Here is a 288,358-nt window from a genome sequence, read left to right as displayed (position 1 = left end):
TGTAGTTGTCCACATATGTATCACTTTTTTTTTTTTTTTTTTTAAGCTGGAAAATAAAATCATGGAGGAAAGGTTTGAGATCTGGCCTGGACAAGAAATGTGATTAACAAGTTGAGGAACAGATGCTAATTTTGTGTAAACATTGATCCATTGAGGAATTTTATTTAATTGAGTGGTTGGATTGGTTAAAACTTAGTGCTTTTTAAATGTTTAATAGCCAAAAAAAAAAAAAAAAAAAAAAGTTTAGTAGCCAGATCTTTTTCCCTTTCTCTATATGCCTGTGTTGATTCAATGGTAGGGACCCAATAAAGGATAGACCATATGGCAAGACAAGGAGGTAGTTCACAGAAGAGGAAGGAGCCATTGCTATGGGGCTATTTCCATTTCCACCTGCCTTTCCTAAGGTGAAGAGCCAACCCAACAAAGGAATTTCTCTAAGCACCTAACAACATTGGTGGGATACTGTCTGGGGGGATATTGCCTTTTCTTGGATTAGCTCATTTACCACATATAGTTCAGCCAAGGGAAGATGATGAACGATTATTGAAATTGGCACCAGGCTATCCATAAGTTGGGGCAACACAAAGAACCCAGAACGTATGTACCTGTGGCTTCCAGATAGAATATTCTTCAACATCAAAAAAGAGGAAAAAATCAGAGGTTAATTCTCACTTTGAGGGGTATTTTAGCAATAGTTTGAGATGTACTGAAAATGTCCCCAAAGATAACCAGGATCAATAATCATTAAACAACACGTATGTATCTTGGTCCATATTTTAAACCATATGCTATTTTGAATGGTAACATAATATAGTCTCATATAGACATATTTATTATGTGACACCTCAAGATCACTCAGGCATGAACCTCAGTATCCTTCTTTCCCTAACCCATCTAACTTCACTCAAGCCCACACCCCACTGATTTTTATCAAATATGTCTTCTCTTCCCCCTCTGTCTGCCCGCTGCCTGGGTTCAGTACTTCATCATGCCATGTCCACGACTAAAGCAACAGCCTCTCACCTGCATTCCTCCTTCAGGGCTAGCCATGATGTGGGTTTTACCTTACAAGTGAGCTGGGTTTGCTACCCAGCTGTGCCTTTACTTCCCCAAAATAATAAATCCACGCACCAGGCTCTGCAATCTCCCTAAAGGAAAGGACATGTTTTTAAAACATGATTGATCTATCAATCACTCAGTGTATGCTAGTATTAGCACTGCTATCCATCAAAGTATCTTACCCCCTACTTAAAATCTTTCATTTCAAAGGCTCTGAGACCATTGCTCTTAGGACAACATGAATAAAAAGGATACGTCTTTTTACATTGGCTATAAAGGCTTTTAATCACATTAGCCCGCCACATCCTCTTGCATTCACTCACTACAATTCATGCTCTGTTCACCTAAAACTAACTTTAGGCACCCAATTTAGCATATTGTTCCATGATTCCATTTATAAGTCTTCCCCCCACCTCTACATTTGAACCTTGAATCTGCATCCATGAATGCCTTCACTGGAGGGGCACAATTCATGTTCAATTCATCTTAGAGCCTGTATTGTCTGGTATGGATATTGGTGCCCAGGAAACGTGCAGTTAATAGTTGCTGAGTTATTTTAATTGGACACCAGAAGTGACAAATGCATTCCTCTGTTGATGTTCGCAATGCCTCTGAAGTGCCAGAGTAGAGACAGTGGATGGAGAGGAGGTAGAATGAAGTTTGAAGATTCATGCACTGACATTTATATTAAAAATCTGTCAGGGAGAAGGAATGAGCAGCATATTAGTTGCATTTATTCCACTGTGACTTGAAGTGATATCCTTGTCAAGGAAAAGCATGTGGAGAATTACTTAGAACAAAATCATAAAAAAAAAAAAAGATTCAACTATTAGCAAGAAGTTAATTTTGCTTTCAAATACTTGGTTAACTTTTGAGTTCATTTAGATATGTTCATACGTATCTCTCTTTTAGAGGAAAACTCTAGAAGAAGTATGAAAGGTGTGGAAGTCATCAGGAGCTGGGGGATAGAATACAATGGCCCTTGTGTGACAGGCTTGTGTACACACACATGTGTACACACACAGAGAGTACACAAAACTTCACTGTAAGGTTATTTTGCTTTTCTAGATCTTATAAACCTTAGCGTCTGCATTATCTACTTTATACACATATGATTAAAAATCGTGTTCCACTTGTGCTTAAAATCCTCCCGTTGTTCCCCACTGAGTCCTAAGCATGGGTCAATGCATCATTCCCCAGCCAAGTCATTCCCATCCCTCCAGTGACACATGCACCACCCTTTATTCTATCATGGGAGATTCCTTGCAATCCCCAAATGGGCTATGATCTTTCCTACCTTCTGGCATTATGTGTCTATTCCTTCTGTCACTTCCTTTTTCAGTATCTCTGCCTGTCTAAAATGCTTTCTCTGTCTCTCAAAATGTCACTTCAATATCACTCCTCCTGTAAAATCTCATCGTAGTAAACATCTCTTATATTTGTTTGCCTGGTACTATTTTTCCTTTTTATTTTTGGTAAAGCTACTCCCCATGCTTAGTTGGGGACTGCTCCTACATCCCCATGGTCATAGCCTAAGCCAGAAAATCAGAGCCCTCGGTCCCCTGACCACTTCGCTGAGCTCACTGGTCTCAGGAAGAGACTAGGAAGAGTTATAACGGACCCTTATCACAGAAGAATCGGAGAACAGTGTGCAAAATGGAAACTAAAGCATAAAAAACAAGGTGACTCTCAAGGTGACTTGAGAAGCAGGCTTTTTGTTTCAAAGAACAAGACAAATGTACTGCTTCTGGAACCAGAGCTGGAAGTCAAAGAAAAGCCCCCAAGGCTGGTTTTGAAAGGCAGCTATTAAGTGAAAGATCTACAGGTCCTTCCTCTGTCTTATACCCTACATAAAAATCAACTACAAATGGATTAAAGACTTAAATGTAAGACCTGAAACAGTAAAACTCCTAGAAGAAAACATAGGCAGTATGCTCCTTGACATCGGTCTTGGCAATGATTTTTTTGGATTTGACACCTAAAAGCAAAGGCAATGAAAGTAAAAGTAAATAAGCAGACTACATCAAATTAAAAGGCTTCTGCACAGCACAGAAAACCCATCAACAAAATGAAAAGGTAGCATACAGAATGGGAGAAAATATTTGCTAATTATATATACAATAAGGGGTTAATAACCAAAATATATGAAAAACTTATAAAACTTGATGGAAAGAAGGAAGGAAGGAAGGAAGGAAGGAAGGAAGGAAGGAAGGAAGGAAGGAAGGAAGGAAGGAAAGGAGGGGAGGGTGGGCAGAGGAACTGAATAGATATTTTTCCAAAGAAGACATACGAATAGCCAACAGGTACATGAAAAGGTGCTGAGCACCACTAATCATCAGGGGAATACAAATTAAAATTGTAATGAGGTATCAGATTGAGAATGGCTATCATCAAAAAGAAAGGAGGTAGTGTTGCTAAGGATGCAGACAGAGGGAAGCCTCATGCACTGCTGGGGGAAATGCAAACTGGTGCAACCACTATGGAAAAGAGTATGGAGGTTCTTTAAAAAATTAAAAATAGAATTACCTCATTATTCAGCCATCCCACTCCCTATGTGTATCCAAAGGATATGAAAACAGGATATCGAAGGGATAGCTGCACTTCCATGCACAGCAACTGAATTATGGAAACAACCTAAGTTTCTGTCATGGGATGAATGGATAAAAAAAAAAAAAAAAGAAGGTGCAGTAGGAACATCTAGCTACCTCAGTAGGTAGAGCTTTGTGACTCTTGATCTTGGGATCATGAACTTGAGTCCCACTTTGAGTGTTGATTTAACTCTAAAAAATGTGGCATATATGAACAATAGGATATTATTCAGTCATGAGAAAAAAGAATATCCTGCCATTTTTGACAACAGAGATGGACCTTGAAGGCATTATGGTAAGTGAAACAAGTCAGAGAAAGATACTGTATGGAAGCACTTATAAAAAAAACAAAAAACAAACAAACAAACAAAAACACTTACATGTAGAATCTAAAAAAGCCAAACTCATAGAAACAGAGACTAGGATGATGGTTGCCAGGGGCGGGGGTGGGGGGGGGAGGTCAAAGCAAAGGGGAGATGTTAATCAAGAGTAGAAACTTCTGGGGCACCCGGGTGGCTTAGTCAGTTAAGCATCTGCTTTTACCTCAGGCTTGATCCTGGAGTGCGGGGATGGAGCCCGGCATCAGCTCAGTGGGGAGTGTACTTTTCCAACTCCGACCCTCACAGTTTCATGCTTTCACTCTCTTACTCTTTCTCTCTCTCATATAAATAAAATCTTTAAAAAAAAAAAAAAGGGTACAAACTTCTATAATAAGTTTTGTCTTCTATAAGACAAAAATGTTCTGGGAATCTAATGTACAACATAGTGACTGTAGTTAATAATATTGCATTATAACTTGAAAGTTTCTAATAAAGTAGATTTTACATGTTCTTACCACAAAAATAAATGGTAATTATATGATAGGATGCAGGTGTTAGCTAATGCTTCGGTATTAACAATTTTGTAATATTTAAGTATAGCAATTCAACATGCTGTACACTGTAAACTTACACAATGTTATATGTCAATTATATCTCAATAAAGCTGGAAAAAAAGTTAAAAATAAGGTACATTATTTCCCACCAAAAAAGAAAGAAATAAAAGCGAGAAGAAGAGAAGAAAAGAAAGACAAGAAAGGAAAAGAAAAGAAAGAAAAGAAAAGAAAAGAAAAAAAGAAAAGAAAAGAAAGAAAAGAAAAGAAAAGAAAAGAAAAGAAAAGAAAAGAAAAGAAAAGAAAAGAAAAGAAAAGGATCTGGAGGTCTTTGTGCTAAATGACCTCACACTGGGGATCATCAGTTAAAAGTACAGTTGACCTCTGAATGACAAAGGTATGAACTGTACAGGTCCACTTACATGTGGATTTTTTCAATAAATATAGTACAACACTGTAAATGTATTTTTCTTATAAGATGAATATTTTATTTTCTCTAGTTTACTTTATTACAAGAATGCAGTGTATTATACATATAATATACCAAATATATTTGGTATATTTGGCAATGGATCACACGATCAAGCGTTCATATTATAGGTAAGGCTTAGTTAGAGTCAACTATAGGCTATCAGTAATTAGCAATTAAGTTTTGGCAGGAGTTACACACAGATTCTCCACTACATAGGGGATCAGCACCCCCAACCCCCACACCATAATCAAGCAGGTCTTCTTTTTTTTTTTTTTAAGATTTATTTATTTATGATAGACAGAGAGAGAGAGAGACACAGGAGGAGGGAGAAGTAGGCTCCATGCTGGGAGCCTGACGTGGGACTGGATCCCGGGACTCCAGGATCGCGCCCTGGGCCAAAGGCAGGCGCTAAAGCACTGAGCTACCCAGGGATCCCCTCAAGCAGGTCTTCTTACAGCATGGCATAGACAACCTAGTGGGAAAGAGGCTTTAGAGAACACAGGCTCTAGAACTTTCCAGCTTCATTACTCTGAGTAAGATGCCTACATTTTCTGAGCCTGTGTTTGTTCATTATTGAATGGGAATTATAATGTGACAAAAGTAGAGCTTTCGTAAGGATTATAAATGATATACACAAGCACGTAGTGCAGTGTCTGAAGCAAAGTGGTGTCTCCACAGACATAAGTTTCAAGACTATAATCTTTAAGGAAGACTTTCTGAAAATGCACTGCCTGGATGCCTTTGGAAAATGCCAATTTCTGAGCTCCACAACCAACCTACTGAGCCCACTGAACTATTTTGGGATCCCCAAATCTGCATTTTAACACCTCTCCCAGGTTGTTCTTAGATAAGAATCATAAACCTGAAAATGCCTAAAATACCATGAGGAACCAAAGAAATTAAGACAAAGGTGAAAGGTAAGGGCCAGGGCACACTGGAGGGACAGGGGGCTTCCAATTACTGCTGACAGCAAGAGCAGAAATAATACTTGGCAACAATAACAACACGGTATTTGCCAGATTGTTCTAAATACTTCACAGGTAACAATCTTTAACCCTCACAATAGCCCCAGGAAATATGTCCTATCATTATTCCCACCTTTCTAAGGGAAGACACTAAAGTTCAAGGAGATCAAGTAACAGAGCTAAGACCACATAGTGGTTTAATGCTGAAGCTAAAAATCAAGCCCAGGTGATTTCCATAGGACAAGTTCGAAGCCACTGTGCCCCAACAGGAAGAGGTGCCTCAGCATTGCCACAAATGCTACAGTTAGCCCCCCAAATATGGCATTCTAAACACAATCATGGAAACCCACCCCCCCCCGCCCCAGTTGGCTGTCTCCCCAGTATAAACATGACTGCAAACCCATGTCTGCTCTAACATGGCAGCACTCTCCAAGCCAGGTGAATCTGCTGACTGCAAGCCCCATAGGAGCAGGGCCACGCCTCTGTTTTCACCCAGCTATCCCTAGGAGTCCATGGAAGAGCATGCCATAAATAGGAAGGCACCTAATAAATATGAGTTGCATAATGGATACCCCAGGGTGGGTTTGGAATCCAACTTCTGTAGGTTCTTCAAACTACAGGAATAAATGTTTGCAACTCCACTGATCACTCATGGAAAGTCTTTCAAGTTCCTTATATAAGTGCCATCTGACCTATAAACACAGCTTCCCCTGCCTTCGGAAGACCTTCAGAGGCTCCCCTTTAAAATATAATTGTTTCCTTAAAGCCAGAGTCAGGTTCAATTGGTATTTATTGCATGACTACTGTGTGCCCAGAGCTACCCAGGCAGTGTGACTTTATGGAGGGCATCGCATAGTAGCGCTTAATGAATATTTGATAAGCCCTCCGATGTTCAAGTTAGGAATCCACTGAAGAGGAGATGAAACTGAGTCTCAGATGATTTAAGACTTTACAAGACTCAGACCCAGGGCTTCAGGATGTAAGGTCAAGGTCCTCTCCACCAGGTAAAATAGAGATGGTTTAGTAAACAAAGAGTTTAACACAAAAGTACCACAAGCTTTGGGCAGATCTTCTAACTGCAATGGTTTACATTTTCTTTCAATTCTATGCAACATGAAAAATTAAGTATAAGCTTATAATGCCTTATATTTTTATAGTACTTACTACCTCATGACTGGATTCGTTTGAATTAATTCTCAAAGGGCATTTTTTGAGAAAGGTGTCAAGTTATTTATGCAAATGCTCTCTCCATATATCCTATTCAACCTGACATTTGCCGAAGTTTCAAATATGGGGAAAACACATCTAAAATTTGACAGCGAAAACACCACAACAACATTTAATACAATGGTTTATCATGACATTAATTCATGGACAATTTATCAAATGCTGATAATGGATCACAGAGGTGACTATAAGGATTGGGGAATGATGAATCCTACCTTCTCAAGTGGAGGCTGGACCTAGTGACTCATCTGTAATGAAGAGAATACAGTGGAAGTGAAGGGATATCACTTCTAAGACAAGGGTACAAAAGAATGAAACTATCTTGCTGGCACCCCCTTGCCCTTGTGCTTGTCACTCTGATGAAGCCAGCTGCTATGTTGTGAAAAACTCTAATAGACAAGCCCACACGACAAGGAGCCCATGGAGGCCTCTGGTCAACAGCCAAAGAGGAACTGAGGACCTCAATCCAACCACTCATGAAGAGCTACATCCTGCCCATGAACACGTGAGCCAGGAAGCATGTCCTTCTGGACCAGTGCTTAGATGCCTTTGATCTTGTAGGAGCCCCTGAGGCAGAAGATTCCTCTGACCCACACCTAGGTTTCTGACGCATGGAAACAGTGACATAACACACATGTGATGTGTGTTGTTGCAACCATGATTCATTACCGGGTAATTTGTTATATAACAAGGGATAACTAATACAGCATGTCTTTTTTGCCCTAGGGCCACCTCTGACATTAGCTGTGGTTGCAGTGAAGAGTTCCATGTGGACTGAAACCTACCTCCCGTTGGTAGAATCTTACCTGGAGCATGTACAGACTTCCACCTTCTGCCTCAGAGCCTGTTTCAATGCCAAAAGGATCCCTTGGCTAAAAGGGCAAAGAATATTGGCTCTGGTGTCACTCACTCAGAGCAGGACCCAAGCAGGTGGGTAACTGCCCAAACTTCCACTCTTCACGTGGAGTTTTAGAAGGCCTTCTGCATCCTTCCTAGGAGGTTGCCACTGTGCCAGCAGAAATGAACTGCCATTGCCAATAGTAGTAACCCTGATAAAGAGTCCTGTGGTCCTTTTTCCCTTCCCTGGCTTGCTTCTCATACTCCTTTACTTATGAGTCCCATGATCACCTCTCAAATAAACCACCCTCATTCGAGTCTTGTCTTAGGCTCTACTTTTGGAAAAACCATACTAAGACCATGCCAATTGAACTGTCCACCGTGGGAGGACTCCAATAAGCAAAACGGCTTATGGAAGGCAAAGGGCATGGGAGAGGGGAAGCATGGGGCATGTTTAGTAGATGCAAAAGGTATCTTGCAAAAGGTTGCAGAGTTTCCCAGCTTGTCTGAAAGATGGGGGTCACATTTCAATGCAGGTTCCAAGTCCCTTTTCTTGGAGAATCCAATTCCTGGGAAGAGGCCTAAGGGCCACGTTTTTAACTCGTAAGTGTCCCAGTTGATATTAGCAGGCAAGTTTGGGTAATAGTGGATTTGCAAAGTATGGGCCTGTCAGGGGCAAGAGAGGAAAGAATAGAGCAAATTTGGTCAAAACCATGAAGGTGAAGAACCTCAAATTCTTCCTTAAAATACTGGAATGCATTCTGAAAGCAAATGGGGAGCCATTGAGGGTTTCTGAGCAGAGAACTATGATGATTGAGGCACTATGAAAAGGAGCAGCAAGACAAAAACAGATTTCCTATGGCAAGAGTTTGGTGAGCTGTCACATTGGGAACATGAAAGCCAATATAGAGGTGATTGCAAGCATTCAGGTGATGTGGAACAGAAATTCAAGTGAGATAATTGACAAAAAAAATGAATAGCATTTCATAAAATAAGCTTGAAATTTGAATTAAATAGGCTTGCTTCACAGCATTTCCCTTTCTGTACTGCCTGCAGACTACGTTTGTAGGGCCTCTGTGCATTTCTTTATCATTCTTGGCATGCAGTATTAATCTCTTTCTGGTAATTAATTACCATTACATTACTCTCAAAGTTATAGAATTTTCTCAGGGGAAAACTCTACTGCGCACTTAAAAAATGGATGGTTATTTATGTAGCTGGACCACTTGGAAACATTTACATTTTTCCTTTATGATGATTAAAGCCTAATGCAAATAGAGTTTTTAACATAGGTTCCAAACATAATTTTTTTACGTGTATAATTGGAAGTTTGACACTTACCTGAGTGTTAGTTTGGAAGTGAAGCAGATTTTCTAATTAAATCAAAGAAGAAATTCATTACTGCTCTGAAACAAAATGTTAAAACAGAAAGAAAGAATAAAATACCAACACAGTCTTTTTGTTTGGGCTGCATTTTGCTTACATATTTGTTTGTTTTGGGGGGAAAAGGATTAAGCAGTAACTATCACAATAGATTGTCCATATTCTTAGGACAGAAACTTATTATTGTTACCATTTTATTTTTTTAAGATTTATTTTTATTTATTTGAGAGAGAGAACCTGGAGAGAAGGGAGAGTCTTCCAAGTAGACTCCCCACTGAACTTGGAGGGTGACCCAGGGCTCGATTTCAACACCCTGAGATCAAAACCTGAGCTGAAACCAAAAGTCGAACGCTTAACCAACTAAGCCACCCAGGGGCTCCTATTTTTACCATTTTAATAACAAATTCATCCTTGCTCTCTATACCTCCACTTCTCCCCTTCTTTCCCCTTCTCTCACTTTAGAACACTTGGAAGTATAGGGCACAAAAGTATCAATTAACCTCAAATGAGATGCAGCATTTCTCTTTGTTACACACATCCTGAGTAACAATGTAAGAATGAGGATTGTAGAGTATGGCCCTATTAGTTTTCATTCCAGCCATGATGTTTGCATGCCATGTGCCCATGGATACCAAAGTTAGTTTCAACCTCATGGGACATCTATAAAGATGAAATTCAACAACACGGATAAGAGTCTTGGAAGAAAACCCAATGTCTGACAAGAGCTCGTCTAAGGAGCACTCCATCTGTATCATACCTCACACACCATGCCACAGAGGAGTCTTGCCACCATCTCTGCTGCAGGTAGTAGGGGAGGAGGTGCCGGGGCACACAGGCTCCTCCCTGGTCTCTTACAGCTGCCGTGTTCATAGACTCCTCTCCACCAGCCTCATGAATAACACTAACTCCCCACTGTCAAACATTCACAATTTATCAGGAGAAATGAGTGTGTCTATGTACTGTAGAATGGGGACGTTTAGGCCATGCATGAATCCATACACTTTTATTAGCAATGAAATAGCTTATGCTTCTGTTTTTCACTTGATTCAGGAGTTATTCCTTCCCCATTTATCGGCTGTAATGAATACTGAAATTAAGCACCATCTTCAAAATATAGAAAATAAAAAAATAATAAAATAAAATAAAAAACACCATCTTCTTGGTCCCTTCAAAGCCATCTAATTGGGAGTAGGGGAAATAACATACCACTATTCTTGCAGTCTAACTAGTTTATCTTTAGAATAGAGCTAAATCAGGAGGACCTGCATCCTCTTCTAGTGCCTTAGGTCACACAACCGTCTATATGCACAATCCCACAAACACTTAGGTTATCACTAAGAAACCGACTGGTCAATCCATGAATGTACTAATATTAAGCATTTAGTGAGAATGGAGAGAGAAAGCCAACTGGAAACAAAAGATATTTGAAAAGGAAGAGAAAAGCCAGAGAAGAAACAAACAGCAGAGGAGAGAGAGAGAGAGAGAGAGAGAGCGAGCAAGGTGGAAAACAGAGAGAGAAATAAGAGGATAGTATTCACTAAGATAAAGATCAGCAGAACAATTAGCTTTGGATATATCAGGTTTAATTAATAGGGAGAGAAAGCATTAAGCTAGTGAATTCAGGCAAATATATATTTAGGAAAACAGCCAAAGAAACGAGTATGACTTTGTGATGTTTATATTCGTGCAACCACAGAAGGTGGATGAGCCATGAACACAGTTGGAATTCCATCAAAGGAAGTGGGGAACCTGAGTCTATAGCCACCCACCTACAACAGTCCTGGTGGCCTTGGCAACCAGATCTCCTCTTCATGCAAATAACATGGAAACGAGAAAAGGCATATTAAAAAAAATAAAATAAAATAAAAACACCAAAACCCTTATTCACAGGAAGAGCAACATGTGGTGCAACGAGAGCCACGTGGGGAATGGTCCAAAGAGGATTTTGGGAGCTGTGTCTGCAGTAAGCAGAGAATGAAATCTTGAGGGTGTCAGAAATGCAAATAATTGGATTAAACCCCTCAAACTTTAGCATTTTTGTGTTTAGACATGTCGACTTCCTTTTAGTCCATGTACATAAAACAAGTATTTGCAAATCAGTGGCCATTGCTTTAGATGCAAAGTTCCAGTTCTGGGGAATACCTGGCCTCATTTTCCTAGGGTCAAAAATTTGCGTGAACAGCTGGAAATTTTGCCAAAGTCCTGCACCAAATATTCTCCCTGGCCCTTTCTCCAACTAGGAACCACACGAGAGAGACAGGATCTAGATCTGTCTTCTCCTCTCCAAACCTGCCTCTTTGTCAGGTACTGTGTGGTTGCTGTTTGCCCAGGACGTGAGGCAACAGTGAGTGTGGTCTTGAAGACAGGCCAGCCTTGAAGGGTAAGTAAGATCAAGAGAAAGAGTGCCTACTGGCCAGCCTTGTGTATTTGGAAAGGCAGCTTTGAAAGTGAAGAGACCAGAATGAAAATGCACCAATGCTTTTAGCCACGATGATCATTACCAGACTATGAACTCGGTAGCAAGGGGAAAGGGACTTGCCACTGTCACATAAAAAAACAAGACAGTCATGCCTGTGTTGCTGTTGTTTGCTGATTTGAAGGCTTACGATTTGTCCAGCACTGTGCTAAATTCTTATATGCATAATCTTATTTAGTTCTCCCTACAAATTTCTAAGATAGATACTGTTATTGTTATCCCAATTTTACAGGTGAGAAAAATTTGAGCTCAGGAAATCTTAAAAACCTGGCCAAAGTCGTAACAGCAGCACTGGATACAAATCACAGCAGTCTCAGTCCAAAGCTCATTCTCTTACTTCTCTGCTATACTCCCTCCCAAATGAATCCTGCTAAATAAACTTATTAACGTCTACAGTGAGAATCTAAGCTACCTGCATCAGATTCATCTACGATAAGTAATGCCAAAAGATTTAGGGGTAAATACTACAACACTCACATTTCATAAAAGTAATTACATGGAGACACATGCAATGGTAAGACTGTTGTTTTTTTTTTATCATTTTATTTTATTTAAATTCAATTTCACAATATAGAGTATAATACCCAGTACTCATCTCATCATATTCCCTCCTTAATGCCCATCCCAAATACCCCATACCCCTACTTACCTCCCCTTTTGCAACCCTTTGTTTCTCAGTTAGGAGTTTCTCATGGCTTGTCTTTCTCTCTAATTTTTCCTCACTTGATTCCCTCCCACCCTTCCCTTATGGTCCCTTGCACTATTTCTTAGAAGTCTGTTGTTTCTGAAAGCAAGCAAAGAAGAAAATAGGAAGCAGAGACACAGGATCATTTATTTGGGGAACTTCTCAATCTCCATGAGCATGTAAAAGAATCCCACATTTGTTCTGATGGCTTTCCTAAAGCTATGTCTTTTTGGAGACTTTCCAGAAGCATATATCTATCTTTCATTCTACAAGGGAAGAACAACAGTTGGGCCTCAGTATAGAGATGAAAAAGAAAGCCTACTGATGGGACATAACATGGAAGTGCAGCGTCCACAAGGGAAGAGCAAGAGGGGGCTTACTTTAAATTACATTTTCTTTGAATATAGAGTCCACCACCAAGATAAACCAGATTCTACTTCCAAAGAATAAATTGAATCTAAAGAAATCAAAGCTGTGGGTCTTTTTTTTCCCTTTTTGAAGTCATACATATATTAAGTTCTAGACAGCTTTATGAGAGATATGCCAAGTGCAAAGTAAACGCTTGGTCATGATAACACAAAGGTGTGGTTTTCTCTTAGAATCATGCAAACTACAGGGATTGGTTATTTTATTAGCTAAAAATATATAGAAAGCATAGTACTGGTGCAGGTTTTACTGTCATCAGGAAATTAAGAAAAAGGAATACCATAGTATTTCAGAGCCGTGTCATAGTATGCCTCCAGTTCTAAGTGGCAATGTGAGTTTATTATCCACTTACCTACACACCTAACTCAAATTCCCACCCAAATGATCAAAACTGCGTAAAAATAATCTATTTAATAACAGAAACCATAGGAGAATCAGCCAAGTATTTGCAATTCTAAGAAGTCTATCACCATAAATTAAAGTTAGCATGTGATTGCAGAAATAAACAACCAAGTAACTTCACTTATGAAAGAAAAGTTCCCCAAATGAAAGAAACTATGAAAAAAACCCCAGAGCATATAAAGGCACAATTGGAAAAAGCCAAGTGGTGGGAAACAGGGAAAACTACGCCATGTTGTTAGAGGGCAAGGGAGGAAATAGGAAGAAATGTTAATCTTCTTAATGCAAAAGTCAAAGAAACAGTGTTCATTTATTCTTCCAGGTTCTGTTTTGGTGGTATGATCAGTAAAGGAAACAGAAAATATTTGAACAGAGAAACACATAAACATACACACACAAACCAGGGGTGCCTGGGTGGCTCAAATGGTTAAGTGTCTGACTTGTGATTTCAGCTCAGGTCATGCATGATCTTATGCATCAGGGGATGGAGGCCAGTGTGGGGCTCTGTGCTCAGCAGGAAGTCTGCTTCTCCCTTCCTCTCCCTCTGCTCCTCCCCTCTCCCCCACCCACCTGCAGACATGCATGTGCGTGCACTCTCTCAAATAAATAAATCTTTAAAAAAAGCCATACACATATGCCAAGAACACAAACAAAAATGCTAAAGTAAACCCAAATATCTTGTGAATAATCAATATGAAAATAAACAGCCTTATTAAAAAGACAAAAGATCTTACATTATAATAAAAATATTAACTAAATGCTAATCCCAGGAAACATAAAATAAATGGTAGAGTAGAAAAAGAAAAGAACAATAAATCATTTATGTAGCATTTAATGCTTGGCAATCACTGTTCTAATCACTGTATAGTTTTTATCTTATTCCATATTAATAACCACACAAGGTATGTACTATTTTATTATTGTTTACAAGTGAGAAAATAGAATCACAAGGTCACTAAATAACTTTCTCAAAGCCTACAGTCTACTTGGTGGATACATGAGTCTTCTTCCTTAAGGGCAAAAAAAAAAAAAAAAAAAAAAAAAGGCAAAACATAGCTGGCGGATAAAAGCAAAAGAAAGAAAGATGTGCAATATTAACATAAACACTACCATTTGTCCATTTGTTTGGCGCTGAAATATTTAAACAAGAAATTGTACACACATCCCTATAAAACAAAACAAAGAAAAAGAAACAAACACAGAAAACATACGGAAGACAAACAGGTTTAACAAACTTCAAGTGACTTAAGATACTTATTAAAATACACAGAATACAAAGTAATTCAACTCAATTATCAACAGTATCTACAGAATTTTAAATAGGTAAAAGGTCATATATGTAAATGCCATCAGTTTTTATATAAGGAATAGCCCCAATCTTTACAGAGAGAGTAGAAACCAACCATGTATGATTTGTACATAAATAAATGAAAGAATACATGAATGAATGAACACCTCTTTCAGTTTCGGACAGTCCTAAGTTGACTAAAAAAATCATTTCATAAATGTAATATATATACATATATATTTTAAAAATTTTATTTATTTATTCATGAGAGACACAGAGAGAAAGAGGCAGAGACACAGGCAGAGACAGAAGCAGGCTCCATGCAGGAAGGCTGATGTGGGACTCGATCCTAGGATCCCTGGATCATTACCTGAGCCCAAAGGCAGATGCTCAACCAGGCGCCCCTATATTTTGTTATTTAAGAAAACACATATATAATTAAATCCAAAAGGCAGAAATTTCCTGGCTATTATGTAACAAATAATTTTGACCAGAAATAAATAAATCACTTGGTTTAAGGATGTGTAATATTATATCCTATGAGGTAGGTGAAAAAGCAGATGCATATGTCTGCATATAAATGTAGTAAGAGAAAGATGTAGGAATTGAATGTTAAGAACACATCGGTGAATTTTTATTTTCACCAATGTTTCTGTGTGCATTCATTTTTATGGATATGCATTAAACTGTTGGAAAACAATGTGTTAAATACATCAATTTCTTGTAATTCCTGGAGTGTATATGTTTCCCTAACATTCTATATACTATTTCTCTGTAAAGTCTTCAAAGTATTCTCATAAGTAAAAGACAGTTTTGTCCTATAAATAATCTTTCTCTCCCCCTACCAAAAAAGCCTCACTGTGCATGTTAATTTTTCAAGGAATGTAAAAATAGTGAAATTAATTTTATAAGTAAAATGTGAGCTTTTTAACCAGGAGTTATTGAAATAAATTGAATAGCCATGCCTTTATGATTGCTTTTAAGAGATTCTTTTTTTAAAGTATTATAGATATATTCATTTTTCTATCTTAACACATTCCTTTAAGAAAAAAAATATACAGTATCTCTTTTTCCTAATTTAAAAGTTAATTACTGTGCTGTAATTGTGAAGTTTGCTTTTTTTAAAAAAAAAAAAAAGAAGGAATTTATCTCTTATCATCTTTAAATTTAAAATAACTTGATGGCAGTAGAAGTAATCATTACATTCTTCTAGTGTCAGAGTCCCAGATGGCATGATAAAAAAAAGGAATAATCAATAACAATTTAGCACTCATTATGTTTATAGAAAATTATAATGGTTAGATTCAACTTGTGCACATATTTTCCAAAAATGCATTTATGCATAAAATTATATTTTAATTTTAATTACATGTTACATTCTTTTAAAACGTAATTATCAAGGTATATTCTCCAGTTCCATAAATTACCCCATGAATAAAACAACAATTCAAAGTACCATTAAAAAGGTACAAATGAGGGTATATATGATCCAAGGAAAGAAGACCTCTTAAAGGCTTCAGGGAGACGGTTGCAATTTTTATGCATGATTATTGGTGCCCAGAGTTTCCAAGAATAAAGACATGAATGAGGACAAAGTTGTGGCATATAGATTCCTAGGGCGGGGGAGGGAATATATTGTGTTCATGTCAGTTAGTACTGTTACCAGAATCATGTGTTTTGAAAAGAAAATAGGAAATAGAAGAAAAATTTAAATGAAGAATATGGCTAAGAAAACATTTTCAACAACTATGAATCAGTGACTCAAATATTTTTACCCAATTCGATAAGTGATGGGGATTCATGATGGCTGTTTTAATAGAAAAGGAGCAATGTATATATAGAACTTCACTTGAGGAATACTTATTTGAATATGTATTATTAAAAGATCGAGGAAAGGAAGCTTAAATTCAAGGCAGTCAATTGAATTATGACTCTATTCAGGTGGTTCTTAAACTTCATGCATTAGAATCACCTGGAACATCGTCAAACTACAGATTGCTGGCACTCAACCCTAGAGTCAGATTCAGTAGGTCTTGCATTTCTAGAAATTCCTAGGTAGTCCTGATGGTGCTGGTCTAGGGACCACACCTAGTGAGCCCCTGGTCTACTAGTTTAGTGAAAGCTTACAGAACACCTGAACTAGTGTGGTTCATTAGGATCATACTGAACTAGAAATGACAGAAAATTTAACAGTGTGCAGATTAGAATGTGTTTATTTTTCTCCCTTACAGATTCTGTAGGAATATCTCCATGGCTCATGCATGCAGTTGGTCAAGAATGTCACTAAAAATAGTCAAACTCCTTCTGCATGTCAAAGCTGTATGGTATATGGCTTTTATCCTCATGGTTTCAAGATGGCTGCTCTACCTCCAGTCATTATATCCCTGTTCTAGGCACTAACAAAGCAAAGAATAAAGTACTCTCTCCAAAAGAGGCTTTTTATTTTTATTCAGAAGGACTATCTTCCACAGGGATCTGGGGAAGCACATATCTCAAAAAAGTGTGCTCCAGGACTTTCTCTCTCCAAATCTAAAGATGTCTGGATAGAAAACAAAGTAAATTATCGGCTGTCGCATTTGTCCTTTTGCATAAAATCAGGATTCTGCTAATAACAAGTAGTCATGAGTATTATTAGTAGGTGACTAGCAATGTCTGCCACACAGAAGGTAGAAGGTGATTGTGAATATGAGAGGCTAGAGCAAGAATGTGTAGATCTTAAATACTGATTTTCTCAATCTCTCACATCCTTCCAACCTCAAATCACATATAACTCCTGCATGAAGTCTTAGGGGACCTACAGCTTTCAGATTAAAGTCTCCTATGATTTAGTCCTATGGCAACTAGAATAAGCACTAGGAAATTGATTGAAACACAGAACATTCAAGCAGAAAGGGTCCCACCCACAGACAAGAGGTATAGCAGCACCTTTTGGCCTTAGTAGAACTGCTTTCCTCAGGGAAAGTCATTATCTGCCCAGAAAAGGGTCCCCATTTGAGTGTTGGAGCCCAGGAGAGAGGTTAGGTATATAGGCACAGCTTCCAGTTAAGGAGGGAAAAACACAAAATGAAGGAATTTCTGTCCTATTTGTCTTCAGGAGAAATATTGTATCTACTAAAAAGAACAGGCTACTATTAAAAAGGAGCAATGAGAAAAATTTTTAAAGGAGGGCTTCAAGGGTGCCTGCATGGTTTAGTCAATAAAGCATCTGACTCTTGATTTCAGCTCAGGTCATAACCTCAAGGTCATGAGACAAGAGGCCTGCGTTGGGCTCCACACTCAGCACAGAGCCTGCTTACAATTCTCTCTCACCTGCTCCCTATGTCCCTCCATCCCCCAATCTTTCTCTCTTAAATAAATGCATAAATACATAAATATAAATAAATAAAGGAGAGTTTGGAAGTTTAGAATATGACACAGAAATAAACAATTCTATGGAGAGACTAAGAAAAAGGGCAGAGTCATAGTAACATGTCAGACGAAGCTGAGCACGTTTCCTCCATGAGAAAACTATGGGAGAAAATAAGACAGAAATTAAAAAGATATGAATCAAAAGATCCAAGAGGCCCAGAATTCGGCTAACAGGAGTTGGAAAGAGAACAGAAATAATGAGAGAGGGAAAATAATCAAAGAATAATAGAATACAATCTCCCTTGCTGAAGAAAAGTATCTATCCTCAGACTAGATAGAAAGAAATAGGATAAATTCAGAATGCTAATAATAATGAAGAAGATTCAAAAATACTAACAGAAAATGGAAAACAAAGAAACAAACCACAAAAAAAGACATTCTTCCTACCAAGGAACAAATAAGACTGAGTATCAGAATTCACTCAGAAACTCAGATCCTGGGAGACAACAAAGTTCAATGCCCCAAAGTTATAACAGGAAAAGACGTTGAACTCAGAATTCCATAATCTTCAAATCAATAATAGAAATGTATAATCAATTAAATTTCCAATCAGGAATGAAGCCAAAGGAAAGATGATACTAGACATGTAAGAATCTTTAAAAACTTACTATCAATGCACTCTATATATATCTTCCAGTTTTATTGAAATATAATTGCCTTATAATGTTGAATTAGACGAAGATGTACAACATTTTTTTAAAGACTTTTTTTAATTTTTTTTTTTTAATGATAGTCGCACACAGAGAGAGAGAGAGAGGCAGAGATACAGGAGGAGGGAGAAGCAGGCTCCATGCCGGGAGCCTGATGTGGGACTCGATCCTGGGACTCCAGGATCACGCCCTGGGCCAAAGGCAGGCGCTAAACCGCTGAGCCACCCAGGGATTTGATATATGCATATATCACAAAATGGTTATCATAATAAGTTAACATCAGCTCTCTCACATAGTTATGTTGTTTTTTTTTTCTTGCTGAGTACTTCCCTCTCTTAGCAACTTTCAAATATGCCATATGGTATTGTTAACTATGGTCAGCATGCTGTACATTACATCTCATAACTTATTTACCTGATAACTAGAACTTTTTATCTTTTGAATGCCATCCTACATTTAAAAAAAGAAAGAAAGAAAAGAAAATACTCAAGGAGATAACCCCAAAAATTTAAAGGAATACCACCCAAAAAAGAATATCATAGAATATCCTAACATGCATTTATTATTTCCATATTAAAAAAAAAACAAACAAACAAACTCTAAATGCAGGAGTGGACAGAGGGGTTAAAAGAACCAAGGGAATAAACAGTCATGCAAACAAGAGAAGGAGATGATTTCAGCAAGTGATGAGGAAAAGCTAATAATAAAAATTAGTGCAGACATTTTTAGCAATTGTGTTTAGAAAAGTTAACGGGATGTGACCAATATGCCATCATAAATCATTGAAAGACGGAAGATCTCATTGGGGTGAAAGGGAGAAGGAGAAACAAAACTAGATTTAAGATGCTGAGCATGATAGGGGTGAGCAAAGAGGTTAGAAGTGAAGCCAATGAACTCTATAGAATTTTTTAACGTTTTTTTTTTGGAGGGGACAGATATAGGGAAAAATGATGGTTCAGTGAAAACAAGCCCATGCTTGACTGAGAAAAAGATTTGTTACAGAGAGAGACACTGAAGACACAGGGTATAGCATGATCAGGGGAAAAATTTAATCTAGCCATAGACTCAGAAATGTGGATTCAAATCATGACTCCACCACTTATTAGCCAGGTGACCTTAGGGGAGGTACAATTGAACTTTGGTTTACTGAATCAGTACTGAATCAGATTCAGTACTCAATCTGCCAATAGCACTAATAATATGCCAAGAGTAAAAGAAATAATGTATGTAAGAAGTCTGACACCCAACAGACGCTCAGTAAAAGTTCATGATTACAGCTACTATTATTCAGCAGATGAAGCCCTGAGGTGGAAACATCCTTGAGGAGACGTGACCAAGAGGACACGAAAGGAATTCGGCTTTAAATAGAACAAATTTATTTCTCTTTCAAACCTAATGCAGAGAAAAATGGAGAAGAGTAAATGTGTAAGTGCAGTGGAGAGTGGGTTGGCAGCCATTTCAAGACAGAGATGAAATTAATTGAGAGAGGGGATGTTTTAGGTAAATGCAGACTGAGGGTCACAGGGGCCAAGGGTGAAGCAGCTCATTGTGCTATGGGCAAGTCTGCAGATATCTCCTCCCTACCCCTTTCTCATGAACTATTTCCAGCTTTTTGAGACAAGAGCACTATTTAATTCATTTTTGCATATCTGCATCTTGTAGAGCCTGATAAATACTTGTCTAGTAAATATTTGGTAAAGAAAAGAAGGGAAAAAGAGCAAGGTTGTTCTATTTTAGGGATCAATTCCATCCCATGCACCTCGGACTGGCATAATTGAAACTGGCAACACATTTCCACAGATTGGATCTATTCCATCACCTCTAGACGTTTGTGTACCAGCCCAGTCTCCACTGGGAGCAAGTACACTGTTCAAATGCCAAACCACAATTTGTATATCACAATGAGGTCGGGATGCAGAAAGGGCTGGAAACGGAGGGAAATCACCACATAAGCATGTGGGTAGCCAACTCAGAAGTGGGAGAGGCAGCCTGAGAGTGCATTGCTATTGCTGGGAGGGGGGATTTTCAGTTTCAGAATCACAGGGGAGCAGTTTGCATTGGATTATGCAGTTGAATGAGCAGTCATCTGAGTGAGTGGGCTGGATGGCATGAAGTCCATTGGAGAGAAGGAGGCTAAAGAACAGTGTGGCGGGCAGATGTCAAGGAATGCTCGCCCGCGCTGGTGCCAAACCTCTGCAGTTCAAATCCATCTGAATCACCCATGTGAGGTCGAGAGGACACAGCATGCTTTCTCTTAGCACTCCCTTGTTGAAAACCCCACAAAGGCTTCCCATGGGACCTTAAACTCTAAAATGAATATGGCTGCACAGCTCCCCAGTCTCCTGCAATCCCCATGCCCACCTATTTACAGCCACTCCAGTTACAGAACGGCCCTCCTCTACGGCCCAGGAGTTCGTAGTTCGGTCCTGCTCCCCAGAGCCCATGCATGTGATGCATCTCTGCTTATAACACCCACACTCTTCCTCTGCTGACAACCTCCATTCACTCTTGTATCTCAGCCTTACACACTCCTCTTTCCAAAGGGATCTTCCCTATGGCCCTGGGGCACCCTCTGGCAGCACACTTCTCTCCACCAGGACTTTTGTACACTATAATCAGAGTTATTTGCTCACATGTTTAGAGTTTCTCATCTCCCCTGAATTTTAGTCCTCTGTGGGCAGAACCAGGTCTGTCTTTGTACCTGTATCACAGGGCAGCAGTGTCTAACACACATATTCTCTGTGGGAGCACTCTCACCTCCAAGAGAGAGAAGTCCATTCTTTGGGGAGGAAAAATGAAAAGAAAAGTCTTACTTCTTTCATGCATAAAGCACCGATCTACATATAGCTCAAAAACAGACCATATATTTTGTGGTATTAAAATTTCATGGGGCAGGAAGGCAATTAAAAATGTCCAAGAGTTTAGGTAGATGGTAATGAAAACAAAACAGAAATCTGAGGGGTCCTGCTGTAGCACAATGCGTGGACATAGTTGGCCCTTCAAATATATAAATATTGAGTGAAAAGAGCCAAGATAGAAAAAAATCATCAGTTTTGGTGTGGGCCCTGATGAAGCATTCTCAGTTGGCCATCTTCCCCAGACTCAGAGCAGAAGGAAGGACCGCAAGGCAAGACAGGATCCATGGAGGAGCTTGGTGTTGCCTTTCTTATCTTAAATCCACAGAATTTTAGATGTTGCTTTTTAAAAAACAAACACTATAAACAGAGCAAAGGGAAAGAGAATTCCCAAAATATATGTCAATTGCTCCATAGCTCAGGTTTGCAAATGAAGCCAATGCCCATGATTATATGTAAGAGAACTTTTGGGTTTGGATCTGACCTTGACCTTGCTGGATGCCCATGATGCTCTACTTTGCTTTCACAAAATTTCCACACTTAATATTATCATGTATTTGTCCCAGTAGACAGAAGCCTTGCAGCGAGCAGGGGCCCCGGCTAATTATACAAGATAAAGCATATTCAGACAGAGTCTAGCATGCATTAAACACTCAGTAATTATTAACATTATTATTTTTCTAATAGTAGTGGTAGCAACGTTGTTGGTGTCGCTATCATTAATTCCGTCACGCTATATTGGCACACCAAGCCCAGCATTTAAGTAAGCACTTTGTTAATATCTGACAAATAAATGAAATAAAATTCCAGCCAGGGACTCCCTTTCCTCCCCATTTTGACCCTTTCACTTTTTTGAAACCCTTATCAGACACAACCAAAACACGAAAGCACTTAAACATTTTTTTTAAAACCATGGAACACATCTGGGATGGAGTTTTAGCTGGTTTTCACTTGATCTCACATTATACCGGATATGTTTATGACTCTTGAAATTAATGCAAAACTTGTTATTATCATCTCATTTTTACCCAATGAGCACAGTTCTCACTAAATCACAGCCTTCCCATTTAGACACAGCAGCTGATAAAGTCCATACCTGACCTGGCATAATCGTTGCCACTTACTCACGATGAGGCTGTCATCATACAGGCCACCAAATATTAATGAGAAGGGACTCAGGCTTGTGGCTGCCTCAGAGAGCACTCAGGATGGAAAATCAATCTTGAAGCCAGCGTCAGAAGGAAGACGGTCCTCAGCAGCGTGCCGTGCTGACTACATGCTGAAAACTCAGTACCTTTTACTTAACAGAGATGACAAATGAGCCTCGGATGAAATATGTCTGTCAGGTTTTAGCAGCTCGACAGTGAGCACCCAACTCTGAAATATGATAATTATCAATCAATGTTAAATGCAATCTGGAATCCCAGAAACAGACTGTCATTTGCAGATTATAGTCGACGTAAGAAATTCATGGGTGTCAGTTGTCTGTGCGTGTATGCGACATATATGTGTCCTTTCCTTAGAAGATGCGTGGGAGTGCTTCAGATGGAAAGATCAGACATTTGGACAGAAGAATTCTGTGCCCCCTGCCCTGCTGCCTCATAAAAATCACGACTCCTTCAAATGGTGTCTGTTTGCATGTATTACAGAGGGAAAATAAAAAAAATAAAAAAACAAAAAACAAAAAACGAGCCATTCTTTGAGCATTCACTGTATGTCAAATGCTCCATCAACCTAATTCACCACATTTCATCCTTCCAACAGTCCTATGAGGTAGGGCTTTCTCTTTCCATTTAGTAGATGGGCAAACAACCAAGGTGTGAGAGGACTAAAGACTCTGGCCACAGATGGCAGACTTGGGCCTGTCTCAAAGCTTATGGCTTCACTCAGTGCATTATATGGAATCATTGGGTATTTTCTAGAACAAAAAGCCATTTTCCATGGTAATAACCAAACACAAAGTAAAGCACACGGTGAATTACCTGGCTATATATCTGTATCTCTATATCTCTATCTACCTACCTACCTATCTCCCCTTTATATTTAGTAATATAATTTAAAACAAATTTGTTTCATCTTTATAACTTTATCTTTAATATACTGTCACATGGCCATCAAATGGTTCCGAAGTTGACAAATGATACATTCAGGCCAAGAATACAGCTTAAAATAAGATTGTTTCCTGGAAACACTGGGACCCAGATGGGACTCTATGTAGAAACACACAAGGAGTTGATGCAAAGATGCTAAAATTCTGTATCTAATATAACCATTCTTGGAGATGACCAGGTGAAGTATGAGTCCTTTCTGGTTAATGGTTGAACCCCCACTGGCATTGCTACATTTATAACCAGTAAAAACCTGTAGTATCATTGTTCCCACTCCTTTTGGTCCATTCTGGGATAATCTAATGGGCTTAAAAAAAGACAAATATCTGAACTCTATGCCTAGGAACTCATATTTGATTGGTCTGAGGTAGGATCCAAGCGTTCATATGTTTTTGAAGCTCCCCCAAGTGATTCTCACCTGCATCCTTAGTTAACATTTACAGATACTAAATGAAATAGTAAGAAAAAGGATGAAATTTAAATAATTGGCAAAACAGGAGAAAATATCCTTTCTGCTCTCTCTCTCTCTCTCTTTCTCTCTCTCTCTCTCTCTCTCTCTCTCGGGATTAGCAGAATATTCTTGATATATTAACCTTGTGCTTCTCGCTAGTATTTCTCTTTTCTCCTTGTGCTTAATCTCTGTGCACTACTGTACTTCTCTGCCAATTCAGAGAAAGTATGTAATGGCAGAAAGCAAGAATAAAAGGAGGCTCCATTGGATTCTCGATTTTTTAAGAAACTGGGGAGCAAAACTTGTCCATCTCTCCCTAGTAGAAAAAACTCCCAATACAGGCAGAGGGGTAAATATTGGAGGTTGAATAATTTAAGTGTACACACCTGTAGTATAGACATTTGAGAATAAACATAGTCAAGAGAAAAGAGCCATGGACAACATTCTTGGAGACTAAAGATTGGTCAGCTCCCAAAACAATGTGAAGCGTGCAAGGACAGAGGTGTCCTGGGCCTTATTTCTTAGGTTAGGTCCCAGGGAGGCAGGATGACTCCAGAGGAAGAAAACAAGAGCATATATCTCTAGAAAGGTGATTTAAGCAAATTCCTATAAGTATTCTATACAAACAGTATGGAGTAGAACAACGGAGAGGTTCTATCACCTAAAAGGTACTGAGACAGCAGAGGATTCCTGGCTCTGGAAGGAATTAGGGCATCTCCATGGTAACCTGTGTAGAAGGCTGATCACCTGAAGAGGGGGCAGGACTCAGCATAGACTGAGAACAGGATGTCTGTCCCTCCTCCCAAGGCCTTTGCTTTTTTTCTAAGTAGGCCCCACATCCAGCATGAAGCCCAAAGCAGGGCTTGAACCCATGACCCTGAGATTGAGACCTGAGCTGAGATCAAGAGTTGGACGCTTTACCAACTAAACCATCCAGGCCCCCCTGCCTTGCCATATAAGAATTAAATTTTTAGGGGAAAAAAAGGATTTAGCTCTGCGTCTCTGGACTGATACTGATACCCACTATACCTCAACTCCAATAAGCTCGCTGTACTGCACTTAGATCCTCTGAGTCATTCACCACACCTAGCCAGCTTCAGTGCGCTTCTGCCTACAAATACTACTCTTGTGTTTCCCTTCAGAAAACTCCCCTTGCCTTCTGAAGCCACTGTGCCCCAGACACATTTTGTCTTTCCAAGGGCAGCCTTGAGCCAACAGATGCATGAGTATAAAAGCCCAGCATCCTTGCCCGAGGCTAGCATGACTCCCAGATGTGACTCCAGAGTCCCAAGCAGGGTTAGGCTGTCTGCCCTTTGTGGGATTTAATTTCTCCTCCTTTGCTGTTCTGCTTCCCTCACTTTTTAGCTATTTCTCCTGGAAGCACATCCTCCACATAATAAATTTCTCATGGATCCTCATCTCAGGATCTGCTTCTGAGGAACCAGACAGGAGAGGAAGCCATAGCACTGCCCTATGCAAACTCTTTTTCTTCAGGATGCCTATTTCCTCATGTCACATTTCCCTTCTGCATGACAACCTCCGTCATACAAGGCCTTTATTAACCTGATTGGGGTCCACCACTCTGCTTTCTTTCCTCTTCAATCCCTGCCTCACCCTTTAGAATCTAGTGACACTAAACTATAGTCACTGAAGACACAGAAGATTTATGTGTCCACATTTCTCCTGCGCCAATTACTCTGCACAAAGAGCCTCTCCCTCCCCGGTCCTCCTGGAGAACTCCTATTTCAATGGTAACACACAACCTTAAAAAACCTGTCATGAGTTTTGTAAATCATCACTCTCAACCAAAAAAAGAAATCCCTCATTTTTACAAAGGTTTAATCACTCCATCTCTATGCTTTATTTCCACCTTGTTCATAGATCTACCTGATATCTAGCACATTTGGTTTTAATTTGTTTACTTGCCTTTGCTATTGGACAGGAAATTCTTTGTTGACAAAAACTGTACTCACCCCCCACTGTCCTCACTACATAGCAAATAGCCAATAACAGTGGGAATGTTGTATTATTTCTCTCTTCAAAAATGTTTTCCATCACCTCCCAACATGATTAAATCCTAACAATTATCCCTAAGTCCACCTCCTGATATGAATATTGTTTCCTAAAACTTTCAAATATATGCAAATTTTTCTCTTCTGCATAAGTTTAAAATTCTGGAGTTCTTGTAATCTATAACACTCATTCTGCCATTTCTCCTGAGCTTTTCCACTCTGCCGCTTAACACTTTTGTAAATTCTAGGTTTATCCCCTCTCTGATGAGGTCAAGGACTATACCATATTAATCTCTGTTCCCTCTAAAATGCACTTGCTAAGTATGTGTCAGATGAGTAAATGAATAAGACAAATAAACAAATGTAACTCTTGCTTTCCTGATATTTCAAAAAATTTCACATGTAGACTTATGGCTTAAATTTTCCTTTGTCCCCAGTAGGGAACAGTGGCTTGTAGATGCTCAATAAATAGTTGCTGAATTGAAATATTAAGTGTTTTAACAGTCAATTTCCACATGAGTTAATTCCACACTACCTTATTTTACAGGAAGTGGAATGTAAGTTATGGGGAATCTGTCCAGAATTTCAAAAAGCTCCAGTGAAAAACTGAAGATTAGAGATCACGGCTTTTGATTCATGACCAAGAATTTAATCCAAAAAGTCACTAGGTCTCTTTAAATTATATATAGTCAGCTCCTCATTATACCTTACAATATTAACCTAATGAATTATTTATGAACCTTGATTTACTCTCCATCACCAATTCCCAGCTGGTTATCATATTGCCAACATCAAGGCCACTACCAAAGAGCCTCCATACAGAAAAAGTAGGAGAGTGTCTAAGCTCATGTCCTCAAAAACTACAATTTATTTAACACCTACTGTATGCTAGGCATTGTGTTGGGTGGTTTATTACATAAGCTTGTTTCATCCTCAGCAAGTCCTTGGGAAGATTCTAGTATTATAATTAAGGTGTAGGTTCTTAGATAACTAGACTTCATAGTAATAGAAGAACAATGCTAACCTTGTCCACTTAATCCTTAGTCCTGGAACACCGTATTATAGATAGTAAGTGCCCAGTAAATATGCAGTGGATGAATGAACTTGCCTGAGGCTATGAAGTTAGTAACACAGGAGCTAGGATGTAAACTGAGGTTCCTCTCCTCCTCCCATTATGTCATGCTGCATCTTCTGTAGTTTTGCACCTTGGGGCATAGTGGTCAGCACTTTTAATGGGAGTTTACTAGAAACGAAGTCTCATCCTTCCACCCTCAGAACTACTGAATTAGAGTCTGCATTTCACAAAAATCCCAGGTGATCTCTGTATGCACAGTAGCTTGAGAAGCACTGCTAGAGGACATGTTTCATGGGATACGTCCAAAATCTGTAAGAACTCTCATGATTTACTGACATCTCACTCTTTTCCAACAGAAGTAGAAATCAAGAATCATTTGCTAACAAGAAAACATTTAAATGACAAAAATAGCCAGCTATGGTAATCTCCCCTGTGCCAGACTCTGTATGACGGACCAGAGGTACAAATATCAAGAAGGACAGTTCCTCTCTCTCTTTTTTAAAGACTTTATTTATTTATTTATGAGAGACACACAGAGAGAGGCAGAGAGAGAGTAGAGGGAGAAGCAGGCTCCATGCAGGAAGTCCAATGTGGGACTCAATCCCGGGACTCCAGGACCACGCCCTGAGCCAAAGGCAGACACTCAACCGTGAGCCACCCAGCCGTCCCCGAATTCCTCTCTTTAAGGAGCCCAGAGGTCAGTGCAGTTCTTAACCTGGGGTCTATGCATTTGCTTCCCCCACCACTGGCAGCCTGCCCTTTCCATCCCATACATTTTGCATTGTACATGTATGAGGGAACAGATGCACATTTTTCATGTGTAAAGCTCCAAAACATTCATCAGACTCACAAGGCTAACTAAAATTCATTTAATATCAAAAATTAAAATAAAAAATGGACCACTAATGCTAGCATAGAGGAAAATAATTTTAAAAATTTCACTGGAGGGGTGCCAGTTAATGGAGCGTCTGACTCTTGGTTTTGGCTCAGGTCATGCTCCACATCAGACTCTGCGCTCAGCAGAGAATCTGCTTGAGATTCTCTCTCCCTCTCCCTCTGCCCTTCCTGCTTGTGCTCTTTCTCTCTCTCAAATAAATAAATCTTCAAAAAATTTCACTGGAGCTTAATTATACATATAATATCATAGCTACATATACATACCCACATACATATGCTTAATATGTACATATATGTGTGTGCATATATGTGTATATATAATATACATTTGTATATATAATATATGCATATATATGAACATTTAACTGTGTTATATTTCTACTTAGCCATTAGTCCTTACAAATAACACAGCAGCAATAGCTAATACTTTTTGAGACTCTATCATATGCCAAGCCTGATTTTAACCACTGCGTTGTCATTAATGACAATTAAGAATTACATGAGAATTAGGAATTATTCCCATTTTACGAATTAGCTGAGGCTGTGGAAGTAAGAACATTGCCCGAGGTCACACAGCTGGAAAAGTCAAAGTTCCAGGACTCAAGCATGGACAGTCTGGCTCCATAGTCTAGGCTCTGACACCACCCAGCCTCCTACTAAATGGAAGTGTACTGAATATCTTCAGCAGAGTTAATGGTGATGTTGCTAATCACACTAGAGAAGGAAGAAGCAGAACAACTGAGAAGTGGTGCCAACCCACTTGTAAGCCTAGCTTAGGTTCTACAAATCTGTCACTTCATTGTGTCAGACACATGTGCATAAATCAAAATAGACCATATACTTGTGTGTATGCATAAGACAACTCCAATTATATAGACATACATGTATGTACAAACATGCATGTATGTAGATGCACACATGCATACACACATTAGTGGTCTTAACTCAGGAATGGAAATCATTTCAATTTCTACTTCTGTTTCTTTTGCTTAACTTTTCTGCATATTCCATGGTAACCAGATCATTTGTTCTACACTGGTTCTCAACCATACGCTTCTAAATTACTGGAGGGGCTTGTTAATAATTCAAATACCTGAAACCGTCCCTAACCTACTGAAAAAACTATCTTCAGGGTTGGGCCCATGCAACTATAATTTTTAACAAGCTTTGGGAATACGTACTTTTTAAATGAGCTCTTTAGGTATTTGTAATTCTCCGCTAAGTTTGGGAACAAATGCTCTTTATTGACCCTCAAAAGTGCCTTAAAGTTACCTGACAATCTTATTAAGATGCAGCTTCTGGTTCAGTAAACCTGAGCTCAGGCCTGAGAGCCTACAATTCCAGCCAGCTGCTGCTGCTGATCTTGGCAGCACTTTTGAGTACAAGGCTATGCATCAATTGGTTTAATATTTATTTTCAGTATACATTTTGGGCCTAATTGTAGTAAAACTAGAAACAATGCACTTCACCGGTTTGAGGACCAAAACCGCTTTGTAGGATAGGAGCATCCTGGACCGCTAAGGAGAACATACAGAGTTTTTTGCTTTGATGGGTGTTTCAAATGAACCAGATAAAACCAGGTTATTCATTGCAGGCAGGCAGGACTGCTCCCTGTCTGTAATACCAAAGTTCCCTCTGTGCTTGCCAGCATGGTTACTTGCTAGAACACAAAATGATAATCTAAATGTTAACAAGTTGTCATTAAAGAGTGATGACCACTTTCAAAGAACAAGTAATCCCTGACATCCTATAAAGAGGTGATGGAAGACATGATATTTTATTCATCCCAAGGCTTCATTAACAAATCTTCAAGGAGCTGGGACTCTAGTGCCTTATCTGAAGAGCTTTGCCACTGACTGGTGTAGTCATTAGTTAAACCTAAAAATTGCGAAGACGTATTGGCAAGGGGTGAATTTCATGTGAAGTAGAGAAGCACCTCTGGAATGGAAGCATGCAAGGTCTTTTGTCAACTGTATGCAGCAAGGGCTGAAATCGCATGGGTGGAGGCATGCTGATATAAGACTTTGCCCGCTCACTGTGCAGGGGTTAGAGAAGCAGGGTGGAGGAAAGCAATCTAGTTCCCCACCTGTGCGGCCCCCATTTCCAGGGATGACATAGCAGCAATAATAAGAGATTAATTACAACATAATACCAGAAGTAACAGCAATCATCATCATCTTTATCACCACCACCATCATGCCATGGAAGTTAGAAGTGATAAAACCCCAACTCAAACTGGCTTAAGGAAAAAAAAGAGTAATTTATCTACTTACGTAATTTCAAAATGCATATGTGGATTAAAGCGCCTTAAATCACTAACACTGTATCTTGCTTTCTCCCTCCTTCTGTTGTTCTATTTCTTTGTCCTACTTTTCAGTGTTGGTATCTCTCATAGGCAGACCCTCTCCACGTAGAGGCTTATAGGAACATCGGGTCTCATTGGGACATCCTGGATTATATGTCCATCCCTGAACCAATCAGTTTGGCTGGTGGATGGAAAGTGCCCATGGGCCTGGGTCACATGATCAACTCACGACTCAGGCAGGAGTCAGGGTGGCAGTTTTAAATCTACTAAATGCCAAAAAGCAAAAGAAAGAACTGTTATCAGAAGAGAAAACCCGATCTAGAGTGGACTACCATTCCATTTGATCCTCACGACACTGGAAAAGAGATGTAGATGACACTATAGATACACAAAGAGGGACATGCTCTGTTCTTAGAATGTAAAAGATGAAGCTTAGAGAATGTGTTAGCAGGATTCCTTTGGTTTTAAGAGATGGAATCTTCATTCAAAACCAGAGGGGGAGAAAAAAGCCCAAAATCATAGGAGAGAAATACATGTTGGTTCACACAATTGAAAACCTGAAAGTTCTGTCTCCTATCACAGCTGAATCCAAAGGCTGTGTCTTCCCCCCATTCATCCCAGTATGGCAGGAAATGTCGGCACTCGCCTACACAGGCATTAAAGTTAACGCCTGTAACTCCATGACAGTCTTGTCTTTGTGGTGAGACTAGATAAAAGATTAGTGGTTTCTTAAAAACTTTAGTAATTTTTCCTAGAAATAACTAGGATTTGTGTAGTTTATAATGTATGAACCATCTTTACACCAGCCGCTGTGGGATGGGTTATACTTACCAGCCTGAGTCACATCATTTTGTTGCCAAAAAACCATAGGGATGTGACTGTCAGTTCCACTGGGAAAGCAAGGGGGCAGTTACAGAAAAAACACAGCCCAAAGAAGTGTTTCTAAAGTGCTGATTGGGGAACCTGGGTGGCTCAGTTGGGGAAGCATCTGCCTTCAGCTCAGGTCATGATCTCAGCACGCTGGGATTGACCCCACATTGGGCTCTCTGCTCAGTGAGGACTCTGCTTCTCCCTCTCCCGCTACTCCTCCCCACCCTGCTCTCTCACCCACTCACTCTCTTTCTCTCTTTGTCTAAAATACAACCACAATCACAACAACAAAAATAAGGGACATCTGGGTGGCTCCGCAGTGAGCGTCTGCCTTTGGCTCAGGGCATGATCCCAGTCCAGGGATGGAGTCCCACATCAGGCTCCCTGTGAGGAGCCTGTTTCTCTCTCTGCCTATGTCTCTGCCTCTCTGTGTCTCTCTCATGAATAAATGAATAAAATCTTAAAAAAAAAAAATGAAACTACTAAAACGTATGAAAACAATGGTCTACAAGACACTGGACTTCAGCCACAGAGGATGCTGGTTCTCAGTAAATATGGGAAGCCAATGAAGTAATCCCTATGATTTCCCCAGTTTACAAAATTGAGTTTTCCAGCCTTGGAAAAGGGAGAGGTAGCTTGGTGGAGGCGTGTGGACTCCTTGAATTGAGGAAACAGAGACAAGAGAAAGACACAATGGAGGTCAGAGTTCACAACACAGAACCTTGAAAAAGAGAGAGAATCGCAGAGACCTGCAGAGGGGCCCAGTGAGAACCAAGGCAGGCATGCTTGTGAGGAAACCCTCCAAGGCTGAGGCAAGAACCACTTAGAAGAATTAGAGGGAACAGTGAAGAGTACTTACACAGGGTCAGACACTGTTGGCCACTCCCATGAGCCAGGCTGAAAAACCCTTCTCATCATGGGGTCTTTTGTTGGAGGGTACCCAGAGGGTCTTGATTCAGGAGTTGTGAATAATTAGCCCTAGGCAAAAAGCTAATACTTAGTTAGGTCCCACCTTACAAATCTTAAAAATAAGACTTGAAAGGATCAAACTATTTCTAAGTAATCTAACTTGACCCGAAAGCAGAGCTCAAGAATCTACACAGAAATACAAAAATATGTAGTACCCAATAAGATAAAGCCCATTTGACAAAACTTTCTTTCTTTCTTGGTGGTACATAAAATCTGGTGGCATATTTTAATAAGTGGCATTTTAGAGCTGATGAAATATGGTTTTATTATAAGCTGGTCTTCCCGTTTTATAAATCATGCTGCCCCACTGAGTCTTTGACAACACCCAAAAAAAACCCATGACGTTTCAGTCTACGATTCTCCCGCTGTGACATCCAGCCACTGCATCTTGACAAGACAAAATGTTCCAACTCGTTCTTTTATTAGCCACTTTGTAACCCCAGCTCAGAGGCCTAGATATAACATATCTTAAAAGCAAAAGGAAAATTTTATCGAGAGAAATAAATTAATTGGAAAACTTAACATAGAAAAAAAACAATTTAGAGGAAAAGAGAGTCATAGAGATACCAATCATCTTACCATCGCCCCAGTTCTGCTGACTCAGCACGTGGTCTAGAACTCTATTGAAAAACAGCAAATTCCAAAGTATGTTCTATAGACAGCTTCTCAAGTGGCCTTTAAAGAAGACTGGTGATAATTAGTAAACCTATTGCATTTTTTTTTAAGATTTTATTTATTTATTCATGAGAGACACCGAGAGAGAGGGGCAGAGACACAGGCAGAGGGAGAAGCAGGCTACGCAGGGAACCCAATGTGGGACTCGATCCCAGGACCACGCCCTGAGCCAAAGGCAGACGCTCAACCACTGAGCACCCAGGCAATCCACCTATCGCATTTCATATAAAAGGATGAGTGAAAACCCTTCCAATTTGGACATTTTTTTCTTTCTAATTTGGATATTTCTACAGTGTGAAAAATCATTTTTTTGAGATTTTTTTTCATGTTTTTATATTTTTTTATATTTATTCTTTTTAACATTTTACATTTTTATTTATGCAAGAGAAGGTGTGAGCAGAGAGAGGAACAGAGGGAGAGGGACAAGCAGACTCCATGCTGAGCAGGGATGTGGGAGCTTGCTCTCCTGACCCTGAGATCATGACCTGAGTCAAAATCAAGAGTTGGATGCTTCACTGACTGAGCCACCCAGGTACCCCTGCTGCTGTTTTTAAATGTAGACTCTTCTTCTACCCTTCCCTTCAACCTTTCCTTAAGAGAATCACCATCTCAGCACCTGGCCAAAGGGCCATAAATCCAGGAGTGTTAAATTTAAAATAGTTCGTTAAAACCCCAACATTTTCTTGGTGGCCATATACCAAGCTTCAAGTACTCTCTTTTAGACAAGTGTTGGCAAAATATTCTACCCAGAATTAGATTTATGAATAGTGCAGGATAAAGTGACTAACTGGCAAAATAATGAAGATGGGCAGGGAGTGATGGGGGGTGGGCTGGTGTCGCTTTGCTTACAGAGTTAAGGTTCTAGAAATAATAGAGGATAGGATATGTTCCTCAGACATAAATAGTTATAATGAGTGTGGTAACACATAAAGGATAACCTACTTAAACACATGTTGCCTGTTGAAGAAAATGAACAGACCGGAACTCATGGGACAAAATAAAATCATCGCTTTTGAGGCAGCAAATCTTTTGCTTCCCAGAGACCCCTTATAACAGATGTCACTTAATTAGCATTCCACTGGTTCCACTCCATCACAGGGGAACTTGACCTCTCTCACCTCCAAATTATGGAGTGGACCAGCAGAAAAAATGTTTCCTGCTCCCAGAAAATGGCTTGCAAAAGGAGAAGAGTCTAGTTGTCCATATAACATAATTCTTCCCAGGCTTTACTGGCATTTATTTGTTTTTAAAGATTGCATTTATTTGTGTGAGAGAGAGCACAACTAGGGTGAGGAGCAGAGGGAGAAGCAGACTCCCTGCTGAGCAGGGAGCCTAACACGACGCTGGATCCCAAGACCTCAGGATCATGACCTGAGCCGAAGGCAGATGCTTAACGACTGAGCCACCCAGGCGCCCCTTCACTGGCATTTAGAAGTTAGAAAGTGGCCTGAATTCTGAGGGCTAGTTCATGACACAACAAGAATTGGAAATTAATCAACCAATTAATCAATTAATCAATCTGGCCCCATAATCACAATTCTATATGCTACTTGGATAGAAATAAGATACTAATATCAGTACCTAAAATATAATTGTATGAGGACCTATAGGAATGTCCACTCTCTCCTTTATCAAGTGTTTACAAGTGTTTTGGTGAGACCCGAGGGGTATTTCACATTGGTTCAGGCCTGTCCTCCAAGGATCTTCTAGATAAGGCTCCTTGTTGATGTCCTTGAGGTAGTCAGAATTCTAAAACATTTCCTGAGATTTCTCACCACCCTGGTATACACACCTTGCATAATCCCTTGGCTAAATATGGTAGATGGATTTTACTGTCTGGTGAGGTTACATTATATACGTGATATATGGCACAGACGACTTTAAGATATGGAGATGACTCCCCATGGGCCTGACCTAATCAGGTGAGTCCTATAAAAGCAGGGAGGTGACAGGGAGATGCTCAGAAATGAGGATAGGAAATGAGGACCACCACCAGGAGTGGAGACTGACCCCCCAGACTAAAAAAAATTGGGACCTCAAGATCCTGAATGATACTGAAAGTGGACTCTCCCCTCAATAATCTGGCCTCCAGATCAAACCAGCCTGGCCAACACCTTGATTTCAGCCTTACGAGATCCTAAGCCAAGAACCCAAACAAGCCCACGTGGACCTTTCACTACAGAATTATGAGATCATGGGGTGCCTGGGGAGTTGTTGGTGAACGGTCTGCCTTCAGCTCAGGTTATGATCCCAGGGTCCTGGGATCGAGCCCCACATTGCACTCCCTACTCACTGGGTTGCCTGCTTCTCCCTCTCCCTCTGCAACTCCCCCTGCTTGTTCTTTCTCTGTCGTGAATAATTAAAAAAAAAAAAAAAAAAAAAAAAAAGGACTGTGAGATCATAAATGGGTGTTGTATTGAGCTGCTAAATTTGTGGCAATTTATTATGCCCCACAGAAAGGGAATACAGTCCCTGAGCCACAGTGAGTTAAGGGAGGGGCCCAGCATGGTCAGCTTCAGAAGGCATCCTCCTTGAGAACATCTCTGTGCTCAAGCCGTCCTGCTGCATGCAGAGCAGAGCCTTCCAGGAGGAACCAGGCCAGCTTCCTGCAGTGCTCCCCAGGGGCCAGTCTCTGGGCATCTCACAGAACTGGGGAGAAATTTCTCATAAATCTCTGAATCCTTCTGCCCCCAGGACCTGAGCAGTACTGCCTGTGCCTGAAAGCAGCCAGCCTCCTGGGGAAAACAGCCCTGGCCCCCTTAACTTTCAACTCTGTCTTTCCACAAACCTCAGTCCTGAGCCTGATGGAGAACCTGAGAGAACACTACCTCCTACTTCTTTTCTCTCTCCTCTCTCACCCTAACCACAGCATCAGGATGTCAGAGCCAGACACCAGCTCCCTGATTTCTGTGCAACAATGTGAGCAAAAGAATGTTAGGGACAGCAAGTCTGTGTCCTCCCAAATTCATATATGGAAGCCCTACCCCCACCCCCTCCCCGCAGTGTGATAGTATTTGGAGGTGGGTCTTTGGTGGGAAGTGATTAGGTTCAGATGAGGTCATGAGGGTGGGGGCCCATGATGGGGGGTAGCACCCTCCTAAGAAGAGAGAGGCTTCTCTCCCTTGTGTGCACATAGCAAGAAGGTGCCCACCATCCACAGAACAGGAAATGGATTCTTAACCAATACTGAGTGTGCTAGGACCTTGATGGTGGACTTCCCAGCCCCCAGAACCATGAGAAGTAAATTGTTTAAGGCCCACCCCCCTCATCTGTGGTATAATTTGCTATAGCAGCCTGAACTGAGTAAGACTGAGAAGCTCTTGGGGGTCCTCCCCCTGGGGCTACTGCAAGGCTCCCTGAAGGCCTCAACAGTTTGCAGGTCACTGTTACTCTCTGGGAGACCCTGCCTGAGAAGGAAGCCAGCCTGAGAAAGGAAGAGTGAGTAGGGAGCATGGTGGGGGGTGGGAGAGGGCGTGGCAACAAGACCTTGAACCTGGATTCCATCTTTTTATTTTTATTTTTTTTATAGATTTTATTTATTTATTCATGACAGAGAGAGAGAGAGAGAAGGAGGGAGAGGCAGAGACACAGGCAGAGGGAGAAGCAGGCTCCATGTAGGGAGCATGATGTGGGACTCGATCCTGGGTCCCCAGGATCACGCCCTGGGCTGAACCACTAGGCCACCGGGGCTGCCCTCCATCTTTTTAGACCAGAGCTAATGAATGCATTTTTTTTTTCCACTCAATCCTCTTTGAGTTGGGTTTTTAGCACTTACATGGAAAAAATTCTGTCAAAGCAGTATGGTTTGTTCCCAGAGAATTCCTCTGGCCTCCTCACCCAATCAGCCCCAGTTCTACCACAAGCACCCTCCCTCAACTACCCTTATCACATCTGACTCGCTGAAACGTCTGGTTCACGAATGCAGCATTATATTCGCACCCTGTTTAATGTTTGGTTTCAGGCTGATGGAGCTTTCTACATTTTTTTTATTCATTTTTTTTTTTTAATGCGGCATTGTCTTTCCTAAGTCATCTCTCCATTATTCTGGACAAATAATAACCAGATAAAAGTTTCCTAATGGCTTTAATTAAAGTTCATGAACTACTTCTTCTAGGGAAATTTAGCCAGCTCTCATGGTCAAATAGTTTATGATCTTTCCGGGCCAGAAGTGCAGGAGAAAGGAAGATGTAGAGATGCCGTAAACAAACAATCGCCCGGGGCCCTCGGTTTGGGAGATGAGACTGTCAGGGGAGAAATAGTACATATAAAAGTAAAAAACGACTTTGGTGTCCATGCAAGGGTGTTTGTGTGGCACTTATATTGGAGATTTGGAAAAGCTCTACAGAAGCTTTAAATGGGGGAGAAATGCCACACTGTCCAAGAAGTCATCTCTGTAGATGCGCTGCTTCTTTTAAATGAGTTCCTGCACCCTGGTGAGCCTGAGAAAGTTGCTATGAATATTTTTTTCCTAAGATTTGAGAGAGTATGCATGCACGCACACACATGCGCACACACAAACACACATGTGTAAGTGCATGCGGAGGGTGGAGAGGGGCAGAGCGAGAGGGAGAGAGAGAGAATCTCAAGCAGAGACAGGGGCACATCTCACGACCCTGAGATCATGACCTGAGCTGAAATCAAGAGGTGGACGCTTAACTGACTGAGCCACCAGGTGTCCCAAGTTGCTATGAATCTTAACTCATTATTTTATTCACTCTATTGGGGCAGAGTCAAACCTGTTGCACAAGTGTGTGCTGCCATTAGTAAACAAGATCAAGCGTAATCATGATAAGCTTTCACCACCACTTACTGGGCACTTGATTGGTGGTAGGCATTGGGCTACACACTTTACATTCAGGCCTCTGCAAGGTAGGGGCACCTGGGTGGCTCAGAGGTTGAGTGCCTTTGGCTCAAGTTGTGATCCCAGGGTCCTGGCATCGAGTCCTACATCAGGCTCCCTACAGAGAACCTGCCTCTCCCTCTCGCTGTGTGTTTCTCATGAATAAATAAACAAAATATTTTTTTAAATATGCAAAGTGGGGGATCCCTGGTGGCTCAGCGGTTTAGCGCCTGCCTTTGGCCCCAGGGTATGAGCCTGGGGTCCCGGGATCTAGTCCTGTGTCAGGCTCCCTGCATGGAGCCTGCCTCTCTCTCTATCATGAATAAATAAATTTTAAAAATCTTAAAAAAATATGCAAAGTGAATAATAGTATTTCCCCTTGGTGAGTTTCAGGCAGGTTAGAGTACTTACACTTACAGTATTCTATCAGGTAGCTAGTCTGTGTGCCTGGGTGGGGGTGGGGGAGGATTCCATCCACACATGAAATGTATAGTATACAACTGCTATTTTCCTAATTCACAGCATCACCTTCTACACAGACCTCTATGCACTCAACACAGGCACACACGTGTGTGCACACCCACTTCCCGCTCCAATAGCTCGTTTTGTTTATCCTCAACCCCAGCATTTTGTGTTCTAAGGAGGAGACCCCAGACACAGCCTGAAGCATTAAGTATTGATCCAGTTGAGCCAATCATGGCAATTTCATCCCCCTTCTTTAATTTGTTTAGAAAGTGGTCTATGACCCAATTCTGTCAAAGGAGATACAGTGAGAATACATGGCCAGAGCTTCCTGAAAATGTTTCTTATCTCTTTAAAAAGGAAGAGATGCAAGGAAGAGAAAGGCTCTTTTTTCTGCTTCTGAACAGTGATGTAAGCTCAGGACCCACCACAGCCATTGTGTGATCCTGAGGGCAGTGAGACGTTATGCCAAGGATGACAAAGCAGAAAGTAAAAAAATAAAAATAAAAAATCTGGGCTCCTAATAGCATCATTGAAACTCTGCAGTGGCCAACCTAGAAGCTATTTCAACTTGAGATTTAATATTTGAAAAATAAATCCCTTTATTTATTGAACATTGTGACTTGGATCTGGTGAGTCTTGAAGTCAGACATTTTTTAAGATACTCATAATATTTCACTGCACATTTGTGAGAATTCCAGTAAATGAGATACCCACTGACTGACATTCTATGCCTCTTCTCCTCACTTTGACTCCTCCTATCCTGTAAGCCATAATGGTCTGTTATTCACTAAAATATTTTTTTTCCTACAAAATAAAAGAAGGCAGCCACCCAACCTAACACATGATTATTTGACACCTGGTGGCTTCAATCATGATCCTAGGATCCTGAGATCAAGTTCCACATCAGGCTCCCTGCAGGGAACCTGTTTTTCCCTCTGCCTGTGTGTGTGTCTCTCTCTCTCATGAATAAATAAATAAAATCTCAAAAAAAAAAAAAAAAAAGCCTACAGCACGCCCATCTTGCTGGACTCCTTTATTCCCATGACAACCTTGATGAGCAAGCAACCACATTGGGGAACCCCCAGCAACAAGGAGCTTTAAGAGTCCTCCAGATGTGCAGGGTGACCTCCAGCAGACAACCAACAAGCTGAAGCCCTCAGTCCTACAGCCACAAGAAAGTGAATTCTGCTAACTGTGAGTTTGGAGGTGGGCTCTCCCACAGCCAACCTTCTGGATAAGTCCCAGCTGGCACCTTAAAGGTGGTCTTACAGAGGACCCAACTAAGTCATGCCAAGACTCCTGACCCACAGAAACCGTGGGAAAAGGAAGAGGTGTTGTTTTAAACCCCTATACTTGTAAGCATTTGTCATGCAGCAATGCAAGCTACCCTACATGTTGGCATTTGCATCATGCAAACAGTAGGCATTTCAGGCAGCTTCCTTGTCTCACCCTGGTTCCCTCCTTGACTTAACATATTTTGGCAGCTACAGAGTTTGGGAGGAGGATTTAACAGAACCGAGTCATATCTCGCCTATTTGGTTCAACTAACTAAACTAGCACTACTGCTCCCCCTCCCTTATGAGGTTTTAAGCACAGTGATTAAGAATATTTAGTGCTTTGTAGTTTTGACCTAATTCTATTTTATAAAAAGCAGAGTTTAAAAAAATAATACCAGTAATCCCTGGGTTCTGTCTGTATCCATTTTTACAAGCATCTAACAGCCCAAGAAAGTACCTCCTCTTTATTTCTTGCCGTCTCTGGCAGCTCCTGGTAAAAACCAGCGTTCGAGGAAAGAATTTAGCGGTGATCAGGATGCAAGCCACAACAGGCTGAATTTCCAGGTGCTTTTTTTTTTTTTTTAATATAAAAATTTCAGAAGATCTGCAGTCAGAGAAACTTGGGTTTAATTCGAGCTGCTCCATAATTCACAAGGTGTAGGACTTGAGAAAATTATGTTTCTCCTAGCCTCCTGTTCCTTATCTGAAAAACGCAGAGCCCAATAATAACTGGCACATCCAAAGGCCTTCAGGACATAGTACCAGTAGCGTTCTCGGCACAGCACTTGGCACAGAACCCGCAGCCAAGAGAGGACGATGACAGAAAACATTTAACAAATGCCACTTCCGTGTGAGATACTGAACCAAAGTTCTACTTCCCCTAGTCCGTTACACTCTTATTACAAACGTAGTTGTATCATGACCCATTTTACAGATGGCAACACTAATCCCTAGAGGGAGCAAGGGACTCAACCCAGCATTCTATAGATCATTAGTGAACCAAAAGGAAGCAGTTTAATTTCAGAGCCGACTCCACCAGGCTCCCCTCTCCTCCATACTCTCCACTGTTAACTGCTGATCTTTAGCCAAGATTTGATTTCCCTGAACTTTCTTTTTTTGAAGCCTATTTGCTAATATTACATGCCCCATATTAACAGGTAATGATACAAGGAAATGTCTCAAGTTGTCCTTTGAGATTGCTTTGCTAGAAGTCACGCTTACATCTCCTTAGCTTTTAAGGAAAAAAAATCCTTTTCTTTTTAAAGGGAGAGATTTGGGCTTCTTCTCAATTTTACTTCCTGTTCAGCTCATCAGATGAACCTTGCAAATGATGCACCTGCTCCGCCAAGGTGCACTGTGTCTGTTCTCCATAATCTGTTGGCGATCTTAATTGATGTAGCACTGAGTGTCTCCGGTTGGACACACAGTTCATTTCATCTGATGGACTCTTCAAAATATCCAAGTATCAATTAGTGGAGTCACTGGGCACTCCAGGAGGATTGTTGCCTTTCTTCACACAAACGCATAATGCCCTGAAGGAGACCCCCCTCTTTCTTCACCCAGTCCCACCCGCTCTAGTTCACCCACACAGAGTAGGAAGAAGAATCTTAGAGATTTCATCCCCATCCTCTATTTGCATTTGAATAAACAGATTACTCTTCAATGAACTTTGAGGAACAAACAAAAATGCAAAACCCTGAAGTCAGGAAGACTAAAATACAATGATTATGAATAGGAGTAGAGGGAGAGTCTGGTCCAGGTAAACATACATTAGTCATGAGTTTCATATAGGCCAGAAATATTTCCTTCTGCTCTCACCCATCAAGGTGGAAAACTGATTCACCTGCTCTGTCAAGGCATATTGTGTCTGTTCTCCATAATCCGTTGGCAATCTTAATTGATGTGGCACTGTCTCTGGTTGGACACATAATCATAGCCTTAGTTCTATTATGTATATTCTGCTGTTGGAGGATGAGGAAAACAATCTACAGGTGTTACATTGCAGAATTTCATTAAATTCTCTCTCCAACCTGCCCTCAAACCAATCCAGTGGCTTATTAATTTTGTAAACCTAGATGTAGTTCATTAAAGGTAGGACATTCAGGTATTAAATTCCACTGATCATACTGGATGGAATAATTTAAAAAGAAGCTGGATTACCTTTTCACAGAACTTATATTCAGAATTTGCAGTCAATGTTCGCATCTTGCCTCAGCATCTATTTTTTTTTTTTTTTTTTTTTTTTGGCCAGCCACCCATGGATTTTTAAGGCATCTTCCCCTTTCCATTCTCAACATAACCTCATCAATCCTAGAACTGAACCAGAGTCCTGAGCACACTCAGATTTGGGCATGTTATCTAAGCCCGATCAGCAAAAGTGAACAGTGAGGCTTTCCCTAGAAATATTAGGGAGAAAGGGCTCGCTTTTCTTCCCTGGATTTGACTTTGGTAGGATTTAGCCTGAGGTTGTCCTGGCAACCACGCTGCAAATAGAAAAGAAAGGTTGTCTGGGAATGGAATCAAGAAAAGATGCAGAGTTGAGCAATGAAGAAAGAAAAGAAAGTAACTTTTAACAGTGTGAGTCCCTGTTTCCAGCCCGACCTGAACTAGATCTTGCCCTATTCTGTTCAATTGTTTGAGCCAGTAAATTTAATTTTTCTGCCAGCACAAATGGGAATGGATATTTTGACACTTGCCACTAAAGGAGAGCAAAAAGATATAATTTCTGATAGTTGTTAAATGAATACAGATAATTTCCTTGTTCATTTTGATTAAAGCATACAAACAAAAAGAGGCCCCACTACACATCTGATAGGCATGGCTGGAAGCACTTTCTTTCCGAGTCTCCCAACTCTACGTTCTAACCATTTCTTCTATTGACTCCATGTGACCCATAGAGTGTGAGCTAAGAGCTCAGACTAGGCAGCCAGACCAGCTGATTCAATTCTTGTTTCATTAACCACCATGAAACCAGCAAGCCCCTTCTTACCCCCTCTGGGCTCCAGTATCCACATCTATAATAAAAGCATATTCCTCCTAAGGGTATTATAAGGCAAGAATGGGAAAATTTATGAGAACCATGGAACAGTATCTGGCACGCTCTTAATGTAAATGAATAAAATGTCAGTCTTAAAATCTCATTCACCTGAGAGTTGTCATATTTATAATAAATGTTCTATATCAATTGACATGAATATATAAACCATGGATACCAATTTTTTAAATTTTTAAATTTACTTCCTCGTCTAATACCAACTCTTCCCTACTAGCTACCCACAGCCATTTTGCTCCCCGTGGTCCACCATCCCAAATTTACATCTAAAAGAAGGTTATAGAAATTGTTCCTCTGCTTTTTCCCAAACAAATTAAACTTAGAAAGGCACTTATAAACTGGTTCACATGCCTGTGAAAATACTTGGTTATAATTAATGCATTGACCTTACTCTATCTGTATGTATAATCCACCTGTTTCAAAATGAAGAACATGCCCTAACAGAAGAATAGGTCACTAATATTAGAGCCTGAGGGATCTGAAATAGGCTCATGGAGCAGTTACTATGTGACAGAGGAAAGTTACCTGAATACAAGAAATACTTCGGCTTACATGGTCACCTTTTTTAGGGTCTACTTGGATCCACGATCCCCAAAGAGACATTTCTAGTTAAGGAACTTAATTAGCAGAGTCTTTCATTAATCCTCCTATATCACAACAATTCTAAGCATCTACTTGCGGGAGAGACGGTGGAGTTACAAAAACTGATGGTATATAATCCTCCTCGTGGAGTTCCCACTCTAGTGGAGAAGACAAAACCAAAATAATATAAAAGCAATGTGATAATATATCTCAGTAACTATGTTCCAATTCCCTCCTAGGAGCTATATTAAATGCTGGTGATACAAAGATGAATTCTCACATAAATCGTACCCTTGGAGAACTCAGAGCCACGTGCCTGTGACATATGTAAGACGGTAAAGCCAAATGTAATGCACTACTGTGGCACACAGGGGATGCAAGCAATTAATGATGTCTCTGGAGAGGAGGTTGGCTAGAAGGGTTGTCCAAATTCTGTGATAGTTTCTTAATAGGATGCTCTCTGGGGACAGGTGGTTTAGGAAGATTTTGAGTGTTCTCAGACTAAAAGGAAGCCTAACCATGACTGGGTCCCCAATGTTTAGCATGGTACTTCATAAATAAAACTCAGCTTAACATGGAGAGCGCCACTGTATTCTTCCTATCCCCAGGAGTGTAAATTTTATCTACTGAGAAGCCATCTTTATATAACTTGGCGAAAAGACCCACTCAGATGAGTAGATGTCAGCTCTCCTCCAAAGAAGGCAACCTCAATGAGCAGAAAGAAAAGACCACAGGACTTCCTCTAGGGGCTAAGTATTGCCAAGGGCAGAAAATTAGATGAAATCTAAGAACTCCGTATAGCACATGCTCCATAAACAAAATTAAAGATTTATCACAACACAAGGTTATGTGTTTGCAGAAAAGGGCTGGGCATCCTTATAAATCAATGAGGAAAGAAAGAACATTCCCAGAATATAAGCTCCAGGAGAACAGGACCCAGGTATGTCTAATGTGCTATGTGTCCTCCATGCTGAACCAAGTGACCAGCACAGACAAGGTGTGCAATAAACAGTCTCTATATAGATACTTGATTTTAAATCCAAATTACTGAAGATTTACACACTATAATTTCCAGAATGAAAGGGGAAAATGATCTTTCAAATGCCATGGTGGAAATATAATTTGATGTGAACTTTAGAGGTTTGAAGAGAGCAAATTGGCAGTCTGTATCAAAAGCTTTGAACATGTGCTTCATCATCATCATCATCATCATCATCATGTAAGCTCAATACCTTTTAGCTGACATGTCAGGCACTATGCCAAGTACTTAATATGTATGCGTTCATTTAATCCTCATCACAGCTTATGTGCTAGATATTCATAGTAACTCCAGGCTTACACGTATGGAAGCATTCTTGAAAAGAGACGTGTCAAGTTACAGAGCAAGCAAGTGGCTCAACCAAAATTCTAACACAGCCACTTCTGATGTGAGGCTCAAAGCATCTCAATGCTATGGTACATTGTCCCTAAATAGATAATATAATGCATTTTTTGATTGTGCTGTGTCATTTCTACTAATTATATGAGAATAATTAAGTCTGTGCTTCAAAATCCAGTCAAAGTATAAGTTTTGCTTAACGTTCTTGCTATGTCATTTTGTGTCTTACTAAAATTATATTACTTGAGGCTCTGGTTCACATTTCTTTGCAAAAATGTCATTTCCACTCAATAGTTTGGAGAATCTGGGGGGTAATAAGGCAGCTTAAAATTAAACATCAGTTACCATATCTGTTAAAATCTGTTGGAGCTCCACATTGCAGACCCCCTACTGGCTGTCTCTCTTCTTGGATTGCCATGCCATTATATTTCTAGAATAAGCTTCCTCTATACCAAGTCACTCTTCTCATTTGTTTTTATATTCACATCTACAGACCTCCACTTTTGGTAAATAGACCATTTAGTGAATTAGCTTTCAATGAACTAGTCCATACTTTCTACTCTACAGCCACCAGGGGAAAATATACTGAATTCGTTCATTATGCAGAACAATTGACCTCCTTCAACTCAATTGCTCCATTTTAGACTAGACTCTGGGATTGGTTAAATAATTTACAGTATAGTAATACAATAGAATACTATAGAACAAATAAGAATTATGTTGTACAAGGACAGTTAAAAATCTGGCAAGACATTTAAAAAATATTGAGTGAATACATACATTAAGGTTACAAAAAGAATAAAATATATTACACCACATCAAAGGAAAAATTGAAGTTGCATTTGTGTTTATAACGATATACATCACAATTTTTAATCATAGTTTTGTTTTATTTTTATTTTTTTTAATCATAGTTTTTTCTGCATTGTGGGATTATAGGCTTTTTAAAAAACCTACATAAACATATACAAAAATATGTACAATTGTATACATTGATGATACCTGGAAGAAAATTCCAAATACTTATCTGTATTATCTAATTACTCTAAAATAAATATTATAGGATGTGACTCCACAAGGGCAGGAATTTCTGCCTGTAACCCATTCTCTAGAGTGCTCCCAGAAACGTCATAGGTACTCAATATATAATTTTTGAAGGAATAAATATATATTCTTTTATTATATAATTTTAAAGGCTATTTTTTCAAATGATACTGAGAAAATTAATCATCTGTAAAGTAAAAGAACTGGGTACCTAAAATATACCGTGTACCAAAAATAAATTGCAAATAGATATAAGGCTCGAATATAACATGTAAGTCTCTTGTCTACCTCCAATCTATTCCTGATACAGTCTGAGCGATCTTTCTACAACACACTTTTGGGCATCTCACTCATCTGTTTAAAAACTTGGAAGGCTTTCCCACTACCTGGGTATTAAAGCTTAAAATGTAAAAAATACTCAGCACAGCCTTGAGGCCCTTCATGGTACAGTACCTGCCAACCACTCCCATTCATCTTGTTCTCTCTCTCTACCCCAATTGCAATGGGATTGTTCTCTTCTCAGAGAGCTCAAGACTCTTTGCTTTAGGGACTTCCCACATGCCATTTCCATCCTCCTGGAATGTCTCCCCACAGAATTCTCATAAATAACCAATCACTCCTCATCTTTCAAATGGGTCTTCCTGGATATTTGCATGGTTTCAAAGTATCACCCTATAACATACACATTTATTAAAAAGGGAAAAAAACTGTAACTTTATAGTACAGAAGCCGGCAAACATTTCCTCAATCAAGGGGGCAAATCTTCCTCAGGGTATAGATTAAAAAGAACACAACATTACTTCTATAGTATTCCTGCCAAGATGCATAACCTGAAGCTAATTATGAGGAAACACCATCAAACCTAAACAGGGATATTCTCTGTCCTGCCATCACTCTTCAAAAACAGCAAGGTCATGAAAAACAAATACTGAAGAACTCTTCAGATTAAAGGACACTAAAAGACTCAACAAATAAATGCAATGCAGAATTCTAGATTGAATCCCAGACCAAGAAAGGACATTGGTGGGCCAAACAGAAGAATCTAAGAAGATATGTTGATTAAAGCTAAAGTGTTATTGTTGTTAATTTCCTGGTTTTGTTATTTGTAATCTGGTTATATGAAAATATCGTTTCTTAGAAAATACACATTGAAATATTTATAAGCGAAATGGCATCATTTCTACAACTTACTGTCAATCATTTGAGAAAATAAATATATGTATACACACACACACACACACACACACACACAGTGTAGCTCTAGGTTATAAGGCAAAGTAGTAAAATGCTGACATTTGAGGAATCCAGGTGAAGGGGTTATGAAAATTCTTTATTCTATTTTTGCAGGATTTTTGATTAACACTTTTATTTTGAGATAATTATAGATTTGCATTTACTTGTAAGAAATAATGTGGAGACATGTCTCACACACTTTATCCAGTTTCATCTAGTGGTAATAGCTTGCAAAACCATAGCACAGGACTACAGCCAGGCTGTTGGCACTGATGCACCTGGCACCGATACAGAACTTCATCAGCACAATGCTGCTCATTGACCTTTCATAGCCACACCTCTTCCCAATCCCTGGCACTCTGACCCTCCACTGACCACTAATCTCTCCCCCATCTCTATAATGTGCTCCTTCTAAGAATTGTTTAAAAATGGACACATATGGTCAGTATGCTTTGGGGACTGGCTTTTCAGACATAGTAAAATTCCCTGGAGATTCATCTAGGTTGTGGTTGGTATTGATAGTTTGTTACTTTTATTGCTGAATTGTATTCCATGGTATGTATATATTAGTTTGCTTGAGGTTATTGAACATTTGGGTTGTCTTTTTTTTTTTTTTTCCAATTTGGTGCTGCTGTGAATAAAGCTGCTATAAACGTAAATATATAGGTTTTTAAATTGAATATAGGTCTTCATTTATTTGAGATAAATGCCCAGGAGGATAATTGCTGGGTCATAGCCTGGTCACATGTTTATTTATTTATTTAAGAAACTGCCACCTTGCTTTCCAGAGTGGTTGTTCCATTTTCTGTTTTTCTCAGCAATGTAGGAGTAATCCAGATTCTCCCCATCCTTACCAATATTTGGGATTACCATGATTGTTTTTCTAATTGTATCCATTCTAGTAGGCGCATAGTAGTATCTCACTGTGGTTCTAATTTGCATTTCCCTGAGAGCTAATGTGGAACATCTCTTCATATGCTTATTTTCTATCTACATATCTTCTTCTTTTCCCCTTTGTTGCTATTATAAACAATGCTGCTAAAAATATCTGTGTTAAAGTCTCTGCATGGGCATATTTTTAAAATTCTCTTGCATGCAAACCCAAGAGCAGAATTATGGGGTCATATGGTAATCCTATTTCTGAAATTTTGAGCAACTATCAAACTGCTCTCAAAAGTGAACAGTACAATTTTACATTCTAACCAGCACTGTATTAGGGTTTCAATTTCTACAAATCCTCACCAAATCTTTTCATTGCCTTTTGATTTTAGGTATTTCTAAAATGTGAGTGTAAAGCTTCTCACTGTGGTTTTAGTCTACATTTTCCTGATGACTAATGAGGTTGAGCACATTGTCACATACTGACTCTGGTCATTCAGACACTTTCTTTGGAGAAATACCTAGTCAAGTCATTTGTCCACTTTTTAAACGGGTTACCTATCTTCTTACTACTGAGCTGTAAGAGTTCTTTGCATATTTTGGATATGAGTCCCGTACTTACCTGATCTACAAATATTTTCTTCTAGGCTGTGATTTGTTTAACTTCACTTTCTTGGTTTCTATCTTTTGAAGGACATTTTAAATTTTTATGAAATTCACAGGTATTTTTAATTTATACATAAGAATATATAATTTATATATTGAAAAAATAATTATTTGGAAAAGATAAACTGAAATATTAACATGGATTCGTCATATACTTACTTGGCTTAGGATCACAGAGATGAAGTAAACACAACATACAGTTATAAGGGAAGCAGTCATAAATAGTATCCATATTCAAAGTATCCATTCTAAGCCTCACTACCAAATACGTCACATTACTATTTATATACACAAATCCCTAAGTCTGATGTAATATCATCCTACCATTCAACAGGAGGATTCACCCAGTATAAATGTCAGTCTTCTTCAGTGAATCATAAGGAATGTCATTAATGGTGACTACACAGGACACTATGAAGCCAGTATAGTGAGTACAGATATTTTAGTTATAATTGAAATGCCACTGAGACATTCTAATTAAAACCTGAACTTTTTCACATAACAAATCTTTTTACTATTCATTAGGCCATCTTTTGATAAAAGGTTTGTATGAAGTGAAAAAACAAAACAAAACATTTCTCTCATAAAAAAAAAACATATCATCTTGAAATGGAAAAACACCTATTACAAATGAAACCTGACCAATAAAAAAAATTATATTCCAAGACCAATTTATGAAAGTCTCCAGAGAAACAATATTCCTTAGGTTCCTTAAATGAGTAACAAACTGATGTTTCAAAAAATTCACTTATTTTCAAAGAATATATATTTAAGAATTTCAACACTAAAAATAATGGAAAGTGGATGTTCGAAAAATACATTTAGAAAATTAGCCTTTAAAATTGCTTTTCCTCAGAAGAATCATCTTGAATCATCAATGAAAAAACATTGCAGCCCATCTCTTCTCACTACTTGGGAAACAGAGAATGATGTTAGTTCCATGTAAGAGACATAAAGAGCCAATAGTTAGATGAGAAATGGACTACCTGCAGATGGTTTTATCTAGAAGAAGGATACTATGCCCTAAAAATGAAAACCAGACTAGAATTCCACTAGGAAACTGTTCAAATGATCCTATCAATAATTTATACACAATGATGTTGAATGAAATTTTTTATTTTAACAAAGAACATTGGGTGTTGCATGTTTAATAAGGAACGAGCATATCTGGATACGTTATAAAATGTTATCCTACATTGCTTTGCTTTTTTTCTCTTCAAATAGTTATTAATAAATTATTACACTCAGTTAAACTGAACATCAGTTTATAAAGTACCAATTATCAGAATAATTATTCTGGGATAATCCTTGGATATTTGCTGACCTGGAGATTCAATATTTGTTCAGTGAGGCAAAGTGGTATTGTCCTAGGGTATGTCTTTTAAACATCTACATTTTGAGATGTAGATGTTGTTCCCCCTGTCAAATATTATTTGCTATTTGATAAGCAAAACCCATATTAAGCATTAATCTTGACTGCCCCCTTTTCATGCTTATATTCAACAAATTTATATATACCTGGAAGTATGCATGTTGCCAATGCTTGTAGAAAACTTACTAACATTTAAGCACTATGTATATATTTATACAAAAATCCTGTATGAATGGAAATTAGGTACTTCATTTTAAGAGGAGGAATTTGAAGCATAAAGAGTATCAGAAGCTTTCTCAAGAGGTCATACTTAGTAAATGGAAAGTGGGCTTTTTGTCTTTAGAGCTCAACTCTTTAACAACCACACCATACTGTCTCCTTATTAAAAATTTAAGTGTTTTCCAAGCAAACACAAGTCTACAATCCTTTATCTGAAGCCCGAGGGGCGGAATTTGATTCTGTGTTGAGAACTTTTCAATTTTAGAAGGGTAATATACTTGTCTGGTAACCAATCATCTTACTGTTTCTGCAGTCGAATGTATGAATGAGGGTTACACCTGCCTCAACTCGGCTTAGGTTATGTTTTACCAACACATGAATTTTGCCTATGATTTTTCCAAAAACAAAAAGTCTGATGTTCAGAACCTTGTGTACTTGAGAATTACAAATAAGTAGTAAGTTGCCAACTTAGCATTGCATGGAGTTCATCCAAAGGCTCACGACACATTACGTTATCCATTCTGCCTAAGTTGACTCTTCTGCAAACCACAGCCTCCTTTAGAGACATTGCTACTGTATACACTCGGACTCTGAGCTTCCACAGCCCTGAGACAGCCCTATCCTATCTTAAATTTGAAGCACCTGAAGTAACATGAATTTGGGCGGTTGGGGGGGATCTCATTATCAAATAATTTTTTTAAGTAAAAACTTGAAAGCATTTTTTTTCTTTAAAAACTTTGCTTAGGAGTAAAGAAAACTGCTTACATTTTTATATATAAAAAAACTAATATCGGGCAGCCCTGGTGGCTCAGTAGTTTAGCGCCACCTTCAGCCCAGGGCCTGATCCTAGAGGCCTGGGATCGAGTCCCACGCCTGCTTCTCTCTCTGCCTATGTCTCTGCCTCTCTCTCTCTCTCTCTCTCTCTCTCTCTCTCTCTCGGTCTCTCATGAATAAATAAATAAAATATTAAAAAAAAAACTAATATCACCTAAGTCTACAAGTATACCCACAATAAAAAAAAATGACTGAAAGATATACTAAATTGTTAGCAGGCTGCTGTTAACAATGATTTCTCATTTTACCTTTCCATATATATATTTTTTTCAGTTTTCTATACACATTTTCACTCACTCAGTTAACATAACATCTGTGTTACCTGCTGTTCAGTGAGTGAATACTGGGTGCTCAGAAAAGAACAGAAAGTTTCTGATTTCCTAATGTTTACAGCCCACTAGAAAACCAAGAATGAATTTCATTAAGAAAACATATAGGAGGGCACTTGGGTGGCTCAGTGGTTGAGTGTCTGCCTTTGGCTCAGGTGATGATCCCAGAGTCCTGGGATCTAGATCCGCACTGGGCTCCCCACAGGGGGCCTGCTTCTTCCTCTGCCTATGTCTCTGCCTCTCTGTGTCTCTCACGAATAAATAAATAAAATCTTAAAAAAAAAAAAAAGAAAGAAAAGAAAGAAAGAAAGAAAGAAAGAAAGAAAGAAAGAAAGAAAGAAAGAAAGAAAGAAAACATATAGGGAAAAATTCAACCAGTACTTTAAAATAGATATACTAAAATCTCACTGAATTACTTAAATTATGAGAGAAATAAAGATAAATATGAATTAATTTAAATTTATATTTCTTTGAACTTAGTAAAATGCTTACAGGGGGATCCCTGGGTGGCTCAGCGGTTTAGCACCTCCCTTCGGCCCAGGGAGTGATCCTGGAGTCCCAGGATTGAATCCCACACTGGGCTCCCTGCATGGAGCCTGCTTTTCCCTCTGACTGTGTCTCAGCCTCTCTCTCTCTCTCTCTCTCTCTCTCTCTCTGTCTCTCATGAATAAATAAATAAAATCTTTTTTTAAAAATGCTTACAGTTTCATAACTTTCAACAATCTCTACTAATATTATCAAGGAAATGGAATAAAGAAAGTGAACATTGTAAGTGAAACGAAAAGTTACATTCCAGGAACATAAAAACTGTTGCATTGGAAAGTTGATTAAAATTTACTTTCAATTATTTATCTTAGTTCATTACTCATTTCCTTTACAAACCCCTTTTTAAAAATTGTGCAATGATACATTTTACCACACCAGGCCTGAAACATGGCAATTTTCAAAAGTATGATTTCCAAATTAATATGAAATGCAGTAGAAATCTTGCTATTTGCAAGGACACAGATGGAACTAGAGGGTATTATGCTAAGTGAAATATGTCAGTCAGAGAAAGATAAATACCATATGATTTTGCTCCTATGTGGAATTTAAGAAACAAAACAGATGAACATAAGGGAAGGGTAAGAAAAATAAGATGAAATCAGAGGGAGAAAACTATAAGAGTCTCTTAACTATAAGAGACTGAGAGTTGCTAGAGGGGGAAGGTGGGAGGGGATGGGGTAACTGGGTGATGGGCGTTAAGGAGGGCACTAAATGTAATGAGCACTGGGTGTTACATATAACTGATGAATCTCTAAATTCTATCTCTGAAACTAATAATACTCTGTATGTTAATTGAATTTAATTTAAATTTTAAAAATGTTTTAAAAATACATGGAATGCAGTATCATCTGCAAAATACCTAGTAAGTGATCAATACCCACTAAATAAACCAAAATATAGCTACGGTATACCATACACAGCTGACCCTTGAGCAACAAGGATGTTAGAGGCACTGACCCTCCACACAGTCAAAAATCTGCATTTAACTTTTGACTGCTCTAAAACTCAACTACCAATAGTCTGTTGACCAGAAGCCTTACTGATAACAGCAACAGTAGATCAACACATATTTTGTACACTACACATCTCATACACTGTATTCTTAAGGTAAGCTAGAGAAAAGAACTTTATTAAGACATCATAAGGAAGAGAAAATACATTTAGAGGACTGTACCGTATTTATTGGAAAAAAATCTGCACATAAGTGGACCCACACAGTTCAAACCATGTGGTTCAAGAATCAATGGTGGGGCCATAGCATATGTCCTATGTCCTATAGATGTATCAATAACATCTAGCTAAATACGACAGTGTAGCTAAAATGACATCTTGAAACAATTCAGTAACAGTCCCTTGGCCTATCCTAAACTGCAGTTTCTCTGTTTATGGTTTTATAATACCTGGTGGTAGAATTCAGTTAAAATTCCACTTTTGATCTTAAACAAAAACAAAGACTTAGAGTGATGGATCATTCTCCTTACTGAACTGACCATTTGTTTACTCATTTGTGGTCAACTACACAACAGAAACAATTGTTTCAAATGATAAATTAACCAGCAAACATGGATACTATTTCTTTCTTCCTGAGCAATTATTACATGCCAGGAACTATCCTAATATTATAGAGGACTATTCCATTTAACCTACAGTGTAACCCTATTAGAGAGCAGACACTATTATAAAGTCAAGGAAACTGACCTACAGAGAGCTTAAATAATTTGCCCAAATTATACAAATAATAAATTGTGGAGCTGGGATTAGATTTGAAACAAAATTATTCCAAGTAAATTACTTCCTTAATTCGTAAATCAGTTGAGAAGAGCTGAAAACAAAATTAAAATGAGTTTAGTATAACGATTTAAAGACTGTCCAGACATTTGTCACCACAATTCCCTCAGAGATCTGTTTTTCTTGCTTCCAAAAGTGATCAGGCCCTGAGACAAACTGAACATTATTAAATTCCAAAAAAAACAAGGTAGATATAATGGCAAATTATTAATTTGAGAAAAAAGTCCAACTGTCAAAGGAATGATGAATGTTTGGGTTGACAAGACAAGAATATATTTCTTTTGTTGTTATGTAAAAATCAAGCTTCATGTAAAATTAAGTCATAATCAGAAGACATTTGAAGAATATGCAGTAAAAAACTCTTACCATATAGACCGGAATTATTCAAAGTCCATTTGTTGAGTCCTTCAAAGGATTACATAGAAATTATAATACTGTTGATAAAATGCAACAAACAAGTAGCACTGGCTGCAGCAAAAATGCTTTTGTATCAGCTGAGATTCACATGTTAATTCCTTAAGCACTGACTGAACTCCAACAATATGCCAGAGACAGGGACCAGTGAATAGGACATACCAAATCTGATAAAGACCTAACCTGATGTCTGACAAAGACATAAGGAATTCCTTCCACACTACAGTCTGTTTTGCTTATTTAATAACCATTTATGTAAAAGACATTGCAACTAAATGTTTTGGCAAATATTAATTTGTTTATCACAACCATCCCATGAGGCAGTGTGAAAGAAAAAAATTATTCATGATACTTATTAAAAGGATAAGGCAGACTTTTTTTCAGGGTAACTAGTGTACTGTGGTTTATCAGCAGGGAAGAAGGATTAGGTTCAGTTTTGAATGCAACAAGGAGAAATGGGGATTTATAGAGTGGAGAGGGTTAGTAGCAAACAGAAGATTACAAGGGGGTTAAGGTCATTCTTGCTAAGTAACCTAACAGGTGAAGACAAGCCAGGGTGATGAGATACCAAGATATTCCCTGGGGGATGAGGAATTTGGTCAGATATCAATGGAGATCATGTACCATGGGTGGGAGATTCTGGCCAAACTGACTTATCAGGATTCTTGCCAAAGGTAGGGACATAAGCCCAAGGTCAGGCAGAGGGCTCAGAGGAGCTCTACTAAAGGTTGGTCAGGGACAGAATCTCTACTAGTAGGTATTACTTTAATCCGCATTTTATGAAAAAGGAAACCAAGGCAAAATGTGGTTAGGTAGACTGGTTAATAGCATACAGCCCGTAGATAATGGAGCCAGGAAATTACTATTAATGCTGCTTTACGAATAAAACTGTATATTTTGTCTTGACAACACACATGTGCACACACGTGCTCTACATCATCTTCATATGCATTAAGCTCTTTAAATCAGATTTCCTCTCCTAGGCAGTACTTGGGATGGGAATTGCCAACACTTCTCATGAACAATACTTTTACTCTGTTTTCTCTGCTTACTGACATTTTATGAACTAAAATAAATCAGGAACCTAATCTGAAATGAGTTGGCATTCGTTCTGCCCTGCCTAACAATATGTCGATTTTATATGTTAAGAAGGCACTATTGGCTGTGTACAAGCATCTTTTCACTTATCTTTTTCTAAACAGCAATATACTCAGATAAAAGGTTCACTTCCCCAAATCTCCTTTTAGGAGGGGTGGACCTGTGATGGAGTTCTCATCTATAAAATTTAAGTGGGAATCTATTGCATGGAAAACTCTTACATTCCTAAAATGGTGGTAGATCTGCCTGCACTTCCCTGTGGCCTCTTCTCTTCTTCTCTCCCTGCCTAGAATGCACGGATCATGGCCATGGCTTCCGTAGCCATGCTGAGGTTGTGGGTGGAGGCCCCACAGTTGAGAAAAGCAAAGCAGAACCACAAATGCAATTTGGATCCATGCCTGCATCATGGAGCTACCATCTCATCTTAGATTTCTTCTTTAGCTCACTTACTTTGTGAAAAAAATAAATGCTCATTTGATTAATCCACTGCAGTAGAATTTGTCTCATGCACCTGAAAACAAGCACAAATAATACACGCACTTTGAAAGGGAAATTATTGATGTGATTTTCTCATCCTTGGTGAACATCTCACTATAACTATTAAGTGCTTACAGTAAATATTACCACTGACAAAACTTTATTCAATAAAGTGAGGTACATAATTTTAAGCAACAACAAGCAAAAAAAGAGAGATATTACTCAGAAATTGCTTTCCCTATTGTTTCTAGCACTCTTCTTCTGGTTATTTCAACATATGACTGCTACAGAAATAAAAGTTGCATTTTGAATTCAGGCCCTCTGGTATTGACCAGTTACTTGGAATAATGGTAACCCTAGAAAAATTAAAATGGAGGGGTTAGAGATTCATATTCTGAAACATCGATGGGATACAATGCAAATCGTGCAGCCTCAATCTCAGATATAATCTGGCCTGAATTTAAAGAATTTAAACAGGTCCTTAAATTCAGTCTTTGTGAAAAGGACTGTGAGGTTTTCAAAAGAGAACACATTCAAGTATATTCTGACTTCATTCTGAAAGCCCACTCACTACTCTTCAAGCACCTTTGTTTGCCTCAAAACCCGCTGCTTCCAGAAATGCAATCTTCATCTGTAAGTGGTTTTGTAGCAATGATTAAGGAAAGAAGATCAGAAAATCCAATGGCCCAGATTATTTGAGGAGAGAGGTGGCATGAAAAATGGTCCCTGGCATATAATTTCACTTTTGAGAAACAGAAACCTACAGGGAGGAAAAAAAAAAAAAAATACAGACGCTAAGGTCTCTGAACTGCCTTAGAAAGAGAAAAACAGTTTAGATTGCTCTGCTGCCATAACAAGCACCGGAGTTTATTGTTTTGTTTGCAGACTGAGGTCTGCAGAAAATAAATATCCGTAGCTGAGGGAATCTAGAGATAATGAACATCCAGAAGTGCGACTACACCCCGAGGTATTTGGGCAATCGTCTTACTGACAGAAAAAAGGAGATAAAGTAGCAGAAAGAAACCTTAGCGGTGGTGAAACAAAGAGGGAGAGGTTACAAGAAAGAGCAGCGGATGGGTAAGGAAAAGAACTCCATTACCAATCGGCAGCCACATCTACACAAGGCTTATTAAAGAACAGAATTCACTTGAATTCTGCTGTATGGCCTTTAGCATCTGGAATGCTAAATCAACCAGAGAACCAGTTACAATCCCACAAAGCTGACCCCCATCCTGTTTCATTCTCTTCCATCAGCTCCATCTCCTTGCAGAGAGCACTGTAAGACCATCACACCCGCCCAGGAAGGTTCCATTCATACACATGGACAGAAAACGCTTCTAAGTCAATGGTACCGAACAGCTCGTGGTACCAGAAAACTCAAGTCAGTAAGTTCATTTCTCTTCTCTTTTATAAATTCTGTATCACTCTACGGAATGACTTTTTTAAAATGCTGTGTTGGGAGGTTTTGGTTGTTTTTAATTCACGTCTCAGGTCCCAGATTATTTCTAATACCTTGGCAACTAACATGGAAAATCTGGGTTATGTGGTGTTCTAGACAGCAAAATCTTAATATTCCTAAGGCGAGGCTGGGTCATTGCAAAATGGCCAAGTGTCTGATGAATTAAGCACCTACTTGAATTGCCTTTATTCACTCACATATGAATTTATTGATTCCACGACCATCTATCTTGTACCTCCTATACCCAAAGCAATCTTCCAGGTGCTGATCCATACAGGCAAGTGTCCTAAACATAGATTTTGCCCTCAGCACATATAAGATATGTTAGAAAGAGAAAATAAGCATATTTATAAGAAAATGTAAAAAGTAGGTGATAACTTCAATGATATAAAATAATCTGGGAAACCAGTATGGGAACATTTTCATCTATGAAATAAAGAAAAACTTTATGGACACAGTGTGTGAACTTGACCTTTATGACTGTTCAGAATTTAGTTATGATGACATAGGAGCAAGAGAAAGGAAACAGTCAGCTAAGGCATTATAATGGAAAAATGTATTGTTCATGGAGAAAGGTAAGAATATGTCTGGAGAGCAGCATTCATCAAAATCAGGAAGTGAAATCATGTCCTAGGATTCTCTTTCTTATTATTCAGTTATATCTGTACTGCCGATATGAAGTTTGCATGTCAACTCACTTTCACTGACTTAGTATTTTTTTGTTAAAATGATTTATTTATTTTCTTAACAATACATTGTACTTAAAAACATTACTGGGACTCCTGGGTGGCTCAGTGGTTGGGCGTCTGCCTTTGGGTCAGGTCATCATCCTAGAGTCCCGGGATCAAGTCCCACATCAGGCTCACTGCATGGAGCCTGCTTCTCCCCCTGCCTATGTCTCTGCCTCTCTCTCTCTCTCTGTCTCTCTCATGAATAAATAAATCAAATCTTTTTTAAAAAATTACAAACATACAAAAAAATCAGTATCATTTGGCATAAATACAAAGTAAACATACATAAAATTTAACTGAAAATAATGCAAAATTTCTTTAGGCCTTGTTGGTTGCTAGAGGTCTGTTGTCAAGGTTAAGAATGCAGATTACTGAGAGTCAGGAAGGGATTAGTACCTACTAGAACCAAACCAAGAGTTTCTCCTGGACACAACGTAGGAAACGGAACCAGAAGAAAAGAAAACCAATGTCTCATCATTGAATGCAGCTTAGTGTTATGTCTGAGTTCCACAAAAACACAGCTCATATTTACCAAAGAGGTAAGTGGCGCATTTTGGGAAAATCAACCTACAGGAAAATCAACCTTGGTTTCAAATCACAACTCTCAATAAAATAACCAGCAATCCTATGTGTTAAGCTTTGTTGAAAAGGTGCCTACCTCTCTCTCTTTCCCCCCTTCTCTATGTCTCTGTCATAAATGTGTGTGTTATATAACATATATCATCACATAGAATTACATACAGCATTATAAATATACCAATTATATATAACCTATGTCCTATGTAAGCATATATAAACATTGATATATAGAGATAGATATATATAATTGACCCTTGAACAACACAGGTTGGAACTGTGCAGATCCACTTACATGTGAATTCTTTTTTCAAAAAATATAGTACGGTACTGTAATGTTTTTTATCTTCCTTATGATTTTTTCTAGCTTATTTTGTTGTAAGATTAGAGTATATAAAACATGTAACATACAAAGCATGTGTTAACTGTTTATGTTATCAGTAAGGCTTCCAGTCAAGTTTTGGGGAAGTCAAGTTATACATGGATTTTTGACTGTTGGGGGAGGTAAGGAAGGGAAAGGCACCTCTAACCTTTGTGTTGTTCAAGGATCAACTGTACATATGAGAAGAGAAACAGAGAGATAGAGATATCTAAATGTAAATTTACATCTGTATCATTTAATGTCAATATACACATATATACAGATATATCTATATAGAGACATAGGTAGATAAATATATAAAGAGAAAGACATATATAGAGAGACAGGTAGATATCCAAATGTACAGCTGTCTATCTAACTGCCACAGATAGAGAAAGAGAGAGAGACTGGTATATGCTATACCTGCAATATAGTATTACAATCCTAAAAATAAGCCAGGTCAAAGTTTGGGACCAAATCATAGAACTTCAGACCAGACATCACTAAAAGTACTATTTCAGAAAAAAGAAAAGCACATCAGAAAATGAGTATAGTATCATAAACAAGAAAAACCATAAAAATGGTCTTGGTTAGTGCTAAAAGGGAAATAAAATGGCAACAGAACTTACAAAATTCTAATTTAAGCGCTCATCAATATTCATGTCTATAGATATAATCACATATAAATTTATTTAAATTTCAGAAAATTTTGAAATAGGTTACATATATTAGTCATATCAAAAATCTTCAGTAATGCTTTAAATCTCCCAGGCAAAAAGAGAACAATTCAAATAACCGGCTGCCATCTATAGACCTCATCAAGCAATAATTTTGTCCTTTTGTGGGGGATGGTATTCCCCCAGAGATTTTACTGATCTCTTTTTTGTTTGGTAAAATGACTAACTGTTTGAGCATTCCAGCAAAAGAACATAAATGACTGTTGCTTACAGTCAAGACTCAAATATCCATATGCAAATAATTTCCAATGTGTTCGTTATCCCAGTCTGCCATTATCCTTCTGCCAAGAAGAGTTTTCTAGGCCAATTTTCCCCACTGCTGATTGGGATATACTTAGAAAATTCACAGTGGTTTCAGCATGAGCCTCAGCAAACCATAATTAGGTGAGTCTGCTGAAACAAAACACAGCCAAACTAAATAATGCATTCCAAGACCAAGTATCGACTACAGTAGATAATATAAGCCTCTGAGCTGCCATCCATTGGCATAGATAAATGAAAATTACATTTTATCTTCACTTTATACTTGAGTCTATATGAAAAAGGAGGAACAAAGTGCTTGATTCTCACATCTGCCCTTTTCACCCTAGGTATTCATTTAGAAAAGAGTGTTGAGAAAGTATTTGTATATCCAGAGGAAACGTCTCGGTCTGTGATGTTCATAAATCCAATTTGTCATTCTGTCTTTATTTATCATCTAATTAGAGAAATCATACCATTTCTGACTCCTATTTCTCCTCACCTCTTTCCCACAGAAAATAAGAGCAAAAGAAGATGCATCTCATTTGATGATATGAGTTTATAGTTCACAAATTAATCAGTAGTTGGCTTGTCCATCTAGTGATTCTAATGGAAGACAAACTGATGATGACCTTAACTAGAAGAACACATTGTAGGCGAATTAAAACAACTTTCATTTTCTGAGAATTAACTATGTGGTAGACACTTTGCTAAGCATTGATAAAATGAATTGTGTTATGTAACACTGTAAGGTAGGAACTGTCGGTATCCTCCTTTTACAAGTGGAGAAACATACTCAAAAATATTAAGTCCCTCATCCAAAGACATAGTGAGAAAGTAGCAGAGGCTTGGCATGAACCCAGGTATGCCTGACTTCAATGCCCAGCTTCTTCCACATTCTTTGCCATTTCCAGATCCATGGACACTACAGCACTAAACAATCACAAGCCGGAAATGCTCAGTAGGATCAGTTAAAGTTAAACTAAATCACTTACATCCTCAAATACGATTGAAGTTTGGAGTCCTTGCAAAGCAGAGAAACAGAAGATGGAAAAATCTCTAGTGGCCAGAGAACGATAAAGGCCAGAAGCCTGAAGGTCATGTCATCTACCCTGCAGATTTCTATGTTGGCTGTTTCAAAGTTGCTGCTTAATTTTGTTGTCTTTTCTAACCTATTTATTCAAAAAAGGTCATTTCAAGCTCAATGTCTTCTTGATGGTGACATCCTGATCTTTATCAGAATTTCCAACTGGATTTACTAAAGCCTGAGAAGGTCAATGGCACTGAGTCATGGGCTCTGACCACCCTGTAGTTGAGACTATTTGGCTCACTGCTCTTTGCTCTTTCACTAATCACTCCCACTATTTGTTTAACATTGTGGTTCTTCAGATAAAATTCTTCATGTTAGGCTTAAGGACTCAAAGATTCAATACTACTTCCCATCCAATGTCTGCTATAATCAAGTTTCAATTAAATAAAATGATTTGGGAAAGGAAGAAACTGTATTTTATGTAAGAGGAATCTCATGCGTTAAATTTATTGTTAAAAAAGTGCCAAAGCATGTGCCAGATGCTGTGTAAGGAAAAACCGCAAGTTTTCTGTTCACAGGGAGATGGCATGCTTGAGGGTATCTCCTGTATATACACCAATCCCCTTTACATCATCTTCTCATTAATGAAAACTGTCATTTGAGGAACCACTGCTCTGCCGGAGTCCACATGATTTGGGTTAATCTGGCCCAATCCTGGCTGCTGAAGAAGGGTAGTGTGTAAAAAAAGGATGAAACACATGACTCAGTCCTGGCCAATTGGCACCATCCATTCCACTAGCCATATTGATGAACTCCAAGATGGGCTATGACCCAAGTGGGGCAAATGAGACTTATTTCAGAACTTTTTTCTGGAAATTTGAAAGCATGGCTGCTAAATCCTGGAGCAGCTGGTAACCATCTTACCACTATAAGGAAAGAAAGTGCCTGAGAGAGAAGAATCCAACACACACAGAGTAAAGAGAAGTAGAAAAATTCCTATAATGCTATTTGATCCCATAGATCCAGCTTAAGTTGTGTCTATCTCAGGGCCTCATAAGTTATAAGATAATGAATTTTCCTTGTTTCTTTTTTTCTTCCTGGGCTAGATTAAGGAGGAATTCTATTCACTTATAAGCAGAAAAGTTCTGATTAATAACTCTAAAAATAATCTTAGCTTTTATCTTTTTTTTAAAGGCTATTTTTAAAATGAAGAGTTCTATTTTCCTGCCATAATAAATACAGGAAGGTATCATAAGCTTTCTTGCTAAGTTAGGGTCTTAGGCTGAACATCCAATTTCAATCTTATCAGGGGAAGAGACTGGCTATAGTAAGTTTTGGCTCTGAAGCCACCCTGGAAGTAAGGGATTATAAAAGAAGTAGCTGGTACTCATTTATTTTCCTTTTTCTTGAAAAATCAAAGGAAGCATTAAAAAATGTTTATTTGTAATATATATGTAATTGATAAATGACTTTTCTGATTGGTAGAGACAGAGGCAATTTTATTAGATCTTGAAAGCCTATCTTCTACTTTGGCAAGGTTGGCTTACATCTAACCTGATTTGTCATCTGAGAAGAATGCTTCTTTCCATGGCCTAACTTCCCAAAAGTTAGAGTGGCAAGTATCCTATCTATTTTGGTGAAAAAGAAATTGGAAGACGACGTAGCACCAGTCACCTGAGGTTGTCGAAAAGGATCTGCCATTGTTTTTCTCTAGTCAACCAAGCCAACCATTGAAAGCCAAATGATGAGAAAAATTTAAAAAGAAACCAGCTGTCTGGGGGTAATCATACAGATCTTTGGTGATACAAAGGTTATAAGAGTCATAGATTGTCTAAGCCTCAATGGCCTCTGGGACCATCTAGCTCAATGGCTTCATTCCACTTTGGCTCCCTACAGCCCATTTTTCCTTCATCAGCAGAGATACCTTAGGTGAAATAAATAGAACAATACAACAATTGAAAAATTGAAAAATCTCCAACATTTCCCCACTATGCTTGGGATAACATAAAAACCCTTAACTTGGTCTAGCAGATGATTCACATTCTAATTCATGCCCACCTATTCTCTTCATCTGCCTAGACTCCCCCTACTGCCTTACTGACTGTTTTTTCTCATTTTCTGAAATGAGTTCCTTCCAGACTCAGGCCTGTTTACTTTATTCTCCTTAATCTCTTTCACCTGGACAATTCCAATTCCTCCTACAATCTTGGCTTACAGTTAATTTATTTAGAATTGTTCTTTGGCATTACTAAAACAATTAAAACTGCTCATGTAAATGTTAATTGGACTTGCCACATATTCTTTACATTTCCCATAATCTTTCATTATTTAGTTAGTGTATACATCTTTCAATGTTTGTTTGCTCACTGGTCTTTAAGCTATAAGGCCAAAGAAAATGTTTGTTTTACAACAAACTAATGGTCCTGGCATATAGCAGGTATTTAACAAGTTTCTTCAAAGAATTAGTAAAATAAATTGGAACTTCTAGAGAAGTGAATTATCTTCCCCTTGGAACCAAAAATGTTTTAGATATTTCCATATTTTTGATCCATGGATTCCAATGACTCTCTAGCATTTGTTTTTAGTGGTAATGAGAGATTGGCATATTTGTGTAAGTCATATATATATTTACATATACTATAATTTCTTTTCAATTTTCTGCTAATTATATTAATACAAAATTATAAATTGTAATATGTTAGGAAAGAAAATATAACTGAAAGTATCAGAAGGTACAGTATATAGTAAGGTGGATGTTATCTCATATACAAATGTTTTATATAGGGACACCTGTGTGGCTCAGCAGTTGAGTGCCTGCCTTTGGCTCAAGGTGTAATCCTGGTCCTGGGATCAAGTCCCACATCGGGCTCCCTATGGGGAGCCTGCTTCTCCCTCTGCCTATGTCTCTGCCTCTGTGTGTGTGTGTCTCTCATGAATAAATACATAAAATATTTTCAAAAAATGTTTTATACAGAATAGACATGGGTCTATCCTTCATAGGTACACATGTATGCACATACATACATGCACATCTATACACACATCTGGATATAGTAAGTCACATTACAAAATGTATCTCATTATAAATTACAATCAAAGTGCTCAAAAATCACAAAACTAGCCTTCCAATGAATGATAAGCCCTTATTAGCTTCTAATTCTTCAAAAGCATTTTTTTTCTCTAGTCTATCACCACACTTATAAAAGTCACCATTGGTATCCTGGGGCACTTGGGTGGTTCAGTTGGTTAAGTGTCTTTGACTCAGGTCATGATCTCAGCATCCTGGGATCGAGTCCCCAAGTTGGGCTCCCTGCTCAGTGGGAAGTCTGTTTCTCACCCTCTCCCTCGGGCCTTGCTCCTGCTTACGCTCTCTCTCAAATAAATAAATTTTTTATAAAAATTTTAAAAAGTCACCATTGGTATCCTATCTTGTATTTTGTGTCTTCTGTTACTCAAAATGGTAGAATGAACTTGGGATTCATAACCAACTAATATTCATGCAGAAAAAGCATGCATCCCCATTGTCTGAAAGTACCTTTCAATATCATGAAACAGTAAGATCAATAATTCAAAGCACATGTTCCCAAATCCAACCAAAGGCTTAGAAGTTCTAAGTTTTCTAAAATAAAGTACACACACACACACACACACCTCACTGAATATTTATTTTCCCTCAGTCCTTCAGGGAGTGGCTGCCCCCAGAGAAACTAGTTTCACAGTTCAACTGAAAAAACATGGACTTGTAAGTCCAGGAAACAAGTACTTCTTAAGTGAGGTTTGGGCGACCCAACAAGGAATTATAAATGAAAGAAGAACAAAATCCTGTGCCTGAAAATCTGTTAGGAATCTGGTTCCTATTTCCAATTAGTCTTATGTCCGTGGTCTTCTTTAAGAGGCAGGCTCTAGAATCTGCTGGATCTTAGTTAATCAATTTTAACTGGACCTTTAGTAGAGGCCAATATATGATGGAAAGGAAAGAAAAGTAGCAGTGACTAAGAAGGCATTTTTTAAGACCAAAGTGCCTGAATTTAAATTCCAATTCTGACACTTCCCACAAGGGAGATCTTCAGCAAAGTACTAGAGCTCACCTGATCTCAGATCTCTCATCTGTAAAGGGGACAGGCCAGGGCCTTGCCATAAGGACAAAATAAGGGCATTCAGGTAAAATTATAAGCTTTGCAGCTGGCATGTAGAAAGATCCGGTGTGTATTTGCTACTGTTGTTACTTCTGTTATATTTATGGTCATCATTAATAAGCCTACTACAGTCTTCCCTAAAATATAGCTCCTCTAATTTGTCATTGTACCTGCATATTTCAATTTTATGTTTCTGTTCCAGTATATTGGAAGATGTAAGTTCCAATTCCATTCAATTCAACACCAGACAGATTTGTTGAGGATCTACTATGTGCAAGGCAATATGCTAGGTATTCGTGATATGGACATGAAGAAGATACAATGCCTGTTTTCTTAAAGATTCTCTTTAACACTGTATTCTTTAAAAACTTCTGCCATGATGGGTGATGGTACATTTTATGTCTACGGTTTCTTCTCTTTCAGAAAGACTGTCAGTAAAAACCACTGTAATATATTACCCATATAACAACAGTGCAATAATATTGATCAATTCAAAAAGTAAAGAGTTGCTTAGCTGCATTTTAAGCAAAGCTTTAATAACCACAAAAACGAAACATACTCTGTTATCAAAGCTTATCTTCTCAAAATCATTAAAGCCAAGTGAACAAAAACATTTTTAGGTGCTTTCATCAGACTGAAAAAAAAAAAAAAAACTTGATATTTGAATTAACTTTTACTAAGAAACAGGACATCTGAAGGTGATTTTGCCCATTATTTGATTTCACAGAAATAATTCAAAGTTCAATTCTACAGCTAGTTAAAAAATTTTTTTCAAGTACTTATTTAAAAATAAAACCTACACAGTTATTGGGCACCTGGGTAGCTCAGTGGTTGAGTGTCTGTCTTTGCCTCAGGTCAGGACTCTTAGGTCCTGGGATCAAGACCTGCATCGGGCTCCCTGCAGGAAGCCTGATTCACCCTATGCCTACGTCTCTGCCTTTCATTGTGTGTCTCTCATGAATAAATAAATAAATAAAATATTCAAAGAAAAAAACCTACAATTATTGTTCAGTGAGTCATTCGAACTGAGGGTTTCAATATCATTGGGTCAATCCACAGTGTTGAAAGCACAAAAGTAACAGAATGGTAGAAAGCATACATCACTTGCTTCTAGAAGGATCAGTAATCAGTCCATCTTAAATAATTTTTTTATCAAATTGGAGAAGTCAACCCCAGGGGAAAGCATGATATGGTCTGCTCTGATTCAGAACAGAAATGCTCACATTTCAGATACTTCACCTTGCTCCCCAGCCTGCATGTGGTATATAACTGGGCTGGGTGTTCTGGAGGGGGAGATTGGGAAGACCAACATGTTAGAAACCCCTGCCCTATCCCAGGCTCAACAGCTATTATTCCACCTTACAACGAAACTGCTTGACAGATCAAAAATGTTGGCCATGTCTTTGCATAAAAAATGTAACATCTTTAGCTTCCATTTTTACTTAAAGATGATCTACCATTTTTGCAATTACTATAGTTGGATTTTCTATATTTTTTAGGAAGGCTTAGCTCTCCTTGGGAGCAATCAATTAAGCTAGAAGTGGCCATGGTGCAAAGGGCTCAGACCAACCTGAAAAGCCACCAAGATACAAAAGCACACCACCTTCCACACCAGGATTTCCCCCACATAAGAAAGCGCCCCCCCGCCCCCACCCCACTCCACCCCACCCTTGCTGCAATAGAGGATCTCACTCTTATATTTAAAACTAAACCCGTTCCCTCTGGATCTCATCCTGTGTCATCTACTCAAACTTCTCCCAGATTTCCTCTACCACCATTGGAGCCAAAATGCCCTCTGCTCTACCCAATTACAATTTAATTTATTTAATTTGCATGTAGCTCTTCTCTGAACCATCCTGGCATAAAGGGCTGGTGGAGGGGCATCCCATAATGGAAACAAACAAGGAATGGGCTACACAGGCTCAGCTTAACTGGACCATTCCACTCGGCCAAACACACTCGTTTTTTTTTTTTTTTTAAGATTTTATTATTTATTCATGAGACATACAGAGAGGGGCAGAGACACAGGTAGAGGGAGAAGCACAGGAAGCCTGATGCAGGACCCCATCCCAGGACCCTGGGATCACGACCTGAGCCAAAGGCAGACGCTCAACCAACTGAGCCACCCAAGTGCCCCAAACCTTGTTATCACAAGACTGTAATGACTTTGCAGTCTCTCCTTTTCCACCTTGCTCATTTTTCTCTCAGCATGTACATTCTCCTTAAATTTCCTTTTATTTCAATCAATTAATGTGTATAAAAATCCCTAAGCATACAAAAATCTCGTAATTTATAAAATCTTGTACCAAATAAAAAAACTCTACAAGAACTATTTTAAAAGCACCCATGTATTCAATTACTTCTTATAAAACTCTCATGGGTAGTTACTACTACTACCTTTGTTGTATAAAATTGAATAAAGAGGCACAGAGAGGCTAAGTCACTCTCTCAAGTTCTCACTGCTGGTAAACTCTGGTGTTGGGCTGCAAATGCAGGCATTTTGAATGTAAAATTCACACCCTTAAGTACAATACTTACATTCCATATATTAAATTCCTTAATTCAAATACATAAGAAAATTCCAAATAGCATTATTCATCAAACAATAGGGAATCATGTGGAAGGTGAGTCTTGGTAGTACATCAGATGACTAAAAAGCAAATTCATGCAAAGTAACATCCAGACAGATGGATTAGAGGCTGCCATAATCTCCTGCACTAATAACTGCCCCCGCTTCCTCACTCCCCATGGGGAGAACCTTTTCCATCCTCTCAAAGGCTTATCCCCAACAAGCCCTGACAAGTAGGCAGTCTTGTCCGATCTCACTGCCCCACAATCACCAACAACCCCAGTTAGGCCCTTGAGGATCTCTACCCCAGAAATTTTCAAACTGTATTTAAAAGATTCACTTGGGCTCTGAACTTGAAAAGCTATGTACTGGTAGGTTGGGATGGCTTAGCTACAGAGACAGAGAACAAATTATATCTACACAGACAAGCAGAGATTCCATTTGAGTCATGAAAGATAAAAAGATTAACTTTAATTTTTAACTTTATAGTTTTTGGTTCCATTCTCTCAAATCTGTGTATATTTTCTCCCCCTGAGATCTTAATACACTCTGATCCTCCCAACATAGTTATACATACACAAACACGTGCAAATATTTTTTGTTTCTGGAACTTAATCAAGTTGCATGAGGTTTCTGTTGGAACCAAAAATTACAGAAAGCAAGAATCAAAGTTATTATAACAAAAATAGCAATGAGGCTAATCGCTCAGTGGAGGCTACTCATCATAAATAAAATGCTAACATATCTATACTGGCAATTCAGTCAACAAAGATAACATAAAAAAATCAAACACCCTACAATTTACTTTGGTATCTAAATTGGCCATACCTCTTAATGACCCTTCTTTCATAAAATAGACCAATTTTATGTCTGCTTGCATTGGTCCACTGAGACAGAAGTGTTTGGGTAGCCTCAGAGTCATAGATTAGGACTAAGAGGTGACACTGGGTCTAGCTGACCATGTAAGAGTCATAAAATTTATAGCATCAAGACCCAATAAGTCAGCAATCTGAAATGTGGGATCCACGTTGCCACAAAAGTCCTATGGCCCACTGCCCTGTGAGACCCTGTCTCTGGTCCCTATGATGTTATAGGGACATCACAGGAGAGACGTGGTTTCCCTAGCGAAAATGCAAAGTTGTCTTAGCAGCCTACACTGCTCTTTCAGTCATTAAATGGTTCATATTTTTTAAAGATTTTATTTATTTATTCATGAGAAACACAGAGAGAGAGAGGCAGAGACACAGACAGAGGAAGAAGCAGGCTCCATGCAGGGAGCCTGATGTGGGACTTGATCCCAGGAGTCTGGGCTCAGGATCACACCCTGAGCCAAAAGCAGAGGCTCAACCCCCAGCATCCCTAAATGGTCCAGATTCTTGACTGAATACTTACTTCCATATTAGATAATGTGCTCAAAAAATCTAAGGTAACCACAACTGCTGTGAAGGTAAGAACATAGTTCTCTGGCACCAGATGGATGAGAGACTGATCACGCTGCTCCTTTAGGGCTGTAGGACCTTGACTAAGTTGCTTACCTACTCTGAGCATGAGGCTCATGGAGGTAAATGAATAGAATGAATGAACAGAATAATTTTCCTTTCATAAGGTTGTTATAAAGATCATATGTGATAATGTTTTGAAAGTTCCTGGAGAAGCCCCCCAGCAGAGAGTACGCACTCATAAATGTGAGTCATCATCACCATCGGCCCTGTTAGGAACCCCCCCCAGCACATCCAATTCTTCATGGTAGCTGTTAGATTCAGGTAGTAAAGTGTGTCCCTCTCCTGCTGTGAATCCACTCATATCCACTTACCCACAGTGTTTACAATTAATTTAACACTTATAGTCATGCTTATTTGTGATCTAAACATTTAAGACCAAAGGCTCTCATTTCTGAGCTCCCTTTTCATACATATCTTATTTCTTACCCCCTCAAATCCTGGATTCCTAACAATGAACTCTCATACAATCCAAGAAATTCTAGAGGACTTGATGTGGAACTAAATGGGCTTTCTTGTGTCTCCTTTTGAGAATGCCTCTTGCCCTTAAAGTTACTGACGGGTCATTGTTATTTCTTAAGCAACTGATTAGGAAAACATGCTGGTTTTATGGGGTGTAATGTTTGAGACCTGAAAGCAGGAAACCTAAAACCACTCAGCTTTTTAAGAGACAATACTGACACTTGGTTCAAGTTGCCCTTGGGACCTACAAAACTGACCTTAGGGCAGTAACTCCCAGAGCAGAGAAAATACATAATTTTAGAGACTGTAGCCTCCAAATGCTGTTGACCATGTTCAAACTTTACAAGACAGCTTTCCTGCATTTCCCTGTATCATTCACTCATGTCTTGTGGTTAATACTTGTATAGTTTCCACTGTTACTCTGAAAACCAGGTGTGAGGTCATGTGGCAGGTACACAGTGACATTTTGCTGCTTTACACTCCAGCACATTCCCTAATTAAAGTGAAATGTGTGGTCCAGGAGAGGATATTTTCTAAATGAAACCAGTGATAATCATTTCAGAGATCTATTCTGAAGCTCATTTGCTTTATCTCTTTCCAATTAACTATTTGCTTTCTCTTCCCATACTGTTTCAAAACACAATTCCTTTCTTGGGTTTGGCACAGTGCAATATGCATTCTTAATGTGCAAACTCCTCTGCTTGGACACTATATAAATATGAATACCATCTCCATTCCTACCATTTAGTAATCATCTGCCTCCAACTGTTTAATCACAGGTGGCCTTCTGTGAGGTGGGAAACTCTAGAGGGGAACAGATGGACCAACAGGAGCAGGGTAGAGCTCCAGTGGAAGAATTCCATATCTGAAAAGCAAATGGCCCAATGATGTAACATGTCCCACCTCTCACCTCCATTTCTATGTGGCCATCAACAAAGTTCTCCTTCCATTTAGAGCAGTTTATGTTTATGCAGAAAATGAACAAATGCAGAGTTACATCCAGGAACCAGCATATGCTATGACCCTTACTAAGGTACATCTTTAAAAAATATTAGCTTTGATTTCTTGTTGGATTAAATAGAGGAAATCCAACTTGCCACTTAGTGGTTTCACTGAAGGTCAGAATTTAGGATTGGTGACAAGCTCTAGGAGGAAAAGGATCTGGAAGCTAGGACTAAAGCTTGCCTGGAATGTTTAAAGGAAAACAGAAACTTTATCTCAAACATAAAGAAAATGAAAAGTATGTACCAAAGATGTAGCTTTATTGCTATTGCTACAGAAACTATAGGCCAAGATTTTTAAAGTGGCTTTATCCATGGGCCTCGGATTATTTCATGGTCATTGTCAAGTGTCCGTGGCATAGCAAGCCTGCAATCTTTTCTTGCCTTTATTGTGGATGTCTAGAAAACAAAGTAAAGCACCTCAGTCAAATCTCCTTGAAAATACACTAAAGATGGATCAACCAGCAAATCCATGATTGACATTCACTAGTAGAAGCATCCTTATCGATAAAATGCTTTCAGTATAGTGTACCTGGTCTGTTTGGGGGTAGTCAGTGGTCTGACTCAATCTGGACTCAAAGGCTCTATGGGGCATGGTTCTCTGAAAAATGCCGAATGAGCTATTTAGCTATCCGAGTGTAAAATGGAGATGTTTGTACAAGTCATGTACCTGCATACACTTCTTACACACCTTGCATGTTAAATTTGGCTGAAGCATGTCCAAATATAGCAAGAAAGGACCTGGGGAGCCTCACTGACAGTCCTTGGCTTCTCCTTGCTTTGCTGACACTTGGTGATCACTTGTATCCTTGAAGTAATCAGGAAATCTTGACACTAAGACCTTAGATTCTGCACTCACTTTACAATTTAATCAAAGCCTCAATATGCAAAACAATAATGCAGTACTTAACGGTATAAATCTAGTTACTGCCCTTCAACTAGTTACATTATTTTACTTATAAACTCAGAGTGAAATGCAGATTCAAATTATTAAATTACAGTTTGAAGATATACTAAAATACCATTTATTAGAAAGTACGCATACACACTCTCTTATAAATACTTAGGAAATATCAAACTGTTACAAGTAGTGGCTATCGTAGATTAAAATTGAGTGGAGGAGATATGAGTCCTCTTCCTTTTTACGCTTTTCAAGTATAATCATGTATTATCAAAATAAAAATCTAGTATAGACACATTTAAAGTAAAAGAGTTAAGTATGTTATATGTAATGCAATGGCTTTGAAGAGCACAACACATTCACATTGGTGATTAGGAAAGGTAGCTCTAGGTGTGCCTGGGTGGCTCAGCTGGTTGAGTCTGACTCTTGATTTCAACTAGGGGTGTGATTTTTGGGGTTGTGAGAGCGAGCCCCTCATCAGGCTCCATGCTCAGATTCTCTCTTCCTCCTTCCTTCTGCCCCTCTCCCTGCTCTCTCTCTAAATAAATGAATTAATTAGTTTTTTTTAAAGTATAAAAAAAAAAAAAAGGAAGAAATAGTAGCTCTAATCTCCTATGATTCTCATCATCCAATTTATTTTTGGTTTTTGCATTGCATACCCTACAGTATCAAGTCATTCCTGGTTTATACAGATAAGCAAATCCAAATGCTAAGCATTTTCCAATTTCCTTTCAAACTTTAGTCTTCAGTTGACTCATTCAAAAGCATGAGAATAAGGTCGTAATATTTGTTTCAAAGTTGAAAATTAAGAATAATAAATGATTACTCAGAAATTGCTTTCCCTATTGTTTCCAGCACTCTTCCTTCTTCTGGTTGAATAATAAATGCTTGATGTAAAAATAAATATAAAAGTGAGACAAGGAAGTATAGTCCAACGATTCCATTCTTACATGTGTGCCCTGGAGCAGCTCTCACACATTTGCCTAAGGAGATGTGCGCAACCATACACACTGTACCAGTCTTTGCAAGAATGAAAACTGTAAACAACTTATATATACATCAATTGAAAGATAAATCCATTGGGATATATTCTTACAAGAGGATTACTGCACAGTGATTAAATAAATGAAATAGGGATAATTTATCAGCCTGAATAAATCTAAAAAAAAAAGTTCAGTGAAAAAAGGAAATGATCAGAGGATGTTGCAGAAAGATATATTTAGCAAAATATTATTTACCTTACTTAACAACAAAAATATGATACTACATTTTAAATATTGTCCTGTGGACCATACATTTATGTTAAAATATTAAAATCAGTGATGTAGATACACAGCAGCTTCAAAATAGCACTAACTAGAGGTGGGGAAAAGAGGCTGATAGGAGAGGAAATGGAATAGTGTAGAGATAATTGCATCTGTAGTGTTTTGTTTCTTTAAAAAATTAAACATTTAAAAAGTTAATATTTATTATATCTGGGTTATACATAGGTATTATACTATTTTACTATTATCTGTATTTTTATCTATTTGTGAGATATTTCACATCTCAAATGATATAAAAATGATTTTATGTAATATATACATATATAAAATACATGTATCTCTAATGATACGTATGTTTATATAAAACTATTACTATATTGCAAATGTTCATGTATTTGTACATACAAAACAGAGATACTTATGAAAGATACTTTACATATAAAAGATATATAGAATATATAATGTATTCAATAAATATATAATTCAAAACGGGAAAATTACAGTGCTCACTTCAGTAATGCATATACTATGATACAGAGAAGATTTAGCACACCCCCTGAGTAGGAATGACCTCAAACTCATGAAGCTTTTCAAATTTTTGAGTACACTCATCGTGACCAGCACTGAGTAATGTATAGCATTGTTGCATCAGTATATTATACACCTGAAACTAATATAACGCCGTATGTTAATTATATCGGAATTAAAAAAATTAAAAGAGAATGACAGAACACAGTACATACCATATGTTATTATCAAATGAGAAACAAACAGGAAACACCCCCGAAATGAGATGATGGCATTCTGCTAGATGCTATACACTTCCTGTTATCTCCTGCCCTTGCACCAGTAACTAATACTATATACAGTACCATATGGACAGGGCCAGGGCAGAGCTGCAAACTTTCCATATGAATGATGCATTGACAAAGAGTTCACGCGGGTGAAAGAGATGTCAGGTTAATTCTGAGCTCTGCACAGCAGCAGCTGCAGTAACAAATAAGACCTGACACTGACCTGGTGTCTCCCTGCACCAGCCTGTTCCAAGGGCCTTACCTACTTAAGTTCATTTGCGTCCTACACAGCTGGGTGACTCAGGTGTTATTACCGTGCCCATTTCCCAGATGAGGAGCTGAATCACAAAGAACACCAAGCCACCTGCCATACCACACAGGTCAAAAAAAAAAAAAAAAAAAAGCAGCCGGGCAGCATCTGAGCCAGGTGCTCTGGCCCCAAAGTCGAGATTCCTAACTAAAGAGTTCCCTTGGCAGCTTCACTCACTTTCACTGGTGTTTTCAAACCATTTTAGGCAAGTTTTAAAAATAAAATATGGGGGGTGGGGGGGCTGCCAGGCTGGCTCAGTCAGTAGAGCAAAGGGACTCTTAACCTCGCCTTATAAGTTCGAGCCCCACAATTGGTCGTAGAGGTTGCTTAAAAATAAAATCTTAAAAAATAAAAATCTAAAAAAATTTAAAAATATTAAAATCAAAATTAAATTTAAAAAAACAGCAAGTTTTCACAATACCCCCTTAGCAGCACTGACAAAAAAATATTACCACTCATGGCAGGAATCTTTGCTATTGGGCAGGTGTAAACCAGGAGACCTCCCTGAACCCCATTTTCAAGAATAGCAATCAGCACAGAGCACGTGCCTCCCGCACCCCCCATTCCCTCCTCCTCCCCCCCACTCCCTCCTTCCTCCACCCTATCCCTTCTTCTTATCCCCCCTCCCTCCATCCTCCTCCCCTCCCCCTCTACCCCATTCCCCCTTATCCCCCCTCCCTCCACCCCCCTCCCCATCTCTCCCCATCCCCCCTCCCTCCACCCCCCTCCCCATCCCTCCCCATCCCTCCTGATACCCCCCTCCCCCCTCCCCATCCCTCCTCCTGATACCCCCCTCCCCCCTCCCCATCCCTCCTCCTGATACCCCCTCCCCCCTCCCCATCCCTCCTGATTCCCCCCTCCCCCCTCCCCATCCCTCCTCCTGATACCCCCCTCCCCCCTCCCCATCCCTCCTCCTGATACCCCCCTCCCCCCTCCCCATCCCTCCTCCTGATACCCCCCTCCCCCCTCCCCATCCCTCCTCCTGATACCCCCTCCCCCCTCCCCATCCCTCCTCCTGATACCCCCTCCCCGCTCCCCATCCCCCTCCCTAGCTCCTTCCCTATCCCCCCTCCACCCCCTCCCCATTCCTCCTCCTGATACCCCCTCTCCCCCTCCCCATCTCCCCTCTCCTCCTACCCCCCTCCCCGCCCCGGGTCAAAGACATCAGGGCTTAGGAGTGTACCCGGGGTTGAACACGGGCTGGCCATGTTCCAGAAAGTCCAAGCCCCGGGCACTGCGCGGCTGCAAGCCCACGACCACCGCACCGAGGCCAGCGCAGCCCGCGAACCCGCAGGCCCTCCGGACGCCGGGCTCCCTCCGACCACCGCAGGCCGCGGTCCTCCAAGCGCAGGTCCCGCCTCCCAGAAGCAGCCCCGGAGGCGCACCAGGCCCCGGTGCGGTGACAGCTCCCCGCACCAACCAGGCCTCTTCACCGGCCCGGAAGCGGTGTGCTGGGCGGGGCTAAGAGGTCACGGCCCCTCCGTGCTGGCCCCGCCCCATCCGGGGAGTGCACGCTCGCGGCTTCCGGTCTTTGCAGCCATTTTCCCCGATCGCAAGCCTGGAGTGAGCTCCCCGGGGGTGTGGCCCCCTGTTCAGTGCTCGTGGCTGGGCCCCGTGGAAGCCTCTAGAAACTCTTTAATGCTGAGGGGGTCAGGGAGGAGCTGAGATCTGCTCTCTGGCCCAACACCGGCCTCGCGTGCACGTTCCCTGGCGGCGCAGGTGATGCGGCCTCCTCCTACCTTTCGCCTGGGGGGGTCCATGGCTGGTTTCTGACGTCACCACAATCCCGCGGGTGGAGCCAACATCCGGTTACACCAAGTGAAGCAGAGGCCCCTGGGGAGGAAGGGAAGCTGGGACTCTCCTAGCCGGTAAGCAGAGCGCCTGCACCCCGGGACCGCTGTGGCCCCCACCCCCTGAGAAGATGCTGCGGCGGCTCATGTTCTCATGACTCTCCCCTGCGACGCTCTCTCCCCTTTTCCCAAGCTCGTCCGTGCGCCTTCTTGCCAGGGGCCTCAGCTGCGATTCTAGCCCCACCTGTATTCTCTGCACGCCTCTGCCCTGCTAGATCTTCTGAGAGAAAATCTGATGGGACCAGTTACCAGCTCCCCCAGACGCAGAGCATCCTCCCCAGCAGGACCCCTCCAGCTCCCGGCCTCTCTAGGGACTGGGCCGCTTCCAGGTGTACGTGGCCTTAGGAAGTTCCTTAACCTCCAGGAGTTATCACAGCGTATGTTTTCAATGAAATGATACATGGGGGGCAGCCCGGGTGGCTCAGCGGTCTAGCCCCGGCCTTCAGCCCGGGGTGTGATCCTGGAGACCCGGGATGGAGTCCCACGTCAGCTCCCTGCATGGAGCCTGCTTCTGCCCCTGCCTGTGTCTCTGACTCTCTCTCTGTCTCTCATGATTAAGTAAAATCTTTAAAAAATAAATAAATAAAAGAAATGATACATGGGGAGGTATTCAGTAGCATGTTCAGGTAGTATAGGCTCTGTCCTATACCTGAACAGGTTGTCGAGGCTTGTCACAGCGTAGTATTAGTGAAGCCTCTTTCTCCCTCAATACTGGCATAATTTTGACCATGTGTCATTTTGGGCATCTTACCTATGCCCATGTTACATTTACTTTTGGATCAAACATCAACCTCCAATCCAGGTAGAGAGGGCTGGGTGTCATAGTCCCTCCGCTCAAAATCTGGCTATGACCTAGGAACCCTGCCAGGTGTTTTGTGGATAAGGACCATGCCGGCATAACAGATTCTCAACATGTCACAGACTCCTTTCTATGAACCCATGAGTAGTACAAACCACTGATACCAGGCCTCCAAGAACAAGCATTTTCTATAGAGAAGAACCAAACCTGCGTTTATCTGGTAGCATATATACGTTAGGACCTTTTATTTGGTTTTTAACACCCTTAAACATTTGTGTTAACACCAAAAATAAATTGTCTCGTTTCTCTGGGTTGAGCTGAAAAAGGAGAAACCATGCCTCGATTCTCTTGCTTTCCTGATGGATTAGCTCTGGCTCTTCCTAAGGCACAGCTAAGATCCAGATGACCTTTCTCCTAGCCCTAGGCTTCTCCAGGCCATGCACATAAGAAATCAAAAGCAGAGGAGAAGATGTAACTTGACAGTCTCTCTATGCAGAATGTCGAGAGGTACTCCGAGCGGCTCTTCAACCGTTAAAGGCTTCAGGATTCCAAATGGCCATGCAAGGCAGTCTTGTTCAGTACTTAGCTTGTCATGGTCCTTTGGGTCAAAGGAAGTTTCCAGAGAAAGATCAACAAAGTCAGTGCCTGCACGCCAAGATTCAAGAGACCAGAGCGAACATAACCATCTGTACTTTTTTATTGAACTGGGGAAAGTGGCAGAAGGAGAAACTGGCAGCTACATCTGTAGTCTAGAATTTATTAAGCTTGCGTACACATATATAGAGTCTTGAAGTTAATTTTTTTCTTGTGACTGACACATACTATAATGATATCCTACACTTACTAGAACACAATAGCAATGTTCACATATACCAGGAATGAATTTCACATACCAGACAAATTTCTAAGAGGGGGGAGATTAGACAACTCCTGGAAGCAGGTATTCAGCAGCTAAAAGAGCTGCTAAAATAATTGAAATAGGGTATTTTTATGTGTCTGGAAAGAAGTATTGAAAACACTATGCATTATTTATTTTTTAAATGGTGTATTTTTTTTATTGTGTCAGCTAAAAAAATTTTCTTCTTACTGCTGGTAAAACAACAAGCACTACAACAGAAATGATCCTTCACAGAATCAAAGATAGAGGGGAACAGAGAAATCTGATTATGGTGTCTAGCTTTCAAAATCGCACCTAAAGATTGTACTCCGTGCTACATTTGCATGATCTAAGTCCTAATGAAAGGAAAGCAAATAAGAATTAGAAAAACTTTCGACCGTTTTTTTTTACTTTGAGATGCAGTCCTCTGTGCTCATCCTATAGGCCTTGAAAAACTCAAGCTAATAATATCATTTAGAGGGAAATTGAAGAGGATGTCAAAAATCTTAATATGGAAGTCAAGATACTTAAGGAGGTGATGATTGCTGCAGAGGTGATGATCTTAAATTTGTGGAAAAAAAAAAAACACCCAAGATAGCAATGGCTTAACTACTTGCCTATTTATTTCTCTCTTTGTGTGTCCAAATTTCCTCTTGTAAAAGGGTACCAGTCAGATTGGATTAGGACCCACCTAATGATCTCATTTTAACTTAATCCCTGTTTTAAGTACAGTCACATTCTGATGTACTGGGGGTTAGGTCTACAACATCTAGATTTAAGTGGAGGGAGAGAGACAACAATTCAGCCCATAATGGGTAGGTATGAAATAAGCATCAAACACATCATTGGCCTCCTGTTAGTAGCGAAAGAATGGATTCTTGTTTGGAGTCCAGTTTGTCCCCGCTGGGTCTACCTGGATTGAGTAGAGGTCCCACACTGGCTTCAGCACACCTTGTTCTGCAGGCCACAGTAATGGGTTCAGACATGAATCCAATCAGAGTGGATCCCAGCAGTTCTGTAGGGATGAGTAGAGGCTTGCTGTTTCTGGGTAGACTTTAATCTATGAGGTTGTGCAGAAGCCAACTTGCCATCACTAAGTGAGTTCCTGGAATGGGGTAGTGGGCAGCATGGTACACCCCATGGACACTGGCCATAATTTCAGTCCTACTGAATGAAATACTGAGAGATCAAGTGAAAGTTCTACTGACATCATGTGAATGCTGAATCTGGCAACATGCCTGGAAGTAACATGATTCTCAAAGTGAATTTGAGTTGTTATTTTTCTCTTAAAGCTGAAAAAAGTTCTAACCAATCTAATAGGTACCATACATTATGGAGATGTTAAACTTTGAGTTGTTGCACTGACACCCTCTTTCTTAGAAACGAGGAAAAAAATAATGACACATTCAGGGATCCCTGGGTGGCGCAGCGGTTTAGCGCCTGCCTTTGGCCCAGGGCGCGATCCTGGAGACCCGGGATTGAATCCCACGTCGGGCTCCCGGTGCATGGAGCCTGCTTCTCCCTCTGCCTGTGTCTCTGCCTCTCTCTCTCTCTCTCTCTCTGTGACTATCATAAATAAAAATTTTAAAAAAGATAAAAAAAAAATTTGTATAATGACACATTCATGTCATGAAACAAGTTTAGGCATTAGGAATGTTGCTAAAGTGCATTGAAAAATCACCTTGAATTATTTGAAGCCATGTCAGATCAAAATTGCCATCTCTCTAGTAAATAACAAGGATCTCACTTACCAGACTTGAACACATCCATGTCTCAAGATGTGAGGCATTCTGAGGACCATTTTGCCCCCCCTCAAATGGTCATTGATTCTGCAATTCTTCCTTGAGTGTTTATAATAGACTACAGTTCTCTACAAAACATAGCATCATGTTATCCTCTTATCTGAGGTCAACATTTTGGGCAAAAGGCTTCAAACATATTGAAGCTACCATTCCAGCAACTACAAGATCAAGGATACCTGCCGGAAAAATGAATATGCAACATTGTACACACATATCTAGCCTGTTGCTTTGGAAATTTAATGAAGATAAATGTCATTGTTAGCAACTCAGTGTTGCACTCAGGTGGCAGGACAAGCCATTCTTGTATGAGCCAAGCCCTGAGTGTACATTATGGGAGGATGTTTATTTATGATGCACTGCAACCCAGCCAGAATGCTACCTTGGCATTGCTGGTCTCGAGGAGAAGGAAACCCCAAAGCAGTTGGTCTCTACAGACTTAAAAGTAAAACAGAATAAAATAAAAACGAAAGCCTGTAGTCTCTGCATAATATATGTGTGTGAGAGAGAAAACACACCCATTAAACTGCAGCCTTTCAGAGCATGATGTCACAAGTCAGATCCTATTAAAGGAAGCAGAAGATGAATGTTTGCTCCAGGCAGCTGGAAGGAGTCAAAAATAAAATACATTGTCAATCTTTCCACTGGGTGCCTAAATTGTAAAAGATGATTTTCAGCATCACACAGATGCCTTCCAATGAATAACTTCTTCCCAAGGAAGAAATTCCAAGCAGTCAGTAAATATAATATATGGATAGTCTGATTAGCAGAGGGGGACTTGTATGTGATACAGTTTATTGGCCCAAATCAAAACCTGACTGATTTTTGGGGAAGAAGAAGAAGATAGATCTGGGGAGGACTGAGAGAAGAGAAAGAATCCACACCAAGCAAAGTGGATGGTTAGAGCACTCAGAGTAACTCAGTTCACATAAACTCCCCAGTTGAACACATCATATTCCTTAAAAGTGGGGATGCACTTGCAATGGCTCCCTCCAACCAGACTATATATATGATTACCCCATCTCTCCACTTCATGCAGTCACCTCTGTGAACCCCAACGACTGGTTTCATTATCCGCAAATGATGTTAATGTCATTTGACTTGGGAGAGTTTTAAACATTAAAATTAAGAATGACATTGGGCCTGTCCTCCAGCACAATTCTGTAGGCACACAAGGAGATAAAACATACACCCTACACCACAAGTATGTTGCCAGGGAGAAAAGAAGGTCCTCCAGTAGCCAATATATATGGAGGAGGGAAACCCTCTTTGGAGTAGGACCAAGAACCAAAAATCAAAGCTACTGTCTAATTTCAAACTATCACTAAACATCTCTCGTATATTATATACACACATCCGCACGCATCTGGGCAGAGAGCCACAGCATACGTCTTTACTTCCACAAGTGCACCACAATGATATATGCCACCGAGAGGCTCAGGTGAATATGAAGTGAAGGGAACACAAAACAGTGGGGGCAAGAAAGAAGAGAAACAAGAGAGCAGATGTAAAAGAAGTATGTGGAGAACAGAAGGACTGAGAAAAGGATATGAATGGAAAATGGCAGCGTCATCAGTTTGCTTTATTAAGTGTTGTTTGGCATGCCTCCAGATCAGAGACTCACGCTCTACTGAGTTGAAATTAATGAATGACTGCCATATTGAATTGCAGAGGTATTGGATATTGGATAGAAAGTTAGTTTGAATTTAGAGTAGAAATTTAATGTTCCAATTTGTCATTCTAAGATAACAGAATTTCCCTCATCTCCTAGATATGTTGATTGACCCTAACATCTTTTGGGAAGAGGAATTCTGTATTTTCAGAATTCAGATTTTCATATGGCATTGATAACAACAACTTTCTAGATATCAGCCTTTAGATTTTAGAATGGCTGTTACAAGATAAGATTCTGAGGGATATTTTGCAATACTCCCAAAGTTTAAGCTAGCAAGTCTAGAAGTATCTTTTAAAAATAATAATACTAAAACATTAGCAAACCATAAGGATTTACTATCTAATATTTGATAAAAGAGTGACAGGTGGACCGATGTCCAAAAACAAAAGAGCAACGAGAACAGAATCAAACACCAGATTTTGGCAATCATCTACAAACTTAGGTGGGAAGGAACTCTACAAATCCCACTCATGTGGGAAGGAACTCTCCAAAAGTAAAGTACAAACTCTACTCACCTGGGAATGAGAGATATTCTTCAAATTCCATGTCAGATCTAGTTCCAAGTCATTATCTGTGTTAAGAGGGATTCTGAGGCTAAATGGAAAAAGAGCTGGCTTTCCTTTCCTCACACCACTTCTGATATCAAACGTATTTTTTTTCTTCCTCTGACCAATTCTTCAACACCAGCTGGGTGCCAATTCAATTCCAACATTATCTACCTGGAGTTAACACCAGATCTCAAGCTAAGGGCTTAGTCACAAAAGATTGCCTCTGTTTCAGATGTTAATTACAAGGTGGAGCCTCCCATGCTTCTGACCAGCTAGCTATAAATTGGAAGTCCCCAGCATCCCCTCCTCAGGTTGCTGTAATGGCTCAAAAACACCTAAAGGAAACAGTTATATTTACCAGCATATTATATAATACAGGAAATCATAAAGATTACAGATGAACAGACAAAAAGATATATAGGGCAAGGTCCAGAAGGGTACCCATCTCAAATTCTGTCCCTGTCGAATTGGGGTGCATCACCTTACCAGCAGCTGGATGTGTTTGCCAACCTGGAAACTCTCTGAACTCTGCACTTCAGGGATATTCATGGAGGCATAACCGATTATTAACTCAGTCTCTGGCCCCTTTTCCCATTCTGGAGGATGGAGGAGGAGAGAGGCTGAAAGTTCCAAGCTTCTAATCATGCTTGGTCTTTCTGATGAACAGCTCCATCTTAAAGCTATCCAGGAATCACCTAATTAAAACAAAAGACTTCTGTCACTCAAGACATTTATAAGGCTTTTAGAAACTCTGTGTCAGGAACTATGGTCAAAGACCAAATAACAAAAGAAGTTTCTAGCATACCTCTATCACTCAGATTTTTTTTTTTAAGATTTTATTTATTTATTCATGAGAGACACAGAGAGAGAGGCAGAGACACAGGCAGAGGGAGAAACAGGCTCCATGTAGGGAGCCCGACGTGGGACTCGATCCCGGGTCTCCAGGATCACACCCTGAGCCAAAGGCGGTGCTAAACCGCTGAGCCACCTGGGTTGCCCTATCACTCAGATTATAAGGATTTTAAGAACCTGTGTCAGAAACTGGGGGGGGGGGGGGGGGTGTGAAGGGTGGTGGAGACTAGACCAAGATATATGTGTGTGTGTGTATATATATGTATCCTTATTGCACAAAGGTTCAAGAAGAAAAACTATAGTTGTGAATACAGGGAAGTGACAGCTCCACCTCATCCTACTTAGGTATTTCTGTTAAAGCTAAAGAAATTGAAGCCCTCATCTTTAAAAATGTTAAATAATTTTCATAACACTTCAAAGTGAATGGCTAGAAACTCTCTTATGAGATCCTAAGTTTCATGATATTCTTACCACCATCAGTAGAGCATTTGCTGACAAGCTGTGTTACCTCCTACATTGATGGTCTGGTACATTTAATAGAGAGTTGGATCAAAAATGTAATCAACTGAACATTTACAACTGCAGATGGCCCATTATGAACAACCACGTTATGAAAATTTAACCCAGCCAAGCCATCCAAAATATGACCTCACTAGACAAAATGGCTACCAAGAATGTTTCCAAGTTATCATCTTGATAAGGGAATTCCCAAACTACAAATGAACTCAATTCTTCCTTTACTCTGTAGTTTCCTAAATTGCAGCACAAGGAACTGTAAAGAGAAAAGGAGATGTACGACACATCTTCAAGCAGAAATGTCAACCTGTTGGCTTCTTGTGGGTTGGTGATTAACCAAGATCTCCTCACCATGTTTTAAAAAATAACACACACACACATACCCACACACCAAAGAGAAAACAAAAGCAGTTGTGCTAAGAACTTGGTCATCTATACGTGTTAATAACGGGATTTGCTTTAACCTAATTGAACTTTTGCTTTTATGCCTATTTCATGTTGTCTTTGATTTTGACCTATCATTTTATAATCTGAGGTATTTTTCAATGTGATTCCATTGGAAGCCCTTGCTAAACTTGGGTCATTTAAAAATGAGAGAAGCATGGCTTTAGAATTCAAGTTGACATTCAGGTAAAAAGGCAATTTGGAATGCTGATCTGGCATTTAAGCATCTAATTTAGCACGTAGTATCATAAGATAATAGAAGTTATCTCATACCAACAACCCAATGTGGACTCATCAGTTAATATACACTGGCCATTGTTAATATAATCACATCCTACATAATTGTACTATCATGTAGCTGATTTCTTCCTTCTGTCCAGTAATATATGTTGAAAAATCTTTGCCAAATATTTCCTTCAATCTCAATATATCTTCTATCTATGCCACTCATCTGTTTTAATAATTTGATTTACCATTTTTTTTTTTAGTTTGACATTTATTTTTGTTAACTCACACTAGGGAGTAATCAATTCTTAGTATGCCTGCTTGTTTAATAATGCATTCCAATATATTCCGGTGATTGATCTCAAACATTCTGGTGTATGGTTCCCAGAAGTGGCAATTTACCACCTTTTAGAAAATTACTACACGTCTGTCTCCAAATTTGATCCTTCACTCAGCCAATACCATCTGTTATAGATGGATGGCAGAGTGATCCCTGAGCCACGTGTCCAAGTTTTTCAGTATGTTATTATAATTTAATAGTAGAGAATGTCATCTCACATTTAAAGTGACCAAGTGATCTCTTCTTTTGGGGTCAGGAAACTATGGCCCATGGGCCAACTCTAGCCCAACACATATTTTTATAGTGCACAACAACAAAACCTTTTTTTTAAAATATTTCTAAAATGTTGAAGAATTTAAGAATAGAATGACATTGCATGACATGTGAAAATTACATGAAATTCAAATTTCAGTTTCTCTAAATTAAGTTCTACTAGAACACAGCCACCTTACTGATTTACATATCATATAGGCAGCCTTTGTGCTGTGACAGCAGAGTTAAGTAGTTGCCAGAGACAAGGCTCCCAAAGCTAAAACTATTTAAAGGTTCTAGGCCTTTCCAAAAAAAACTTTGCCAATCCTTGACTTATTTTAATGTTGTAATATGTCTTTAATCTTCCCCTTAATGATGCCTGCTTGACACTTTTAGATTGAAAGTCAGATTTCTTGGTAAAGAAGATGAAGACAAAATGAATGAATGGCTGTGCCATCATTTCACTTCCCACTATGCCCGAAGCAGATGTGCCACTTCCAATTTTTCTTGCCTGACACATCACTATGAAGCATTTTCCCCTTTAGATAATATTTCTACAAGGTTTAATGCATCACAACCTTCGTCTTCCTAAACCTCTTCCTATAGAACTGTGACTACTTCCCTCCTCTGCTCATGTTCCTGAACACTTCAGAAATCTACCTGCCCACACACATTGGCTTCTTCAGTTCTTTCTTTCCCACATGACCAGGTAATTATATATTAAATCTAAATAACTGGTTATCTTCTTTCAGTGACAGTATGTTTTAGAATCTCTTTTCAAGTGATTTTATTTCTACTCTTTTTAAATCTGATTTTGTATAGGCAAATATGGGAATTGAACTTAGGTGACACCAGCCCTCCACTCTAATTCTTCAGACATCATAGACATTGCTAAAAGTCGAACGTGCTATTCACTTAGCCCCCAGCCCATTGTGATCTTAGACCTCTGATTGAGTAGGAGATTAAGAGACCAGTTAAAGTCTGGAAGCCCTGGGTTAATCTCACAGTCTGAGAAACAGAAATCCCTCTTTCAAAACCAGAATTTAGTCCTTTCCTTCTGTGTAGGGACTGATAGTATTTATTGAAAGTTGCAAAGTTTTTGAATTACACGTCTGGTTCACTAAAGTTCTATAGCCTCAAGATATTAAAAAAAAAAAAAAAAGTAAGGAAAATGCCTGCTCAGGATTTGCTAACGTGGAAATTTTAAAAACCAAAATGTATTTGTTAGGAATATAATCTTTATCTCTCAGTGTAAGAACATGAGAAAATGCATTCTGATAAGAGACTTCTTCCAGATTGCAAATATATTTTTTCACGGCAAGAAGAAAGAAGGCATTTGAGGGGAAATTGATCCAGATTCTCAAGTTATTCCTGAGAAAAAGAGTCACCTAGCTGCCCATCTGAGGAATGTATCATCTGTTTTGAACAACATTCTGGAAAAAATTAATAATAAGGCTTCCTTTTTCCTTTGTAAAAATGTATCTATTATAAGTAGATGTATGATACATTCACTAACAGGTATACAGAGCAAAAATCTCAACTATTAGTTGAACATATGAAAATTACTGGTATTTGACAATTTTTAATCATTACAACTATAATTTGATGCTCAAACCTAATGTTTTAGAAAGACCCAAGTATGAAATACACTCAAACCTAAAATCATTTTGAATGGAGCTTGAAGTGAAAAATCCCGGTGACAGCATATATAGATTTTTTTAACCAAAGAACAACTTTGGAAGCTCTACTTGCTACCAGTTTCTTCATTTATTAGTATTATACAGACTCCTATCAGTTCATTTTTTTCCATATAATAGTTTTTAAAAATTAGAAAGATTTAAGTTTAATTGGAGGCCCTGTTTAGACTCTTTGAAACATATCCTAAAAAAGTAATAACAGGGACACCTGGGTGGCTCAGTGGTTGAGTCTCTGCCTTTGGATCAAGTCATGATCCCATGGTTCTAGGATTAAGTCCCACATCAGGCTCCCCAGAGGGAGCCTGCTTCTCCCTCTGCCTATGTCTCTGCCTCTCTCTGTGTGTGTCTCATGAAAAAATAAATGAAATCTTTAAAAAAAAAAGTGATGACAGGCTTTCAGATAAGGATGTATTCTAATGACAATCACCAATCATCCAGCAAGATCTCCCACAGAAATAGCCCATGAAACAAAAGGCAGCTTCAGAATTGGAAATGATAGTTTGTCATCCAAATACCCAGAATCTCTAGAAATTTCTGTAAGAGAGTACATCGAGTTTCTGTAGTTTTAAGAAGCCTCACAAAGCTATTCTCCTTCCGTGAAAGAGTTATTGCTTGGGATATGCTAGGAGAAGACCCTGGAAAAACTCCACTAACAAACATGAAATCACACGATGTGCACGCTGAACTTCACAACTTATATATTTGCCTGATGGAAGATGGAGAGGAAAAGTGGTAGAGGGAGAAAGAGAGGTGGGAAGAGAGAAAGGGAAGGAAAGAAGTCAAGGGTTAAATGAATTATATCATCAAAAGGAACTGAAATCAAGGAGGGGAGTAAAATAATGTAAGATGGTTACATTAAACACTAAAAAAGATTACTGAGAGAAATCAAGTAAGAACTAGATAAATTGGTATATATACCACTATTATTTGTTGAATCACACAACAGTATAACAACAACCCCAATCATAATTCTATTGGTTTTTGCTTTTGTGGGTTTTTTGTGGGGGTTTTTTGTAGAAATTGAGCTGAGTCTAAAATTTATAGGAAATTCAAAAAATTTAGAATATCCAAAGAAGTCTTGAAAATTAACCAAGTTAGGGCAGCCGGGGTGGCTCAGGGGTTTAGCACTGCCGTCAGTCCAGGGCGTGATCCTGGAGACCTGGGATCCTGCTTCTCCCTCTGCCTGTGTCTCTGCCTCTGTGTGTGTGTGTGTGTGTGTGTGTGTGTGTGTATGTGTATTCCCATGAATAAATAAATAAAATCTTTAAAAAAAAAAAAAAAGAAAATTAACCAAGTTAGAGAGCTTCTATCACTTGACTTCAAGGCTTATTGTAAGGCTAGAGTGCCCAAGACAAACTTGATTATGATCCACTTGATCAACGAGCCATCTACCCATCCATTCATCATTTATTATAATGCATGCCCCAAATGGGGCATTGGATATACAAAGAATTATACATGATCTAATTGTCAAAGACTTCTCAGCTTAGTTGGTGCTTTAAACATGGGCAACAATTAAAATACAAATATATATACAAATGTAGATAAATTTAAATACATAGTATTGTTGGAGTATAGAGGAAGTAGTAGAGATGCCTTAAAGTGTGTCTAGGAACCTGAGTAGGCATGTAAGGTGTGGATAATGGAGAGCTATTATCTGGAGGCTCTGAGGGGGACAGTCCATCTCCAGGCTCATTCAGGTTGCATGTAAGGTGTGGATAATGGAGAGATGAAGGAGACAAGGCCGGTAGTAGGATGAGGCCAGGACACACAAGGCTGTATAGGTCTTCAAAGAAGCTTTATGCAACAAAGAACCAGTGTTTAGTTTTTTTGTTTGCTCATTTTGGTTTTGGTTTTATAAGCGGATGATGTATCACAGTTGATTTTGTACAAAGATAACTTGGTAAGATGAGTCAGCAGATTTGCATGGCATGATTAAAAGCAGGAAACCAGTTATGCCATTTAATATGTAAAAATGTCCCCCAGATATATTTTCTCACTTGAACACTGGCAAGACAACTGATAACCACTTAGAATATGGGAAAAATTTTATTTCCCTAAAGTGTATAAATGTACATTGCCATCAGTAAGTGGAATATTGGATGATTGATTACACATTATTCCGTCATTATGCAGCCATCAGAAGGCATTTCTGAAGCTTATTCCCATTTGGGAGCTCATAACAAGTTATTAGTGCATCAGCATGCCGTGGCAGCCATTTTTTTCCCAAGCCCCAGTGAAATCCATGTGAGGAACATGTGCTTACTCTACCATTGATACTTCGAGACCAATACCAGGAAGGAAATACAGTATGAATATAATTTCAGGTTAATTCAATTAACATTTTTCATTTGCCTTCTGGACCTGGACTCCTTTTTTTCCCATATGAAAACTTACATAAATAAGTAATGAAAACATCAAATGTGACTTGGACCTATCAGTCCCCCTTATAGACCTAGGGCAAGGAATTATATCTCAGGAGCCACCTCAGCCCTGGTGGACCATACCATCACAAGCTCTGATGTGGAAATAGAATGCATGCTATCTAATGCAGCAGTCTTCAATTATCTGCTCTAGTGGAAAGAGTAATCAGCTTTCATGTTATAGTGTAATTTGTATCTTTACATTCTGGCCCACCTAGACTGGGGAGCTCACGGTATGGTAAGAACATCCTCATGAAGTAAGAAGAGCATGAATTTTGAAGACAATATTAAGAGGTTTCCTTTACCTCTGTAAAGCATATCTGTTGTGTCCGCTAATCCTCATCTTTGATCCTTCCATCTGGAAGGCACATTGGCTTGAACTGCACCTTGATATGTAATCAATAGCTTTACTATACATCACTTATAATAGCTCGTTGTAAATGTTAGAAAATCCCACATGAAAATCCAAATTTTCAGCTGCTGTTGAAAAATTAAAAGATAGGGCAAGCTGGTTCCTACACTCCCAAAGACAGTAGTCAGCTGTAGCCCAGTGGTGGCTTCCTTCATTCTGATGTGCAGCCCTATTGGCCATCAGCTGACTGGTCTTCTAGGTGTTTCATTCCACAACTCCTCCATATGGGAAAGAGAACATGCAACAGTTCATTACATGGTTTCTGGGCTCATAGAGACCCCCATTTGCTTCCCAACCCTGCATTATACTGTGCTGTGTCCCCTTAGACTTGGCCAACCTATCTCTAAAGTGGCAGTGAATAGAAACACCTTCAAGGATGCTACAAAGAGTTAAGTGAGCTAAAACATAAAAATGTGCTCATTAGGGGCTGTATTGGTCAGCTGGGGCTGTCACAATAAAATATCACAGACTGGCGACTTAAAAAATAGAAATCCATTTTCTCACAGTTTGGGAAACTGAAAGTCCAAGGTCAAAGTGCCAACAGGGTCTGTTTCCGAGGAGGCCTCTCTCCTTGGCTGGCCCGTGCTGTGCCCTTACATGGTGTTTTCTCTGAGCGCATGCACTCCTGGTGTCTCTTTTTCTCCCCATCAGGACACCTGCCCTGTTAGATGAGGGCCCCACCTTATGACCTCATTAACATGGGAGCTCAGGGCTTCAACCTATGACTTTGGGGGGCGGTAAAAGGTGGGGGGAAGGAAACAATTTGTTCCATAACAGGCACTTTACACAGATCAGCTTAAAACAACATGGAAAACACTTCGCTACACATTTTACAGAAGAAGAAACAAAGACAAGGTAATGAGGTTGTTTGCCTAACGTCATACCACTAGCAAGTGGAGGAAATGGGGTGAAAACTAGATCATTTGGGTTCAAATTCTGCCCTTCTTCCTCTTTTCAGGACTATCCAATCAGCTCTCTTTGTGTCTTTCATTCCCCTCATCTCTGTTTTCTCTTTCTTCATTTGCAGGAATCTGCATAGACATGTCCCTGCTCTTTCTTAGAAACAAATTTCTTTTAAGTTTCCTTTAAAAGGGAAAAACAGGGTAAGAAAACTATCAGCTCGAGCTAACCAAGATAGACACTGGCGCTGTCCCTTCTGCACCACACTTTGTAGACATCATGGGCTTCATTAGAGATGTAAGCAACCAATACATTGTGGGATTGAAACATTCAGTTGGAAAGACAAGGAAAATGTGTAAATGTGATAGTTATTCAGGAGTCATAAGTGGAAGCAAGGGCATCACTAATGGCATATTCACTTCATCTATCCACCCTCACTAACCTCATATCAGTGTGGGATTTCTACTGTAACCAATTACCACAAAGTCAGGGCCTAACGCAACTCACATTATCATCCCACAGTTTTGTAAGTAAGAAGTCTGGGCAGCCTCAACTGGCTTCTCTGCTCAGGGTTCCAAGTTAAGCTTCAGCCAGATGGGGATATTATCTGGAGGCTCTGAGGGGGACAGTCCATCACCAGGCTCATTCAGGTTGCTGGCAGAGCTCAGTCCCCCGTGTTTGTATGACTGAGGTCCCTGTTTCCTTGCTGACTGTTGGGCTGGGATATTTCTCAGCTTCTAGAAGCTTCTGCACATATTCCTTGACTCATAGCCTCCTCCTTCTCCCAAGCCAGCAAGAGCGTATGCATTCCTCCTCTTGCTTCCAATCTCTCTGAATTGTTCCTGCTCTTAAGGGAAATCTAAACTTTGAAGACCCCTGTGATTACACTGGGCCCACTCTGATAATCCAGGATAACTTCCCTATGTTAAGATCAACCTATTGAGGTTTGCTCCGTATTTTAGCAAACTTAACTGTATCTGCAAAGTCCCTTTTACCAGGTAGCATAACATTCCCAGGCATGAAACTACAGACATCAGAAGGGCCAAAATTCTGTGCCTACTGCACTCACCCAACACACAAACATGCCTGAGTATAGATCTTCACCAGTCATGCTAATTTCCAGCTCATAGAATTGACAATAAAGTTTGAATGCATATAAAACTAGGGGGGAATGTATCACTTCTCTTCTAGAATTACTTTTTTTTTAATGCATAAGGAATCTTGGAAAAAAAATAAAAGATTTATAAAATTTTTTTAAAATGCATTAAGGAATCTGATTCCTACTATGAAGGGAGTGCAGAAGGATTGGGTTAGGGTGGGAAAGGTTAAATGGACATGTGTGCAATAATCACTCATTCTAAGAGGGAGGTAGATGGGTTCTGCAGAGGCTGAAATCATCCACCTGAATAAGGAAGAATCTTGTATATATACAGTTCTAGAAATCTCCATAAAGTTTGTGAACCCAAACCCTTCCATCCAGAGGTATCCACAAGAATAGGGTTGTGTTTTTTTTTTTTTTCAACTAATCCTAACTATCGCCCTGATATTATGATGAGCCGAATAATGCCCCCTATAGATGTCCATATCCCAATCCCCAGGACCTGTGAATTTGTGACCTTTGTGGCAAAGGGACTTTGTAGATGTGATTAAGTTAATGATTTTGAGATGGGGAGACTATCATGGATTATCCAGCTGGATCCAATGGAGGGGTCAGAGATAGTGATGTGCAGAAGAAGCAGAGGTCAGAGATAGAAAGATTTGAAGATTCTGGGCTGGTGGCTTTGGAGATGGAGGGTGTGGGCTTTGAGCCAAGGAAATCAGGTGGCCTCTAGAAACTGGAAAGGGCAAGGGAACAGATTCTCCCCTAGGGCATCCAGACGGAACACGACCCTGCTAATACATTGATTTTCCAACTTCTGACTTCCTGAACTTAAGATCATAAATCTGCGTTAAGACACCTCATTGGTGGTGATTCACTATAGCAGCAATAGGAAACTAATCCATCTGGCCATATGTTTGAGTCACGGAAGCCCGTTAGCCTCTCACTCTCCATGCTTTCCTGTTACAATGGGGAGATCTTCCTCCCTCTCAGGATAATGGTGAAAACAAAGTATTTCAAAGTAGACATCAGATAAAAGTCCATTCCCTTACTTGACAGATAACACTCAGTCGGAAAGAGGTCTCCTGCCTCACCAGGCTACATTTCCTTTTCTTTGCAACTGCATTTTTAAAATTTATTTATTTGACAGAGAGAGAGAGAGACCACAAGCAGGGGAGCAGCAGGCAGAGGGAGAGAGAGAGGCAGGCTCCCCACTGAGCAGGGAGCCTGACGCAGAGCTCGATACCAGGACCCTGAGGTCATGCCCGGAGCCGAAAGCAGACACTTAACCCACTGAGCCACCCAGGCGCCCCTGCAACTGTATTTTTAGGGAAGGTACAAGAATGAGAGAGGAGACAACAGACTCCAGAATTTTGTCTCATTTATTGAAACAGTCTTGATGGATTTTTATCCTTTTATTTTTTTATTCAACAACCCTAAACTGGTATCAGTGTGAATAAAGTGAAGGTAGGTTTGTGCAAATAAAATAGTGGGAAATTAACATTTTATTACATGTAAGAGCTCACTAATGCCACAGCAAAACTGCCACCTTAGCATTAAATATCTGTGCAAAGTACACGATGTAACTCGGCAGGTGGCCACCAGGCAGCTTACTTGGGAACACAGTCACCAAGTTTGGAAGCTGAAGCCAGAAAAAGAAACCATTTTGCCAGCAGTTATGCTGTGGTAGCATGCTGAAACATCTTCCTGGACCCTCTGGTCCTGAAAAGTCTTTGCTGAATCTTGAAGCTTCAATGAGATTTCATCACTTTTTGTCCCTGCCTCCAATTTATGGCCCCCTCGTAGCAGCAGCTTAAGTGACAAGCTCAGCTCTTGCTGCTCCACCTTCATATCCGGTGACAGATGACAAACAGGACCCCAAACTTTCTTACCATGAAGTTTATTCTCTCCTGATGTCTCCATTGTGCTTTAATGCACACCAAGCCGAAATTACAAATAGAAATGTAGCCCTGGTTCTGTGAAATGACATTTTATTCTTTGGCTCCTCTCTCTGATAACTGTTTTTGTTATCCTATTAGCCAGATGCAGACAGACTCTGAAGTCATCTACACAATGCTTATGTGCTTGTATCGTCTTTGTATGAAAACAGGTTTCGCTCCCTTTCTTTGTGCGAGGAAAAAAAGATTATATTAACAGTTTCAGACACCTCTGCGGCAAAAATGCAGAAAGGCCACAATTAAACCTCAGTCAAGGATAATAATCTGGAAGTTGCATATAAAAAGCCACCCATGCCATCATGGATAAGGAACTGTGGTTGCAAATAATCTTTAGAAAGTTGCTTTTTCTGTAACTTGGGCTAGACCGAAGCTGTGACTCAATCTTCCTCATCTGGTAGCATTTCTTTTTGCTTTGATTTTGGCTGTCTGGTTCACAGTTGTAGTGATAACAAAAGCCTTGCAATTTAAAAGCAATGAAATTCTCAGTTGATAGGGCCCGGGAAGCTATAACCAGCGAATTTGATTGTGTTACAAACAAGTTCACTCTCAAAAAAAGGCAGCAGATGCTGCAGCTGCCCACCAACCAACCCAATCCCCACTGAACTCCACATCTACAAAGATAATTAAACTGTAATTAAATGCTCTGTCCCCTTTTAAGCAACGGATCATGCAATTTAAGCACTCTTCCACTGGGATTGGACAGTCACGTGTCCTGGGGAAAAAAGACGACTTTGAATTGATTTTGCTTCACTGTGTGAACAAGTAAATGAAATAATCCATCTGAGAAGCGACGGGCAAGAAGTAACAGGCTTGCTCCACCCCAAACCTGGTCTCAATGAAATTTGCATGGCATAGGGTTACTCAAGATCATTTGCAAAAATAAAGGATAGAGCATGGTAGAGGAAATCACCCCAGCCAGGAAAGGTTTGAGGTGGTTGACCCTGGGAACCGAATCTCAGTTTCTCAAGAAACTGATGGTAAAGCAAAGAATATTTCAAAAGTAGAGACTTGGGGCTTTAATAACTTTTCCCTCTGCCAGTGGTTGTACATACACAGACATACACACCTTTTCCCCTTCGGTCCAACAAGGATGGGAAGATACCATGATTTGCCTGGAATCACACTGTCCAGTTATGGAAATCCAGCTTCCGATCCCTGACCTCTGCACTCTGGCTCACGCATTCATATCTCACTGTCCATACACCTGCTTCTTCCAGCTCCAAAATTTGAGTATTTATTGAAAGACTCTATGAATAGATTTGTATCATTAATTATGAAAGGATACAAAAACTAGGAGAGGTTATTGCAAGCATGCCTGTCAGGTTCTATTCTAAAGACTTGGTATGTACGCTCAGTTAATCCTCATAACAACCTTACAAAGCAGGTTCTGCCCCTGATATTTACCTCCTCAAAGGGCCTCCTCCAACTATGCTTTCTAAAATACTTCCATTCTACTTGTCCTTCCCTACTTATCACCAACTGGCACCATGTCACACGAGTACTTGTTATTTCTTTCTTCTTTCTCTCTCCTAGTGACATCTAAGTTCCTTAGTCATGGACTTATTTTATTCACTGAGTATTTGTTGAGTCTTCTAATGAATTATAATCTTTTGTTCAAAAATGTATGGTACCAAAGGTAATAGAGCTAAAGTGGATCTAGGATTCTAACTAGAGTTCATCTGAATCTTCAGTCAATGTTTTAAATTACAAACCAGTCTTTTCTTCTTAAACATGGCCTGCCATGGTCCCACATAGATAATACTCTCTACTAAATATGGTTGGAAAAGAATCGAGAAGCAAGATTTCAAAAGGCCAGGGATCCAGGTTCTATATTTAACTCATGATCTTCTTAATCCCAAATAGATAGATGATAGATAGATCTGTATATAAAGAAATATATATTTACTTCCCTAACTACATTAGTCCTGCCTCTCCTCAGATTCGATCCAGGGCATTTATTCCAGATATTAATAAGTAAGATGTTTCCACAAAACGATGACCAATAATGTTGGCCAAGAAAGTGTTCCCTAGTGTTTGTAATGATGCTGAAGAAACTGCTGCTGGTAACACTGGGCCCACGTCATACCCATTCAGTACATTCAGAGCCATTTATCAGGCACAAAGTTAAGAACTTACAGTTATTATCCCATTAAATAGTCACACGTACTAAATAAGATGAGTGTTAGAGTTATCCCCCCCCCTTTTAAAAGATTTTATTTATTTATTCATGAGAGACACAGAGAGAGAGAGAGATGCATAGACACAGGCAGAGGGAGAAGCAGGCTCCATGCATGGAGCCCGACGTGGGACTCGATCCCAAGTCTCCAGGATCACACTCCGGGCTGCAGGCGGCGCTAAACTGCTCGCCACTGGGGCTGCCAGTTATCTCCTTTTATAGAGGAAAAATTGAGATATAAAGAGGTTGAAGAACTCCCCCAAGGTCTCAGAGCCCATCAATTTGTACAGCTTAAACCATACCAAGTCTGTCACTTGATCTTTCAAGCACTAGTCTGTGTTATAATCTATTTACTTGTGGTTCTGAAGCAAACACATGATTCTGTATGAAATAAGTAGAAACCAACAATTAAAACTCTTAAAATATCTCCAAATGAGTGAAATAGGTAAATTAGAAAAATAGTAACTGAGGACATTGGGGAGCAGATAGTCTAACATACTGTGAGTAGAAAGCCCTTAGCCCTTGTACTGTGTAATTCAATCACATCTTGTAATACTGAATTATATTTATCATTTAATCTAGCAAGCCTGTGGTGGGCACACCACAGTGACCCACAGTGAGTCATGCCCTTATATAATCTCTCCTCTTTAGTGCAAGCAGATCATATGGCATGCTTCTAATCAATAGATTATAGAAAAAGCAATGGGATATCACACCCATGATTAGGTTTTCTTAATAGATCAGAGGGAGAGAGGTTTACCGTTCACCTTGAAGGAGGAAGCAGCCATGTGAAGTCTGTATGGATAAGGCCACGTGACAGGAGCTGTAGGTACCTCTAGGAGCTGAGAGGAGCCCTACACCAATAGCCAACAAGAAAATGGGACCTCAGTTCCATGGCTGTAAGAAAATGAATTCTGCCAACAGTCTGAGTGAGCTTGGAGGTGGATCCTCCCCCAATCGAGTCTCCAGATGAGAATATATCCCAGAAGATGCCTTCATTGTAGTCTTATGACAACCTCAGCAAAGGACCCACCTGAGCCATACCTGCCCCATAGCAACTGGGAGATAATAAATGTATATTGCCTAAAGTAGCTTTATGTGTGGTGCAATTCATTTTGGAGATTCTAACTTAAAGGAATGAAGTAGAAGCACATGACGATATATGTTCAAGGGTATCTGTGACAGCATTATTCATATGGGAAAAGTGGGAATAATCTGAACACATATCAGTAGTGGAATGGTTGAATAACTTGTGGTTTATTCATAGTATGGATTATTATATAGATTAAAAAACAGTAAGTTATCAATTTCTATTGACCTGGAGGAATGTCTGTGATGAATTAGTTTTAAGAGGGGATCTGGAATAACATTAATAATATAATAAAGAAAAAGTAAATATTCTTGTTTGTTTATATTTAGCATAGAGAAATATTTGAAAAGATAAACTCTATGCTATTAATATTGGTTATTGGGGATCCCTGGGTGGCTCAGCAGTTCAGCACCTGCCTTTGGCCCAGGGCGTGATCCTAGAGTCCCGGGATCGAGTCCTGCGTCAGACTCCCGGCATGGAGCCTGCTTCTCTCTCTGCCTGTGTCTCTGCCTCTCTCTCTCTCTCTCTCATGAATAAATAAATAAAATCTTTTTAAAAAATTGGTTATTTAGGCAAGATAGAGGGAAGCTAGTGGGAAGTTAGTGGGAGACAGAATATGAAGGTATATTTCATCTGTGTCATTCGTTTGTTATTACAATTGATATTAATTGAGCATCCATTATGAGCCTTGTTCTAGGCATGACGGTAACTTTCATCATCTTGTTATAGGAGAAGCCAGACAACTGAATTAGCAAATAAATGAGCAAGATCATATCAAGTAAGAATAGTTGCTATAGAGAAAATAAAATAAAATGTGAGCCAGACTGGGTGGTCTCACTCATCTTACTGAATTCCTAGTATTCTATATCAGAGCTCTTTCAAAGTGTCTTAGGATGCTAAGCTTCCAAAAGGGATGCCATCCAGTTTTGTGATTTTGAGTTTATTTGTTGTCAACCTTTAGAACACAACAATTTAGGGCTGCCAAACATTTTTTTTAATTAAAAAAAATTTTTTTTTCAAATTTTTAAATACATACCAGAATTGAAATCAAAATTTCAATCTAGTCAAAAATAACCTGTGCCTTTCCTGATGCATTACCGCATCTTTGATGCTGAATGGCAGTCATCTGAAGGGGTTTTATGTCACCATTTGTGTTAAACATGTTTTATTTGTATAGTTTTTAACAGTAGTGTTTTTTAGGACACCTAAGTGGCTTAGTCAGTTAAGCATCTGACCCCTGATCTCAGCTGAGGTCTTGACCTGAGTCATGAGTTCAAGCCCCGTGTTGGGCTCCATGCTGGGCATGGAGACTACTTAAAAAAATAAAATAAAAATACTTTTTAAAAAAAAGTAGTGTTTTTAAACTAAGAAGAAAAACCTACGGGAATGCAAAAAAAAAAAAAAAAAAAAAAATGCCAGCCTTGAGAATGTTCAACTAGAACTCTTCCTCATCCACAGAGCTTGCCAGAACTGCCTCACATCTGCCTTCCTTCCTCCCACACATCAGGTTTGGCGACTACTTGCATGCTGTTCCTGTTTGCCAGCTGTGTAGACGGTAGAGCTGTTCCTCTTTTACTTTCCACCCCTTTTCACACACTGGGGAGAACTCAGGCTGCTAGGAATGTTTCTTCACAAATACCTTTCCTTCTTCCCTAAAATTGTCTCTCCCTGATTCACCCGCAACATGTAGACATGTCATGGTTCATATCATATCATGGTTTTGATGTAGAGCTTCAGAGCCACAGAGAACTTCAGAAATCGTCACAGGCAAAGGTAGCATTCTACAGAGGAAAGAAACAAGAACTCAACAAGCAGAATAAAAAGGTTGACAGCATGGATTTTGGATGCTGACATTGAGTATTCACATCCAAGTTGATCTACTGCCTCCATGACCTTGGGTGAAGAATTTGGTACCATTTCATGTGTTGTGGATTCAATTCAAATCAGTAGATATTCATTAAACACTGTGCTGCCACATGAGGCGCACTGAGGAAAAGCAAATGGGCTCTTGTGTGTGGAACTTCATGGAATTAATTTACAATCTAGTGGACATAGTACTACTTACCTCCTAGTGTGGCAGTGAAAATTAAGTGAGGAATATTAGTAGAGCGCTTAGAGCAGTCGGTGGCATGTAATAATAATGATAATGCAATGGTTATAATCATACCATCATTATAATAATAATAAATGTTGTAATGATAATTATTGCTATTATTGCTGTCATTTTATCATTTAATAATAATAATGTATATAATCACCACATCATAGGGTCACTGTCAAGATCAAACAAATAATTTATGTAAAATGCTTAGTAAAAAGCATCCAGGAATCATTCAGTGCATTATATCTATTATGATTATTGCCCTGTCAAGTGGTTTTGCCAAAGGCAGAGTCCTGGCAGAGCTGAGTTGAGAATTTCTGCCACATGCTCAGGCCATTTTCCATACCTAACAGGCTGTCCTACAGTTAATTGATTTTCTGCCTGTCTCCTCCAGTCAGCCTTGAACCCTACATTTTCTCTGGCTCAGCTCATCGTGCCAGGCCCCAAGTGAGATCTCCACTCACTATGGCCTAACCGTGAAAACAAAACCGTGAAACATGATAATTTTAGAGACCTTCTGGTACCTTTGGGGACCTTTTATCATTATTCAGTTATTCAACATTCACCTGATATTTTGTGAACTCCTATTCAGCACAACCCCCTCCCAGATGAAGTGAACCCCCCAAGGTCTGTTCTTTATTCCTCTCCTTGTTTTCATTAGGACCCTTACCAAAATTTGCAATTATTTTAGTGTTTGTCTATGTGTTTTTGTCTGTCTCCCCAACGGGATATATAACTTCTAGAGGGACGGCTATCACTTATTCATCGGCATCTCCTCAGCACGTGGTGTGTGATAAGTGTGCTGCATGATCAATATTCATGAATTGGCAAACAGGCCAGATCACTGCCCTTGTTCAGATCAAATTCTGGCAGAGGACAAACTGCTGGTTTGTGCTACTACATGGAAGCACCTCAAAAGCCGTAGGGCAAGTGATGAGCCAGGCACAAACCACCAGCAGCTACTAGCTGATTCTGTCTATGCACAACGCCCAGAATAAGCAAATCCAGAGAGACAGGAAGTAGACTGACAGCCCCGTGGAGCCACGGGTGAGAATGGGGTTGCCCTGCAAATGGCACTAGGGATCTTTTGAGGGTGAAATAACTGTTTAAGAATGGAAGATAGTGATGGTGGCACACCTCTATACATGTGCGAAGAAGGGTAAATTTGCGATATATAAATTATACCTCAATAAAGCAGTGGGTTTTTTAAAAAAAGATTTTAAAATCTTTTAAAAAGATTTTATTTTATTTACTTATTCATGAGAGACACAGAGAGAGGCAGAGATATAGGCAGAGGGAGAAGCAGGCTGCCTGCGGGAAGCCCAATGCGGGACTCGATCCCAGGATACTCAACCCCTGAGCCACCCAGGTGCCCCTCAATAAAGTGGTTTTAAAGCCAAACATCCCAGTGGAGGAACAGACCTTAGACAAGTCATGACTCAGTTACCAATTTGATTCCAGCTGTGATAAGTTCTGGGAAGGGAGAGTCCAGGGTCCTGATCACATACCATGCCCTGCAGCCTGGGGTCAGGGGGGCAGGAAAAGCATCTCTGGGGAAGGAGGGTTTAAGTTGAGTTGGGATAGGGTAGCGAAGGGATTATTAAGGGAAGGGTAAGAGAACAGGTTGTGAGGGCCTCAGGCATGAGAATGAGCATAGCTGTGGTGGCTGTTTGAGGAAATGAGTGAGGAAGGGGGACATTCATATGGCTGCAGCAGAGACTTGACAGAGGATAGGAGGTCCAGGTGAGGCTGGAGAGGGCTTGGGGTGACAGCTTTTAAGGACTGACTCATGTAAGTTCCATTTTGGAACACTACTGATGGCTGCAGTGTGGACAATGGGATTAAATCCAGCAGCTGGGCAAGAGTCACTGTAAAGACTCATGAGGGAGCTGTCCTTAACTTTGAGATTGCCTTGGTTTCCTCCCCTAGTTAGCCAAAGGATGGGCTTTTGCATATAATCCCCATAGAGACTGACCAATGTCCTGTTCGTTGCTGGTTCAGATCACATTAGGAAGAAATCAGAAACATGTCCTGCTATGCAGGTCAGAGTTATAAAATATTTAAAAAAAAAAAGAAAAGAAAAAAAAGACATTTATTTTAGAGAAAGAGAGAGAGCGTGCGCAGGAGGCATCAGAGGAGAGGGAGAAAGAATCCCAAGCAGATTTGGGTGCTGAGCATGGAGCCCAACACAGGGCTCAGTCTCATGACCTTGAGATCAGAACCTGAACTGGATGCATAACCCATTTCACCACCCAGGCACCTCTAGAAAACATTTGAATCCAGACAAATTTGACTCACCTCCTAATTGAAAGACTTCAAAGAAAGGCTCCTAGAATTTCCCCCACAGCTCGGATACCTCTGCCCTCACCAGTCAACTTTCAGGAGGTGGTCCATTAAGAGCAGAACAATGGGAGAGAACCCAGGTTTGCAGTCAAGCCTTGGATCCCTGGCCAAAGACACTGGGCAAGATCCTTGATTTAGACAAAATATGCTCCCCAGACTCTCACTCAGATACCAAACCAGATGATTTTAGTTGTAGGAGAATCAAAACACCCATTTTCAATAAAAGCTATTTTTTGAAGAAATCTCCATTTAAAAAACATCACACACGCACACACACACACATACATCCTATCTGAAACATCCTGTGGTCTCATTGTGAATTATTTCTTTTATTCTCCCTCATTCTTCTAAAAATACACAGTACTTCATTAACACCAGAAGGCTCTCTCTTGAATCATTTTACATCGGTGGAGAAACAAGCATTCTGTGTAATGAGAACACCAGCTTTTCCCAGTGCATTCTTACAGAGCCATACAGTGATCAAGGACATCTTATAAATCATTTTCCCTCGCCTGTGTTTCATGTTCCTTATCCAGCCTTTTCCACCCTTTCTCAAGCATCCCCGCTTCCAGCGGCTGCTTAAGAAAAAGGAGGGTGTTGGTGATCCCTCTCTGCTCAGATGTCCCCAGGAAGGCTATGCCGTGTGTCAGAACCTCAAAGGGGTTTCCACGACGACTTCCTTATTTCAAAGGTAAATGAATTGTGCACAGGAGAGATTTAGCGGAAAAGGGGTGTATAGACATAGACTTCAATTATTTTCGAAGTATATGTGTAACGTACATAACTTTGGAAACACACCTATACACACACATGTACTTACATGCTACTTTACACACGTACATGTCATATTCCCTTTTAGAAAAACAAGGAAAATGGATGAGCTTCTTTAAATGATTATAGTCATAGTAGGTAACACCTCTGCTTAAAACCCTTAAAAGCATCATATTTCACTCGGAATGAAATTCAAAAGATAGAGCCCGCAGAGCTTTTTAGAACCTTTGTGATCCCCACCCTCGTGTCACCAACCTCCTTTTCTACCTTTTTCTTCATACATCATCAGAGCCGTACTGGACTCCTCGCCACTCTTCTGACATATTCCTTCTTCTACCTCAGGGCCTTTGCATGTGTTGTTCTCACTGCCTGAATTGTTCTTTCCCCAGAGAACTGCTTTGCTGCCTCCCCCAGCTCCCCACCAAATATCACTTCTATCACCCAGCTCTTCCTTCTCACTCCCCTTAATTTTCTCTCCTAGCCTTAGTGCCACCTGTCACATTGTATATGGGTCATGCATCGCTTATATCTACCCCACTTTAACGAATTCTCCATGACAGCTGGAATTTTGTCAAACTCATCTTAGAGCCCCTCATGCCTAGAGAACAGTGTTGGGAGGAGGCTCTGTGATGTTTGCTGGATAAACGAGGATGGTCTGATCCCATGGGACTAGACTACTGCCAATCACAAAACTTAGAGCTGGAAGGGATTGGAAAACAGCAACTCATCCATCTGGCCCGCCAAGGTGGCAAGACCACACCCACACACGACACCCAGCTGAACCCGTGCCCTGAAATCAAAGTCCTGAGGAACATCGCAGTCTGGAAAGGGCAGCTCAAAGAGCCAGCTGCCGCCAACAGGCCCTGTCACCACAGACCCTGGGGAAGGTTCTGGATGCCAGATCCTTACCAAGGAGGTCAGTGTGGTTCTCAGAGCTGTGGGTTAAGTCTATGGTACCCAGTAAGGAGGAGCAAGCAGGGCTGGGTGGCCGCATGCTCCTTGGCAATAGGAAATCTATGCCTGGTTTTCAGGCTTGCTGTCTCTCACTAGGCTCACTGATAAAGAACCTGTAGCCTAAAAATCAACTGCGCCAACTACCTGCAGACCAAGCGGAGTCTTACACACAAAGTCTGTTGCAAAGCGATACAGTCTGCTGGCCACAGTTGAAGCTCGCAGGGCACCATGTGGCCAGGAGGATGTCCTGGGCTGCTGGGCCCTTCCTCTGATGCCCAGCGGGGCCCCTCCAGGAGGACAGTCGCAGGCCAGCCACACGTGCCACCCCTGTGGGGCCGATGCTGAAAGCAGCTCTGGTCTGCATCTCCTGCTCTACCCCCCCCCCTTTTTTCTATCCCATCTCACCCCAGCCAGGGCACAATCCACCTCAAAGAGATGAGGTTCTTTTACGTGGAAAAGGACCAGTCTTGGCTCCATTTTTCATGGTGGGAAATCCAGGAGGTTTGCAGGCAATAAATGCACACGATCACCTTCTCATCAGTGAGCAGAGGAGAGGGGAGGAGAGATGGGGAGAGGACGGCCAGCAGGGGCCAACGGACAAGGAGGAGAAATACACCAAGAAAAAGGGGAAGAAATGGTTTATTCCCATTAGAGGAAGGGAGGCAGATTGTGAATGGACGGGTATGAGAAATAGAACTGGACAGCGGGCAGGAAGAAGGGCCCAGCACTGGGGTTGGGGGGGGCGGCGGGCAGCCTCAGTAGAATAAATAGATTAAATCTATTAACACAACTTGACCTCCAAGGAGAAGTTACTGACACTGGCTGAGCACTTCTTACACGCTGGTCAGAGCTGAGGATGAACTCCTTCCTAATGACGTGTCCTGGCTCAACACTGTCATTTGGGGATTGAGGAAATCTCCGGGGGTCCCCATCTATGGGGGCAGAGAAACAAATGAACAGTTCAAAGCCTGCCTACTGGGTGCTCACTCTCTCGCTCTCTCTCTCTCTCTCTCTCATCATCCACTTTGCCCTCCCAGCTCTGGTGTTTGCACCTTGCTGGCTGTCATGCAGACACAGCCATTCACTTCTGATTGGGTGCTTTTGTGCTGAGCTTCTCCAGGTGGACAGGCTGAAAAAAAATCTTTTAAAAAGGGTTGCACATCCTATGGCTTTAAACAGGTCTTTTGGCAGCAGCCCTCCTGTCAGAATCCACGGGTCTTAGAAAGTGGAATGGAAGCCACAGTTTGGTTTTTTTTCTGCCTCCATCCTCGAGACAGTTCTCCAACCATCTATGAACACACGCTTCTATTCTTTCACGTTGGCAGCTATGCTTCTAGAGAGGGTGCCTAGAATAATACAGATGCCCCCCCCCCCTTGTATACAGTTTGCATAGCAAATGCTACAGAATAAATATTATGGTCTTGGTGTGGCAAGGATCTAAGCAAAGTGCCCTAAGACAGATAAAAAAGGAAAAGTGTGTAAGCTATTTTTACTTTATGAGCTATAAACCCCGGCTTAGGCAGGAATCAGAGAACCCAGCAGACATCATTAAACAAAAAGTTGCTTGGGCTTTGTTCCCTTTTCCTTTTTTTCTGAATGAGAACACCGCCACCTGCTGGGAAATTTCTAAATTGCTACCAGCAATTTTGGAAACAAGCAGGAGACGGAATTTAAACCCAAACGCGACCTCACGGGTCAGTGGCTGACAGCAAGAAGGAACTGTAGATAATAGAAGGAGCACAGATTTCAAATTGCTTGCTGACCCTTTCCAGTCCCTTATATATATGACTTGTTCCCAGGAGACCAAACATCTTCCAAATCCTTCTTTGTTCTTCTACAACTCATCTTCCCTGCACATGGTTGCCCAGGTCTTGGGGCTCTTCTTGCTGCTATGACTCACATTTTCCCCATTATTTAATGCCTGGTGCATTACTCATCATCTCAAAGAATGCAGAGACCACCTCGATGGTCCACACTGGAGTTCGGTCTTCCCAAAGGAGCTCGTGCACCATAAGACATGCAACTTGATAAAATAATCTGCTCGGCTCATTACCCCTGGGAAGTTCCAACTTTCTCCTCAACTAAGGTATGAGCTGCTGGGTCTCTCTCTCTCTCTCTCTCTCTCTCTCTTTTAAAGACTTTCATTTATTAATTCATGAGGGACACAGAGAGAGAGGCTGAGACACAGGCAGAGGGAGAAGCAGGCTCCGGCAGGGAGCCCAATGCGGGACTTGATTCCAGGACCCCGGGATCATGACCTGAGCCAAAGGCAGATGCTCAATCACTGAGCCACCCAAGTGCCCCAGAGCTCCTGGGTCTCTTAAATGCCTATGCCAAGGTCTCTTACTGGGGGCTACAGAGACAATCCAGTCTGGAAATAAGCTGGGTTTGGACAAGCACATTATCAAAACAAACAAAAGCCATTGTTTCAACATTAAGAGATTTCCCATAAGAATTTGGAAATCTTAGTATCTGCCAGAGCTAAGTCCACACGGAATAGGCATGTTTCTTTTTCCCCTACAGTCTCCACCCTTCCCTATTGTCCCATTAATATCAGGTGTGAATTTGACTTGCCACTTATCATTATGTCGGCTCTGAGTTTTTTCTTATGTTTAAGAAATATTTTTATAACCATGTCTCTATTAAAAGTGGGGAGATAAATGATAAATGCCCAAGCAGAGCATATAACCAAAAAAACCCATGGTAGAAAGCATATTTCTCTGGGATCTTACCCAGGTGATACACAAACATACAATCCACTTCATCCGTTTCTGTTACTTGTCTGGCCTTTGTGAACCTTGAAGTTCTAATCTCCGGTTTGGGGTAAGCAGCTAGGTTTTTGCTCCATCCAAAATCCAAAATGCTCTCCCCACTGAGCCCACCCAATGCGTTTCTCTCCCTTTGCATGTAGAACAGTGACTGGGAAATTTTTTTCCCTTAAAGAGCTAGACAGGAAGCATTTTGGGTTTTGTGGGCCATATGGTTTCTTTCACCACTCGACTCTGCTGCTGTAGCACCAAAGCAGCCAGAGAGGGATGCCTGGGTGGCTCAGCGGTTGTGCACCTGCCTTTGGCCCAGGGTATGATCCTGGAGTCCTGGGATCGAGTCCCACATCGGGCTCCCTGCATGGAGCCTGCTTCTCCCGCTGCAGGGGTCTCTGCCTCTCTCTCTCTCTCTCTATCTCTATCTCTCTCTGTATGAATAAATAAATAAAATAAAAAGAAAACAGCCACAGATAATATGGAAACAAATGAGCATGGCTGTGTGCCAGTAAAACTTTATTAACATAAACAGACAACAGGCTGCCAATCACGGAAATAGGATCCCTATCCATCGTTGGATCTTCCTTTTGACATCATTTCCTCCAGCTTAGGTCAGGCCGCACCTGCCATATGTTCTCAGTGAAATAACTCTTGATTTCAAATCTATTCTTCCCTGCTAGGCTGGACGCCCCAAACTCCAAGGCCAGGGACTCCTGTATCTCCAGGGCCATCGGCAGTCACGTGATACGTGAGGGTGTAGCTGAAAGAATGACCTTGTGAAGGAAGCCAGGTGAGGGCTGTAACAAGGGCCAAAATGCTTTTGTTGCAATGAGATTGAAATCGGCTGCTTCTCTCTCTGGAAACACCTCCGAGCAGGAGCCCTTCACAACCGATATGGGGATACTCCTGGCTCAGGGACCCAGGCTCCCCCTAACTTGTAGTTCTGTCCCCTAAGACAAGACACCCAGGGGTGTTGTCCGGGCCCCCGTGTCAGCTCCCCACACCGTGCTTGCGTGGCAGAGCTGAAACGCCAGAGCACGGTTCTCTAAACGCAGGTGAATGTGGGTGAACGTGCAGAGGCGAGGTCATATCATGAGACTGCCACAACCCTTTTTATTTTATTGACTCCTCTGCCTATGGAGTAAATCCTCAATAAGAATTAGCTCTTGTTACAATTCAAAGCATTGCCCTACCTCAGACTTCTGCATTGCTGCTGCCTGGAATGTTCTTCAAGATTTCCTATGACTCCTTTCCCCCAACACAGGCAACCCCCCCACACCCCCTTCTCTATCAATTTGCTGTCATTTATTTTCACAGAACCTAGCACCACCCGATATGTCTGCTTATTTGCTTACCATCTGTCTCACATCCAAGAGTAGAAGCCCCAGGAGGACAGGAAGGGCCCGCTACCCAGTAGGCCTTCAGTAAATATTGGCCAACAAAGGAATTACTGTTGTTGTCATTATTTCACAGCAAGGAAGAAAGGAAAAGAGAATTCCTAATGCTGTACGATTCACAGAGAACTGAACACCCCGAGCCCAAGCTCACCCTGGCAGTCCTGGTTTGCTCTGAGTCCAGCAACAAAAGAAATATCCTTACTCAAGTCACACCCGCTGCCTACATGCTGTTGCCCACTGGTGCTGCATTAGAGCCTTGCTTCTTACGACTGTGTCCTCTGCTAATGTGTGTATGGCTGGAGAAAAGAGCAATGGGTTAATCATTACAGGATGCGCTAGAGCACCAGAGCTGGATGTTTAAAGAAGACAAAGGTATTTACTTATGTATATACTATCATCCCAAAAAGGACATTAGCGGAATGTTAATTTCATAAAAGTGAAAAGTGCACAGTTAGAAATTAATTTCTTTGACTTCGATATATCCCCTTTCTAATGCGTGCTACTTCCATGTCGTCTGTCTCAAACCAGGATGCTCAGCCTCGCCAAAATTTTCTATTTTCCAGATGTGGCATAGAATCAGTAGAACTTCTAGACCTCAGAGGATGATGTGAAGTGAGGCAGAAGGTATTTCAGAGATAATCAGCAGCTGCTTCTTAGAGCTTTGACAAAAGACCCCAGGACCTTCGCTCAACCCAAGCGGAGCACGAGCCCTGGTAGTAGTGGAGGGTGATTTACCTATGAATCCAGCTGGATGAGGGCCCAGAGAAAAGTTTAACTTAGCTGGAAAGAAATTTGGAAATATCATATCTAGCCTTCTTGAGTTTAGGGACCCAGATCCATGCCTCCCATCCAATCTAGTCAGAGAAGGAGGTTTCCATGTACCTAGCACCAGACTCATCCCTCTGCCAAGCCAACAGAAGGCAGAGTACCAAGAGCAGGGATAGCTTCACTTCTCCTGGGGAAAAATATATCTTTCTACTTGAGAGGCACAGATTGAAGGACAAATGTGCTTGAGCAACCCCTTCCCTGGAGGACCAGAGTCATCTCCTCCGTACCGGTCTCCACACTTCCATCCTTCTGCCCCAGAGTCTCCTCTCCACAGAACAAGGATCCCTTTAAAATGGGACCACTCTATTCCCCTTCTAAACTCCCCCCACCCCCCACCCCCCGTGGCTTTGCATCAAGCCTGGGGAAAAGTTACATCCTATGGTGACCTTCAAGGTCGATGGCAGCCACCCTGGCCTTCCTGCCACAGCGCCTTTGCTCTCAGTGTTCCTTCTGCCTGAAAAGCCCATGCCCTCAAAATTTCTCATGGCCATCTTCCTCACTTTATTTAGGTCTCAGGAAGATCTTTCTTGGCTGGTCTATTTAAAATAGCTTTTCTTGTGACACCTGGGTGGCTCAGTGGTTGAGCATCTGCCTTTGGCTCAGGTCGTGTTCCCGGAGTCCCGGCTTCTCCCTCTGCCTGTGTCTCTGTGTCTCTCATGAATAAATAAATAAAATATTTTAAAAAATAAAAAATAAAAAATTGCTTTTCTTTCCCATCTCTGCCATACTCTGTCTGCCCTGCTTTACTTCTCCTGTAGCAATAATCATACGTGACATGTTAATTATTTATTTGAATGTTGTTTGCCCTCTCTCTTAAAATACAGCCCTTGGAGAACAGGGGCTTTGTCTACTCCTGTTTCCCTAGGAATTGGCCTGACATAGAGAAGGCACCCAATAAAAACTACTCAGTGAGTGAATCCATACATCCAAACATTTACCTTCTAGTATTATGTTTTATCAATGGAATGTTCTAAGAGGTAGTGAGCTCACCATCACTGGAGACACCCAAATGGTAACTGAACTAATCTCAGCAGATTTTTGGAGTGGAGATTATGGTATTTGATATACCGAGAGGAGGTTTTATATCCTAAGACACATGGACATCTACATGAATAACTTCAGGGAGTCTGAAATCTTGTAGGTTATCTCAAAGTTTCATGTGCATGGCTGGATTTTTCCAAAGAGAGATTTCTAGACGTGTTTGCTGGCTATTCATCAGACATTGATGGAAATGCAGAAGATTCAGGAATGCACAAGGCAGACACAAGTCACTGCTCTTGTGAACGTTCAGATCTAATGAAGCCAACAGATGACAAAAGGTCCAAAAGAGTGCTTGGGGTCCCTAACTGAGGAGTTCAGGGGGCCAAGGCAAAGGCCCTAAAATCAGTCTTGGGAGTCAAGGAAATGACTTTTGCCTGAAAACACCAGAAATGATTGGCCTAGGTCAGGCGACGCTGGAACCAGTGACCTGGAAGACTCCTTCCCAAACATGGCGGAGAAGCAGGCCCAGAATGGCCCCATCAGGTGGATGATACTCATGCTCTTTAGAGCTGACTCTCCTTGCTCCGAAAGGCAGAAATCATCATTTTCCCATAAGCCAAAGTTTGACAATAGTCAAGACACCAAATAAGGCCTCTAAGAGCAATGCCCGCAGAAAGTCATCATTAGCACTTAGTGCCACCGAAGATCAATCTGTCCCTGTGAACGTTAATGAGGACAGGAGGATGTCACAGGGAGACCAGGGCTTGGGGAGCCTGGAGGAGTCACATTATTATGCACCATTCAGAGCTCCACAGGAACAAAGCCCAGACCATTCTTTGCCAGTCCACGTGAGCACAGGGGTTTGTCTGTAGAAAGCCTCCAGAGCCCCGGATGCAGAGAGCTTACCATTTGCTTAGTTGACTCTCCAGCCCATGGGAAAGGCTTTGTACGAAAAGATGCCCTTCCACCAGTGGAAGCAGAAAGGACCCACCGAGAAGAGTAGTTTCATGTGGGCCTGCCAGAGCCTGAGGCCAGGGGGAGCCTGCCCCGAACTATTCAGGCTCCAGAGCAGTCCATGGCAGTGCCCACCAGCCCCATGGGTGTGGAAAATTGAAACTCCACATCCCTCAAGTTTCTAGCCAATATGATGGATGTGAGTGTTACCTCCTCCATCGAGTTGTAGATAAGAAGAAATCAGAGGTCCTGTGGGCAGGTGAACTGTTGCCAGTTCTTTCTCCTCCTTCTCTTGAGCTTCTGCAGGAGCTCCTAAAGCACTGCCTCTCTGGGCTCCGTATAAAACAGGCTTAATTTATTAGGCGCATCTTATGCTGGAATGAGGACCAGCTACATAATTGGTGGTGCCAATTGGAACAAAACCAAACAGCAAAATCAAACCCTTGTTCAAGAATTTCCAGGAATTTCAGGATCATGACAGCAGAACCCTATAAACCAAGTACAGGGTCCTTAGTGCTAAGGGTGAGATCCTGAGTGATGGTCATACAACCATGAAGCCAGCCCTGGCTAGAAGAGCAGGTTCATAATATTAAGGCTAGTTTTTATGCAACTACCACGATTCCTACTACCATGATTTCCTGATTTCTTAATTTGGGATCAGACTCTATTTTGGTGCCTATTCTCTCAATCCATCTGAATAATACCAAAGGGAATGGATGGGACGTGAACTCTTAACCTCTCTGTTCTACAAACAAGGGAATCAGGTCTCAAGGGTTTGTGTGCAGTTGAGGGAGATGTCACAGGCTTGGGATCCAGGTCTTTATGTCTGTAACAGCAGCAGGGATCCTCATTTTAGGCTTAACTACATATGCAGACACATAAGATGACCAGCAAGCACACTTGACCCTCAGGCAGAGGTGGTCTGGGAAGGCGAGCCAGCCAGGTGTGCAGCATGAGCATTGCTCTTCAGTGGGAGGAGAGGTTCCATGGGAGGAATGTGCCCAGTGACAAGAGTCATCACCCAAAGGGGAATGCAGAATTGCGCTTCCCATCATACAATTATGGTTCACTTGTGGCTGCTCCCAGGCCCATGCACTCTTCTACTCGGTGGTCTTTTTATGCTGATCAGTGTTTTCTGGTAACACAGCTGGCATATCTTCTGTAACAGGTTCCCAAGAGAACAGAGGTGGAAAGTTAGTCCAAGGCCAAGTATGTCCCCCGCAGAAGAAAGGATTTGGTACCCTGTGCCCACAAATGCTCTTTACCACCACAAACAATTCCTTAATATGTAAGGAATTCTTCCTACTTCAAGGCCACAGGAGAGCCAATTCCAGGAAGGACGTTGCCTGGTATCCTCCACTCTATCCTAGCTCCTCCGAGTGGGTGCGCCATGATTAATCTCTTTAGCCAAAAAATTTGTTTTGCTTACTGGTAGTATTTGTTCCTAGCAAGGAGGAAGTCATAACAAAACAAACAAACAAACAAAAAATGGAAAACATGTAAATTTAACTATTTTTGAAAATGTCTAGGGTAAAATGCACCCTTGGCTCATTGGTACCACTTCTAGGATTCTAGCTAAAGATGAATGTTCATGGGTGCTCACTGCAACACCACTGATAGGAAACATTTTGAAAACAATTTAAAAGTTCAAGTGTAGGGGATCCCTGGGTGGCTCAGTGGTTTAGCACCTGCCTTTGGCCCAGGGAGCGATCCTGGAGTCCCGGGATGGAGTCCCGCGACAGGCTCCAGGCATGGAGCCTGCTTCTCCCTCCTCCTGTGTCTCTGCCCCCCCTGCCCATGCCTATCATAAATAAATAAATAAATCTTTAAAAAAAATAAAAGTTCAAGTGTAGACCAATAAAAAAATTCATGGGAAATACATATATTGAAATATGAAACTAATAAAAAGCATGTGTTTTAAGTTGCTCTTTTTTAAATATGCTATTTATTCATTTGAGAGAGCGAGCGCATATGCACCCAATGTGGGGAGGCACAGAAGGTGAGGGAGAGAGGGAGAAGCAGGCTCCCTACTAAGTGGGGAGCCTGATATAGGGCTTGATCCCAGGACCCCAGGATCATGACCTGAGCCAAAGGCAGATGCTTATCGGACTGAGCCACCAAGCCTTCCCTTAAATTTCCTTCATGCTCTAAAGACAATCATTTTGAATGAAAAAAAAGCCACTATTCATAAGTATAATTATAATTTCTGAAATAGGGATGGACTTTACATTTACGCACAGAAGTGACAAAGGAAACCCCAAAATGTTGAAAGTGGTCCGACGCAGTCAGTGAGAATACAGCTCGTTTTATCTTTCTTACGCTTCCCTATTTCTGCATTTTCCAGAATTTTCCCTCTTTGTGCATTTTCCACAATGTCCTTGCTGGAATGTTTAAAAAAGAAAACAAGAAGCTTATATAAACAACAGCACAGGCATAAGAGTTTAATAATTCCAGGGAAGCTGAGCGGTAGGGTTTCCAGCTAATAGGGAGTTAGGGGCTAGCAAATAATTACTCAGTCTGGCATTCTGGGGGGTTTTCACTGCCGGGTTCACAAACGTTGCCGTTGAAAGAGCTTCTGCATCCTCACAGATGGGAAGCTCCCTGAACTGGGGGCTGTCCTGAGTGGGCCCTGCATGCCTGCCCTACAAGATTTCTTCGCGAAAGAGCAATTAACCACCTCAAGAAAGCCAAACGCACTTTGCTTTAACCATCTCCTTTGATAAAATCAAATGAGAATACATCCCCTAGAAAAAAGCAAGAATCCATATTTTCTACATCTTATGATTTCCAGATTATGAAAGCCTTAGTCCCTGCAGGAATTGGACAATATCAATGGACATTCATAAGAAAAGTTTAAACTAAAAAAAAGAAAAAAAGAAAAGTTTAAACTCACACTAAGCCCCACAACCTAAATATTAATACGGAGCGTATAGGCTGTGTGGCGTGCTTCCCCCCCGGGTTGTGTGTGGACACACGTACTCGCTACATACATGCGTGCCTTCACTCTTCACATACACGTATATCTATGTAAATATATGCACGTATATAAATCCACAACTTTCCACACAAATGGTGTTAGATGTGTCCTGTTCAACCTTTTTCACTCAGGAACATGTCATCTAGTCAACAAATATTTGCTGAGCACCTGCTACATGCCAGATATTCTCGTGGGTGCTTAGGACAGCTCACTGAACCGAGCAAAGATCTTTGCCCTCATAGAACTTAACTTTCTAGGGAGGGGACATGGGAGCAACCACAAAGTCATGAAAAGGGGATTAAGGTTCATGATGTGTTAGAAAGGGATGCATGGAAAGGGAAAAAGACCCACTGACTGGGAGCCCTGGGGATCCACGGTCAGAGGCGGGCAACAGGCATTTTTAAAGAGAGCTGTCAGGCTAGGACTTGGAGAAGCATTCATTTGAGCAAAGATCTTGACAAAATCAAGGAAATGAGAGATGGGAGTCGCCAGTGGAAGGCAGTCAGGGCCAAGGTACTGAATGAGATGCAGCTGCCTCCAGGAAGGAGGGGGGGTTCAGGAAGGATGGGGAGGGGGGCGAAGGTAGGAGACAGGGTGACGCAGAGCGGGAGGGAAGGAAGAAAAGCCGAGGGGTGGGGGACCTCAGAGTGGCAGCCTGTGTGGACTTTGTCAAAGGCCACTGTTAAGGACCTTGGCCTCTCCACATGGCAGGAAACAATATTGTGATTGATCGGGGCTGGCCACCGTGGATATGGACGTGGAGACCATGGGTGTGTAGTTGTCATCACCAACAGTGAAGGTGGCAACCTTGGGCCATCGGCCGACGATCCCTGTCAACCCACTAATTTATGGACAGGAAAATCTGGTGAGTTATGCAACGTGGGCTTTATATTTCACATTTGTGATGGGTACAGTGGACGTTCCGAGACCTAATTCAAATGTACCAGTAAAAAGTAGATTTAGCTTTCTCATGCAGTGATGGGAAAGGTGCATGTGCATGCACGCACGCGCATGTGTGCACACACACACAGACAAGGGGAAAAAGGTGGCACAGGAGACAGGTGTTGGAGGAGATCAGTGGATCGGCACACGTGTTTTTACTAGTGAGTACAGACCCTCCAGCAGTCAGGGCCTAGAGGTCGACATCTTCCACAGCTGCCCCTGTTCCACGGGCTGGATCTAGTCGAAGACAAACATAGGCAAACATAACGCTCTCTGGGCCTTCCTCCCCTCTGTCTTTGGAGCGCTGTTCCCCACACATGGCGGGTCCCTGCACCCTGACCTGCTCTCCCATCCACACCCCACCCCCAACAACAAGCTCCCTTCTCTCCGGCCACACTTGGTCCTTGACACCCCTGCCTCTGGGCTCCTGCCCTTGCTGCACCCTTCTTAGAATGCTCTTCCTCTAGGCTCTGGGATGTTGACCCACTTCAGGTGGTTGCTCAAAGTCATCTTCTTATGGGAACTCTCCATGACCACCCTATTCAGATTTAGGACACACCGCCCAGAATCCCCATGCCAGCCCTGCTTGGCTTTCTCGGCGGCATCAGCAGCTGCCATCCCACAAACACTGCCTGTTCTTTACTTCCCTTGACTAGAATAGAAGCACCGTGAGGGCGGAGAATTTGGTCCTTTTTATCCACTGTGAGGTCTTCCATGTCTAAAGCACGTAAGAGGCCCTCAATAGACACTTGCTGAATGGGTGAGCGAGTGAAGGCTGTAAGGAGCCCTGTGCTGTACAGCTTTGCCTCTTCTGTGGCATCACAGCATCTGCTCTTTAGCAAAAAAAAAAATCAGATATCTACCCAATAGTCCCTTGAAATGAGGTAGAAGGGGCTTCTACACACGGCAATGAGATGGGCAGGCTTCCTGCATGCCACTCCAGAGAGGGGGGCATCGGGGGCATCGGGGACCAGACACTAGACTCTCTCGTGCCATGGCCAGACAGCTAAGTCTACCTAACTGTCTTCATTGCCTTTCTTTTCCATCAGTTTTACAATATTATCCTTCTCTTCCATGGCCTCACCTTCCTCTGAGGCTCCAAAAATCCTCTAGCGTGTCCCCCTGTCCTCCTTCCACAACACCTACCTGCCCAGGGCGGGCAATGCCTCTTAGGCTTCATCATTCTTTAGGTATCACCTCCTTCCAGGAAGCCCTCCAAGGCCATTCCAGTTAGGATTAGGTTCCCCTCTTCTGGGCTTCCAAAATACTCAGGACTCACCTACCACCAGAGCCTGCTCAACACGCTGAGCTTGTATCTCTGCCCTCTCAAGCTCTCCCTCCACAATATTGAGTGACTTGAGAAAAATCACTTCAATATGTGGTTCTTCATGTTCCCTGCAACCTCACATGATGCTTGGCACATACCAAGGGCATTAGTCCATTTAGGAAATGAGTGGATAAATGAATGAATGTATGTGTGTGTGTTACTCTGGGCTTTTTTGATGAAGACAATGCGATCATTCAATAAACTATTACTCCCTGCTCCGCTGGGTACGTCCAACTTTAAACAAAATGGTATGTTGAGAAAAGACAAAATGAAAGACACAACAAGGAAACATCTGGGGCACTCCAGCATCCCGAATGTCCCCAAATTATTCATTTACATAGTCAAATAATGGGTCGAAGATGTTTGGAACTGCAAACCATCAGATGTCTTCAAGCAAGTGCCTGGTGCGCTGCTAGGTACACCGCTGGCATCCTCGTGGGTGAAATAAGGAAAAGAACATCCAGCCTCCAGGATGGCCCCAAGAGGGTACACTGCAGGTCCCCACCTCCCCACACAGCTGGACAGTGGGGAGGAGGTTGGGCGATGGCTGAGTTAACTCACTCCACATCAGCAAGGCTTCAATGGAATTACCCATGCCACTGGCACACACCTCCCTCTCTGCCCCTCTTTGGGATTCCTGAGCCCCAGGGAATAGGGGGGCTGAAAACAGGCACATTTAGATAGCAGAGGGAAGGTGATCTTGAGTCTCTGTCTCCAGCAGAAAAGAAGCACTGCTATTTCTTATAGAGAATCTGAGTAAGTTGATACAAGGGAAATGTCTCCCTCTTCTCTCCAGGCAACTCTGCATTAGGAGGCTTTCTTATCACAGCAGGATCTATCATGCATTTGTCTCAAATTCACTTGCTGTGTTTTTCTGCATGCAATTGAAAAAAATAAATAAAACTAATCTTTTGCGTCAGATATTTGCATACAAATGATATCTGGCACTTTTATAACATCGTATTGAATCTTCAAGGCGCTCTGATGTGGCGCCGTATAATCTTATAATGGGAAAATACAGTTTTTTTTAATAACCAATTGCTTTTTTCACAGATGGATCTGTAAGGGAGTTATCATAAGGCGAGAGAGAGAGAGAGAGAGAGAGAGAGAGAGAGAGGGAGAAAGAAAAAGAAATCCTACAACAACAACAACAAAAATAAACCAGGTCTGCAATTCTGACAGCTTCTTCCAATGAAAGGTAGTTAAATGGGCCTTTGAATTACCGGATCCTACACCGCGGATTGTTTTGCTTAGAGAATGAGTTTTGCAAACACTTCTACAGAACCAACATGATTAGAGAAGCGATGCTGAGACAGCTCCGTGATGACTGTGGGAAGGGTCCCTGGGCCTTAACTAAATTCAAGGCGAGAGTATGGCTCTTATTGCAAAAGCTAGGTTGATCCCACCTTGGGAAGACGCCACTGTTGAGATGCGATGTGTCACCCGGCGGGAGACAAGGAAGCGTGCAGTGGGCTTGGAGCTCCCAGCCCCGTGCAAGTCACTAGGTAGCAGAAGGTTAGCTGAGGACAAGGCACAGGCTGACACCCCGCAAATGCCCCCCCTCCCCGGGGGGGGGGGGTGGATATGTGTGACATTCCTCAGGTACTCCTGCTGCCCCAAGCATTTTTATCAATAACTTTATCAATAAACTTCTAGGAGGAAATGTACAATTAAATGTCCTTATAACCTGCAGCCCATTGACAGACACTTGAATCGGGTGGAGTGTACTGTTCCTCCAGGAAGTTCCCAACTATCTTAAGGTCTTGCTAGAAGGAAACACAACCTTACCTTGACAATGGCAAGGCCTTGAAGAAAAACAACGTCAACTGGCTATGGCAAGGCCTCGGCTATCCTGAGTCTTCTTTAACATACAAAAATCCTTTTTTTTTTTTTTTAAACAAAAAATAAGACCATCTTATTCATGAGAGACACAGAAAGAGAGAGAGAGAGAGGCAGAGGGAGAAGCAGGCCCCATGCAAGGAGCCCGACACGGGACTCGATCCCGGGACTCCAGGATCACATCCTGGGTCAAAGGCAGGCACTAAACTGCTGAACCACCCCGGGATCCCCCCCAAAAAAATCCTTTTGAAACCTCCTTTTCTTACCTCCCCCAACACCCTGGTAAATAATCAGCCACCCCTCACAACCCCAGGGCAGCAACTCTTTCTGCCCCCAGGTCCTGTCCCTGGGCTTTAATAATGTGGAGGCTGAGAAAATTAAGGCCATTCCAACTCAAGTTTAGCATTAGCACAAGTACAGCCATCTTAGGCCCCTGTGAATAAGAGCTGAACTTTACAGGAAAAACTGCAGAATGTCCCTGACAGGGAATCCCATATCAGAAAGACAACAGAGCTCAAAACAGAGTTTTTACAGGAAAAAACTGCAGAATGCCCTCGGCAGAGAATCCCATATCAGATCTTAAGAAACTCCCCCACCCTTTCCCCCATATTGGAATGGAAAAAATTCCTCCACCCCTTCTGAAAATCCCCTAGACCAGCCCATAAAAACCCACCTGTAACCCACTTTGGGGTCCAAGCCCCTGCTCCGCTGTGTCGGGTATACTTGGACCCAAGCTCGAGCTTGTAAATAAACCCTCATGTGCTTGCATCAGTGTCAGCTCCTTGGTGATTTCTCAGATTTGCAATCTTTGGCACAACAAATAAAACCATCATTTTGCACCAAAGACATCTCAAGAATTCTTTCTTGGTCTTCGGCCCCGGACCTCACCCCACCAAACCTCACCTATATTCCAAAACGACATCAGAAGGTCGTCAAAAGCAACACTGAGTGCCAGACCCTGGGCTTCGTGCTCATCAACTCCCAGGAGTCTCCAAAGAGCGCCCCCTGCACACAGTGCCTGCTGCACGCGCGCCTTCAAGTCCCTGCGGAATAAACACATGAACCTGTCCATCCATTTTATGAAACCGAGGCCAGAAGAAACTTGCCTAAAGTCCTCCTGGGATTCAAACCCAGTTCTGCTGAACACAGATGTCTTTTCCCTTGCATCCTCTGTTGGGGAGAGGCGTGTCCTTGCAGCCACGGAAGGAAGGCTCAGGCACAGAAAATGAGCAAGACGCATAGACCGATGCATTCTTGAAATGAAGAGATACCCCCAGGTCACGTAATGACTTTCATGGGCCATAAATACTTCTGCCTTCATGGGCCCCTTCTTCCATAAAATGCTATTAAAAATTATATGATACAACTGAGTTTGTAAAAAAAAAAAAAAAAAAAAGACCAATATAATCCAAGTTGGATTTTTCTTCCGATTTTAAAAGAGAGCAAAAGATTGTTATGGGCCTTTAAAAGTATCATGGGTCCCAGGCACCCCAGGCCGTGCACCTACTGTGTCTAACAGAGAAGGGCACCCCGTAAAGGTGCCATCAACTAGAAAACCCACACACAAAACGGATATACTAAGTCCACATGCCTGCAAGCTGGTGATGCTCATAGCACTTGCCAAACACCCCAGAAATAAATACCTGACAGCTCAGTTACGGTTATGTTGGCTCCGGATCCTAGAGACCCATCCCAGGGGCTGCCCACACAGCAACTTTTCATATGAAATCATTCCAGCCAGGGGCAGTCCAGGGTTGGCACGGCTCCGAGCGTCGTGGGCATCTGCTCCTTGAGGAAGGCAAAGGCCATCACCTCCGGGCCTGCCCCCTGTATTCAGATCAAGAGGAGAGGCCAGGCCTCAAGGCCTAAAGGCTTCGCCCCGCAGAAGCCTTGTTTTCCGGGGGGAAGGAAGCCTTCTGCAGGCCACACTGGGGCTCTGTGATGTTCCAGAGAATCTGGGAAAGTAGGTACTTCCAAGTGCAGTCATTACCTCCCCCAAACAAAATCAGGTTCATAAGAGAAGAAGGGCCAGTGGGGGAGAAGACCGGAGCCCAGGCAGGCGCCCGGCAGGCGGGCAGCAGTGTCGGCTTCAGCAGCCCCGAGTCCTGTACACCGAACTCTCTAGTCCCCATGAGAGACCAAGTCTTCGAGAACGGTGCCCAGGCCCAGGAAGCTGGGGGGTAGCAGAAATCGGGGAGGGTTGTTCGGTTTCCAGCAGAATGAGAGAGTCCAGGCCACGCGGCCCTGGGTCAGCACCAGGGCAGCAGCAGAAGACGAGCTGCTGCCCTGCTGGGCGCTTGCTAACGCGGCCGCACCAATGTCCCCAGGCTGCCGTCAGTTGGTCAACGGCTCACTTGCTAGGACAGGACCGGGCACTGTCCCTCCGGGCCCGGGATGGGCCGCTGGGCCGCCGGCATCCACTGCTGCCCGGCTCAGTCTCACGGCCTCGCTAGGTTTTACCCTGAGTGCTATTCCCTCAACAAGAACGACACCCCTAGGTGCTCTCCAGACCCGGAGACTCAAAACTCTGCTCAGCGGGGCCTCCCCAGGGGGTGGCGGGCCGCTTGGAACCGTGGCCACTGAGCCCCAGTCACGGTCAGCGCCCGTGAGCTGAACCGGGAGCAGGACTGGACGAAGTACTGAGCTCTTCTGCTCCGTGGGGATCCGGGCAGCGGCTGTCTGGTTTGCTTTCCTCCAGGGGTCCTCGGGTGCGGGGTGGGGGGACTCCCCAGGGGACATGCGGCAACAGCTGGAGATCATTCGGGGTGGTGGAGAGGCGCTGCAGGCACCCAGCGGGTGGCGGCCAGGGAGGCTGCTAGACATCCAAGGGCGCACAGAACTGGCCCCCCTGCGCCCCATAATGAAGAAGGATCCAGGCCCAAATATCCCTACTGCTGAAGTTCAGAAATGCTACTTTATCTGAATGTGCAGAAAGTCTTGTGAAATAGGAGCTCAAGGGTCCTGGGAGGGGTCAAGGGACCCTCAAGTGGCAGAGCAGGGACTACAATCCAGGTGTGAAGCCAAAGGCCGTGCTCTCAACTAGCCCGACTTGGATGCCCTCCCGTCTTACCTGTGGGCTCACACATCTGCCCCCACCTGCTCGGTGCTCACATCCTGCAACAGGCCTTGGCGATTGCCTTGAGGTATTTGCCCATCAGCAGTGTGGTCATCTAGAAGCAGCCAGAAATGGGACTTTTTAATATTTTTACACCTATTCTTTTGCTCTTCCATCCTGTTGACTGTTGACCCACATGCCTGGTGGTTAATCTCCCACAGTTTGAATTTTCACTTTTCCCTCTGTCAGTTGGGAGGACTTGATCTGGGCTCCCTGAAGCTCACCGTCCGCATCTGTAAAAGGCAGGTAGGCCTCGGCCCAGGCTTGTGGGGAAGATTAAATGAGATAATGCGTGAGCTTTGCGCCTGGCACATGGTGAACACACAGTTAATAGCACAGTAAGTCCTCTTGTTCCAATCTCTAGTGTTCTGGCCGAAAAACTGGCGCTGATGAAAGGTGAAATGGAAGTTATTACCATGTAGCAGAAATCATTTTAAGACAATTTAGAGTAGGATTGGTTTTTTTTTTCTTTTTTTTAAAGAGACTTTTTATTTTTAAAAAATTTTTATTATTTTTTGAGAGAGAGCACGAGAGAGAATGCAAGAGGGGAGAGGGGTGGGCGGCGGAGGGAAAGAGGGAGAAAGAATCCCAAGCAGACTCCCTGATGAGTGTGGAGCCCAGTACAGGGCTTGATCTTACTACTCTAAGATCATGACCTGAGCCAGAATCAAGAGTCAGGATGCTTAGCCAATTGAGCCACCCATGCACTGCATGATTGTCTTTTTTCTTTCGTTTTAACCTTACTCATTCTGGCACACCGTGAGAAATGTAGCTTATGTTATGATACAAAACATACACACACACACCCCCCAAACAAAAAGTTTACATCATATACTTAAGCATTACCAAATAGGGTTCATTCCGATTTGTTTTTTTCCATTTCACTTTTAAAAAATGCTTGTTGTAGCACATTACATTTATTTTACCCACAGGTTAAGAATACCATACGCTGTATGATTCCATTTATATGAAAGTCTAAAACGACAAAACTATAGGGTGAGAAAGCAGTTAAACTATTTCCCAGGAGTTCAGTGGGGGTCTCAGAGAGCAAAGGGGCTAGAGGGACATTGGGGGTGATGGAATGTTCTAGATCTTAATTGTGGTGTGGCTACAGGACAGTGTATATTTGTCAAAATTCATCAAACTGTACAAATAAAAAGGGTGGATGTTATGTTAATTGGAGTGTTATAAATGCTGATTGTTTCAGAGTATTGTGATGGTTAGTTAACTAGCAGTGTTCAGTTCTACTCGATTTGGAATTCCCTCACGTTCATAGGACATATTACAGGAATACGCATATTAACTATCTAAGAAGCCAAGAACCACGCATCTTTGTTGGCCAGCCATAAAAATAGGTACCCATTACCTTCAAAACAGATACCAGGGCCTTATTAGCTCACTCAGTGATCACAACCATACTTTGAGTTAGAAGTTGTTTCAGTGATTTTAGAGAGGAGAAGACTGAGGCATGTACAGGTCACATTACCCATCCAGATTTTTGTAGCTAATAAGCAGTAGAAGGTGAGACTCAGCCCTAGGCTCATCTACAATAATACATATTTGGTCTTTGTCTAAACACTTGTGATCTCCAGGTGATAGAGTTTAGGTGGGGACCGGTTGCCAGAAAGACATGATTCGAAGAGTAGAACTTTCAGCCCAACAGAGAGACCAGAAATGGAGTTCAATCGCCAATGGCCAATAATCTAACCAATCATGCCTAGACGATCAGACCTACATAGAAATCCCTAAATGACAGCATTTGGAAAGGGATTTGTGAACACCTTGTGGTCCTGGGAGGGTGATGTGCTCCATGCCCTTCCTTCATACCTCGCCTTATGCATCTCTTCTATTTGGCTGCCCCTGAGTTGCATCCTTTATAATAAACTGGTAGTAGTAGTAGTAGGTAAAGTGCCTTCCTGAGTTCTGTGTGTGCTGATCTAGAAAATTACTGAACCTGAAGAGGTGTCCTGGGAATCCCAGATTCATAGCCAGTTGGTCAGAAGTGCAGGCAGCAACCTGACACAGGGGTAGTCTTGGGGGCCAAGCCTTCTACCTGTGGGGCCTGCATTAACTCTGGGGACACAGCTTCAGAACTGAATTATAAGACACCCAGCTGGTACCAGAACTGATGGCTGCTCTGGGGAAAAAAAAATCCACACATTTGGTATCAGAAGTGTTGAGAGTGAAAACAAAGCTGACGGATCCCAAGGCCCATGGTTTAACCTCCAGGGGCAGGACCTCCCATCCTGAGGAAAGTCTTTATTTTCTATTTCCCTCTAAACGCTCCCAGAGTCATTTGGCTTCAATGACTATTTGTCATTCTTAAATGTTGGATCCAATCTGCTGCTGCCACTTGAAGAAATAGATCTTACATGTTTTGACAGATGTTAGATGTTACATATCAAGGAACACTACAGCACCAAAAGCAATACAGTTTGGTTTTCTATAAGAAGGCTGATGAATAACAACAAACAAACAAAAAATTTTTTTTTCAGTGTTTCAGTGATTTTAAGAGACACTAAAGCAAAGACCAAGGTCCCAGCATTTGCAGTCTTTCCAGAAAACTGTGGTTTCATCACACCAGCTAGTCAATTAATAACGTCTGGACAAAGGTATTTACTGAACCATCACGCCTATGACAAAATTTCCCATGCTACCATTGCTAAAGAAGATGAATGTTTTAAAGTCTCAGAGTGGCTCAAGGTGGAAAAAAGGAACAAAAATATTAAATAATTAGGAAAACAAGATTAAAAGAAGAAAGGTCCCCTCATTGTACCATGAGAATCATGGAGACATTTCCCCGTGTATCTCACCCCTTGGTCTCTGTCCTCACCTGTAAGCTTATATTAGTAATAGCTAATAGTAATAATCATAGTTAATACCAATGCAAACCCAATTTAATTTGGGGGGTTTACATGGAAGGCCTACTGTAGATTTCAGCTCACAGGCTTTTCTTTTTCCTTCTATTCTTGGACCTATGAGGCATTAACTAGATTCTTTTTATATTGGTTTATATTCATTTCCAGTATTTAAACACTGGGAAATTTCACAAATCTAGAGTTCCAGCTTTTAATTAACCAAAGACACAAAAACAACACCCCTGATAACTTAGAAACCCCCAGTGATTTAGGAACTCTTGGTCTCACATTTCTGCATGGCAACACTTGGCTGTCCCACTGAACTGGGGCTCCTGGATTCCACTGCTACCCAAGCTCCACCCAAGCTCCCTTATTGTATTGCCTGTCTGGCCTCTACAGGCATGTGAATTTGGCCTTCAGTTTAAATAGGACCATTACTAAATTACTAATTATCTTAGTAAAAACAAAAAACAACAAAAAAACAAAAAACAAAAAGAAAAACAAAAAACCAAAACTAATGCCATCTCTTACTGCTGACTGACAGACTGTCCAATGAAATAGTGGCAAGTCCACTTGTTTTGTTTTGTTTTTTTTAAGATTTTATTTATTTATTCATGAGAGACACCAAGAGAGAAGCAGAGACACAGGCAGAGGGAGAAGCAGGCTCCATGCAGGGAGCCCAATGCAGGACTCGATCCTGGGCCCCCAGGATCACGTCCTGGGCCAAAGGCAGATGCTCAACCACTGAGCCACCCAGGTGTCCCATGTCCACTTGTTATTCTCATCAGTACACTCTGGATAGGCAGTCAACATTGTCCCATTGCGTAGCAAGGAACACAGAGGCCAAGCAAAGCAATGTAATCGTTCAGTGTAGTAGAAACCATGTTCTAGAATTCTGACCGGCTCAATTCAAGAACATTCCTACTTACCGGCTCTCAGAATTTAAGTAATTACTTTTGCCCTCTGCCTCTCAGCTTCCTCTTCCTAAAATAATACCACTCATATGTAGGTGAGGGTCAAACAAGATAATTTATTAAAAAATCTCTGGAAAACAGCTATTTCTCATTCAGTAGTATTCCCATTGTCTCTTTTCTACAATATGGATATTATGGTTGTCTCATAAATAAGGCCAGAAGCATCTTTCATTTTATTTTATTTTATTTATTTATTTTTAAAAGATTTTATTTATTTATTCATGAGAGACAGAGAGAGAGGCAGAGACACAGGCAGAGGGGGAAGCAGGCTCCATGCAGGGAGCCTGACGTGGGACTCGATCCCCGGTCTCCAGGACCAGGTCCTAGGCTGAAGGCAGCGCTAAACCGCTGAGCCACCCAGGTGTCCCATCTTTCATTTTAAACATAGTCTCTCATTTCATGCCATCTTGGAGGAGAGGTGCTTGATTTGGGAAGAACTCCAAAGCTGAAGTATTTTTACAATTTTTAAAGAATTTCCATACCTATGACTTCATGGGGTCTTCACCAAATGGACAGGAGAATTGGTGCTGTTATTTTGTAGATGGGGATATTGGGTCAAGAGTCTGCATTTCAGCTATCTCTGGAACTTTTTCAGTTTATAGTAGCCGGCAAGGCAGTTTTGAAAATAACTTTGATTATTACCCCTACTTCATTGAGAGGTTAAGCGCGTGGTGCAGAGTAACACAACCACATAGTAACTGAGAGGCTGCCAGATAGAGATTTTTTTCCTCCCACTCATCAGTTCTTAAAGTGGGGTCCTTACAACCCCAATCCTAAAAGATGCTCCATGGAGAAGAGCTCTCCTAAATTTCAGAAACTACTACAGTGTCTACAATGAGCTTTAACATAATAAAGACAGCGAAGAGGGTGATACTGGAGGACGTTTGTTTTAATCTACATATTTAATACCTGCAACACTCTAGCTGGAAACTTGCATTCTAAAATTTGCCAAGCTGAGATCTTCAAGAAGAACAAAACAAAAAAATACTCCTCGAATCCCTCACTCCAAAAGCAGCTTCTGTCTTTAGTCTACACCAGAAGCTTTGGTAATTAGCATAATGGGCGTTATGAGTGGTTTTTCTTGCTGAATAAAGGGGTATCCAAGAATCTATGGCATCACTAGAAAGGATCCCTTTGAGGATTAGGGAACAGGACTCTTGCAGAGCCAAGAACCTTCACCTGGCAAAACGGTGCCCTTGCAGGCTTAGGATTCCCCACGGGTCCTCTTTTTGATTCATTAGCCAGGAGTCTCTCCCTCCTCCCACTAGAACATTAGCTCAATCTTGCTGCTAGAATATGGTCCCACCTGCCTCAGTGAGCTCTTTACCACACCGTACAATCAGAATATCTGAATGCAGGGAGCTCATCACTCGGGCCGCATCACTGTTTCTGTACCTGATGGCTCTTACTGTTAGCAGGTGTTTGAAAATTTGGTGCAATTGCATCGTAAACTACTATGCAAGGGCCACGTGTGACAGCGCGGAGACCTGCCTTCACCTACCTTTAGTCATTGAAAGCCGCTGATTCGGTATCAACAACAACCAGCCAAACTGGTGTTGAGTCCAGTTGCAACAAAAATTCTGCATCTTACAGCCTAGACTATTACATTTACCCGGTGTCAGGTGCCAAGAAGTTCTCAAAGTAAAGAAACTAGTTTGACTCTACACTTCCCAAAAATTCACGTAAGGACCAAACGCCCCCCTCCTCCCCCCCAAAAAAAAACCCCCCAAGAACCTGAATTGGCAACTCACGGAATGCGCTTGGGGAAATCCTGGTCTAGAGCGCTCTGACCCCTTTGCTATTAACTGACATTCCCCCCAGGCAACGAAAGGCCCAGAATTAGATAGTGGGCTTTTATGACTTCAGAGCTGAGTCCTTCCTATTGTTCTCTGCTCTTTTCTTCCTTCTCCAAGTAAATCACAGGATCATCAGAAACCCTATTGAAGCTGCTCCAGGACTGCACTGTGATCTTTATCTTCAAAGCCATCCTGCCAGGCCTCTGGCTCATAATTTGCATGACAGCTAAAGGAAAGTAAATTTGGGGGCTGGCTTTCTTTGATAACCAAATGCTTCTCTTTCTTTCTTTGTTACGAAGGTACAACTTTAAAAGGAATTCAGTGATGAGGAAAATAATTCTATGGTATTTAGCGCAGTGCAGTCACTGTGACTGGCTCGGGCCATTTGCTCAAAATAGGACCGGTGCCCTGGTGTCTTCAATAGAGCTCAATTATCAAATGACTGGCCTGGAAGGTTTAAAAGGCGAGCAACAGTTCTGGGTGGGAGCCACGTGCGGAAGCAGGAGGGAGGCAGAGAGAGACACCCGAGGCATCATCCGCTGTCCCGCTCACCTTGGCCTTCCCTCCACACAGGACTGGCCTCGGAATTTGAGACCAAGCATAAAACAAAAGTGCAGAGCTCCTTGTTTGAAAAGCAGGAAAGAGGTGCCACTCGAGGAACTGGAACATCAAGTGTTTTCCTTTCTCCCTCCCCCTCCCTTAACTCGTCTCTGTGCTTCTCGCTTGCTGTTCAGGTCATCGTGAGAAAAATGAAAATTTTAAGCTACTCCCATGAGTTTTTTTTTTTTTAATTTTTTAAAGATATTTATTTATTTATTTATGATAGTCACAGAGAGAGAGAGAGGCAGAGACACAGGCAGAGGGAGAAGCAGGCTCCATGCCGGGAGCCTGACGTGGGATTCGATCCCGGGTCTCCAGGATCGTGCCCTTGGCCAAAGGCAGGCGCCAAACCGCTGCGCCATCCAGGGATCCCCCTACTCCCATGAGTTTTACGGGTCACCTTTACACTGTGCAGTGCCCATCTTAAATGTGACTATAAGAACATTTAACTCATGGGGCGCCTGGGTGGGGAGGTTGGTTGAGCGGCCAACTCTTGGTTTGGGCTCAGGTGGTGATCTCCGGGTCCCGGGATGGAGCCCCAGGATGGAGCCCCAGGATGGGCTCTGTGCCCAGGGTGAGTCTGCTTGAGATTCTCTCTCCCTCTGCCCCTCCATGCTTTCCCCTACACATGTACTCTCTCTCTCTCTCTCAAATAAATCTTTCTTAAAGGACATTTAATTCACATGCTGAATCACCAAAATTGCACTACTAGCATTTTGTGGCCCCAACGTGCATATATATTTTGTTCCTGCCAGTACGGGGGGGGAACACCGCACAAGATGAACACAACTATTTTTTATTTCACACCGTGATGCGTGCACATTCTAGCAACAACATTCTAGCTTAGGTTTAATGATGGACAAGAAAGGACTGAAGGCAAAAGGAACTCTGGGTTGCCCGATTTTGCCTTTCCCTTCTAACTCCTATAGGAAAGTGACTTAAGATATGACAGGCTGCTTTGGTTGTTTTCTTTGGTTGCTGTCTTCTTTCTGCATTTGAAGCAAGTTCTGGTTCAGAGGGAAAGTCTCCCTGGTTCAGAAGGAAAGGCCCCTGCTTATCTGGTGATGGATGTAACACACTCATCTTGAACTCGCTCTGGGTCCCAGTGACCTCCCACACACCTTGGGTCCTCTGAACTTTTATGCACCTTGAGTGCTACTTGCAAACAAGGCATCAAGGCACAGTGAGCGGAGGCTCACACTTCAGTTGCCTTCTCTGCTCATACACATGCTCCACTGTCCCACTGGACTTTACTCACAAACACAAGTTCAAAGATAAAAGCACAAGAATTTCAAGACGGCTACAGGAGAGCATTAACCAAGAACGGGACCCTTTGGAGAATGGATCCGTGTGTGACTGCCTGGGTCGCATCCATAAAACCGCCCTGCTGTGGGTTCTAAATACAGAGCCGGGGTCTTACACCCTAGGGCCTACATGTGGGGCTGTGGCAAGGCAGAGAACATAATGTGGGGCAGAGATTCTCATATTTTCTTGTCTACAGTGTTTTTAAGATCTCAGGAAATTTCCTCTTAACACCTTTAGGCCAAAAGAAACACATAGCAGCTCCATTTCTCAAGTTGCTAGGTCCAAACAACTTCAGTATTTATGTCCTAACAAATTAGTAGCCATTTGAAAAAATACACCTAAGTCAAAAGAAAAAATATTTATATTTTATTCTTAACTAACCACAAATCCTAGGTAAGGGGATGTGTGTGTCTGCCGGGCACTGAAGCTCCTCAAACCCTGGGAATAAGATGATTCCCACTGCCACCCTCACTTTCTTGCCCATGTGATTTTCACACAGTACTTCTGCTTTTTATCAGAGCAACGACTCAAAACCCAGCTTCACAAAAATGGTATCACGGGAGTTAATTTTTGTGTGACCTAATGTTGAAATTGAACAGCCTCCAGCCAGTAGTCATTCCCAAGGGTCTAATACATGTTGAGTACCATGGTCTCCTGCAAAAAACTCGATATATCCCGCAGCACCTCTGTGAGTTCCCTGTGGCACCCCAGGGTACCTTAGCACACAGTTTGGGAAACAAAAGTGCAGCAGTGATGAGTGTGGGCGCTGGAGTTAGACTGTCCTGGAGACAGTATACTGCGATTTCATGATGCATCCATGGTGGACTCATGTTCCACTTCTTTATTTACAAAACCAATATTTACTGAGCACCCACTAATTTCACTAGGTGTTTTGTTTGGTGCTGAAGGTACAAAGCTAAGGCAAGTAGACGTTAACACCTGCCCTCAGGGAGCTTGAGAAGCCTGGAAAAGGCAGACAATCCAATAACCACAGGAAAATGTCATTCTGGCTGGTGGTTTCTTAGTAAAAGGAGCAGGGTGGGAAGCCCTTGCACATGGGGCATCTTAGAGAAACAAAGAAGGTCAAACTCTGTCTCCTTATTAGTTGTTATGACAACAAAGAAACTATTGCCAAGGCACTGAAAATGCCACGTGGGAGCCCACGTCCAGGGCCATGGTCACAACACATCTCCCCTTTCTGTGTGCAGCCCACACATAGGATCACACTTGTACCTGTGTGCCCGAGATCCCATGTCTCCTGGCATCCCAGCTTCTCCTGCTGACTTCCTGGAGGGGCCTTGGGGAAGAACACCTTGCTGATTTTCTCTAAGGGCCAAATAGCACCTGGTGGGAACTCTCCATTTCTATTTCCTCAAGGTCTAAGGCGGGATTTTTCTCCCACCCACCCTGGAATTCCCCAGAGATGCTGATTTGAAAAGGTAGAACCATGGGCCCCACCCCAGATCTACTGAATGAGCATCTTTTGCCAGCATTTGACAACTACAAACTCAGAGTAGAATGTGGGTGGGGCCATCTTAATCCAGCACAGCTGTGGGCAAATGAGTAGCGCAAGGTCCAGCCTTGGCTGAATCGAATTATCACAGATTGAGTCAATGAGCTTCCTCTGACATCAGCCAACTGTTGACTTTCATCAGAAGATGGGCAGCCTTACCTCCAATATTTAACCGAAAGAACTTAAAACCTCAATATGAATGGAAAGTATGGAGTTGGCTGTGTTAATGGGAATCTGAGAATGGATATATTTTTTCTGGGACTGAGGGGAAGGTTTTGTTAACATGGTTGACCCTTGAACAACACAGGGGTAAGGGTCACTGACTTCTGCTCCATTGAAAATCTGAGGATAACTTGATTCCCTCAAAACTTAACTACCAACGGCCTACTATTGACTAGATGTCTTACCAATAATACAGTTGATAAATACATATTTTGCATGTTGCATGTATTACCCATTATATTCTGCTAATAAGGTATGCTGGAGAAAAGAAAATGTTAAGAAGAGTATGAGAAAATACATTTACAGTACTGTACTTATCGCAAAAAAATCCGCATATAGGTGAACCCACACATTTCAAACCTGTGTTGTTCAACAGTCCGCGATAGTTTGTATAGTATTCCCCATCTCCAAAGTCAAGATTGTCCCCAGATGGAATTATAAAATGTCACTTTATGTAAATTTATATTCTCTCAACCTTTGTTCTGTTTTCTGAGCTATAGGCTGAAATACTCTGAGCCCATGGGCCAGGCACTGTGAAGCCAGGTACACTGCTATGGCTTCATTCACACCATTCCCGGCAACTCCAACACACAGCCTGGCACACTCAGGGATGATCCTGAATAAGCACTTGGTAAATGAATGAATGAATTTCAGAAACCACAATAGTCTTACCCTGGAAGGCGTTTTAATAACTACTACATTATTGTGCCTTAAAATGAGTAAAAGATCTTTATAGCACTGGTCCTGCATGCAAAGGGGACACACAGAACATAGATTTTACTCCCCATTCCCCCCCCACACCTCCCACAAAAAAAATAATAATACTGCTTTTCTCAGTATATAATTGAAGCAGAAACAATTCTGCAGCTTAACCTCCAGAGCCAGTTCATTTCTAATGTTGGCACGAGTGCTTTAGAATATAGTTTGAATCATGTACAAATCCACCATGGCTTTGAAACGCTCCCCTTGGCTTACACTTAGGTGGTCACCACCTGGGTTAGAGATTAGAAAAATGAAAATAGAAATCATTTCAAATCCCTATTCCCTTTACTTAAGGCCCAAGATTAAAGTGTTTAAATTTCTCATGGTTTCTATCTCAAACCAGAAACTAATAAAAGGGAGTATTTGAGGTTCTTATGATTTAGGGTAGGGGTTGGCAACTATAGTGTGGGTGACTCCAGCCTGCCACAGGTGTTCGTAAATAAAGTTTTACTGGCACACGGCCACACCTATCTGCTTATGTCCTGTCAATGGTTGCTTTTGTGATGCAGCAGAAACAGAGACCATATACCTTAAATATTTATATTCTTGTCTTTTAAAGAAAAGTGTGCTGCCCCCTAAGGCAGCACCTGTTAGGGCCTTATACAGGAGGCTCAGAAATCGGATTGCCTGGGTTCAAATGTGAGTCTACCATTTAGTAGCTGTTCAAGGATGGGGGCAGCAGGTGGCTCAGTGGTTTAGCACCGCCTTCAGCCCAGGGCGTGATCCTGGAGACCCAGGATTGAGTCCCGCGTCAGGCTCCCTGCATGGAGCCTGCTTGTTCCTCTGCCTCTCTCTCCTTCTATGTCTCAAACAAATAAATAAGTAAAATCTTAAAAAAAAAAAAAAAAAAAAAGGATGGGCGGTGCTAATGCCCTGGTAGCCTCTGCAAGCAAACCAAAATGTAAGCCCCAGTCAGGGCATGGGAATCCAAGAAAATGAAATCCAAGCACAACGAATCATGAGCAGCCAACTAGGCTTTCTCAAATAAAACCACACTTAAATTAGAGTCAATCCAATAATTTCCTTGCTTTGCTTCCTCATCTTCTCTATAAAAACCCCTCCCTGGTTCCTGTCCCCGGAGCATCGCTAACCACCTTTGGTTTGGCACTGCCCACTTCAAACAATTTTTGCTCAAGTAAACTTGAAACTTTTAACATGCCTCCATTTACCTTTTAACGAAGCTAAGAGATCTTGGGCCTTATTATTTCAATGCTTTAGGTTTTTTAAAGCTCAGTTTCTCCATCTATAAATTAGAAACAAGAATTATACTTACCCCATGACCTGTTGTGGGGACTAAGTAAAATAATGTAGGGAAACCACTCAGAATAGAACTCTTTTTTTGGTCAATATGTTTCTTTTTTATAAAGTCCTAAAGGAGGTTCTGATGTAAGTTTACTACATTCAGCGACATTTCTTTGCACGTTCATTAACTTTAGACTTAATTCAGCAACTTTGACTTCATTATAACTATAATTATTTCTTGAATTCCATCCCATTTATCTTCTTTAGCTTAAGCCCCCTCAGCAGCCAAGGTCCTGGGACCCTGGGAGAACCTCTTATGAGACCGTTTTAGAAGAGAAAGAAAATAAAACAAGAGCCAGCTAGAGTCAGGACAATACATGGTGAAGAACTTGTCAAACGTGTGGCAAACCAAATTTTTAAAATATGAATTTGGATACACCTGGGAGAAGGAGGATGAGCTGACATAATGTGGCAAGTAGCTACACAGAACACAGAGAACACAAATGCATTCCAGCAGAGCCATTAGCACTGTGTCACTTATGTGTCCCTCATCTGCTAATTCTTAGCTGAATTTAGCCCTCCTTCCCCCCTGATTTTTCTCCACCCCTGAGACAGACACAGACTAACCAACAGTGTCCTTGGAAATCCCAACTAACTCAGATCCAACAGGGATTTTTGCTAGGCAGACCTGGATTTTGGGGTTTCATTGGTCAACCTCCATTTTGGAGGAGGGGGAATTTTGGGAAATTATGCACTTTTTGGGAAGAACACAAATGAAAATGAACCTTTTTATGGCCCTTGCTTGGTGCTGAGTAAAATTCACTTTTTTTTCCCCCTAGAAGATACAGGGTAGATTTTATTGGGGGAAATCATAATTTTAGAAGGGCCTAGCTCAGTGCCCAGCACTGAGAAGATCTACAATCAATATTAACTTGCCACCCCTTATAGAAATAATTCTGTCCTCAGAATAGGAGTTTATTCATCTATCCTTTCAATTATCACATATTTTTCAAGCATGAGCTATGCATAAGGCATGGGTCTAGAGCCTGGGAAATAAGATCGCCAGATTTAGCAAAGAAAAGTACCAACTGGGCAGCCCAGGTGGCTCAGCGGATTAGCACCGCCTTCAGCCCAGGGTGTGATCCTGGAGACCTGGGATCGAGTCCCATGTCGGGCTCCCTGCATGGAGCCTGCTTCTCCCTCTGCCTGTGTCTCTGCCTCTCTCTCTCTCTCTCTCTCTCTCTCTCTGTGTCTTTCATGAATAAATAAATAAAAACTTAAAAAAAAAATACCAACCTTCTCATCAAATTCCAATTCTGAGATACACAATGAACAATTTTCGGTGTTTTTATTATCTTATGCAATATTTGGGATATCTTTACACTAAAAAACTAGTCACTGTGTATCAAATTTAGTTGGATGTCCTGTATTGTATCAAGGAACCCTACTGACAATAGAGCAGGGACCGACACCCCCCACCATCCCTGCTTCCCACGCAGCCATAACCATTCTGGCCTCGGCACCTCCCAAGATTTCATTCCCATCTGGCAGTTCCTAGTGGGAAAGCCTGGGGAACACAGTGACCGTCTCTTCGGAAGCACATGGCCCCTGGGGACCCACTTAGCAGCTGTCACTCTGTATTATAATTGCAACTTTATTTCCCTGTCATACTCCTCGGCACTTAAGGTCCTTGGTGATGGGGACCACGCCTCTTTGTCCCTCCATCCCTGGATTCCACCTAGCACGGTGTCTGGGACTAGAAGATGCTCCCTACAGACCAGCTTAATGAACAGTGGGCAGATGTGTCAACGGTTGCCTTGACATCAAGTGCAATCCCAGACATGGCTCCTAGGGAAGATACTCACCTTCATAAATCCTGAAGCTGTAAGAGAAAACCAGATTGCCAGAGTCCAAAGAACATATGGGTGAAGAACGCTCTTTTATTTTTAAAATGATTTACGAAGGTAGTCCAAACAAAACCAAGGCTTTAAAAAAAGGGGAGGTCGGGGGTAGGTAGGAGGAAGATCGTGTGAGAGCAAAACTGTCAGCCTGAAAAGAATACTAAAGGGTCCTTTGAAGTCACTTCTAAACCTGATAGGTAAGAGTCGGTCAAAGCATTGATTTAACTAACTGGTAATGTAATAAAAGATGATTTCCGATAGTTAACCAGAACCATAATATCAACAACGGAGGGATACGGCATCAACAAATAACAAATAATGAAGAGCCATTTTATTGTCAGTACTGACTGTCATACAATTGAAACACTCAGAAGGAAAAAATCACAAGAATCCACAAAAGGAGAGATTCAGAGAAGTGCAAGGGACACGGTATCTACAATAGAAAATCATTCTGTGGCATTGACTCCTTTCTGTCCAGCTGTAAAAGAGGGAACAAAAAGTCGGTATCTATAGAGCATGTTTCAATCACGCTAAGATTTAAAAATAAAAAAAAGAAAGAAAAAAGAAAAGAAAGACAAATATTGCATTGCAGTTTCCCAAATGACCACACAATCAGGCAGGACTTTCAGCCTCTTTCCTTCGTGGCTTCTTTCCTCATTGTCATCCTGGTGGCTCCGCAGCGGCCAACACTTCACAAGTGTCACAGGAAGGTTCTAGGCAGCTCCTGTCAGTGTTCGGATCGGTAGGCAGGGAAAGTCTCTGTCCGATGAAGCTTCAGAGGGCTGGATACATCTTTTCCAAAAAAGAATTTAAAACCAGCGGTTATATTTCAAGAAAGCCCACGATGACATGAGCTAGTAACAACAAGTGTCTTGGTAACAGAAACAAGTAACAGGCAGCATTGGATACCCGCCCCCCCAAAACCAGGGCACTTGCAGAGATATGCAAATAAGGGTCAGGAGAGCCATCACGATTAACATATTATTTGCATGTGGTCTTTGCACCGAGCTGAGATAGGACCACTAGCAGCTACCCTCCTCCTAGATTTTTTAGCTTCATCAACCCCTGTGTTCAGGATATTTAGGGGAAATGAGAAGGAATCACAGGACTCTGAAAAAAACTTCTGTTGAGGACATTCTCTGGGAACCTACCCAGAAATACGGCATCATTACACTTCTACTTAGGAAGTTTTGTTGTAAGGACTCTCTAAGATCCACACGGGCTTTATTATTTCAGGTCTAGATTCCAAACCAAGGAAAGTGAAGAAGTCCGGAAGGCAACACGCTGCGGGGGCACGGTCAGCAGCCTCTGCGAGCCAGACAGGGGTTAGCAAAGCTTCTTTAGAAAGGGCCAGATACTAGAAATCTTGGATTTTGCAGACCACCTGGGCTCAGTGCACCTACTCCACTCTGCTGCCCGCAGCCGAAAGGCAACCGCAGTGACTACAGTACTCTTGGGCACGGATGCCTGAGCAGGCCCTGTTAACGGGGACAGCCAGCGGCTGGATGGGCCGCAGGTTCAGGCCATAGGTTCAGGCCGCAGGCTCAGGCTGCAGGTTCAGGCCGCAGCCACCCGCCCACACGGGCTCGATTTGACACAAACTAGAGACTTTTCTGCCACCTGCTGGCTAGAGGCTGCCTCTGCCAGGAAATTCACGCGGGCGCCTGTGCCAGCCGCTCTCCGGGGAGCACAGCAAACCCAGCATACTGAGGACAGCATTTTTTTCTTTTATTAAGATCTTATCTATTTAACAGAGAGAGAGAGAGAGAGAGAGAGAGAGAGAAAGCATGAGCAGGGGGCAGCAGGCAGAGGGAGAGGGAGAAGCCGACACCCCGCTGAGCAGGGAGCTGGATGCGGCTCCATCCCAAGACCCCAGGGTCCTGACCTGAGCTGGAGGCAGATGCTTCAGGGACTGGGCCACCCGGGCACCCAGAATACAGCATTCCTGGGGGCCAAACGTGTGGTCAACACCTAACACAGCAGCGCAGCTGTGGCTACGTGGAGCACACATGCCTTGCAGGACACATTCAGAACAATGATGTTTTTATTTATTTTTTATTTTTTATTTTTTTTATTATTTTTATTATTTTTATTTTTTTTTTCAATGATGTTTTTAAACAATGAGCCAAGCCAAAAAGGTTTATGGTGGCATTTTGGCCTAGTTAATACGCCATCACCTTGTCACAAACAGCCCTGAGCTCCACAGAGACCCGTCAAGAAGTCACGGATTTGCATATTTGCCAGCCTCAAATCTGAAGCGTTAAGGAAATGACAGACCTAGTGAGACAGTCGCTCGCACACAACAGTGGCGATTATTAGAGAAGCTTGAATATTCAGATGTCTCAAATTACAAGAAATTTAATTGTAATTAATTTTTAATTTAATTGTAAATTTCTTCCGACCTCCTAACCATTTTGAACAGAAATTACATCTTCTTTCCACTACACACGCCGTAACACAGAGCAACTGTGTTAATGAGTTTAAATAACACAAGGGGAGCCTGGCCGGCTCAGGCAGTAGAGCAACTGACTCTTGACCTCGGGGTCGTGAGTTCAAGCCCCACGTTGGGTATAGAGGTTACTTAATGAGTCTGAGCACCACAGATAAACATCCAGCACATCTTTATTACAGTTTGATAAAAGTTCCCACAGGAAGCCGACAGTGTACAGTGTTGATGAAAAACCCAAATCCCTGGTCAAGTACAAAGCCCCTCCTGAGCCTTCATCCGTTTAGCTCCTTGGATTGTAAAAGTTTGTGAGAAAAGTGACAGATAAAAATGAAAATAAAAATGAAAGCACCTGCAGCCTCTATCATCACGCTGGCTCACTGAGCCTTTCTGGCTTGGCGTGAGTGCTATTTTTAGCTTAAAGCCAGGAAATGGATAGAATCACCTGTCCCACATTTTGCAATTCACGCAAAGGTCATGTAGACCGTGTCTGGGTCCAGACCTGTTCTCTGGCCTGCACAGGTCATAAAGTATTTAGAATTGCCTGTCAATATTTAAATAACTTCACACTTTCATAGAGGTGCCGATTTGCCTGTTCTCTTACAAAACTGGACGGCACACGGTCCTATCTGCTGCCCCAGGGCCCCTGTGATTCGCCAGGGACCCCAGCACACACCCCCACACCGTGCCCTGTTTCACTGCTTGCACGTCCTCCCTGATCCCATAGACACGAGAGTCTGAGACCCTCATTTATTTGTTACATTTTCACTTACATTTCACTTCTGCTCAGATCTTAATCTCTTGTCTCTTAACTGATGTACAGACCATGTCTGTGACTACATTAGATTTAATACTGAAAACCCAATGTCAACGTCTCTGAAGCAGCCACTTGCCCTAGGAAACTACCACCCTTATAATAACGATGTAGGGCAGCCTGGGTGGCTCAGTGGTTTAGCGTCGCCTTCAGCCCAGGGCCTGGTTCTAGAGACCTGGGATCGAGTCCCACGTCGGGCTCCCTGCATGGAGCCTGCCTCCCTCTGCCTGTGTCTCTGCCTCTCTCTCTCTGTGTCTCTCATGAATAAATAATAAATAAAATAAAATAAAATAAAATAAAATAAAATAAAATAAAATAAAATAAATAAAATACAATGTAAATTGCATGAGCTAGAACCAGTCCCCTGGGGGAGCCATTTCCATTCGATGGTATGTGCCTTTGAAACAGCCACGGTGGTGGAGTTTCTGCTCACAGGTAAGAACATAGGATAAAAGAAAGAAAGGAGTCCCTCCTCCAGTCCCTCCACCCAGTAGCCATGTGGTCTTCAGCAAGTCTTTGACCTCCAAGGGTCTCAGGTTCTGCCTTCACTGAAATGGAGAACACAGTCCTGCTCTGGCCAATTCAAAGTGTTGCAGGAGAAGCAGAGACGGTGACATGAAGGATGCCCGGCAGAGACTACGACACAAACATCCGGTGCCAATCTTTGACTACCTAAAACTACGCAAAGTCGAATCTGATAAATGATGCCTATTTTCTTCTTGTTTTTAAACCAGCGACACTATCTTCCAAGGCAATTCCAACAGAAGGTTTCTGGAAATATTAAGCAATGGAGCACTTTGGAGTAAGGGTAAAGATTCCTAAGAAGATAACTCTGAGATGGAGGTGTGAGTGTTCAAGCTGGATGCACCTGCTGTCTCCGACTGCCCCTTATGTCCCCGCCACAGGGCCCCCGTTCTGATCTTTACCCCAGCCCATTTCTGTCTCCGGGCCTTTGCAGTCGCTGAGCTCTCTGTGGAGAATGCTTTTCCCTGGCTCTCAGTGTGGCTGCTTCTCCTCTGACTGCAGGTCTTAGGGTAAATGCTGCAGGCTCCTGTGAGCACCCCATCTAAAAAAAGTCCCTTTGTCATCAACCTCCCCAAACCAAGAACTTTGGCTTTGCTATATTTTCCATAACACACACTTTCTTTTCAATGTGACACGGGCCAAATTTAAAATTATATATATTTGTGTAATTATTGTCTGTGACTCTTCCTTAGACTTGGGGCTCTAGGAGGGCGGAAGCGTGCCTGTCTGGCAGCCTGTGTATCTCCATCACCTAGCACACTACTTGGCATAGAGTCGATGCTCAAGGAATCCTTACCAACTCAATGAATGAGTGAGTGCTTGAATGAAGAGAGAAAGGTCACTTTCTCGGTAGGTGACCTCAGACACACTACTAACCCTTCAAATTCTCAGTTTCTTAGTTGCAAATGAGAATAGTATACGTTCATGTAGCTGCTCTAAGGACTAAGTGAGACCAAGTATGGTAAGTACAAAGCCTGCAATGCAGCAGGTCTTCAAGAGAAGCTATCTTCATCAAAGACACTCGTCCAATATATATTGTCTGACTTGTGAGGAACAAACCTAGTGCTTCACCAATGTACATGAAAAAAAAAAAGACATTATGTACATGCAAAAAATAAATTTGCAGAGCTCTGGTTTAAGCAAGATTAACCAGGTTCTTTTTTAGGACATCTCAAAACCTTGAAGATAGTGGTTGGCATTCTCAATCTCCAAAAAGACATTTTAACCTAACATGTAGCATTTCCCCCAAACTTACCGGACACAGTACTATTTTGGGAAAGGGCCATATCTACCGGGGTTAGTGCTCCACGGAACACACTTGGGAACACATCACTCGGTCTTATTTTATGCGATGCGCTCCTGAAAGAATCCCGTAGTTACAGTGTTCAACTTGATAAATGCTTCTCTCTCTCTTTTTTAAAAAAAGATTTTATTTATTTGAGAGAGAGGGAGACCACTAGCAGGGGGAGGGGCAGAGGGAGAGAGAGAAGCGGACTCTCTACTGAGCAGGGAGCCTGATGTGGGGCTCGATCCCAGGACCCTGGGATCATGACCAGAGCCGAAGGCAGACGTTTCACCGACTGAACTGCCCAGGTGCCCCAGATAAATGCTTCTCTTTCATGATTTTCTTCCAGTATTCATGATAAACATCTTTCACCTGTTGATTTTGCATATGCTCAACCCTAGAAGGGAATTTCTATAGGAAAACTGGAAATGGGGCAGGAGAAGCAGTGATGATTAAATATGTCTTCATACACGGGGCCATGTCAAAGCCAGCACCTCTTCCCCACCGCAGTAATAATAATTCCAAACCTACCCAGCAGGTGGCTCTACAGGACTAAATTTGAAGGAGAAAATGATCTGTTCTCCAACCAGATGGACAAATGCCCCTGTAAATTTGCATGCCTTCCAAGATTAGCTTCCAGATCTGTCATCTGGAAAAGGCATCCTGCAGTACCCCCAGGTAAATGAGCTGGCCAGAGGAATCACAACTCACAAACACCATCACAACAAGAAGACCTCATCTGCCATGTGAGCCCAATACACGACACACACAGGGCAATGATGCCATTCATTTTTTTTTCCAGTTTCAGTTTTATTCAGGGTGTGGGAGGAAAGAAGAAGGTAGGTGGCATAGGAGGAACAACAGGTGGACTTATCCTATTTGTCATGTAAGCGACCACCTCTGATAAACAAGATAATTTTAGGGAAGCTGAGAACTTTTTTTTTTAAAGTAATAAATTACTGGTAAGTTGAGTCCCATTCTACACATAGACCACATATTGGCCCTGTAGCTCAATGAATATTGGTGCCTCAAAAGCGATCCACAAGATAAAACGAATGCAGACAAATCTACGCAGACCATGCAGGTGAAGAAATCTCTCAGTAAACACTGGTACAAATTAAATATGGAAATAAAGCACAGGTAGCAAAAGTATGTAGAAGCAAATCATCTGATGGAATAATTAGTACAAAAACATAAAGCAAAAAGTAATAATAACTCTGAAGCAATTATTATGCCATTTTCATGCATACGGATAGTCTAAGATACTAGGATATTCACCACGTGGTATCAGTGTGCCAAACAGGGAGACTGTAAGAACTCAAATGGAAATTTGTGTTCAGCGAAGATCATAATGTGACAAAGAAAAAACAATAGAAGTTTTAACTCTCATCTTCAAAACCTAGGACACAATCATCTTCAAAACCCTACAGATCATCAATACAAAGCTTGATAATCCATCAGCTCTGCAGAAAATCTGTGGTAGGACTTCTCATTACAATTGCCATTAATCTCACTAGAAACTAAGAAATCACTATCTTCAAATTACTGGTCTGGAACTACTGTGACTGTGATCACTTGAAAAAATCTATACCAAGGCTCTTGAACCTAATTTTACAATAATATCTCATTACTTTCGAGTGATGGATTATAGGGCTAATTAATAGTAAAAACAGTAAAGGGAATACACCAAAATTTAATTTTGATGAGTTGTTTGATTTGCGCCATGCTGGTTTTGATAGAAAGAAATAATGGGAACTTCTCAAAGAATGCAAATTTTTTTCTTTGTTGTGATGCTTTGTACTGCTCTGCTCTACCTCTAGAGGCAACATCATCACTATTATTATTTTAGAATTAGTGGATTACTAGTCTTTGACAATCATCCCAGACCCGTGAGCTGTGTATGGCTTTCCAACTGTAATATGGGCTTTTTGCATGCAGGTAAATTCACAAATTTTATTCTTTGTTCTTGAAAAAAATATTTATATGCTGGAAATAGAGCTATTTCCTTCATAGTATCCAGAGGTAGACATTGTCAGAATAGTCATATATACCCTAGGAAGATACAGTGTGTAACAGTATCCACAACATCCTCTTTATACCTAAAAAAGATTTTTTGGAGCCCAAAAATATTTTGTAAAGTATTATTACACCGTTAGGGTCCTGATAAGACCCTCAGGCCTCACCGTTTCTGATGAATGTCTACTCATTTTGGTTATGGATAGTTAAATTAGTTAAGGATAGGAAGGTGGGGTATGCTCTTCATATGACCTTTTCTATGTCCTGAGGATTCTCAATCTCTGGAATATTAAAAAAAAATCGAAAACTGCATCATATCCAAGTGTTCAGGACATCCCACCCTCAGTGCACCTTTGCAAACATGCTATTCTAGGGAAATCCCGCCATACATCACCTTTGCTGCAAACTGACTTCTCCAATTACTACTCTGTATCTCAGGAATTAAGGTCACTTATCAATTTCCTCCCTACGCCTACATCAACTTTGGTTCTCAACTTTGTTTTGCAAGCCAGGCACACAGCATCCAGATATACTTTTTTTGTAAAGGTCATCTTGGCAAGTGTAGAAAGTCAAGTTACAAAGCAATTCAATAGCTTTGTGTGAACTTCTGTTATGCATGCTTCTTCTAAGCTTTCAATAATTACTATTTATCTTATTTTATGTTAAAAAATATAGCCAGGTGCTAGAGTAGTATAAAGGCAGTAGTATAAAGGCAGGTTGTCAAGTGGTCTTTGTGACAACCTGATTTACCCCAACTCTCTCTCTCTCTCTCTGCTTATGTTCTGGCAAGTAAGCTTGTCATCAGTTATTTGTGAGTGTAGTCACTCACATAGGCACTCGGGATATATTTTCAGAGTATCCACAGTGTGCCATGCCCTCTGCTAATGAGCAGGACTTAGAGTCACAAAGACGAGAATGTAAGTACCCTCAGTGCCTCTTTTTTTTTTTTAGGATTTTATTTATTTAGGGGATCCTAAATGAGCCAACCGCTGGGTGGCTCAGTGGTTTAGCACCTGCCTTCGGCCCAGGGCATGATCCTAGAGACCTGGGATCGAGTCCTACGTTGGGCTCCTTGCATGGAGCCTGCTTCTGCCTCTGCTTCTGCCTCTGCCTATGTCTCTGCCTCTCTCTTTGTCTCTCATGAATAAATAAATAAAATCTTCACTGCTTCCTGGAAGAGGAGTCAACTGGCCATACAATTCAACACGGCATGAACACTGTGCTAAGGACTATAAAGAAGAGTGTCAGTGCCCTCGTCCTGGGAGCACACATGATCAAGATTCCACGCCAGTGATCAGGGAGCCGGGAGGGTTTCCTTGGAGTCAGGAGGTAAGATCTGGAGGTGACCAAGAGGCCTAGGATGGGGGCAAAGGCACAGAATTCCAGAAAAAAGAACAGGAAAAGCTCTTTGGGGGAGAGATAGCCAGCAGGGGGCGCTGAAACGATGGCTGATGGGCGAGGGGACAGAGGTTGCCACTTCAGCTGAGGCCACTGTTTTTTATGGCCCTTCATTTGTTCTTAGATTCATTTATTCAGCAAATTTCTGCATATGGACTAGATGCCGTCTAGCGTGTGCCCTTCAAAGTTCTGGTATCTTGCAGCTCATCATGGAAAGTTCTTCACCTGGGGTCCCCCGTGTAGGCCTATTTATTTTTTCTTTTTTTAAAAATATTTTTTTATTTATTTTTATTTATTTATGATAGTCACACAGAGAGAGAGAGAGAGAGGCAGAGACACAGGAGGAGGGAGAAGCAGGCTCCAAGCACCGGGAGCCCGACGTGGGATTCGATCCCGGGTCTCCAGGATCGCGCCCTGGGCCAAAGGCAGGTGCCAAACCGCTGCGCCACCCAGGGATCCCCTATTTATTTTTTCTAAGTGACATACGCACAGGCTATTCTTACAAACTATACAACAGGGACGCCTGGGTGGCTCAGCGGTTGAGCAGCTGCCTTTGGGCCAGGGCATGATTCCGGGATCCAGGATCGAGTCCCACATCCAGCTCCTTGCAGGGAGCCTGCTTCTCCCTCTGCCTATGTCTCTGCCTCTCTCTCTTTGTGTCTCTCAAGAGTAAATAAATAAAATCTTTTAAAAAAAACAAACAAACTATACAACATAAAAGCTGCATTTGAAAAGAGGAAAATACTTAAAATTTGTGTCTCATTGTTCCTGCTGTCCCCTCTGTGTGCTCTTCTGTATCCTGTCTCTGAGGCCACTGTTCTAGCAGACAGGCTTCTCAGGGTTTGCTTGGAGCCCGGGCAGGACCAGAACCCAGGACCCCGTCCCAGTGCATCTCTTTCCAACAGCACATGCTTCCTAAGCTTGAGTCGCCTGGAGGGCTTGAGAACACACAGGTGGCTGGGCCCCCGGCCCCTGAGCTCCTGATCCTGTAGGCCTCAGAAGGGGCCTGAAACTGCATTCTGGCAAGTTCCCAAATGCTGCCGCTGAGGGCACCAGACCGTTTCCCGAAGCGCAGAGCGCAGCCCTCTGGCCCCCACGCCGTGCAGGGGCCGGGCCCAGGGGGGTTTGCTCAGCCACCTCCTGGGCCTGAGCACCGGGGCTGCCTGGAGCGGAGGGCCCAGGCATCTGCATTTGGAGCAAGTCGCCCAGGATGGGGCGACGGAGGCCAGGGCTCCCGGGGCTGCTTACCTTGCAGGCGGCAGAGCTGCCCGGCGCTGCGCTGCCGCGTGATGTGCTGCCAGTAGGCGCTGCGGGGCAGGGGCACCATGGTGCTCAGGGAGGCGGCCCGCTCGCTCATCTTCATCTGCAGCTGCAGGGAGGGAGGAAAGCACGTGTCAGCGCCCCCGGGACTGGAGGGGTCAGTCCCCCGACAGGGGAGACCGGGACCGCAGGCTGGGAGCCGGGACCGCAGCGACCAGGTGGGACAGCCACTTGCTTCTGTCGCTGGGCGGCATCCGCTGGCCCCGCGCTGGCCACAGTGGCCACTCCCTCTGGCTCCCTCTGCGGAGCCTCCCTGGACCCAGCGCAGCCCACCTCTCACCACTGATCCCCGGGGGCCTTGCGGACCCCAGCCGGGCCAGTATCACACGACCCCCCGGGAACATGTCTTGGGACTTTTGCAGAAGAGAGAATCAATAGAGGCAAGCCAAGGGCCTCTTTTTTGTTTTGTTTTGTGTTGTGGCCTGGTTTGTTCACTGCTGTCTCCCCCAGGTCTAGCATATTTCCTGGCACATGGTAGGTGCTCAATAAATGCGTGTTGCACTGAATGAATGGGCCTCCTTGCGGGGTGGCTGAGGACAGGAGATGGACAGGAGCCTGTCTTGGAACAATGAGGAGAAAGCAAGCCAGTCAGTGAGCTGATTCAGAGGGAGACAGCCAAGCAAAGGGGGTGACCGTGGATCCCACCTAAACCTGGAAACTAGCCCTGGACTTCTCAATCAGGTGAGCCGATCACCTCTTTTCAGTTCAAGCTGATTTGAAGTGGGGACCTGTCACTAGCATCAGAACTAAATAAACCCTGTCTGCTCCTCCAAGCGGCCGATCCTTGTTCCTGATACTCAGGGAGGCAAGGGGAAGCCGGGGCTCTTGGCCCAGGTGCTGGGGAGTAGCCCGGGGCCTGCCTGACACACTGCGGGGACTGATCTTACGAGGGACGTTTCAGGGAGAAGGTGGCCTCACAGAGTGGGTAGGAGTTGAGTGGAAGGTACATGGGGACATGGGGACAATACAGCTGGGAGAGCGCGAGTGTGACATGAGCCCTCCCGCCACCCTCTCATCTCAGCCCGCTCTCAATGCAATCACGGTAGAGCTTTATTTCGCATTAACAGGAGAGGTGAGTATTTGCAATGTTTGAGTTCCTGGAGTTGTCTGAATATCAAATAACCCACCTCGGTGTTAGAAATTGTGCCCAGAAACGCACAGATCTGCACACGCATTGCAGCAGGACACAGGTTGCAAGCAGGAAAAACTGGTGGAAACTTGATTCTCTACCACTGAGGACCTGATTAATCACACTGTGACGCTATGACCTATTCGGCAACTGCAAACTAGAGGAAGGAGGATTTCCATCAACTAAAAAGGAAACATTTATATATTGTATTATTAAGGAAACAGTGAGTCCCAGACCATGGTGTCTAGTGGAATGTCATTTTAATTGCTCATATGAGAAGCAGTGACATTACACACCTGCCCACTTGGCTTGTATTAGAGTTCAGTGACTGCTTAGCACCTGCCTAGCACAAACTAGGTAGGAAAAAATGAAGGAATTATTATTATTATTATTATTATTATTATTATGAATTGCAAAGCCCATTTAAAGATTTTTTTTTTTTAAAGAAAACTCTTGATTCTACACACCTCACCAGTATGACAGATCCAGGCCTAATATCTGTCCATCCATCCAGTGAAACCAAATTAATATGAGGCTTCATATCCTGGAGACCAAAACCCATTCTAGTTGATGAGATTGAACTTGAAAAAAAGATTATAACCATTTATTCCAGAGATAATTTAATTTACCTGTGTTGCATTTACACACAATGGATTGAATTCTCGGTCCTCTCATAATAGGACAAGTACCAAAATGTGTCCCCAGGTAGAATTAGATAGCAGGAGGTTGTATGGGGACATTTTTTCCCCCTAAACGTGTCCTGTTAGATCAAAAGGCGAAGAGCCGAGAACAAAGCTTGTAGAAGAGTTCTGTGGCTGTTTCTATACTTCTGCCCAAGTGAGAGTCTCAAAGCTTAAGAGCAAAAAACAAAAACAAAGAAACAGAAACCTATTTGCCAGTGACTTCGGGTGACTTCCGGTGACATTCAACCGCACACAGAACACATAAATAAATAAATAAATAAATAAATAAATAAATAAATAAATAAATAAATGGAGGGAAAGAACTGGATTTCCAAGGTACTGATTATTGGATTTTCTTAATAAAAAGAGATCCTAGGTAATATAATAAAAAATTTAATATGAAGAAAACATTCGGGAAATAGCCATCGCTTCAAATTATTCACTACAGCGCTGTGAACATATTTCTGCAAGCCAGCATGATTTGACTGTATTTTTAGAAAGCTTATTTAGGAACAAGAATGCAACGGCACCAACATCATGTTTCATGGAGAAGAACACTGCACAGCCTGGCTCTCTCTACGTCTTCCTCAGCTCTTTGAGGTTTAAAAACCCTAGTTTATGAAAAAAAGGGGCATTTGAATGGTCTCTGGAGAAGAATAATGAAAAAAAATCTTATTTAGCAATGCGATTCTTTAAGGGCGAGAAGTCATTCGGTGAGATGTCTATCAGGAAAGTTTCCATCTTCATTCTTTATTGCTGCAAGGCACTCGAGCCTTGGTCTCAACACCCAGTGCAGGGGGCGGGAATGGATGCTCACTGACACCAGGGGTGGAAATAAAAAGTAATACTACACTTTCGGAGGATTTAAAATTAGGTCATCTTGAGTACATGGAGAGAAAGGTTGTATCCTTCCTCCTATTTCTTTTTTTAACCTTGCACACTTCTATATAGCTTGGTTTTTTTACATTTATAAAATCATAGTAATATCACATTAAGAAGTAAAAAGTTAAGATTACCCCAAACCATAAAAATTTAAAGTACAGCCATTTCTGCTATATGGACGTTTCTGAACCCCCCTCCCCCATCTGCAATACTGTTGGGAAAATCTGTTTCTGAGATGACCCCTCAAAACATATGCTGCTTTCTAACCGAAATCCTTGCTCCTCTGAGAGACAGCTTGGAGGCTGGCGGTTTTGCAAGGGTTAAAAAAAATAAAACAGGAAAACATTTGGTTAGAAATGCTGTCTTCAGAAGGCCGGGCTCTACAGATGGAGCACAGGCTCTTCCCAAGAGGTGTGTACTGCTGGGTGTGTAGCCACAGGAACGAGAGCTGGGCCAGAGCGGGACAAGGTGGGGATGCACCTCTCTGGGTAGTGCCTTCGATTCCTCTGCTCATTTCCTCTTAAACTGCAGCTGGAAGCGGCTCTGTCTGGGCAATAGTTTATTGAGGGCTTTTCCCTCTCTTGCTAAAGGTTATAATTCCACTCCTGCTATTTCAGGCTTCCCTTGCCTAGAAAAAAAGGCAAAGGTTGTTGTTTTTTTGGTTTTTTTGTTTTGTTTTGTTTTTTGCACCAATACACTTTGATATGAGAAAGAATCATTCTTAAATTTATCAAGTGCATTTGAACTCCATGTGAACACAGAAATGGTGTTGGAAGTAGAACTTTACACCATATCTGACAGTCTTATTCCCACCTGTCCACCAAAACAGGCATCCTTGAATTCTATATATATTTTAAAAAGGACAGGAAAATTATCCAAATCATACATTTTGCATCCTGCAACTATTAGGAAAATTTAGTACAATCCCGGAACACCAAACTATGGGACTATCCAGCCCAGTCTCCTGGGTTAACAAGCCCAAAAGCTAGCACCCAAGTTCCCACAGCAAGGTGGCAGCTGGCACCTGCTTCCCAGGACCTGAGCTCCATCTCTCAGAACATACAGATGGGCCCCTATTGGTTCTCCACATTGACTCAAGTTCAAGGTTAAATTCAGATCACCTCCTAACACTTTGGCTGCCACATGGGGAGCAGTCTTTACATGAGCTCATAAACATTCGAAGTTTGATTTTCCCAGAGATGATAAGCTTACAAAGTTTGGCCACCTGATCAAATAAATGGAGAGTGCATTTATTCAGCTTATCATCAAGTGCTTGTTGATTTGGAGGCACAGTCTACAACCTCAAAGAGCTTTTGTCTAAGGCAGTACAATCAGGGCAAAGCAGAGGAAATCTGGGTGCCCTGGGACCACAGGAAAGCAGCATCAGAATCTGAGCAGCAGGAGTGACAAGGGATGGAATAGTCAGAGAGGAATCCCAAGAGGAGCCGTCACCCACACAGTCTAACCCCCAGGTGTCTCTTTCTGGGTCACTGAGATGCCAGTAGTTCTGCACGCTTAGTACAACTCCCAGACTAGCTCCGGTCTGCAGGAGGGCCGAGGATGTCTGAGGTCAGACTAGGTGTCCTTAGTTGCTGCTTCTACATGTTAGACTCTTGCCCAGATGTGTGTGCACTAGCAGATGTGGGGATGCTACGCCCAGGGAGCCACGAACGCGATCTGTGCAACGCTTGGAGACAGCAAAGGAAATGTGGAGATCTAAGACTGGTTGGAGGATCAGTGACTAAAAATCAGAATTTTAGAACCAGAAGGGAATTTTGCTATTTGTTTTGTTCACTGACGTATTCTCAGCTCTCAGAACAGTGCCTGGTAAACAGTGGCTGCTCGGTACACTCTTGCCGAGTGAAAGAATGAATCCAATCAACGATGCAGGAGAGTTGGCTCAAACCAGCTTGCAAAAGCCAAGCGTTACATTTTTCGGGCATTTTGTGAGCTGGTTGTTAAATACGGCCAACGGTAAAAAAACTAAATTATACAAATTTACAGTTAAATAAATTGTATATATAACATACACACAATCGTATACCTGTTATTCAAGTAATAACCTATTACTCAAAACTCATCACCTCCTGGTTTGTCTTACTATCATCTCTGCTCTGAGATAATTTGCGTCTGTGACATCTACTTGGTAGAAACGCTGTATATCACTTCCCAACTCTGTGTACACAGGCATGCGCTTTTTTCAGAGAGCCATTTAAACATTTGCCAGTACATGAGTGAATCCAACCATAAATGTAAAAGAAGGGAGCCAACCGAACATGGAAGACAGACCGGCTGCATGTGGTCTGTGTGCACCCCATTTCCCCACTTCTCACCTGGTTGATGCCTACCTTCCTTTCAGGAGTCCGCTCAGGAACCCCTCAACATTTTCCTGCTATCTCTTCTCCCTTAACGACATCAAGTGCTCCTACCAGACATCTCTAGCCCCATTTCTTTTTTGAAATTAAAAAAAAAAAAAAGATTTTTATTTATTTATTTGAGAGAGAGAGGGGAAGAGACAGAGCATGTGCAAGCATGAGTGGGGGGAGGAGAGGGGCAGAGGGACAAGCAGACTCCCCGTTGAGCGGGGCTCAATCTCAGGATCCTGAGAGGATGACTGAGCCACCCAGGCACAACTCATGCTCCGTTCTTACTCCCATCATTTCACTATTTTTTTTTAAATTTTATTTATTTACGATAGTCACAGAGAGAGAGAGAGAGAGGCAGAGACACAGGCAGAGGGAGAAGCAGGCTCCATGCACCGGGAGCCCGATGTGGGATTCAATCCTGGGTCTCCAGGATCGTGCCCTGGGCCAAAGGCAGGCGCCAAACTGCTGCGCCACCCAGGGATCCCCACTATTTTTTTTATAGCTGCTAACCTCACCTCTACTGTAGACCAAGAACTCCTGGAAAGTGGTATGTATTTTATCTCCATATCCCCAACACCTCACTAGGGCCTCCAACGGCTTTACAAATACAGAAGAATGAATGAATGAATGAATGAATGAATGAACCCCACTTTTGCCCAGGTAGCAGGGAACAGTTTTCACAAATCAATCCTCATCAACTCAGCAAATGGGAAGCATGGTTAGCCCAAGTTTGAATTCCAGTGGAAGCTCTAAGTCCAGGGTAAACTACCACAGCTCTCACTGGCTGTGGGGGACGTGGTAGTAAGAGTGTGCTTCATCCTACTTTGCTATTCAAGTGATGATCAGCAGCAAGGCCTTAGGGAAAGATCTGCCTACGTGCAGACGCACAGTTGGCCAGGAGAGTCCAGCAGCAGGGACAACACATTTATTTATTCTATTAGCAATGTTAGCACAAGATCCCACCAGGGAAGAAAGACAGACTTTGTGAAAGTCAAACAAATGCCTTCTTGTGATTGAATGATTGAACTTCCTCCCTCAACAGCAGGAGTACATATAGGTTTCTTCCTAACTCCAGCCTAAGTGAGTTCAGATGCTGCCCAGTGGCCGGAAGTACTCAACCAATCAATGGATGTAACTGATAGGGTTTCGAAGGCACAGAACCATTATGTTGCTGGGAAGAGGGACTGACTATGGAAAAGGAAACCGTGCTCCAGTGTAGGCTGTGCTCCCCTGGAACCATGTGATATGGGACACATCCTCCTCTTGTCTTAGCCTGAAGGCATCCTTCAGAACTTTCCTTAAAAAAAAAAACTATTTATTTATTCATGAAGACACAGAGACAGAGGCAGAGACACAGGCAGAGGGAGAAGCAGGCTCCCTGCAGGGAGCCGGATGCGGGACTAAATCCCAGGACCCCAGGATCATGACCTGAGCTAAAGGCAGATGCTCAACCGCTGAGCCACCCAGGTGCCCTTTCACAGAACTTCCCTTTTAATGAGACAAAAAAACTAAACACATAAGAAATAATCAGATTGCAGTAAAAAAGAATGAGGCCCTGCTACCTGCTACCACATGGATGAACCTAAAATCATGATGCCACATGAATGAGGCCATTTGCAAAAGACCATATGTTGTATGAGCCCATTTATATGAAAAGTCCAGAACAGGCAAATCCAGAGAGAAAGAGAAGGTCAATTAGTGGGGTTGCCTATGGCTGGGCAGGGGATGGCTACAGGAGACGGGTTTCTTTTGGCAGTGATGGAAATATTCTGGAGTTGACATTGGTGACGAGAATGTATGTGATTGGTTATGTGAACGTACCGAAACCATGAAATTTTACAGTTTAAAGGGTGTAAGGCATGTGAATACATATGTGAATCATATCCCAGTAAACTGTCATCAGAAAAATAAAACCAGACAGTAGGATGTGCTATGCAGACTATTAAAAAATGCATGATATAATAAATTAGAGGGCGGTGACTTCCGGTCAGTCAGTCCCAGGGGAAGTGATGTTTAAACCTGAGTGACACCAGGCCCCAGCATGGTCCCCCATCATTATCACCGTCAACAACACCTACAGATCCTTTTAAATACCTCCCAGTGTTCACAGTGAGGGAAATGCCAACTGCCCAGCCCCTTCTCTCATAATGATGGGCAAATCCTATCAACCCTCTTGGGAGAGAAAAAATTCTAATGGGCTCTATAGCTTTGCAGTGAGCAAAACAAATAAACAACTGTCCTCCACGCCAGTAACCACAATTTTGGTTTCTGTGTTCTTCATTTGGTTCGGCTGACACTTGTTGCTTAGGCCCTTCTTTTACAAGTGTGAGACGCTGAGTACAGAGCAGTGGTGAGTCTTAGCCAAAATACTACACCATATTGTCCTTCTCCGGGGCCCAACTGTTTTACAGCAGAGTATTGTGTTTTGCAAAATGGAAAACAGCACGACAGCATGTAACTACCTGCCGCCGAGGGGGGATCATGAGTACCATATGCCGTGTCTGGGACATCAGGCTGGACCCATTTGGAAACAGGCACACATCATCACGATGGCAGGTCAGTACGTCAAACCCTCATTCCCTCCTCCCCCACCTCTTCTACTTGCACCAGGTTGCTCCTTAGAGGAACTAGAGCGGGGATTTGCCAAGAGCAACTCTGCATCTGCAAAGCAGATCATACACTTCCAGCTCCCCAGCCCGGGTTCTGGCTCTGACGTGACTGAACCAGGACAGGGTTTTGACAATGAGGTTCAGCTGTGAGTCAGAGCCGCCTCCCCACCAGAACGTCTGCTCAACCTGACAGACTCCCAGGGCTCCTGCAGTTCTGAGAGCATCCTCAGCTTAATGAAGTATATAGAAACCAGCTTATTTTCTACGGATATTTTAAGCACAGAATGTGGGCAGGGTTGAGTCAGAGGGACAATTCAAGAGAGAAATAGTAAAACTGTGTTCCCCCAAAAAAGGCGGCCTCTCAATAACTCCTTTATCCCACCCACCACTTAGCCTTGTTCCCACTACACCCCTGTTCATTGACGTTCTCCACTGGGCTTTTTGAGCGGTGCCTTCACGTTCTGCTTCCTTATTCTCCAATGAAAAGAATAGCTAAAAATATGCCTTACCTCTGCTTTCCAGACCTGGAGGTCAACAGTTCTCCAACTTTAGAGCAAGCAGAATAATCACGGGAAGGTTCATTCAAATGCAGATTCCCAGGCCCCACTAATCAGGAATTTGCATTTCTACCAAGTCTCCAGATGGTTCTGGTCCAGGGACCACACTTTGAAAACCACTGTCCTGGGCAGCCCAGGTGGCTCAGAGGTTTAGCATTGCCTTCAGGCCAGCGCCTGATCCTGGAGACCTGGGATCGAGTCCCACATTGGGGTCCCTACATGGAGCCTGCTTCTCCCTTTGCCTGTGTCTCTGCCTCTCTTTCTCTCTCTGTGTGTCTCTCATGAATAAAAAAATAATAAAATAAAATAAATAAAATAAAATAAAATAAAATAATAAAATAAAATAAAAAAAGAAACCACTGCCCTATGTCCTTTGGACCCATCATGCTGGGGAAAGAAAACCCAAAAAACATTTTCCATTGCGGTAATAGCCCAAACTTGGTAAAAAATTGGGTTAAAGTCTGGAGTCTGCATGACTCTAGGCTAGGTATTTAACCTCCTGTACTCCTTACTATATCATCAGTAAAAAAGAGAGAGAAAAATAGCTTCTACTTTGCAGTTAATTTTAAGAGCATCCATGGTTTATCGTGGGGTTCCATAAATTTAGCAATATTGTAATTAAGCCTGTATCAATCAAAACACTGTCTTCACAGCAAGAGTTTCTGAAAAGGGTCCTAATAGGAATATTCACATCTTTTTAAACCTAAATATTTGATACTGGACCATTCCTGGCTTAAGGACAGCAACTTTAAAAACTCTTCAGGGGACAACAACAAAAAAGCCACCCAATTAAACTGAAAACACAAATATGCTTAGAGAATATATTTAATACCTGGTCTCAGTACACAATGAATTCAATGAATAGGTAGGAACAAAGCTCTTAGAGTAGGAAATGGAATAACCGTAGGAGGAGGAGAAAATCCAAAAGCTTTAAAGTCACCCTAAAACCAAAATTTCCATCTCCTCCACCTGTGCAGCTCTACTTTTACATCTGGTAGCATTTTGCTTTAGCACCTGAAAGGGAGTGGGAGGGAGGTTCACATTTTTGTGATGTTTATGACCCATTTTTTAAAAATCTGTAATAAATTGTATTCTTTCTTTCCTAGTACTTATAAAGTTTTATTATGTTCAGGAAATACACAATAGAATATAAGGTAGATTTGAGATAGGCCCTCTACACATCACCTAGGAAAAACAAAAGCAAAGAAATAAAGAGAACTTTTAACATGTTAATAATTATCTTTCAGTCTTTTTTTAAATATGCATATATAATGTGTATTTAACACAAATTTTATGACCATGGATATACTGTTATGCCATCCTCTTTTTTTACATTTAATATATTGTGGACATACCTTACCGTTCCTACCCACTACTATCTTCTGCATGGCCATTTTAATGTCTATGTCACAGCCCATCCTTGGTCTGTGCCATACTTTTTTTGCTTGTTTCCCTAACCATTTATAATTTACCAGATGAGATCATGGAATTAAATTCTGATCCAATCCCCTTCCTAACATTTTTTTTTTTTTTTTGCTCAGCACAATTTTTATTCTGGGACCCACTATTTTAATAACAAGTTTATAAATAGATTTTAAAATTTAATTTGAATTTACATGTTAAATTGAATTTTAGAGTGACTCTAAAATTGCTTTTTTTTGAGTAACATCAGAAGAGTAGAGGAGTTGGTAATTTCATTTTTATTCTTAAGCAAAACTGTCTTACCTTCACATTACTGTGCATCTATACAACAGACTAACCTGCAATCATTAAAAAGAAAAAAGGTAGATCTCTGTGAAGTGATGTTGAAACAATCCTACAAATAAGGTGCCATGATCACTTAGCTATACGTGCTCACAGGGAGAGCTCATCCCTGGGGTGGGTTTAAGTATCATCTATCCGCACTGTGATGATTCTCAAATGCATAGCTGGAGCTCCGATCCGTCCCCAAAACCTCAGACTTGAGTATTTACCATCCCACGCCCACCCATATGCTTAGTAGACATCTCTCATTTAACATGCACATTCCTAAACTACCATTTCTCACTGTCCACTCCCTCCAATCTCTTCCCCTACTAGATACATGGTTCTTCCATTCTACCTGTTGCTCTGTTGCAAGCAGAGGAAACCCCGTGAAGCTACCTTGTTTACTCCCTGTCCTACAGGATTGCTTACCCATCAGCAAATCTTGTTTCCCCAATCTTCAAAATGTGTTGAGAATCCCTCACTTTTCACCATGTCCAGCCCACCATCTCGGTCCATGTCATGGCACTCACCTACATGCCAAGATGGCTGAAATGGCTCCCCATTGTGTCTTCCTGTTGGTACTCTTATCCCACCTACCTGAAGTCTTTTCCAAATAGCTGCCAGGCAGATGGTTTCGAAAGTGAAATCAGCATATCTCACCTTTCTCAAAACCCTCCAATGACCTCCCAACTCAGCCCAGAAAATGCCAAAGTCTTTATCACAGCTACAAGGTCATATAGTGCCTGACTTCTAGTTACTTCTAGACCACACTTCCTAGTCCCCCTCTCTCTACCTTATCCACTTCAAAATCATAGCCTTCTTGACGTTGAACATGCAAAACACAAAACACCTCAGGAACTTAAGGTTCCCTCTGGTTGAACAATTGGCCCTCAGAAATTTTCAAGGCTCACTCTTTACTTCCCTCAGCTCTCTGCCAGAGTATCACCCCATCAGCGCAATAAACCTCCATCATTGTCTCCTGCTTTACACTGTAATGTTCTTCAGGGCACTCACCAACTCTCGGTATAGATTTATATGTCTATAAATTTATAGATCAACAGTAGTTGATTGTCTGTCTCATCCTCCACAACAATGCGGCAAATTTCTTTGAAGACAAGGACTGTTTCTTGTTCTCTGATGTACTCCTGCTTCCTAGAACAGGGCCTGCCACAAGGTAGTTACTCAGATTTTTAGAATGAATGAATGTATTAACAAGTAGACATGTTTTCTATCTAATAAGGGAGACATATTCTAGAAGGATGCAAAAGAATCTGGCAAAGTGTTTGCTCCTGAGAAAGTAAATTTGGGGGTTTGGGGTGATAAAGCATGGGAAGGAGACTTATATTACACTGCAGGTCCTCATGCAGGATCTGCATTTTACATCGTGCACAAATCCAAATTCTTAATCCAAAAGTCTCCTTTTGATACTGAATGCATCTCAAAATAAATCAGAGCTTCCTCTCTCCACTGCACCCCATCCATTCACGAGTTTAAAGAACCCTGTAGCTATGAATAAGGCACTGAGGGCTATGTACAAAGACACCACTCCTCCAAGACCAGGCTTGCACAGAGCAAACATCTCTCTGCTTCCTACACTGTAGCCTGACAGGTCCTCCCCCTCCCCAGCCCTTACCCTTTTGGATCTTCTCCAGATGAGACTTATGAGAAAATGAATACCAGGAGAACTTAAAAGGAGACCAGAAAAAAAGTTCTCAAAGAAGCTAAAACATAATTTCAAATCTCTAGCCAGAGAGAAGTACTTCAAATAGCTCATGAATAGTAAATATGTTTTGAACTGAATCTTAAGATGTTAGGTTTATTCTTACAAAATCCAGACCAAATGTCTCCCTTAAAAGAGAACAGTGGCCTTAGACAATACTTGAAAAAAGAAAAATGACATAAAAATCACGCATGTGTTTGTGGAGCATGCAACCTCTTTACCAAGTCTGACAAATCTCGATTTCTGAAGTTTATCAAACACACTGTAAAGTTCTAGCAAATATATCTTGTATGGTTTGGTGCTAGGAGTCATTTATTGAGATAACTACATTTGCTGCATTCTGTGGGGTTCTTTCTGCTTGATGAAGCAGATTCATTTAATCAATACAAACTGCTTAAAATGCTAATTGCTACACTAAGTGGCAGTAACCAACCCCTCCTGAGCACAGATGCAAATGCTGTTGAAAAAGTTTTATAATCATTGCGGGGCAACCACGGGCTTGATGAAAAGATGTAATTCATTCTCACGGTATACAGAGGTGTGCAGAGAGGCTCTTGGGCCTGCCTCTCCTCCACCTGCTGGACAGGTGTACTCCCCTTTGTGTGGGAGGAGGAATGATTCCTTAAAAGGCACTAGTTTTCTTCAGTAAGAGAGCTTCACATGTTCTTGCTTTCCCAAACTCTGTAAACATAGACCACTGATACACATGTAAAGAGTGGTTAGTGTACAATAATTAGACACAGGCCCACATTGACACTCTGTTCCCAGCAGAGTGGTACGCTCACTGCTTGGTGTATGTCTTCCTGTGAATCTTTATAGATTCAAGGGATGTGGTCCCATGCTGTGCTGTTGCTAGCTCTTGTCCCATTTCTTCCAGGGACCAAGGAGCCAGATCCCCAGTCACTTTAGAGTAGTGGTTCTCAAAGTGTGGTCCCTGGACCAGCAACATCAGCATCACTTGAGAACTGACTAGACATTCATATTCCAAGGCCCAACCACAGGCCTGTGCAAGACAGGCAGTACAGCCCAGTGACCTGTGGCTCAATCAGCCTTCCCCGTGACTCTGACCTACTCTGATGATGGAGAAGCACTGTCCCAAGTCTCCCTTCCCCATCCTCTCGCCCTTTCCCCTGTGCGCAGCCCCCCTGACACCCACATACACTCGGGTCCTAGAAGTCCTCTGTTTCCTACCTTCACAAAGTCCCCAAATTTGATCCTCCCTGTCAGTCCCCATTGAATACATGCCCTTACTTTCCACTCCTCTCGTAACTCCTCACATACTAATTGTGAGCTACTGAGCCTCAGTTTCTCTATGTAACAGACCTAATAGTGCTCCCAAGGAAACACAAAGTACTCTGGTATCTTCAAGGGCAATACAGCAACACCCATTTGACTTAAATAATACTCACAACCTTTAATTCAGCAATCCTGCTCTTGGGTTTAGAAAATTCAAGTAGATTAAGTAACGTTCAGAAGCTCAGTTATAGTTAACATATATAGGAGCACGGACACATGGATGTATGGTACAGAACTGCTTTTTTAGGGCCCCCCAAAATCTGATATTCCTTTCGATAGGCTTAATAAGTTAATGTTCCACCAAGACCTTGAAATATCAAGCATTTCACTGAAATGAATGAAGAATAGCAAGGTTGGCAACCTCTCCTGTCAAGGGCCGGATAGCACGTAGCGTTGCAGGCCATACAGTCTGCAACATGCCAATAAATCAGCACTTTTGTTTTAGTGTGAAAACAGCCACAGCAACATATCAATGAATGGGCAAAACTGTGTGCCAATAAAACTTTACTTATAAAGACAGGGATAAGCCAGATTTTGCTCATGGGCCACAGCTGGCTAACCTTGAATCAGACCTGTGATATATGTCTTTAAAGTATTGTATTTCCATCAGGAATTTACTATTAAATGAGAAAACCAAGAGAGTAGTTTTAAAAATGTGTGATAGGATCACAATTTTATAATACAAACAATGACTTCCAAACACCCATCTGTGTACGTATCTATGTGTGTGTCTATCTCCGTGCATCTGTGGATACGGATTTCTGTACAGGATCACATGGGTACAGAGAAAAACATGGAAAGAGGAGTACAAACTTCTGAGCAAGGTTTAGGAGTTGCTAAGGAGGGGAAGGAGGGAATGGGATGGGATGCATACAAATAAATCACGGAGAGAGAAAATACTGTAGTACTAATCGTCATTGATATGATCATATTTTTGCAGTTAGTTAAATTTTACATACATGTATTTCTATAAAAATAGGATTCAAGAACCAACCCCTATCTCTTAGGATAGCTGTGAAAATTAAGTGAAATACAGCATTCAGACCCTCAGCACAAAGCCACATGAAGCCACTCATTCCAACTTTCATTATCCCTCTATTAGACTAAGCCCTTAACTCGGTTAGCTGCTCCCACTCCCAAACAGCCCTGCCTCTCCCCTACCCCTTTCAATGAATTCTGTACAGAACGTTCTTTAGTTCATTCATTCATTGCACCCATTTATATGCTTTGGGCATCTACCTGTAAGTCATGCACCATTGCCAGGGGCTGGAAACATAAAAATGAATAAAAATGAATGAAAAATGAATGTGGAGGAACATAGTTCCTCCACACCCCAGGATTTCATAGTAAATGGCCAGAGAGTGGAAGGCCAGCTTTGGTCATGTGGTCCACCGTCCACCTCTCCACTGGAGCTCCCTCCTCTACAAAAGGGAAGAGACTCTCATGTAAGCAGAGCTCTCCTTCACGCAGGTGGGGGAGGGGAGAAGATTCCTTGTACGTGTGTCACACGTCTGGTGCCTGACATGATTCCTGGCACTCAGGAGGTAAGCAGTAAGATGTGGATCAATGATTAAGTCACTATGAAACCTCTATAATCTCCCGCCCACTTTGCTGTTTTATTCTTTCTTACTACAAGTCAATGATAACAATAGTTCCAGTTGATTTGTATTGAGTAGGTGCCAGCAGGATGTCAAGAAACCTTTTGCCTTATCCCATCTGGTCAGGTAGGTCCTAATAAAACACCCCTTTCTAGAGCGAGGAGCAAATACTAATGGTGGTGAAGTCACTGGCTAAAGACATCGAGCCAGCATTTACAACCTGGCTCCCTTATCACTCCAGAGCTAAAGTTCGTATCACCATCCTGTGTGTTCTCCTTGGAAGCACTGAGGATGTTACAAAAGCCTTAAAGGATGGGCTCAAATCTTCTTCCTAATGATAAAAAGCACCTGAATTTTATTTCCAAAGCTTAGAGAAATGGCAACTGGCCCAAAGTCTAGGCTGCTTAGAGAGCGTTATGCCCCTGCCATCTTGAGCAACAGAATCTACCAGTGATTCGACCAGACTCTCAGACCCCCAATGTCCCAGGGGCCTTCTCTCAAGTGGAAACTAGCAATCTGCCAAACATGTGGTCTTCCTTGGCTTCCTAATGAAATCCATTCTCATGGCAGTCTGATCCTGATTCCAGCTCTGACAGATGTTTGGCATAAACCACCCAACGAGCTGTCTTTACTTCCTCTGACCCTTCTCCCTTGTTCTGACATTTGCAGGGAAAGTGATGGGTATTCCCATCATCAAAATGTTACCAAGATATCAGAGAATATTATTGAAGTGTCAAGGAAAGAGAACACGCAGAGGCTTACTTAATGAACGCTACAAAGAGTAGAGCCAGGCAGAGAAAAGAAAAAGTAGATACAAGAGCAAGACTGCTTTCCTGTTAAGGAAAAATGCAGCAGGGACACTACACTTGGTGAGCAGAACTCACGAAAACAATGCCTCCTTTGTCCCCCCCCAGCTTTGATAAAGCAGACTGTTACTGAACTCAACCATTTGGGGCCAAATTTCCAAATGAAGCATTTTGCTGAACACCAGATGCACTCAAATGGTTATTTTCATGGGGAATGAAAGTGATTTGCATCAATTTATTCAGAGCCATCTGAATTCTCAGCCACATGCATAAAACAAAATCACTGCTCCCTTTGATTCTGGTAACTTTTTACGCCTCCTTACAAAGGAAATCCTCTTCCCCACCCATATACATTGAAATTGATATCCTCAGGGACTGGTTTCCATAACCTCTTCAAGCAGACTTGCTGGAAACCTGGGCCTTCCTTGGCTTGGCATTAAGAGGGAACTCGATTTAGTATTTGGGCTTATTCTTCTTTTTCTCTATGCTCATCAAATGATCTCTTTGGCCCCCATCTTTGTTCACTCAACAAACATTTAGTAAGCCCTGTGCCATATCACAGACACAGGGAGCCTAGCCTCTGCCCTCCGGAGGCTTCCAGCTTCTCATAGAACGGCCAGTTAGCTTTTGAAGCTAATGCATGAGGCAAAAATCCCATATGGCCGGACTAAACTCTATGGCTCACCTCAACAGGAGCAGGTACTTTTATGACAAGATGCAGTGCACATGCTGGAACTCTGAGACCAGGGTTTGTGTTTTCTGTCTTATACTTACTCTGGGCACAAGTCTACTGAGCAGAGTGGTGGGCTGCTGGCCCAGGTGGGCCATGTAGATATGTTATACTTTGCTTTGTTGCACTCTAGAGTTTGCATAACCAGCTCTGTGCATATTTATGGTGTCCTGCAGAGTACCAGTCCCTGCTGGAGCCCTACACAAAAAGCAGGGGCCTTACTTCACAGTCTGATGCTCTCAGGCTTGCACACATGATTAATACCTTAAGTTAACAACAAACGATAACTTGGCCCCATGGCCCAAATTCCTGATATTGCCCGTTGACATCCCATTGCTTCAATGTGAGTTTCTCCTGGCTCATCCCATGCCAATCTGTGTAAGAAGGGAATCATTACGATAACTCACATTGGTTGAATCTTGCTATGTCCCTCCTAAGTGTCTTGCACATACTAGCCCTTGCAAATCACATCACACTGTGAGGCATAAATACTATTATTATCACCCACATATGACATATACAGTAAACAAGACAAAAGGAGGCCAAGCTACATAGCTCAAAAGTGACATTCAATCCCAGACACATTGACCCATCAATTTCTGGCCCAGCCTTCACACAAAACCTGCCTATCTTTAGAACGGCGTTCCCCACTGTTGACATCTGGGATCAGATTACTCTTTGTTGTGAGGGGCTGTCCCACGTATTACATGATGTTTAGCAGCATCCTTGACCTCCACGCACTAGATGCCAGAAGCATCCCTCCAAACCCCAACCCAGTGTTAATAGCCAAAATGATTCCAGACACTGCCAAATGTCTCCTGGGAGGCAAAACTGCTAGCCACTGAAAATCTCAGGTTTAGGGTGACTATACATTTTAGTTTTCCTGGCTGCATCCTGTTTACATCTGCTTTGCAGGTTTTACTCTTCATCAGGGCCAGCTTCGAGCAGATGACGTGTGCAGTCACACTGAGCCCCACGCTCGATTTGATGCTCTGCCGTCACCATCTTGAAAATCTTAATTTTTGAACAAGGGACCTTATGTATTCACTTTGAATCAGGTCTACAAATTACGTAGCCAATCCTGCTCTTAAGAAGGTCAGCCCTGACTCTCAAAAGTGTCCCAGCTTGGAAAAAACTCCTGTAGTAACCCTACTGATTATACATAACAGAGCCTTTAAAAGCTCACCATGTGATTTTTTGCCTTATTGACTGAAAAATATAAAAGTCTGGCTCACTCTTCTACAACAGGATGCACAGTTGGATTTAGTTACCAAGCAGCACATCCATGCTTACATGTTCAGCATTTTCCATCACAGATTCCCTGATGCATAGCCACCCTGACATTCTCCCCAGTAAGAGCCAGTCTTTGCTACCAGGCAAATGGCCATAATCTTCCCCAAAAAGAGGTATAAAGGAAATAGAGATCTTGGCAAAAATATAAAGGGCAAGAGGTATGTATTGTTCCCCTAAACCAGGGGCTGCAAACTCTAATGCCTACATGGGTCATGCAGGTCTTCCGGTTATTGAGATGACAAATAATTAGAACTATGTAACCCTGAAAGGCATTCATCCTCTCAAAATGGTAGCTGCCACTCAATTTTAACCCAGGCAGGCACTGTGTTACCAGATATTCTCATTTTTTCAAAAGATACATCCATGTATTTTAAGTGAAACTTCCCTATGTATACACTGGAAACTAACTTAATTTAAAAAATACCATTTGTGCCAATACTTTGTAGATCAAACAAAAAGTGGTCTGCATGCACCAGCTCACAATGCCTATGCTATCATCCTTGGCGATCTTAACTTTTTTTCCTTGCTTCGGCCATTTGGGGATCCTACCAAAGTTTCTCTTACTACCGGAAGCTGAACCAATAGGTAACTTTACCCTCTCCCTGGGTAGTCACATAGTGGAGGAGGAATTGTAGTTCATGCTTGGATGGGCTGACAAATATTTGGGTAGGAACCTATGAAGTAACTGATTTCCAGTTCTGCAAAAATAATTGAACCTCCCTAAAATGTTGAAACTTTCATAGTCGGTGACAAAGGTCCATCCTGGCACTATCTTTGAATCCATTCTCTGTACAACATTCTGGTTGTCAGATTCTGGTCATATCATACTCAATCCCTTAATATCATGAAAAAAGAGCCATACAAGGCAAAGCACATCTGCTGGGACAACTAAAAGCTGAAATTCCTATTAAGTGATCTCTTATAATGACTGATTTGGGTTAAAATAATAAACAGCCTCTGGTTTCACTGAAAGGCATTTGGCATGATTGCTTTGCCTTCAGTAAAGTTCTAGGAGAAAAAGCAAATCCATATGGCTTAGAGGAGAGGGGATGATTACTAATATAAGTACATTTGTGTCTAACACCTAAAACCAAGGTGCAGAGGAGGTACCAGTGAACTACAGCTCGCAGGCCAAGTCCTGGTGGCCTATGTTTGTCTGGCCCAGAGCTAAAAATGCTTTTTTACATTTTTAAGGTAAAAAAAGAGGAGGAGGAGGAAAAGGTGGAAGAGGAGGAGTAAGCAGCAGCACCATGTGTGGCCCACAAAACATAAAATATTTACCATCTGACCCTTTACAGAAAATGTTGCCCAACCCGTGGTGGAAATGGATACATTGCTTATTTCCTAACTTCTCAAAATTGATTTAAAATGGCCCTGAACTGATGCTTCTTGTCTCTCCATCCTCACCATCATCCCTAGCTCCATCCCCTCTGCCATGACTGACTTTTGGAAAACTATTACTCACTACTGCCCATCTGGTAAACTAGATGCATCCTGTGCTCTCATATGAATGTCTTTGGGACCTGTCATGAACTGCTGCTGTCTTACCACCATCAGGATTTCCATGGGCTGCATATTTACAGAGGCACCATCTTCAACATTAGTATCAGTGAGGGTGTTTACAAACAAAGCTACAACCCGTTAGCAACATTCAGTTTGTTGCCTTTTCCTGTAGAGACACCGTCGCCAGCTGACAATGTCCATGGCAGGGTCACAGGAACCTATAGCTACGAGGAGGAGGAATTGCATAAGGCAGGGCGGCACGTAATAACTAGGTAAAAGGACTACTAAAATGCACCACCGCATGTCACAAGTTATTAGATTCTTATAAGAGACTGAAAAGGATGTATTCCGAAAATAAGATTTTCTCCTTAATATACTGGAAAAAAAGTCATAGCAAATTTAAGGAAGAAACCTGAGTTTCATCTGTTTCCGTCCTATCTTTAGATTCCTGGCAGTACTATTGCTGGATAAAGAGATATGTGAATATAATTTTGATAAATAAGGACAAATTGTCCTCCAATGCGATCGTAGCAAACTACACTCCCAGGATTCTACTGTTGTGTGCACTGAGGGGAATAAATCATAACTCCTTATCTAAATTATAAACTCCTTTAAGGATTCAGAAGAGTTTGTTTTTAATGTTTATGTTCTCCATAAAGCTCACTATAATGCTTTCTTTGCAACCAGCAGGTAGGTGTTTGATAAAAGGTTTTTGAATCATAATTATTATGCCAAGATATAAAGAGGGTTTATTCGGGAAGGGAGGGAAGTGGACAGTTGCTTGAAGCAGTACACAGTAAACAAAGAAACAAATTAAATAATGAATAAATAAATTCATAAGTTAACCCAATTAACCAGAGCCCTCAGAGATGAGAAGAGATAAAACCTGATTTTTTTTTTTTTTTTTTTTGAGGGGGAAGGCTGGGGACAGAGGGACAAGTAGGTGGTGGAGAATAGTGTTTATATTAAAACAAAAAAACAAAAAACAAAAAACAAAAAACAAAACCCAGCAGGGAAGAGCTTATTTCAGTGTCTGAAGAGCAACGAAATTGATTCTAAGATTTCTTTGATTCTCCCTCTATTAAAAAAAAAATTGAATAGTTTATGGCTTTTTCAATTAGGTTGAACAAGAATTACTTGGTTTCCAGAACTGTGGAAGAATGCCACTTGAATTCTACAAATTCCTTCCACATTCTTTGCAAAACCAAGTTTGGAAGTAAATCTATCAATTAGGCAAAGAAGGAGGTGACGGAGAAAGGTTCAGATGAACTCTCACACCTGGGTGCAGTCCAGGGCTCTAGAGCACAGGGGAGAAGTCGTGCCCCGGGGCCTTGATGTCACCCCGGATGGAGCCTCACCTGCAGCCCCGGGGAGAGCCTCCTAAATCAGTCCTTCTCCACCTTGTCACTCCATTTGCCTTGAAGGAAAGTCTAAAAACGACAGGCCCAGGCGAGGAATGAGGAACATCCCACACACCGCCACTCCTTGGTCCAAAATTAGACTTTGTCACAGACACTGATCTCCAAGGTGGCAAAAATAGCAGAAGCTGCTAGAGGGAGTCCCAGGCTGTCCCGGCAGAGTCGCCCTGCAGCTTCTCCAGCAGGGCAGCTGGCAGCTGGCAAGCAAACAAGTTCTTGCTGCTTAGCCTCATTCAACAGTTGGTCCTTCCCTCAGTACGGGAGCCTCCCCCACCCAGCACTCCCTGAGAGTGCGGAATAACAACACATTGCATTCGAAAAGCAAGAACGTGAGAGAGGAATTTTGGCACCAAATAGCAATTTCTATTGAAAACTACCCAAAGAAACGGGATTTCTTGTAACAGTGATCTTTTTAGGCATAAGTCTAAGTTGATAGATATTTCTGAAAGGCACTTTGATATTCAAGGTAATCTGAAAACACTAAGACAGTTTTTACTGGGGACGTAGAGGGATGTAAGAGCTTTCAGACTCTCCAAAGAAGCAATATATGGTGGGGTGGCCACAAGCAGAGGGTTAGGAATCGGACAGAAGGATCTCGCACTCCTGGCTCCAGTAGTGACGAGCTCGATGGCTGCAGCCAGGTGACTGAACCACTCTGGGACTGAGTTTTCTCATCCCTCTGATAGAGACTGTGTTCCTTCCAGGTCAAGGGTCTTGAATAATAATTGAATTGTGAGCCCAACAGGGGCCAGGAGCCTCCTACTCACCACTGTATCCTGGAGCACAGAGCAGAGCATGTCAGGTCCTCAACGACCATTCTTGAATGAACAAATGGATAGGAATGAATGAATGAGTCCACCTTCTGGTTATGGCAGTGATGAGAGAACTAGCAAGTGCTTGGCATATCTTAGGAGGCTTGGTAAATGGTTCTGGCTGCTAGGATGGAAGCGACTCAAGGCAGATAGCAGATGGCCAGTAAATGCACGGTATTATCAGCAAAACACCCCAAAGTAGGAAATATTTTAAAAAGTAAAATCAAAGCACTAAATAAATATTATTCCAGAAGTGTGTGTGGGGTGGGGACAGACACCATGATGGTGGACTCCACGGTCTGCTCCTCCAGGGGTTCACACCCTGTGCGGGCGCCTTCCCTGACTCTGTGAAGGAAGTGTGACTTGCAACTTGCTTTTAATCAGCAGACAGGGTGATAGGAAGTCACTTGCATGGTATGATACACAGGATTGTGGCCTCCTGTTGGCTTCGAGTCAGTGCTTTGATGGGGAAGCCCATGCAGGAAGGAGCTGAGGGTGGGCTCCATGCTACAGGCAGCAACAACCTGAGGCCTGAAATCCTACTGTGACAAGAAACTAAACCCCACCAACAACCGTGTGACCTCGTGAGTGGATCCTTCCCCACTCTCACCTTGAGACCTGCCTGAAGCATCTCAGCCTTCGGAGAAACCGAAGTCATGCCAACACTCCTGACCCACAGCAACCATGAGATAGTAAATGTGTGTTGTGTTATGGTGCGTAGTCAGTGGTATTTCGTTATGTGGCAACATAAATACACGGAGTAATACAGGCCAGCCAGCACTGTCCACAGCATGGGTAGCCAACGCGCAGAGGAGGGCCACTTGCTGAGAGTACCCACAGAGGGGAGGTGGGGACCGTGGGGGAGTGACTACCCCCAGTCTGCCCAAAGAGGGTGGGTAGTACTGGGCATATCTGATTGTTGTTGACACGTGGGGACGTGAGATCAGTGCCGTCAGACCTTTCCACTTCTCAAGGTAACACAGAAGTCAGAGTTTTACATGAAACTTCTCAATTTTTAAACGTTGGCCACGAATTTGGTATTTTTATTTTTTTTATTATTTTATTATTTTATTTTATTTTATTTATTTTATTTATTTTTTTTTTTTTTGAATTTGGTATTTTTAGAAGAGCAGTAAGCCAATCTCATGTAAGACAAGGAAAACAGGTCTTGAGAGATAATGCAGAAAAGTGGGCGCTATCCCAGGACGCCTGCTCCAAACGTGAGCCCCATGACTATCTAAGCTGGTGGCCTTGGGCCTTCAACACGGCAGTGGCTGAAGGGTTAGAAAGTCCTTAAAATACTGCTTGTTAGAGAATAGAGATGCGATACATTTTATTACTATGGATATCATTATTGTACTAGTTTCCTGTGGCTGCTGTAACAAATTCCCATGACTCGGTGGCTTAAGACAACATAAATTTATCCCCTTACAGCTTTGGGGACCAGATGCCCAAAGTCAGTCACCAAGCTAAAGCCAAGGTGTTGGCCAGGCGGGGTCCTTTTGGAGGTTCCAGGGGAGAATGTTGCATTTAGGGGCACCCACATCCTTTGGGTCACATCTCACTTCCACTCTCAAAGCCATCAGCATACAAACTTCAAATCTCTCTCTGTGTCCCTCTGCTTCTGCCGTCACATCATTGCTGACCCTTACTCCTCCTGTCTCATAAGGCCCCCTGTGATAACACTGGCTCACCTGGATGATCCAGGATAATCTCCCCATTGCAAAAGCCTTCACTTGATCATATCTGCAAAGTCCCTTTTGCCAAGTAAGGTCCCATTCATGGGTTCCAAGGATTAGGACGGGACATCTTTGAAGCCATGATTCAGCCTATTGCTATTATTATTGTTGTTGTTGTTGTTGTTGTTGTTAGGGGGACCCACAAGCCTCCTCTTTACGGCTGCTGGGATTCAGGTCTCAAGTCTGATCCCAACCAAGGCACTAAGGCTACAACTTCAAACCGGTACAGGTCCCGCGTCTGTAGAGGTGGTCTTGGGAGTTTTACAACAAGGCAGCCAACAGAGGGCCAGGGCTTCCTAAAAATGAGGCTGAGCCCAAAAGTTAACATCTCACCATCCTTCTCCATTTATGACCTTGACTATCTGAGAGAAGCGCGCCAGTAGTGACATCCACACAATTCCTAGTTAAGAATATAGCCGGGTCTACATGGATCCATTCCAGTTACCAGAATGTGCAGAACTGTAACTCTGGGAGGGGGAGGCCAGCAGTGTTCTCTTCATTTGCTTCATTGTCATGTGGCATCTCTTTTCTCCCCAAATCAGGGACTGATTCACGTACATCAATTTTAAGCATTTCGTAATCCCCACTTAACTTCCTCGAGATTCATTCAGATCCCATTCTGAAGCTTACTCACCATCCATCTAAAACAGGATGTTTGTTGCTTTAAAAATCATATTCACTTTATGGAACTCGTAAAGCACCCAGCAAATTAAGAGCAAACAACATTATTTTCTAGTTAAATTTGCAAAGGGATGATCTAAACGAATTACTCATATTCCTGATTAATTTTTAGTGGAAGTAATGAGAAGGTTGTAAATGGAAAAACATGTGCATGCAGAACCTGCCTTTCAAGCACAAAACAATTTATGCTAATTGATGGCTTTACCAGTAAGGTATTCTTGGAAAAACCTCTTCAGATATTTAAAGGCATCTAATGGGACACTATACAATTTTAACGCAATGGCATGTTGCCCTGTAAAGTTCCAAGTGACTTGAATTCTACTTTACAGTCACCTGTGTGTCTATCTAACCATCCATCCACCCACCCACCCAACCATCCATCCATTTAGTTCTCTTTTGTGTAAAGATATTTAATTTTTAAAAGATTTTATTTATTTATTTAAAGATTTTATCTATTTGTTCATGAGAGACACAGAGAGAGGCAGAGACATGAGCAGATGGAGAAGCAGGCTCCCTGCAGAGAACCTGATGTGGGATTTGATCCCTGGACCCTGGAATCACGACCTGAGCCAAAGGCAGATGCTCAACCACGGAGCCACCCAGGCGCCCCCATCCATTTATTTCTCTATTGCAAAATCCAAAACTGGTAAGCATATGGGGAAATGAATACCAAGACTGCATTAGTGCAAGAAAACTATTTTGAAATTTGTGGGGAGAAACTCAAGAGAAGAATATTTCATGATGTGTGACAATTACATGAAATTTGAATCTCAACGTCCATTAATAAAGTTGCTTTGCAAAAGAGCCACACCCACTGTAACTGTTTTTACCTCTGCTTGCTTCTGCATGACAACGGCAGAGTTAAGTAGTTGCGATAGAGACCATCCTACTCCATAAAACCTAGAGCATTTACTGGCTGGCCCTTTAAAGAAAGTTTTGCTGATCTTTGCTCTAAAATCCCAGACTACTGCATGAACAAGTCATTTGGGAATAATCTGAGGCCGCTTGGGGACAGATCATATTACTGGTATGCATTTACTCCTCTTTAAATCCAACCACCCCACACGTTTAAATCATAAATTTTCAAACTACCCTAATCTTACTTACCATGCCAACCCAGTCCCTTTTGGTTTTGCAGATTTCCTTCCAGATGTTACAAGCTCTATGCATGTGTTCGCAGCCACAATGCATGATTTGCATTATTTAACTGTGGTGCGTTAAGATTTTGTGAATGTATTCTTCTTAAAGAAGCAATCCATGAATCATAACTCTCTGTATGGATAACAGTCCCTAGATCAATGCAACGAACAGAGTAGGTGTTCCTAGACAGCTGCATGCCCATGTGTATTTGTGTTCGTGCTGTCTTCATACATTAACGTCCATGAAGGTTGATCAACCAGGGATGGGAGATGCATGGCTCCGGCACGAGGGGGTCCCTGGACAGGTTTCCCTTGGCCCACAAACTACTTTGTTGTTGGTTTTAAGTAGAATTAATTCCCAACAATTACAAACTACTATATCCAGACTCAAACCTTGGCTTTTCTGGAAAAAAATATCTATGTCCCACATAGAGCCCAGTCTACTATCAATGGTCTTCTGGTTTTGGGCTTTTGACATTTCACTTCTTTCCCCTTGGCTCTCTTTTCTCTGGCCCCTGTTACCATCTGAAATTCTAATGTCTGGTACAGCTATAAATGCATTCCTAGAGGTAGATAATCTACATAGTTGTGTCTACAGATGTCCATATGCATCCAAATCGATCCTGACGAACATACCGACTCCAGTGGATTAATGATCATGTCCCTTCCCCAGATTTGTATGTTGAAATCGTCACCCCCAAGGTGATGGTGTTAGGAGGTGGGGCCTTTGGGAGAAGATTAGGCCGTAAGGACAGAACCGGCACAACTTGGATTAGTGCCCTCATAATAGAGACCCCAGAGGGATCCCTCGCCCTTTCCATCAGGGAGACACAGAAAAGAGTCATCTATGAACCTGGAACTCAGTGCCACCAGACACTGAGTAGGCCAGCAACTTCATCTTGGGTGATCAGTGAGAAATAAATAAAATTCTAGGGGAGCCTGGGTGGCTCAGTCGGTTGAGCGTCTGCCTTCGGCTCAGGTCATGCATGATTCCTGGGCTCCCTGCTCAGCAGGGAGTCTGCTTCTCCCTCTCCCTCTGCTGCGCCCCCTGCTTGTGCTCACTCATTCTCTGTGTCAAATGAATAAATAAAATATTAAAAAAAATAAAATCCTATCATTTATAAGCTACCCAGTCCTATGGTATTTGCTGTAGGAGCCCAAACTGATGAAGATACATACACACAAGTAATAACTGAGACACAAAGTAGATAAACAGGGACGTACAGTTACTGTGCTACCAGCTGGCTCTTGAGGTTTTGCAAACATGGCATTTAATCCAAGTGATACAACGTTGAGTACCGGAGTAAGCCATCTGCTCTAATAATGCTGCCTATATTTTTCAGCGTAAAGATTCTAAGATTGCATTCTACAAGGGTATATACACTGGGTCATAAGGAAGAAATTCCAAACGTACCATTGAATTTTTCACGCTCTGGAGCAAGCGCTCGTGCTGCTCAGCTATCGCCAAGGCAGCAGAGTGGACCTTCTGGTAGATGGCCTCTCCATCTCGTGTTTGAAAGATAAACAGCCCTTCCCCAGTTTCACACATCCTGTGAAAACAAAAACAAAAAGCTTCTGAAAATCCAGCCCCAAGAACTTCCGTGCACTGAGGGCCTAGGGTACTCCATGAAATCACACTCATTTATTTCACACAAGATCAGGATTCTTGTCCACATTTGCTAAACAAAGTGAGCTAGAATCAAAATTTCCAATGAACTTTTGTTAATATGGCCAGGAAACCATTCATTCTGGACTAACACGGTGCTGATTTTTTTTTTTGTCAAGAAGTAAAGGTTAATAAAAAGCTGTTTCTTGATTCTTAGTATAATTCCAGTATTTGGCCTTTCCCACTTTCAAGGAGGCGCCCGTGCAACTGGGTTCTCACTATTGTCCATGAATCAGATCCTTGGAAACTATGCCATCCGGCACAGAGGTGCGAGAAGGATTCTGTGACCCCCAGGTTCTGTGCTTTCCTCAGAGACAAAGGCTTTAAGGATTCTTTCATTTCCAAAATCAACCTGGATTCCTTTTTTTTTTTTTTTTCCTTTTCGCTTTCCCCACTAACTTTTACTTGGACTCTTTTTCAGCATCCCAAGTGGTCCCAAAGGCCCCAACACTCTTTCTTATGGCCTTATGCTGCTAACGGAAAACAGTAGATGGAAAGGCAGAGAAGGGAAAATACTGAGTTTAGGTTGGGCCTCTCCTGTGTTGTGAAGATAAGGATTCACACATAAGGACATGGTGGCCATACAAATACACTTAATAGTTGCGAACTTCCCCAGAATTACTTTGTCTAAATGATAAGCCTGTCACTCCAAACCATGGATTATGCAATTAGTCAAGAATCTAGAAGACAACTGGGAGCTCAGAAAGCATTAGGAAATTCACTCCTTCCTGCACATAAGTATGTACCAAGGCAGAGTGAAATAAGAGGCAAAGGTGGGCTCCGATTGCTGGGCTGGGGTCGCCCCTTGTCAGCTTGTGAGCCGATACGCGTAACTGAGCTTCTCCACGCCTGCATTTCCATTTGTAAAATAAATGGAGTGATAGTAACCATCACCTAAATGTCTTGGAAGTGTTAGATAGGAGACGTGAGTACACAAAGGAAATCTTAATGTTCTTTATTCCACGGGAAGGGAAACTCCATGTAGATGAGATTTGTTCCTGATTTATTCACAGTTCTTTGACTAGTGCCTACAACAGGGCTTGACCTGTATTTGGCACTCAATAAATAACTGTAGAAGGGACTGTGAAATAGCAGGTGGTGCTAGGGAGAGGTAACTAGGAACTTGACCCCGGCCTCCTTGAAGAAGTTTTATTTAAATTGAGGTTTCATGGAGCCACTGTGAGGAAGGCAGTGCTCTGGCAGAGAAGGCAGGAAGAAGAGTCCCGGAAGAACTGCACAGAGAATGCTTTGAGGTTGGACGGAGTCGAGTGACCCAACACCCCAGGGACAGGGTGGCAGGAGGGGCAGCCCTCCTGAGGACCCAGGGATGAGCATGAGTGCCCCGAGATGAGGGCTTCATTCTGCGGAGCCACCACAGGCAAGGATGCCCAACTTTGGAAATGGTTTCCGCTCTTTGCCAATGACATTTCACATCAATACACTGTATTGGAAAAATACTAATGGGATTGCAATTATGAAAACCAAAATAGGGGCATCTGGGTCGCTCAGTGGTTGAGCGTCTGCCTTCGGCTCAGGTCCTGATCCTGGGATCCTGGGATCGAGTTCCGCATCATGTTCCCCGCAGGAAGCCTGCTTCTCCCTCTGCCTGTGTCCCTGCCTCTCTCTCTGTGTCTCTCATGCATGAATAAATAAAATCTTTTTTTTTTAAAAGAAAGAAAACCAAAATAAATGATCTCCTGGTGCATTGTATTAATAAGGAAATTTAAGATTAGAATGCCAGACGGTTCCACATTTCCCCACTTTCAAGATGTATGTTGTACACATGCGTGCGTGTGTGTGTGTGTGTGTCCCCTCGTGTTTAGAATTGTTGGACACAGTTACAAGCAGGATGTACCTCATACTCAACATGTGTATTTGTGGTACTCTTAAATCAATGTTACATTTCACAGTTACCATTACATATTTGAAAGAATAGCGTACTTAGACAAACATAAGGCAAATCATAAGAGCTGCAGCAACGTATCTAAAGGCAAAGACATGGGCTTTTTCTTTGAGGAGTTTACAGTTTGCTTGGCTAAACAAGATCCATGTACGTGAACAGGTTCAAGACTCACATCATGCTACGATGAGCCACACTGGTCAGAAGAGCAGCAGATAAAGCAAAGTATAGTTGGGCAAAGGGGTGGGTGTCGATGTTACGTCGTAACAAAGAATATCAGGAAGCCAAAAACTGGGGAGACACCAATCGGAAGCACCTTGCAGAAGAGGCACAAAACTGGGAGCAAAACATTGCAGAATGTTGACATTCTTTTGTCTGTGAAAGTGAGGTGAACAGAGTACGACCCCTCTCCCACTCGTGGCTACAGCATGCCAGACACCATGGTAAGAAAATGCACAGAAAGACCACACGAAGTAAACAAGAGGCTTAACCGCATGGTATCTGGTGGCTCCATCTTTAAGAAAAATCTGGGGAAGGGTCTGTTAGGAGCTTATACAACAGGGCCTCTCTACAGGGGCGCACCTGACATGAGCGATATCGTATGGCCAGATCACCCTTGGCTGTGGGAACTGCCCTCTGTGTTGTAGGATGTTTAGCAGCATCTCTGGTGTCCACCCATTGGCTGCCAATAGAATCCCCTCATTGTGACAACTAAAAATGTCCCCAGACATTGGTAAATATCCCCAAGGTGGCCAAAAGGCCACAAAATTTTAGTGGCTGAGAACCACTAAAATAGACCAAAAACAAAGGGGTTGAGGGAGCACCTAACTTCTGCGTTAGCAGTAGAACAGCTGTACATGCAAGGCAGCTTGTGGGTTCAGGGGAGCTGTGGCTGCACCACCGATGGTTTCCAGGTTGAGGGAGAGCTCATTCCACACCTGTGGTCTGCAGGGGCTTGCCTGTTCCAATCACTGGTGCCACTGCCTGGTGATCTCAGCTTGAGACAAGGAGGCAGTTGGCTCTGCAGGAGCCGTGCGTGTGTGTGTGTGTGTGTGTGTGTGTGTGTGTGTGTGTGTGTGTTGGCTGGAGACCAGGCAATCTAAGCTGCCTGCTAATGTCATGACTCTCTCGTCCTTTCCTGAGACCAGTGGGGTGAGAAATAGAAATCAGTGCAGGACACTGCAGGATGCGTCACTGTTGCCACTCCGGCTGCTGGGCGCGGGGCTGCTCTGGGGAATGTCTGTCCTCCTTGGACAACTTGCGCTTGTTTGTCAAATCTTTGTACCGCCTATTTAATAATTTTCAAAATCAACTCAGGTTTCTTCTCCCTTAAACAAATGTATTGTCAACGAGCCACCAAATCAAAAATCATAAGGCGGTAGGCTCCGCCATAAATTGAAGGCAGATGCGAAAATAAATGCAATGAAAACAAAATTCGTCATTGAACTCTGTCTAGGTCCTCTGGTCAAAGACCCGAACGGCACATTTGCTCACTTGTTAGTAACACAGGTAAATTAGAAGGTGTTACAAGATGTGTTCTAGATGTACCAGCACCCCATCGAAATGTTTTTTCTATACTTTTAACCTAAAGGATCGAAAAGGTAATTGAGAAGAAAAAGACCATATCACTGTGAGAATCACATTCATTTACTGTTATGCCTCCGCCACTAAAATCATCCCACAGCTGAGGAAATGGGGGTGTGCTTCCCAGAGCCCTACCCTAGGTGATGTGGGAAAGAAGTGGGGAAGATAGAAGTCTCATGCAGATCCCTCATATGCTGGAATCACCGTCAAGTATCCTGACGTCTCGAAGTTTCCACGGCCTCATATCCCAAATGTGAGCAATAAGATCCCCCAAACCTCTTAGGGAGGTGGGAAATGGTGTTTTATCTTTAGCAAAGGATCTTGCAACAAGGTAAGCCCCGAACTGGGATTTGTGGTTGTTATTTTAACCCTTTAAAATGTCAAAGCCATTGAGGATGTGATCCTCAGGGAAAACTTCAGGAGGGAAAATCGCATTTTGGGGATGGAAGGAAACGTGGGTGACCACATCCTGTGACATCGGGGAAGTGGGCAAAAGATGCCTGGGGGTGGGAAGTGTGTGGCTGGGGATGAGAGTCTACGTGTGAGGCTCACCTGCTATGAAAACAGACGAATACAAACCTCCTCTTTGAGAATGGAAATACGAATTCGGGAATAGGATTGTCCCTTTAAGAAAAGAAGCAGCTTTCATTAAATAAAAACTACAATGCAGATGACTGGGGGTTTTATTTCTCCAGCTCCAGTGACGTAGACTGTGCTTGTTCCCGAGTGTTAGTAACAACCTCAATAAAGCTCATCGGCCGAGTGAGCGAGGTGAAGATAGATAGGGTCCCAATTCAGAGGTCGCGTTGCCACATGCTGTCCTTTCTCCTGTGGCTTTACCATCGGTGTCCCCAGGCTTCCTACCAGTTCCCTTAAGTGTGCACATTATCACATGTTATTGTTTTTCTTTTTTCTTTTTTTAATTTTTATGTATTTATGATAGTTACAGAGAGAGAGAGAGGCAGAGACACAGGCAGAGGGAGAAGCAGGCTCCATGCACCAGGAGCCCGACGTGGGATTCGATCCCGGGTCTCCAGGATCGCGCCCTGAGCCAAAGGCAGGTGCTAAACCGCTGCACCACCCAGGGATCCCCATTATCACATTTTACATTCAAATTCTCACGCCACGTATATGGACTTGAGAGTCCATGAAAACGAGACAAACCTATCCAAAGTCATACCCCATGGCTAGTGGTAGAGACAGTGGTAGTTCGTTAATTATATGTGTTCTTAATCACGTGACACGTGAAGTCAAAGAAACATCCCTTTTCCCCCCTTTGGCTTCCGCAATGCTATGCCCTGACCCAATCGAAGGGGGCATATGGCCCTCGCTCCTCCTGCTACATGTTTCCTCTACTGAAACATGCCCCAAACAAGTCTGATCGTCCCCACACCTGCCCCCTGGGGCATTTCCTCCACAGTTTTAGCGGCCCATAGAGGATCCTGACTCCTCTCTCCCTCTCTCCTGACCCACATCCAGCCAGTCAGTACATCCCTCTGGCGTTGTTAGCTTCGACGACATCAGTATCCCAACACGTAAGCCCATGTTCCTTGTTACCAACATCCTTGTGGCCACTCTTGTCCTCACTGTGAGCATATAAGACCCTCCTCCTAACTGGTTTTAGCCTAAGAGTCTAGTTAAAAAAATAATAAGTCAGACCATGTCACCTCTTTGCTTACCCCTTTCTATGTAGTAAAGACTTTAATCTTGTCCGAAAAACTCTTGTCTAGCCTTTGCGCTGGCAGTCACCTGGGAGGTAATCTGTGTTTGCCTGGGGTTCTTGGGTTGACAAACAGTAACGATGGGGTTTGGGGTGAGGCTTCGGGTCATGTGCTGCCGACTGACCTGGAGGCTGGGTTCAGCCGTGTGCATGATCAATGAATCAGCCGCACATGCATGTAATGGAACCCCGGTAAGAACTCTCAGCGGTGGCTGGGGGGCTTCCCTGGTCGGCAGTACTCTACGTGGACTGTCCGATGGTGATTGGAGGACGGTATGCTGTTCAGAGTCCACACGGAGAGGACACAGAAGCTCTATGCCTGGTACTTCTCTGGGCTCCACCCTCCCCGTGGCTGATGGGAGTTACTCTCTATCCTCTACTGTTATAGGCTTTAACCATGAGTTTCATAGATGTCAGTAAGCTCTGAATCATTCTAGCAAATTATTAAACCTTGGGTGGTTGTGGGGACCCCTCAATTTGCGATTGGTTTCAGATACATGGAAGGTTTTGGGGACCATTCTTTCAAACCTTGCAGTGACCTACCTCTCCCCACCACCCCCAGTACCTCCTTAGCTAAGACTGAAAACCACATGCTTTACAGTGCTCTTCAAGCCCCACACAGCCTGACCTGTTGCATCTCCACCTTTACATACATTGCTCCCTCCTCTTATTCTGCTCCAACCACGCCAGCCACTTGGCTATTCTTTGCACACTCCACAGAAACCCCCCTCAGCATCTTTTCCCAACCTCCTTCTTCTGGCTGGAACGTTCTCACTGCGGCCCCGATCCCTCCTAGATCTTTTCTCAGGCATCTCTGACTTGGCAAAGCCAGTCCCATTCACCCTGTTTAAAATGGCACCCCCTCCATTGGCACTTTCTATCGAGTGACTTTATTTTTTGCTGTGGACTTATACAATCTAACATCTTTTTTACTTTTTAAAATGTCTGTTATTGTCTATACCCCCTTTCCTCTACGGGGTGAATTTCATAATGGTGGAACACTCGTATATTTTATTCACTGCTACATCCACAGGGCTTGGAACCACACCAGGCTCTAAGGGTGCACCCAACCAACATTTGATGCAAGAAAGAAGTGACTCATTTTTACTAGACCCTTCTAGGATGTGAGGTTCCATCACACATAAAGTGGTCACATACACTGGTGGATCATCGCTGCAGGAAGATGGCCGCACCATACACATGGCCAACAGGTACATGAAAATAGGTCCAGCATCGCTGATCATCAGGGAAATCTAAACAGCACGATATCACCTCACACCTGTTAGAATGGCTAATATGAAAAAGTGTAGAGATAATGAGTATCAGAGAACACGTGGAGAAAAGGAAACACTTGTGCACTGTTGGCGGGAATATAAATCAGTAGAGTCCTGTGGAAAACTGTAAGATGGTGCTTCAAAAAACTAAAAATAGAACTGCCATATGATCTAGTTATTCTACTTCTGGGCATATATTCAAAGAAAATGAAATCACTGTGTCACAGAGATATGTGCATCCCATGTTCTCCGCAGCATTATTTACAAGAGCCAAGACAAGGAAACAGCCAAGTGTCTCCCAATGGGTGAAATGCATAAAGAAACTGTGGCATCTGTATATGTATATATACAATGTAATATTAACTATAAAAAAGAAGAAAATCCTGCTATTTGTAACAACATGGATGGACCTCCAGGGCATTATGTAAGTGCAATAAGTCAGAGAAAGACAAACACTGTATGCTCTCACTTGTGTGTGGAATATAAAAAAGCCAAACTCACAGAAGCAGACAGTAGCATGGTGGTTGCCAAGGGGGTGCGGTGGGGGGTAAGAGGAGCTGAGCACAGGGCATAAACTTCCAGTTACAGGGTACGTAAATTCTGGGGAGCTAATGTACAGCACTGTGACTACAGTGAGAAATACAGTATTGTACACTTGAAAGCTGTGAAGAGAGTAGATCTTAAATGTTCTCAGCCACACCCACAGAAGGCAATAATTACGTGAGGTGGTGAGGGTGCTGACTAGTAACTCTGTGGCGGTGATCACCTCGGAATGTACACATACACTCTAAATGTAAACAACGTTCTATGTCAATGCTACCTCAAGAAAGCTAGAAAAATAAATAAAATTCAAAATACACAGAAAAGTTTTCCTTAAAAAGGATGGCCACAAGACAGGATGTACGGATGAGATGTTCTTCCCAAAGGTCATGAGGAAGTCATCCTTTCCTTTAGGGATTTCATGGGCTACAATCACAACAAGGAGGTGGAAGGGACCCGGCCAAGAGTCTTACGTATGATGTGGCCTTGCCTTGTCGTGTTCACACCCCCACACCCAGCACAGACCTCCTGAAGATGATTACTAAAAAGCTTACTCCATGGACTCTCACTTCTATTTCCCACCCGCCTCTATTAATGGGGTATTTATAATACACGTGCATCACCTTTATAACTACAATTACTTTTGAGAGAGTACCAATGGGGAATAAACGGCCACATAAATGGCACAAATGTAGTTTGTATTTTTTTGCAAAAGAAAAGAATCACACTTCTCAGCAAGCCCGCATGTGGGATCCAGCACGTGTTTACGCCAATTTGCCTACTCAACATGGCAGGAAGAACGGAGTACAATTTGCTTTCGATCCTTTAATTAGAACGGGTGTGTGTTCCCTAAATATTTAGGAATGAGGAATTACAAAGCAGCTTAGAATCAAGAAGAGAAACAGAGACTATTCAACGATTTATATTAGAATTGTGGTCCTATGCACTCATCAATTGCAGGGGGAAACAATTTTCTTCTCCACCGATAAATTATTTCACCAATTACTTGTTTTCAGAGTGATGTAGACCAGATATGAGTAATTTCTTTTCCAAGGCTGCTAGGATGTCTTGAATCCAAAAAAAAAAAAAAAAAAAACTTTTCATGAATTTGTGCACTCCATTTAAGAAAAATAATTTGTACATGCAATGTCAATTTTCACATATACTTGGCATACCTAAAAGTTTCTTTTAAATGATGTCAAAAGCACAATAGAGGCTCTCTCTGGCTGGTAAAGAGAAGCACTCATGTGTGGTAATTATTCAGTACATCCTGCCAAATGTCACCTGAGCTTCTTTCACTCCTGCAGGTGCTAAACCCAGGGTATTAATTTGAATCAGTCAGGAGGTAAGACAGCGCCTGCCACTGGAGCATGCTAACTCAGCAGCCAGCTATAAAATTAACACTGGTACTTACTGGACACCTGCCACCTTTCTTTAAACAATAACATTTCAAGAATGGTTCCAAGGGAGATGTTGACACGGTCAGAACCTCATGTCGGTTGGATCTTCCCATAAAAAAAATCAGAGCCCCTTCCAGCCTGATGTATTTTATTGAAGTTTCAGGACTTCGAAGGGGGAAAGAAACAAACAAAATACCAGAAAAATTTCAAACAGAAGAGGCAATGTGTCTCTTGGCCCACCAAATAACCTAACTGTTGTCTCCAGGGGCAAGGGGTGGCAATTAATCGTGTAATTGCACTTCATTAGAAAGCTTCTATTCCAACTCTGGATTTATTCAAGGAAAAAAAGAGCACATATGATCTGATTTGCTTATGTTGCTAAGAGAGAGGGGGAGAAACAAGGCCTAGAAGACTCTAATGACCTATGATCACGATACTGCTGTCCAGGAGGGACGAAGCATCCTGGCTCCATGTGCCTGTTCTCCAAAGTAAAAAAACAAATAGGAGGTTCCAGTAACTGGGAAAATTCATACATTAGCACACATATGAATGGTTTTAGGGAACTCTGGTGATGTAAGAACGCCTTCTCTTCCCTAGCTGTACATGTTAATGAAGAGCTAGGCTCACCTAGTGGAATATGACATTTAGTTGCCCTAGATATCTACAGGGTCTGGAAGTAAGAAGACCTGAGTGTGGCTCCTAAATCCACCATTTATTAGTCTAATGCCTCTGGCCCAGTCATCCAGGTCTCTAAGTTTCGTTTTAAGATGAGAATGATAATATTCCCTACTTTATATGATCGGTGAATGGCTTAAATGAGACAGCGTGTGTAAAATGCTTAGCATAGTGACCTTCATGTAATAATGGCTCTATAAATACCAGTGATTATTTTCAATGTTGGTATGCCTGCCGGAACAGAGTTTTTCAACTGGATAATTGGACCAGAAACATATTTGTTGTGGGGTATTGTTCTGCACAGTGTATGTTTAGCAGCATCTCTGGCCCCTCTATCCACTAGACGCCAATGGCCCCTTTGTCCAATTGTGACAATCAAAAATGTCTCAAGACGTTGTCAAATGTCCCCTGGGACAACCACATCCCTGGTTGAGAACCACTGTTCTGCATCTCAGCACCATTATGGGTGATATTGCTAATTACAGTCCAACAGCTGCTTTGCCCTATTTGCTTTGAGCAATCATTAAGCGCTGTATTGGACACATTTTGTTAGATTTTCTTTTGTTTTAAACCTTACATCTACCTCTCTTCTGATGGCATCAGTACCCCCTTTCCTGCTTTGGGAGAACCATCCCATTGTATCTGTACCCTGTGTACTTCGTATCAAGTTCTCAGTATAGGACTTGACATCTAGTGAGTGTAATGCTCAACAAACGGTAGGAATTTCTCCCTCTTCTATTGGCTGATGGTGTGAGAAGATACCCAAGGTCTTGGAAGCCACTGCGTGGAGCCAGGGCAAAGCCATTCTAGAAGAAACAGGACTGAGAGATTTAGACTCTGAATCAAGTCAAAACTGACACCATCCCAACCTCCTGGACTTTTGGTTAGGTGAGCCAATGAATTTCTTTCTTGTTGTGTCAGTTGGCTTGATACACCTGTCTACTACATGCCAGGCATTATGCCACGTATTTGGGTATGCACCTTATCTAATCTCCATGGCAATCTCATGAGGTACATAGTATACTGTACCCATTCTACAGGTGGCCAGCGGAGCTCAGACAGTTAGTTAGGTCATTCACTTAAGGTCCACATCCAGTATGGGGTAGAGCTGCAATCTCATTTCATTTCCTCCAATTCTCATCCAGTTTATTACATGTGTCAGTCTTGGTGGGGCCACTGAGCAGAAATAACCCAGTCCCAACTCGAACAAAGGCTGAAGGTGAGCAGAACTCTGTCCAAAGTCTCTGGGGAGACTCCTTGCATTCTGGAGGACAAGACTGCAAAATCTTTGCAGATGCATGTTGGATACGTGAAAACTATTTGCCTAGAGAGACTCAACTCCTCTCCATTTATCGACACGAAACAAGGAGAAAATTATATTAGTTAATATGAAACTGGTTTGTTTTGAACACATCCAAAAATAGCCAAGGAAAAAATTATCTTCAGTAATAAACCAAGGCAGATATGAAACCTTCATGCTTGGGGGAACACAAATGATCTTATTATCTTGAACACCCTGATGGTGACTATAAGAATTCATCTTTATTTGAGTTTCAGGCAAAATATAAAATAGTAATGTTACCTTGTGTTTAACACTGTCTGTATCCTGCAAACTCAAGTCCTGCTCCAAAAGTAATCATAAAATATCAAAGACACTACTGAGGAGCAGCCCAGCACCCTTCCAGGTCATCTGCCTGCATCGTGGCTGTTATCCACAACAATTCTGCAAAGAGGTTATTACTTGGATAAACTTACGAGGAAGGTTAAACCCTTTGTTCAAGGTCAACACTAATAATGAACAGAAATGAGAAACTCTGACTTCTGAGCCAGTGCTTCGTCCACCACATCATGCTGTTTGAGAAATGAACAAGATCCCGAGGACACATTCCCAATACTTTCCCTTCTGATGACTCACTCTCAAGTTTGCCCCACAAAGCATGACCACTGAGGAAGAATAGGATTCAGAAGTATAAGTGTTCTAAGTCCCTGCAATATTTGACACACAACACTGTGTGGTATGGGTTGCAGGTATTCTAATCATCTAGTAGCTGGAGATCTTGGACAAAATACCCTAAAGATCAGACCATAAAGAGACCAAAGTCATAGAACAAAATGCTTTCATTTTCCAAGTCAGTCAGTACTTTAGGGTTTTTGGTCAAAGGCCATTGGTATATTTCTGAAGTGTATGTCTCCAATATATCCATAATTTTCATCCACCATTTCTTTTACCTGAGTTACTTCATTTATCTCCCCATATGTATGTACATCTGCCAACTCCATCCCATTGTCCACAAAATGTAAACAAGATTATGCCCCATGCCCTGCCAACACACACACACACACACACACACACACACACACACACACACACATGCACCTGCTTAAAAATCTCTATGGTTTCCTATCACACTTAGGAGAAATATCAGTCTTTAAAATAATCTTCTGGATCCTTAGCAGTCCACTAGATTAATAAGAATAAATTAAACTTTTGCAAGATATGAGTAACATTAAAACCTGAAAGATAACGTCAAAAAAGTTTAACATTAGTCATGAGATACTAAAAAAGTTTACTAAGGTTTTAGCTTTCAAAAATTCTGATAAAAGACATACTCTTCCTATTACTATTCCTATAAATCCAAGGAATAATTGAAAAATTTTAATGTTTGAATAAAAGCTATCCAAAATAGGCCCCAAACATCCTGATCAATGCAGAATTCCACTGTGCATTGATTTGATACACAAGTGGAAGATGAGATGAGGTATACAGTCGATAGAAAAGTCTATTTCTATCATGAAATATTTTTCATACATAGGTTTCACTGGTAACGATTAATACATAAATAATTCCTGAGAACCAAACAGGGTTTGGTTTCCCAAACAAAATCTGATCTTTCTACAGAGACTTTCCCCTAAGGATAATAAACAAGTAATTCTGACAAAAGAACACTGCTCTGAAGATTACAGTTTTATTTCCTAATGTGAGGACCTTTGCCGTCTCTGGAAGATTCACAGACTCATTTATAGCATTTCAATTTCCAGGTACTTATAACAGAATGGGAAAGAGCTGTTTGGGAAAGAAGAGCTTAAAAACCTTCTAGGAAAAAAAAAAACCTTCTAGGAAACCTTGTAGGAGAATCAAATTGATCATATTTCTGAAAAGCAAAGCTTAAATAATTGGGCTTTGCTTATAACAGAATGAGCAGATTAAGTTGAGCAGAGCATTATCGTCATATATTCACACAAATTAGGATCTTAGGTGTTTGGAACTTCTGTCTTTACTCTCCTTATATCAAGTATTGTATTGCTGTCGGGAAGAACCATCCAGTTTTACAAACGAACAAAAAATTTTTCAAAGTCACAAGCTGACTACTTTCAACTTTAATGTAAATGTCAGGCCATTTTACAGAGGGATTTGTATTTCTTAAAATTTAGTAATTTAAAATTCTAAAATATAAAATTAATCTGCGATGTTTAAAAAGACAAAAGAGCCCAAATTCTGAGGGGGAGAAAAGTGAATTCCTGATCAGATGAATCTCTTTGTAGCTAATGATCAACCCAGATATTATTAGCACCATCTTCTCTTTCCAAAATTGACTTCTGAAAGGAAAAAAGGAAAGCCCTAGAAATGCTTATTGGGTATTGATTGCAATAAGCCAGTTCTAGAATCAACCTCCTGGAGTTAGCACTATTCATCACACCATGGATGGAACTCAGTCAATGGAGCCTTCAGAAACGAATGGCCCCTCATCCTGATAATTTACCACAGTAAGCCAACAAAGAAACATAAGCAGAATAACAATATGGATATTTTCCAAAACCCAAGAAGTTGGCTTGTGTTCGGCATGACCCAGTAAATGGTACATTTTCAGCATTTTTACCTAATTCAACTGCAGTTTGTGGAATGGAATCAAACTGTGCAATGAAAATTCATATCACATTCATGAAACATCAGAATCCTCCACAGGAAATAAAGCCATATTGAATATATGACTACTTTATAATACACCTAGCACTGTAGGGTCATAGCTCTACAATAGTTGCAGAAGCGCGCTTCAGGGTGGATCTCATAAACAAACCTGGGGAAAGAAAAAAAAAAGTAGAGGAACAGTCATACAACTCACCTCCCTGCCTCAAAAGTGAACCAAGCAGCATCTCGCCCGTACCGCCGCAGGGCACTTAGCGGCCAAGAGATGAGTTTGACTCTGGGATTCTGGACGTCCCAAAGACAGATGTGCTCATATGTAATCTGCAAGGCACATTCGCCATGTACATCTAAGTTAGGGGATGGCATCAAATACACATTGAATCTCTCTGGGAGAAAAACAAAAGGTTAGTCTAAAATCCCGGGAATAAAACATCAAAGACATTGTAGGAATAAAGAGGCATTTCAAAATAATTCTAGCCCATATTCTAGGTTTAGGTTGAATATTCTGGAAGATAAACCTTTCTCATAAATTCACAGTCTCAGAAAATGATTTTTTAAATGAAGACCATGTCAAGTAACATAATAATGACACAGTCTGGCTGTCAACACACACTAAACACTATTTACATGAGCAAAGACCATTTTTAGAATTTTTAAATTTGCATAATAAAAAAATTTGTATGCCAATAAAAGACTAAAGCAGTGAAACCATTAAAAACAATTTTTTTCCTGCCAAGTACATATTAATTACACCCACATTTTTGTGTTCACAAAAGATGCAGGTGCAAAATAATTGTCACACGATTTAATGATATTAGAGTTTTATTGATCAACTCATAATTTTCATAACTAAATGAATAAAACTATATCCCAAATCATTTAAATAAAACTCCATACCAATTACCATGCACTTAACTGACCACCGGTTTGGGAAAAATCCAATGAATGTATTTGAACTAGTTTTAACAAGAACTCTCCTCAGCCAATTACAAATATCCATTTGCTTATTTGGATGACTGTTAAAATTTAACCGAGATTACTCTAAATAAACAACTTGGCTTATTACTGCAACCAAATGTTCATCCCCACAGATTCAGTCATGATATTTGTTACATTTCTTGAAAATTCATTAATTTAGGAAATTAGGAGTCAAAACCTCTAAGCGAAACATGAAGAAAAATATTACTAACAGCAAATACATTTTCACCTATCCACCATTATGGTAGATTGCCTACATCTGACAAATAGTGTGGCACCAATCATATTAGTGGTATTCTAAATTAATTGTTTTATAATAAGGAAGTCATTAGAATTCTTGTAGATTTTAGCTGAGTTTAGTAAGTAGGAGTGTCATGATTGGATGATTTCATGGATCTATTTTTTCCAATTTTCTAAAGTTATTTCAAACTCCCAATAACTCATTATTTGCTGCCTTCTAGCAACTATTATTTTAAAAGTATATTCTAACGGAGTAACAGTTCTCTCGGGGGAATTCTGGAACAAGTCAGATAGACAGTCATCATTAAGTGAGAAGTAACAGAGAAATCGATAATGACCAATTTATTCATGTAGAAATTCTTCTACAACTCTACTTCACTCAAGAATCACAACAGTAACAGTGGTAAGAGCAATTGGTTTTGTTGCAATTACTTGAAGTCATGCAAGTTAATATTGTAAAATGCCTTCAAAGACATAGTTGAGTTTTGTAATGATCCCTACTAGTTATGGACCAGGGATATTCTTATTCCTATTTGACAGAAGAGGAAATCGAGGCACAGATGGTACAGTAGAGGGAACGCCTAGGCACAGCCCATTCTTGGATTCCATTTGCAGCACCATCAGGATACAGCTTCACAAATATAAATTTGTGAAAAATAGGTGCTGGTCTGAGCACTCTAGATTTAAAGAAAAGCAAAACCTAACATATTTTCCTCCTTGTTTGGCTTCATATGCATCCATCCATGAGGCACTACAGGTGCATCTTCTCCGCCCGGAGCATGCTGATTTAGTGAACCATACGAGGGAGAACCCAGGGCTTGGGTGTTATGACCCTGGAAAATGGCTTGGCTTCTCCGCACCTCAGCTTCCCAGTCTACAAAGAGACTTTTCTAAATTAGCCAAGCACTTGTAAGTCTCAGTCAATAACACCTCCATGGAGATGGATTATGGCAGATATGGTGCATCCAAAATAGTCCCAGACTGTAAATGTGTCATGAAGACAGAGTTCCAAGTGAAAGCAAGGGCGTTTTTTACTAACTGGAGAGTGCACCCATGACGAGGGTCAGTACAACTCCACATGTGCCATGTTTGTAATCAAGCCAGGGGACCCATGGCCTTTTTGGTTGTGTTCCATCCTCACGGGTGAAGTCAATAGGTTACAACAGAACAGGACTCCGGGATCCAATCCGCCCTGTCACAAGGCTTCGTTATTTAGAAACAAAGAAATAATCCCTCACTCCCAGGCTCACACTGTAAACCAACACTGAGTTTTGCTGAAATGTTCATGGGGGTTTTGGTCATTATTACCTAAACTGATTTATGCCCAGGTTGAGTGTTGAGCTCAAGGAGTTGGCTCACGTGTTTCAGTTAAAAAAAAAAAAAATGGACAGAATTAGGTGGGTTTAAACCTGAGAATACATTCATGAAGTGTGGATTCTACTAAAAACATCGGAAAGCTTTTAGTGCAATACTTTCAGCGAAAAATGCAAGACAAAAAACAAACAAACCCCCCATATCCATTATGTGGTCAAATCAGGATATTATGAGGATAGGTCCAGGAATATAGTCTGGTATCAAACACTAGCTGTAGGAATTGGAGCAAGGGCTATAGCTTTTCTGAGCTTCAGTCTCCTCATCTGTAAAACGCAGGAAAGTGTCATGGGGCTGCCAGGCAAACGACTTAATTAATTGCATTTAATGTATTAAAGGACTTAATGCATCTGCCACAGAAACCAGCACATAGCAGGTTCCCCCAGGTTTCTAGATGATATTATTAATATAGAAACCTTCATATTTGTGCCTCGAAAACACATTAAGAAATACACTGAAATAGTAACACAGGATTTAGGTCAAATAAAGGTTCTTTTAACTTCTCTCTTTATACCATTTTTTTTTTTTTTTTGTAATTTCAAAAATTCCACATAGGGAAGACGTCTTATGGTGGGACATAAACAGTGTTAAAGAGAGCGAAGGAGAGAATTTTCTTTACATACCACTCTGTTCTCTCTCAACCCCAGTAGCCAGTAAGTCAGGCTCTCCGAGGCTGATGTCATTGATCCGCGTGCCCACACACTCCATCTGGAGCACTTTGCACCATTCATCCGCCTCAAGATCTGTGGAAACGTCCGAAAGATTAACGCACATGCCCAGCACCTGCTTTGAGCACAAAAAGCAAAAGCCCTCCCTACCTCCGACGAACCTGATTCACAAGCAAAGGTCTTGGAGGTATCATCATTGAAATAAATCCCGATGGCGTGTTTCTTGGTGCTCTTTGGCAACCGAGCTACGTTCTTCACATTGTTGAGCTCTGTAACCTGCAAAAGCAAACCATTGCCAGTCCGATCACACTCCCAGAGTGAGCGTGCCCAGTCACCACCCCCACACCAGTCACCACCCCCACTCCCACTCCGGTGGAAGGCACCCCGCAGGTGAACACCACTTGGCAAAAAAGGGTGTTTTTGAAAGCTGTGAATTCTTTCAGTGTTATCCTTAAGACACAGCAAGGGAGGGGAACGAATTACCTCCCTTTTTCAGTTTTTCTGAAACATAGTAAGTGGCACGAGCTGAAAACTTCATAGAGAGAGAAAACTCATTTTAGGGTTTTTCTCTCCCCAGAGTCTACCTAATGAATAATTCTCGGATCGGTATCCTTGTCCCAGTGGAGACTTTCAAATACTCCAACCCCTGGGGGGACTCACAGTGAAGGTATCCTCCACCCATCCATCCCAAGGAAGGAAGGGAATGGAGGCCCGGTTTCATAAGGGAAGGGAATGGAGGCCCAGTGAATCATCTCACTCTCTGATATTCAAGAATGGAGAGTCAGAAGTCCCCAAAACACCCCTCCACTTGGGGTTCAAGTCACATATTCCAAAACAGACAAGTGGGTTTTCCCATTCTGTCTTACTCTTGGTTTCTCAATGGTTTACAGGGCCTCCGTTTTAGAGCCTGCATGGCACCCTCCATGGCATCACTTTTTCTTATCGTTAGGGAAAGCCTTGCCCATTAGACCTCTTCTCTCTCCTTCCTCTCTCCCACAGTCTCTTGGTCCCTGTTATAAACACTCACAATGTTAACACATTTATAAACCACCCCCCTCCCGCTAAGGGTACTGGTTTATTGTGTTTCCAAAATGGCTGTCCCTCCCTCAGTTACATCCAGATCCCCTGCTGCATTCCAGGGTTGTGATCACTGGCTGCGCGATAGAAGGCATCCATGGCTTCAGGGTATTTACAAGATAAATAACACACATTAACAAGTTTAACCTCCCCTTCCTATCGCTCTTTGGGGTTTTTATAAAAGAATGTATCTCCCATCGGTCTTTGCCTTCAGAGCTCATCTTATTCTAGATTCAAGGAATGCCTGGCTCAGGAAGCCGGGGAGGAGAGAAGTCAATATCCTCCACCTATACCCTAACCTGATTATTTTATTCCCCTACTTCTTAACTTCCACTGGCTCTTTTTATAATATAAAGGCAAATTTCTTGGCATAAAATATCTTAACAGTTGCTACTGACCAAATGTTTGTGGCTCCCCAAATTTACATGTTGAAATCCTACCCCTCAAGGTGACAGTATTAAGAGGTGGGACCTTTGAGGGGCACCTGGTGGCTCAGTTGCTTAAGCATCTATGTTTGCCCCAGGTCAGAATCCCAGGGTCCTGGAATCCAGCCCCGCATCAAGCTCAGCCAGGAGTCTGCTTCTCTCTCTGCCTCTGCCTCCCCACTGGCTTGTGCTCTCTCTTGTGCACTCATTCTCTCTCTCTCTCTCAATAAATAAATAAATAAATAAATAAATAAATAAATAAATAAAATCAATCTTAAAAAAAAAAAAAAAGAGGTGGGACCTTTGGTGGGTGATAGGTCTTGAGGGTGAAGCCCTACTGAACAGGATTAGTGTCCTTATAAAAAAGACCCCAGAGAGTTCCTCATGCCTTCTGCCATGTGAGAAGATGCCTTATATGAACCAGAAAGCAAGGTCTCAGACACTGAATCTGCCAATGCCTTGACCATGGATTTCCCACGTAGATTCTAGAACTATGAGAATTCTATTTCTGTGGTTTATAAGCTACCCAGTGTATGGTATTTTTTTATGGCAGCCCAAATACCTAAGACATCAGTGTTCCCCCCAAAAGCTGGCTAAATAAAGCACTACCTACCTTAGCAGGAAGCTTTAGTAGCTCGACACCACCAACATTATTCTCCAGCTACTCCAAATCCCCCCGAGTTTACCAGATAGAACAGTTTATTTTTTGAAGATTTCATTTATGTATTTATTTTAGAGAGAGGAAGAGTACAAGCAGGGGAAGGGGCAAAAGGAGAGAAAGAATCTCAAGCAGACTCTGTGCTAAGTGCGGAACCTGACACAGGGCTCGATCTCACGACCCTGAGATGGTGACCTGAGCGGAAATCAAGAGTCAGATGCTTAACTGGCTGAGCCACTCAGGCACCCCACAACTGTTTATTTTTTATGTATGTATTTTTGTGCTAATACCCCAATACAAGCACTACTAGCCACAACTACTTATTAGTCTTTCTACTTCCATCGTAACCTCATTAATTCACTGTAAACGCAGCATCCAGACGATCTTTCCACACACAAGTCTGATACCAGCATTTCTGTGCATAAAACAGAACACTTCAGTGACTTCTCTTTGCACCTGGGATAAGCAGCCAAGCCCTTAGAGTGACCATCGAGGCCCTCTGTGGTCTTTCCTGTAGCTACCTTGCCAGCCTCCTCTCTGATACCTTCCCCATGTGTCTCAAGTTCCAGCCACAATGGCTTTTGTTCAAGCCTCAGAAGGCACCATGATTCTCCTGGCATGCTTTCCTTATTTTACTTGCACCCACCTACGGGTCTTAGTTTAAATCTCAGTTACTTGCAGAGCCCTACTCGACACCCCCATCCCTCCACCTAATCAGAGTCTCCAGGCTCTGTCTTCCAGTGACATCTTTGCCCTCACGGCCCTGTAATGGGTATTATGGCCTACAGTTTAGAGCCTGTCTTGCCTCGAGAATGGAAGTTCCCTAGGTTTTTGCTCACCACTGTGTCCCCTGAATCTAAAACAGAACCCGTCACCTTGGGGGAACCCACTGTATATATGTGGATTGATGAACAAAAGACCAAACACACCCACAAATTTACTTGCACGGTGCTTCTTCAAGGTGAATGTCTCTTTCTCCAGAAAAATTTTACTTTTCCTGCAAGGCCAACTTCCTCTGGGAAACTTGCCCTGACTTCAGTGTGAATTACTCATTATCACCTTCTCTCTGTTCCCAGGTATGCGGTATGAAGCTTTGTTCTATTATCTGTTATTGTAATTAATCCATCGATCTCTCCAGCACCCAGCTAGACGTGAGTCTCCTATCAATGACTTACTGATGGTCTGAATCAATGACAGACAATCATCTGAGAATCAACATTTATTGAGTCTGCACCGTATACCACACACTGTGCTTGGACTACTTTTACATAATATGTCAAACTTGATCTTCATAAACACGCTGCGAGATAGATATTATTGCCAGCTATTTTCCAGTTGAAGAAGCTGTGGATGAGAAAGGTCAAAGTCATGTGTGCAAGGTCACAGCTAAAAAATGGCAGCACCAAGTTCTGAATGAGGCAAACTGCCCCCAACGCCAGTGCTCTTCGCCCATCCAAAATACCAAGGACCGACTCTAAATACTTTCAGCACAGAGAATCTTTAGCCCAGAAAGTCATCTCCATCTCATATTCGAGGACTTCTTCTTTTTCACTGGTGTGTACACTGGGGGTAGGGAGGAGCTGGTGGGGGTGCTGAAGTAGGGCATGAGTGCCTCAGGCTTTATTCTGACCCTCTACTGAGCCATTATGTAAGAGTAGTCTACTCTAACCTAAGGCACAGCACCGACTTTGAAATATGTCATTTCACTGCACATCCATTAAAGGTATAGAGGAAGGAATGTCACCTGAAAGGGTCAGGAAATGTAGGGAGAATTGCATGAGTCAGAGCACAATTACCCGTTTTGGAAATTGGTTTAGATAATAAGCAACCCAGCACCCTCGGCCCGGGGGAGGTAAGTGTTCAGGGCAGGCAGGATTATGTTTTTATGTGTCAAAGGACAATCAGGTTCTAACACAACAGTTTCTGCCCCCCAGTTCAGAACTACATCTCAATGAGCATGTGCTTGCACACATACCCCCCCCCAACCAGCCACATTCACACCCTCTTTCTTTCAAAAGAACTGCAATCTATGCCAATCCATAATAGAGCCTTCCTCAAAATACGTGCTAAAGTGAAAATTATGAGAACATTTGCAAATATATTTATATCACTTAAAAACCTGTATAAGACATATTTATTTCCACCATCGCTCCATTTTGTAAATGAGAAAACCAAAAACAGAACATATTTTTTCATATTCCTTTTACAAAGACATCATTTGCCCCTGAAGAATCACTTTTGAAGCAAATGTAGATTTTGATAAGGTCTCAGGTTCTTGTGTAATATGGATGATATTTTAAACGGGGGCTAGTAAGTGTATCTCATCACCAACACTGACTGTATTGGAGCCTCAATATGACCTCAGAGAAGATGAGCATTCAGGACCATGCGCAGGCAATATCTGCAGGTCACCTTCTGTTTGAACTTCTTGTCTTTTTCTTATGTCTCAGATCAGAAGTTATTTTGTACCAAGTTCAAAACTTTTTAGGAAAACTCCATTCTGAGCCTCTGTAGTCAGAGATTTCATTTTTCTTTCACAGTGTAAGAGAAAAGACACACCCTAAGCTCTATACGAATTTTGCCATTTTTGTGTAGAGATTCACAAGTAAAATGCAAAAGCTTCTTCAAGGTGTAACAGCATCAAGGGAGGAGTGACTTAAACACAATTGTAGGAGAGTTACATTCCCTCTTCAGGAATCTTCCTTGAGGGGGTGCCTGGGTGGCTCAGTGGGTTAAGTGTCTGCCTTCAGCTCAGGTTATGATCCCAGGGTCCTGGGATCGAGCCCCACACATTGGGCTTCCTGCTCATCAGGGAGTTTGCTTCTCCCTCTGTGCTTTCTCTCTCTCTCTCAAATAAATAAATAAAATCTTTAAAAAAAAAAAGAATCTTCCTTGAATCTATTCATTCATCAATTTTTCAACTCATTGCTTATTCATATTTAAAAGGAGGAAACAAACAGAGAACCATTTTACCAGGGAGGGATAAGGAAGTGCTATGAAGACAAACAAAGCTGTGAAAAAGGATTTAGTGTGAGCTCAGGAGAATTCTGCTATTTTACATAAGGGGGCAAGGAGGTCCTTTCAGAGAAGGAAGCATTTGAGCAAAGGCTCATAAGATCTGAAAAGGTGAATCATGAATAACTGGGCCCAGCCATTCCAGGCACAGGTAACAGAAAATGCAGTCTCTGAGGTAGGAATTTACTTGTTTGGCAAGGACACAAGTTTGGTAATAGGTTTTAACATTTGACCTCCTGCCCTTGACATCTGCCCTCAAGGATAAGCCTCCTCTGCAGTCCCCTCTCTCCCCCAGGCATCACCCTGTCCACCTTCCTCATAAGGCTCTGCAGCTCATGCAATGCCAGTGGACCTAAGGAAGTCAATATCTCTAAGCTCTTTCATTTTTTCTTTTTTATTTCAATCTGGCCAAGACTTGTTTTCCGGAGCTCCTTGAACATCTTTATGATGGTCATCTCAAATTCTTTCTCAAGTAATTCATAGACTTCCATTTCTTTAGGGTCACTTTCTAAATATTTATTTTGTTACTTTGATTGAGCTGTTTCCTGTTCCTTCATGTCCCTTGTAAGTTTGTGTTGGGATCCACAGATTTGACAAAACATTCACCTCTCTCAGAATTTATGGACTGGTTTTGTACAAGGAAAGAACCAAACAGCCTTGAGCAGAAGAATACAATAACTGAATTGAAAATTCACTAGCAAGGTTTGGAACAGATTTGATCAAGCAGAAGAAAGAATCAGAAAACTTGAAGATCAGTTCTTTGAAATTCTCCAGGCAGAGGAAAACAATGCATGAACAAGAGAACTATGTGTTTGGGATCAGAATGTGATCTCAGTACTCAGTTACCTGAACTGACACCCTGTATATCTTAACAAAGCACGGGCTTAATTCATTATTGGGATTTATATATTACTTTGAGAGCCATGCTAATTATTAGATCATCATAAGCTAAATCCAAAAAGTATACTTTATTTCAACTGAAGCTAAACTACAATTTTAAATATAAAATATTAGGGACACCTAGGTGGTTCACTGGTTGAGCATCTACCTTTGGCTCAGGTCGTCATCCCAGGGTCCTGGGATCAAGTCCTGCATCAGGCTCCCCACAGGGAGCCTGCTTCTCCCTCTGCCTGTGTCTCTGCCTCTCTCTGTGTCTCTCATGAATAAATAAATAAAATCTTTAAAATAAATAAATAATAAAATGTTAAAACATCATATTCAAAACAGAAATAGTTTTATTAAATCACCATGGCAAACATAGTTTATTCCCATTTCTATAAGAAAAAAAATTTAAATATGCATGCTTGCCCACATATATATTCTTCTACATATTTGTAGTGAGGAAGACTAAGGGTCTGGGTAGTCTTCTGTGTTTGTCTCTTTGTATTGTTGGGTTTTTTACTATATGCATCCAAATTAGAAAGGAAGAAGTAAAATTATCTCTGTTTGCAGATGACATCATCTTAACATGTAGAAAATGCTAAAGATCTGTCTCTCACACAAATGCACAAACACCTGTTAGAACTAGTGAATTAATTCAGTAGAGCTGCAGGATACAAAAGGAATGAACAAAAATCACTTGTGTTTCTATATACTGACAGTGAACAATCTCAAAAGAAAATTAAGAAAAAAAACCCTGAGTACAAGAACACTAAAAAGAGTAAAATACTTAACAATAAATGAAACCAAGGAAGAAAAAAATTTATGCACTGGAAACTACAAAACAATGTTGAAGAAAGTTAAATAAGGTACAAATAAATGGGAAGACATCCCTCATTCATGCACTGAAAGACTTAATATTGTTAACAAGTCCACATTTGGGGCGCCTGGGTGGCTCAACTGGTTAATCATCCAACTCTTGATCTTGGCTCAGGTTATGATCTCAGCATTGTGAGATGGAGCCCAGGGTCAGGTTCTAAGCTCAGTGTGGAGTCTGCTAGAGATTCTCTCTCCCTCTGCCCTTCCCTACCTCCCTGCTCATGCACACTCTTTCTCTAAAATAAACAAACAAGCAAATAAATAAATCTTTAAAAAAATAAAATAAGATAAAATGTTTATACTACCTCAGTTATCTACAGAGTCAATGTAACCTCTTTCAAAATCCTGATGCACTATTTGCAGATAGAAAAAGGCCATCCTATAATTTGTATGGAATCCCAAAGGACCCTGAACATGTAGTCAAATGATCTTGAGAAGGAATGAAACTGAAGGCCTCACACTTACTAACTTCAAAATATATTACAAAGGTACAGTAATCAAAACTGGATAGTACTAGCACAAAGACAGACGTACAGACCCATGGAATAAAATAAAGGACTCAGAAATAAACTGTTGCCAAGAAAACACGATGGGGAAAGGAGAGTTTCTTCAACAAATGGTGTTGGGTACCTGGATATCCACTTGCGGAAGTATGCAGGTGGACCCTCATCTTGCACAAAAATCAACTTAAAATTGATTGAAGACTTAAATGCATGTCTTATAAGTATAAACTTCAAAAGAAAATACAGCAGAAAAAAAGTTGCATTAACATTGGCCTGGCAAAGATTTATTGGCTCTTCATGCACTGAATGGGACAAAACAAAAAAAGTCTGCGTAGTAAAGAAAACATTCAACAAAGTGAAAAGCAACCTAAAGAATGGGTTAAAATATTTGCAAACCATCTATCTGTCCAGGGCTTAATATCATATATATATATATATGGAACCCCTTAATATCATACATATATATATATAGAACCCCTACAATTCAACAGCTAACAAGCAACCCAATTAAGAAATGAACAAATGACTTGAATAGACATTTTTTCAAAGACCTAGAAATTGCGAACAGGTATAAGTTGCTAACCGTCACTAATCTTCAGGGAAATGCAAATCAAAACCATGAGATATTCGCCTCTCACATGTTAGGATGGCCATTATTTACAGAAAAAAAAAAAAAAAAAAACCTGAAGGGAAATTGGAATCTCTGTGGATTGTTGGTGGGAATGCTGATGCAGCCACTATGGAAGACATGATGGAGATTTCTTAAAAAATTAAAAATAGAATTCCCACGTGACCAAGCAATTCCCACTTCTGAGTATTGTACATCCAAATATACAAAAACAGGATCTCAAAGAGATATTCGCACTTTCACGTTCAAAGCAGCATTATTCACAACAGACAAGATCTGGAAACAACCTAAGATGTCCACGGACCAATAAACAGATAAAGAAATATGGTATATGCATACTATAGGATATTTATTCAGACTTAAAAAAGGAAGGAAATTCTATCATTTGTGACAAGAAGGATGAACCTGGAGGATATTATGCTATAATAAGCCGGTCATAGAGAGGCAAATACTGCATGATTCCACTTATGTAAGTTATCCACGGTAGTGAAAATCTGAAGCAGAAGCTGGAATGGTGGTTGCCAGGGGATGGGGGGAGGGCGCAACCAGAAGTAGCTATTCAATGGGCACAGAGTTTCAATCATAGGAGACAAAAAAGTTCTAGAGATCTGCTATACAGCAGTAGACATATAATTAACAATACTGTACTGTATACTTAAAAAGTTATCAAGAGGGTAGATTTCAAGCCATGTGTTTTTTTTTACCACATTAAAAAAAAAATATTTCCGTAGCAAAATGTAGCTAGAATTTAAGAACATTAGTTTCTTTCCACTGTATTTCTTTTTATTTTATTTTATTTTTATTTTTCCACTGTATTTCTTTTTAAACGTTAACTCTTGTTCATGGCAGGAGATACTGGTCTTCTACTGATGGTAGTAAGAGAATTTGCTCATACCATGAATTTACTTAAACAGAAAAGTGAGGTGATTTCAAGCAAAAGATTAAGTAAATATGACTAGAGGTGCTACTGTGATAAGAAACATTAATGAATAAATGACAAAGGACTGAAAATTGAGAAAAATACCATAAACCTACTACTACTACTGATCTATTATTAGTATTATGTTTATTCATGAGAGACCTAGAGAGAGAGGCAGAGACATGGGCAGAAGGAGAAGCAGGCTCCCCACAGGAGCCCAATGCAGGACTTGATCCCAGGACCCCGACCTGAGCCAAACAACTGAGCCACCCAGGCACTCTTACTACTAATATTATGAAACTGAGTTCATTTCATTTCATTTTCTTGAGTCAACAGTCCAGGTGAATCAATTGACCTAAAGGTCCTAGAGTCACCCAGAACAACTCTCACTGGCTTGACAGCTGCAGAACAATAGATTGCGATAGAAACTTGGTAAAGACCTGGTTCCCACTTGAGATCCCAAAGGTCACCCATCTGAATAACACCATTTGTTTTCCTTTTGCCTTTTTTGCCCATTTCATGACTGCATTTCCTGAGTGATATTTCTAGCCTCATGACCGAAATCTGAAATTTCTTTGAGAAATACGATGAAAGAACTATTCCAAAGAGAGGTCTAAGGTCAGGTCCTTCGATATACATTTTCATTACTAACAGAACAGTTTTGATAGTAGAAAAGAAAGCTGAATCTTGTGATTAAAAATGGTATATAAATAGACTAAATATTTTTACGTACCCTTTTATATACTCTCCAGCTAAAACAATGGCAGATCCCAAGTTAGATAATCGAAATAAATTCTGTTTACTTGGGGGGCTGCCTGTCTGATTACCTTTTCAAATTAATCTGTGACTTCTCAGTTTCAACCTTGCTTTTCATCTACTAGGATATGTTTAAGCTTACTGACTCCAGAGATTTTTCTCCTGAAATGAACCTAAGAAACATGTAGCTATCAAAAAAGACTGGGAATATCTGTATGGCTTCCAGAAAACTGTCAATATTAGGGCCTTGGAAATGCTTGATTTTCTCTAGAAATTATATGTTTACTCTCAAGAGCCCCACTTCGTGTCAGGCTTAATCTGATTTTGCACATCCTGGGGCCATTTCTTCCTGACGGAAATTATCATGGACTAATTAAAAATTCACAGAAGATAGAGGCTCCCTAAAAAATCTGCTTGTAAAAGATAATGAACACTAAATAGGAAGTTCTCTGATGCATAAAGTATGCTTCTAAGCATGGAGGTTGGAACAGATTAGGCAATGATGAGACTTGGCAGGATGATTCTGTCTCTAGGACTTGGAGGAACTGAAAATAAGGCCAACGGTAAAGTCTGCCCCTCCTACTAATCTTCATTTTCTAGCGTTTATCAAATTATTTGTTCACAATCATCCATTCTCTCCCAGTCCTTCTGATTCTTTACCAATGGGTTTGGACTTGGCCACACAACTGGCTTTGGCCAACAGAACATGACCTGACAGGCCACGTCCAAGAAGACGCTCGAGATGCGTGCATATTTACGTCAGTTCTGCCTTCCTTGAGCTTCAGCCTGTCACTATGAGAGGACTGTTCCCTACCCTCCTGGATCTCTAAATGTACAGACAGATGGATTTCAGCTGAGTGAAATTAATCCAGCTGTGCTCAGGACACCCACGGCCAACCCACGCCCCTCATGTAACAAGGGCAGGAGATAAAAGATGTGTCGCTATAGGCTGCTAAGATTTTGGAACTGTTGTCACAGCAGACGTTGGTTAAGACACCCTCTGTTCAGTGTTCTTCTGGCCAGGAATTCCCATGGAGATTTTCTCTCAAATCTCACCGTAGAGTAACATTGCTTTTTGTACAAAGGAGACCAGATTTCCTAGCCAAACACATCATAATCAACTAGGACACCGGTTATCAACTTAAGTAGTCAAATCAGTTGCTTTTTAAAATCTTTCAGAAGAAAAGAAAGTATTTGTTAATTTAAGAAAAGACACTCTGAACTAAACTCATCTTTCCTACTTGGACCTTAAAGTGTTGAAGAGTACTCAGCTTTTTAAAAAAAAACACTTGCTTTTGTGCGGGTACATACGGCACCCTGGTTTATAACTTGGGCTACTGCTCAGTGCAGTTCTGCTTGAGACGCTCAGAGCAGGAATTCATGTATTAGGACCTGCGGATCAGACACACACAGTCAAGGACAGAAATCCTGAGAAGATAGCCCAGTGCATCTTTATGTGCACACACTCCTGTGTAACCCACCGCACATACCGGGTCAGAAAAAAAAACATTTTAGTCACTACCACCACTCCCCAGGTCAGTGCTGCCCACAAGTAAGATCACTACTCTGATCTTCATCACGGTTGGCTAGTTCCTTTTTTTTTTTTTTTTTGGTAGTTCTTTTAAAAACTTTATATAGATGGAATAATATTACATATTTTTCGGTGTCCAGATTCTTTTACCCAACCTCATGTCTGTGAGATTTTTTCCATGTTGTCTTCTATATAAGAAGTTTTGGTTTCTATATGATATTCCATTGTATGAATGACCTTTTTGTTTTTAAACATTTGGTTGGCTTTCATTTTAGATGTAGCTCTTATAGAAATATGTGATTTTGGGATACCTGGGTGGCTCAGCAGTTAAGCGTCTGTCTTTGGCTCAGGATGTGATCCCAGGGTCCTGGGATCGAGTCCTACATTGGGCTCCCTATGAAGAGTCTGCTTCTCCCTCTGCCTGTGTCTCTGCCTCTCTCTCTCTGTATCTCTCTCATGAATAAATAAGTAAAATCTTCAAAAAAAAGAAATACGTGATTTTAAGAAACATATAGTTGGAATATTCCATTTTTATTTAATTTTATCCATTGTCTCTTGGTATAGGTGTTAAATCAATGTAAATTAATTCTTACAATTGACATTTTGGGAATTAGTTCAGTCCTCTTCTACTCTTTTATTTTTTAAAGATTTTCTGTTATTTATTTATTTATTTATTTATTTATTTATTTATTTATTTATTTATTTATTTATTTATTTATTTATAGCATGAGTAGGGGGCAGGGGCAGAGGGAAAAGGAGAGCATCTCAAGCTGATTCCGGACTGAGTGTGGAGCCCAATGAAATCAAGGCTTGATTTCACACCCGTGAGGTGAAATCACCTCACACCTGAGCCCAAATCAAGAGCGGGATGCTTAACTGACTGAGCCTCCCAGGAGCTCCAGCCCTTTTTTATTCTTTCTAATCCCCTTATGCTTTGTTTTTTTAAAACAAACGTTTTGTCTTTGCCCTTTGCTTTTTGCTCAGGGAATTTTGCGTTATCATTCTCTTTTCCAAAATAATACTGTGAAGATTTTCAAGACAGAGAAGCTGAAAGAATAAGACATTGGGCTCTGTCACCTGGAATCCACAATTATCAACATTTTGCCACCTGTATTTAGTTTGCTTCACCTCTCTTTACATTTAAATATGTGGGAGTGCAAGTGTGTGCGTGTGTACATGCACACTTGTGTACACATTTGGTTTGGTTTGAAGTATTTGAAAGTAAATTACAGACAGAAACACACATTAACCCTACAACTTTGCAAACCAATTTTAAAAATAGCAGGGTTCACTCACATCACATCAGTGCCATTTTTACAACTAAGAAAATGGGCAACAGTTCCTTGTATTATCTAATTTCCAGTCATCTTCAAAGTTCCTTAGAAGTCCCCAAAATGTCTTTTTAGAACTGTGCCCACATCCCTCCACCACCACCCAGTCTAGGACCCAACAAAGACTAAGGCATTGCATTTCTTCTTCTGAGTGTCTTTCCATTTGGAAGAGTCCTCACATTTTACAAATGATACTATCATTTTGAAAAGATGATGTCCGTTTTCTTGTAGAATATTCCATTTCTAGATCTGTTTATTTTTCCATGATGATCTTAATTTTTCTACCCCTTGTATGTCTTCTGAAATGGAAGCTACACTTAAAGGGTGAATGAGATTCAGAAACAAATACTCCGGAAGACATGCTGTGGGCTTTCCACTGCATCATATACATAATGTCAGAATGCCCCTCTTTTAGTGAGGTGCAGTTTGATCACTTGGGGGTAGCCACCATTTCTATCATAAAATAGCAATTTTTGGATTTGTATTTAAGCTGGGTGACACTTTGGCATCCTGTGAATATCCGGTTCCTTCAACTACTTCCAGGGAATTATCTTAGCATCCACTGAAGACTCTTACCTGCAACAAAATGCTATGCATTTATCGTGATGACCACATGATGTATAGAATTGCCGAATCATCATATATAAGCTACTATAACACTGTATGTTAATTATATCTCAATAAAAAATTTTAGAATGCTATTCTTTTTAATCTAATTAGTCTGTCAACCTAAGCCCCTATGTCTACGACTGCCAGAGTCAAGATAAATATTGACAGAGGATGATTTTAGTGTTCCCATCCCCATACTGCTTTTTATTAAAATAACCTGGAAGCACCACAAATACTAATAGAATTGCTATTACTAGTCACCTATTATTTCAAAATTGTGTAACTACTGCATTTGATCAGGTGAGCAAGTTCATTGATCCAGAATTTACTCTGTATGTTTAGCGGCTAGAAGTGCCTGCCACACACCCCTTATGGTATATGCACTTGGGTGCCCTGATCCTCACTCTTCCACCGAAATGTGCCAATAGGTGAGCTGCTGTACACAATCGGGTAGCTTACGTGGGAAGAGAACTATGCCATTTGTGACTTGACACCATCATCAGTCTCTTCCCAGGTCTTTCTGCGGGGACAACTAGCTAACTGTTAGCACCACTGCAAGTCCTCACTGTAGTTAGTTAGGATTGAGGAAACCCACGTAGAGGTGAATGTGGGGGTCCATGGAGGTCATGCTTCCCAAGCCTGGTGAGAAGGGACATGGGTGATTCTTTGCTTCTCAAGCCTCTATTGGCACTTGCGTGCCATCTTATCGGGACTTCAATCTGCCTGCAACGAGGCAACCTTCCTTCATCAGAGACTCAAGGCAGATGGTGAAGGCGGTCCACCTCGCCCTTCCTGGACCAGCACAGGAAATGACAGAAGGCTACCTTGTTGGTGGTGTGCTTTTTGGCTCCTGCATGTGATTATGTTGGATGGCGTGGCCTGAAAAATCAATCTGAACAACTTCGATTGACTTTTCTCAAGATATATTCCAACCATGTGTTGTCCTCCCACAGATTCCAAATTCCTCTAAGAGAAACAGATTTTTTTCCGTAGCTGGAAGAAATACAGTTGCGCACTGAATTATCCATGTAGGTCCTGCTCATCCAATGGACAGTTCTTTGGAGCTTTCAGACTGTTTCTCTACACCTTTCTACAAATATGGTCTATTGTAGTGCTAGAGGTCATTATACTGAATGGTCACAACTCTCCTGAAATAAAGGCAATGCCCAATTTATTGTTTTCCTGAGCCTAAAAGCCCAATTGAAGATCATTTCATTTATATGGACTTTTACTTTTCAAATCCCTTTAAGCAGGACCACATGGCACTTGCTCTTCTTTGCCTAGAAACACTCTTCCTGTAGATACCTCCATGGCTCATTTCCACCCCCATCTCCTGCTACTCACCTCATCTCAATAACACCATTTCTGATTCGTCTATCTGAAATTGCAAACTCTCATTCCATACTTCCTATCCCTTTTCTCTACTTTAATTTCTTCCTTAGCATTTATCAGTTGCACCAACATACTATAGATTTTACTTGTATACTTCCTTTATATCTGTCTCTTCCCCATTCAAGTAAGGGCAGAGCCACACAGGTGGAGTGGATGAGAATGGCCCGTGGAGCTGAGCTGCCAGCAGCTGGCTTGCCCCTACACTGCAGTCTTAACCACAGGAAGGATGGGAGCATGGCATGAGGGTGAAGGTAAAAGTCTGGGGAGGTCAGCAGACAACCAGGTGGTAAGTGACTCCACCTTCAGACCAGGAGGAAGAAGACAAGGAGGCACCTGAGAGCTTCCCGACCCCTATGCAATTCCTGGTTTTTAGTTTTCTGAAACTCAAAAACACAAAGTACTATGTAATGCCACCAAAGGAAAGAAATATTCAACACTCCCCTAAATTTCTGATAAATCTTTAAGTATGCCACCCAATTAGGAACTACCCCCCCCCAAAAAAAAGACTGCCAAATTAACTTGGCTCTTTAAAGCCATGCTCCAGATGTGTTATTCATCATAAATGATAGCGTTCATTGAAATAAATGCTTAACAGCCAGCAATTAACAAAGTGGGCACACTTTAAAAGTTTAATTTGCTACCTATATAGTTTTGCATTAACAACTTGGAAAACAATTACAAATTGCACAATTCAATTTTCCAAATGGGCTATTTTGTAACCAGATGAAGAAACTGTTGAAATTTCTTCTGGTGTTTCAAGGGAAGATTAATACAATCAGGTTTTTAAAAACGTACATATATTCCCTTGAGGAATTGGTATATTCCTGTCAGAATTATGCAATTAGCCAGCATTATGTGGGAATATTAAGCATGTTTCTGGTGTGCTGCAAAGTCAAAAGCCATTTAGGAAAACAAGGATTTGATTTCCAATTTTTCTCCTTCTTTTGCTGAAGGTAATTTACAGATGATGATTTATTTATGTTTACAGAGTAAAAACAAGACCACTACCTAAAAGGCAATTTTCTGCCTTGCTTTTGTAGGCTGTATCCTAATTATTTTTCCCCTTGTGGGACTGAATGAATTAAGTAAGCAATTCACTTTGTATATGCAAATGGCAAAGCTCTGTGGAAGCTTCAAATTGCTTCATTCTCAAAAAATAAATAAATAAATAAATAATTTAAGGCCATTATCTTACTGAAAATGAAGAGGCATAAGCCCCTTTAACGTCTATGGATTGTCTTTGAAAATAAAAACAACATGGAAACAATCCATTTCTGGGTCCCTAATGTTTTCTCAAGTATTAATAAAATAACTATTATTATTATTGTGGTTATGACATTATTATCTGTTGAAAATGTTCAAAGTAGTCTAAAAATACCTTCATAAACATTTCTGTTAAACATTTCCAAAAAAATTCTTATGACATGTTCCAAACCTTTTAACTTTTTTTAATATTGTCTTTCCTAAAAAAGCACCAGTAGTTTGAAGTTACAGTGCCAGGAAGCAGGGACAGGCACATAAGAAGCGACATGCTCAGTTCTGTTCAAAAGTCACCACCCCAGACATCTCTGCCCACTAGCTGCCCCTCAGGATCCTGAACGTGACAGTTTAAGCAAATGTTGTATAAAAGATTTCTTAAGAAAGAACCAGTCTAGACAGTTATATCCCAGTCCCCATATAGATGGTTTCATTCTTTCCAAAAATACCTACATGCCCTTGGTCACTTAAAATAAATTGGGCTAGTGCCTGTCTGAGTTTTAAATTTGGATTGTCTCCCCAAAGAAAGGATCTTTATTTGTCCACGTGAAATAACTGAAATAATCCAATTGTTGCGTCTTCCTTAAAAATAAAAAGCTACACACACCAAAAAAAGGTGCTTACACTGAAAAGTCAGAATGTGAAATTTATAGAGAGAATGGACTTTGGAGTGAAGGGCACTTTCCTACACTGTCAGTGGGTATGTAGCTTCATATAACCTATCTGGAGACAAGTTGGCAGTAACTATAAACATTTTAGAAGTGCAAGTTGTTATCTGAAAATACCACTTCTAAGACCTTTCTTCCAAAAAGATTAGCATGAGTGCATAAAGATAGATGTACACGTTTTCCATCATGATAGAATCTGTAATAGCAAAAAATCGGAGACCATTTCATCCACTAATTTGGGTATTTTTAAACAGATTTGGGTCTATCAATATTAAAGCATACTCTTGAGCTATTAAATTAATGAGGTGTAACCACTAATTACTGACTTGGAAGTAGAGTCAAAATGTGAGGGAAAGGAGACTAGTGTAATTAACGTAACCATTTAGTTTCTCTCATATACCAGAATATTCTGAATGGGAAACGAACTCCTACCAAAAGGTATGCAAGGGCTGGAGGCTCACTGAGAGTTAATGTCCTGGGGAAATCTGTATTTTCAGTCTCCTGAAACACAGTATGTATGGCATATAATGAATTATTCCATTTTTTGCTTTAGAAGTATCATCTGGGGATGTCTGGGTGGCTCAGAGGCTAAGCATTTGCCTTCTGCTCGGGGCATGATCCTGGGGTCCTGGGACTCTCTGCACTGGGCTCCCTGCAGGGAGACTGCTTCTCCCTCTGCCTATGTCACTGCCTCTCTCTCTCTTTCTCATGAATAAATAAATAAAATCTTAAAAAAAAAAATCACCTGTGTATGTGTGAGAATATGCTTCTGTCTGTATAGGTAGAGAGAAAAGAGTCTAAAAAGTACACATTCTAGTAGTATTTTTTTCTGAGGACTGAGGCTAGGGTTTAATAGGATTATTTTCTTTTATTTTACTCCATACACTTCAGAATTGTTTAAATTTGTTACTATGTGGGATCCCTGGGTGGCTCAGCGGTTTAGCACCTGCCTTCCGCCCAGGGCATGATCCTTTAGACCCGGATCAAGTCCCGCGTCCGGCTCCCTGCATGGGGCCTGCTTCTCCCTCTGCCTGTGTCTCTGCCTCTCTCTCTCTCTGTATCTCTCATGAATAAATAAATAAAATCTTAAAAAAAAATGTTACTATGTGATGTTTATAATTTTAAAAAAGAGAAAAATAAAAGGAAGAAATCTGCCAAAAAATTTTAGATGAAGGAAGTGGATCTTCATCCTTTGTTAACATATTTCCTTCACTAGCGACTCACTTGACCAACATTTGGTGATTTCTTCCTAAAACCTAAAAACCATTTGACTAAGTTTTCACCAACTTGAGAAAATCCATTTTTTTCTCTTGACATCATTTGCAGAGAGCTTTTTAAGCGATTGAATTCTAGTTGAGTGTTCCCACCTAGATCAAGTCCTAAAGATACATGCTTTTAAGGAATTCATATATGCATGAGGATAAAAAGTATTTACAATCAATGAACTTTGTAGCTAATTTTCGGTCTTCTTATTTTGGTATGTGTTTATGTTTCTTAACAATATAACTAAGTCAAACAAACAGATGGTGATAGAGTAAGCAGATTTAAATTTTCATAGACCCTCAAAAACTAGGGATTCTTTCCAAAATGTAAGGATAACTAATCATTTCAAATGATAAGTCAAATAACTGTGGGATAAGAAAAAAAGCCATTTAAACTATATTATTGTTTTATCAGGTCATAAGTCAAAAATGGTTTGCACATGTTAACTATTTAAAACAAAAGGGCTCTGAACCTAATGCAAGTTAAATGAAAGAATCAGGCATAAAATTAATGAAACATGTGCAGGGTATGAAGGCTGAACATTACAAAATACTGATGAAAGATATTTTAAAAGATTCAAACAAGTGGAGTGACATACCATGTTCATGAAGTGAGAGACTTGACATAAAAAAGATGTCAGTTCTCCCACAATTTGATGTGTAAGTTTAATATAATTCTTCTCAAAATCCTAACATGGGTTTTCTGTAGATATAGGCCAGCTCCACTTAAAATTTATGAAAAGACATGAGAATAGCTACAACAGTCTTGGAAGAGACTAAGTGGAAGCATCATTTTATCCAATATTAAAGATTATTACGTAGCTACAGTAATCAAGAGGGTATGATATTAGCAGAGAGATAAATACATGGCTCAACGGGAAAGAATAGAGAACCCAGGAATAGAGTCATGCTAATATGCCCAAATGATTTTTGACAAATGTGCAAAAGCAATTCAATGCAAAAAGAATAACTTTTTTTTTTTAAACAAATGGTTTTGGAGCAACTGGAAATCCATAGGTAAAAAGAACGAAACTCAACCTACCTCTGACACCTCATACAAAAACTAAACTCAAAAAGACTCATGGAGTTAAACATGTAACATAAGTTGATAAGATGTTTGGGGAAGAACAAATAAACAAACAAATGGAGAAAATGTTTAGCATCTAAAGCTAGGCAAAGGGTTTTTACATTTGATACCAAAAGCATATTCCATAAAAGTAAAAATTCAAATATTGGACATCATCCAAATTAAAACTTTTGCTCTGCAAAAATCCCTATTAAGAGGATGAAAAGAAAAAAAAAAAAAAGAGGATGAAAAGACAAGCTGTGGAATGGGAGAAATTATTTGCAACCACATATATGATGAAGGAATATATCTAGACTATATTAAAAAAATAAAAACAAATAAATAAAATAAAAAACTTCCAAAACTCAGTAGCTAAAAATTGGTGAAACACATGGAAAGATATTTCATAGAAAAAAAATATACAGATGGCAAGTTAACTGTACAAAAATATGTTCAACATCATTAGCCATTAGAGAACACAAATTAAAGCCAACATGCGATACTACTATCAGAATGACTAAAATAAAAAATTGTGACAACACCAAATGCTGATGAAGATGCAGAAAAACTGGATCACTCATATGTTGCTGGTGAGAATGTAACATGCTACAGCTACTCTGTAACAACGTTTGGCAGTTTCTTACAAACCTAAAGACGCAGCCCCATGTGATCTAGCAATTGCACCTCTTGGGAATTTATCCCAGAGAAATAAAAGCTTTATTTGTAATAAACAAAAACTAGAAACCCAGATGTTCTTCAGTGGGTGAATATAAACAACCTGTAGTGATCCATACTAAGGAATATTGCTTAGCAATAAAAAAGGGCTATTGATAAACACAAAACTTGGATCAATCTCAAAGAAATTATGGTAAGTGAAAAAAAGCCAAACTCAGAAGGTTATGTACTGCATGATTCTTGAAAAGAAACATCTATAAAAAACATATTAATGCCTGCTGGGGTCAGGACCTGGGAGATGTAATTACAAAAGGAAACACATGGGATCTTTTTGCTGATGGAATCATTCTGTATCTTAACTAAGGTGGTGGGTACAGACGCCCACAGGTGATAAAATTGCACAGAAATAAATACACGTGAGTACAAGTTTGACTATTTGACTATTTATTGACAAATTTGACTATTATTTGCCTATAACTAGGCAAATCTGAATGAAATCAGTGGATTGTACTAATGTCAGTATCCTGGCTGGGATTATTGTATTACAGATTTGCAAAATGTTCCCAATGGGGAAAACTGGATAAAAGATACACATTTTTTTCTCTGTAATTTCTTACCACTGCATATATATGTCTATAATTATCTCAAAATAAGATGAAACACTGAAGAATGTAAACAAATAGTTTTAAAATGTGTTCCTCGGAATATCTCTATGAGTCTCTGGCAATGTGAGGACAAGTAGGGAAAGGATAAACGTCCAGATCTCTCTTCTCCACTCCAACCTCCATTTCTGCTCCTGAATTTCCTCATCTGTAAAATGGGAATAATACTGTCTGTGTTGTGTAACTGCTGTGGAATTTAAGTAACATATCAGAAGTATTTTGTTCAGTGCCTTTTGGGACAAAGTAAGCCCTCCATAAATATCAACTATTACAATGATCAAAGGAAAATCTCTAGCTGAAATGGTATTGTCCAAAAGCACATGTATTTTTTTTAAAAATTATGTATAATTTATCCCAAAGGGCTTACAAAGTATAAAGTGCCATTTACATTATTTAAAAAAAAAAAAAACTCGAGAGGCCAGTCTCACTATCTTTTTTCCCAATTTGTAGTTTAGGAACTTAAGACACAATTTAAATGTGGTGAACAGACTTTTTGTCCCAAAACCCATGGGGGTACTACTCTCCCTTCCACCACAAATTCAACCAACATTTAATGAATGCTTATTATATTCCGTATGCTGATAAAGATGCTAAGGGCACAACCCAGAATCTCTGGCCTTCAAGGGCTTACTGTTAACCAATAGTAAACAAGTATAGAAATAAATGAATGACCTACTTTCAATAGTGATAAGTGTTACGAATTTAATAAGAAATGTGATTTAGACTTGCACAGAGGGTCCAAGCAAGGCCTTTTTGAGGCAAAAATATTTGAGTTAATTCTAAAGAGAAGAAACTATGGGGAAAGGCTTTGCAGACCAAAGTTACAGCAGATGCAAAGGTCCAGAGGCAGAACAAGTTACAGCAAGATGGTGGAGTGGCCTGGGATAGTCTGAGATGTGTGTTGGAACAGAATCACTCAAAGCCTTAATCTGTGGTAATGGCAATGAGTTTAGATACGATACTAAGGGTGATGGGAAGCCTCAAAAAAAGTTTCCTTTAGAGATTATAACCAGCTGGTTTTACAACTCAACAGATGATACATGACCCAATGCCCAGGACATATACCATGGTAAGTATTACAATTTGGATTGACACCACCTTCAACCTTGAATCGAGCACGGTTGTACTACCTGATAAACTTATTTCTTCTCTTTGATTTGGTTGTCTGTGTCCTTCCTCTACTCCTGTAGAGGAGGCATCCAGAATAAATCTGTCTTTACAGTTTCAATGGGTGTTTTTGACTAAAATAGTACTCCGTGACGAATGTGTGTAGCTCTGATGAAAATCTTACTGTAGCTGAGGTGCTGGCGATGTTTTTCATCACGATGCACACATATACACATGCATGCCTAATATAAATAACTGAAAGAAAATGAGATGCTAGGTTCATCACAAATCAAGTATTATGACAGTTGTGTTTGTGGTTTATACATGCTAAAATAGTCCACCTACTAAGTTTAGGGTCGCATGTGGACGCCTGCAAGATTCTCACTTTCTCCTTCTACTCTTGTTCAAGATGTAGCTCAGGGATTAAAAAGAAGGTTGGGTGGGAGAGCCTATGAGCCAGTGCAACCTAGAGAGAGGTTTGGTTTGGTCTATGCTGTTTTAAAAATATAGTTAAACATTAGAAATTCTCACCAAAAAAAAAAAGTGCATTTCTAGGTTCTCTTGAAAGAGTGGAATGCCCGCAACAGCGGGCTCCAATTTCTACAAGGCAGCAAGAATATGGAGCCGGATAATATGAGAGCAAAGAAAACCTGACGATTTGGAGCAGAGACAAGTAAAGGGTAAAGGCAACAGTACTTTTATCATATGACGCTATTTGTCAAGAAATAGTTCCTAACATGAATGAAGAAAGGTATAGACGCTTAAGTATGTTATTCAATGCTATACATATAATCAGTAGGACAGTTCTTTAAAATAATATAATCACCAACATTCATAAGGAAAAGGAAAGAGTTGGTGAGGGATTGTATAAATGAGCCACATCATTAGCTTCCTAAGATGGGTCAGAGGTTGGTAAAATAAGAGAGATATAAACATATCATTTAGAGTCACAGAAACAACTACCAAGAAAATGAAAGCACATTAAAGAAGGTGATGATTAGGTCTGGGGTGTACGGGTTTCCTAGGGCTGCCATAACAAAGCATCACAAATTGGGCGTCTTAAACAACAGAAAAGTCTTTTCTCTGCAGGTGTAAGCCCAAAATCACGAAGTCAGCAGGGTGGTTCCTACTGAAGGCTCTGAGGGAGAATCCATTGTAGGCTTCTCCCCTAGCTTCTGGCAGTGGCCCACAATCCCTGGCATCCCCTGGTTTGTGGCTGTGGCATTCCACAGCCCCTGTCTTTCCCGTGTGTCTGTGTCTTTTCTTACCAGAACACCAAACCCAGTGACCTCATCCTAGATTGATGATGTCTACAAAAACCCTACTTCCAATGAAGGCTGTATTCACAGGCACCAAATGTTAGGATGTAAACATACATAATTCAGCCCACAATTGGAGGGGAGAAGTAAAGCAAGCAAAAGTTAATTTTTATCATAAGCCCTTCAATATCATTTGATTTTTTTTAACCTAGTGTGTATTTTATATAGATTTTTAAAATTTAAATATCTGTACAGCTGTGACAGAGTTGTCTTTATTAATAGTAGGACAAAAGCAAGCAGTAAGTTCCAATGACCGAGAATTTGGCAAGATTCTCACACAGCTCTTTTTATTCTCCATATATCAAAAGGTGTCTTCACATTTCTACTTTGCGGTACTATTGTAACTAGGCCCACAAATCCTTTCCTGGGCACCCTAAGTGTCCCTGGGATCCAAAGCAGCCACTGTGCCAGACACCATGCTGGGGCCCAAGGACACACAAAGATAAATAAAGTACAGTTCCCACCTTCCAGAAAATCACAATCCAACAGAGAGGATCATAGTGGGATACTCTGTTGTAGCAGAGTTCCATACCTAGAGTTCATTAGACAATGAGGAAAATGTATTCTATTGTTGCCACCAGTTAGGGTAAACTCTATCAGTTCTCTGCTGCACAGGAGAGAGAATCCAAGATTAGGAGGTTCGAATATGATAGAAATTATTCCTCTCGCATGAGAGAAACAGAGATAGTCTAGGGCTGACCTGGTGTTCTGTGGCACTGTAAGACCCAAGGTCTTTTCCATATGGTGGGTCAAAGATGGCTAACACCTATATTCTAATCAGCAAGAAAGAGAAAGAGATTAAGGACATATTACTTTTTCTGCTTACACTCAGGCTAGGATTTATTCATGTGGCCATACTTCACTACACAGAGGTCTTTTCTTTGGGTAGCCTTGTGTTCGGCTAAAAATTAGCCATCCACCATCAAGGAAGAAAGTCTATGATTAAGGGGTCAGCGCCAATCAGACACAATCTGCCACCAGCATAGCATGAAAACAAATCACTAATTTCAATATGACTGGTGCATCCAAGTAGAAGGGGCCCAGAAGACAGGCTAACTTGGAGTAGGTCAGGAAGAGTCACGGGGAGGTAAAGGCATAGTAGACTTTGAGGGATCAATTAATGTCTGCCACATGGACCAGGGAAGGATGTCCATGCAAGAGCAAGAGTATGAGCAAACGCAATGATGGACTAGACAGGAGAGAGGATAAGGAAGAGGGTGAATCTAGGACAATTCCTTGGTTTCTGACTTGACAATAGAATGGATACCAGTGCCTTACACTGAGACACAGAACTCCAAAAAGGAACCAGGCTTGGGTAGGAAAGATAGTTAATTCAATTTTGAACATATTTCAGGAGCCTCTGGCACACCAATGCATACTTTTACCTCCTTGAGTACTTAAAACAGGAAAATGTGGTTTGAGTATCACAGTTAACCCCTTCACTCAGGTCATGATCCTGGGGTCCTGGGTTCGAGACCCACATTGGGCTCCCTGCAGGGAGCCTGTTTCTCCCTCTGCCTGTGTCTCTGCCTCACTCTGTGTCTCCCATTAATAAATAAATAAAATCTTAAAGAAAAGAAGCTACTACATACAGTAAGGTTTTGAAAAGATGTATTATAGACAGCCACATAACAAGAGGAAATATTTTAGAAGAGGGAGAAGCTGAGTAAAAAAGAATGAGTCATTAGTACAGAAAACATTAACACACAGAGACACACAAGTAATAAGCTGGTGGAAATTCCAGAGAAATAATTTTTAGGATGTTACCTTACTCTGAGGAACCTGGAATCCTACTTTTGCAGAAACCAAGAACAAAATCTGACAATGGGCTTGGGAGATGGAGAGTGTCCTACTGACTTAGGAAGGACAGAATGACAGAACAAGTAACTCTTTGGCAAAAATAATAATGGTGATTACTCTTTGCAGTGAGAGGGTCTCCCATGTTTCTGATACACTCACAAACACATAACCATTTGATACACAAGTCAATGATATGATTTTGGTGAAGTAAGAATGACCATCCTCAGATGCTCACTGTTGAAAAAAACAAGCCACGTGGACATTTCATAAACAAGGTGACACACATAAGCAGCATATCCAAAACTGTATTCCTTAGAATTAAATTTAATTGTTTCATGGAACATATGATTTAAAAAAAAAAAAAAAAAAGGCAGCTCAAGGCCCAATCGGTTTTGGAGATGCGGACTCAAAGTTACTCAGGTGTCCTAAACGTAGGCCTCCTCAGAGCCTCTGATAAACTATAGCAGATTATAAATCCCAGGAATGGGTGATATGTTACAGCTCCCAAATTTCTTCGACCACAGAACCCTGGTCCTCCTGGAACTCTCCTCTTCTAGAGTCTCTGACATACATTTTGGGAAACACTCTATTAATGAATCCATTGGAACTGTCCTTCTGGCCCAAAGTGAATTGAACCCTGCAGGCTCAGCTATGTGTGATGATGAAGAAGCCATGATGTGACTTGCCTTGGTGTTACATTCATTAAACAAGGAGACCATTGGACTGATGTGGCTGTAATGCCCTGAGAGCCTATGGAAGCAAACCAAATCCTGAGCCCGTACATGCCACAAGGTTATGAAGTCAACATGCTAAGGATGACCAATCACACCCAACTAGGTTTTAAACCATAGCCAGTCAATAACTGCCTTACTTTGCTTCCTCCATTTCTATAAAAGTTCCCTCCCCAAGCCTTTTGGTGGAGGACTCCTATCACTTGCAGTTTGGTGCTGCATGATTTGAATCAATGTTTGCTCAAATAAACTCTTAGAATGTTCAATATACCTCAGCTTATCTTTTAACAGAGGTCACCCTTACACAGAGGTTAAGCAACCTATCATACATGTATGTTGGCAAAGCCAGGATTAGGAAGCAGGTTTCCCAAATCTGGGTCTGGCTTACTTCCCACTCCACCATTCTCCTCAGTCTCAAAAACAGTAGATGGTCTTCCTTCTCACTTAGATTGCCTTCCAATTGTTATTCATCTTGAAAAAGTAAAATTATTCATAGAAACGCTCAACCCCTTCTGGTTGGGGTGAGCAACTTTGATTTCCTGAATGAAAACAGTGAACTTGCCTTTAACAAGAAGGTCGGGAACTATATTTAAAGTCACTGGAGTATTAATATTGTTGCAATTACAGTTAATCAATTTCACAGCCATCTCTGACAGCTGTGGTGCTTGAGGGGAACTTCTTGGAAGAGGTAAAGAAATGAAAAATGAATTGCTCTGTGTGTGCATTATTCATGTATTTATTTTCCAATTTTTTTCATGAGATCATCCTTAGCTACATTTTCGGTGAGGAAGGCACCATGCTTTAAAATTCTGTAGTCAATTTCCTGTTTTAAAACTTTTAATAAGAATCAGATATGCATAAGTGGCTTTTTTTTTCTTAATAATATCTCTAAGAATGAAACGAAAGAGGCGCTGTGCTCTCATAAATGCTACAGATCTCCTCCAGGAGGGATGTGGCTACATATGCCACACCATCTCTGTACTGATCAAATAGCACAATGGACAGTTCCTCATTTCTTTCAGAAATTGCTTAATTTATATTCGAATAAATTCTGCAATCTGGTCACGGTGTGCTACTTATAACCTCAGTATTTTATTATCAAGATTCATAAATTACACAGCATTTAGATAAAAAATGCATATCGCAGAGTTCTTCTGGCTTTTTATATGCCCCCAAGAGATTAATACTGAATGTATCAGATCTGAGAGAGTAGGGAGGATGAATGGCTACAGGAACGCATCAAGAGCTTGAAGGCTTAATGTAGATAATTCTTCCATTCTAATGCTTTGAACTTTGGTTAATGATTATTATAGATGAAAGAGAATGTGGCTTACCACAGTCCCCAAAGATTTACATACCAAATTCCAAAGCCAGCAGGTAGAAGTCTGAAATAGGACAAGTTTGTTCTTAATCTTCCTTTACTTGGCTCACATTTAGGGGGGACCATTACAATCCACTTTGGTTTTACACTGGATTCTATCCTCTGAAAACTTCCCAACCCTGGCTTTTTTCTGACCCATCACTATCCACCTCCTATCTTCCAAATCAAGATTCCTTTTCCTGGTTTCAGGGGTCTCAAGCACAGATTTCTTTTGCTAAGTTAAATAAAAGTATGACACAAAGCCATCTGTACCTACTCTATCTCATCTATTGATAATACTCATTGATTCTCAATAAATAGTTTTTTAAAAATGTCTACTATGTATTAGGCAATGATAACGAAGAGTAAACCATGCCGTCCCCTTACCATCAGACAAATAAACCCAAAACTTGCTCTTGTGGACCTTATTTTATGGTGGTTGTGGGGAAGACAGTAAGAAAGAACTAAATAAATATATACATGTAGTGATAACTGCTGGAGAGAAAAATAGAGATGGGCAAGGTGTGCCAAAGAGATCAAGGAACAGCCTGTCTTAGAGGAGGAACTTGAGCATTGATCTGAACAATGCAAGGAAATGAGGTACATGGAGATTTGTGGAAAGAGCATTCCAGAAAAGGAAAAAACACACACAATGCTCTCAGGAAAGCAAAGAGCGCTGGGTGCCTGCAGCACACTAATGTGGGATGGGGAAACTGAGCAGATGATGTTACGGGGGACAAGGGGTCGAATCATGTGACTGTGTAGGCCATTATAAAGACCTGGCTGGGCGTTTTGCACAGTGTACCATGATGTGATGTAAGGGTTTTGAATAGACTGTAGAGGGCCAGGCATTAGGCAGCTGAGTGGCTTGGACCACCATGGCAGCAACAGGGGTCGTAAGAATGTCTCGAGTCTATGCATGTTGAACACAGAGCCAACACCGCTTGCTGACAGCCTGGATTTGGGGAATTCCTATAAAGTATTCCTCACTTGTCTTATTTCTTCTCTTAGGTATGGGAAGTTCTATAAGCAAAACACTGCCCATTTCTTTATTTTTCTATATTAGCTATAGGGGATTGCGAGGAATCAGTTGTTTCTAGGCTCCATCTGGAACTCTACCAAAACAAGAAAGGACCAATCAATATTAGCAGTCACTCACAATGACTCGACAGGACAAGAATCTGATGGTGTCTTAGTCCATCTGAGCTGCTGTAACACACTGCCACAGATCAGGTGGCTTATAAACAACAGAAATTTGTTTCTCACATTTCTAGAGGCTGGGAAGCCCAAGGTAGAGGCACTGGCAGATTCAGTGTTTGGAGAGGTCTCACTTCTCGGTTCACAGATGGCTGTGTCTTCACACAGAGCTTCCTGGGGTCTCTTTCATAAGAGCACTAATTCCAATCATGAGGGCTTCACCCTCATGACCTAACCACCTCCCAAAGGCCCCATCTCCAAATGTCATCATTTGGAGGTTAGTTTTCATCACTTGGGGTTAGTTTTCGACACATGAGTTTTGGGGTGACACAAACGTGCCACCATATGAGGGCAGATGGTGAACTGTAAAGTTACAGACTGGCTGAGGTTCTTAAGAGAAGAGCTAATGCATAACCACAACTTCTGGCCTTTAGATGAAGAGGGGATGAAGCCTTTAGATAATCTTGTTTATAATGAGAAGGCAATGAAGAACAGTGAAGAAAATGGTCAATCATAGTAGGAAATGTGGTCACCAGGATTTGATGGCATCAATATCAATCAGTTAAAGAAGAGAAACAGGGAGAAAAGCTTCTCCCTTTGTCCTATAGGTAAACCAAACATCCCCTCGGGCATTTTGAAGCAAGCCATTCCTGCACCATCATTCACCATCTTATTACTAGGGAAGGTACTGGTACTTGAGGGAAAATTGAGATATAATACATGTCCAAAATGTCTGGATGCCGGTAGTTTCCAGTGTTACAGAAATACTGAGATTGGTGAAGATTATTTGCAAGGGTTCAAAGGTGTGCTATCACTGGCTTCATGGATCACTGCCCCTAAGTAATAGATTTGCAACTCAACAACTCTTGCCTGAGGTCACTCTTATCCAAATAGTGGAAATCATGCACATGGAAGATAAATGGTGGAGGAAATTCTAGGCTCAGAAAGAGATTTCCTTGGGTTCTCCCATATGGAGAAGGTAGGCTGGGAATGAGGCTGACCTCAGAATATGGAACTTTGTTATAAGATAGTGAGGAAATAGAACACATGGAAGATACTACTCTTGACTCCCTTCCCTAGTTATCTCCAAGTCTTGCTTTGTGCTTTTTCTTCCTTTATGTATGTGCAGATGTTCCTATAAAGCACGGCATATGTTTTATTTCTCTGAATTGCAAAGGAATACAGTCTGCCCTATTGCTTTTCATTATTGGATAAACCAAGGTGTCAACACCGGCCCTTAATAAGATGTTGTAAAGTCACCACCTGTGGAGAATTTGCATAAAAAGGAAAGATTATTCACTTTCTATCATGGAGCCAAATTTCTGTGCTAATGAATCTACTGGCTTCACATAAAATTTTAAAGGGCACGTAGCCCCACTCCTGATAAAATCCCACCAAATAAAGCTAAGAATCTCAAGATAGAAAACCAAAACAATTAAAATGTTCTATCATAAAAATAAACCTAATTCCTCCCTAGACAAGCATAGTATTTTCCCAATATGGAAATAACTAGCACCTGGGGGAAAAAGGAAGTTAACCATGCATTTTTACATATTTTCATGAAAAGAGAAAAGACATAGGCTGCCCATTAACAAGAGCCATGAAAAACATTGCCCTGTGGAGGGAAAGACATGTCTAATTTGTAAATCCAAGTATGCCTAGTATTTTCCTTCATTTTCTACTCCCCAAGGATGTATTTTAACACACAATTACTATTTTTAGTGAGGAAAGCTGACTACCACTATTCAAACTGCAAGTCTGAATTAAATTTAGTCATCACGCTTAAAAAAAATAAACTAATGAGTGGCACTTTCTCTTCCTTCACCATTCACCAGCTTTCCAGGTACTTCCCACCTTCTAACCCCACATTCCAAGCACCGAATGAGAATCTAAACCTGCATCAGGTGTTGGATAAGCTATATACCTGGAGACCTAACCATGACTCTCACGGGTCTTCAATGTTGGGAGTTGGGTTTACTATGCAAATTGAAAATTTAAAAAGAACATGGTAAATTCTACACGAGAGACTGGAAAAACAACAAAAACAAATAGTAGGAAGTCAGAAGAGTAATATTATACTAGTCAATTATTTTTAAACAACTAACGAACAGTAATTTAGAGATGTTTTGTCCTTGGAAAAAGTATTATTTGTACTTTTGTTAAATTATCTAGACAAGTTCTCAGATTCAATGAACTCAGATTACCTATTTGCGAACAGATTTCTAGAAAGCCACAACAATCAAGTTTTACCTTATGATAACACCTAAAATATGCAGCACGTTCGTCAGAAAATTTCTCCAGTCTTTTTGGACCTTTGCTTGAAGCTTTCTTGAATACTAGCCAGCATCGCTGATATATCTGGAAGGAAATACAAAGAGTTCAGCATCACTGACTCAGATATTACTGACATTTGCATTTAAATGTTTTCTTTTTGATGTTTTCACCTGTAAAGTATTCATACGCCATAAGCATGATGCTACTTCGGGAAAATAAAATTTTAAAACCCAAAATTGTTCCCACAACTGGCATATTATGTCATTCAATTACTAGACTCAAATGAAAATGAATATTTGAAGGCAAATTTCTTAACTTTTCAATAACAGTTATCAGTAGCAACATTTCAGAAAAATTTCCAAATATAAAAATCCCAAATCAGTACAAATAATGCAGGCATCTATGGCACATGTCCTCATTTCAAATGGAAATAAATATAGAAACTATGGGCCTGATATATGCTGAAGACTTCACTGACTGCCCAAGAAAGAGACAGCCCCTACGTGTCACCTGACATTCCTCATAATTGAGGGCCAAGGATTGGGCCAGACACTAGACCAGCTAATAGATGACCGATCAAGACCAATCAGATTCCCCCTCATAAAATCTAACCCAGAGACTCAAAGATTAGTTTCAGACTGAGCGCAGGCTGAGTTGAGAGGTCAACACCGGCAGGTTATAAACTAAGATTGGCGACCATGTTGAATCACATGTCTAATAATTAGGCAGTGGAACCTGGTACAGAGAACTAGATAATTTCTACTCCGTGCAGAAGAGACATTTTAGTTCTTTGTCATCTTTCTATTGCTCACTTCTCCTGGTTTTCATGGAAATCATCTCTGTCCCTAGGAATCCACCGCCGTCATCACCACTCTTAGTTGAGTAAGGCTGAGTGGAGTTCTGATCCGAGTAACCAAAGCTACCCTGATTGGAAGAACCAATACAAACTAGACACTAAAACATTAATCATGACAAAGAGAGGAAAGTGCAAAGAGCTAATGAGTAAATGGAAAACAATGTTCTCCAAAAGCAAAATGAGATGTTTTAACATAAAAATTAATAAGGATTTTTATTAATGATAATATTCACTGATAGCATAGTTCTGAGTGGCACTCATACTCTGTTGGTGACCTCTAATGGCTGTCTGACAACAAATATGAAGAACCTTCAAAGAATAAGAATCTATCCTAAAGACAAAGCCCAAATGCAGCCCAACATTGAAAGAGGAATTCTGAATTCAAGTGCAGACAGGTGGGTAACTATTCAATCACAATTACCTCCCTGATCCTTAAATCACCTTCTAAATACCATATTTATGTGGTTTTGTATAGTCAACCCATAAATAAATTTTATGCACTATAAAGTTTAAGAACCTCTGAGCTAGTAAGAAGAAACAAAAAAGTCCACATAAAACATGTGGCCATTCAAACCATACTCAATTTAAAATGCCTTCTACAACTTTATTAGTAACTGGCAAGTGGATGAGGAGAATTCAGATTTGCTACTACTTGTCTGAATAGATTCTGTTTTTCTCTTCTCACTCAGTAAACTAAACATTCATTAATCATTTTGTTTGAGGTGGTAAAAAAGAACATGAAATCCACTCCATGTTGAAGTTTTGCTCTGAATATAGAGGGTAAGATTTGTGCCCCATGTTGCTAAATGTATAAGATAATTCTAGGGTTATTATTTATAATGATGATAAATGGAAATTACTAAAGCCTCAACAATAAGGACAAAGTTAATGATAGTACTTCTATTACATAGAGTAAGTATGTTGTATGTAACATGATATATAATACAATATAGATGTATGCATCTTCAAGATTATGTAGGCAATCATTTTATTAAAAATGTAGTAATATGAATAGTATACAATATATATGTATTAAATTATGCTACACCAGTAATATATATGTTATCTATCTATAGGTATATTATTTGAAACAAATTTCAGAAGGAATTTCTAATGACATGAGAAAGTGGAGGTTTTTTTGCTTGTTTTTGTTTTGTTTCACAAAAATTAATACTGTAAATTAAATGAAAGAGAACTGCTATTTCTTAAATATCCAGAGGTATCAATAAAATACTACAATTAATATCAATTCTACTGGCTTTCATCTTGCATAATCATTAACTTATCAAGAAGTATAAAAGCATGGAGAGAGAAGCAGAAAAGCAATTCAACAGAGAAAGGATAGCCTTTCAAACAAATGGCACTAGAATAATTGCATATCTGTAGGAAAACAAACAAACAAACAAAAGCACAATAAACACCTTAACTGAAAAGGTTCATCTTAAACAAAATGGATTTAAATATAAAACAAAACTGTAAAACCTCAGGAAAAATAAAAGACCACATTGGGGATTATGGTGTGGACAAAGAATTCCTAGACTTCATACCAAAAGCACAACCCATAAAAGAAAAACTTGCCAAACTGTACCTCCTCAAAACTTAAAAATTTTGCTCTGTGAAAAACTCTAGTAAGAGGATAAAAAGACAAACTACAGACTGGGAAGAAATGTTTGCAAACCACAAATCTGACAAAGGATTAGTATCTGGATACATAAAGAACTCCTACATAAAGAACTCGACAGTAAAGAACCAAACAATCCAATTACAAAATGGAAGGAAAAAAATGAATACACATTTCACTGAAGAGGATGTACAGATGATGAAGAAGCACAGAAAAAATGGTCAACAATATTAGCCAACAGATAAATGTAATTTAAAATCACGAAATATCACTACACATCTATCATATTGGCTGAAATAAAAAATATAATACTACCACCAAATGCCTTTTTGAGAAGGATGCAGAGAAATTGGGTCTCATACTTTGCTGGTTGGACTGTAGAATGGTACAGGCATGCTGAAGCAGCTGTGCAGTTTCTTTAAAAACGCTGACCCCACAGTTGCTTTCTTAGGAAACTATCCCAGAGAAATGCAAACTCCCCCCACCCCATCTGAACATAAATCTTCACAGCAGCTTGATCAGTATCAGTGCAAAACTGGAAACAGCCATATATTCTTCAATGAGTTAAGTACATCCATATCATGGAATACTACTTGGCTATAAAAACTATTTAACTATCAAGACTGCAACAATTTGAATGAATCCTCAGATAATTATGCTGAGTAGAGTAGGGGGTGGGGGGAGCCAAACCTAAAAGGTTACATACTATATGACCCTATTTGTAGCATTCTTGAAATGACAAATTACACAAATGGAAAATAGAAAATAAATAGAAAATAGAACTGTGATTGTCAGGGGTTAGGGACTGCAAGTGGATATGTTGACAAAAGGGTAATATAAGGGACCCCTGAAGCAATGGAACTGTCCTGGATCTTGGCTGCATTAATGTCAATATCTTGGTTATGATGTTGTGTTATAGCTTTGAAGATGTTATCACCAGGGAAACTGGGTAAAGAGTACGGAATCCTTGTGTAATATTTCTTACAACTGAATGTAAATCTACAACTATCTCAAAATACTTAAAAATTTTAGCGGAAAAATGTATGGATATTTATGCAAACTCTTAAAACTACAGCCTAATCTAATAACAGTTATTTACATTCTTCACCAGTCCTTCTTCTATCGCTATCAGACCACAGTCTAATTAACCAGTGGCCTAAAGAACTTTAAGAAGCCAATTTGTAAGAGCCATTGATAACAGTTCAAACATAAAATCCTTTTCAGGATAGAGACCCCATCATGAAAATTAGCATTTCCAGTGCTATGGTTGACACATAGAAGTCTTACCAACATCTCACTCCTGTCTGAATAATGGATGAGACAACTGTGTCCCTTAGAATTTGACCACCACCAGAGGACTGTAAATACAGTGGGACTAACTGTCACTCTGTTCACATAAAGAGTACGCAAAATAGGCTGGCATTCGACTATTGGCAACCCCTTTCTTTTGTACATGCCCCTGAAAATGTTTTAAAAATTGAGCATGCTAAAGGTTTGCAAAAATAACCAGTGTAGCAAAACACTATTTTCACTTAGGAAGATCATTTACATTTCCTAATTACGCCTCAACTTTCAGACTCACTCTCGAATGATATCATTTCCAACTTCCTTTTATACTTGTTCATTTTCTTCACAATCCAACCAGTCTGTTCGTGGCTGATGTCTAAAGGTTGTTGAAAGCAAGCTAAAGACGCCTCAATTTCACCATGCTTAATAATTTCCACCTTTAATCCATCTGTAGTGAGTTTAGGGGTTTTTGTTTCTCACTTTTCTTTTTCTTCTCTTTTATTCAGTAATAAGGGCAAAAGTGCAATGTTACAAGTAACTGCAAAAATGCTATTATATAAATTCCTATGCAACTATTGGCTGGGGCATCACCATGGAATAGAGTACATCATGTCGGTTGACCAGGAGATAAGGAAAACCAAAATTTGGTTTATGAAAAGGCTCAGGATATTTGTAACATACAAACACGTGGTACAAAAATAATGCAAAAGTTGGGAGCAATCATGCAATCAAAGCCATTCCTTATTCTGTCCTACATCCCACATCAGTGATCCTCAGTGCTGGTCCAGCATCACTCAAGATAATTGTTAATTATGTAGATTCTTAGAGATTAGCCAAGGTCTACTGACTCAGAACCTCCTGGGGTGGGGCCAGACAAATTTGCTCTTTAACACGTTACCCAGGTATTTTATTTGTAACTTGCAAACCCGGGCCATAAATATTCATAAAGATGCAAATAACACAGTGCTTTCCACTTGGGACTGCCAACAAAGAGCTCTCCAACCAATGCTCCACGATGAGATGTGTGGTTTCCCACAAGTGGCACACAGAGGGCTTTGAAGTGGAGCAGTGTGAGACGCTGTCCTGAGTAGAAGAGAGACAATGAGGCAGAAATAAATCTGTTGAGCTCCAGTGAACTCTCAACTTCACCCCAGACATTCTCTGTCCCAAGAACCCTGGAAGAGCCACTTAGTACCTGAGGGTTAAAAACTCACTCTAAATAGCTCAGTACTGTTTAAAGGGAACGACACAGGACTCCCTGAACGTGGTAATATGTGACTGACTAGTTGGGAGTAACACAGACGTTGTCAAAAAGATGACAATTTGAGAACAATCCCACTTGAGGGTTTACAGTTTTTTTCCCTTTAAATTAATTCATTCAACCATCTCCTTCGTATTTTATATAACATATCTACTTACCATCTGTAGTACATTTTAGTTAACATTTTTCTTTCAATTGTTTTTTTTAAGATTTTATTTATTTATTCATGAGAGACACACACAGAGAGGCAGAGACATAGGTAGAGGGAGAAGCAGGCTCCCTGCAGGGAGCCTGAAGTGGGACTTGATCCCAGGACCCTGGGATCACGACCTGAGCCAAAGGCAGGCGCTCAACCACGGAGCCATCCAGGTGCCCTCAATTGATTTTTTTAACTAATTGTTTTTTAATTTAAAAGAGGAACCTTTTATCCCAAGGATAATAGCTAAGTGTACTTCTCACCAGACATAAAGACTAGATAATCTTAATGATATACTGTTAAGAGAATTTGATGACGGACTAAATTCCCTTCTGAAATATCTCACCTACTGCACGTCAAGGTTCTACAACCTCAGGACTAGTGACATTTAAGGCAAGGTAATTTTTCATAGTGTGAGGGGGTGGGGTATCCTGTATGTTCCAGGATGTTTAGTAGCATCTCTGGCCCTTGCCAACTGAATGCCAGTAGCACACTTCCCCCACTCGGTTGACAACCAAAATTATCTCCAGACATTGCCAAATGTCTCCTGGGGGACGTTTGTCAGAACCACTCCTAGAGATGACTGTACGCTGATCTAAGATTGCACATTTGAAAAATATGAGGCTTTGTGAATATCTTCAAAGTCCCGGATTTGGACAAGTTAATCCGCACGAGCCACTGCTGAAGCTAAAAAGATAAGCACAGCACACAGTTCTGACAGCCTGGGTGGATAGACACCAGATTTCGCAGTTACATGAAAATTTTCTCCAGTGTACATTTTCTCTTGCTAGTTATGGGTGGTGGCTTTATTACATCTAATTTTCAGCCTTAAGTTGTCACCAACCCATAGATGATTTGTACTGTTATTTTTCCATCGTCTTTCTTTACAATTGGATACCCTTAATAACGGCTTAGCTCTGGTTTCAAATCGCTGACGCTTTTACTAGCTTCTTCTCCTAACAAAGAACAGTCTGGTAAATTCACTGAGATTTCCAGTGCCAAAAAGTAGCTGAAACAAGTAAGAATTTGTTTTGGGTTCCTAATTTTATTGGCAGTCCATGACAACAGGCTGCACGACAGAGTCATAAATTCAACTTCTGGAGAATGCATGGGCCATTATAAAGATAACAGAAGGCAAAATTTGGCCACAGAATTTCTGTTAAATGGAAATAATATACTCTCTCCATGTATACTCCAGAAAAAGCAGAAAGCTCAGTAAGATGTGACCATTGAGGTCTCTATGGTCCATTGCCAGTGTCAACAAACTTTTTCCGTAAAGGGCCAGAGGGTAAATATTTTAGTCTTTGGTGATCACAGGTCGTTGCTGGAGCTACCGAACTCTGCAGTCATAGCACAAAAGTAGTCACAGAATATGTATAAGTGAGTGGTGTGGTTATCTTCCAATAAAACTTAATTTAAAAAAAATCAAGCAGCAGGCCAACTTCTGATCGATGCCAGTATTTCTCAACGGTTTAAGCTCATGTGACCTTTTGATGAACAAAGAAATAGGTTGACATGTCCCTCAAGAGAGAAAATGAGGAGGGAATATAGCTCAGGTGAGAATCTCTATATATTCCACAACTCTCCCACAAGCCCAGATTTTACATATATAAAATTATATTATATTAAAATTATATTAAAATGTTGACCTGGGGCACCTGGGTGGCTCAGTGGTTGAGCATCTGCCGGGTCATGATCCTGGGGTCCTGGAATCGAGTTCCACATCAGGCTCTCCCTGCAGGGAGCCTGCTTCTCCCTCTGTCTTTGTCTCTGCCTCTCTCTGTGTGTCTCTCATGAATAAATATATAAAATCTTTTTAAAAAAATGTTGACGTGTGGGATCCCTGGGTGGCGCAGCGGTTTAGCGCCTGCCTTTGGCCCAGGGCGCGATCCTGGAGACCCGGGATCGAATCCCACGTCGGGCTCCCGGTGCATGGAGCCTGCTTCTCCCTCTGCCTGTGTCTCTGCCTCTCTCTCTCTCTCTCGCTGTGTGCCTATCATAAATAAATAAAAAAATAAATAAAATTAAAAAAAAAAATGTTGACGTGATGCTTTTTCTACACCCTCCACCACACTTCTGTGTCCTGTCCACTGTCCAGCATTCTCTACCATGAATTCAGATGCTGTCCTAAAGAGAGACCTCGCATGCACGACACAGATAGCATCCCATCTCCAGCCTTAGGACGTAGTTAGCTTCTGATTATTACCTTTTTCTACGAAGTCAAGGTGCACTTGGGAAGAAAAGGGAGATTTTCCATATTACCGACACCCCCTTCTCTATAATCACGTCGGCTCTTCTCAAAGCATTCTCCCCAGCTGTCAAGATATACCCCCGAGCACACAATACTAAATTAGCCTCACTGCTCACATGCTAACCTACTCTCCAAAACAAATCAAAAGCTCTTCTCATCCAGGAGGCTAATATCAACACCTACCACCGGCTGAACCTTTCCTCTGTGCACTACAGAGTGCTGAGCCCTTTCTGTGCATTCTTTTCTTTCAATTAACCACCCTCCCTGCCACCACCACCCCCAGTCCTGTGAAGCACGTCCTGTCACTATGCCCATTTTATAAGGACATACAGCCTCAGCAAGGTTACTTGCTAAGATTACTCGAGGGCATGAAGGTAGCAGAAAAAAAGCCAGGATTTCACTTCGGTTTGCCCCACTCTGGAGAACAAGCTAACCATCACTCCAGGAGTTTCCCAGAAAAGTTGGACTCCTAGAGAGGCACAAACTTATGCCGAGGGTCGAGCCGTCTGTAAGAAGTTTATTTTCAAGCTTATCATAATCTAAAAAGAGACATTTCGTTGTAACCATATGCTCTTTCATCTGGACGAAGACTTTATAGCTTAGCTATTTCAGAGTGACATTTACATTTGTAATGTTAAATTCCCTGGCACCAAGTGTTCATCTCCAGTGATGGTTTTTAATGGAGTAGTTCTGCAGCCGGAGTCTTAACATCCTAGGCTAGGACTCGAAGGTATCCTAGCAGTTTGTCAGAAGTGTTTGCTTTTAAAAGAATTTCACAAAAAATTAAAATAAAATAAAATAAAATAAAATAAAATAATTTCACACTCTCTCTCCTTAAGAGACAAAGTATTCAGCACTTCTTGACCGAAGTCCAGAAACCCATACATGGAAAGTCTTTTCTTTTCTTTTCTTTTCTTTCCTTTCCTTTTCTTTTCTTTTCTTTTCTTTTCTTTTCTTTTCTTTTCTTTTCTTTTCTTTTCTTTTCTTTTTCTTTCTTTTCTTTTCTTTCTTTTCTTTTCTTTCTTTTCTTTTCTTTCTTTTCTTTTCTTTTCTTTCTTTTCTTTTCTTTTCTTTCTTTTCTTTTCTTTTTTTTGTGGAAGGTATTTCTAATTACAAGTATCTCACTTTTTCTTTGGCCTCTCTTGCCTTGCCAACCCTCAGGTTCTTGTTCTCAATTAGTTATGGCTGCAGTAGACCAACATCCTGACCAGTGGCTTCCTCCTAGCATGTGTAGTCGCCTACCTGGGGCTGACCTATCTACCTCTCCTGAAGCGCCCGGTCCTCCACTTTGGTGGTGGACACAAGGTATCCAGCTACCTCCTAGAGTCTCGGACTCCTTTAGTACTTTGAGATGGAGGAAATGCCACTATCTAGGGACAGCCCAGTGGCCACAGAGAATGGGGCCAAACGATGCAATCTGGAGGTGGAGAGGAAGAGTCTTTAACGAAGACAAAACAAGAGGTAGGAATGAGCCCAGCAGATAATTCCACCTCCATCCTGTCTACCAGGGTCTGCAAAATTCTCCTTCTGAGCTGTGAGAGCTTTTACTTGGATGATCTCGGAGACCAAGGTGGTTGTAACTTTCCAGGCCTACAAATAACTCTACCGTTATGGGATTTCAGCAGATGACACATGAAGAGTAGACAAGGAGTTATTTGGCATCTTTGAATCATAACTTGTAGGCTGCTACCAATACCACTAACTAAAATAATGAGCTGGTTCAGAATTATTTATTTTATGAAGGGAAGAAATTTTTAATGAGTAAACAACATGATCCCACACCTATCATTTACATATATATACCTTTACTTGTAAGGAAAGAAATGCTAATTTCGAGAAGATTGCACAGTGGGTAGCAAGGTACATTTTAAATTCAGTGCGAAGAAAAAGACCAGCAAGAACAGGATAATTAATCATAAAATAAAATTTGTACAAAGAGGATTAAAAATCCTTAAAAAGCATCCACAGGCAATAAATTAGCTATGTCAATCCTTCGCTAAACGGTGAGGGAAATTAGCACAACCTTTTTAAAAGCAGAATTATGCCTACCCTTTGACCTGGAAATATTACTTCGAAGAACTGCCCCCCCCAAGGGAATAATTAAGGAAATATGCAGACATATGGGAATAAGGTTCTTCCACATAAAAACTGAAAACACTCTAAACGTTCCAGGAGACTGGTTTAATTAATTATGGCATATCTGTAAACTGGAAATTGCTATCATTAAAAATGATACTGTAACATAATATTTACACCATAGAAATGCTATTAGTAAATTAAGTTTTAAAAAGTAGGCTATTCTTGCTTTTTAACAGGTTTCTACTCCAATATATATACCCCTTCAGTATATAGGGCCCTGTTGCTTATGCAAGAAGACTGTGGGCCATATTTGACCCTTCGCCACCAGCCCTCCCTCAGACACACACACTCACACATGAAACTATTGGGGAAAAAATCTGTGCTTTAATGGAAAACTGTGCATTCCATACCATAGCACACACACTTCTAGGATTATCTGTTTCAGATTCTGTGGGAGCCCTTCTACTCCTAAATTGCAGACAACTCCTAGAAATGCAACATAATTCTAGTCCATGGAGAGGCAAATTCTGTCCCTGTCCCATGCAGCAGAGGTCCAACCAACTTCCCTCCCCCACTGCCAGTGAGGCAAGTTTTGCCTCCTTTCCAACACTCATTTCACTTCGCCAGGTATATAAATGTGTGGGTTCTCTGGGCTACCCTACTCATAATATTCTGCTTTGTTCTCTCACTTAACTAATGAGTTAAAGCAGAATTTGCAACGTGTTCATTCTCCATCTGTGAAGAGTCATGATTTTACCTGCTTTGGAAAATCGTCTAACGCAATCCAGCAACCTCATGTCCCCGTGTACTTTCCTTCTAGCTAAGCCTGGAATGTTCTTAGTGCTTCTCTAGGGACTCCCACCCTAACCTAACTCACCGTCTCCGGAGTTTCAGAGATTCCCTGCTTCCATTCTGGCTGCATTCTGATTTCTTTTCCTACAGTGCATCTGGGGTGATCTTTAAAACCCTAATCTGACCACATCAATCTGCTGCTTAAAGCATTTCTGTGGCTGCCTGAATTGCCTCTGGGGTAAAAACCAAAGTCTTAAAACATTCCAGAACCTGCAAGAACTGGCCTCTCCCTACCATTTTAAACCTTATTTTGCAACTTTCTTCCTTTATACGTTTTTCACTTGTAAATACATGGATATGCATATTTTAGGAATGTTCAAACAAGTAATACATATGGTTAAAAGGTCTCATGGAGTCAATATCTGCCACAAACGGTTCTTGTCATCAAGGGAAACCCTTTGGTTGTCAGTACAAAGCTGACCAGGGTCGGGAGAGCCAATGCTCTGAGAGAAAGTTATGCACCTCCTTCCCTCTCTCTTCAGATCTACAGGGTGGGAGGAAGCTGAAGAGTGAGGAAGATGTAGAACAAAAGAATCACCTCAAGAAGCCATTAGCAGTTACAGTCATTTATTTGGCTTTTATTTTTAACTAGCCTTTTAGGGGAAAAAAAAACAAACTATCCTTTAAAAATATGCTGGAAAATCTTAGCTGCTGTATGGGCACAACTGGGAGCTGATATCAATCATTAATTCATCGGGCAGATATTTACTGGGCACCTATCCTGTGCCATGGCTGTAAACAAACCAGAAAGAAGTCTCTGCCTTCTCTGGGCTTACAGATCATCCATAAGACACTAAGATTTGTGCACCTGTGTACGTGTGTCTTACAGGACGTGGATAATTTATCATGTGGTCTTTAGTACCACAAAGGAAAATAAACCAAGTTAAAGTGGATAGAAACTGCTGGTGGTGAGTATCTTCAGTGGGGTAACCAGGGAAGTTCTCACAGAGAAACTGCCATCTGAGCAACCACCCAGAAGGGGATGGAATCCAAGAAGGAGTGAACAGAGTAGATACATGGGGGGAGGGAGAGGAGAGGCTCCAGACAAAAGGAACAACAAGTAGGTCTTGAGCAGAGACATGCCTGCATGCAGAAGGAAGCAGAAGGAGGCCAGGGGAAGTCCAGAGAATTCTGGGATGGTGGATGGAGGTGGTGAGTGCAGGTCACACTGCATAGGTCTCGTGGGTCTTCCTGTAAAGTCACTGGCTTTTTCGCTGCATGAGATGAAGAGTTTTGAATGGAAGTAATAAAACCCGATGTATGGTCAACAGACTGCCTGGGTCCAAAGGCAGAAGGAGGGAAAGCAGTCAGGAGCGGCTGCAGTGAGCCTTGAAGGCCAAGATCCAGGCTGGACCCAGGAAAGAAGTGAGGGGGGTGGGGGGGAGAAGTGGTCAGAATCTGCATCTGTTTAGAGCAGAACCAGCAAGATTCACTGATGGGACTGGATGGAGTGGGAGGAAGGAAAGAGCCGAGGATGATTCCCAGGATTTTTAGCCCATGCAAGTGGAAGTATGGAGTTCCCACACCTTGAGTGAGCCTGGGCGACCAGGGTTTGTAGAGTTGACGTGGAATTTGGTGACGGATACGGTGAGTCCGCCATGCCCGCTGAACAGCTAAGCTCCTATAAATATTAATTATCAAACATAACAAGTAGGCAGTTATGTATACATTGGATACGTGAGCCTGTATATACAAGATTTCATTCTATTTTAAAATGAATTAATAATACTCAGAATTGAATGGATTAGTGCATTTAAAGTGCTTCCATTGCTTAGGAAGCCTCCAGAGCAGTCAGTGGCTCCCTACCACCCTGCTAGGTGGTGGTGACCTGCGTACAAACAAGGACAACACACATTTTGGTTCCTCGTTCACTCATTAATTTTTCAAATATTTACTGAGCATCTACTATGTGCTGGGCCCTATTTCAACAGTGAAGAAATGGCAGTGCGTGGAGCAGAGTCCACAAAGCATACTTTCTAGTCCACAGAGACAGATGATGAAGTCTCCCAGCCCCTAGCACAATGCCTGGCACACAGCGATAATAATTACAGACTATGTTTGCGGAACAGTATCCTTTGGTTGTATGTATCCAACTAAATATTTGGCAGAGTTAAAAAAGAAATGATCTCATTGCGGCTTCCAAAGCGACTTCCAGAGCATTCTTTTAATGATCACCAAACCCACATCACCAAGACTAAATCCCACTTTCATAGCCTGGCCCTACGTCATCTGACCTCTGCCAACTTGCTGGACCTCATCTCCCACCACTTCCTGCTTCACTCATGACACACCGGCCTCCAGAATGTTATATGCCTTTCTAACAAAGGATGACTGAACTTGCCAGAACTTTCTTCCCCTGGCTGTTCAGATGGCCGCCTCCTTTCATCCTTCAGGTCTTCAGTGACATTTGTCTTGTCATTTGACTATTGTTGCACAAAACTCACCGCAGAGCTTAGGAGCTTAAAACAATAACCATGAATCACTCCTCACAAATATGATGGCTGATCTGATCTGGCTTCATTTGTTAATCATGGTAGGCTCATCCACACATGAGCAGTCAAGTCACAGATTTTCTTGAGTGTGCAAGGGGATGACTCAGCTCCGTCCCATGTGGTCTTGGATTCTCCAACAGGTTGGTTGGGGCTTATTCTCCTGGAGCAAGCAGTAGCCCAAGAGAGTAAGCGGAAAAAGGTAAATATTTTTTAATCTATCTCTTCATTCAGAGATAACAGTCATATGCAGTTGAAGCAAATACTACAGAGAAATCTTGTATATTTTTTATCAGTTTCCCCAAAAGGTAACAGCTTGAGAAACTTTGGTACAGTATCACAGCCAGGATGTTGGCATTTCCTTCAAGACAGGAATCCTCATGTTGCTCTTTTATGGCCATATCTACCTCCTTCCTACAAGACCCCCTCCTTAAACCCTAGCAACATCTAATCTGCTCTCCATTTCTATAACTGGCAAAATAAGAACATTATGTAAATTCAATCATTCAGCATGTAACCTTTTGAGTTTGTCTTCTTTCACTTTGCATATTCTCTGAAGACTCATCCACGTTGTAGTATCCCACAGTAGTGACCTACCACAGTTTGTTCAATCATTTACTCATTTGAGGAACAACTGGGTCATTTCAGGTTTCTGGCTCTTACCAAAAAAGCTGCCATAAACATTCACGTACAGACTTTTGAGTGAAGAGAAGTCGTCATTTCTCTGGGATAAACCATATCACCCTCTAGGTACTTTCACTTCTCTGGTTTATAATTATCTTTAAAAAAATTTGTCTACATTTCATTGAGAACTATACCAGAGCAAGGTTAGAATTTTTGCTTCAATCAAAAAATATAATTTAGAAAACTTAAGAGGGGAAGGAAAGCCCATTATGTTTACCCATATTTTTGCTTTCTGACTTCTTTTTTCCTTCCCAATGTTCCAACATTCATTCTTTTAACTGTTCCTTCTTTTTTTTTAAGATTTAATTTTTTTATTCATGAGAGACACAGGGAGAGAGGCGGAGACACAGGCAGAGGGAGAAGCAGGCTCCCTGCGGGGAGCCCGACGTGGGACTCAATCCCAGCACTCCGGGATCATGACCTAAGCCAAAGGCAGACGCTCAACCACTGAGCCACCCAGGTGCCCCTAACCCTTCCTTTCTGTTTTGAAATCCTCCTTTAATTATTTTAGAGTAGATCCGCTGGTGACAAATTCTCCTAGTCCTCTTTCATCTGTGAATGTCTTGTTGCCCCTTCATTCCTGAAGGATACTTCGTTGGTGTAAGAATCTGAGTTGATCATCGTTCTTTTCTTTGGCACTTGACAGGTGTACCTCCTTGTGCTACTTCCTGTCAGCCATTCTTTCTTTCAGCACTCTTTTAGTTCCACCTTCTTTCTGGGCTAGGATGACATGAACGTTAGATCTTTTGTTAGAGTCCCACACATCTCTGAAACTCTGTGAATTTTTTCTTCAGCCTATTTTCTCTCTGTTGTTGAGACTGAGGATTTCCTATTGTTCTACCTCTCCCCTATCCTCTTCATCCTGCTGTTGAGCCCATCCACTAAATATTTTAATTATTGTATTTTCTGTCCTAAAATTTCTACTGGGTTCTCCTTCCTCTCATTTCTTTTGGGGAAACTCTTTCTTTACCGAGACATTCTATTTTTTCATGTGTTTCAAGCATGTTGGTAATTACTCTTTGGAGAATTTTTATCATGGTTCCTTGCACACCTTTGCCACATAAATCTAGCATGTCTGTCATCTCAGTGTTGTCAACCATTGTTTGAGGTCTTGATCCTTGGTACACCAAGCACATTTTGGTATGGAAATGTCGATATTTGGGGTGTTATAGGTTTCCAGATCTTAATTAAACCTTCTATTTTAGCTGGCTTCCTCCAACCCCACTCCAACACAGGAAAGGGTGGGTGGCAGAGCGTGCTTCCCTATTACTGCTGCTAGAAATCCAGGTTTCCCACTCGGAATCATTGATACCTGAGGGGGTCCATCATTACACCTGAGTTGGGATGAGAATTCTGAGTCATCACGTGATCTTCATGCATACTGCACCGGAGGTGGCCTCATTACCTCTGGGTGATAGTGAGAGCCCCAACTCTCCCACAGGCCTCCTCTGACACCACCCCAGTAGGGAAAGAGATGGCACCTCACTGTAGAAGTCCAGGCTCCCCACACAGTCTCCACGGACACCATGATGGAGAAAACCAATTCCTGACCAGTGGGGAAGAAAGTCCTGGCTTCTGACTTGGTCTTCATAGCATCAATTCACAAAGCACCTTGTTACAGATGAAGGGGATCACAATACACCACCCTAAAATACAACACCTTGGAAAAGGATTATTTTGAGTTGAAGGCAGCCAAGAAACAGCAGACACAGGAAAGCTGTCTGTGCTGCCCCCCTTCTGCCTAAGAGCACTCCTTTAGGTGACACAAATTTCTTTTTCTTTTAGGTGTTTCTGCATCCTGTACCAGGAAGACCTGAGATGGCACTGAGGTGAGTCTGTATATTCAACCTTACTAACCCTAACATACTATACATTTCCTAGTCACCTTCCCACAATTTACCACCCCTGGCAAATCAAATCCCCTTTATCTTTAGTCTAGTCACTTCTCCACAATTTATCACCCTTGTTAAAATGGTATATAAAGAAGATTCCAAACCCAACCATTTCTTTGGATTTTTACTTCTTTTCTGTGAAGTCCCCATGCATGTAAAACTATTAATGATATTTGCATGTCTTTTCTCCTATCTCTGTCTTTTATCAGCTAAACTCCCAGTGCCCAGGTACAGCAGTTAAGAGAGTATAGGAGAAGTTTAAACTCTTCTACACATTTGCACAAGGGGCTAATCTAGGCTCCTTACTCTACCTTTGCTGGTACTGGCTGGGAAGTGGCGATAGTCTATTCTGTGGCATTTCACTAATGCAGAGTAGTTACTTTCTAAAAGGTTTCTGTATTGCTAGCCTGCCTCATTTTCTGGTCCTTTGGCCAGAAAAAAAAGTTTTTTTTATTGGTGCTTTTTTGTCTATATATATGGGCATTTCTGGCTTACTGGCTTCTTTAGCTCTCAGTCTGGCATATATAAGGCAAAAAGAAAGTCCAGGAAAGTCACCACTGGGTTGTTCCTCCATCCTAAGGTCCCTAGCTTGTCTACCTCCTTTCCACCTTCCAGGTTCTTAGGTCTCATTGACATGTAATGTTCAGGGGTCATAGGTATACTTAATAGAAGACTAGGAAAAGGTACCTGTCCCAGAGCAAAGATAAATCAATCTATCTATCTATCATCTATCTATCTATCTATCTATCTATCTATCTATCTAAATGCTTTTAATAAGCCTCTGCATCAAGTTTGCTAATATTTCATCTCACATGGTCAAAGAAGGCAGACAAGGACAATAAAGTTTCAAAGTAAAGGTCATGGAAGTAATCAAGACCACCAATGTACTCACAATTGACCACGATGTCACCTGCTCAGAACACCTTCCCACCTTCCAAATCTACAGTACTCCCCACCACTCCCACACACTAACTTCAAATCAATATCTGAAATTATCTCCCTCATCGAGTGGTCTGCATATTTATGTTTTGCCTTCCTCCCTGGAATGTAAAAAAAATATTTTATCTTAATTACCTTGAATCCTCAAGGCCTAGGAGAGCATGAGGTTTTCATTTATTTTGAATGACTGAGTGAATAAATAAATGAGCAAATAAATGAATGAGGAAAAGTCACTCAGAACTCAAGAGATTTCCAGAATTTCATAAGGAATCTGACATTTCCAGATCAGCCTTAACATCTTTATGCAAGAGACAAAAAAAAAAAAAAAAAGCCCAAGTCATTTAGCATGCAAACATTAAAATGATATTGAGAGGCAGTCTTTTCAAAGAAACAATTATGTAATCACATTTTTCCTTAAAAAGTGCATTCCACAAAATGTTACTTTCTATGCCATGGAGAAAGACTCCAGTGGCTATTTGTCATGTCAGTGTTTTCAAACATCAAGGGTTTTGTCCTAAAACCACAGAGCCTCAAAATGACTATATTTCTCGATAGACCAAAACAAATATATTCCTATAATTAGAAACAGGCTCTCACCAAACTGGAAAGAGACCTTGACACTATGGCAAAAATTTTTTTTAAAATTTAGGGTTTTTCATTAAAAAATGTCCATTCTGGAGCTAAGTTACTGTAATCATTTCAGAAGTTAGCATTTCAATGAGGCTTGCTCCTCCACATTTTTAGGGCAACACTGAGTAAAAGTTATTCTGTGAGAGAGCTCAGTACAGAAAATTAGAATGTCACTCTCCAAGAAAGGAAGAGTAATGAATTCCACAGTTGAGAAGGCACTCTTAAAAAAAAAATAACCACCAAAAAACCCCACAAGGAACAGACCATTGCCGGAAAAGGGCAGAGGGGTGAAGCATAACATTCGTGTTATAAAAAATTCTGAGCCAAGAATTCAAGAGAAGAAAACCCCAAGTGGCCACTGAGAAATCCCTCATAGATTTTCACGGGCGATTGACAACAAAGAAATATATTTGCAAAAATTCTTGATGGGAGGAGATGTGAAATTGACAGCAGTTGTAAGGTTGGTTGGTTGGTTTGGGCTTTTTTAAATTTTATTTTGGTTTTGTTTTGTTTAGGGATGAGTGCGGTATTAAACACTTTCTATGACCATCATCTTCCTCATCATCATCATCGTCAACCTTCTGAGCCCTGGCTAACATGGCAGACAACCATTATTCCTGTGTCACCTATGCTGTATGAGCTAGGATTTAGTCAGGTCCCCTTTCCATGGGTGAAACACTATGGTCCAGAGACTGAAGCGATGTGCCTATGGCCACACTAAGCTATTAGCCAATGTAATATGGAGCCAACACTTGAAATCAGGTCTGTCCACCTCCCAGACCATGATCTATACCCTAAGCTCAAATCCCCAACATTGGAACAAAAACAACACTTGAGAACCATCTAAGTTTTATAGCTGGTAGTCCTACCATACTGGTCATTTTCTTTCAGAATCCATTCTTTAGGGATTGAAGTTAATCTTGACACTTAACTAAGTCGTTATCAGAGCAGTAAAAAAATAAGACGAATATCAGAAGAGAAGTTATAATACAGGTGCTATCCACAGACGCTGCTGCTAGAAAACAGCATCAGGGGCAGAAGGAGACTTACTTTTTCTAAAATTATAAAATTCAATCAAAAATATAATTTTCATCTTTCAGTTTTGACATTTCTTTAGAAAAAATAACCGTTTATCTTGTGGAATAAATGTAATAAATGAACGATGACCAAAAGATATAAAATACAGGTTGTTGTATCACAAATTTAATATTCAGAGAGATACAATGGAAGCTCTAAAAATAGGAAGCCTAGCACAAATCGAGATTAATAGAAATGACATCAGTCCAACTTTGGGCAAAAAAGTCTACCTCTTTCCAGCTTAAGGGTTTCCATCTGATAAATGGTGACACTACTACTTACCGCACAGATTTGTGTTTGTTTTGTTTTGTTTTGTTTTTTTATTTATGATAGTCACACACAGAGAGAGAGAGAGAGAGAGAGGCAGAGACATAGGCAGAGGGAGAAGCAGGCTCCATGCACCGGGAGCCCGACGTGGGATTCGATTCCGGGTCTCCAGGATCGCGTCCTGGGCCAAAGGCAGGCGCCAAACCACTGCGCCACCCAGGGATCCCTACTGCACAGATTTGGGAGTAAGGCCGCCCATACTTGTGTTTAATAAACGTTATTATTATTTTGTTCTTTATATACTGATTTCCTAATTGTGTTTTATTATTTTATCATTACCATTCATCTTCATTTAATTATAATAGATGAAGAAAGGTATCCAAATCCCTGATTATTAAAATTCTGTGAAATAGATTTTTACTATATATATCACCTGGATTATAAAAAATATCTAGGGGCACCTGAGAGGCTCAGTTGGTTAAGCATCTGCCTTTGGCTCAGGTCATGATCTCAGGGTCCTGAGATGGGCTCCCTGCTCAGTCGGGAGTCTGCTTCTCCCTCTCCTGCTGCCTGCCCGCCCGCCCCCCCACCCCCCGCTCATTCTCTCTCTCACATAAATAAGTAAACATTTTTACATTTTTATATTTGTTTAGATCAGTGGTTTTCAACCGGGGACAAGTTTGCTCTCTGGGGGACACCTGACATTGTCTGGAGACATTATTTACTAGTCACACTTGGGGAGATGTTACTGGCACCTTGTGGGTAGAGGCCAGGGGTGTTGCCAAACATCTGCGAGAGCACAGGATAGGCCTCTACGACAAAGAATTATCTGGCCAAAATGCCAACAGTGTCCAAATTGAGAAAAAGATGACGTTAGATGAAGGAAAGTATTCTCAAAAATAAAGCCTCGACCCTAGATTTAAGAGTATGAATTGATCAAAGTCAGGTCTGTTAGATAAGGCAACATACAGATCCAAAGTATCTTAAATAGAGTAAAACCAAGTATTTGTCACGTTGGAAACCAAGCGTCAAGATGACCAAACATTCCTGTTAATATGACACAATGCTTTAGGGTCACGTAGACATAGATCCCAACAAGCTGAGACATGTCTGTGGTCCCAGGACAAGATATTCAAAACTTCAAAGAATTTTCCAAACTAGGTGGCAGCAATTAGTTCTGGACCAGGAAGTCTGGACAAAAAGCCTGAGGAAATGCCACCCAGACTGCAGTTCTCCAAGCCTGCTGGCATCTTGCCCAAGCATGAGCCTGGCTAGAAAAGTCCCTGCAACCAAGATACGGAAAACAAGAGAAAAAGTAGCATGGTAAGGATTAATCAAAGAAAAGAAATACAACACCAGCTGTGAACAGCAAACATCCCTGCATAGAAATCCTTGGGGTGCAGGTGATGTTGAAGTTCTGTGCCAAGTGAGGCACCTACCCACCTACAGCCTTCCCCACCCTCAGGTTCCTCTCCTGGCCCCTTTCTTTCTTGTACCTGAAGAACAATCTTCCCATTTCACACTCTATCATTCCTTTGTCATGTGACTTCCTCTAGGAAACCTTCACTAATGCCTTCTCCCTGGCACCCCCAGGCCAGTATCCATACAGACCATACAAAGAGGCACAGACAACAGAAGTCAGGAGCACTGCCTCAAAAACCAACCTGCCTTAGCTCCAATGTTGATTCCAAGATGTACACACTGTGTGGCTTGGGCAAGTTATTAACCTCTCTGAACTTCATGGGATAACTATAACAGCACCCACCTCATTGGGCTTTCAAGAGGATCCAATGAGTTACAACATTTAAAGCACCTTGAAACAATGCCTGGAACACAATAAACCTTTGATAAGTGATAGACACTCTTACTACAGTGCAAGCTCCATTAGTAGAAGGTATTTGTTTATACTCTTGATTGTTTTATCCTCAGCTCTAGCACAATGCTTGCCACATTGAAGGGACTCAATAATTGCTAATAAATTGTCAGAGTCCTTTCTGATATATGCCCAGAGCACTCTAACTTTCCATCATCATAAACGAATGATACCGAAAGGTAATTTTTAATTCTGTCTCCTAGACTATAAGTTCTGGGAAGGGCAGTGCCTGCTTTATGCATCGCTCTAATTCCTGGATCATAGTGAGCCCACAACAAAATCACTCGCAAATGGAATGAAGAAATAAATGAATGCTTAAAAAATAAATAAGATTTGACAATCTTATTTACAGCTAGTAGCTTTCATACAAATTCCTTCTTTTTGCTTCCTTGGAAACTTGTCTCTACACAATTTTTCTAGAAATGTCTTTGCCTTTAGAGAATAGAAGAAAATGAGAGCTTTTCCACTAAAAAGTAATTGAAACCAACTTTCCCAAGACTGTCTCCAACAGTGATATGTGGAGGCAAGGCCTCAACTTTCATCTTCCTTCTACTCTAGACCAAAAAGAAGCCATGTAGGAAGCTGTTGAATATTCCAAGACCCTGGAAAGGCATTCCCACTCTGGTTCACTGTGAAATGAAGCAGAGTTGGCAATTTCTTTCTCTTATAATATGTTTATCCCCAGATGTCCTATTTGTAGTAGATGACACTCAAACTCACCCAAAATATATATCCTCCCTGGCCAATAAGGCAAGTTCTATGGCAGTTTCAATCTTTTGGAGCTCTAAGGTCCAGAGTTCAAACTGAAGGTGACTCATGATTGACTCATGATTCATCTGAATGAGAATTTTAAGATCCAAAGTACTGCTTTTGCAATACTATGAGATAGGCAAAAGAGAAACACTAATATAAAAATCTATAAAACCATTCCATATCCTTAATAATGGGCGTAATATAATACAAACTTGATGAGTTATGAGTCAACGCTCTATAAGATGAAAACAAACCAATAACCAAGGTAAGTCTGGATCTAGTATTAGATCCAGACAGGAATGTTTCCTCGGGGTCTTTATAACAGATGGAACTGCAGTTAAGCCAACTTCCATGAAAGCAATTTGGCAAGATCTTCCCCCAAAATGTCCATATCCTTTGACCCAGCAATTCCAGAAATTGAGCTTACCATTATACACTTATGTGTGAAATAATGGTCGCACAAAAATGTTCAGGTACCATTATTTGTAACAGCAAAGGACTGGAAGCGACAAGAATACCTATAAAGAGAGCTCTGGTCAACAAAACAAGAATGTCATGGAAGACCATGCGGTTGTCAAGAAGAGAGGCTACTCAGAATCTATCAAAATGGTCTACTTCAGGAAGGGATGCTAAGTGAAAATGCAAAGTGAATGTCCAGGAGAAATTAAAACATATGTCTACCCAAAAGCTTGTACATAAATGTTCATAGCAACATTATACACGATAGTCCAAAGGTAGAGACAACTTGAATGTCCATCAACCGATAAATAAACAAAAGGTGATCTATCCATAGGATGGAATATTATTCAGTCATAAAAAGGAATAAAGTTTCTTGAACATGAATGAAAGTTGAAAACATTACAGTAAGTTAGAAGAAGACAGACGCAAAAGATCACGTATTGTATGATTCCACTTATATGCAATATCCCAAAGGTGCAAATCCATAGACACAGAAAGTAGATTGATGGTTGCATGGGATTGAGAAGGGGAAAATGAGACGGGAAAATCAGGGACGAATGCCGACGGGTAGGAGATATCTCTATGGACCATACAAAGAAGCATGGATGCCATGACAACAGATGGTTCTCTAGAAGGAAGGGAGCTACCCCCTGCTTCTTGGGACCACCAGGTCTTTGCCAACGTTAAGAAGCCTCAAGAAATTCTAGGCCCAGGAACAGACAAACTGTATCTTCACTTGTCAAACCAGAAAATAGCTATTAAATTAAAATAAAACAAAAAAAAAACCCTTCAAAGCTGTCTTTCCCTGAGAGAAGGCAAATTCTTCAACACGGGTCCTGAAGTTTGCCACTGGACCCTGACCTGAGGCTGCATTGTCAACACCCATCTCCTGTGTCATCCAAAGACCAAATCCACGTGTTTAGGCACGTTGCTCAAACTGCCCATTTTACAGAGAAATACCGATGAAGAAAGCTCTCTAGGTTGCCCTTTCGGCTCCAAGTACAGTTACGGCAGCGTCCTTATCAGACCTGTACAGAAACCATGACTATTTGGCATCACTTCACAGGAGGATAAAAGACCAGGCCAACTGTGCCTTAATAAACATGGCCTGTGATAAATAAAATCTCATTATTTCACAGACATTACCCATTTGTGGTAAGCAACTGATTTTTTAAAAACAGCTCTACCTTGGAATAGCTATGCTTGTCTGTCACACTGGGGTTTGGGAAGAAAGAAAGGCTGTTTTCTGAACCAGGCGACTGTCCTGCGCGCTCCGAGTTCAGACCCAGCCGTGTGTACGAGGAGATACCTATTATTGGAAGATGGAGCTGCTCCAGGTATTTCTGAAATAACACAGTTTAATTTAATTACATGGCTCGAGGAGGCATGCTGCAATTGGACATCTTTTCTTGTGTTTTCAAGGTTTTTTTTTTTTTTTTTTTAAACCAACTGTGCTCGGTTTCTGCCAAATACTCACTTGGTTTATAACTACGAGTCAACAGCAAGCAAGTTCATTCCTCAGGAGACAATCATTATTTCTAATGTTCTTAATACCCTAGTTGTCAGGCCCCACATTTCCTTTCACTTTCCAGGAGCACCCCTGGCAGCCAGCTCTGGATCAAAGGGAACAAATACATTTCTTTCCTGAATATTCACCAGTTAGGACTCCAGGAGTCCTGGCGCCAGCCTGTCGGGGTCCCAGCTTTGGGGCCTCTCCCCTCACAATGCAGAGAAAGGACACCCCTCGGACCACAAGTGCTCTTGAAACAGCCTGGCTTTATCCAACACCATCAACAGAGGAAGGAGGAAACTGGCCATTCTGAAACCTGACCTCTTCAAACCTACAAGAGAGGAATGTGGGGAACGGTTAAAAGGCTCCTGGTTGGCTTTTAGGCAGACCTCTGGGCTACAGATCAATCAGAGAAGGGGTGGCCTTGAGTCAGGAGAGGCAGCCAGGTTTCGAGTAAACCCCAGAGCAAGCGGTTGGAACAGAAAGGAAACAATAGGGCCTGTACAGGGAACTGGCCCAGAAAAAAAATCACACGCTGGAGCGCACACATTTAAAATAAAAAAGCAATTCGGTTCTTAGACTTTAACCCCAAATTTGCAGGCAGATCTTCAAAATAAATCAGATCACCAAAGGGGAAGCACAAGAGCTGAACACAATTTCTAACAGATCCCTCTATGATTTCACTCAAGATGAAAGGATGGCCTAAATTATGGTAATAGTAAGTTTTAAGATGCAAAAATAGGCAGCACTAGTTTTCCTCGTGGTTTAATTTCAAATGTGTAATAACGGCCAGTATTTAATGCGAGCCCCCAGCTCCAGGTTTTGACATAAACGGAGCCTATATTAACTCTGTCAACAGGGGTATTATGATCCCTGTCTCCACTTTATTAATGAAGAAACTCCCAAAAGGTTACGCCGTCGGCCTTGACATCTCGAAACCAGATCTGCATGGAGAGTTTTCTTTATTCCCTCTCACCTCACACTCAGAAAGGTGTCCCACAATTATTATAAGCCCCGAAGAAATAAAATAATAAAAACTAACTGGGGTATGTGTTAGCTCCTCTTAGGGGGCACTTCGACGAGTTTTTCCTCTGACAGTAATTGTTCCCTGCATAAATATGTTCAAAGGGAGCATGAAAATAAACTAAGAAATTTAATGCTGGAGTCCAAAAAAATCAATTTGGGTCCATTTCAGTGAAGGTCCCTATGTTCAGGCAATATTCCTCTGTACCCCACAGTCACCTGGAAGACTAATGGAAAGGTTTATCTCAGGAGTCTGTTAGCCAATCCCCCACCCTTGGGGAAAGTGCTTCCTTCAGGGCAAGGACATTCATAATTAGACCCACTATAAATAACTCGGGCATTCAGAGCAGTGCCACTTGGAATATTTAACACGTGAGCAGGGCAAGAGCTTGGCCTTGCTCTCTCACCAGACGGTGACCATCACCCACTCGGGAACATCCTCGGATAATGAATGTTCTTCTCCAAAGAGCTGAAAGCAAACTCCATCCAGGAACCACAAATTAAAAGCTATAAAAACCCAACCTTTTTCATTTCCTTATTAAGGTCTGATTTTTAAGCTGATATAGATGAATGTCAGCTACAAGCTCAAGAGCATGCTAATTATTATCTTAATGAAAATTAAGTTATTAGGAACGATAAGGTAAGACAGCAGAGGGGAAATATCAAAACCCCAAGAAATGACGTGTATTGTGAGTTTGCTTTCAGAAGGGCAGAGAGCAGGGACGCCTGGGTGGCTCAGTGGTTGACTGTCTGCCTTTGGCTCAGGGCATGATGCTGGAGTCCTGGGATCCCCATGAGGAGGCTGCTTCTCCCTCTGCCTGTGTCTCTGCCTCTCTTTGTGTGTCCCTCATGAATAAATAAATAAAATCTTAAAAAAAAAAAAAAAAAGAATGGCAGAGAGCTGAATCGGAAACCCTCACCCTCCTACTATGTGATCTTGGGCAAATAAATTCCCTAATTCCTTGGTATCTCAGTTTTCCCCCAATGGATAATGCAGAAAATTTAGCCAACCCCTTCCTTGCTACTCCCCAGGACAGTTACAGGAGGGAGGCATGCAGAAGTCTACTTCAGAGTCAGTCACCGTGATCGATATTCCTAAAATCAGATCATTTGAGGAGAGCATGTGGTCAGAAAAGCAGAATTTGGGATTTCTGGGAGCTGTAGGGGTTTCGAGGGCAAATCCTGTTAAGTTTCACTGCATCCAAATGAGGAGACTTAGCGGCAATTCTTTGCTTAGTTAGTGGACCAGACTGATACATGAGGACAAGTGGACAAAACCCCAAGGTGCATTTGCACCTGCAGCAAAGGTGCCCCTTGTGTCGTCTTGCTTTAGCATTCACCCTGCCTGTGGCTCTTTCTCTAGTCCCAGACTTACTGACTCCACCTTTTCTCCCCTCTTCCCACAAAGCTACACTCCTCCCCCCAGCCCTCCACCACCTCAACTGGAGTTGATCTAAGAGGTGCAGGGGGCATGGCTGAGAAGTGAGGGGTTGAGGATATTTCATTTGTTAGAAAAAATTCACTGAGCACTGATCACATGCCAGGTACATTTCTTTCACTCTTCGAGGCTTATGAGGGTTGCACTAGCCAAGGCGCTTTGGCTTGCAACAAATGGAAAGCCCATTTACCTTGCCTAAGAAAAAGGGGGATTTATTTACAGGAGACAGGCATGGGACTTTCTAAGTTAAAGAAATTAGAATGTCACAAAGGACTGAAACTCAAACCAGAAAGCTCTTCAGAAAACCACTTCGTCCTCCACCCCCCCACCCCACCCCCGAATTTCAACTCTCAGGGATCATGTGTTTACTCATCTCTGCCTCCCTCTGTGGTCTTCCTCCATTAACTCCTGAATTAATTCACATTTAATTCAATTAAGGATCTCATTCAACATACTTATTGACTATTGACGGAGTGTCTATAGGGCATCAGGCACTGTGCTGGGTGCTGAATCTAAGAGCAGCAGCACAACTGGAGAAAGTCACCTGCTGTGACGGAGTATAATTCCAACAGATGCAGACCTTCAACATCGAAGTGCAAGATGAAGCAGGCTGGCAGATGTGGTCTAAGCAACAGATATTTCATTTTTGCCCCCAATTCTTGGCATAGAGCTTCTAAGAGAATTGGAAATCCTGAGTGACAGGAAGGATGGGAGTTTTAGGGGCATCTTTTATTACCCATAAGTGGCTTCCTTTAACCACACCTACATTTATGCTACTGGGGTGACTCCTGAGCCTGAGGAACCAACCAGGTGATGAGAGGCTTGCAACTCTCTGCTCCAACTCTCCACTCCCTCCACCTCTGGGGAGGGGAGAGGGCTGGAGACTGAGTTCAAGTACCAATGGCCAATTATTTAATCAATCATGTCAACATAATGAATCCTCCATAGAAGCCTCTAAATGACATACTTTGGGAAGCTTCAGGATTAGTAAACACATCAAGGTGCTGGGACAGTGGCAGGCTCAGAGAGGACGTGGAAGTTCCAGACAGCTCCCCTTCCCCCGCCCTACACCATTCCCTGTTCTAGGCATCTCTTCAAATTAGCTGTTCCTGAGTTATTTCTTTTATAATAATCTGGTAAATGCAAGTAAAGTGTTTTTCCTGAGTTCTGTGAGTTCTTCTAGCGAATTATTCAACCTGAAGAGGGAATCATGGGAGCCCCAAATTTGTAGTCAGCAGGCAGTTGTGTGGCTAGCCTGGGTATCCCATCTGCAGGAGGGGAAGTCTTGTGGGGTACAGTCCTCAGCCTATGGGGGTCTGTGCGAATTCCAGGAGTCAGCATCAGAATTGAATGGAACTGTTGGACACCCCACTGGTGTTGGAAAACTGGAGGATCAGTGTGGAAAAAGACATGAAGCCAGAAAATGAGGGATAAGGCCAATAGGAGAAGACATGTGCTACTTCAGAGGTTGCTCACAGGTCTCTCTGAGAGGTGTCATTCAACCAAAGGGCTAAATGATGTAAAGGAGCAATTTGAGCCATATACAGAAAAAGAACATTCCAAGTTGACATGAGTGCCAAGGCCCTGAGGCAGTGTGCATGACATAATTAGGAAAAGCAATGCTGCTCATAGAGCAAATGGACAAGTGGGTCGAGGAGACCAACGAAGGAGCCAAATGCATGATTATGTGAAACTTCAGAGGCCAGGGACGGACTCTGGATTTTACTCTTAATAAGACTTGAGACTTGTGGAATTTTGAGCAGAATAGTGGCATGCTCTAACTTACAGTCTCAACTGTCATCTCAACTAAAGGAGCAAGGAAAGCAAGCAAGGAAGCAAGATAGGAAGTTAGGCAGCTGTTGTCATTGTCCAGTAGATAATATATGGAGTTTTGACCTAGAGGGATAACAGTCGGGTATTATGAACTAAATCCTAGATATATTTTGAACATGGAGCTAACAGAAATTGCTAAGGGAGGACCAGTGAAATGTGGAAGAAAGAGAGGAGTTAAGGATGATGTAAAGTTCATGGCCCAGATAACTGGAAGGATAAAGGTGCCATTGGCAGAGATGGGCAGACCTATGAGGGGCATATCTGGGGAGCTGGGTTAGGAGATTGACTGAGGTGCCTTTGGTCCAACTGACCAGAAGAGAAAGGACCCAATGACATGAGCATTACAAGAGTCCGATGTTCAACAGAAACTGTAGGTCAATGAGCATCAGTTGGCAGGTATGTGCATGATAAAAGAACACACCTGATTTTCAAGGACAAAAATGTTAAAAAAAAAAAAAAAAAAAAAAAAAAAACACAACAAAACAGAATTCTCTCTCTTAAGAATCTGAAATAGGGTGTTACTAAAAGCCCGTAAGTCAGATTTACCACAGATAATATGCAATTTCTAATGCATCACATCTCCCTGAAGCCAAAACAAGTATTAATTCAAAGATAAAATCAGACAAATTGGTTATTTCACAGCACAGAGCCAAATTCACAAATAGTTACTGAATGCACCATTCACTCTCAAATGAACTGGTATAGCATCATGTTTAAACAACCCATTTCTCTTTCCTAACCAAATCTCATGAGGGTGGTGTTAGAGACTTTATGATATTTGTTTAAAATACAAACTAGTTATTTGAAAAAATGAATGCAAGATATATTTCAACTTAAAACTAAGACCTAAATGAAGAATTTGGGTCTGTCTTTCAGTAGATACTATAGCCATCTTGTCACTCCTTCATCTTCACTGATATGAGCATTGCTAACTTTTGTGTCTCTATAGAGAATAAGTAATCTAATCATTTCAAGATGGTTTTTAATGTTAAAGGGAATACAAGTAATGGAATAAGGATTCTAATTGATAAGGAAACACAAAATAAATCTAATGTAATTAAATACTAGTATTTATGTAGCATTTAGTCTGGGACAAATACTCAACATTTAATATCTACTACATTTTTAAAAATATTCATACAAGAGAATGCAGTTCAAATTGCCAGAGGGCAATGAAAACAGAAAATGAGACACCGTACACAATAAATAGTCAAGTCTACCCTGAAGTCCTATGGGTGCTAATTCCTACATAGGTGATTCTGGACACGGACATGTTCATTAATGCCACTAAACCTTATTCTCCTTCCTTTCCATGAACATAAATGAGATTAAGGGTGCTTGGGTGGCTCAGTGGTTGAGTGTCTGCCTTTGGTTCAGGTCATGATCCCGGGGACTGAGGCTCGCGTGGGACTCCCCGCAGGGAGCCTGTTTCTCCCTCTCCCTATGTCTCTGCCTCTCTGTGTGCGTCTCTCATGAACAAATAAATATAATCTTAAAAAAAAAAAATGAGATCGCAGTGCCTGGGTGGCTCAGTCAGTTAAGCATCTGCCTTGGGCTCAGATCATGATCCCAGGGTCCTGGGATAGAGCCTGGAGTCCAGCCATCTGCTCAGCGGGGGGTATGCTTCCCCCTTCCCTCTCTTTCTGCCCCTCCTTCCTGCTCATGGGCACATGTGAGCTCTTTCTCTCAAATAAATAAATAAAATATTAAAATAAAACAAAACAAATGAGATTATTATAGTACCCGCCATAGAAGGTCACTGAGGACACTATGAAGTGATGCATGCATAGTGCTCAGCATGGTACCTGCCAAAAGCAATGACTGTGAAGCATTACCATCAACATCATCACTTTGCCATCCCAACCAGCACCTTCATTAATCCTACAGGAAAATCTCTTCATTCCTGTTTTACCAAGAGGGAAACTAAAGCTCAGATATGTTAAACAAATAACCCAAAGCCACGCAGTTTGTGAATGTCAAAGCCAGATTTACTTCAAAGATTCACTCAAAGTCAAATTGTATGACTCCAGCACACACATAGGTGAGCCTGTTTTGGTACCACATGTTGCCGAAATGACAATGCTTCTAATTTACTTAATTTAAATCTGCTATGGCATTACTTTGTTTCATGGAACTCTTACAAAATAGCATTTGATCCTTGTAAGAATCCATAATTATGTCCATTAGTCAGGTGAAGAAACAGGCCAAGTTAACCCAACTGAGTTAACCAAATGTGAACAAAACCTTGACGAGAGACACAGAATGGGTCAGAACTCATATCTATTATACTCAGTGGTTTAACATTGCACAGAGGGTGGGAAGTCACATTTGAATCAAGTCAGTCCTGCTAATTCCTTAGGAACTTTGCAACATATATTTTAAAATTCTCAAACATCAGAAGAAATCGAAAGAATATTACAAAATAAGAAAATATGATATATGAATCTGATATATGTTATATTTAAAAGTGAGCGCATGGCTTTCAAGAAACTTGATATGAGAGGAATTTTGAGGCTGGGAAACAGTTCTGTAAAAACAGAACTTGCTTCTGCAAAAAAACCTGTTTGAAATTCAGTGTTGCAGAATAAATGCGAAGATGTTAAAGAATTAATTGCTGGTTTACAAGTGGGTTCCCCCTACCCTGTAAATTCTTTGAGGGCAGGAACTAAATCTAACTTTTACATTTCCGAGGCCAGCAGAAATTTTCATCTGCTGTATTGTGATATTGTGATAGAAGTGACACGTATTTGGTCTTCATCCCAGTTTCTTTTTTTTTTTTTTTTTTTTAATTTTTTTTATTTATTTATGATAGGCACGCAGTGAGAGAGAGAGAGAGGCAGAGACACAGGCAGAGAGAGAGGCAGGCTCCATGCACCTGGAGCCCGACGTGGGATTCGATCCCGGGTCTCCAGGATCGCGCCCTGGGCCAAAGGCAGGCGCCAAACCGCTGCGCCACCCAGGGATCCCTTCATCCCAGTTTCTGAATAGAGTTCTTAAAACCTTTCCTGAATGAAAGAGGTGAGGAGCATGTTTTGTTATTTATAATAAGTCCCTTTCAACCACACCTGAGTTTAGGTTAATGTGGCAACTCCTTCCTTTGGGAGCTGGTTGCCAGGAAACCAACTCTGTGATTGAAGTATTGGAATTTCAGCCCTATCCCCCTCTCCATCTCCAGGGAGCGGAGAGGGGCTAGAAATTGAGACAATTACCAATGACCAGAGAGATTAGACCAATAATGCCATGTAATGGAACCTCCACAAAACCTCTAAACAATGGAGTTCAACGAGCATTCAGTTTGTGAATGTATCCATGTGCCACAGGTCGGCACACTCCAAATACAAACTCATGAGGACAGAAGCTGCTGGATTCAGGACACTTCAGGACCTTGCCCTACGTACCTTTTTCACCTGGTTGTTCATTTATCTTCTTTATAATAAACCAGTAACAATACAGTGTTTCCCTGAGTTCCAGAAGCTGTGTTAGCAAATCATCAAACCCAAGGATGGGTCATGGAACCTCCAGTTTGAAGCCAAGTTAGACAGAATTGTGGGTAATGTTGGTGACACACTACTGCAATTGGCATCAGAAGTGGTGGGCAATCTTGTGGGTGAGCCCTTAACCTTGGGTGGGGGGCGCTACACAAACTCTGGGTAGTTGGCATCAGAAAGGAACTAAATTCTAGAAAACTAGCTGATGGCCAGAGGGCTGGAGAACTGGTTGGTGTGGGAAAACCACACACACACACACACATTTGTTGTCAGAAGTGTTCTGTGAGTAGAAACTGATCATAGTCAGTAGTAAGTGACTAGTTACTGAATGAATGCATGTGTTATTCCCCCCCCCCCCCCCCCCCCCCCGCTTACCGCTAGGCTAGATCTTGGGTCAGTGTAGAGCACAGATCTGGGTTCAAACCATCTGAGTTGGATTCCCGTCTCTATCACTTAGAAGGACCTGAGTTTTGTGAGAATAAAGCTCTTAGCACAGGACCTGAGAAGGAGAAGACCAGAGCTCACACACCACGGCCTACTCTATCGGACCCAAAGAAGACAAGAGAACGTCCCTAAAGCTACAGTATTCCCAAAGGGTTAAATGTAAATTATTTTCTTCCCTCACTTACAGCTTCCATCTGCTGTAAAAGCCTCTTTAAATAAAGCAGGGCTATAGATACACATACAAATACTGTCTCTCCTAGGAGGCAATCATTTAAACAACTCTGCTCAGTTCTTTTTAGACTGAATTAGAACCTTAATTTGAATAAAATCAACCCCCACACCATATTCAAATTTGTGGGGTTTTTTTCTTACAGTAATTAAATATGTATCTGTGGCTGACAATGGGTTCTCCACATGCGTATTTAAATATAGCTCCTCTTCCCACTATAACAGGGTTATATAACCAGACACACTTCTGCCCACTTAAGGAATTACATACAGGGAAATGAGCATCTGGGGGCTGGATGTGGAGACGCCCCAGGGTACATGACACACTGCAAGTGAACATTTTACTATTATACACACCTTTCTCTTTGTTTCCACTGTCCACTTTAAGAGTCAGAAGTAACGGGAGCTGGAAAGAGATGGGTTGTGTCAGGGATTGCTGTCAGCTGTGGCATCGCCCAATTACTGCCGCATCGTGGATTGCATGAGAGCAAGCCCTAGACGTTTATGCCATCACCTGACAAAGCTGGCTCACAGCCAGCAATCTGCCGTCTCTGTGTTACTAGCATACGTTTTGGGTAACTAGCATCTCTTCAAGGGGTACGGAGCCCATCAGGGCACCCTCTCCTTGTTTGAACCATGACTCGTTGCACTGGCAACCAATAGAAGGAATGATCTATCTCCTTGGTAAATACATTAATTTTCAGAACTGGATTAAACAGAGAGAACCCAAGCTCAAAATTCTACGAATCTGCATCCCAAGTGACTTGAGTTGGATCTTCCCCCTTAGAAGATCTCAAAGGAAGACTTCAGTAATCACTAGCAACAAGATACACTAGAGCAGACAAGAAAGTATGCCCACAAAGATGTCCATGTCCTAATGCTGAGATCCCGTGACATTGTTGCCCTCCACGATAGAAGATACTCTGCTGATGTGACTAAGAGAAGGATTCTAATATGGGGAAATTATCCTGGATTATCTCGGTGAGCACCATGTAATTACACATTTCCTTACAAGAGACAGATGAGAGAGAGGGCAGAGTCAGAAAAAGGAGATGTGACGCTAGAATCAGAGGCTGGAGAGATGTGTTCTAAAGATGAAGGAAGGGGCCATGAGCCAAGGAGGGCAAGAAGCCTCTAGAATCTGGAAACGGGGATCCCTGGGTGGCGCAGCGGTTTGGCGCCTGCCTTTGGCCCAGGGCACGATCCTGGAGACCCGGGATCGAATCCCACGTCGGGCTCCCGGTGCATGGAGCCTGCTTCTCCCTCTGCCTGTGTCTCTGCCTCTCTCTCTCTCTCTCTCTGTGACTATCATAAATAAATAAAAATTAAAAAAAAAATTAGAATCTGGAAACAGCAGGAAAACAGTCTTCCTGACAGCTTCCAGAAGAAATATAGGCCTGCTGACCTCTTGATTTTTGCCCCAAAAGGCCCAATTCAAATATCTGACCTCCAGAACTCTAGGTTAATAAGTGTATGTTCTTTTAAACCACTAAGTTTGTGATAATGTGTTACAACAGCAATATATGATTTCTTAACAAAATTTCAGACATATCTTTTTGGACTTAATTTCCATTTCTGAAAATCAAATCCACATAGAACTATTTCGAACACTGAACCTGAATTATCGTCACTTAACAAAATTCTGATTCTTAGAACTGTACTTATGTCTTAGTTGCTCATTTATTTGTTCAAGTATAACACATTTATTTATTAACCCATTTAATATTTTTTTCATTTGTTGAACTGCCCTTATTGAAAGCTCACTGAGCTAAAGATTAGAAAGACACAAATGAAAATGCCAGCTCCTACCCTCTTTTTTTGCTCTCAGTCTAATATAGCAAAAACACATGTCAAAAATTTCAGTATCCTGTCATAAATAATTTGAGGAAAACAGATATTGTGTATAGTATATAGAGATCTCTCCATGTCCTTACACATGTATAATATATATAAACAAAAATTTAAAATATATAGTGTATAAATATATATATATCTATTTCATTCTATTGCTCTCTCATTCTTTTTAAAACTATATAGAATTCCATAGTACGCATAATTAATAGCCATTTGGCTGCTCCTCTATTAATGGGCAGAGATACTGTTTTTAATTTATTTTTTTTTGTTTGTTTGTTTTTAATTTATACCACTATACGAGCTATGGTGCAGTAGTCATCCTATTGTATCTCTGGTTATGCACATGTGTTTCTCTGTAGGTAAGTAAATAAAACATCCTGCAGAACACTCCATACAAGATATCATTTACATAAAAGAACACACATACCAAATAACTATATTTCTGGGGCGACTACATTTATGCATATGCCTAGAAACTATCTGTAATTATTTTATGCAAATTAATAACAGTGGTTACCCCTGGTAAGAAATTAAAGGCAGGATGATATTGCCAAGGGACACTAGCCTTGGCATTTATTTGTAATGTTTTAACTTCCTATAATGAGAATGTGCTTTGCATTATTCATGTAAGGTTAATAATAAAGTATTACAGTGGCATATGTTCCTGAAGCAGAGCAAGAAGACATCAATGGATAGATACTGAGGAAGAGTCTGCTAGACACAGAAAAGAGGAGGACGGGTGATCATGGCATGGGGCTTCAAGGGAACACAAGAAAAAATTCAGAAGAAAAGACAGAAGAGGCCGGCCAATGATTCACCCAATGCAGAGACTCCAAAGAACATTTAGTGAAAGAACGAGGTCATTGTCTCTGAAAGGTTAGATGGGAGCTGATGTTTCCTGGAAGGAACTGTGCCTACAGCATACCTAAAACCGCTGGGAATGAACCCAACCTTTCAGTCAACTATGAATTCATTTTCCCTTCCCTAAAAAACACTTCTTTAAAGTTCAGTGCCCTTCCACTTCTCGAAGACTGAGATTTAATCAACTGGGAAGGAATGTTCTAGGGGCACGGTCCTTGCTCGCCTTGTTCATCATACTATCCTGAGTGCGTCTTCCTGGCTCAGGGATGGCAACTACCAAATATTTCTTATTCGAGTCTAGGTTCCCAGCACTAAGAGTTCCCTTCACGTAAATTGCATTTTCCTTCAGTCTTCTTCCTTACAGGTCAAAGAGTTCCCTGTTCTGGAATATGGGAAGGGGCACTGGGACTATTGGAACTTCCTAGAACCCTCATCATCCCCATACAACTAACTCCGCAAAGTCCACTTATTTCAGCTCTTTGACAAGTCATTACAAACCCGTACTGGTCCAGTAAAAAAATCAGCAATGGTTCCATGGTACCAATTCTACTTCATCCTCATCGATGGTTAATTATCTCCCATCAGATTAAAAGAAGCAGAATTAAGGGGAGGGAAGTCAGTTATGAAATCAGTTATAATGAACTCATATCTCGGAGCCCGAAGTCAGGTCCACAGAACATGAACAGTATCCATGCTGTTTGTTATGGACTGAATTGTGTCCCCTCCCCTCCCCACCCTCAAATTCACATGTTGAAGCTTCAAACCCCAATGTGACTGTATTTGGAAATCAGGCCTTTAAGATGGTGATTAAGGTTCCATGAGGTCATAAGGGTGGGGCCCTAACTCAGTAGGACTGATGCCTTTATAAGAAGAACACCAGCGGTCCTTCTCTCCCCCCACACCCAGAAGAAGGGCCATGTGGGGACAGCTGTTGGCATGCAACAAGAGATGCCTCCCCAGATACCAAACCTTTCTGGTACCCTGATCTTGGGCCTCCAGCCCCTAGAACCATGAGAAAATAAATCTCTGCTGTTCAAGCACTATCCCCACCCCCACCCCTGCCACCCCATCTCTGGTTTTCTGTTATGGCAACTCAAGTAGACTAACACAATGTTTTAAGGAAAGAGGGCACCTGGGCGGTTCAGTGGTTGAGCGTCTCCCTTTGGCTCAGGTCGTGATCCCGGGGTCCTGGGGATCAAGTCCCACATTGGGGTCCCACGGGGAGCCTGCTTCTCCCTCTGCCTGTGTCTCTGCCTCTCTCTGAGTGTCTCTCAGGAATAAACAAAAAAAAATTTTAAAAAAAGGAAGTAAAGATGAACAAACGGATGGATGGAGGGACAGATGGAGAGAAAAAAGAAACAGAATATTTTCATAATTCAGCTCTCTACGATATATTTCACTCAAACCCTACAGCATAAACAGCGATAAACTGATATATGATTTCCTTGAACTTGCTCCTAATTGCCACAGACAGGAACCTGGTGTGACATATTCCCTCTCACATCAGTTTTGTGTGACCTCAAACCCCAAAGAGACACCTTATTTTCATTAATTCCTCAACGAACCCCATCTCCTGTTACTCTTCCCTGACTTGCCAATTCTGTAGGCACAAAAAAAGGAAAAAAAAAAGAAGACAAGAAAAAGCCAACTTCTCTGGCACAGCTAGCGAAGCTGTCGTTACTAGGCAACCCTCCATATATTTTAAAATAACTTGAGGTTCTTCAGCAAAAGGAAAGGGAATATTTAAGGCCCCGTGAAGCTTCAAATTTTTAAAGCACACCTGAACCAAAGTTAGGAAGAAAAGAGATCTCCTGCCATTTCTGGAATCCTTGGAATTCCTCTTCTGTCTGAAAACTGAAGAACGACCATGGACTCCTAAAACCTCCTGACATCTTTTGACAAGTGGAAAAGGCAAATTCTTATGCTCAATACAGTACTGGAATGAGGAGGGCTTTGCAGAGTAATTCAGAATAATAAAAGAGGCCAAAAATGTCAAGTTGGCACCTGTCAAGCTGGAAGATGTGGCTTCCCCGGGGGAAACTCCTTTTCTCAATCTCCAAAAGGAGCCCTGTATTCAAAGCGTGTGTCCATTAGCTGGAGTGGTTCTGGCATATGGGGTGTGCGTTGGGCGGGGGGGGGTGCAAAAGACCCTCTCGAGTAATCAGAATCCAAAATCACTCGGGACTGCACTTGCATTGCACTTGCAATCACTTCCCTTGCATTGCACCCCACAAGCAGTGAGTACAAAAAGTTGTTGGGTGCAGCTACTAGACCCCTCACAATTGTGAGGAGTCACAGCTTCACAATTCCAGATGGGGAGGAGGTCACTCCAAGGTCACCTGAACCATACTAACAAATCCCTCTGACCACCTGTCTTATTTTTAAAGCCTTTACCAAATTAAGGGTTCACAGTCTTTTCTCCTGTTTTATCTAAAACTTACTAACTCAAAAAAAAATAAAAAATAAATAAATAAAATAAAACTTACTAACTCCAGTATCCAGAAACTTTTTCTCATAGCCCTTCACAATTTATTCTCCTTCAAAAAATAAACCCACTTTCTTTTTGTACTATTCTCTAGCAAATAAAGAATAATTAGCCAATATCAGCTGCTTAAAATTCCTTCATATTAATTAGACTACTCACAGCCCATTCCTCCGACTTGAATAATCGCTGTGTCTTTTATCTCCCTTTGAAAGTCTTATCCTCTGGCCCTTTTGTGACTCACTTCTGAATTACCTTCAACCTCCCCACACTTTGTGGAATAAATGGGATAAATCAATGATCAGCAGTGACAAAACGGCAGCCTGCAAATGCGTGTGGAGAATTTTTTGCCCACAGAGCATTAAAAAAAAAAGAACCAATATTTTTTAATCAGTTTTCACATAAAATTAAAATTCGGATTCTGCTTAAAGAATTGACAAACCAGAGCCCAGATGATGGCCAGCTTCAAATCTGGGACAAAAGAATGTAACCAACCTCTCTGCTCTTTACCTGATTACACAGAATGTATGATTTCCATATTCTTCTGAGATGAAGTGCAGTCATAAACATTTCCTAGGAGGCAGAGTGTTTACTTATTTGTTTATTTAGCTTATATTTCATTCAGTTTTACCTACCAATGTAGGTACGGACACAAGCCCACTTATAAAAAGTTGGCTTACATCTAGCTTAAGAGCAGAAGCTTTGCTACAGAACAGACTCTTATTCACACTTAACCACTCAAGGACAAGCTACTTACAATCTCTCAGCTCAGTTCCCACATTTGTAAAACAGGGATACTATTGCAATTATCATTAACTATGTGGTTGGAGTAGGATTAAATGAAATAATGAATTTAAAGTGTTTGGCACTGTTCCTGGCAGGCAGCACATTCTCAATTAAAGCTCAATAAACCACTGTTAGTATTATTTTACTTATTAGGAACTAACTAACAGAAAACCAATTACTGTGGCTTGTTAGCTCGTGGTCCCAAGATGGGTGCTCAACCTCGGGTAACGTATCCTCGTTAACGCTCTGAGAAAAGTGCCAAGAGACAAGTGTCCAGAGGACTCTGCTCATTATTACTGAAGGGTTTTACTAGATGCCCTTTGGAGTGACTGAGCCCAAGCTGAGAAATGGAGTCATTTTAGCTGGGTACACCAGGACCCCAAACAAACCAGGGACTTGCTGGTAAATTAGGAGAAAAGAGTTCTCCATTGGATGGCCAACAATGTCTGCCAAACAAAGCCACATGGTGCCTTTGCTATGGAATAGTTAGTGGAAAACTTCTGAAACAGCCTTACGGACTCCACAAATCCATGCTCCTGCCTCCTTCCTTCATCCCCTTCCATTCTTGTTCTTCCATGTCCTCTCCCAGGGGCTCGTATGACCTTCCCCCTCAAGACCACGTTGACAGTAAATCCATGGCGACTGAGGCCAAAATCTAATAATCATCACCAAAACAGAGTTAGCCTTCCACAGCAAATTTCTTCTAAAGGTGTCTTTTGAAACAGTAGAGTAAGGTGCATATTTCAGTATGAAAGACTACTATTAAGAATGCCACACTTTCACACCAAACCACTTTTACACCCTCATCGTCCCAAAGGTGAAGAATTGATGGCCTGCATTTAAATCATAGCCTGCTGCTACCACTGTTAAGTAAACAGGGTATAAATGGCAGATTCAAATTCCCAAATGGACCCAAATAACGATGAGATTCACAATTCCTATTTCTTTTAGAGTATATTTGTCCAAGTGAGTCACTTCCTTAGCATTTCTGCTAATGACCATTAAATGTCATGATAGTCTGAGTATAACTGATGTGCCACAATATTCAGGGGACCCACAGAAAAAAAGAAATGTTGCATTCCAGTTGGCTGTTTTCCCTGGAGGATGATAAATCTCTCTTTTTTCCTTCATTCTCTGAGTAAGCATAGTTTGCAGAAAGAAAAGTTTAAGGGAATTGGGCAGCCCGGGTGGCTCAGCGGTTTAGCACCACCTTCAGTCCAGGGCATGATCCTGGAGACCCAGGATCAAGTCCCATGTCGGGCTCCCTGCATGGAGCCTGCTTCTCCCTCTGCCTGTGTCTCTGACTCTCTTTCTCTGTGTGTCTCTCATGAATAAATAAATAAAATCTTTAAAAAAAAAAAAGTTTAAGGGAATAGAGAAAAAAGAAGTAAGGAAATAAGTTTCTCTGAAAGTTTTTGGATGGGTTTCTCACTATTCATTCATTCACTGGTGGATTCCTACTGCATACGTCACTTGGCATCCATCCACTCCCACTAGTAAATAGCACTCAAATTCTCCCTGTGAAACCACCTCTGCTCTGCTGCTATGTGCAAGGTCAACCATGCTCAGGTTCAAGACAGGGTCCTGGGTCACCCCAGCACGTGAGCCACATGATTAGTCTAGTGATAAATATATGATCTAATTCTGGCCAATGAGAGCCAAACTCAGAACGTTTCTTCAACTGTTATGAGAGAAAGATACTCTCTCTCCCATTGGATAAGACTCTGAAAGGATATAAGCCATGCAACTGCCACCCTCCAATAACCACCTTCCAATCTCAAGAAGAATCACTTCCCATCAATGCCATCTGGCCTCTGCAACAAGCCACCCCTCCGGCTAGATGCAACCTGGCCTTTGAATCTTATGAGTCAATCCCTTCCCTTCTAATTGGATTTTCTGCCTACTTGCATCATAACTGATAAAAACTCCAGCTATGAACCCTCACCTAGTATTGGTCAACAGTTGATCAAGACAAAGACAAAGGCTGCTGAACTGTGGATAACCCAGCAGCACACTGGAAAAACATTTTTTTTTTTTTTTAAGTTATGAGCTACCTGGCACCTTTTCTACTCCACTTTGTTTTGCTTTATCTTTTGGAAAAACCAGAGGAAATATTGGTTGTGTACGAACAAGTTGGACAAGTTGCTTCTCTTCTCTAGGCCTAAGTGTCCTTATTAGCAAAGCAAATTCAACAACTAACTCTTGCTGAGCACTTACTATGTACCAGGCACTACAATATCTTGCTAATACAGCAGTTCTGGATGGCTGCTGCTATTGTCATCCTCCTTTTAAAGATGGGGAACCATGTCCCTCCAGGAATTAGGCCATTCCCACAGGGTATAATAATGAAGAAACGTTCAACCCAGCATTCACGGCCAGGACAGGCACAGTCATCCTCAAAAGTCATGCTACGTAGCTTTCAAGGTCACAGTAAGGCTTTATGAAGAAGTCTGCGAAAATGTTTAGCTTAGTGCTGGGCAGATAGAAAATACACAATAAGTTTCAGCTATTACTGTCAATGTTGTCATTGCTGCTGGAGTCTGGTGGCTCTGTCCCCACACAGAAATGCTATTGTGTATTGTCCCGTGTAGCGCAATGGGCAGCAATGAGCAGGTAGTGTGGATCAAGCCAGTTTTGCTGAGCCGTCTGGCTCATTCCCTTTCTAACGGACTGCTTTTTCAACTCCAGAGGCCCAGAAGTGAAATCCAGCAGATGCGTTGGTAGACAGGGTGTGCTCCCAGTGGCTGAACAGAGAGAGAGTCATCCTGACCCAGCAAGGGCACCAAGCCAGGCAGCCTTCCAATCCAGCCCAACCTGGGGCAATGTAAGTGAACTCAAGCGAAGCAGGACGGGGATGAGCTAACTGGATTTCTGGTAGATCAGGAAGGAGAAATGTTCTCTCTCAAACTAGGCCACGGGATCCCATGCCGAATCCATTTAGAAAGCCCACGTGACATTTCTCCTGACTGTCCTAACAATATTGTCCGTTTTCCCAATTAGTCATTAATGTAAAGTGATTTTCTGAGTATACATCTATGGCTGTGGTTTAAGATTAGCAACAAAACACCTCTCTTAACCATGACCAGAAGTTTAACATGAAAGGGTTTATTGCCTCTTTAATTCTGGTAAGAATCTAAAAATCATACAAGTCCAGAGTATAGAATAGACTGTTCCAAATGTTAAGATATTTCAAGTGCATGTATCTTAGGATTAGGTATAAAGCGTGACTATTCACTACTGAGTTTTTGTGGATAAACAGCCACTCCCACAGACACTCTGCCTAATGAAGGAAGGGAGAAAAGAGAACCCACAGCAAAGAAAAAGAAATAGCTTTGTTTCTTATGGCAGCATTGTTTCTAGGACATTGTGTGTGAACGAACAAAGAATGCAAAGAAAAGGAAATGTAAGTCAGTATTTTAAAAAGTATCCATACTCTTGCCAAAAGCTTCTGGTAGACATTTCTAAGTCTCCAGTATAAGTGGACAGTTTTTACTGGATCAGCCCTGAGGCAGCATTTTTCTCCTAGAGCCGTGGAGGTAGGGACAGGTCAGGGTGAGCTGGCGTGCAGGCTGTCCTGGAATTAAATCTTTCTCTGTGATCAAAACTATAGCCTTCACCAGCACGAGTTTCCAACTTACAGGATTTAATTAAAGACATAGGGAAGAGGGGAAGGAAAATATTCTAGTCCGTAATAAATAATCTTGCCTCAAACCCTTTCATTTGTTCTCACTCTGTGTATGTGAAAGACAAAAAGATGAGAACATGAATGTAAAGTGCTTACCAAAATGGCAGATACCTCTCTTGGCTGAAAGCCCACCAGTGGCCTCCCATCATATAGAGAAATGTCAACATCTTTCCAAGAGTATGTCTGCACTTCATGATCTAGCCTCTGCATAGCTCTGCACAAACAACCCTGAACACTTCCTCACCATCGCCCACCCACCTCCCTTCTGACACTCTTCCATCCAGATGTGTTGAGTGGGTGCCATTCCCCACATAGGTCACAACTTTGTTTTAGCCTCACTTCACCTGTGCAATTCCTTCCACCCACAACAGTCATTTTTAGGTGGGGGCGCAGACACACAGAGGGAAACAATATTAAAACTTGTATTTGCCTGTGTGTGTGTGTGTGTCTGGAATAAATAAGAAAACAAGTTTACTAAAGTATAACATTATAATATATGGATTGATCATAGAGCACCTATATAATAAATAATTAAATATAAAGATAGTAGGAGTTGCTTTTTTTAATTGAATGGATTATGTCATTAAAGTTTGAACCCTATGAATCTAAAACATCCTCTGGCTTTATAATCCCATCTCAACCCAACTGTGCCTAGAGAAGTCCACTTTGTGATATCCTTCCTCCAAGCCATCCCTGAAGTTCCAAAGCTGGACTGGATGTATCTCCAATGCCTTGTTGCTCCCCTTCCTGTGTCTTACCATTCCTCTCTCCTCATGGTAGTAGGTGATAGCTTCATCATTTCACTTCCTACTTAGATCCTTCCACTGATTCTCAACACACTTAGAATTTATCCACACCCCTCACTGTTCACTCTAAATTCTGTAAGATCTGGACCCACGTATGACTGTTTCCTTTGTCCTCTGGGCTCTGGCTCCATTGGCCTTATTGATCTAGTCTCAGTTACCACCAGAAGCCCATTTTTGTCCTGGGCTCTTCGCCTACTTCTATCTTCTACACAGAGGGCTTCCCCCAAATCTTTGCATGGCTAGGTCCTTCCGATCATAAGGACTCACTTCTCCTCAAGCACTCAATCTAAAGCAGACACCCACTCACTTGAGATCTGCATTATCCATATGGCAGCCATTAACCACACGTAGTTTCCAAGTGCTTGAAATGTGGCTAGACCACATGAACTATGTTGTGATAAATAAAATGCCAGGTTTTGAAGACTTAGTAGAAAAAAAGAATGTAAAGGGCAGCCCGGGTGGCTCAGTGGTTTAGCATCGCCTTGGGCCCAGGGCATGATCCTGGAGACCCGGGATCGAGTCCCACATCGGGATCCCTTCATGGAGCCTGCTTCTCCCTCTTCCTGCATCTCTACCTCTCTCTCTCTGTGTGTCTCTCATGAATAAATAAATACAATCTTTAAAAGAAAGAAAAAAGAATGTAAAATGTCTCAATAATTTTTATGTTTATTATATGTTAAAATGATAACATTTTAGATATATTGGATTAAATAAAACATATTATTAAACTTCATTTCATCTGTTTCATTTTATTTTTTTAATGTGCCATCTAAAAAATGTAAAATTGCATACATGCAGCTCACAGTATATTTCTATTGGATGTGATGTGTAAGCTCTAGAATAGATTTAATTTTTCACGTGATTCTTAGCCCCATCTACCATTTTCATTTACTCACCTTGTGTTCTCCACACCTGCCCCCTAGGACCTCCTTGAAGGGAGGTTTTCATCTGTCTTGTTCACACTATACCATTAATGTCATCCAAGTTCCTGGCATATGGTAGACACTCAACAAATATTTTCAAAACAAATGAATGATTTTATAGCACTTTTTATACTAAGCTAATGTTTACTGAGCACATGGGTGCATTATAAAAATAAAGTTGATGTCTCTATTTTATAGATGAGGACAGGGATATAGAAAGACTAAGAAAGCTGCAAATCACTTATCTCATAGAAATCATAATGTGGATCTATACGGAGCCTGTGATTCCCCCAAGCGGCACTGCCCCATACCAGTGAGCTCAAATAGAATTTCTGAGTATTTATCTGTCTCCACAACAGCACCATGAAGACAGGGACAGGAACTCATTCAACGTTGTTTCTCAAGTGCTGACACATAGTAAATATATATATATAAATATTTATACTAAAATATATAGATTCTGAGCTCTCAGTAACAGTCATGGCAGCAATAACAGTGAACATTTACTGACTATTTACTAAGTGGCAGGCATCCTTGTAAGCATTTACATGCCCACCTGGAAACCTAATGGGCACCTCAAAATTAACATGTTCAATAACCAAATTCTTCATCTTTGCTCCAAAACTTGCTCTAGCTCCCATTTGTCTACATTTCAGTTAATGGCAGTCTCGTTCTTCCAGCTGACCAAGTCAAAATATGGAAGTCATCCCTGACTTTTTTTTCTTTCTTTCCCAGGGCATTTCAACCTTTTTGGAAGTCCTCTTGTTGTTATTTTTACAACATATCCAGAGCCTGACTGCTCCTCACCATGTCCAGTTATAAGTGTGGTCCAAGCTGCCCCGAGCATGGCAGTAGCTGCCGTAGGAACTCCCAGCTCTTGCCCGTGCAGTCTGCAGGGCAGCCAGAGTGATGTTTTTGAAATGTAATCCAAAGCACACGCCATTCCCCAGTTCACCGCTATCCAGCGTCTTTCCTCTTGCTCAGAACAAAATGCAACATCCTTGCAATGGCCAAGGAAGTCCTACCCTACTGACCACATCTTCTGCTCCTCTTCCATGCTCACTCTGCTTCGGGTACACTGGCCGACCTGCTGCTCCTTGATCACTCCTCCCCATACTGGTCACCACTGGACATGTATTTTACCTATTTTTTGTTTTGGGGTGGGGGTTATTTTGGTCTTACCATCTGACTCCTCAACTTCATTTGCAAAAATAGGCAGGGCAGAGGTGCCGCTGCCCCATGGATGGACGCTGCCAGGCCCTGATTTAAATCTCACAACTACCAGGGCACCTCGGTGGCTCAGTCGGTTAAGTATCTGCCTTCAGCTCAGGTCATGATCGAGTCCCACATCAGGCTCCCTGTCCAGCAGAGAGTCTTGCTTGAGATTCTCTCTCTCCCTCTGCCCTTCCCCCATTTACTTGCTCATACTCTCTCTCTCAAATAAATAAATAAAATCTTAAAAATATGGCAGCCCGGGTGGCTCAGTGGTTTAGCACCAACTTCAGCCCAGGGCGTGATCTTGGAGACCTGGGATCGAGTCCCACGTCAGGCTCCCTGCATGGAGCCTGCTTCTCCCTCTGCCTGTGTCTCTACCTCTCTCTCTCTCTCTCTGTCTCTCATGAATAAATAAATAAAATCTTTTTTAAAAATCTTAAAAAAATAAAATAAATCTCACAACTACCCAATGATTTGGAAAGTATAATATCCCCTGCTTAGCAGGGACTTGAAGTGGCTTGCTCAAGATCACATGGCTGGTAAATTCCAGAACCTATCTGAATCCTTGCAATCAGATGTGGATTTGAGGATTCTGGGAAATGAAAAGATGTCTAGGGAACACCAATGGGACAAACATGAAATGGAAGCATCTCAATGAGAAGCCAGTTCCTGGATGCTTCCATTCATACTTACAAAGGAGGCCTTCAGAATCTCAAAGTCATGAGGTTTTTTCCCAGCCACTCAAAGTTGTCCAATGAGTGGAGATCACCACCAAGTCCTCAGAGATCTGAGCAGATCTGTGCTTTTTTCCTGGCCACCAACTCAAAAGCCAACAAGATTTTGAGCCAATGACCTATGTACTCAGGTGTATCTCTGACAGGTCTTCAATGAGTTGGATCTACAGGTGATAAAATCACATCTGGAGCTTTGCTCTGTTCTCTCCAGCCTATCATACTGTCCTCCCCTTTGCTGTTTCCTTCACTTAAGAAGTAGACATGCAGAGGAGCGAGAGGAGAGCTTGGCATCATCTTTCTTCACCACCACATATTCCTTAAACTGTGGGAAGACTAGCTATACCGGCAAAGGCACTAACTAACATGGAATCTCACGGTGAGTAAGATTACTCATTTTGTCATATCATTCCTTCCAAACGAGTCAAGGAGAATGTTCCAGTCAGTTGCTAGTAATGATTTTAAATCCTCTCCAAAATTTGCTGATCTCCCCTTTCAACAAAGAGAAAGCCTTAGGATCAGTACCACCATGAGTGATGTGTCCAGTAAGAATTCAATAATATTGTTTGGTTTTCCATGCATTTACTTTTACAGTTATCTCTTGTGGTGGATTCATATTATGTCAACTCAGTTATGCTGGAAATACTTTTCAAAGAATTGCCTTCCCTACATATCAGAGTATGGATCACAAGATCTGGAAGGAGGAAGTAAAGCCCTGTATTTATTTTACACCTTGGAAGCTTAGTAAAGGGTGCCACATTGACACTCAGGAACATTGTCTGAGATCTGTTGGTTCACATGGCAGATGTGGGGCAACAGCTGGGCTGTAGTTTCTTCAGTCCCTACAAACTTCCTTCAGCTCCTCAGAAACCTGGGCAAGCATCTGTTTAGTTCCTTGACGACGGGCACCGTCTTCCCAACTATTCCTTGCAGGACACCCCCATTGTTGAAGATGGTGGAGGCTCCATCAGAGGCTCCCAGCCCATCCTCATAGGTGCCAGTCTGTTTTTGCTTCCTACTACTTCATGTCCATATTTACTTCTGATGTCAGGCTCCAGCATTAGGCACACCCAGACTCCGTAAATCAGACCCTGAAATTCATTAAGAATGAATCCTGAAAACAAATCCCTGACGAAGTACCTCCTCCTGGATCTGCTTCTCTAATGGAACCCAAAGTAATACAGCTTCTATGTATGGAAGGTGACATTTCACATTTGGTACTTCTGTAAAATTTAAGCATGAAGAAAAGTTAACCATTTAAAAGGAAAAATAATGAGTAATAGTCAAAGCTGTCTGCAATTATGATAAAGATTGTGGAGGGGATCTGTGAATCACTGAGATTTGGGAAATACTTCATTATCTTTCCATTGTTTTAAAGAGTCAGGGATGAATGCAGCCGATCTCTGAGTTAGATCCTACCAGTGAGCAAGATTCATGAGCACACGTACTTTGTGACTTCCTACATTTCACTTGATGGTAGTATGTTCCAATACCCCAGTCTTTAAAAAAAAACAAACACAAAGACCCACTTATATCCATATATTGAAAATGGCAGTATATTGGAGAATTACATTTCAATTTTTAACTACGTAGCTAAAATCGAAACTTTACTATTTTTATAAGTAAGATGTTCACATGGTTCAAAATTTTAAATGTCAGATGTATATACTGATGAGCCTGGCTCCTACCTCTCTGTGTTCTATCTCCTAAACCAGTCCCTGTCACCTATTTGCAACTACATTTATTAGTTTCTTATGCAAACACAAACACATACAGAGAAATATTAATATACAGCCTTCCCTCCCACTCCTTACACAAAATATAGTATCCATTACACACTGTGGATCAGTACCTCCAGGTGATAATTTAAAAAATATTTTTCAGTAGCACTAAAACCTCACTCCACTTTAAATTCACAATTACATACAGAAAAAAAAAAAGATCTAAAGGAACAAAACCTACGTACAAAGATGTTCTTTGCAGTGCTATTTATAGCAATAAAAATGAGATAATAAACTTAAGAATTCAAAGTTAATATAATATTTAACACAGTGGAATAACATGCAGCCAGGAAAAAGAAGAAATGAGCCTGATCTTTAGGTAATGAGGAGAGATTCTCCAAATTTATTAAGCAACACAGGGTAGGTGCAGAATAATGAATATAGTATATTGGGCAGCCCGGGTGGCTCAGCGGTTTAGCGCCGCCTTCAGCCCAGGGCCTGATTCTGGAGACCTGGGGTCGAGTCCCATGTCGGGCTCCCTGCATGGAGCCTGCTTCTCTCTCTGCCTGTGTCTCTGCCTCTCTCTCTCTCTCTCTCTCTCTCTCTGTGTGTGTGTGTGTGTCTCTCATGAATAAATATTTTTTAAAAAATGAATATAGTATATATGCCATAGATGTGGGAAAATGGAGTATGCAACATAACACATATGTCCATCTATCTGGATATGTATCAACACATAGAGCTGAAATAGAGCTGAAAAAATATAGTAAGAAACTATAACATTGATTGCCTACTTGGATAATACTGTGTAGCTGTAAGGAGAATTTTGTTTGGGTATCCTTTCTAACTTTTTTTTTTTTTTAAGATTTCATTTATTTATTCAGGAGAGACACAGAGAGAGAGGCAGAGACATAGGCAGAGGGAGAAGCAGGCTTCCCACAGGGAGCCAAATGCGGGACTCGATCCCAGGACCCTGGTATCATGACCTGAGCCAAAGGCAGACGCCCAACCACTGAGCCATCCAGGCAACCCTCCTTTCTAACTTTTAATTCTCGAATTTTCAGCCATGTGAATCCAATAAAAATTTTAAATCAAGTAGTATAAAACTGTTACAATAATATTAAAATTACTGATTAAATGGGGGTCCCTGGGTGGCTCAGCAGTTGAATGCCTGCCTTTGGCCCAGGGCGCGATTCTGGAGACCCGGGATCAAGTCCCACGTTGGGCCCCGGGCATGGAGCCTGCTTCTCCCTCCCGTGTCTCTGCCTCTCTCTCTCTCTCTCTCTCTCTCTCTCTCTCTCTGTGTGTATCATAAATAAATAAATAAATCCTTAAAAAATATTAAAATTACTGATTAAATGAATGCATTTATCATTAATCTATCTTCCAGTTTATTCTGGTTGACCACTTCTCTGTTGGCACTAAGACCTGAGCCTTGCACATAGTAGGTCCTCAAGAAAAAGGAGCTGAATGAATGTGTGAAGTGCAAGGACCCACAGATGCAAATAAGTATATGAAATCTTTTAAGCTACAAGAATGATTAGGTCACTAGTATAATGATTATGAAATAGGTCTCAATTGCTAATGGTTTCTGGTTTCTGATAGTGCTGTGCATATACCACTAATACCGGAGGCACACATCCACTCAGGACAAAGCTTACCAAAAGATAGCACGCTCTCACTTTCCCAACTTCAGAGTAGATGCAGATCGATTTATTGATGGAGTATAATTAGGAAAGGGCATAAGCCACAAAACCAAATTCAGTGCTCTCCACTGTTGGCAAGCATAACAAGAACATTGCACTTAGAGTATTAACTGAGGAACCCAGACTTTGCTCAAAATTCAGAAATAGATATCATGTCCTCTCTCCAGTTCTGGAACAAATGAAACCAAAAAGTTCATTGAGATCATTTGGCAGCAGTTATTAATGTGCTCAAGACAGCACAGCTCACCACTACAAAGAGCGTATTTCATTTGTCTCTGGTTATAAGAAAATTCCTAAAGGAGTTAGGGAATTTACAGAGGGCCTAAATTATAGAAGTCACAAAACACTATATGTATTCCTTTTAAAAAAATATTTTATTTCTTTATTCATGAGAGACACACAGAGAGGCAGAGACATGGGCAGAGGGAGAAGCAGGCTCCCTGCAGGGAGCCCAATGTGGGACTTGATCCCAGGACCCCGGGATCGTGACCTGAACCAAATGCAGATGCGCAACCACTGAGCCGCTCAGTCACCCCATATTCCTTTTTTTAAAGTATTTATTTTAATTTCAGTTAGTTAACATACAGTGTTATATTAGGTTCAGGTGTAAAATATAGTGATTCCACACTCCCATACATCACTTAGTGCTCATTATGACAAGTGAACTCGTACCCCCCCATCCCCTAACTCACGCACCCCTCCATCCCCTTCCCCTCTGGTAACCATCAGTGTGTTCTCTGTAGTGAAGAGTCTGTTTCTTGGTTTGTCTTTTTTTCCCCTTTATTTGTTTTCTTGCATTCCACACAAGTGAAATCATATGGTATTTGTGTTCTGACTTATTTTGTTTAGCATAATACTCTCTAGCTCCATCCATGTCGTTGCAAATAGCAAGATTTCATTTTTTATGGCTGAATAATATTCCATGGTGTGTGTGTGTGTGTGTGTGTGTGTGTGTGTGTGTATACTATCTCTTCTTTATCCATTCACTAATCGCTTGGACTGCTTCCATACTTTAGCTATTGTAAATAATGCTGCTATAAAACTAAGATGCATGTGCCTATTTGAATTAGTGTTTTTGTATTCTTTGGGTAAATACCCAGCAGTGTGATTGCTAGATCGTAGGGTACGTAGGTTCCTTCTTGAGGAAACTCCACGCTGTTTTCCAGAGTGGCTGCACCAGTTTGCATTCCTACCAACAACAGTGCACGAGGGTTCCTTTTTCTCCACATCCTTGCCAACACCTGTTGATTCCTTTGTTATTGATTTTAGACATTCTGACAGGTATGAGGTGATAACTCATTGTAGTTTTGATTTGCGTTTCCCTGACAGTAACTGATGATGAACATCTTTTCATGTGTCTGCTGACCATCTGTCTATCTTCTTTGGAGAAATATCTATATGTGTCTTCTGCCCATATTTAATTAGATTATTTGTATTTTGGGTGTTGAGCTTTATAAGTTCTTTATATATTTTGGATACTAATCCTTTATCAATATGTGACTTGCCAATATCTTCTCCCATTCGGTAGGTGGTCTTTTAGTCTTGCTGACGGTCTCCTTCACTGTGCAGAAGCTTTTTATTTTGATGTAGTCCCAATAGTTTAGTTTTGCTTTTGTTTCCCTAAAACACTGTGCATATTCTTATGCAAAGAGCCAAAACATGTACTAAGGACCATAGGTATGACTTTGTTTTATAGCTTGGGATCCTCATTCCAGCCCTATCAGCAGTGAATGCACGACTGCCAAGCAGTCAGCTCATCTGCAGCATACGGACAGATTTCTAGTCTTAAAAAACCCGTCTTCATCCCCTCAGATGTTGCTGACAGTGGTGTAAATTGGTGTGGCCCTTAGGGAAGCTAATTCACAGTGTATCAAGAGCCATAAAGAGATGGCTCCTAATCACCTCCATTGAAAGGGAACAATCCAAAACATGGTCAAAGTTAATATAAGCCTGAATGTTATTTGAATTAGAAAGGATTTAATGGTTTTAACTAGCAAGTAATGAAGTATAATATTCAGTGGAGTATAATAGACTTCAAAATTACGGTTTTAAAGTTTATGTAATCCTTTGGGAAATATTTACAATATAACACAATCCATTTCAGAATATACACAGGATATGACATTTTAAATATGTAATAATTGCAATGATGTGAAATTTTAGATAGGCATGGAAAAATGTAAAGTACATACACTAAAATAACAATTTTATGTTGGGGTATTTTTATATTGGGGTAGTTATATTATTACACAGGAAATACTGGAAAACCCAGTGAAACGGTAACAATAAAAAAAGGGGAAATATTTTATTGCCATTGATACAGTCTTTCCTATTTTCTTTGTGTCTAGTGCTCAAATTTAGTTTGAATGAGATGATCTTGGTTATTAAAATTCTTCTAAAGATTCTGCTTACAGAATCCATCTTAGTCTAGCAGTCTATTTTCTTAAAGGAATAAATAAACTCACAAAGAATGCTCAGACACCCCAGCTGCCCGGTCTTTCCATTGTCTTTCAAGCCAGTTGTAGGACATTCACTCTGTCATATTCAAATGAAGCTTTTAGTCCTTTTCCTCATTAGCAACTTTGAGGTTTCTTCTCATTTTCAGAGAATTGGATAAATAAAATAGGTCAAGAAAATATCTAAAAGAAGCAGTTCTCCAGTCCTATTTCAGCTTAGTCTTATGACTGATACTAAAATTACAAGGTCTGGGCATAAAGACCTGCACTAATAATAACAGGGATTAAGCGGAGAAAGGCATGGATCTCAACTTCTTGCTCCTTTGGTTCCTAAACTGAACAATCCTGAGTAGATTACGATTCTCTATAAACTCAACTCTTTATCTGTAAATTGAGGACAAGGACAGTATTTTCTAAGGGACTGAGGCTGAATTCAAACCTCAGAGGGGCACGATCCTATCCTTCCCTGTTTTATATCATAGTCCTAAACAAAATACGTTGTTGTACAATTTATACAGATCATTGGGACCATAGCTCTAAAATACTAATGTTAATTTTGCTATACAAGAGCAAACACCAACACTTGCAAAATAACACAGAAAACTAGAAGTGAACAAATTATTCCGGTAACTTGCAATTCCAAATCAGCTTGATTGGCTCTGAAAATCTGACCCAACCTCCTTTTCCCATTTTCTCAATCTGATCACTATCTCTCACTGCCAAATCTGCCATATTGAAATATTTGAGCATAAGTACCCAAATCCCATCTTTCTCCCGTGACAAACTAGAGCTGCTATTGTTCCCCTGATAATATGATGCATAAAAAGACCATTTAATCCTCTAATTTATGACAGTGAGTGAGATATGCTGAAACCCTGAGCTATCAATGCTCTTAATTAAAACGACATTAATAATGATCACTAAAGGAAAATATATTTCATTCTAATTAGGAAGATGTCTTATAATGTTTCTGACAAAGCCATAATAATTACGCTAAGGTGCAGAAGTACTGCTGCCTAGCTAGCTCTCTCACAAAGGAAAATACACAGTGAAAGTGACAAATGAATGGCTTTACATATGGATGAACCTGATCCATTGGTGTCTAAAGTCCTAACAGCCACGTAAGAGAAAAGACTGACGTCATTACTGGATGATGTCTTTTAGGACAACGCAATATATAAGTATATGCCCTTATATAAAGAATGGTTTTCAATATATTTTAAAATAAACTGAGTTCATAAAATGTCTCATCTCCCAACCAATATTCTTTGTCTCTAGCCAATTTAGGGTCATAATGTTTGTTTTTGTTATACTACAAAAAGTATGAATGTGCATTATAAAAAAATACATAAACAAATAGATACAAAGATAAAGAAATTGAAAAGCATGAAAGTAAAAAGCAGATGACCAAAAAAAAAAAAAAAAAAAAGCAGATGACCACTCACCTCACTTTACCTCCACCCATCCCACTTCTTAGAGGAGATATCTTATAATAGTTACTACCAGGAACCATTCCTTTCTTCATTTTTCTATGCCCATAGTAAAATATTACGTGCACACATTTGTACCAAAATTTCTCTTTTTTTCTGCCATTTGCTTTTTCTCACACATCACAAGATCTCAGGATAATTTTCCAGAAGATACAACAATGGAGTAAAGCAGAATAGATCAAAACATGAAGACTTCAAATTTTCAGTGGGCAGTTTTTCACCTTATCACAGATAACACCACCTTTCAACTGTCCATTCCTCCCTTTAAAGGATTCCCTTTACCAACACTTTAATTACACGATTTCACATCTTAATTATAAGAGTTTAGAAATACATATATTCAAAGAGTAAAATACCAGGTTTGTTCTTCCAATGAAGACTATTTAAATCAACTTTTTAAATGGACCACAGTTTTAGCCTTGGTCATTCCACAGTCTCTCCATATTTCGGCGTGTGGTGTCCATTCCTTGATTCATTAAGGATCCTTGATGTTTCTGGCAGTGTTTGGCTTATGAGTCCATGGGAACGACCAGCCAGGACCTCCAACTTCAAAATCTGCTTTTCAAAGTAACCAACAACCCACAAAATGCACTTCCTCAATTATTTTATGTAATTTTCACACACCCCTATGAGACAGGCACCATAATTATTAACTGAGAAAACAAATTAAGAGATTAAATAACATTAAACAAAATCATGGTAAGTCTGTGGCCTAGAAAGATCTGTGTGCCACCTGTCACTGAGGTTTATGCTCTCAATCCCCAGGTTGTGGACTTCACAGGTCAATTTCTGAGGGGCCAGCACTTTGAAGAAGTCATGAAATCTCTCTTGGCCTCAGTCTCCCCACCAGTAAAATACAAGGATCAGATGAATCAATATCAAATCGCTTTTGTTATGAATGTCTATTTATTCTGGCCCTTCTCTCTATCCTCTGGTTTCAAAACTTGAAGGCGTTACTCTTTTTATATGTTATCCCTTAAATTTAATATAACCTCCACTTGTGTGCCTCTCTAGGTCAGGGTCAGAGAACAGTAAGAAATATTTTTTAATGACCCTTGTATTCTCCTTATTAGTCATTTTTCCAAACAATATGCCAATGGCTTTTTCAGTTTGAACCTTTAGAAGATGAAACAAAAATTGGTAATTTTTAACTCCATGTGCCTAATGGCCATCTGAAATCATGGTTGCATGTTCCCTGGAATGCATGACCTGAACTTGCAGGAAGCCGACCCACCCTTTGAGTTAATATCAGAGCAATTAGTCTAACAAAAGGATTTTTTCATCTTTGAAATATTCAGCTTCATCTATCTCTGAAAAATAAGCTTCAAAGTTAAACACCAGTAAAAATGTCCAATCTTCTTCACACACACTTTATCCTGTATCCATCTCTCTCAAGTGGATTTAACTTAAGAAATTTATTTCTGTATGATAAAGAACTTTTTCAGCCCCATGTGTAAAACTGTCAATCTCATTAAAAGGTAGCCCAGCAGCCTGGGGAGATGTACTTCTTTCTAAATCTTTAATCAACCTCGAAACATCTGCCAGTCAGCATATCTTCTATAACTCCATCTATTTTACAAATGTTCCCCAGAAATTCACAGTTGCCCAATGAAATTGACAGTTATGAAAAAAAAAAAAATCAAATCGTCTCCTCTCAGTGAGTGGGCTCCTTGATGGCCAAAGGCCCTGTTCAGGAATAAGTTGAATCAAATCCACACACAAAAGCATTTCTCTTCCCTCTGGCTACAAAGCTATAACCAGCACTCTCCTTTTATGATGGTGTGAACAGGTACACAGGGGGAAAAAAAAAAAGAAAAACGTAATCAGGACTTTCAGGCAAGAAAAGCTCAAGTAATATGCATATAAATCTTGCCTATGGTTTATTTGGAGCCTCTTCCTCCCAGAAACAAACAAACAAAAACAAAAATCAAAATAAATGAACAAATAAGTCTGATACCAACAGTTTATGGAGTCCAGATTCAATGTAATAAAGTTGTGAAGGTATTTTCTTAATTCATTCATCAGATGATTCTACTGAAGAGGCTGGCGCATTTTCACAACCTAATAAATGAAATAAGCCACCGCACTTTTTTTTTTTTAAGATTTTATTTATTCATGAGACACAGAGAGAGAGAGAGAGAGAGGCAGAGACACAGGCAGAGGGAGGAGCAGGCTCCATGCAAGGGAGCCTGATGTGGGACTTGATCCTGGAACTCCAGGATCACGCCCAGGGCCGAAGGCAGGCGCTAAACCGCTGAGCCACCCAGGGATCCCATACCACTGCACTTTTTATGAAAATTAAATGAACGGATCATTTTAGTTTTGAGAACAGTGGGTAAAATACAGAGAATCCATGTACCAATAAATCAAGCAAAGACATATTCTTTCAGGGACCCCTGGCTGGCTCAGTGGTTGAGCATATCTGCCTTCAGATCAGGTCGTGATCCCAGAGTCCTGGGATCGAGTCCCGCATCAGGCTCCCACAGGGAGCCTGCTTCTCCTCTGCCTGTATCTCTACCTCTGTGTGTGTGTGTGTCTCTCATGAATAAATAAATTAAATCTTTAAAAAAAAAAACAAAAAATATTCTTGCAAAAGATCATGCATCCTTCTTTGGAAGTCTGAGCTAAAGCTACAGATTTTCAATTACAGATCGGATCGTTGCAAGTTGAGTTTACTGGGAAGCAGATTCTAAGATTAGAATTCTGGGAGTTCAAAGAGGAGGGCTGGTACGCTCTCTACAATCCCTCTGAAGATTCCCCATCCACCCAGAGTCATCCCAAACTGGGCAGCTCTTGAGTGTGGGCTGTGCCCCAAGAAACAGGCTTGGCTTTTGGCCAGGTAACTCTCCTCAGCAGCAGTGTGGGGCTCAGCTGCAAGCTGTCTGTCTACACCACTCTAAGGGCTCCCAGCTGGAGAATGGAATGCTTTGGTCCCAAGGGGAGGGATCTCTGGGAGGCCCACTAAGATGCCTACTGCACAGGTCTAACCCAATCCCGGGCAACCTACAGTTAGGCAATGGATGCTGAAGTATCAAGCCCAATGGCAAAGGTCAAATATTCAAGGATCATGGTGGTATAAGAATTAGGATCCTGCTAAGTCTCCCAACTGGAATGTGAAGGACTGGGTAAAACCATGGAAGGTTCAGCACCTTCCCAGAAGGTCTACTGTTCAATGAAGCACAACCATAAAGTTAAGAGCTTGGAGGAATTCTTTAATTTGCTCATTGATTCAGTCATTGGTTGACTGATTCATTCACTCATTCACCAAACAGTCACAGAATTTCTATAAATGGGAAAAAGCAAGAAGCTGGACAAGAACAAGCTGTGCTCTTGTGGTGCTCACAGACCAGTGGGGGTAAAATCATCAAAGCCATATTCTCAAAACATGTATTTTGAAACAGCCACAAGTGTTAGGAAGAAACATGAGGCAGCACTGTCCAACAGAACTCTCTACAGTGATGGAAATACTCTGTATCTGTGCCACCCAGGATGGTAGCCACTAATTAATGTGGATATTGGACATTTGAAATGTGGCTAGTGTGACTAAGGAATTGAATTTTTTGATGTTTTATTTAATTTTACTTAATTTAAATGTAAAGGGATGCATGTGGTGAGCAGCTCCTCCCACCAGTGAGATGAGGGATGATGTTGGGCATCAGGAAAATCATTTCCAAATCAATGACATCCCAGCTGGGATTTTCAGGATGAGAGAAAAGTAGAGAAAGTAAAAGTAGGAGGGAGAACTTTCTAATCAATGAAACATCTTGTGTATGGGCAGTAATGAAGGAAGAGGCCAGCCAGTGGAAGAACTAAAAAGAGCATATTTGCCTTGAGTACTGATTTGGTGGTAAATGGATCTGAACACTGAGAGGGGCGGTATGAAGTATGGCAGGGTCTACATCACAGAGTGTCTCGAGTACATTACAGAATATTTATGTGTCGGGGGAAGTCATTTGAGAATATTTTAAAGTAGAGGTAGGGTAGGATTAGGTTTGATATTTTTTAGGTGATCAATTTGCAGTAAGCAGAAAAGATTTGGAGAGTGGAAGACTGAGCCGAGGAATGCCGGAAGGAGAACATCCTTCAAGAGTCACACACACACACACAGACACACACACACAAACACACACACACACAAGTCAGGACTGGTAGAAACAAGTACTGCACTCCTGAGCACTCTCAGTGGGAATACACCTGGTGCGACCTCTTTGAAGGAAAACTGGCTCTATTTACCAAAATTGTAAGGCACACCACTTTCCAAGAGAAACTCCTGTTTTAGGATTTGCCTTCAATACATAGTATCATTCAGACAGGTATGCACAAGGATGTTGACCGCTTTCCTGTTTATTCAGTAAAAATGAGATATGACTGTAAAGTGTCCACTAAGAGTGTTCACTAGGGAAATTGTGAAAACAGCCAAGTAAATGAACAATGGGCATCCACAAAAAGTGCTGAGAAGTGCTCCAACGTAAATTAGAAGGGACAGGGTACACACAACAATATTAAATATGATCCCATATGTGCAAAGCGAACTATACAGGGACACCCAGGTGGCTCAGTGGTTGAGCGTCTGCCTTCAGCCCAGGGCGTGATCCCGGAGTCCTGGGATTGAGTCCCGCATCGGGCTTCCTGCAGGGAGCCTGCTTCTCCCTCTACCTGTGTCTCTGCCTCTCTCTGTGTGTTTCTCATGAATAAATACATTCTTTAAAAAACAAAACAAACTATACAAAAACACCTGCATTTTTATGTATGTCTATGCACACACGTCTGCATACAAATAGACTAGAATCTGCCCAGAATGGTATACCTGGGAAGTGAGACAAGTCTGGAGTAGGAGAGAAGCTGCCTCGTCATTGTATTCTTTTGTGCATTGTTTTATTTATTTGCCATGTACATGTAATGTAAAACACTAGTTACAAAGAACTGACACACGTACACACAGAGATAGATCATCACAAAAGCCATCTTTTGATGTAGATAGAGTGGATTCCCTCCCTCCCTCCTTTCTTCCTTCCTCCCTCCTTCTACCCTCCCTCCCTCCCTCCCTTCCTCCCTCCCTCCCACCCTTCCTCCCTCCCTCCCTCTCTTCCTCTCTTCCTTCCTTTTTTCTTTCTTGCCAGATTTTCAACTCCATATTTTTGAAATTCAGGATAAATAGTAAATTTACAAAGTTGTCTGGTTTTGTTTGGGGCCTGACCAAACAGCACAACAGAATCCGAGTTTTCCCTGCTATTTCCACTCAGGAGGCTGATGGAGGGGGCAATGGGGAAGACCTTCCTGGAACAAAACAGAGTATTTCGTGTGCTTGGGCATGCTCTTCCCATCCACAACTGCACTCTGGCTCAGTGGTGGACAGGTGGCGAGACAGGAAGGACAAACATTAATACCCCCATCTTGCAGCAATGGAAGCTGAAGTGTGAGAAGTTCTGGTCACAGCAGGTGCCTGGCAGCACAAAAGAAAGGACAGGACAGGACAAAAGAAAGGCCTTTTTTTTTTAATGCCAGCCAGGTTTTTCTCCTCCACATGTCTGGCCTGCGCTGAGGACTGGACTTTGAAAACTATAAAAACGGCTGCAACCAAACATCACACAATGGAACTCCACTAACCTCTTGGAGTTTCTTGGGATTTATAAATAGATACATACAGTTTGCGTGAGGGTTACTATTTGCTTCATGATTTAATATACTGAATGTTATTGCAGGATTTAACTCATACTTAAATGTTTGCTGAGCTCCTACTATGTACCCAGACGTTATTTTAGCCACTGAGAATTGTGCCATTAACAAAACCGAAGATGCTACCCTCTTGATGCTTACAGGCAAAGCAGAAAAAAAGAGAGATAAATGAATAATTTAGAGAATTGTTACAGGGACGCCTGGTAGCTCAGCGGTTGGGCACCTCCCTTCAGCCCGAGGTGTGATCCCGGAGTCCTGGGATCGAGTCCCAGATCAGGCTCCCTGCAGGGAACCTACTTCTCCCTCTGCCTGTGTGTCTGCCTCTCTCTGTGTCTCTCATGAATAAATAAAATCTTAAAAAAAAAAGTTACAGTTGTGAGGAGTATGATCCTGGATGAAACAAAAAGGAGATGAGACAGAGAATACCCGAAGGGGACCACCTGCAACTGGATGGTCAACAGTTCTCTGGGGAGGTGACTTTCGAGCTGATGACTGGAGCCAGAGCCAGTCACCAAAGGGCATTACAGATAAAAGGAAGCAGTAGGTGCACAGGATATGCATGCAAAGAGCTTGTTATGTGAGGAACAGATTAGAGAGGAAAGGAAAGAAGGAAAGAGAAGCTCAGAGTGCCTGGGTGGCTCAGTCGGTTAAGCATCAAGTCTTGGTTTCGGCTCAGGTCATGATCTCAGGGTCGTGGGATGGAGCACCACATCCAGCCCTACACTCAGTGGGGAGTCTGCTTGTCTCCCTCTCTCTCTACCCCTCCCCCTGCTTGGTCTCTCTCTCTCTCTCTTTCTCTCTCGGAAATAAAATAAATAAATCTTTAAAAAAACAGATTAAGAGAAGCTCAAGATACTTGCGGTTCTTAATACCCAGGAACCACATAAATGGAATATTCAAAACTGCACCTATCAGTATGCATCTCATCCCGCCTCTCAGCCAGACCCACCTGAAACATCCGACAAGACTGACCAGGTTAATGAAAATATTAACCACATTAATCAATATATATGGGCTGCATTAGTCAGTACTCATTTATTTGATTTGGTAAACACCTTGTTAACCAATTTTCTGATCAAAATTATCAATTTTATAATTTTGTTTTTAGAATAAAAATTAAAAACACAATCACAGTTAACATATGATTTATTGTATCTTCTAAATGGAAGATTTCTGTGTAGCATTTCCCAGGAAGGTGCTTCTCTAATAAAGTAAATCATCTCGTCCATGTTTCTAAATCCTAGTAACAGCTACTTTTTGAGTACCACCCTAAACATAAGAGAGGCCTACAAAACTGAAAAGATTCTAATTCTATAAAATGGCCAAGAACTCAACCTCCGACTGAATTCTCAGAAAATCTATATATAAATGCATCCATCTTTCACTTGCTGGATTAGCAAAACCTTGAAAAAGCTCTCAAAGCATACTTTTGCAAGATGAGAGGAAACAGGCATTCTCATAGACTGCAGGGCAACTTCGATAAAACTTACATGTAAATACACTTTGGACACTAAGTCCCACTTCTAGGAATTTATTTACCAGTACACTCACCGCTGAGTAAGAGGAGGAGTCATCTGGGGCACTGCTTGTAACAGAGAAGAAAAAGAATTATTAAAATGTTCCACACAGACATAAAGCCTGGATTCAAACTCAGGCTCTGCTACGTACCAGCTGTGTGAGTTGGACAAAAACTTACCCACTCAGGCTCTCAGGCTTGTAATCTGTAAAGTGGGCACAAAAATACCTACTTTATGCCCATACTTAATAATAGATAAAGGAAGGAAGGAAAGAAGAATGAATAATCAAATAAATGTACACAATTTACACACTGGAATCCTGTCCAATTATTGAAAAGAATGATACATTACTGAATACAAAAACCAGAGCACAGAAGTGTATGTAATTATATACCGCACACACGTGCGCACACACATGCACACGCACAAAAAGCTACTTATACGTAGACTATTCTGGAAGAAACTATTCACGGTGGTTGCTTCTCGGAACTAGATTCCTGGGGACGAAGTTGAAAGGAAATCTTATTGTTCAATGTATAAATTTTGTACCTTGACCTGTACCATATATACATATTACCCATTACAAGAAGAAATCGAGTAAGATTTCATTTTAAGGGGGTCAGTCTAAACCTCCAGCATTAATTGCTCTATTCGCTGATACTGAATTTGCAGATTTCATACCAACAGCAATTATGAAAAATTCTAGAACATTCCAGCACTCCAGCACAAAATCTACCACAAAATTAGGTAGGATATAATTAGAATACCCCATTCTATTATTCTGACCTGCAGCAAATTCATCCATTCATTTGGCCAGCAAATATTGAACATTAACTGTGGGCAGAGAGCTGGGGTATACACCGTGAACAAGGTAGCTAAGGTCTTTGGCCTCATACAACTTACACCCTAGTAGGAGAAGAAATAACCTACAAAAATATTATGAAGAAAAATATCTGACACAAAAGTTAAGAAAATCTAAAAATCCTATGCATACTCTTAAATTAGAACAATACTCTAGAGGGATGTGAGGAAAAGACTTTTTAGATGTGGTGGTCATGGCAGGTTGCTCTGAGGCAGGAATTATAAAGTTAAAATCTGGAGACCAAGAGAGAGCGGAGCAAGAGAAAATCAGAGAGAAGAAGAGCCATTAATGGAGATCTATTCAAACCCGTGAAGGCCTCTCAGGGCAAACTCCCCGGGAAATGTTCCTTTCAAACCTCACTTCACACCACATTTTACATCTGAATTCATGGATGTTGAGAACTAGACCAGTTTCATAACATCTAGAATTGGGGCCAATGTTGTTAGAATACAACTCAGACCCAAAAAGTGGTTCTTCTGCAAATTAGCCAAAGTATCCGCATTATTTACAGATGAAAACCTGGAACCCTAAAGAAATTGTTCCTGTGAAGAGTTAATTTTGCTAGGGGATTCAAAGAAGTATGATTTCTTGAAGGTTTTTAAAATACATTTCTTTTATTGATTTAACACGTGGTCTTAAGACAATAAAATGCATTTTATTGCTTACCTAAACAGCGCAACTTGTACTAAGGAAAAGCTCTGAAATCAAACTAGTGTTTTTAATTTGAGTTAGTCCATTCATCAGACCGCCTTATTTTTCTTTCTGTTAACCACTAAAGTATTCATTGTAAATATGAATGAAGAGAAGACAAAATAAACGTTTGGGCAAATTTGAGATAAATTTGTGGGAGTTCTTAGGGTGAGAATTGACATGTATACTGTGGTGATACCAGATGGAAGTTTCTTGAGAGGATGGTATTGAGGACATGGGATATTTTTTCTTAGGACTCAATTTTTAAAGTATTTTTATAAAATTGAGCCTAATGGTCACTGTAAGTTTTACATGCAAGGGCTACAAAACCTACTGAAGAAGAGAAGTACAATTGTCGTGAGTCTCCCAAGCTCAGCCATGCATTGGCCACCACTTGGACTTGTTGCCATATCTGAGTTAAACCACCTAACTTCATACTTTTGCCACTCTGTGCCACCTGCACTGTGAGCTAGTTAACCATTAAATAACATTACTTTTTAAATTAAATAAGCTTATTTAAAGAGAAAACTATACTTTTTTATCTTAAATGGAAAACCAATATCACGTGAAGGTAAATGTAAAATTTAATGCCATATAAAGTTAATGAACACAATAAAACATAAGATTGCTAGAAGAAGCCTCTGCACCTAAGTATGGATTTCTCTCTTAAAAGGCATTCAGGGAGTGCCTGACTGGCTCATGGGCAGAGCGTGAGACTTTTGATCTCGGAGGTGTAAGTTTGAACTCCATGTTGGGTATAGAGATTACTAAAGTTAACAGCAAAGGAAAGTAAAATGCCTTCTGTTTTTCATTACCAAAGCCATGACTCTTCTGCTGAGATGAGTAAATTAACTTCTACCAGCTTATTGTTCTTACAGATGAACAAAAAATATCACCTCAGTCTTTCAACAATACAAAAATAAAAATCAACATTCTCTCCCTCACCATTCATTAATTTCCTACAATCATGAGTCAGACACAGGATTAAGAGTTTGATATACTTATCTTTTATGAGAAATATATTACTACCCTCATTTTTGTACATGATGAAGTAAAATTTCAGAAAGAATATGCAATTTCCCTCAAAGCCATAGAGTCAGTAAGTGGTCAAGGTGAGATCCAAGCTAAAGTGTGAGTCTCAAATGTATGCTATTTCCATCATGGAAAAGATAATGCATCAATTCAATTATGAAAGGAAGAAAAAGAAGGAAGGAAGGAAGGAAGGAAGGAAGGAAGGAAGGAAGGAAGGAAGGAAGGAAAGAAAGGTAGATTGTGGTAGCTACTGTCAAAATTATCCTAAATTTCATATCAAAAGACAAAGGAACTAGAATACCTAAAACAATTTTGAAAAAGAAAAGTAAAGTAGGAGAAATCAGTCTACCCTGTTTCAAGACTTACTCTATAGCTACACATATAGACATATACAGACATACTACTGCATATATACAGGCACACAAAGCAATGGAACAGAATAAAGGACTTAAGAATAGAAACCTATAAATATGCTCAGTGTAGAGAAGATAGCCTTTCCACAAAGGGTGCTGCAGCAATTGGCCACCATAGGCAAAAAATGAACTTAAACCTAAATGTGCAACTTACATAAAAATTAACTCAAATGAATTTTGGGCTTAAATGTAAAAGGTAATACTCTAAAACATCTAGAAAAAAATGTCGGGGATCTTGAGCTGGCCAAAGTGTTAGTACCAAAACCATGATCCATAAAAGCAAAAAGGGAATAAATTAGATTTCACCATAATTAAAAACTTTGGCTCTAGGAAAGACTTTGTTGAGAAGATAGTAAAGAAAAAAAAAAAGAAGATAGGAAAGATAAACTACCTAATGAAAGGAAACATTTGAGAACCACATGTCTGAAAGGATTGATATCTAGAATATATAAAGAACATTCAAAACTCAACAATTAAAAGACAAATGTCCTAACTGGAAAATGGGCAAAAGACATGAACAGGTATTTTACCAAAATGTATGTCCAGATGGCAAATAAGACATGAAAAGATGCTCAACATCGCTACTTATTAGGGAAATGTAAATCAAAACCACAACGAACTATCACTACACATACATCAGAATGTCCAAAATAAAAAATAGCAAGGACACCAAAAGCTGATGACAACATCATGTGATGGCATGGACACAGAGAAACTGGATCAGATGTTCCTGGTGTGAATATCAATGGTACAAACACTGTGAAGAGCAGTTGGGCAGTTTCCTAAAAAAATTAGACATGCAAATACCCATATCATCCAGCCCTGGCACTCCTGAGCATTTACCTAGAGGAATGAAAACCTACATTCCTCTAAAATCTGAACACAGACATTTATATAGAACTGGAAACCACCCTAAATATCCTTCAATAGTTGAATGGCTAAGCAAACTTTGGACCATCCATTCCATGGGACACTGTTTAGCAATAAAAGAAGAAATGAACCATGATACCCACAACAATTATGACAATTCCAGAGAATTCTGCTGAGTAAAAAAAAAAAAAAAAAAAAAAAGATCCAAATCCCAAAAGGTTACACACCATATGGCTCCATTATATAATATTCTCAAAATGATAAAACCACAGAAATGGACAACAGATTAGTGGGTTTTAGGGCTTTAGGGTTGTGGGAGGGGGAGCAGGAGGGGAAACTATAAAAGAACAACAGGAAGGACCTATGGTGAGGGAATGTTCTGTCTCTTGACGGTACCAAAGTCAGTATCCTGGTTGCAATATTCACTGTACATTTGAAGGATGTTACCGTTGGGAGAAACTGGGTATGAGAGATCTCTCTGCATTATTTCTCACTGCATGTGAGTCTACTATTATCCAAAAATTTTAAAACTTTTCATTTAAAAAATGAGACAGTGGTTCTTAACCTTTTGGAAGTTGTAAGGCGAGGGAGGTGAGAGGCCTTGGGAGCAGAGCGTTCCGGACTTCCATGAGAATCTGATAAAAGCTATAAAGCATCACCCCAGAAAGGTCACTTGCGTTCTATCCCCAGAGCCTACTTAAAGGACTCCACTCAAGAACATAATACACACAAGCTAACATTTATGTTCTCTGGGAACTGGGGCGTGAAGAGAGACTTAGAACACTAGTAAAATAAAGACAACCCCCCAACTGCTTGGCAAAGATCAGCTTCCAGATACTTATTCAAAATTTAGCCATCTGCATCCTAGAAAGAAGCTATTTTAAAACTTCAACATTCACACATATCTGTGGCATTTCTAAACTCACAATTTCATTTTGAATTTCAAAGGAACAGGGGTTGCAGGAGGGAGGCATCATAATCTCTTCCTGGCTGAGAATCTCCAAAGGCTTAATTTCCACCCAACTGGAATCAAATTCCTGGACTTAAGAGGGAAATCAAATTTGACCTTCTTCATTTCACAAAAATGGAACAGGGAGATTTCTGCAGAGATCCTTGTCCTTTGGTATCTGATCTGTCACTCAGACTAACTCATCTTTAAGTATAGCGAACATATTAATCTCATGTTAACAATACAAGTCCAAAAACAGACTGTCAATCCCTGTAGGACAGTGACTGGACCTGTCATTCAAGGTGGTTCACCCGGATCTTATACTAGCATGCACTCAATGAACATCTGATGAATGATAAAACAAATGGAAGCAAATATAGTCCACATCTTAAAATACCCAAGGTAATGATTTCCCACCAAAATTACAGTGCTGCTTAAGAAATAAGTATTTCTAGTCAATGAATGAATATGACTTAAAAAATACATTGGCAGATGTGGGGAAAATCATCCCATCAGTAATTTGGTTTATGTCTACACACGAAGTCACTAAATTGGCCAGTCTTTGCTTATGTCGGTTTTGGGAAAGATGATTAAAAGCTGGCTTTCTGCACAATTAATCATTATGTCCACACAGACCATCAAATAAAGATGACTAAAATACCAGCTGGAAAGTACTTCTGACATGGAAACTGGAGAAGTCGATTCACATGGGGCCAAGACACTGAGTGGTCTTGACACAGGCATGTGTATTCAGTGTATGTGACCATAAATTTCACCACTGCAAAATTATCCCCAAAGCCTCTTTGTCATGAGGAGGAAAAACAGTGCTCCATGTATCTTACTGAATAGTTGAATTTTGATGTTATGACTATAACTTTGTCAAGGTCCTATAAAAATGGTGGATCCTCTATGGCTCTTCTATGGATCCAAAAACCCTAAAGGGGAATACTACAGCTGTTTTGGCATCTGGGTCAGGTCAAACAGGGAAACAAAGGAGTGAAAAAAATACTTCTGCCTAAAATCTGGCCATTAACTAACCAATTTTTCAAATCCATTCTCTACCACCCAAGACAAAGACCCTCAAATTAACAGGAATACTTCCTAGTCTGATGAGCTCATTCAAACTGATGTTTCATGGAGATGAGTTTCTTAGTCTCTGATTATCTTTGTCATTTATCTAAGGATCATGAAAATCTTACAAAGGCTAATATTCCTCCTATACCCAGCATCATTGCCAAGCAAAATTTGTGCTTGTACATTAACTACTGAATACGTATTTTGTTTTCCTAACCAAACAGCAAGTTCTTCAAGGATGAGAGCTATTGCGGTAGAAGCAGTAAACATAATAACCACCTAAGCCTCATCATCCCTAACAGCCCTGGTAGTGAGAAAGGGCAGTAATGAACATGAATTGGGTTTCCAATGTGTCAAGCATTGTGTGGAGCCCTTTACAAGGATCATCTATTAGGTGGGTACCAGGAGTCTGCTTATTAGAGTAATGCTTACAAATGGTAAAGAGCTCACCAAAAAGCCACATAACTAGCTGCTGACCTAGGATGTTAACAGTCTCATGTCAAAGTGTATGCTTTTAAACCAGTTTGCAGTGATGGATTTATTCATTCACTCAAGAAATCTTCATCAGGAAGACTGTCGATTAAGTGCTGGGCACTGTTCCAGCACTGGGGTTCAGCTATAATTAAAAGATAGAGAAGTCACAGCCCTCGTGGAGCCTCTTGTGTTGCTACTTGGGGGATACAGGCAATCAACATGTAAAATAAACAGACCAGTACGTGAGGGGATGATAAGTCTAGAGAGAAGAAATGGAAGGGATATGGGGGAGGAGAAATAGAAGAAGATAAGGGGGAGAAGGAAGCAAGAAATAAAAGTAAGCATCTGGAAGGCCTCAGTGGGCAGGTGGCATTTGAGGAAAGACTGAAGAAGATGAGGGAGCTGGGTGGGAAGAGGTACCTGGGGGAACAGCATTCCAAACAGAGGGAACAGCAAGAAAAGGTTCTGAGTCAGCACAGGGCCTCTGAGCCCATCTAAGGCTCTTCCCCTGAATTGCATGGAAAGGCGTTGGCGGCTTGAGCAGTCAGGGGGACAAATTAGGAGATTTTTTACAATATTACAGGTAGGAGATGATTGGCACTTGGGCCAGAATGGTAGTGGCAGCTAGTATGAAAGTCAGATTGTAGATATATTTCAAGGATAGAGCCCACAGGATCTCCTGATAGATTGGTTGTGAGGAAAGAGATAAGAACAGGCAGAAAGAGGTAAGAACAGAGGTTTGTTTGCTGTGTGCTTGCTTGCCTGATTAATTTTTACCAGGGCAACTAAAATGTTGGGACCTCTAGTGGCTGAGATGCAGACTTCAGGAGAAGCAGGTTTGGATGAAACAATCAAGGGTTTGGATGCATTAAATTTGAGATTGTTAGACAACCAGATAGGGATGCAGGCTAGACGGGAGAAGAGGCTTTTGTTGTGTAAGAGCATCGAGAGCAGTCGAGAGACTACATGTAGATGAAGTGAATAGGTCTGAATTTAAACTCTGAGACATGCATGGCAATTATTGATTAGAAATCCTCTTTGTTGCAACGGAGGAAACCAAGTGAGGACAGTTATATGACACCATCTAAGCCATACACTCAGTCAGGTTAATGATGTGCAAATCGTCTGATTCACCATCCGGCTAAGAATACATTTTTAGTGCCTTTTGTGGATTAGCTAGATGACTGCAGACAATTACTCCCTCCCCCCTCTGGCAGAGGCCCCCAAATTGAGACACAGACATTCCTGTATACTGCACCAAGGGCGCAGCTTGAGACTTTCATGAACCAATGGAGATTATGCTGGAGAATGCAGATGGAAAGATAGTGAAACTTTTGAGTTAAAGGAGTTGAATTCCATTCAGCCTTCTGATGTTTACAGAAAAAAGTAAGTCTCTAGGTAAAACGATTGCTTAATCACTTAAACTATATAGGATCTCGACTAAAAGTGACCATTTATCTTTGATTCATGTGAATGGAGATAGTCTTAAAATGTCTCTGTCCCACTGTAAAATCACTTAAACGTATAGAATTTGTAAAAACTTTATTCAGTGAAAACATCTAGATCTGAAAAAAAAAAGAACATTTATGCCATTAGACAGTCCCAGACAGAAAGATATCTATAATCCCCACAACCTTCTAAAAATCCTAACTCACCTTTGATTATACCAAACAAATAATACAATCGGAACCAATGCTCTGCTTTCACTACATTTCCACAGATACGATCTTAGTCAATACTTCCAACATTATGAAATAATGTTCATTGTACAGATTAGAAAACTGAGGCCGAGAGAGGTCAAGGTCACGGAGCTAACGAGTAACAGCAAAATTGGCTCTTTCCTCCTTTTCCAAGTCTGAGGGAGCATTCCTTGGCACAACAGCTGCTTACCACGAAATGTTGTTTTCTTGTTTAATTATAAACCCTCCCAAACATGGTTCTAATCCACAGACATTTGTCTGGATTCCATTAATAAAATGACTCTGTCATATTAGTTCCTCAAGAGGCTTAGGGACCGCAAAGTCACACATCACCCTGTAGTTCAACGCACGCATGGGTGCCTACTCTGAACCAGAAGTAATGCCCGAGCCCTGGCTTAGACTGACACACAGCACATGTAGGTCTAGGCAACATGCAGCCTGGATTAACACCACGAACACTGCTTTCTTTGGACAGAGGGTCCCTGTGCCATTCGCTGAAGCGTTCTTTCCCATGACTTGGGGCCTCCATGAAAACTTCAGTCTGCAGTGTTTTCCGACAACTCTGCTATCAGCCCCTTTCATATGCATAAATCATTACATCAAAAGAAGACTTTAAAAAAACTGGTTAACTGGTGATGAAACTAACGTTAATAAATAAGAGTAGATTTTGTTGATTAGGTCTTTGACCTTTCTCTCCATGAGCAATAACCATCATTCCATAGACGCTCTAAAATCCACTTGAGTATTAACACAAAGTGAATAAATCCCGAGAAAGTAGACTGCTCGCTGGCATCCAACATCCAACGCGTACAATATAAAATGAACACAAAGTAAAGTATATTTCCTTTCCTTCTGCTTCAAATATCTGTCTGTAAACATTGGCACACATATAGGACCATATTATGTCAGCTGTAATAATATAGAAAAATAATCTCAATTACCATAAACTAGAAAGTTATGGTAACTAGTCTTTCAAATAAATCACCACGTGTCACAATTTGGCATACACTCCGATCCTTATGAATAATTCACATTTTGTGCATTAATAATGCATGTCTTCTTCCTACTGGAATGCTCCCTAAGGCAGAATGGATGTCTCTTATCAATTTCCTCAATTGACATGATGGAGTAAATCTAAAATTAGAATGGTGTTTTTCATGCTCCCGTTAAAACTGTAACAGTTCAGCTGACCCATAAGGTTATCAAAAACATAAAGCTCCTATTATCTCTTGCCCTTTGCATGGGAGTCACTAGGTTAAGCACCCTAACAATAGTTGCTCCTGCTGATGAGAATATGTGGATAGCAGAAAAGATCAAAGAAACTTGCACAGGGCCAATAGGGATTGGTTTGCCCTATTACATTTCTTCCTAATTGTATACGTACCTATTCACAATAACACGGGACATAATTGCTAAAACACGGTCACCAGCAGGGACAAAAAGCAAGCAAGCAAGCAAAGGGTCCAAACAAATCAGGCAAGAGTTTCTAATAATTACAAATGTTTCCTGGCGTCCTCTCTAGCTGGTTACCACTGTGAGATTTCTTTTCAATTTTCAGGAAAATTACCCAGCACGTCAAAAAGTACAAAGAGCAAGGAAGAGGAAGGTGCCAGTGACCTGTATTTGTGGAGACAGACTTTCAGGTTGTCACCGTAACTGTACTCTCGGTGTGGTCACTGCACAGTGGTGCTGATATCATCACTAAAGTAAACTTTCCGCCCCCCCCCCCAATCCGGACACCCAAACACACACCATAAACGAAAACAGCAACAACACTTGACACAAGGCAAAGAGAATGGAGGTAGGTTGGAATGGGGGTGGGTGGGTGGGAGGGGGGATCATTCCAGCATCGTCCCCAGTCTGGAGAATTCCTTCACCATCACTCAACCTCAAAGAGATGCAGAATGAGTTCTCTCTGAAGCCCTATCAATGAAGAGCAAAGGGAAAGGGGGCAAAAGAGAGGGAGTTTTCAGAGAGGAGCCACCCCTATGCCAGCCTCTGTCCCCTGCAAATACCCTCAGGTTCATTCATCCTTCCTTGCGGTACCTCTATTTAAGGGAGCATTTGCTCTGTGCCACGTATCCTGTTCCACCCTAAATAAGCTCCCAGTGGTATTGCAGCAGCAGAAATCCGCCACCCGGATGGGGACCAGAGAGAATCAGGTCCGGGCATCCACCCCAACGGGCCTGGCCGGAGGCCAACACCTGGGACCGAGGTGGGTCATCGTCCAGGAGTCGGGCCAGAGACCTCTGGCTCTGCGGGCAGCAGTTCCAAACAGGGGTCAGAGGGTCACTGCCCTTGCGCCCCCCGAGGGCGCCTGGCCCCGGTTCTCGGCCGCCCCCCCCACCATCCCCCGGAAAAGTTAAGTTGGCGGCGAGCGGGAGGAGGGGGCACCGGGGGCATCGGGCAGGGGTTCTCAGCTCCAACTCCCTCGGCTCCCGGGAAACATCTATCTCCAGGAGACGGGCTCCAGTGGCTCCAGGAGCCAACACGCGGCCACCGCCAGAAAGCCAAGTCATCCGAGAGATAAAGATAGATGCATGACGGACCCGGCGGTGTGGCCCGGGCGGGGAGCGCCCAGCGCGGGTGGCCGGCGCGGCCCGGGATCCCCCTGCAGCCTCGGGGATGCTGGCGACGGATGGAGACCATCGACCGCACCGGCAGAAGGGAAGAGGGGGGGAAAAAGGAAAAAAGAAAAAGGATCGATCCTTACCCCTAGGCGTCTGCTCCGGATCCTCACGTACCCTTGCTTCACTATGTCGTTAAAATTGGAAGCCATCCCGGGAGGGCAGCCGGTGACCCGGTCCCCCAGGCGCGCGCACCCCGAGTGGCTCGGGCGCGGGTTAAGGGCAGGGTCGCGGGACGACGCCGGGGTGGAGGAGGAGGAGGAGGAGGAGGAGGAGGTGGGGAGGTGGGGGGTGGGGGGAGAAAGTTGAGAAGGCGGAGCTGCTTGGGCTGCGGCTCGGCGCGGCTTTAGGAGGCGCGCATCACTTTGCGCCCCCAAAGCCTGGAAGTGGGCGGCCGGCTCGCAGCCACTTTGGGGGAGCGCGGGGAGCGCAGCGCCGAGGCGAGGCTGGAGCGCGGCGTCAGCTGACTCATGGGCCTGCCTGCCGGGAGGAGGAGCGGCGGCGGCTCGGGGCTCCAGCCCTGCCTCTTCCCGGGGCCGGGAGCTGGAGGGGTGGGGAGGGAGGGGAGGAGGGGGGAGGAGGGGGGAGGAGGGGGTTGGAGGAGGGGCGCGAGCTGGAGGACGGAGAGGAGGTGGTGGCGGAGGGAAGAGAAGGAGGAGGTGCAGGGGTGGGGGAGGAGGTGCAGGGAAGAGGAGGAGGAGGGCAGCGCAGGGGTGAGGCCCCCCCAGGAGGAGGAGCCCCGCGCCTCCCAGCGCTGGGCCCTGCGCCCACCCCACCCCACCCCATGCAGACTCACAGGACCGCGCTCGCACCTCTCCCCTCCTCTCCAGCCCACCTGGCCCGACCCGCCTCCCCTGCTCCTGCCCCTGCCCTGCCCCTGCCCATTCCCCCCGGACCCCGCACCCCGCGGCCAGCCTGCGGAGATAACGCCCCCCCTCTTCTCGCTCAGGTGGCTGATTTTAAGGGGGAGGGGAAATTGCACTTCTCATCCCCCCCCCCCCCCCCCCCCCCCCGCAAAGGGCTGATTTTTACCTCTGGGCGGGGCGGGTGTCTGGGGAGGCGGTGTGGCCGCCCTTAGCCTTGACCTTGGCCTGGGGGAGGAGGGATCTTGCCAGGCTCAAGCTACAGAAGAGTTCGTCCAGTTTTCTAGGCACCCTGCGCCCCAGCTCTCCGTGAAATCATCCGCTACGTTTTCCTTGTTTGAGCCTCTCTTTCCCGCCCCAACGTTAAATTTCCCAAGGGCTAACACTTGGCCTCGTTAAGATGTGAACCCCCAAAGCCTAGTCCAGAGCAGGTGCTTTTTTTTTTTTTTTTTTTTTTTTTTTTTTTTTTTTTTTTTTTAATATTTTTTTTAATTTTTATTTATTTATGATAGTCACAGAGAGAGAGAGAGAGGCGCAGAGACACAGGCAGAGGGAGAAGCAGGCTCCATGCACCGGGAGCCCAACGTGGGATTCGATCCCGGGTCTCCAGGATCGCGCCCTGGGCCAAAGGCAGGCGCCAAACCGTGGCGCCACCCAGGGATCCCCAGAGCAGGTGCTTGATGAATTCTGAGTGCCCCCCCGCCGCAGGGCTCTAAGCCTCATGCCCGCATTAACTCACTTAAACCCCCCTGTACCTCATGAAGTGGGGCCTCCCTTATGTAAATACCAGGCCCATATTTATGCCCCGGGAGCCTAGCAGTAGAGCAGATCCTCAGAACCATGAAGGGATGCCACGTGTAGAATAAGATGAAAAGGGGCACAGATTTCGCACTCACTGCCCCTGACTGCACCCCGTCACCCCCAAGCATGCTTGAGTTGATGCCCCGCTGACCTTTACCGGGCACCAGGCTTCTAGGCATTGTCCTAATCCTGTTAAAAACATAAGGAGATATCTACGATCGCTCACATTTTATGGAAACTGAGGCTCCAACAAATTGAGACGTGCCCCAGGTCCCACAGGACAGGGACTGAAGGGAGATGGGTGTGATCACAATGTTGCTGGTCAACACCGTCCCATAGCCCTTCTGAAGAGCAGCTGTCATGAAGGGAGGGAGTTTCCTTCCTTTCCAAGGAAGAGCTTTCTAATCATCTGCTCTTATCCACAAAGACAGCAGCTGAAATGGATAGTTCTTGTTCACCAGAGGTGACCAGACCGAGGCTGGATGAGCAACGGTCAGAGAGATGGAGAAGAAAGTTCACTTAGGGAGTGGATTATTTGACCTGATGAAATTTGAAGACCTTTCAACTCTAAGATTATATAAATTTTTCCTTTCCGGCCAAGAATACTGGCCTTTCATTAGTTTGGTTTGGTAGGCATCAGTTAAAGAGAATGTCCCAAGAATGTGTCATAGGAGGGCTGAAACTAAATTGGGACAATCAAAAGGCAAATATTCTGGGAGGAGAACTCTTTTTGCTATATAGTAAATCATTAGCTCGGTCACTGTGTTGCCATTGGATATAAGTGATGTTTTAAGTTTAAATCTCTCAAAAATAAAAAATAAGTTTAAATCTCTCACCAAACAAAAATGAAATGATAAAAATCATTTGGTGAGTTTTTGAAGGCTTTGAACTTAAAAAAAGAAAAGAAGAAAAGAAAAGAAAAGAAAAGAAAAGAAAAGAAAAGAAAAGAAAAGAAGAAAAGAAAAGAAAAGAAAAGAAAAATGCTGTCCATGGTTGCCATGAAACAGACGTGTTCTTGGAAGGCAGTTGTCCAACACATCTCTGTAGACCAAATCAACAGTATCACTGAAACAAAGGATGAAGGAAATGAGGCATAAGGGCCTACAAGTGAATGGCTCAAGATAAAAGAAATAATTACTGACAGAATCTGAAACTGAGAAATCCACCCCATGATAATTAATCTTGAGTATGATCCACATCCATAAATAATTAAGCGAGACGTGAGGAAACTAGAATCAAACTAGGAAATATCAAGCTAGGTTGTGAAAAGACAAGGGATTTTTTTTTTTTTTAATCGCAGGGCTGAACTCAGGATACAGTTTTATTTGTTTGTTTCATGTTAAGTCAAACTGTTAAACTTGGAAAATACACAGACTGTACTATTCACGGGAAGGACAGCCACTTGCACTTGTCCAAAACGTGTAATACACAACCATGGCAGGAGAGGAAAGGAGGAATTCAGAGATGTTCAAGGTAAGTGGTGCTTGTAGAGTTGCCCAGTGCACAACTCACACAACTATACACTGCCAAACAGACGTAATGCCGAATACAATTCAGTCTCCCTGGGGATAAATGTGACACACACGAAAAATCATTATTTTAATCCCTGTTTTAAACTCAATTTCTGACACTTCGAGCTTATTCGTAACATGCATTTCTGTTTCCTCAGCACCCAAACTCCCTTCTGCCAACAGTGGTCATCATGCTCATTTTGAGCGTACTTAATCCCCGGTTACGGGTCTAAGCTGGGGGAGTAAGAGTTGATTGTATTGAAATGAAATGAGCATGAGTTTAAAATGAATTACACGTAGTAGTACTTTTCTCTTACTTGGACATCTTGTTGATATGAAACAAAACTCTGTCACGAATTGAATAGGAGTTTCTAACTATCACATGGCAATGCCAGAAATTATTCCCAAGTTTCCCTACTCCGATATCTTCAAAGTGGAAACCCCCTCTAGCTTGAAACATGAATGACTCATGCCATTCCCTCTGTACTCCAGTCAACCAATTATCACCATCATCGCTATTATAAAGCCCTTTTGGACAGAAGATGATGTGCAGACGTCCAGGGGCTTTTGCACGTCTCCAGAGTGGCTGATGGGCTCCCAGGCTTCACCCAAGGAGGCTCTACTTTCCCCAAGCACCGCAGAGCACCAAGGCTGAGGCCGAAATGGCACTTGTCCAGTATCTTTACCAAAAATAGCTTGAGCCTTGGCCCCATTGCCTGCTGCTCTCAGTGGGAGAGTCACAGAAACAGGCAGCCTTCCCTCTGGCAAGGTGAGCCGGCGCCGATGACAGTGATTTGGCTCTCACCGAGG

At 41.3% G+C, this 288,358-nt stretch overlaps 1 protein-coding gene and 2 long non-coding RNA genes across 4 annotated transcripts; all 3 read right to left on the bottom strand.

Annotated features, from left to right (window-relative positions):
- Nucleotides 1-4,189: 4,189 nt before the first annotated feature.
- LOC140617916 (uncharacterized) lies at nucleotides 4,190-9,426 on the bottom strand. The gene is made up of 3 exons (XR_012018064.1): nucleotides 9,361-9,426; nucleotides 7,398-7,430; nucleotides 4,190-4,322 (listed from the first exon to the last, which is right to left on the bottom strand). It is a non-coding gene; the product is annotated as an uncharacterized lncRNA (long non-coding RNA).
- A 36,045-nt stretch (nucleotides 9,427-45,471) lies between these two features.
- Nucleotides 45,472-74,942, bottom strand: LOC140618659 (uncharacterized). Its single transcript, XR_012018725.1, has 3 exons — nucleotides 74,699-74,942; nucleotides 55,418-55,478; nucleotides 45,472-49,278 (listed from the first exon to the last, which is right to left on the bottom strand). It is a non-coding gene; the product is annotated as an uncharacterized lncRNA (long non-coding RNA).
- Nucleotides 74,943-132,220: 57,278 nt separating this feature from the next.
- DOK5 (docking protein 5) lies at nucleotides 132,221-284,847 on the bottom strand. 2 transcript variants are annotated; one of them, XM_072801473.1, is made up of 8 exons: nucleotides 284,460-284,843; nucleotides 214,320-214,427; nucleotides 184,525-184,639; nucleotides 184,319-184,438; nucleotides 181,303-181,492; nucleotides 167,837-167,972; nucleotides 141,644-141,764; nucleotides 132,221-132,703 (listed from the first exon to the last, which is right to left on the bottom strand). In XM_072801473.1, the coding sequence occupies exons 1-8, from the start codon at nucleotides 284,523-284,525 to the stop codon at nucleotides 132,639-132,641; spliced, it is 921 nt and encodes a 306-aa protein (XP_072657574.1). In that variant the 5' UTR covers nucleotides 284,526-284,843; the 3' UTR covers nucleotides 132,221-132,638. The 2 variants fall into 2 exon arrangements, with proteins under 2 accessions (XP_072657574.1, XP_072657575.1); XM_072801474.1 differs by lacking the exon at nucleotides 141,644-141,764 and having other exon boundaries at nucleotides 284,460-284,847.
- Between the last annotated feature and the right edge of the window lie 3,511 nt (nucleotides 284,848-288,358).

The sequence above is a fragment of the Canis lupus genome, chromosome 26, assembly GCF_048164855.1.
Source record: "Canis lupus baileyi chromosome 26, mCanLup2.hap1, whole genome shotgun sequence".
Classification (NCBI taxonomy): Eukaryota; Metazoa; Chordata; class Mammalia; order Carnivora; family Canidae; genus Canis; species Canis lupus.
The sequence above is the reverse complement of the archived record's forward strand: the minus strand, read 5'-3'. Positions and strand labels throughout refer to the sequence as shown.

Bases quoted from the DNA above. Each gene is read 5' to 3' on its own strand.
- DOK5 (XM_072801473.1), bottom strand. From the start codon at position 284,525: ATGGCTTCCAATTTTAACGACATAGTGAAGCAAGGGTACGTGAGGATC. The intron at 214,428-284,459 runs GTAAGGATCGAT...ATTTCCTTCCAG, and splicing joins TCCGGAGCAGACGCCTAGGG to ATATATCAGCGATGCTGGCT. The intron at 141,765-167,836 runs GTACGTTTGGAA...CCCTCCCTGCAG, and splicing joins AGAGCGTGAAAAATTCAATG to CTGCAGATGAAGATGAGCGA.